Consider the following 233,668-nt stretch of genomic DNA (forward strand, 5'->3'; position numbering starts at 1 on the left):
CGGAAGCAAAACTGTTGTTTTTTACGCCTTTTTCACAATGTATGGGGCCTCTTTTCTCTCCCTCCCTCCTCGTTTTCTTCCCTTTTTATTTATTTACATGTATTTGCGAAAAGGGGGTCGTGCGCCCCCATGTCCCCTGGATTTGTCCCTGGTTTCTAGAGCAGGAAGGTTCCCTCGCTTCGATCTGAATGTCTGACCCAGTAGACCCTAATGGCAATAGTCACATTAGAGTATTTGCCTGACGAATCCCTCCGATGCTAGAACAAGATGGGCCCTATGGTGTACTATTTACGACACACATTTCTGCCTCTCTCTAGTCTCTTCCAAGGAGAGGCAACTTCTCGACACGACGGCCCGACGGCTCCCTCGCGTCGTGTCGTTGCGTCGCCTAGAGGGAGGCAGAAATGCGTGTCGTAACCAGTACACCATACGACCCAGATAACCATGTCTATTCCAAGGGAACAAGTGCCGTGCACAACAACGCATCCAATGTATCTGTGAATCAGAATTGTTTGTGTTCTTATAGAGCCACAGAAGCTCCATTTACAAGTAAATTGGAGGGTGATCAAGGGAGGACTCTGAACCATATTTTTAAAATCAACATTCGTCAATATTTATTCATATAAGAAATTTATATAAATGAAAAGGAATACTTTTTTTTTTACAAAAATGTTATTAATAAACTAGGAGCAAGTGAAACTTACATCCACATGGTTCAATGAAAAGTGTCTGCATTTGCTTTCTAACCACTCTCCATCGCCATTTTACTTCGGTCTTGAGTATTTGCAAACATCTGAAGACAACTTAAATGTCTCTTACTTTGGACTTAAAATAGTTGGAAGAGGTTTTTACAACCCCAAAACAGCAGAAACAGACAAGTTGGGAACAGCATGTTTGCACGCTATTTTGCACACTTTGAGTCATCGTGGCAAGGGAGGGAGTCCGCGGTAGTACCTGTGCATTTTGCAGAGCGTTAGGTTTAACTTTTTTTCCTTTTTTCTCATCGTCAATCTGCGAGGATCAGCTTTTTCTAACCATGTTTACACATAGAAAAGAAGTGTAAAAGCAGTGTTTTCACCCCCACCATTAGTCTGGTAGTATGCCCCACACCCGAGGGTGGGAAGTGTATAAAACGTCGGTATTTTATGAGTACGTATGGAGGGCCCCTTATCACGGTGGGTTATTGTCGCACCCTGGTGGATTATCTAGTGCAACTTTCTCTTCGTTCGTCCCCACCGCCTGCTGAGGACGCTCACTACAGAAGGCTACACTGTTGTTAGATGCATGATATTTCTGTTGAGCGCGCACAAGGAGTTCATTTACAAAGAGTGAACGCGAGACATCACTCCGCGAGTGCGTGAAACATGCGTACAAAGTACGAGTCATCAAGCGTCTGTAGCTGTGGCATGTTCCCTTCGAAATTTTTTTGTGAATGCCAGTTGCCCTTTTTCCAGCACCCTGTGAGGGCCAAGGGAGGACAAAAAAAAATTCGAGAGGGGGATTTGGAAATTATTTCAACCCTGGCATTTCTGAAATTTTCTGTTGGGGGGGGCATGGCCCAGGCTGCTGCCCCCTTCCGTCCTTGATACGGGCGGCTTGGACGAGTAGGTCTACGAGAGAAAACATTCTCCAACTGTTGAAAATGTTGCTGTTGAAAATAACTGCTTCTAAGGCTTGAAGATGAAGCAATAGCTCAAAGCGACATAACTTTGATATCTCGCACGGAATACAAGCCCGAACGAATTAGGAAGTCGTATGCATTTTCCAGTCCCCCCCCCTCCTTTCCAGACTGCACCTCTTCCCCTCCAGACTGTACAATATCCTGGTCAATACCATAATAGTCATCTAAACCGCGAAAAGACCGAATAACACACCAATTTTTTTTTATCATGTTTGTATTGTTCGTAAGGAAAATAAGTGATGAATGAATGGTTTTAAATGCCCCAAATTTACTCTAGTCTGGTTCCCTTCCCCAAAAGACCTCCATTGGTACGAAGTTGCTAATATATAAGGAACTGTCACGTCAGGAAATGGGACTACGTCTGGCCATGCCCATTCACTGAAAGTGAATCGTAAACTTATGTACATATTTGTCCTTCATTTAAGTTTAACCAGTTTAAATAATGTAAACAGGATCTCACTTAAAACTTTGTGGATTCATGAGTTTAATGAAAATCAGCGCTGTTCAATTGAAGTGTATCTTCATTTGTCTACATTCTCTCGTTAATTCAAAGAGACCATCCCTATTTTGAAGTTGACGAATCCACCACACGTGACTGCGCTCGCGGCAATTTGTTTTTTATCTAGTTCCTTAGTTGATGTGCCTGCAAGAGCAAAGATTTCCATTAATTTTTCGTCTGTAAGTCCCATTTTTTAGTCTCACAGATTGATTTGAAATGGCACAAGTAAAGGTGACTAGTTATTACACTCGTCGGAAACGAATTGACGATTCCCAACCACCCAAAAGACGGAAACTTCAGCTCAGTACATCCTGCCAAGAGACGGACAAGACAGATTCGGGACTCGAACAATCCGACGAGAAGTTACACTTGAAAGCAGGCCTAGATGCCTTCACCAAACAGGTACTTCCGCAAGTTGATCGAGCAGTATTGCTAGAAGATACAGTTTTGCAGTGTTCGAAGGGCATTGCTTCCACGGGGCGGCCCAAATCTGCCAGAAAATCCCGAGCAAGTGCGACGAGAAACTCAAAGAAGAAGGGACCCTTAGACAAACATTTAGCATGTTTAGAGAAGGTTACTTGCAGTCCACAACCCTCAACGGAGGTAAAAACTGACTTCAGCGTCAGCGGTTCGATTCAAATTGCAGAATTTGTTAAACATCACTCTCCCCCGTCAACACCAACAAAGCGGTCTCAGCAGATTCTCGAAGCACCCAGCAGAAAGAAGAGATGTAGAATTGGAAGCACCGATGTCACTTTGGTAACAGACGACTCTCTGCGCCAGATGACCAGCACGACTGAATCGTCTAGAGTGTCCCGTAGAAAAGTCCGTGCAGCCGGACGACAGGTATCAAAAAGGACGAATGAAGGAAGATCAGCCAAGAAAAGACTGGACGCATCATTGCAACAGTTTGCAAAATTTGAGGAATCAGATACCGACACCAGACCTTCAAAAGACATAGTGAGAATTTCCTTTGATTTTTTTCTAACTTGAAAAAGTTTGATATTTTCACAATGGTGGTACCATATTTTACAAGTTCACCGTCCTCAAATAAAAGGAATTGATGTTGTACGAACACTGCAGCTCAACATTCAACCAGAGTGTTTTTGGATGTTTTTTCTGCAGCAAAAAAAAATTGGTCATCAGTGTGTCCGTCTGGAGTATTACCATATTTGGATGGTCTATTCCATATTTGGCTTGTTCCACCAACCTGCAATGGAGTATATGGGTGTTTCCATGTTACAGGGTGCTTTGCTGAAACATTACAGCAAATTGAACAAAAACACAAATGAAATATTTCAATTTGCAAAAATTTGATTGGCTGTGCAAAAAACCCTGACTACAGACATAAAGTCATGAAAGTAGAAGTTCTAATATGCTTGACACTTGACACCTCGTGAACAAAACCTATGAGACGGGTCTGAAAAATCCTCAGTGTTTTCTTAGGAAATACCTCAATATTTTCACTGCCAAATGAAAAGATCTCAAAGCAAACAACGTGTCTGAAGTCCTGCAGTGACCTTTTTAATAAATCATCACTGATATCCCTACATGGAACGCTTTCCAAACTGAATTTGTTGAAGGAAAAGCCATTTTAGGTCATAGTTTTAAACTACCCTACAATCTACAATGTCTTGGGCTCCTCACTCTGCCTCTCTTAGCTTGGAACTGTTTTGCAGTTTACATGCATTTCTTGAGTTTGCATTGGCAAATAAACTTTGAATTTTTCGGGCTCATTTTTGTACCAGTTTTCAACCAAAGAGGGCGTAGATTCACCCCATCTCTGCTACAAGGACAATTCAAATGGAGTCACTGCCATCCAGTGCGAGTCACGTGAAACAAGTGCTACATTTACCAAGATGACACCTGCTAAACCAGAGGTGACCACACGCTCAGCGGGCCCAAGCCAGGCCGCCAACCCACAAGACGGGATGCTGCAGGCATTTATTGAGAGGACAAGTCGGTCTGTGGCATCTGCCGATGCCAAGGGGTCAAAGGTTAATGAAAGGTTGAGAGATCGGATACACGAAGCAGTTGAGGATGTTGGGAGCAGCCCCTTAAACACAGCTGTGGAAGGCGGCAGAAGTAATTTTGACGGAAAACAAAAGGTACATGGAAACCTGAAGTTTCACAGGTGATAGATTACTCTTCAAAATTTCAATTTAAAACAAGAATTTCTATAAATCACTGACAATCATTTTCAGTTGGGACAAGGACAAATGTGAGTGCAGATACATGTGTTGAAACATTTCATTCAGAGCTATGCATGTATGTATAATATTGCAAAACAAACAAAAGGTCTCAGATTACAAGATGAACGGGTTCAAACTTCACAGATTAGGCCAAAATAACAAGATTGTTTACAGTTCAATCAGTACATGGTTGGAATTTTAACCCTCTTGGATCACTGTAGTGGATTTTCGTTTGTTTTTTGCCAGTGTTGGATCGTTTAGCACAATAAATGAGAAAATATAAAAAGTGGGGTTTTCTGTCTGCCAAAAATTCACGATTATTTGGCTGTGATAAAAATCCTACCTGATGAAAAACCGATCTGGCAACACCAAGCACAAAAGACAGCAAGATTATTCAGCCATTCATGAACGTGCTTAATTTTCCCTGCCATATGTCCCAATTATTTTCCAATTTTTTTTCAGTAAAACAAGTTTTTCCCCGTGTAGTTTAGACAGTTTTGGATTCAGATGGATGTACTGGAAAGAATTATATATACTGATGCTACATGTAGTTGACACCCTGTGCAAAAACTTCATGAGACTAGTCTGACAATTCTGAGAGATAATTCTAAGTGAATATCTCTGTATTTCTCTGCTACTTTTGACTTTTTAGCACACTGGACATTTTATTGCTTTCAGTTAGCCATGTGTAATAGGACACTTAAGGGAAAAAAATCAGCGGCCTTTGTGTATGAAATTCCTTTCAATTTATGTTGCCTACATGTACTTTCAAATAGTTTCCAGTAACCTGTATCTTCCATATTCTCTCTTATCCTGTTTTCCAAAATCTTTTTACTTGTCTCAACATTCCTCCTCCAGCCATTTCACTGCTAGTCTGAGATCTGATTTGGTCAATTATGCCCTGAATGGCAGATACTGCCAAGATACGGTGTACTTTCCACTTGCTGCCGGGTGCTTTTAAATTGCAGTGAACAAGATTTTCATTTTTCAAAATTCATCAAAAATTCATCATTTCATTTAATGGCCATTCACAAATGTACACCCACATGAATGACTGCTTGGTGGCTACTCTAAGCTTTCAGGCACCTTCACTGACTACTGAGTAATTCAGCCAGGCCTGCCTCCCTGTGTAGAGAGCCTAGAATTGTGAGGTGTTGCGTGATTTCCTTTGTCCCCAGTGAATGCGAGTGGCGTCTTTTCAAACATGGCTGGATTAGCATGCAGCGGTGCTGTGTCGCTCATCAATATGGCCCTGGAGCACTTTTGTCCGTGGTGCTAATCCGTTGGCGCACTATGCCCCAAACAGTGGTGTACTGTTTAAAAACAGTGACGGATTACCTTCGAAAAATGCAAACCAAAAAATGATCGCAATTCCCCTCAGCAGGTCTTGTGTTCCAAGTATTGTCTTTTGTTACACGGACCAGCTCTTTTGTCCGATTTCAGGCAACCCGGCTCTGCATATAAACCCATGGTGCTCGAAACGGGGTTCCCCGGCAGCAAGTGGTGAAGTATGCATGAATTTTTAAACTGAATGGGACATATATGGGTGATTCATCTTCTCAGACTAAGTTGACGCCAGCCGCGATGAAGGAGCGTCTGTCACAATCCTGCAAGCTGAGCGACCTGCAAGCCAGACTAGCCCAAGTGAAGCAGTGTGCTGACCGAGCCAAGAACATCCCAAAGCCTGCTCCGTCAGTCAACAGTGACGTCACTGCTGGAACCAGTAAACCTGCAGCAGGCAAAATTAGGATGTAAGAGAGAAGTCTTCATTCTCCATCATGTCCTTGTGGTTTTTTACAGATTTTTATTGTTAAAACAATTTCAACATGTTCAAACCACGCGTAAGTTGATGGTAGATTGGTTAATGATTTTGAAAAAAGGTTGATGATTTTGAAAAAGTTCTAACTGTGAAATTTTCATGTACATGTGTAGGGTTATTACTAAATACTCTTAACCATGTTAACCCATTTATATTTGAGTCAATTCCTTCACAAGTTCTTCCACAAGCCCAGTCACAGGAACAAGGTGAACAGTGACAAAAGAATGCTTGTGGAAGCCTTTGGCTTGACTTCCAACTAGATCCTTCCAGATTTAACTGTCCCGTGTCCAAACTTTGTGAAGATTGGTAATACGAGCATCACTGTTTATCCGTTAAAAATGAAATGTTGGAACCTTCTGAGCAGGCTTTTATTTCTCTGTTCATGCAGGGAGGAGCCAGCAGTGCCCGCCTACCAGAAGTACCACGCCCTTGCCAGCTCGGCCCCGCCCACCCTCATTCTGCCCTACAAGTACAAATGTCTGGAGGAGATGTTCCGCAGCACGGACACCGTGGTCAGCATGCTGCACAACCGGTCGGAGACGTGCGCCTTCCCCAAGCTGAAGCAAGCGGTGCAAGAAATGTGCCGAAGGTGGGCGACATGTTGTGCGTGACTTTCTGCAATACTAAATTCTTATACCTTACCAGGCTTCTTTATCCTGCTGTGCACTTGTAGTGGTCTGCTTTTAGTTAGAAAGACTGGTTTTGAAGAGTGAAGGTCCTCTCTTTACCTTTGGAAACGGCGGATCATTTAGCATGAGATTGAACAGTTTTTGTGAGATAAGTTTCAGCAGAAAATATGTCTATTTTCTTGTTTAAATAACTAGGGTTGCCAAATTAGTAACGTACCATCAACTGTTTGCTTCAGATGTTAATTTTGGCCTTAACGTCATGCGTTGGTAGCATATGGAGATTTTTATTGTTACGTCCTAGATTTAAGCAACTTTGCCAACCGGTGGCAGTAATGGGCATGCACCTGCCTTATTTGCATAATGGAAAGGTCCACTAGGCCCAGTACATGTAGTTACATCAGTATTTTGACACAATCTGCCAAGAAGAAAGCTGAGATATACGTAAATGTACATCAACTTTTGACCGGATCGCCTTCAGGACATTTGAACACCAGCATCTGGGCCAAATCAAGACGGTCTACCCCACCGCGTACTTTCTGAGGCAGGAGAAGATTGGAAGAACAGGGGTCAACCAAAAGCCTAACTACGAGTTGGTCCTAGAGGCTAATACAGGATCAGGAGTTGGAACATCAGCTGGTAAGTGAAAATGGAAATCATAGCCTCAACATTTTGTGTTTGCTTAAAATGTACCCACTTAAAATAGCGCCCTCATGCTGTGTGAGTCATAGTAATTTCAATTGGCTAATGTTTGTTTTCTGCCAAAATATCAGTTACTTTCTACTGAAATCATTGAATGAGGGATTCAAAATTATATTTTCATGTCTGAATCACTTCAAACAAAAACATTCCATCACTTCAGTGGCAAGAAGCAGTTGTTAAATTTCTGACCTGGGCCCAATGTCGTGGCACTGCTTAGCACACTAATGTTGGTTGTCAAGCTGCTGCATCCAGCTGGGTTCTTGTGTCGGTTGTGCAGTATTTTGTTGTTTGTAGTGGGGATGCCCTGAGAAATCCTCAGTCTTGGTTCCAAGACCTTTGCATTCCCCCTTTCGGCCAGAATGAATTAATTCAAACTACAGAGGGCGTTATATTTATTAAGGCCTTTTTGGACCTCGAGCGAAGGTCTTGGACATTTTGTTCAGCAGTGTTTATGTTTTTTGGTGTTTTTCGCCCGACTTTCTGGGGGAGCCAATCAACGAAACGTCTGATATGGTTCAGTGAACACCGGATACGTTTCACTTGATCTCGGGAAAATTGTAAATTTCAAATTCGCTTTCGACTCATCAACCTACCCAAGGGAACTGAATACGTATCATAGACCTCCTCTGTGAAGAGTTTTGATCCTCATTATGCCAGGCGGACGGACAAAAATCTGTGAAACCACATGAGCAAGAGCGCGAAACCGAGCACAAACTCGACCACAAGCACGAGCCTGCACCGCCAACGCTGTCGCCACACTTGACCGATCACAGCTCTGTCCGTACCCCGGAATCATACACTGGCAAACTGCTGACCACTGACGACATTTTCCAGCAGTATGTCAAACATGCCTTGATGGAGATTAGTCGTGGCCAAGACGAACACAATAAGCGGATGATTAAGCTTGAATTTGAGTCAACGCGGATTAACAGTCTCGAGGAGAAACGAGCCAAAGAGTTGGAAAAGTTGGTTCCTCTGATCGAAACTGCGCAGAAGAAACTGGCTGATCATAAGGCATCAGCAGCAGTGTCTTGCTACTGTCCAATTCTTCTGTTTGGGCAAAAGTAGTGGCCAATATTTCTTCAAAATATTGCTGCTGGGTGATTTTCAAGGCTTGATTTTTGTACTACGGTATTCTTGTGCTGTTTTGACAAGGAGTGCCTCATGTGACAACATCAAAATAGCGCCCTCGTGTGTACATTGATTCAAAATTGAAAACTAGCACCTTCTTGTCATTGTATTTGTATTGTTGTAACGCATACCAGTTGAGCTGAACACACTGTATCAACTGCATGTTTCCATCAATATTTTTACCCTTCAGGTCAAGAAAGCAGTGAACCCATAAGGAACATTTCCCATAGCAACGCCGTGTCCAAGCTCATCAGCAAGTTCACGCCTTCCATGCTGATTGCCAGACGCAGCATCTTTCATAACAACTTGGTAGATATTGTCAAGGAGCATCACAAAGTAAGTCAGATGGTCGCAATGGTAACCACTCCAAATTTTTTATCAAATCCAACGCCTCGTTTTTGGGGAGTCATTTTTTACTGTCCAGCACATTCTCTGTAGCAGTACATGGGGCTTTAAGTTCCACTTTCAAATTTTGGGTTGAAGATTCAAGTTTCTGTTTAGTATTGACATATTTACGTAACATCTAACCTAACTCCTTCGGGGAGTTTTGGAGGATTTTGGACGATTGAGGGTGAATCGCTAAAGTGCATGGCTGATTGCGAAGGATGCCATGCATGAAAGTCCTTGGTTAGACCTTGTGTTGTTTTTGCTTAGTCATGCATAAATTCAGCTCGATATATTTCTTTTGAATGAACCGCACTGCTCAAGAATGCCATTCACACTACTTCAACATAATTGAGGAATTGCCGGAGGATTTTGAAGGACTGAGGCAGTAGGCACACCTCCAAGTAACATTTACAAGAAGTTTTGGGGGATTTCGGAGGATTGAGGGAGAATCCAATTTTTTCACCCCCAAAATAACAGAATTTTGGAGGATTCCTAGCAAAAAGGGCCTGGGGTTGAGGGTTAATTAAAATGATATACAGGCCACAACTGCATTTTTATTTAAATCAAAGACTTACGTGTATTTGGATTTTTGACTGAGTTTTCAGTATTTCTAATTCTAAGGTACATGTATCAGCATTTCCAATTTTCAATATCAGTCAATAACGTTATTGCAATATTGATAATGTCAATTGAAATTGATATATAGAATGTTACCAATATTTCAACAGCACCAACAAAGGATTAGTGTTTGGGAACTTCACCAATGGTTACTTGATCATTTGTCCTGTGTTTTTTCTCACTAGACCGCCAAAATAACTACACCCAAAAACCTGAGTGTTGCAAAATTTTCACCTGAGTTTGGGTTCTGTTTGTTGTGGTGCATGTACATGTATTATCAGTCATGACCTACATGTAGTCGACTGCACCATTTCCCGTGCTTTTCATATTTTCCAAGGAATTCTTGTCTAAGTTGGAGCGCCCTCTGTCTGTGCCAAGCGACAAGCTGACCCGGTGGCATCCCAAGTTTCCCTTGGACCAGATACCTGACATTGAGCCAGCCGCCTTGCCCAAACCCCCGCTGGTGGCAACTTACAGTACAGCCAAGGACGTTCTCGACAAGGCTCGCGTGATGATGAACCCTCGGGTAAGTGTCACTTTCTGGAAAAGAGTTGTCTTAATTTTATGCGTGGATTGTGGAAGTAAAATGTGCATGGATTGACTTAGTTTCTCTCTCTAGACCTTGCTGAATTTTGTTGCATTTTCATTTTCGAACATGTTGCGTGGATTGGTGACAAAAACTTAAAAGTTTTATCACCTGTTTTCAGTATGGCCTTTACAATGAATTGGCCTATAAATATACTGATAACATCATGCTTTAGGAATCTGTGATCCCCATTGGCTCCCATAGAGCACATGTAGAGGAAGTCTGATGTCATCCGTACATCAGCGTACTGTAAAATAATTTTGTATCAGGACTTTCATACTTTACATTGGAAAGTATTCGTCCAGGAAAGGTGCCTTTCCATACATGTATGTACATTTTTGGCTGCGTTGCCTACACAATGCATTCATGCGTTTCACTTTGACGGACACAAAAATTGACTCCATTAATGTAACACACATACGTGTTGCGTTCGGCCGTCAAAATCACCCCGGGAGCACTTTTGACGGACACACAACACTTGACGCAAGTGTTGACGCGCTTATGGAGAGGCACCTTAATACTTCTCATTCACTGCTTCAACCCCTTCATTTTGACTGCAACTGCTGGGCTGTGGTATGCCCTGAATGGAGGGCTTTGTCCAGCAGCAGGCCCCATTGAACCAGCAGCTGCATGGTGAATAGACTGTATGTGTGGTATGCACTAATCCTCATGCATCAGTGTGGTAGTAGCAGTCCTCCGTAGTGAAGGGGTTAAATACATGTAAGCTAATATCCTCGGTCGCCATATTTTTTCCCCCGGTTGCCTCTTCTGTTACACGTGTACATTGTGTAGGTCATTTCGGATTTTTCTTCTTGTAGGTTGCCAAGGCTCTTGAGGTTGTAGCTACAAATTCAGCTCTCTTGAAAGCAGAGAAAGACAAACAGACGGCTGAGCAGCAGGCTGTCAACGTCAAGCGGGAACCTGAAGCCAACCAACATATAAAAGCAGTCAGTGGTGTCAGCCAGTCCCTGTTAGACAAGGTATAGGGACTTGCTGTGTCTCCCCCTCCCTGGAGTTTGTGAGCGGGTTGTCCACGGTCATGGAAATTCCTTAAATATCCCAGGGAAAACATTGTCCTACAAAAGTCATAGAAAAGTCATGGAAATCAAAATCATGGAAGGATTATTTTTTATGGGCTGCTACTGATGGAATAGCTGGAATAATTATAAATTCAAAGGCTAAATCTTTGTCAGTCTGTTGCAGTGGCTATGGCAGTAATTCAGTTCATAATGCCAAACAGAAAAGTCCTGGGATTTGGTTTTTCGGATTTCTGTTAGAACCCTAGTGAATTCTCTAAATGCTGTCACTTACAGGATTTGGAGTATAAGTTCTCTTTGCTTAAAGTTGGAAAGGCACTGTACACAGAATAGCTAATGACCATAAGAGCAAGTGATGGGCTCTCACGTTTCACTATCGGTACTTGTTTTATTTTGTAGGGTTGAGTCGATGGACGAGGGAAAGGGAGGCTTCATTGCAAATAACAAGATGCCTTGGGCAAATCATTTCACCCCTATATGCCTCTGTCAACCTGCAGTGAATGGGTTCCTGTGAGGGCAGAGGTGGTTATGGAATTTAGGTGTTTAGGTGAATTTAGGGCTTTGCTCTCTGCAGGGAGCTGAGATGGTCTTGGGAATGGTCACATGTTGTGAGCCCTGTGAGCAGGGATCAAAACAACGTATTGCCATCTTTGAATGATCGATACTGTTAGATACTGTGTGCATTGTAAATTCATTAATATTAGTACAAGCAATTGTTATATTCTGTTGTGTCTTTTAGATCCGGGCCAAGGAGGCACACAATCTGACGGCCATGATGACTCGCAACCCAGCTGACCAGGAGAGAATTGCCATGCTAGAACGCCTGCCAGAACTCTGCCGCATTCTCAGAGTGTATCCTTTATGCATCGTCAGAGTCGTTGGAATTTGTCACAGCCATTCAAGATCCTTGTGCCTATGCTTTGCAGACCATAAAGTCGCTACTAGGAACTGGCCGACTGTAGCATAGAGTGCCATTGCGTGCCATACCACGATCTGACGTGATTTCATTCTTGTCAGTAACTCGTTCTCACAGACTCTAGTTCTTCTTTGTATTATGGATCAACTGCCGCAAAGTTTGGATGAATTCTGTTGGGTGTGAGTTGCAGAATCTAGGAGAATATCGAGAAATTTCCTGTAGAAACTTACCCACTGTAGTTGGGCCAGCCCGACTACGGGCGCTGCAAGGGGACCAGTCCAACTGTAGTTGGGACTCATGCCATAGTTGGAGCATAAACACTAACAATAGTATTCGGATGGTTTGAATGCCACTAACTAAATGTATGTCACTTGTAATATTATTTGTAGATTTGCTGCTTAAATTGAGTTCAAGTCACCGAAAAGGTTTATTTCAGACTCTGCTCCTAAAATGCTTTTAGTTTACGTGCTACAATACAGCTATCATCTTTTTATCTTTTTTTCCAAATTTGTAAACTAAAACGAATTAAATTTAGTCATTTGCCCTTGACTTTCCTGATCAGATTTTTCCTCTCGGAGAAGAAAGCTGCCCTACCCGTTGAAGCCGTCATTCAAAAGTTAGCCGATAGTTACCCGTCTGTGCTTTCTAAAGGTAAAGTCGTAAATACCCCGTTGTCGTAGTTATTGCTTCTTTGATTGAGTTTTGCCACCACCTTATGAAACGCCTCGTGATCGGTGTCTGAGAAACGTGAACTGACTGTGTTATCAATCACATTGTCAAACTGTCAGTGAGAGGAGAATCAGCTTCAAATTCGGGAGTGGCATTTTGAAAAGAAATCCCTGTGTCTTCTTCTTGTTAATCAGATCTGTTTCTGTGCTGATCAGAAAATTAGGGACGTGAGGAATTAGAGATTTGTGGTAAAAAAAATATCAGATTCTTGTTACTGCACAGTGTGGCACCGTGCCCTTGCATTTTTGGCTGATGGGTCACGTTTTCTGACGGTGTGATTTACTCTGTTATTTTTAACAAGTCTGCTGGCTTCATTAACCATGTTAAATTTGCTAAGACCATGCCACCTGCTAGCATAAGAGACCTGGTTTTTTTTTGTTTATCCTTTACAGCTCAAGTTGAGAAGCATGTTAGTCTCATGGTGGAGGTCCTGCCGCAGTGGCTGAGCAAAGTCGTAGTGCGCAAGGATCACTATCTAAAGATGGACAAAACCAAAGACATGAGTCAGATAAACGACAGGGTGAACCAACTGCTCAAGGAGAACAAACAGGTCAAGGGTTAAAGGTCAAAACATCTGCAGAAGGGGCTGTATGTGAGAAGAATCACGGGCCCTAACAAAATGGGTTGATTTGGGGTCATCATCTAACTTAAAGTACACATGAGGCCAGATTTTGTTTGGATGCGTCCAGTTTTTTGTCCATGTTTTAATATGTGCAGGTTCATTGTCTGTTGTAGGAGAATTCAGTTAATTAAGAGTTATGGGGAGCTTTGTGTGACCTAAGAGTTCATATGTAAAAACTTTTAAAAGGGATTCAACTCGACTAGAGGAGTTTGTTCTTGCATTATGTACGCACAGCACCCCAAAGAATATGAAATTGATGTCATGAAGCTTTCACTGCGGAAATGAAAACAAAATTTGGTTTCCTGGACAGATATTTGCTCTACTTTGCATCTGCTTTGTGGCCACACGTAAACTGGCCGCAGTACAAGTTCAAATGCTTCTTTACTTGTTGGTGCTTAGCAAAGAACGCAAAATATTAATTCAAGGGTTTTTGATACAGAACTATTGGAAAGTGGGAACAGTATTCGTGTGAAAAAATGTACTTTTAATTTGTGTAAAAAGTAAACCTTTAAATAGTCAGACTCATGTATTTTGTGATAAACTTTATAGCTGAATGTAAACACGTGCCAAAACTTCTTTTGTTCGATTTAGGCGTATCTACAGGAATTTGTGGTCTTTTTCTCAAATTATTTCAGAAATGCCCTAAAATGTTATACATGTACCGATGTATCTGCAGATTGGTATCATGTTTAGCTGTGCACGTGTGCAGTTCCATGTTATGAAAATCAAAATGTGTCCTTTAGTTTTAATCTTTTAACTTTGTGAAAATGTGAAAGGAAATCAGCTCGAATTATGTAAAGAAAGTTTTTTAATTGCAAGATTGTGAGAACCGTAGTAAACTAACTCCTTATTAGTGATGATGGCAGAGTTGGCTTAACTCACAACCTTTTTGAAACTGTATTAACCTCCCCAGCTCTCCCCCTTTAGCTTTATTGACATTGAAATTTTGTTTGATTGAACGTTGATTGCTTTGAAATGGTTGGTACTGTCAGGGAGGTAAATCCACCTGCAATGCTTTGTCATGCACAACAGGTAAATGCATACTTTCGATTTAAAAAAAAATGAACCTTGATCCTCATAATCGTTTGACTGTTGTTGTAACTCTGAGCTTGTTTACTTGTGGAATAAAACTGTTACTGTACGAAGAGAAATGTAGCGTTTGAACGTCTTCCCTTTCATCTTTCAGGGTGGTGCGTTCTACATTCACAACTGAGTAGTTGTCCTGGCACGAGTCCTGAACTTCTTAGTCCTTTACTCTCTGGTTAAATCCAACAGAGGGCGCACCTACCTGGATTTTGACGAGAGCGCGCATGCGAGTAGGGGTTTTCTAATCGGATTCATCTTCCCCTTACTGTTGAAGTTCGAGAAGTTGTTAGATAGAAAAGTGCCACATAAAAACAAAAGTGCATGCAAACACAGCCAAAAACTGAAATATAATAATTAATTCCCAATGTTAATACTGAAGCCCAGGTGTTGGGGGACTTCCCCCTGCAAAAATTAGATGAATAAAAAGGGGGGGGGATGAAAGAGGATGAAGTCACCAATTTTCTTGAAAGTTTCCTTAGAAAGCTACAAAAAAGGGTGGTTTGCCCTTTCCGTGGAAAAGACTCGAGTGACGTACAGACACTGTAGCGGGGAACTATTTTTGAAGGCGTAACCCGATAAAGCGTAGCCCCGTAGCAGATGGACACAAAACCGAAGATAGCATTTCTTTAGCCAACACCACAAGTGTTGTGCCGGTTGTTGATGCTGGGGCTGCCTTTAGGCTTGAATTTAGCGCCTTGGAGGGGGCAATTAAGACTTGGCCTTGAGGGAATCATGCCTTGCAATTTAGGCCGTGGTTTTCATAAGGCCCATTTATTTGTGAACTTTCTTGCTAAATTTGCTTGAAATTTCGCAGTTCTACAAAACAGCAGTAAGCTGCCTGCAATGTCTGCAGTAAATATGTTTTGTCGTAGAAGAGAGAAACACCCTGGATTAAATTTGTTCGTCACTTTCGCTTTTACACTAAGCAACACATATAAAATTTGTTACCATAATAGCCCTAGTACATTTTGCTGCTTCTCCCCAAGCAAGGCTACCAGTAAAAGATTTTTCTATATCCATGTTTTTGTGGGGCCAGGGAAATGTATTCTCTGATGTACTTGTTGTGGGTAACGATGTCATGTTTCCGGAGTTGCTGACTCGAGTCATGTGACTTGGAGTCGAGTCGCGATTTTTGTGACTTGTGACTTTACCTGTAAATACCAGCTTTGACTTGTGACTTGACTTGAACTTGCAACAAATGACTTGCTGCCACCTCTGCATGTTTCATGTCGCGTTTTACTTTATGTGTCCACTGATGCTACAACCAACAAAGACCTGGACAACCGCTTCTCCAAAGCCAACCGTCGAGACCTTGGGCGCCTAGCTAAGACAGGGTGGTTAAGATCCACCTTCGGCACCTCTTCACCAAGCTTAAGGTCAAGGGTGTAGGCTGGGGGGGGGTTGTGGACGCACCCCCCCGGCAGAAGGGAGTCCCCCCTGATGTGTTTATTTTTATTTTTACAACTCAACAGCTGTACGTTATTTTATTAAAGTGAAAGTACGTGGCTTTTTGATACACGATGACCGAAAAGTAAAATAGCAAATATATGAATCTGGGGAAATCTGCTTTTCACGTGCGGAAGTTGGAGTTCCGCTTTCTTGAAAATCGCACCCCCGGCCAAAACAGCCATCGCCCCCTGCAGATGTACAGAGCAGTCCCCACCCTAAACTACAGAGCAGAGACATGGGTCCTGCACTGGAAACAGGTGCAGCTGCTTGAGCGATTCCACCATACTGCCTGCGCACGGTCCTCAGCATTAGATGACCGGATTGTATTTCAAATGGGAGGTGTCAGCACATCTGCCGAGCATCGGAGCCATGGTACTGAAGCACCAGCAGTGATCGGCAGGCCATGTCGAAAGGATGAAGAACGTCTAAAGCAAAATCGAGGGGGCCCCAAAAGCGCTTCGAGGAACAGCTCAAAAACCAGCTTTCAATTGCTAACATCCAACCTGCTGCAGATACTGTCAGCGCCACCCTGTGCATCTTCTACTGAAAAAAATTGAAAGCACTCAAACTTATGAAGAGCAGTGTTGATGTTAATAATGAATTGTGAAAAAAAATCTGTATGACCCCGATAACATTTAGGATACGAATTGCTAGTATTATCAAATGACTGTTCGTTTGTGTTTAAAAAAAAGAGCTTTCAACTTGCATTTCCAAAACTTGTTAATCAGAGGCAAATGATCTCTTATGTTTTCATTTAATCTAGCAACTCTTCACCTTATTGAAAAATCATTTTAAAAAATGACATGCTCAAAAACTGTTTTTCTATAGAACACGTATGTAATGTCGAAGTTTTGTTTAAAGGCAAAATTATACTAACTAAACTCTAAATTACACGTACTACAAACACACCCATACACGCACTAAAAACTAAACATTAGGTAAAATTATTCACATTGCACAAAAAAATTAGATGTAATAAATCACGCATAAGTATATTTTGAAAAAAATAGGATAGGGCTTGTACCGCTATTGATACTGTAAGACGAATGTATGTCAAAAAAATAAAGGCTGCAGGTGGTCCACCGGTCCAGAGTGTAATTCGAACTTTTACCACCAGTTCAGGCTTTTTTGGACAACCGCCTACTGTTTAACCATTAGGTGCCTGTTGACTGCCAGCTACTTGTTGATCACCAGCTATCTTTTAAGCATAATTTACCTTTTGAACACTGGCTTTTTTCAGCAACAGGTACCTGTTAATCACCAGCCACTTATAGATAACCAGCTACTTGTTAATCACCAGCCACTTATAGATAACCAGCTACTTGTTAATCACCAGCCACTTATAGATAACCAGCCACTTGTTAATCACCAGCTACTTTTAGACAACCAGCTACTTGTTAATCACCAGCCACTTATAGATAACCAGCCACTTGTTAATCACCAGCTACTTTTAGACAACCAGCTACTTGTTAATGACCAGCTACTTTTAGACAACCAGCTACTTGTTAATCACCAGCCACTTATAGATAACCAGCCACTTGTTAATCACCAGCTACTTTTAGACAACCAGCTACTTGTTAATGACCAGCTACTTTTAGACAACCAGCTACTTGTTAATCACCAGCTACTTTTAGACAATCAGCTACTTGTTAATCACCAGCCACTTACAGACAACTAGCTACTTGTTAATCACCAGCCACTTATAGATAACCAGCCACTTGTTAATCACCAGCTACTTTTACACAACCAGCTACTTGTTAATCACCACCCACTTATAGATAACCAGCCACTTGTTAATCACCAGCTACTTTTAGACAACCAGCTACTTGTTAATCACCAGCTACTTTTAGACAATCAGCTATTTGTTGATTACCAGCTACTCTTTAGCTGCAAGCTACTTTTAAATCGCCAGCTAGTTCTTCTACACCACTTGTACATTTAAACCACCAGCTATTTTAAACCCACCTTCTACATTTTTACCAAAGCCGAAACAGATTTGAGGAGCTTGAGGATACATACATGTATATGTACAAAGTGTATCACACTTTATTCCTATTTTGAATTTCCCATTTCCTACGTCTTATAGGCAACAGGTTTTACAAGGTAGAAGCCGCAGGGCAGTTTTGACTTCTGGGATGTTTTGACAGATTTACAGAAGCCCTATACAGCCTCAAAAGAGAATGTTTGAACATTTCTGACAAGTTTATCCTCATGGTTTTCATTCCCTAGAAAGTTGATGAATTATTAATGTTTCTACCATGTTTACAAGAATATAAGATTGCTACTATTCTGTCATTTCTATGCATTTTAAGTCAGATTACCACAGAATCCAAACACATGTGTTCTACCATAGTGTAATGTGAGCAGATAAACTCCCACTGCGCACTTCTAACCAAACTCGGATTTCTTATTGCAATTCCTCGATTCTTTTGACTTGCATATACCCACTCGTGTAAATATAATAAAATGCCAGTAATTCTATAAGTACACACACCAGCACACTCATATACAAGGCCCCCCTAAGTAACAATTGATACTTTCACTAATTCTATACTTATTCGTGTTATATATGCTTCTGTGGAAAATTTTTGATGAGTTATTCTATTGACTTAAACAGGAGTCTTGTGGGAAAGTTTCGATCTCAGCCACAATGTTCCAGTTTTACAAGACAATGAGTATAACAAGATATATGAGAAGGAAAGCCAAACCCAACCACAGTAGTATAATTGCTGCCCCCGACCTATCCTCTCGGACAGCTGGGAGGCGCGTCTTCAGTGGTGCATCGACTCTCTCCCACATGGTGTTGATAGCATCCTTTGCTCCATTCCACTTCCCAGGTCCCATCAGGCGGTACTGGTAGGGTAAACAAGGACCAAAGAAGCAGCGGAGTGCCAGGGCTGGATCCGACCAGAACAACTTCCATAAATCCGGCTTGACTCCTATCTCAACAGCGATGCTGTCCATGTACTTGATCCAGTCCACTTGTATGGTGTGACGTTGAGATTTGATGTAACGCTTGCTCATGTCATCTTTGGCCTTCTTGACGGAGGCTTCCATCTCTGGGCGGGGCGGCAGACGCGCTTGGCCGTTGAAGATGCGTGCAGCCCAACGACACTGGAGCTCAGAGGCAGGATGGATAGCTCCAATAGGCTGAACCAAGCCAATGGTACATATCGTTGGGTGTTTGAGGTCAGTGGGAAAGACATACTTGTACAATGACACGTCATTCTTGACCACTTGGAACGAAGGGCAGTCCACGAAGGGAAAGCTGAATGTGTATCCCGTGGCAAGAATCACACAGTCGATGTCATCCTCAAATGTCCCATCCACGAACTCGACCCCAGTTTTGGTGAAGCGGGCTACATTGGGCTTGAGAGTAACAGTGCCACTCAGGATTCGATTTGGAAGGTCGTCACTGACAAGGGGATGGGCCTGGAATGGGTTGTGCTTAGGCCGCATTCCATACTTGGAATGGTCAAAATTAATTTGCATCTGCCGCTTTGTGATTGCGTTTTTCAAAGTGAGAGGAAGGGCGTCAATGCATCGCCTCGTGAACACAATATCAAATGGATTGCCTAGAAGATTCACACGATTGAAAATCCAAGCTCCAGTCCTTGTACTAAGAAAAACCTGCAATTCAAAAACACAGTGGTATATTGGATACTATCAAGAGAGACATGAAACTTTCAGAAGAAACCGCATATATACCCATCTAAAAAATGAAAAGTAGTTATTTTGGCACTTCCTCTACTCCTAGACCTGTGAACGAGCAGAAATTGCCTTTTCTCAGATGCAGAGTGGAAAGCAAGCTGAACAAAGCTATAACATGCTTCTCCCTCGAATCCCAGGTTTTGATGCGAGAGTAAAAGGGAAGGGAATTTCAGTTGGCGGAACACAAATCAAAAACTTTTATAACTTCAGGTGCAGCCCAAAAAATTCACTTTTCAACGTTTATGGGAGTCAGTGAAACCTGGCACGTACTGTGTTCCATGGTCATTACGTAATCACATAAATCATGATTACATGCACATACCTAATGTAAACGTACGCATTCTTTATAAAGCTGAAGGTAGACGCACAGCATGTTTGATACCACTCAATGATTTGCCTGCAGACTGTACCGATGCATAAATACGTAGGGATATGTTGCTTACTGCATGTGCCATGACTGCTTCATGTACCAGAAGAATATTTTTGAAGCTTGCGTTGGAAGCAATGAAATATTCTCATGGCATTTTCACATGCAACTTTAATGAAGAAGTGGTGCTTTCCTTTCAGACAGGCTGTTTTGGATCTCCGGTCATCTAGCGAACTCAATGGTACTCCTAATACAGACCAGACGACCGAAAACCTTTAGCTATGACTCGAGCAACATGCATGTATAAAGCTGTTCTTTATTCAAACATGTCGATCTGATAAAATTTTGTTTACCATCTTCAAAATAGTTCGTCTGAGATCTAAAACGCCTAAAAAGTACTATCGTTTGTTCATTAGGTAAGCATACATGGGCAGTACTGGTACTTAAATCAAGAAGTACAAAAGAAACCTTATAAAGGACATTAGGAAATACACGAAAACGTACCTTGGACGAGATACGACTTAGTTCAACTGCTGCATCCCCTCCGGAGTTACCGATACCGATGACGACAACTCGCTTGTCGATCAAATGGTAGGGCGTTTTGTATTCGTGAGTGTGGGTTACTGTTCCTTGGAAGTCCTTGAGACCTGGAAAGTCAGGGATGTGAGGGGTTGTGTGATGACCGGTGCAGATCATCACAGCATCGAAGAGATCGGTGGTGCACTCGCTGCTGTCGCGATTCTTCGTGGTGACTTGCCACCGCCCCGTCGTGTCATAATCGGCAGCCTGAGCGACTTTCTGGACTTCGGTGCGAAACTGGATGTGCCGTTTCAGATCGAAGTGGTCTACGTAGCTCAGGAAGTACTTCTCGATGTAGGAGTGATGCATGTAATTCGGATATTCCTTTGGGATAGGGTAGTCGCTGTAGCACGTCATCTCTTTGCTGGTGTTGATGATAGTGGACTTAAACACGCAGCCCTGACCATCTCGGTCCTCCCTGTAAGCCCAGAGCCCACCGATTCGGTCTGATCTCTCAAAGCAAGTGACCTGGAGGCCCTCATCCAGGCAGCATTTGATGGCTGCTATTCCACTGATACCAGCACCGATGACAGCTACCCTCTTGCTCATTCTGATTTCTTGGACTTCTATAATAATGTAAAGAGATCACGTCCAAAGTTAGTGTTTCAATCATTGGGGTTTAATACTGACGCATCATACGCATGTACAGGTCCCAGTATGTATTTTTGATGAAGCGTAAGAAACTTCACCACGTAATTAAAATCTCAGCCAACAGCATTCATATTAACTAGATATATGCGTTTTAATTTAAACACAACAGAAACAATTCAGTACAAAGCCATGAATCAATCTGAAACCAGAGCGGGGCTTGTAATAGCAATTACAAGAAACTGTAGAATGATAGATCCAACCGTGCATGAACATTGTAAAGCTTACCTTAATTACCAAGCCTGGCAAGTGAATAAAGTTGCCTGTCTTGAGTTGGTGTGAAGATGGTTTGATATAATATACAAGAATTTACTGCACAAGTGCATATTTACAAAATGTGCAGTTTGCACTGCATAAGCTCCATGACGGTCAAAGTCTAAACACTTAAGGTGCTTGACGCTTACATGTACGTAATTTAAAACTTGAACAGGCTGTCTCACTAATATTTTACGATACCTGTGAAACAGTCGCTTCCTGTTCCCACGTAGAACATGCACTTGCACATTGTAATGGAAAACATGTACTCTAGCTAACTTCTGCTTAAACATAAGCCGATGGAAAAAAGATGTCAATATATCTCAGGAATGCATCCATGGTATTGTCACAGAGTGCAAATTTTGTATGTACATGTACAACTGATCTTGCACTACCACAGTAGGCCTCCCAAAAATTAATTAATAAATAAAAACTCCGTGCTCGACTGGTAAAGACGTATGTACTATAGTAAGAAGAAAGTCATGGGTTCGAATCCTACATACTTGAGATACATAATGGCACCTTTAACGTTATAGCAATACAAGTTCAAGGTTGTTGCCACATTCGGAACTGAATATCTCAAGATTTGTGTACATTCTGCAGAAAAGTTAAGTGTTTGGATTCCTGTCTATGGGCTAATTGTTACGAGTTCACTCCTTTCAACAGTTCTCTTTGGACTGTGGAATCTTCGTGTTGACAGACCCGACCTCTCCCCATCCCTCTTCTCATCTAGGCCCCGACAAACCAACTCAATCAAACACAAGCCGGTGTTATGTTTGCACGTGATATAACTACTTTATTCTTGCTATAGTAACAGTCAATCATGCTCTTCGTGAAGTGACTCGTTATCGAGCGCTATGGTAACAGTCACCAATAGAGTGTCCGTAAGTTTATAGATGCTGTATGTATAGTCTGAGTGTCCGACCTATTAAGTTATTAATTACATGGTTATTATCGGTCTCCTATGAAGACACAAAAACCCACAAAGTTAAGTTCATGATTTTTTCTACAGCTATTTTCTTCATTGGACAAAAACATTGTATTTATGTGGGGTACACCAGACCCCCTGGGCCCATAGGGCACACCACACCTACCAAAGTTGAACACACGCACACCAGACCATGAACTACGGCACGCAAGATCTCGTAGATTGGTTTGATATTTTATCATTATTAAAGTGCACACCCAACCCTGGAAATCTAAATTGGCAAAACCAGACCACAGACTCTACCAAAAATGAAAATTTCATTTTAACAGCAATACGGGCGATTCACAATAGTGCGCCTCCAAGAGCTGGCAACGCGTTGGTCAATCACAACGCGCGAGATTTGTCGACCCTTTCCAAACGCACTTTGGGTCGACAAATTTCGCGCATTGTGATTGGCTAACGCGTTCGAACCTCTTGGAGGCGCACTATTGTGAAACGCCCGTATTAAGGAAGCTGTAATGAACTGTTAAATATCAAGGCACAAAGAGTTCCCCCGCTTAATGCTAAACCTTACGGGAAGACAGGCCCAGCCTGGTGAACCTCTAGGGCGCCATTGTAGTTCCTGTCTACAAAGTGAAATATCTATCTAATCTGTTTCCTTGTACTCATAAGGTAACTTAAATAACTTTACTGGCCATTAAGATCTAATGTATGGAGCAAAAACTTTGTTAAAAAAAAAGGCACTCGCGCCACACGCTGCCCTGGGGAAAGATGGGCATGTGTTGATTAGATAAAGTGTTGAAAGGATCAGCATGTTAGAACTAAATAGTGCTGGTCGACACTCTGCACAAAGTTAGACAAAAGCGCAGATTGCCTTCTAGGGACAGATGTACACCATCAGTGGAAAAGATGTGTGGCTGTATAATGGATTTGAGGTGATGAAAAGCATGACCTCTGACTGACTTAAGCGAGATCTAGCCCATTTGTTTATGAACGTATTTTCTTATCCATGGAAGCCTGAATTAAAGCCATTTCCACCGATAAATTCATAATTATGCACGCATGCGCACAAATGGCCTTGGCGGTAGGAAGTGTGAGCGGGCCATTTAAAATATACAAGGGTGCGATTTTGATGATCATTTTCTCTCAGGTTTTCTGCCTTTGTTCAGTTTTTTCTTCAGAAAATCCCATAATGTTGTATTGCTATTAGTTTTTAATCTAAGCCGGATTTTTAGTGCGCTGTAAAAGGACTTAATAATCGTGATTTTTCCTGTGCACACGAGACCGCCGTTTCTCAGTACAGCCCCCTACCATCATAAGTACATCCTTAGTGTTCTTGGAGCCAACCGTGTGCACAAATGATTCCATCGTGCAGTGGGTGCATTTTGATGATTTATCCCACTGATCCACACAGGTCGTAGTTGCGTTTCTGTTCCTGCCAAGCAAGGAGAGAAATAAGTCTAGTCCCACAAGCAATAAGAGCAACAGTCACGAGGAACAAGCACCACCATACCACTGAAGTCCGCGTGCAGTCTCTGTACACAACGAAAACTAAGGAACGTACTGGCCATCCGCAGCCGGTGCAAGAATCCAAGAATGACGGATGTACTGATCCATTTTTAAGAACATAGAAGCAACGTTTAGCAAAAGAAAAAAAAAAGCTCATCAAGAGGGGGAGCAGGTTAGCGGGTTAGCGTAGCGGTTCTTTCCTCACTTTGCACCAATGAGGCCCGGGTTCGAGTCCTGGCTTGGCCCAGGCTTTAAGTGCATTTGGTTTCCAGTCCATACTCGCTCTCGCAGGTTTTCTCCGGGTACTCCGGTTTCCTCCTGCCCCTAAAACTGGACTCTCTTCCGAATCCGTAATGTGGTGCTGATTAATAAAGTGTATGAATAAACGCTGAAAGCACCATTAAAACAAAACAGCAGTGCACCAAGTACGACACCTAGGAACAAAAGAGAGCGTGTTTTTAAGTGAAATTTACAGTCATGTGGTACACACTCGCCGCATAGGCGCGGAAGTTATGCGTGCTTCACGCGGGACACTCTGATCACGCGCAGCGAATGAAGTTGGAATAGTCTGGAATATATGGTCTTGCGTGCACGCCGATGCGGAGGAAAACGACGGTGCCATCTGTCTTTCTTTCGCCGATTAACGTGCACTTCAACTTAGGGCGGATTGGTCAAGAAAACTGATATAAACGCATGGACAACCAGTCTCGCTCGTGTAACCGTGATTTTGAAAAGTATAGGCAAATAATGGGCGAAACGGTGGATTGGAGCGCGTTCAATGCGCATTACGCGCAACGCACTTACATTGCCTGCTTTTGTTTACATGACGCTCCCAAAATACGTTCACTTTTTGCTCTTCGGGACTATTATCTCTTCTTTTCACTTGCAACCGCATTGTTTTGAATCTCATAGGCCAGATTGAGTAACCAAAGGATTTTCTTACAATCGAAAAACGAATAGAAATTCATAGAATTGTAAGGCTGGAATTCTTCAACTGTGCGTAAATTACCTTTACCGGGGATGAATTCACCCGTAGTTTTGATTTTAGTCAGGCGCCGCGCTGATCACGAAATGCTCATGTAGTTTTGAATGGGATCTGGTAGTCTATGCATTTATGCTTGTAGTCAGAGTCTATGTGTGCCGCGACACGCAGAACGCACCACGGCGCGCCAAGTCCATATAAGGAGATTCTTCTGGACTACTGGCACAAGGAATATACCATAAAATGGACAGAAGTGTTTGGGAAAATAAAAGAAAAAATTCTTGAACAAAATCGTTGCAAATTTATACACTGTAGGCTATATGATTAAATGACTCTCTGACCAAAAAGGTATTAATGAATTGGAATAAATATGCGCTTGGTCAGTCCTAAACGCCTGCGGCTCGGGCATTATCAACGTTCATTCTTCTGAGCCGGTCTTAAAAGACCTCCCAATCACATATTTACTACGTTAAATTAGCATAGAATTCACGGCTGGAAATCTTCAACTGTGCGTAAATTCTCTGAGGGTGCACTCCATTAATTCAAGTGGCAATTTCTGCCCAGCTCATTAGCATGAAAAGTCCACCCCTACAGTTCCTTTGAAAAACTAGATTGTTTGGCCCCAAAGTGGTGAAATGGTGTAAATCTTTGCCAGGATCAACTCCTTGGTTCTTTGGGCTTCCATCTAAAGGGCAGAGTGGATAAAAAATACGGTTGACAGACGGCCCTCAGTGCCCCCCAAAAAATTAGAGGGACGCCTTTTGAAAAATGGCTGCATGTGGACTTCCGAACTATCACTTTTCAGGGGATGGTTTCGTTTTGTGTGAATAATTAAAAAATGCAATTGGTGAACCCACAAAACAAGGGGAAGAATTCGAAAGATGAGGGAAAAATCCGCAATTTAACATTAGTTTGCAAAACCCCAGGGATGTTGGATTGAATGTTATTGTGCCATGAAAAATGCTGATTTTCCACTGTTTTCAAAGGGGCTTGAATAGGTGGACTGCACCCCTATTACCCCGACGTGGTTGCGGGGCGGACGTCGAACTCTACAGTTCTGGGGGTGAATTTGGCCATTTGCCCTGCATGTACTTGTAGTTTTGAATACTGCATTGAACTGGGCCATTCATGTTATTTTCTCGCTCTACTTAGTGAGCGTTTGCATTCCCCTTTTTCGAATTTTGGACTGGATCGGTCATAGTCATTCATACAACGCTCCACGATACTATATATAGTATAGACTAAAGTGATAACGGTTCTCAAAAATTCCAAAGACGCAACAAAAATACCTCTGTCACCACCATGGTGCACCAACTGGCTTCCTCATATGCCAAAGTCAAACCGTTAGGGTTTCAATGATATATCAGACTTCAAAATCTGTCAAAAATCGGATCATTTTCGCTCTACACACTCACGACGCCTCCTCCCATTCAAATATCAGGTTTCAGGCCAGTAAATGTCCAAAATTGCCTGCACGGACCAAATCACGATTTGCAGGCTGTCAAATTCTCTGCTATTAGAGCCTTTCGTGGCATGTGGATTGGGTGGTTTGTTAAAAAGGTGGAAATGCAGGGGCAGGACTGTTTTACGGCTTGTATTTCTAAAGGGCGCATCCGTGCAGAAAAGGCCAAAAATATGTCCGCCAAGCTCATTAATAAAAGTTACACACTCAAAATATTCTATATTAGAGAGTCCTGAGGGTCATGAAATTGAGGATTGGAGAAATATGGCACTCAGTGAACCTCTAAGCCGGACTCTGGGCTTCCACTTCTGAGCAATTTAGGTGCCGTCGGGTCCTACAGTAGCACTACATGTATTTGGCCGTTTTGCAGAGAGATGGTTTTTCAAAATGGATACTTTTCTGGGCAGGGACATTTTCTTCATTTTAGGGGTGGTCTGCTTCTGGTGAAACTTTCTCAGAAAATCATTGGTCAACCCCCCCGAAAATTGAAAGGAAAATGAAAGATGAGGAAGTGGACTTTAATTTGATATGTGTCTTGAACACCTGTGAAACTTGTATTTTTCCTGATTTTTTGAAGTGGGGATATGTATCACTGTTGTCTATGGCAACAGATTTACTGGTCAAGGGTGCACCCCTACAAATAAATTCCCATAGACAGCAGTGATAAATCCCCATACTTCACAAATATTTTAAAATACTCAAAACTCTCACAGGTGTTCAGGCTGCACAGAAAAATGATGTTCCACATGTCCTCTTTCATTTTCCTGTCAATTTTTAGTGGGTTGACCAATGACTTTTGAGAAATTCTCACCCAAAGTAGACCTAAAACCGTAGGAAATTTCACTGCCCGGGAAAGTGGCCATTTTGAAAATGCATCCCTCTGCAAAAGAGCTCAAATAGTGCCACTTTTGGACCCGATCGCATCCAAATTGCTCAGAATTCGTGTGGAAGCCCCGAGTCCAGCCCAGAGGTTCAGTGCCGTATGTCTTCAATTCCCCACTTCCATGGCTCTCAGGACCCTCTATTATAGAATATTGTGAGTGTATAACTTTCATTCATGAGCTCGGCGGACACATTTCTGGCCTAAATACAAAGGTGCACCCGTAATACGCGTGCCGAGTTTTTTTCTTTCTATCGCAATAACTCTAAGGAAGAACATGGTCCTCTAACGAAACCGTAGCAGCATCCCATATGTAGTCGGGGCACAAGACATACTGAAGGGAAAATTACAGTCCCCCTCCCTTTACTGCATGGATTATTGTTACTGGCGTGACCCGAATCGCTGGCTACTCTCAGAAGGTGCACTACCCAATTCAAGGGAAATTTTCGCCAGTCGGAGGCTCTCGACAAATTTATTTGAAAAATAGGAGATTGCGTCGCCCAAGCAATTGTGGGATGGTGTTAAATGGCACAGAATGAACTCCCTAGATTCGAGGGCATAGAAAAATAATACTGAAAAATCGTCCCAAGAGGCTCTGAGAGTGGAGGGATGTCATTTTAAAAAAGGCTGCTGACAGACTTGGGAACGTTCACTTTTTGGGGGGTGAGTTTGTTTTTGGTGGATAATTAAAATTTTCATAGGTTAACCTACTTAAAATAGAATCTCAATTGAAAGCTGAATGGTCCCATAACACTCTTTTTTTGTTTAAGAGGCCTGAGGGGCTTCGGTTGCCCGCACCAGGGCTGCAAACGTGGTCGATTTTACTTTGTCTTCAATGCAATTAGGCTTGCGTACCCTCAGAAAGGTGTTGGTGGCACTCTGAACGACGATTAACAAGTCTTGTGCCCAGACCACGTGCAGGCCACTCATGCATGCGTCTGAGAGGACCATGTTCACCCAAGGGGTTATTGCGGTAGCAAAATCTCGCGTATTCGAAGTTTGTCTTCTCCTACATGTAATATCGAAACAACCTCCACTATGGGATTTTAACTTGCAGGTGCGTGGTGGCTAGCTGGCTCCAAGTCTATTACTTGTGATGGGTCTCCCTCAATCCTTATTAATGTTGATATGTCAATAACATACTACATGATGTATACTGTTTTGTTTTGAAGGTATCAATATTTGAAGCTTCCTTTATTTCGGCCGGTAAATCATTCCATTCCAAACAGGCACAAGGGTCCTGGGTATGAACATGGAGGAATGAAGGAGAATTTCACTTTGCTGGTTGATGGGAAAAGGCAGTAAAAGATGTTTTCCATGTTGAAAACCCCTCTCTTTCATATTTAACCCGGTAATGATCAGCATGGTGTTCACTGTACTTGATGGATGGATTTATACATTAAAGTGAGTCTGCTGATGGCTCTACACTCCTCCAAAGATTTCCATCTTAGGTTTTGAATCATTGAGGAAACAGTACTTTTTTGTCAATTATCTCTGCATAAAGATCTTGCCGTCCTCTGCTGGTCTGCTTCTACTTCTACTTTTTTTTTTAAGTTCTAGTCTGTTTTGTGATCTTGGTGGTACCGGTTGTGCATGTGTGGAGCGAAAATGGATCGATTTTGACAAATTGTGAAGTCCAATTTATTGAAACTCCAACGGTTTGACCTGTACACTGTGTATGTGTGGACATTATTAATGGAAACACACATACATTTGCAATAAGGGTAGACTTACTGTAAATAGCTCTTTGTCTTATTTCTGTCGGAAAGAAGACAAATTTCAAAAGAAAGCCATTTACCATACGTACAGCCCTGTGCATACAATGTACGTGTAGAGTCTTTACACCCTAAACGTGTCAAGGTTTAACCAGAGAACAAGCATGACAGGTCCCTAAATGTGATGATGCTGATCTTTGATGTGCCATGTGGCACATGTACATGTGGGCTACTTCCATCAGAACAGTGCATATGGCCATGTGCATGGGTTAATTGCGGCCTGTTACATGGTTCTGGAGGTACATTTAGGCTAAAGCTGCACACCGAATCCAGTGGCAAAAGTTGAAGACGGGTAAGACTGCTATAGCATGTATAGACATCACTAATTTCCTCTTCCAGTGGTTTAGCAACCAGCAGAAAAGTGACAGCACGTCCTGAAAAGTCAAATTTAGAAGTGGAAATATGTAGAAAACACTCAGCACTTTTAGTTGATTGATGGAGTAGGGCCCTAGTATTTCTGACCAGGTTTGGGCCTCTGATACCCCAACAAAGTTGTTAACAAATTGTCATATTGTCGACCAAAAGCTGTCATCTGTTGCATGCTGTACTGATGCTATGTAGAAATGTAATAGAGTGCCCGCAGACCACAAAAATATATTTGTCACTATTTTGGCCCATACATGCACATGGTAGGTTAGACTTTGACCAGCTTATCACAGGACTTATGAAATACAAATTTTGACATGTTCATATATATCCTTGCACAAGTACAGTACATGCATGTACATGTACGTGTCAAACCAAGCAACTCTGTCAATAGGTTTCATTTGTCAGGCTTGCAGAGGTAAGCTTTAAACCAAGTTTATGCAACTGGTATTGCAGTCTTGGGTCAGTCATGCTACTGTACATTTTGTTTGTTATCCTTAGTGCACACCCTTCCCCAGTTCCTGGATGGTAATATAATTGATACACACAAAACCAGGATACCAGTCGTGTAGGGTTTGTAGCGCTACAGATAGCAGGCACGAATAATGCAGGCCCCATATCCGGCTGCATTTGTGCACATAACCCTGATCATTTAAATGCTAATTCTTGGTGTGATCTCTTTAAATCCTTTTCTTTTGTTAATTGTAGTAGAGTGGAGAGACCACGAAAGTCAAAGAAGCCAGAATGAGCAAGAGGGTAGCTATCATCGGTGCTGGTACCAGTGGCATAGCAGCCATCAAATGCTGCTTAGATGAGGGCCTCCAGGTGACCTGCTTTGAGAGATCAGACCGAATCGGTGGGCTCTGGGCTTACAGGGAGGACCGAGATGGCCAGGGCTGTGTGTTTAAGTCCACCATCATCAACACCAGCAAAGAGATGATGTGCTACAGCGACTACCCTATTCCCAAGGAGTACCCCAACTTTATGCATCACTCCTACATCGAGAAGTACTTCCTGAGCTATGTGGACCACTTCGATCTGAAACGGCACATCCAGTTTCGCACCGAAGTCGAGAAAGTCACTCAGGCTGCCGATTATGACACAACGGGGCGGTGGCAAGTCACCACGAAGAATCGCGACAGCGGGGAGTGCACCACTGATCTCTTCGATGCTGTGATGATCTGTATCGGTCATCACACAACCCCTCACATCCCTGACTTTCCAGGTCTCAAGGACTTCCAAGGAACAGTAACCCACACTCACGAATACAAAACACCTTACCATTTGATCGACAAACGAGTTGTCGTCATTGGTTTCGGTAACTCTGGAGTGGATGCAGCCGTGGAACTGAGTCGTATCTCTTCAAAAGTATGTACGGTATATTTGTGTATTTATTAAAATGCCATTTAAAAGGATTTTTTATAGTTCTAAATACACTACCACTGACTTAAACATACATTGCAAGAAATTTCCGAAGAACTTTTTTACATCACAGGAGAACCATCCTTAAGATAAAGAAAGTACATGTATTTGGTTAGATTGACATGTCTGAATAAGATCTTTGTGCATGCACATTTTTCTCTTTCCTCTCTATAGATTTCGGATATCTGGGCTGTATTAAGAGCACATAAGCCATTAAATTCGCTTTTGAATCGAAAACAGCTTTTTATTGATGTTATACACTATACATGTAAGTTTCCTGTGAATATGCACTCAGAGTATTGCATTTGCTTCCAATGAAAGCTTCGACAAAAATTCATTTCTGATAACACAGAGTAGTCATGATCATGATGATAATGTATCAGCTGTCAGCAATACAGGACTGTGTATACATGTGCATGGTACCAGCAATTAGCTGGTGCATCACAGGGTGGTACATGTATTAAACATGCCAAGCATTGTTCATCTTCATCTTCATTTTTTGTGACTACATGACCAGGGAACACATGCACCTGTCCCTGTGTTATTGTTCATCGCTGTGCAACCATCCTTGAGTATTATATATAACAGGTTTTGCCCTTACCCAACGTATATTAATCAGCACTGCATGCTCAGTGCTTGTCCGAGAGCTTGTGAAAAAAACCTCATAAGCTTACTCGGGTAGGACTCGAACCCACGACCTCCTGCTTACTAGTGCAGATGTCTTAACCACTCGACCACCGAGCTTGCCGGGGTCGGCTGGCCGGTCCGAATCAAATAAAGCAGCGGGTACCGCGAAATATTTTTTTTTAAGCAGGAGGTCGTGGGTTCCAGTCCCACCCGAGTAAGCTTATGAGGTTTTTTCACAAGCTCTCGGACAAGCACTGAGCATGCAGTGCTTATTAATATACGTTGGGTAAGGGCAAAACCTGTTATATATACATTTGTAATTAACATCTCCCCAATGCAAAAATACATCCTTGAGTAAGCGCATATATATAAATGACCTTACTGTACAGCATTGTCTTCCTTTTCTGCCCTCGCATCAGAGCCTGGTACTTGAGGGGGAACCATAGCCGTTAAAAGTATGGCGGACTCAATAGGAGGGCACTATTTCAGCCTATTTGAAGTGGGTAAAATTGGAGCAAACAAGATTTTACCAAAAACCAAATAGTGCCCTCCTATTTCTTCATAACTCTAATAGGCTAATCCATCGTTCAGCTCAAAAACAAATACGTCTAAACAGAATTCTTGTTCACAGGTTTGTGAAAAAAAGGGTATTTTTAATTGCCAATTTACATTTATCAGAGTGTCCCTAAACAGTGCTCTGTGAGTACATGTAACAAGTGCCAAAACATGACCTCATTTCAACATTGACCGACTTGCACATACATGTACATTTAGTAGCAAGAGCCAGTGTGGCACTTTGTGGCCTAATTGTTGAAGCACGTACCTAAAATGAAACTCAGCCAGGTCATTTGGGAACAGCAATATGGGCATGAGAGGTCTGCTCTATCAGCACACCCATGTGCTTGTGACCTTGTCATTTGGAATACTAGAGAATGTCACCAAACAGCTTCAGCTTGACAACTTGGAGTTGACATTTCTCTAGACACAGGAGAAAGCTGCAAGTGGACCAGGCAACTTAATCTGTTTATGTGGTTTAAAAAAATTTCTATAATAGTTTGAGCAATATCAATGTCTGAAATTTGGCCATTACAAGCATGACAAGTAGCATTTGTTGCAATTGTGTTTGTGGCTTACAGGTTTTCCTGAGTACAAGGACTGGAGCTTGGATTTTGAATCGTGTGGGTCCTCAGGGCAATCCAATCGATATTGTGGTAGGGACACGATTCTTAAACGTGTTTCCTACAAGTTTGAAAGACACTATGGCAAAGTGGCAGCTGCAAAGTAAATTTGACCATTCTAAGTATGGACTGCAGCCAATGCACAGCCCATTCCAGGCACATCCCCTTGTCAACGATGACCTGCCAAATCGAATCCTGAGTGGTGCAGTTACCGTCAAGCCCAACGTGGCCCGCTTCACGAAAACTAGGGTTGAGTTCGTGGATGGGACATTTGAGAATGACATTGACTGCGTGATTCTCGCAACTGGATACACATTCAGCTATCCCTTTGTGGACTGCCCTTCGTTCCAAGTGGTCAAGAATGAGGTGTCATTGTACAAGTATGTCTTTCCCACTGACCTCAAACACCCAACGATATGCACCATTGGCTTGGTTCAGCCTATTGGAGCTATCCACCCCATCTCTGAGCTCCAGTGTCGTTGGGCTGCCCGCATCTTCAAACACCAAGCGCGTCTGCCGCCCCGCCCAGTGATGGAAGCTGCCATCAAGAAGGCCAAAGATGACATGAGCAAGCGTTACATCAAATCTCAACGTCACACCATCCAAGTGGACTGGATCAAGTACATGGACAGCATCGCTGTTGAGATAGGAGTCAAGCCAGATTTATGGAAGTTGTTCTGGTCGGATCCAGCCCTGGCACTCCGCTGCTTCTTTGGTCCTTGTTTACCCTACCAGTACCGCCTGATGGGACCTGGGAAGTGGAATGGAGCAAAGGATGCTATCAACACCATGTGGGAGAGAGTCAATGCACCGCTGAAGACACGCCTCCCTGCTGTCCAAGAAAAGTTAGGGGCAGCAAACATGTTACTGCGCCTCGGTTTGGCTTTCCTTGTCATATATATTGCTATATGCGTTGTCTTGTAAAATTGTAACATTGTTGCAAATTGAAACTTCCCCACGGACCTTTTTAATTCAATGAAACTAATCAATGACTTGCTTAAAAGTTTTGATTCCTCCAAACCAAACACACATTGACATTGATATGTACAGTGTATGTCTACATGTAGCACCAGTGACACTCAGTTTATCGTGAACATCCTTTCATTAATTGTTTCTTGAGTGGGGGTCATTACCTACATGTACCAGTGTGTACTGTTATTGGTATGTGATGTGCATGTACATGTAGGTTCATGTATAAGTACTTTATTTTATGGTTAATTTTCCATGCATTCATGTACATGTAGTGTCGGTACCAGTTCGTGTCGGTACCAGTTCATGTCGGTACGCTTACCGGTGTTGTACATGTATGCACATGTATGTCAAATTTATCAGAGTTTGGTCAGAAGTAGTAGCAGTGGGTGTGCATCTGCAGTTCTGCACACATTGCACTGTGATAGAATGTGCATGTCTTTAAAAATCTGCCTATATGTACATGTACACTTCCACTAGCATACATGTGCACGTACATGTACGTATGCATGGGCTATTGGTTTATGTACGCTGTGTTTAATTTAAGTAAAGAGAAATTAATAGGTTGCCAGCGACAATTTTATACATTTGTACATTTCAGACTTCTTAGTTTTCAAAGCTTACCGGTACATGTACCGTTTGTTGTACTCTGTGAAGAGTAAGTACATTTACATGTAAATTGCACTGTTTAATTAATGCATACATGCATAATAATTGTAATTTAAAAGATCAGAGTCATGTAAATAACGTTACATATGTGTACATGTATGCAGTGTACTATAGGTCCATTCATCAAAGCCACTACATGTAATTTGACAATAAAAAAACGTGTTTGTAATATTTTTCAATGTATCAATAATTTACATCTTTTGATGCAGCTTGCATGCATTATAGTGTTAGACAGTTAAAAACCCACCAGTGTAAACCTTTCACACTTTTGAACCTTTAAACATGTTAACTTCATCACTTCAGTTAACCTTGTGGTTGCCAGTTTCAGGGAAAGGGTTGTTGCACCACACCTCTGTCATGTACATGTAAGTCTGTAGGCTAGCGAAAGTGTTGGTTTCCATCGTCAAGATCACAGATGTGATGCCACCTAGTAAGGGATAAAGGTCGTGTAGTACAGTGTACAGTGTATATATGTGGACTGTGTGTACAGTATACACATTTAGTCGAGTAGAAGGCAATCTCAAGTTGTTCTCAATTTTAAGTCACAGTCTTGCATTTAAGCCATTTAACACTGCAATGTATTCAGATGGAAATTATTATTTTAAAAGTAGAGCTCGACAAGTTGTACGAGTACAAAATGTACCAGTGTGACCAAATACCTTTGTGATTCCATTCTGCTGTCATGGCAAATGAAAGTGTGATAAATTTCAATGTAGAATTAGGATGTGGAGTGCACCCTTTATGTCAGCAGTATTGTTCATTACGTATTATGCATATAAATGTACATGTACATGAAACACTCTTTTCAAATGTGATAAGCATATATATCACAGGTATGAACTGTATCTTGTTAAAAGACAACTACCCTGAAATTTGTCGACATGGCAGAAAATCAGGTAATAAGTTTTTAATGGAATGAAAAATGTGTTAACATGTTAGAAATATTCAAGTGTTCACTTTGGTTTGTATGTCTTCCTGGCAAATTTCAGCAAAACATTCCAGAACTTCAGATTGATCTGCCTTTTAGAGCTATAGCCAAAGATATGAGAAATGGGAGATTAAAATAGGAGCTTTCTAAATCCACCCCCCACACACCTAAAAGTGTGTATTTGCCTGCAACTGGGGACCCCCTATTGTTCCTCTTTTGTTTGTACTTCAACTTTTTAGAAGACCACCCATATGTTTTGTACACAGTTGTCAATCGGGGACCCTCTGTCAATCGGGGACCTTATTGTCCTCTATTGTTCAAGGTCCCCAATTGAATGCAGAAACAAACTCACACACACACAAATTGTTTGATATCATTGGGTTGTCAGCATGATGATACATGTTTCCTCACTGTAGCCTACAGTGTGGTATGGTGGAAACACACATGCATCTCTACATTGTGTCAAAGTTTGCTTCATGTACATCTACACTGTACATGTATCTTCAGGTGTGGATTCAGGGCGGGGGGGTCAACCCCTCCCTTACAAAAAAGTACAGAAAATGGCAAAATAATAAAAGATTACTAAACTACAGTAAGTGCATCCATAAAATTGTAGACAATGTGTGTCATGTAATGTTTCACCATTTTTTTTCACAAAAAAGAGGCAATAAAACAATTCTCCAGCCTTACTTTCCCCCCCCCCCGGAAAAATTCCAGGATCCGCCCCTGATGCTGTGTAGGGGTACACTTTCAGTTGGTTAAACAAGTCCCAAGTGCAATAGAGCTGATCTTTTGATGTACATGTCGGCTACAGCTGCACTCTGTACGGGGCCGTGATGAATAGACCCGTAGTTTGTAAGCAGGGCCCTGCAAGTATGTATTAATACTCTTTTCGATCGACAGAGGAGGTCAAAGGGTTGGAAAGAACTCCATACACATGCCAATATGAGAGGCCGCGTCCGAAACGGGCTTCCACAGCTACGGCTAGGTCTATTGTCTACGCATCTCCACACATTTCCAATGGAGCGAAGACCGAGACCCAGCTCAGGAGACCTTTCAACCATCAAAATGCAACGGAATGCCCGGATGTCAGACAATGGGAATCTGGAAATGTAATCTCCAATCACCTTTTTTATCCCATTGATTAGACTTTGAACAGCTTACCCTCTAGTTAGGCGTACAAATTGGACATTTACCAGTACACGTATGATATATGTATATCAAATTACCTTCACGCCAAGCTAAGCTGAGGCAAGCAACTCTGTCGACAGGATTGTTAGGCTTGCAGAGGTGAGTTTTTGTAGCCTACCAAGTTTACGCAGCGGCATTCTCGAGCCTGTCATGCTACTGTACATTTTTTGTTATTCTGTAAGCCCCACCCTTGTGTCCAAACCTATTGACTCGTATTTAAATGGTCCTATTAATTGTGTACTCATGAAAATGCACACAATAATAATTTAACCACATTATACTAGGGTCATTCTCACGTCAGGTATGTGACATTTGGAAGCGATTTTGAAGCGTAACTATTGCATAATTTTTGTTCCTGACTACTTCTGTGTGTATGTACGTGGCATAAGTAGCCAGCACAGGGGTCATCTCATGGTTTAATTTTCTTTTCAAATTTATCTCACAGTTTCGTTTCACAAGCAACAAACATCTATGTCGTACCTCTGTCTCAGATACTGTCCGTTTATTGGCCCAGAACTATCACATGATATGACAGGGCGACGGCGCATATCACACTTGCACTGAGACATGCATCTCATTCTACCGATGGCGCGTGCGTGCACACGCGTGCCGTACGCGCGCGAAATTTAAACGGGAGAGCTTCGGGAAGTCTTCTAGAACAAATTGTTTTGGGCCTGTAGTCATTTTTGCGTGGTACCCATTAAACGTTTGTATGTAGGCTATCAGGGAATTCGATCAATGATTGCGCTTGTATAACAGACTCGTTCCCGTCCCCGCAGCGTGTAAGGTAATGCGGGGACTGCTAACTAGACTTTATAAAGTATATACCTACTGTACTTGTAATTTTACCTCATTGTAATATTTTGAGACGATTTTATTCTGATTTTTATTCCCAATGCATTTTAGAATTATTTATTTACTTTTACGTGTAGTTTGTTCATTATTATTTTAATCCTCGTGGGTTTGATTTGTCCCTGTCCTTGTTTGCTTGTGTATATTGAACTAAGTTGTAATTCTATCTCTTTTATTTATTTTAACTAATTTCACCATTATATGATACAATCGATTCACAATAGTGCGCCCCCAAGAGTCTGCAACGCGTTGACCAATCACAGTGCGCGAAATCTGTCGACCCTTTCCAAACGCGCATTGGGTCGACAGATATCGCTTACTGTGATTGGTCAACGCGTTGCAAACTCTTGGAGGCGCACTATTGTGAATCACCCGTACGGAGTACATTGTGTCTTTCGTATTAATAATCCTACTTTTTATTTATATTAACGTAATTTACTTCCCAGGGCCCCTTGGAAGACCACAAATTAAATGTGAACTAGCGGGATGCCGTGCTTCGCGCGGCACCCGCTAGCGGCAAGAAAGTAAGTGGAAGTAAGAAATAGGCTAACATTTTTCCGATGACACCGCAATCTCTGGATTTGAACAATCTTCAGACTGATGATACTCAATAAAGAGATCAACTCCGTGCGGGGAGTGGCCCAGTGAAGTGTTAAAAGCGCCTTCGAGAAAGCAGACACCAACTCATGCCTTCTTTGGGGAATATTTCAGTTATTCCAGGCTATGTATTGAGGCTAATGTAAATGGAACGCACCGTTTGGACATAACACATGTTGTTTGCCTTTTTAACGGTGGAAGCGGGAAGTTGGCACAAATGTCCACACATCAATGTAATTTGACTGACATTATACTATTGGCATAGTTAAGAATGGAAAAAATACATATAGACAAAACAAAAGATTATCCATCGGAAACGTACACAAATTAAAAGACGAAAATACACTTGATATCCAAGACAGATAAAACTGATCTTACAGAGGGCTTAATTAAGTGTACATGTAAAAAAATCGTTTTAAGCTGCGACTGGCACATCATCTGAATGCTTCTAACATTTACCAACATTAGCGTTGTGAGGTATTAAAAAGGTGTAAAAATCGACGGTGTTCCAGAGGACGTCTAACCCGGCCCATGTTTAAGTGAGGAATTTGTGGAATAGTATGCATATGCGGGGGCAACACACTTTGTAGATAACAGCCTAATGATATCTACGAATCTCAACCTTGTGGGTCTCCCTGTTTAGTCAATGATAGTAATACAGATAATAATAAACGTACTCACTGGTACCCGCACTAGTCTCGCATAAGAGTTTTTAAGTCAACGAAAGTGAGGGGACAGTGCATTTGCAAACGATATCGTTAACGTTTACATCTGTTTTAGAGTAGGCCCATCATCTTCTGAAATTCAGAGCTTGTTTCTTTGGATAAATTCCTTAAGACAGAGGTATGACAGCACAATTGTTGACCACTGTGGTGTGGGATATGACGTTTTCAACACCCAAGGGACGCATATATAGTGCCCTGAGGCGAAACAACTGTTAACTGTTACGTGTGTAATATCAGACGATGATTGCAAGTATTTGACTCGCACTTGCTTGAAGTTTTACTTCGTGAAACTCTGTGATTGGCTGAGCTTCAAAGATTTTCAATTCTGTGGGCAGAGAGATTAGACATAGTCCTTGATATGTGTTGATAGGCCATATGGCTTGATATGGGATTACTTTTGACAAACATTGTCCTGATGTGATGATTACGTGAACATATGACAAGTCACGTGACATTAAATTTGCACTCTTCAAGGCACCACATATCTCGTGAAGTACATGTCCGATTAGGTCCAAACCTTGCAGATATCTTAGAAGGGGATTGCTTTAGACGAACATTGACCTGATGTGACGATGGCGGCATCAAAGCCCTGTATTTCCTGAAGTACGTGTTCCATTTGGTAGAAACTTTGCAGATAACTAGAGAGGCAAGTGTTTAAGTAGAAAAATGACCTCGTGTCATGATATAACGTCAGTCGTGATATTAATGGTGCACTCTTTACAGCCCTATATCTCTTGAAGCACATGTCCCATTGGTGTGAAACGTATGTAACTATAAAGGGAAGTGTTAGAGACGAATATTGACCTGATGTGATGATGACGTCGTCAGGAGACAAGCCACGTGACGTTAAAGGTGCACTCCTTAAAGCCCAATATCTCCTGAAATACACCTGCCATTGGGTTGAAACTGTGCAGGTACCCGGAAGTTATCGTGAAAAGACCCTTTAATTCATTTAAAATATTCCCCAAAAATCAATCCCGACAGTTGCAGCTTGAAGGTAGTCATCAAAAATTAGGGTAAATCTCTGCATCCATTGTCCAAGCTTTTGGGCATGTTGCATTGTTCATACACACCGTGCGCCGATAATGAAACAAATGCCATACACTGTAAAAAAAAAAGAAAGAAAAGAAAGAAAAGTTGGTCAAAACAATAATTTACAGTGTTGGCCATTTCTTATTCAGTTAAAGCAACCTCACTGTTGGTCAAACATTGACCAAATATTGAGAAGAATTTCCCAAAGGTTGTTAAATTGATATTTTTACCAACATTAGGCAAAATATCAACCTAAAATTGACCAACCTTTTTACAGTGTACGCTGTTGATGCCTGTAATATGATCAGTAGGCATGTATGTCCGGTCCCCATAGACTGTGCATTCATTTAGTTTGTATAAGATGGTCATCAGCCTGAAAAATGATTCTGGCAGACGACGCATATTGGCGGTGACCCGGTGAGGCATCTTCAATTTCCCCGGAAGGCCTCGTGTAGGAATAAATTGCCAAGAATCTATCGAATGATGATATCAAATAGTTTCTGGTAAGAAAGATCTTCGGAAAAGAATCAAAGAAGTGGAAAATGTCAATTTTACAGGATAATTATGAAAAATTATTGGGTTTTTTTTACTAACTTTTTTTCAAATTTTTACAATATTATTGGGTTTACCTTCAATTAACTTTGATGCCACATGAAAGACTAGTAACTCTTATGAACAAAAAGTTTATCACTTTTACGAAGAACATCTTTTCGAAACTCACTTTGTTTTTCATTGGGACCCATCACCTTACTTAGTGCCCAGTTTTAAACTTTAAACTAAACTTTTGTCGAAATACCCTCAGATTATCGGTGATACTGTCTGGAAGACATCGTTTGTATCCTTCAGTTCCTTTTGGCGAGATTGAGAGCCATTTGTCTGATATGGCTCATCATTTTTCATGCAGATTCAAATTTCCGCCCCTAGTCCGGATTTTTGGCATGGCATACACGTACATGGCACGCTCACACACCTGGACAAGAGTGCGTTTGGGTACGAATTGACTTTTTCTACATTGCACTAATGCATTTGTACGCACAGTGACGTCAAATTTCCCGCGTAAAAGGCACAAACAAAACTCTCCGTCCTCATTCATACGGTTTCAATCTTGCATGGTACTTACTCATTAGAGCGTTCATGATATTTCTCACCATTCACAAGCAGAGAAATGTCAGGGAAAACCAGGCAAAACGAAAAAAAAATCCCCTCTACAATGTTGGTTTTGCTTCCAACTTCAGACTTTGTTACTTTGGAGGTACGTGACAAAGACGGGCAAAAAATGGGCAGAAAATGGATGTTTATAGTGTGCAAGTAAGCAAAAGGGATTTTGAGTGTTTAAATTCTAATCGGTATGGAAATGAGGGGCAAGCAACTATATTTGAGCTTGATGTTGATCGATTACTTTGGGGTCCACCTACGCTGCGTGAATCAAGAGCCATGCTACCGGCATCTGAATGTAATGGTTCAGTACGCCCCAGATCGTGCACAGCATCTGATGCCTTAACACATCGTGCTTGGTTGGGACCAAACCTCGGCAGACATCCTACACGCGGACACTGCACTAAGTGGACCGGCCACGAACCAACAATAAAACGGAAATACCTTTCTTGAGTAGTTAGAATTGAATTGGGGAGCCCACACCATACGCAACAAATTAAGGGATTAAAGACCTCCTAAATTCTGTTTGGGTTAAACGGGTTGCTTGGGAGAAAAACCGCACTTACAAAAGATATAAGGTTACAAAATCCCAACACGCAGCTCCTTTGTATCAAAACAATTGCAAAAAAAAGCCCCACATGGCCAGCTGCTGTATGTGGATCGGTCGTTATCTGGACATGCCCCACAATTTTACCAGGGGATTTGAAAAACGGCTAAACAATAGAAATTGGGGTGGGGGGGACTGAAAATACCGATTACTAAAGGAAGAGTTGTAGCGCCGTCCATATTTTAATGGGCGCTGGAAATAAATTGCAAGGTTGTAGAATATGCGAAAAAAAACCGTCCCAGCAGCTTTTTGGGGGAAGAAAACCCGACATTAACTGGAAAACTGGCAATTCAATGATGAAGAGTGAAGTGCTTGTAATTTTTTGGTCATTGAATTTCAGGCTGCTTACGAAAGACTCGGTTCCAACGGTTTTAAAAGACACCTCATTAAGGGGCGCTCTTAGAGACGGAGCTCAGTTCCAGTACCATCCATATACATGTACCATCACACGATCACATTTTGTAGGCCTTTGCACCGTGTGCACGCTCACCATTTCTTTCAGCTCACCACTTTCAGCACATAGCTAACTTCCAGTAGAAGTGGGGGGGACAAGGAAAGTGAATGGCAAGAGATAGTGCTGGAAATTTAATCTATAAACTTAAAGAAAGGCTAAAGTTTTGTGTGTTTTATTTACTCTGTCTGTTGGTATGTCCAAGGATTGGAATGGTGACAACGTGACGTCAGCAGTCGTAGCGTCGCGTCGTGCGGTCGGGGCGACAGGACGACTCAATGCGACGCGATTTGTCGTTTATAAAACCTATAGTAAGCTCCTTTTAAAGACTTGAACCATCCATGTTCATTGATATTTAGATTCGATGGTTCAATTGATCTAATCTTCTCCGCAAAATATGACGAAGCTCGTTGATATTGGACACCCTTTTTCCTCAAGTGGCTTATAATGAGTTCAACCATCTGTGCGTAAGCCTACTTATTTGGTGTCCGTAATTATGTTTAAATTGACAGTTCAGCAATGATGCATGCAAAACACGACATTTGGGCTAAAGGAATCAAAGAAATTACCACTCAGATAATGTCTGTATTATAAAATCCCTTTTCGAGTGGGGGGGGGGCTGAAAACTCCGCTTTAGAACTGTAATTTTATCAACCTGCAGGCTTCAAGATCATCAACAAGCCAAAGATATGCGCCGCTTGTGGGAATTCTGCCGAAAGGAGACACCAGTTAGATCACGTCCCCGACCCTTATCCAGCTCCGTCTTCTCCACTGCCAGGCTAGCCTGCTCCGTCTCTGCCTTTTTAAACAACCAGCCAGCACCTCCTACCAAATCCGTCAGCGCCGCCTCCCCGTTCGGAACGATATCCTTTAGCCTCGGCAGGAGCCAGGGAGGCTCCCTTGGCATGAGGTCCTTCGCCAGAATCATGACTCCTTTTACAATAATTATGTTACGAACACATTGAAGTTACACGACCTTATGCAAACCATGCGGTTGTTTACACGAACTTTCGCAAAGCAGATGTTTACCGATTATCTGCAGCGAGAGATAGGACTTCCACAACGACAGAACGACGATTAGTTTTGGTTTGTTTGTTTCAATTCTTTGTTTTACTGTAAAGTGAATAAGTTTCTTTATACTCAAGAAAATGTATTAGTATTCAAGAAAAGAAAGCAAGATGCCGAAATAAAACTATTTCAGTAATATCAATCCGCTACTGCCATATACTGTGTTCAAGTTTGACGAAAGTGCACGATATGTGTGGCACTTATCCCAGGTTGGACGTCGTCCACAATGCATTGCAAATAACGTCCAGGGCTTAATTAAAAGTCGTCCTACAATGCAAAATTTTGTTCAACGGTTTTTTTCTCACATTTTTACCTGGTGAAGACAGCTCAAATGTCGTTCTCAAGTGCATGCCTTGTATCCCGAATTCCATAAATGCTGTGTTGAAATTACTGTATTTGCCCGCAGACAACGTATTTTGCAGGAAATTTTGCGAAACTCCAAGCTTTCCGTCGCGATTCGTCGATCTACTTTCGTCTAATACGCGTACTTCCACATGCGCGGAAGAGCCGTGGGCGTGAAGAAGTCGCAGATAAGACCATGTCCGAAACGGGCTTCCAGAGCTACATATACGGCAAGGTCTGTTGTATGCGCGTGTCCATTTCCAATGGAGCGAAGACCTAGACCTAGCTCTAGACAACACATCTGACAGAATGTTGGCCGAGCTTGAGGCCATTTCGCGCATGCGCAAATTCGTACTACTAGACGCACGTAGGCCGGGCTATAGATGGATTTCACATTAGCGCCGTCTGCGCACACCCGTATCGAAACCGAGCCTCTCTGTGTTTAAGTTCGTCGCGCGTACGCGAAGTCCACACAGTACATGCAGTATCCGGTTCGTTAGTGTGGTGCCACTTCAGTTTAAACCACGCCCACTGCACAAGATAAACGGCCATCGTAGGTACGTTAGTTCGCGGTAAATTAGCATTATGTTTTTCTTTTGATTTCACGTGTCGAGTCATCCTGAAAGACTCTTCCACAAAAATTTGCAGCCTGAAAAGTCTAAATTTAACATACCTTTATGTATTTTGTGTCTGATCGTATTAAGAATTGAAGCTGACACATACAGCCTCGTTTTCAAACGCGGAAGTGCGCAGATCGACGCTAAAAGCGTCGTATTGGGATCCCTCTATTACACCATACGGGAAAAGGTCCATATAAGAAGTTCACTTGACACCCAGTGGTCAAATCCTATGACTCAGTATGAAACATAGGGTCATGAGACATGGTCTAAAAAATTCTAAGTCTTCATTGGATATTGCTTGAAGGCCCCATCTCTCAGTGTCACTACTAAAACAGAGGTCCCTCGTCCCGTCTGATTTTCAGTATCCACAGTTTGTGGCGTTTGTGGTCTGTTGGAAATAAATGAAAGCTTCTTTCTGGCGGAGATTTCATTTTGTTTGCAGAGCACATTGGAACTGCGCAGAGCTTCGCGGCCACCTTGAAAGTGTACCGCCCATAGCCTCGCTTTGGCTCACAAAATGTGACGTCAGCATAAATATTGAGAAATGGGTATGTTGTTTATTACTGCACTGGTCCTATTTAGTAACTGTAAGAAGAACTGCCTCATAGCCCAGCCAGCAAGGACACTAATACAGCTAGCCAAAATTGGTAATTTCGAGGACTTGAAAACGTTTACGTTTAAGGACAACACTGATCGGTGCGCGCTGCTTACACTAAGTCTTGGAGACACTGTATCCGAAGGTGGCACGGATCCTAACGATGGGCACGTCGAATTTTCACTTCTGACTTTTGTGAGTGGATTGAAGCCATATTTTGCCTATCTCACAAAAAGTGAAATTTAATCAAACTCCAAATATTCTGATGTATAAATGTCGATTTCATACCCGCTACAGTTACACTGCTGTACCGATGAAATTTTATTTTGGCTCGATTTTCCGATTTTTCCGAACTCTTTTAATTAAATGCGGTCCAAAAACCATTTTTTTTTTACATTTTTAGTTTGGTGAGTGTAAGTAATGATAATGTGATGGTAAGTTTCAATTTATTCAATCATTTTTTATGTGTCATTTCATGTCTTCCTTACAGTAAAGTTTCAATAGATTGAGACCACAACCAGTTCAATAGAGTTCTCAGTGCAATTTTTTTCTCTCCTTTGCGAATATTCATCAACAGACGCATATACTTAGCATTCTTGAGCAGGGTGGGGCTCTTTTGTGTTTGGTCAGCTGGGTGTGTCAACGTTTTGACAAGTTTGCTAATTGTACCATGTAATTTTAGCGATTTAAACTTGGGAAATGCAATAATTTTTTTAGCCTTCCCATGTTCAGCATTTGCTAAGAATCTGGCGATTCCTGCGTATTTTTTCAAACGTGATATTACTGGGATTCGGTTATTTTAATATGAAACGTTCAGTTAGAATCCCGAGGTTTCAGCGAAGGGGCTTGGCTCTCGTCCTCTGTTTGGGTACTACTAAAGCAGATCTAAGGAGGGACAGCCTAAGAGATAAGATCTGACTTTCTTTGTACCACAAGACCCACATGGAAGGTTAGATCAACCACTCGGCAGCTCAGTGTGCAACTCCGATGAGGAATTAGGCTGGAGGAACTAATCCTTGAGGTGGCGGATACGGATGATGACGTTTGCCCTTTCAATCCACACATATATATACTTCAGGCAGGACGAAATGAATTCTTACCAATGAACTCTATTAGAATATTTCTTTCAGTGTAATTTTGAAAGGTGTTTTGACCAGATAAAGAAAAGAAGAAATTTGCTTTCAAACAAATTTACTGTGGAACCAGTCTGGAAAATGTATTTTGGAAAGATGTATTTAGTAAAAGCAATTCCTGCAGGGAACGGTGCAACAAGGGTAACTTTATCGTCCATCACTATACGGGTGTAAACCTGTAAAAGCGAAAAAAGTGTAAATAAATGTGTCGACTGCTGTGTAAAACTGGTTTAGCGGCCAACAACTATTACTGTGTGAGATTTATTCTGTAGTGTAATAGAAAGTGTCCCGATAGCAGTACAAAACTGCTTTAGTGGCCACCAAATATTACTGTGTGAGATTTGGTTTCTGTAGTGTAATAGAAAGTGTGCCGACGGGTATTTCGCAACAAATCACAAATCGCCCAGACTCTCCTAAAATATTTTAGGTTACATTTTAGGTTAACAGTAGTTACATAATTGTCATAGCTTGTAAACATGGAAATAAAAAACATATGTTTTAGGGTAAAATTCATGAAAATCGATTATTTTTTACAAAAAGGGACATTTTAAAAGTGTTTGGACATTGTTTTCAATTTTTCCTAAAAAAATTGTATATTTTCTTACTTAAATGAAATAATAACTTTGGTTCCCGGATAGTTCGAAAGTGTGATAGTTCAGGCTCTTTTTGAAGAGAATGACCCATAAGTATAACAGGATAAATGATTTGAATGTTATGTGCTGAGATTTTATTTTGGGGGGCAATTTTCTCACACTTCATAAAAAATACATACTGGGACCTGCATTTATATATCAAAAACAGACATGTAAGACCTGCTGATTTGAGTGCTAACTTTTGGTGTGATCTCTTAAAATGTTTTTCTTTCAGGTGTAGTAAAGAAATCGTAGAATTTCAAGAAGCCAGAATGAGCAAGAGGGTAGCTGTCATCGGTGCTGGTACTAGTGGTATGGTGGCCATCAAATGCTGCCTGGATGAGGGCCTCCGGGTCACCTGCTTTGAGAGATCGGACCGAGTCGGTGGGCTCTGGGCTTACAGGGAGGACCGGGATGGCCAGGGCTGCGTATTTAAGTCCACCATCAACAACACCAGCAAAGAGATGATGTGCTACAGCGACTACCCTATTCCCAAGGAGTACCCCAACTTCATGCATCACTCCTACATTGAGAAGTACTTACTGAGCTACGTGGACCACTTCGATCTGAAACGGCACATCCAGTTTCGCACCGAAGTCCAGAAAGTCGCTCAGGCTGCCGATTATGACACGACGGGGCGGTGGCAAGTCACCACGAAGAATCGTGACAGCAGCGAGTGCACCACCGATCTCTTCGATGCTGTGATGATCTGCACCGGTCATCACACAACCCCTCACACCCCTGACTTTCCAGGTCTCAAGGACTTCCAAGGAACAGTAACCCACACTCACGAATACAAAACACCCTACCATTTGATCGACAAGCGAGTTGTCGTCATTGGTCTTGGTAACTCTGGAGGGGATGCAGCTGTTGAACTAAGTCGTATCTCATCAAAGGTTTTATGTTCATGTATTTCTCAGCGCCATTTTAAATGCAGGATTTTTAGTAGTTATACACTGAAGTACATGTACTGCACATGTATTTGTACTGACTTAAATATAAACAAGTAATTTCGTAGAATTTTAGATTTCAGGAGAGTCACCCAAAGATGGTACAAACTATTTAGGATAGATTGATCATGACATGCTTGAAAAAAACCCCAACTTTTTACTTATGCATGTGCATCTCCCTAGTCGTGCCTATAAATATAGGTATTGTATTAAGAGTACCTTTAAATACACCAGATGATCCAAAATTGAAAACGGCATTTTTGAAAAGAAAACACCACTTTTTCATTGACATATATGGATAAGTAGCTTTTAAAATTACAGGACAATTTTGCATTGCTTCAAATGAGAGCTTCAAAATTCTCTTCTGGCGCATGGACCAGTCACGATACATGCAGTCAGCAACATAAAACTGTAAATGTATACACTGGTACATGTAGTCTGCAGGCGAATCATGGGGCAGTATCCAAATTGCTGTGCTTCTATCTTCAACTTTTGACACGTTTCTTCATGTACATCTTAGGCATGACTTTTATAGCAATGCAAGATCATGGAAACCAGTACCTAGTTCGAAGGACTCCCACAAAGACAAGTCATCTACAGGTGTTGGATTGTAGTCCTCCGAATGAATTTATATTTCTTTCTTTTTTTTTTACCCTCATCATCGCATCCCGAAAGCCAGGACTCGAGGGAGAACCACGTTGAAGCGTTGTCCAGCTGGGAATCCTGCAGCTAAAAAAAACTTCTTAAGGACTTCTCCATATTCATAGGTTACAGAGGGAGCGCGTAATTTACGTTGATCAGAGTGTCCCTAAAAGGTGTAACTTCTGAAAGTTTCAGATTTCTGTTTACATGTAAAAACACCTAAACGTGGCCTCGAAACAATATTGAGCGACCTGCATGCAGGCATGTAACTTTCTCACCAAAAGCCGGAGTGTAGCACTTTGCATCCTACAAACTCCTTCCTCGGAGAAAAACAGCACATGCCCAAAATGAAGCGCGGCCAGAGTCATTTGGGAACAGCAAAATGCACGCCAGAGGTCTGTTGTACCAGTACACCCATGTGCCGACTCGCAAACATTGCACGTCAATGGCCTTGCCTTTATACCAAAGTCACTAATTGGCTTCAACTTAACAACTCAGAGTCAATATTTATTCAAGACACGGGAGTAAACTAAATTACACCTAAGTTTTCATATTTTATTTCTGCATTTTACAACAGTTTTTGAGCAATATCAATTCCCTTCTCCATGGCAAGTAATTTTTTTGGCAAATGTTTTTTTTACCTACAGGTCTTCCTGAGTACAAGGACTGGAGCTTGGATTTTGAATCGTGTGGGTCCTCAGGGTAATCCATTTGATATTGTGATAACAAGGCGATTCATGGACATCTTACCTGACAGTTTGAAAAACACTATGACAAAGTTGCAGCTGCAAAGGAAATTAGATCATTCCAAGTATGGACTGCGGCCCAAGCACAACCCACTCCAGGCCCACGCCCTTGTCAATGACGATCTGCCAAATCGAATCCTGAGTGGTGCTGTTACCGTCAAGCCCAACGTGGCCCGCTTCACCAAAACTGGCGTTGAGTTCGTGGATGGGACATTTGAGGATGACATCGACTGCGTGATTCTCGCGACTGGATACACATTCAGCTATCCCTTTGTGGACTGCCCTTCGTTCCAAGTGGTCAAGAATGAGGTGTCATTGTACAAGTATGTCTTTCCCACTGACCTCAAACACCCAACGATATGCACCATTGGCCTGGCTCAGCCTTCTGGAGCTATCCACCCCATCTCTGAGCTCCAGTGTCGTTGGGCTGCCCGTATATTCAACAGCCAGGCACGCCTGCCACCCCGCCCAGAGATGGAAGCCTCCGTCAAGAAAGCCAAAGATGACATGAGCAAGCGTTACATCAAATCTCAACGTCACACCATCCAAGTGGACTGGATCAAGTACATGGACAGCATCGCTGTTGAGATAGGAGTCAAGCCAGATTTGTGGAAGTTGTTCTGGTCGGATCCAGCCCTGGCGCTTCGCTGCTTCTTTGGTCCTTGTTTACCCTACCAGTACCGCCTGATGGGACCTGGGAAGTGGAATGGAGCAAAAGATGCTATCAACACCATGTGGGAGAGAGTCGATGCACCACTGAAGACGCGCCTCCCCGCTGTCCAAGAGGATAAGTCGGGGGCCGCAATTATGCTACTGTGGTTCGGTTTGGCTTTCCTTGTCATATATATTGTTAGACTCATTGTCTTGTAAAATTGTAGCCTTGTTGCATAATGAAACTTTCCTACCTTCTTTTTAATTCAGTGAAAATAATCAATGACTTGCTTAAAATATTTTTAGTCGTCCAAACCAAACACGCATCGTTATTGATATGTACACAGTACTATAGTGACAGACTCAGTGTCTCGTGAAAATCCTACTATAAAAGTCCTTTCATTAATTGATACTTGGAAGGAGGCCCTATTAAGTAAGTACCATACAAGCACATATACCACTATGTGTACTTTTATCGGTATGTCAGTGATGTAGGTTGGTGTACATGTACTTTACTCGTATAAGGTTAGCTTTATGCATACCCCGTAATGCAGATGTGGGTTGGTCGGTGCACTCACCGTACATACCGTTGTTTCAAATTTATCAGAGTTTGGTTAGGAGTAGGCAGTGGGTGTGCATCGACACTGTATGTGATAGAATGTGTGTTTCAGAATCTGCTTAGGCCTATGTACGCTAGCACCAGCGTGCGTGTACATTTATAAGCGTACCCATTCGTGTATGCATGCCCTGTTAGATTATGTACACCATGTTTCAGTGGAGAGAAAAGTAGCTTGCCAATCACAATTTAAGCCTTAACATTAACGGCGTGTACCGTTTGTTGTACACTGTGTACAGTAAGTACATGTACATGCACATTGCACTGTTTAATTAATGCATACATGCATAATATAGTGATTTAAACGAGCAGAGTGATGTAAATAACCTATGCACTACACTTGTCCATTCATCAGAAGCAACTAATTTTACATAAAAAATATGTGTAAATTTTGTAATTTTTTCAGTGTATCAGTTACATGTATTTACACCTTTTGATGCTGCAGCTTGCATACATTTTGTTTGACAGTTAAAATCCAGCAAGTGTAAACCTTTCGCTTTGAACCTTTAACGTGTTAACTTTGAAAACATGTTGACTTCAAGACTTCTATTAACATTGTCGTTGCCAGTTTCAGGGGAAGGGTTGTCCCAACACACCTCTGTCCTGTACATATCCTGTATAAGTCTGTAGGCTAGTGATAATGCTGTTTTTCATCGTCAGAAACACGGATGTGATGCCACCTAGTAAGGGATAAAGTTCGTGTAATACAGAGTACGATGTGTGATACATTTTAGCAACAGTCTGACATTTAAGCCAGTTAACACTGCAATGTATTCAGATGAAAATTATAAAAATAGAGTCCTTGACTGTTGACAAGTTGCACAAGTACAAACTGCACCAATGTGACCTCTGATAGGCTTATAGTTACATTCTACCGCCATGGCAAATTAGAGTTTGATAAATTTCATTGTTGAACTAGGATATGGGGTGCACCCTTTATGTCAGCAGTATTGTTCATTACGTAGAATGCATGTAAACGTACATGAAACACTCTTTTCAAATGTGATAAGCATATATATCACAGGTATGAACTGTATCTTGTTAAAAGACAACTACCCTGAAATTTGTCGACGTGGCAGAAAATCAGGTAATAAGTTTTTAATGGAATGAAAAATGTGTTAACATGTTAGAAATGTTCAAGTGTTCACTTTGGTTTGTATGCCTTACTGGCAAATTTCAGCAAAACATTCCCCCTTCCACACACACACACACCCACACAGATAGTTTGATTTCGTAGGGTTATTAGCTTGATTATGTAACGTATGTTTCCACACTGTAGCAAACAAAGTACAAAAAATGGGAAAATAATAAAATTTAGTAAAGTACAGCAAGTGCAACAATAACATTGTAAACAATGTGTGTCACATAATGTCTTACCATTTTTTTTTCACAAAAAAGAGATATTAAAAAAATTCCCATCCTGACCCCCGCCCCCGCAATAATTCCTGGATCCACCCCTGATGTTGTGTAGGCGTACACTTTCAATTCGTTGAACAAGCATGACGAGTCCCGGGGCAATAGAGCCGATCTTTTGATGTACATGTTGGCTACGGCTGCACTCTGAACGAGGCCGTGTTGAATAGACCCGTAATTTGTGAACAGGGGCCTACGTGTATGTATTAATACTCTTACAATTGACCATTGAGGTAGAAATAGATTTAGAAAGAATTCCATGCACGTCATTAAGTTTTCCCTGAGGTGACCTCTCAACTATACTATCAAAGTGCAACGGAGTGCCCGGGTGTCAAACAATGGAAATGTAATCTTCAGTCCCCTTTTTGCCCATTGTTTAGACTTTGAACAGCTTACATACTACTCATGCATACAAATTGGACATACCAGTACACGTATGATGTATGTATATCAAATTACCTTCACACCAAGTTAAGCCGAGGCAACTTAGCAACTCTGTCGACAGGATTCAATTGTTAGGCTAGCAGAGGTGAGATTTGCACCACGTTTACGCAGCGGCATTCTTGAGTCTGCCATGCTACTATACAGTTTGTTTTGTTATCCTTACTGTAAGCCCCACCCGTCTTTAAACCTATTGACTCATTGAAATGGTCCTATTGAGTAACCATAAAAATGCACATACGTGTAACGGTAATTTACCACGTTAGGGCATTCTCACGTTACGTGTGTGACAAATTGACAAATTTTGTTCCTTAATACTTCTGTATGTGTGGCATAATATTCAGCCACAGGGGATATCTTATGGTTGAACATTCTTTTCATATTTATCTTCAAGTTTCACTTTACAAGCAACAAATATCTCTGTTATGTGTGTGACATCAGACGATTGCAAGTATTTGACTCGCAGTTTTACTTCGTAAAACTCTGTGATTTGGCTGGGTTTCAAGGATTTTTAATTCTCTGGGCAGAGAAATTAAACATCGTCCTTATATATGGCTAGAGTTATCTTGGTTATTAGCTGTTCCGAAAACTGGTCGAAATATCTTATGTTTTTTAGCTGTTTCGGGCACCGGCCGGAACAGTATTGTTTTTCTGAAGATTTTTTTTCTTTCCCCCCCTTCTTTTTCCACTTTTCCCCATAGACATAACATGGAGTCATTCTGCACACGACTTGTGCACCTTCCTTGGCGCCGATGCTCTCCAAACCTTGCACATAGTTAGATAACTATCTGAAGATGTATGCCGAGTTATGACGTTATCATGACGTCATCTCCCGATTTATTATAGAATTTTGAATATTTAATTTTTGGTCACTTGGCAATTCTATAGCTTCATCAAAGTTATACAAAGCAAAGCCTTTGATACTAAAAGTGCACTAGAAAAGTACTTATACTTCAGTAAGAAGAGCTCCCAAGCTCTGACTAATGATGGGATCTGCTTCTAGGCCTTTAGCACCACATCATCTCTTTTCAGATCATTTTTCTGTTCTGTGTAATTTGAAATATGAGAGACCTTTTTCTCCTGTCAAGGAGGTTATTCATAGAAACATCAAATCCATAAACATCGATTTGCTTAAAGGCGATTTGGGTTCTTCTAAGATGTGTACGGACACTCCTCAATGTCTTGAGGAGCTTGTTAAATGTTATAAAACTACACTAGATGGACTTTTTAACAAACATGCCCCACTGTAGTCGAAGGCAGCTCCTGTCAGGCCCCGCTTGCCTTGGTTTGCTGAAAAGAAGGGGCGGCGAACCAACAACGCTTGTGACCTTTTAGGTTACAAACGAAATATGGTCACTTCTCTCTTGAACAAGGCTCGTTGTGATGTTTACAAAGAGTTTATTGATAATAATAGCTCTGATCAAGCGAAATTATTAGGGTGTCAAAATCACTGCTTGGGTATTCCGTTACTGCTCCTCTTCCTCCATTTACTAATAAATTGACTTTGGCTAATGAGATGGGTAACTTCTTTGTGGAAAAGATATAAAATATTCATGCCAAACTTGACAACTAAGTTTTTAACACACCTGCTGGAGTATCTTACTTCACATCAGAAACATTATCTAGTTACATCCTTGACTGAGTTACAGGTAAAGCAGCTTCTTGTGAAATCTGCAAAGAAGTCTTGTGCCCTAGATCTAATGCCCACCAGTTTGGTGGGTGAGTGCCTTGACTTTCTGCTTCCTGTATTTGATAAAATGATCAACCAATCTCTTAAGACCGGTACATTTCCTGATAATTGGAAGGAAGCTTGGGTTTTCCCTTGCTAAAAGAGGACAAGCTTGACCCGATTGTTGAAAACTATTGGCCAATGAGTAACTTACAATTTATATCCAAACTAACTGAGAAAGCAGTGTATGACCACATGTCCAAACATTGTCTGTTTCCGGTTCATCAATCATCTTACAGGAAACATCACAGTACGGAGACTGCCCTTTTGAAGGTAAAAGATGATATATTGCTGAAGATAAGCTCTCAGCATGTGACTTTACTTGTTCTTTTAGACCTCAGTGCAGCCTTCGATAAGGTTGATCATGACATTTTGCTGAAACGTCTGCAGTTGAAAGCTGGAGTTTCAGGCAAAGCTTTGGATTGGTTTACATCCTATTTGTCAGGTAGAAGCCAACGCGTATCTATTCAAGGAACCCTTTCAAAAACGTTCAAACTTAACTGTGGGGTTCCTCGGGGATCATGTTTAGGACCACTTTTATTTACTATTTATGCTTCTAGATTATTTGACATTGAGCACCGTCTGCCTAATATTCATTGTTATGCTGATGACACACAGCTGTATAAACCAGACGATGATGTTTCCTGTCAGATCGCTGTAGCTGCGATGGAAAGTTGCATCCAGGACATAAGACAGTGGATGTTGCATGATAGGTTAATTTAATGATACTTAGAGTAAGCTCTTGATCATTGGTACGAGACAACAGCAGCAAAAAGTGAAAATTGCTAACATCACTGTGGGAGAATCTGCTGTCTATCCATCCACATGTCAGAAATTTGGGATCATGGTTTTACTCTGAACTTAAAATGAATACTCATATTAACAAGGTTTGCTCAGCTGCATTTTTTCATCTTCATAATATCAAACGTATCAGTAAATTCCTGTCAAGTGATTCCCTTTTTACACTAGTCCATGCGTTATGACGAACCATCTGGACTATTGTAACAGTTTATTGTATGGGTTGCCAGGAGAACAAATAGCAAAACTCCAAAGGGCTCATAATGCAGCGGCCAGACTTGTTACAAACACACAGAGGTTTGAACATATAACTCCAGTATTATGTCAACTCCACTGGTTGCCCATTCGTTCAAGAATTCATTTCAAAATTATCCTATTGACATTTAAAGCTCTTCATGGACTTTCTCCCAGGTACATGCAAGATCTTATTATTGTTAAGAGACATTGCAGGTATCAACTCGGGTCAGGAAACAATGATCCTCTTTTGGATTATCCTAGTGGGAAGATGCTATCCACTCTAGGTGATAGGTCTTTTTCTGTGGCAGCTCCTAAATTGTGGAATGCCTTGCCACTTTCCATTTGACAGGAACAAAGACTTAGCATTTTTGAATGCAAATTGACAACTTTACTCTTTAGACGCGTATTTTAAATGTATAATTGTATTCTGGTCTTTTCTCCTTTTTTCATTCCCAGGGTCACAGTGTCAGGTAGTTAGAGCGGAAATTATAGGGTTTGAGGCGTCTGTCCCCTGGAAAGGTCGAGACATCAGGCGGGGTTTATGCTTATTTAGTTAGTTACCCAGTTGACAGGACAGACGTATCCCCATACTCCGGTTTGGGCACTGGCACGGTGGCCTGTTTTTCTCTCTACTGCTATTGTATAATTTGCTTTGGTTTTAAATCGTGTTTGTGTGCTTGGATTTTTGAATTGGTTTTTTGTGTATTTGTTTTTAAATAAGTTTTTAGTGTAATGCGCCTCTGATCACTTCGGTGGAAAGGGCGCCCTATAAATTCTAAATTATTATTATTAATACTAATACTAATTGTAGGCTGAGATTTTCATTGTGGGTCTGACGTTTCTCACACTTCATAAAAATGCATGTACGTACAGTACCTCTATTTGTGTATAATGTACATGTTATTAAGCCCTGATGAAATGAATGCGAATATATTGGATGTGATCCCTTGAAACGTTTTCCTTTAGTCGATTCTAACAGAGTGGTTCCAAAAGTGCAGAAGTCCAAGAAATCGGAATGAGTAAGAGGGTGGCTGTCATTGGTGTTGGTGCTAGCGGTATTACGGCCATCAAATGCTGCCTGGATGAGGGCCTCCAGGTCACCTGCTTTGAGAGATCAGACCGAATCGGTGGGCTCTGGGCTTACAGGGAGGACCGAGATGGCGAGGGCTGCGTGTTTAAGTCCACCATCGCCAACACCAGCAAAGAGATGATGTGCTACAGTGACTACCCCGTACCACAGGAGTACCCCAACCTCATGCATCATTCCTACATCGAGAAGTACTTCCTGAGCTATGTGGACCACTTCGACCTGAAACGGCACATCCAGTTTCGCACCGAAGTCAAGAAAGTCGCTCAGGCTGCCGATTATGACACAACGGGGCGGTGGCAAGTCACCACGAAGAATCGCGACAGTGGGGAGACCATCACTGATCTCTTCGATGCTGTGATGATCTGCACTGGTCATCACACAACCCCTCACATCCCTGACTTTCCAGGTCTCATGGACTTCCAAGGAACAGTAACCCACACTCACGAATATAAAACGCCCTACCATTTGATCGACAAGCGAGTTGTCATCATTGGTATCGGTAACTCTGCGGGGGATGCTGCCGTTGAACTGAGTCATATTTCATCAAAGGTACGGGCATGTATCAGAGTTGTAGACTCGAGTCACTTGACTTGGACTCCAGTTGGACTGGAGTCTCTGCTTTGGTGACTTGTAACTATCAGTTTTTGACTTGTGACTTTACTCGGACTTGCAAAAAATGACTTGTTACCAACATAAGACAGAAAAATATTCAATCGAACCCATTACAGATTTAAATAGGTCTATCAACTTACAATACCTCGTTCCCGGCCCTCGCGACTTCTAAGGCCGTTTTCCAATACTCAACTTCGTCTCCGTCTCAGGCTTCTTTCCCCAAACAAATCCCCGATTGCGGACATGAAGCGTTTAATTACATTAGATTACTGTAATTTTTGGCTTTCTTGCATCTTGTTTGATGTTCTTTGGCACTATTAGACTGATTACTGCGTTTACAGCTTCAAAGTGAGCTAGTAAAAAAAGTTGAAGCCTGAGACGGAGCCGAAGTTGAGTATTGGAAATCGGCCTTAGGTCTTGTCTGCCCTGAATCACTGTTGTCTGTAGTCGTGCACATTTGTTCGGCAGTGCTTACGATTTTCTTTGTTTCCCGTCCTCCCCCCCCCGACTTTCCGGGGGAGCCAATCAACAGCCTTATATTGAATTATTCAAATCAGTTTATGACGTCACTCATCCTGGAATTGAAAACAAAAACGGTGTCCTGATCTCGAAGGCCAAAAATTTCCGCGTAAAATACCCCGTTTAGGTGTATACTTTCAAGACACGCTAATAAATTATTTTTTGTAACGACGGAAAGAGTTCCGTGTACGGACAACACTTATTTTCTCTTAAAATGTGAAAGTGATAACATGTCCTAAAAGTGAGATTTAGCTTAAAGAAACTTCGGCCAGAATAATACCGCCCTCTATATTTCAAAAGATGGATCACCCTAGCTGTTGAGAGTTTTAGGAAATAGAGATATGGTATTTCTCCACACATTCATGCATCTAACTAAAAAAAGTTTGAAAATGTGGCATATCTGGTTCATGCATGGGACCACAGAATTTAGATAGAAAAGCCTGCGCACTTAACTATGTCATTGTCTTCTCTATATGACATCACTGCAACAGCACCCTCAGTTGTCCCAAATAAATTGTTAAACGTTTTTAAAGGTGTACTTTTCAAAACATTTAACCAAACTGGAATGTAAAACATTTTTCATTTAACCAAACTGGAATGTAAAACATTTTTCATTTAACCAAACAGGAAAGTAAAACAGTTTACATACCTTAAAGATGAGCACAAAGTTGCAAAGTATTGTGTCTGAGAAAAATTCATTGCAGGGATGGAGCTGCAATGAATTTTTCTCAGACACAATACTTTGCAACTTTGTGCTCATCTTTAAGGTATGTAAACTGTTTTGTGTCCCAATTTCACAGAGCTGCTTAGAAGTTAGCAGAAAAGTTGTGCTTACTATAGCAGAAAGATTTCTTAGCCTAAGCACATTTCATGGCAGTGCCTGGCCTGGTTGTGCTTACGGTTGTGCTCGCGTAAAGATTTCCACTGTTTTTGAGCAGATTTTCTTCTTTGAGGTAAGCTCGCATGTCTTGTGACATGCTTTCTGCTTACGGTCTCAATGAAATACACGGAGCCTCCATAATCCCGTGCTTAGCAGCGCTGTGAAATGGAGCCAAGGCTCGCCTGTTTAAAATGATGAACAGACTCATTCGCCCTGGCTTGACAACTTAGAGTCAGTGTTTATGGTACAACCAAAAGATAACATGCACGTTGCGCAGGGATGTGACCTAATTTATTATCATTACTATTATTTACATTGTTATTAAAGTTGAGCAACTTGCACGTTATACTGGTTGCAATTCAATGTTTGTGGCTTACAGGTTTTCCTGAGTACAAGGACTGGAGCTTGGATTTTGAATCGTGTGGGTCCTCAGGGCAATCCAATTGATATTATGATAAGAAGGCGATTCCTGGACATGCTTCCTGATAGTTGGATAGACTATACGATGAAGCGGCAGATGCAAAGGAAATTAGACCATTCAAAATATGGACTGCAGCCTAAGCACAACCCATCACAGGCAACTCCTCTAATCAATGACGTCCTACCAAATCGAATCCTAAGTGGTACTGTTATTGTCAAGCCCAATGTGGCCCGCTTCACCAAAACTGGGGTCGAGTTCGTGGATGGGACATTTGAGGATGACATCGACTGTGTGATTCTTGCCACGGGATACACATTCAGCTATCCCTTCGTGGACTGCCCTTCGTTCCAAGTGGTCAAGAATGAGGTATCGTTGTACAAGTATGCCTTTCCCACTGACCTCAAACACCCATCGATATGCACCATTGGCTTGGTTCAGCCTTCTGGATCTATCCTCCCAGTCTCTGAGCTCCAAAGCCGTTGGGCTGCCCGTATCTTCAACGGCCAAGCGCGTCTGCCACCCCGCCCAGAGATGGAAGCCGATGTCAAGAAGGCCAAAGATGACACGAGTAAGCATTACATCCACTCCCGACAAAACATGATCCACGCGGACTTGATTGAGTACATGGACAGCATAGCTGTTAAAATAGGAGTCAAGCCAGATTTGTGGAAGTTGTTCTGGTCGGATCCAGCCCTGGCACTCCGCTGCTTCTTTGGTCCTTGTTTACCCTACCAGTACCGCCTGATGGGACCTGGGAAGTGGAATGGAGCAAAGGATGCTATCAACACCATGTGGGAGAGAGTCAATGCACCGCTGAAGACGCGCCTCCCAGCTGTCCAAGAGAAGAAGTCAGGAGCAGCAATTATGCCACTGTGCCTCGGTTTGGCTTTCCTTGTCATATTCATTGTAATATTCATGTTCTTGTAAAACTCATGATTCATCTTCACTCAGTGGATCTAATCATAACATAATTTCAAAAAACTGTCCACACGTCAATGAAACACGTCCATTCACTGATTTTGTGTAGCATTAGTGGCAGTTTATCAAAGAAAAACATTGTACTGTTCCTGAGTGGGGGCCATTATAAACCTTGATAAGTACATCGAATTGTGTGTCTGTGCACTTGTTCTTTGTATTACGCAGTTATATTTATGTATGGTGATGCACGTGGGTGCATATATGTCAAGAGAACCAAGGATTCCTCTTAGAAAGCAGAGTTTGGTTTGGGGTAAGCAGTGGGCATGCATCTGCGCACATTGCACAAAGACAGAATGGTGGGCTAGGATTCTGTAAGAATCTGAATGTATTGCACTTACAAGGTAGATTCACTCCAGAGACTTGCATATGTACGGAACTACGTACACGCATAGCTTGCCAATGATAATTTTATGCCTTTGTACATTTCAGATTTTTTCAATTTTAAATGTATGTTATGCATTGTCCAGTAATTAAGTACATGTTCATTTACTGTTTAGCCAATACATAAATGCATAAATGTGATTTAAAAGATAACATTAATTTGAATAAAACTTCATGCACTCGAGTTCACTTATAAGAAGTAACAACTTCGATCTAATGTGCATTTTCTTTTCAATGATCAATCATTTACATTTTAGATGCCGATCTCAGCCATGTACACATAGAAATCTGTAGGCTGCTGATAATGCAAGTTTTTATGTATCAGGAATACAGATGTGAATGATGTCACATTCTAAAAAGATACTTCAAGTGGTGTACATGTACATGTTCATGTAGTTAGTAAAACTAGCCTCCGGAGGTGATCCATACTACTGTATTTTCCCCGAGGCAAAGGCAAGGAAAAATGGAGAGCTTCATGGACCACCATGAGATAAAGCACATGCATGTTCATAACCTCTCTCTCACAGATTCAGCTTGGCTGGAGTGACAAATGATAAATTTGATCTAACTACATATAAAAATTGGTCTATTTAAATAAGGAATTTGTTTAAAATTTACCAGCACTTTTCCAAACTACCTCTACCTCGAAATATTTGAACTGACCTCTGTCCCACTAGTGCTTGGGAATGCACATGGTATGCCGCGCGCACACCAGTTAACAATTGTTGCCTGTGGTGTAGGGGTCCATGGTGTTTTGTACACCCAAGGGGGTAAACGGCACTCGAGGCGAAGCTGAGGGTGCCATTTGCCCCCGAGGGTGTACAAAAAACATGGACTCCATTACAGCAGGCAACAATTGTTTTGTTATACCATGGTCATAGATGACACTGGAACGGTCTTATGTGTAATATGTGCATATTTTATTGCAAAATAATTAACACACTTTGACAAATTGAAAAGCTTGAACAGCAAATTAGATACTAAATTACAAAGAAAATAATGGAATATGATGTCCTTTGTTGACCTATGTTTTGGGGTTTTTTTTGGGGGGGGATTTAGGATTTAGAACAAACTGGTTTACTAGAAAAACCTGGGATTCATAAAGCACTGAAGATTTTATCGACTAGTAGAATTTCAATATTGACAAGATTGAAGAGCAGGCAAGAAGAGATAACCGCATGAGCATTTTAGTTTTATATAAACAGCAATGGTGATCACAGCAGAAACAGTGATCAGAGCATACTTGTGTTCCACGAGCATAGCCAGGTGCACAAACAGAAGTTTAATAACTCACAGGTCTCCGTCATGGTCAGAGTGAAGCGAGTAGCACTTGTGAACAGACAGAGTACTTCAATGCGCCCCACACAGTGCACATCTCCTACAGTAATTGGAGCGTGGTACCACCATGGCTACCCACCCTCGTACCCAAGATTAAGCAATTACAACGCAGTAGACATGACACATCAACTGTGGGAAGGACCACCATTATCCTTCATTTTTTGTGGCCCGGCAACATCGCCAGTGCGCTCGACGTGTGAATGATACTTGTAGCATATCACATGATCAATTCAAGACCGATAAAAATTCACCATCTATGACCTTGGTATAACAATATACATTGGCACATAATGTTGGTGGTTATGTATATAGTCTTTGGTTGCTATGGGTAGAGTTCTTCGGCCTTGTACAAGGGAGCTAAAATAGCAATTGCCATGTAACTGGCTCTCAGCCAATCAAGTTACAGAATCTGTGGGTGTTGTTATAATAAGGGATAAATTTTGTGTAGTACTGTCTGCGTTGTATAGTTGAGTAAAAAGCAGTCCTAAGTTTTTCTCGCATTTTAGCTACAGTCTGGCATTTATGGAGTTCAGCCCATTAAATCTGTGATGAAATCAAATGAACATTATAGAAACATAGAGTCCAAGGCAAGTAGTACAAATGAAAATGTACCAATGTGACCCAATAACGGGACCTCTGTGGTTACATTCTGCCATCATACCAAATTAGAGTGTGATAAATTTCAATGTTGAGCTACATGTATGATGTGGAATGCACCCTTTCTGTCAGCAGTGATAGAAGAGATGGCGTCACAGGGCAAATTTTATTCCGTAATTTGCATGTAAGCAAACGTGAACATGATGAAGCGTTCTTCTTTTTGAAATGTGACCAAAGGAACAGGTATGAACCTTGCTTTGTTAAAAGAAAAATACATGTACACTGAAATTTGTTCACCTGGAAACAAATCATGTAATAAATTTTTAGTGGAATGAAAACCGTGTTGATGTGTCAGATATATTCAGGCGTTCATTTTGGTCTGGATACTACTATGTCAATTCCGTTCAAACATTCCAGAGCTCCAAATTGACCTGCATTATGAAAGCCATAGCCACAGACGTAGGAAATGAGACATTAAAACAGGAAGAAATGTACATTAAGTACCATTAAAAAAGTTTTGTTGGAATTTACGGTGTTATTAGCCAAGACACATACATGTCAATGTATGGCCTTAAGAACATTTCTAATGTGCAACGGACATCCCATTGTATTAAGCCTGGTTGCCATATCGACGTAAGAAATGCAGAACGCAAGGCAATCACGATGCAAACTGCAACGCGCACATATGGAAACATGCAAAATGAAAACGTCACCGGCAATGCAGACAAACACAAACCAACCCGTGAACGATCAGCAAAGTTGAGCCAGGTTCAACTTTGCCAACTGTCTGTGTCCAGTAGCCGTGGTATCCCCGTACAAACATGCATGCTGACATGCCCAGCATGAACCGATGTCCCTTTCGCTTAGTTTCACGAATTTAGCTCCTTTTCTCCTTAATGCTTAAATATTACACCCTTATGATCAACTAAATTGCTGACCATCAATGAAATGCATGAAACTGGAGTACAGGTTTGGCATCATAAGGTGGTACAGTCAATCTAAAATGGTATTTTCCACAAATAATCACGCCATTTTGTTTCAATTGTTGAGTGGATTGACGTCATGCACCGTCTCTTCCATTCGTGTCAGCATTTTCACGTCTTGTGGACCGTCTACATTACAAAGGACCATATAGAAACCAGGCTTAACTGTATGAAGTAGTGTTTGATTTGGGCAGATAAAGAGAGAACCTTGAAAAGGGATCCATGGTTTGACTTCAAGGATATTATGTGCCTTTGAAGATTTGTCTACAGTACACATGTACTTATAGCATTATCAGTTCTTTTGGAGCCTTTCTTGAAACCACCATCCGATAGAAAACAAAGTAGGAGCAACCTTGTAAAGCACTCAACAGCATGCACTTCAAGTAAAGCAACGTCATGAAGGTTTCAGGTAAATCTACATTCATGAGCTTCACATCACCATGATGCAAAATGTCAAATCTTTTTTACACGGTAGTGTGGTCTATTAAAGCTCACATGAATCCCAATCTGTATCCTCAGCTTTCTGCCTCCTCTGGGTAGGCGATACTGGGATCATTGAAATCGAACAGTTCCTCATCCAACAAGTTCTCTTCGAGCTCCTCATCTTCGTAGTAGGTTGGAAATGGAGGTGGGACCTCTGGGTCTCTATTCTTGGGCAGTATGCTATCTATGACCTTGATGTAGCCGAACTTGTGCCCAGCTACGCTGCCGCCAACGTAGAGGATGTTGTGTTTCATGTTGACCCGTAAAACCTTGAAGAGGAGAAAATTGGTAAACTAAATGTACAATGTAATGTTGACTTTTCATTTCCAAAAGATGAACATTAGAATTTTGTTTGCATGTAGGATGATATACCCAGCAAGAAGTGAGATAGGGTACCCCCCTACATGTCCAAGTCCTATACACACTCTTGACTATTGTTACCTTACAAATCCCCCCTGCATGTCTGAAAAGAATTCCTGAGATTCTAGTGAAACAATGACCAACACAAAGTGGGGGGTTCTCTGTCTCATGTGTTGCTTCATATGGAAAAACTAGGTCAATCTAATGAGCTCTGGGCGAGACCGTGGTCTGAGCACAATAAACCACTTGCAAGTTAAATTTGAATAAAATGTAACAATTTGAATTCCCCAGACTAAGACACTGTTGCTATACCTCGTGATTCGGGACAAGCTTTTGCATAGCGACCACCATTTCTGGAATGGTCTGGTTCCTTTCTGTCTTTCTTGTCCATTGAGAACAATGTATTGTTGGAAGGCGTCTCTTATGTAACTAAGCAAAAGCTTGCCCCGAATCACGAGGTATAGCAACAGTGGTTTTAGTCTGGAGAAATCAAGTTGTTATTTTCATGTGAATTTCAAGAACTCAGTGTACCAGATATTATTCAAATTGAACTCGCAAATGGCTTATTGGAAAGTGACCATCTGGTGGGACAAAATGATTTGCCTATATTCACTGACATGTTTGGATTAAAGAAGCACACCCTGACCAGACTGACCTTAAGTCCTAAAGTCCAGCGCATTTTGTTGCCCATGTGGCCGGGCATCTTCTTGCCGGGCCAAATCCTTCCAGGAGTCTGAAACATGGAAACATTTAACTATAAGATGGAATGCCAACTTAAAATACATTTCTGAAATTAAACCTTGATATTAAAAATTCTTTCAATATTTACACCAAACTTTGCATAAAATAAGGTTATCTATAAAACAGACAATGGGCAGATAGAAAGAGTCAGCAAATAATTATGTGTATGATTTCCCTTGACAGTAAATACATGTTTTTCACGAGGATATCAAAGATTCCCTTTTAGTTGAAAACCTGCACTTGTGAGAGAGAAAGGGAAACATTACGCGTCTATAGAAATGAGGGATCTTTCAGAATATCCCGTGGGGTGTTAAGAGAAGAAATCATGGAGGAGTACGAAAGAAAATACAGCTTATGGGGTATGAACTTCGGCAAATTTTTCCTCCGTACATGGTTTTGGTTTCAGTCTGAGAATTGAAGCTTTCCCATGGGAAACTCTTGGCAAGTGAATTGTTTTTTTTTTAACCAAGCAAATTAAACATTCTGTACTTTTCAATGATTTCAAATCAATTGTAAACATACTGAAATTTACCAGAATAGAAGTTGAACTGCTGACCTTTGCCAGATCACAATATGGATACTCTACCAGGCCTCGACCTTAAGCTTTCAACTAGCCCACCAGACAAGTTAACTTTTTCAACAGGCTCACAGGAATTTCATTTGCCAAACTACCTTTGTCTACTTTTTTCAACTTCATTCTTTCATCTACTACGGTGGGGTCTTGCTGTAAATTTAAAAAAGTTAAAATGTGGAGAATTCAAAAATATCACAGAAAAAGATAAACAACACAGTCAGTTCCATTACACAGTTTCTTTTAGTCACCTTAAGATACATGACCTACTGACAGCTTCAAACAGGCAGGTTTTGCTTGACTAGCCCACCAGGCAAGTTAAAAAAAGGCAGTTTACTAGCCCGCAGCAATTTTACTAGAATTTGTACGCCGGCCTAGTGCAAAGGTCAAGGCCTGCTCGGCCAACTGACCCGTCTGGCCCTACAAGTACATGTTGAATCTTCCTAGCCGTCAATGTCTGTTCAGGGATACCAGTCAGTGCGCATACACCCACACACCATATAGCCAGGGATCAGGCCCAATGCCACAATGTAAGCAACATTAGCAACACTCCAGACAAAATGGGGAAACCACTAAAACTGGTCTGAATTCAATACTGTTCGGCTACGAGTCACGCACGTCATGAGATGTTAGTCATAACATCAAAATGTTTAGTGATGCAGTGTTCATTATGTACATCTCTGAATTTCTCCAGCCCATCAAATACCATATTTATGCATTTTGAGACAGACGGGGACAGTCAGAAAGCCGTACTAGAGGGGGCTCTTCCAGTCAGTGTAATTGCCAAATCCAGATCCTCTTGAAAGGAAAAAAACTTGTTACACAGAGAAAGACCATTCTATTACTCACCCCTCCACCTCCTGTTGCACCCATCTTTCGATGTGTCTTTGTGACTCCATGGCTGGCTGGTTGGCCCTTCATTCCCCAACGTTTCATTACACCCTGGAAACCTTTGTCAATGCTGTCAAAGTGCAGCAACAAAGACAACATAGCAGGAAGTACTCAGTTACTCACACTACTTTCAAATACACATTATGTATACGATGTACATGTCAAATTACCTTGAGTAAATCTGGTCAACTTTTTTTTATGGTCCATCCTCAGTTTTTGAGTAGCAACCCCCCCCCCCAAAAAATTTGATCCCCTTAAAAATTTAGTTCTGGATCCACTGTTAAGAATGTGTAACACAACTAAACCTGTGGTTACTTTGCATGAATATACTTCTCTCCCTCTTGTTTACAATGTGCGATGAATGGGTGCCAACCAAAGGCTCGCCTGCTTTAGAACCCTACATCTTCCCAACAGTCAAAGTCACGTGGTGCTACCGCAAACTTTCGCTACACATTAAACTTGCCTACATCCATCGTGGCTGATGTTACCAGTGTTGTATTAGAGTCCATCACACGTCCCTTCGCTCTATCACAATTCCATAACAAGTCTTTTGTCAATGTTCACCCTCATGCCTAAGACTGGCCTTGTGAAAGGACTTGTGATGGACTCAAATACAATCAGTTTCTCAGGGAAACTGTGCTGGCACTTGTTGTCGCATGTGTTCTTGAATTGTGACGTAAGCATTTTGGACACATCTTGATCAGCGACCAACAGTCAACCCCTGGTCAATTCTTTCTGGAACCAGGATTTATCTTGTGCTCATGAACGTGGTGCCACGACAGTATGAGCTTTTAATTTAGCGCACCAGATTATTTTAGTGAGAGAGACAATGGACACTATTCCTGAGTAAGCCATTTTGATCTTGTTCCTTGTATCTGTGCTCTAACTTGTTGACGGTTAAGTGGAATGGTATCAGACTATTTCAGGATTCGTGGGGGTTCCAAGCATCCCTATTTCTTTGTCAAATCTTGCAACACGACACTAAGGAACGTTGTATTACAAACTTCAATTCATTCATCAGAGTTGACGGGTAAAAATTTATTCCTTCATATACTGATGACCTCAAGTTCAAAAATGAAAACTTGACTGCTTTGAATTTCAATATGGCCCACTCACGAATATGATTCATTGAAGTCAATGAATGATTAGACTTGAAATGAGGTTCCACTACTTACGTTCTACCACAGCAGTCCACATACATGCCTGGTCTGAAATGCGCAGCATGCAGTGGTGTACCTGAAATCAAATAATCTTGAGTTGGTTTCACTGGGGTTGACGCAAAAATTGACATTCAAGTGTAGCTGAATGAATTTTTTTTAGAAACAATTTTTCTTCAGCTTTACACTCTTCTTCAATGTAGGAAAACTCTTTTATATTCCTATTTGATTATTGGCAGCACTTGTCTAAACACTTCAAATAATCCATGCTTCTCCTGGACAACTGAGGCAACTCTTGCTGTGATGTCATCCAGGGAAAACACACACGTACTTCAGTGCATGGGTTTTTCTGTTCAAATTGTGAGCACAGAATTTATTTACTGAAAACATTTCTAAGAAAGGAATTGATGATTGCTTATTGCTATGCACATAAACGGCAACAAATCAGCAAAGAGAAAACTTAGTAAAGCATAATCTACAAATATGAGGGACTGTTTTTGTAAGCAAACCAATGTAACATAAATTAAGGCTTTCTTCCTGGAATGACACAGCTTTGCTTGTGAATGCGGAAATACTCAGCATAAAAACCCAAAAGGCAGTCAATTACCCTTTCAAATAGTGAAACAAAAGTTGAAACACAGGTCAACCGAGACACCAGGGTGCACTTTGAAGGTTTGTGCCCGCACAATTTGATTGCAAACTAAACACATTTACCTGAACACCCAACGCCAACAGCCACAGAAAAAAAGAGGTAGCATTTTGTTAATTTCGTCATTAAGGGTCATAAGGGTTGGGGTCTGTATTTTTTATTTTTCAACTAAATTATTCGTGTTTTTTGTTTAAAGAAGTTAAATGGGCAGTATTTTGGGGATTAGTCCCTGAAGCTGCCCAGATCCATAGCATTCACACAGATAGATACCATACGTGTACATCAATGACTATTTCTGTGCACTCACATCTGAAGTGAATCTGATTCAAAATTTAGAAAGTATGGAACTTTAGAGAAATTCAGCAAACGTTACTTTTTGGCTCATAAAACCCACTGCAATGACAACTTTTTACACTGGCCAAATATTTCTAGGATGCAAAGTTTAGATCTTTTTTCCATAGCCTTTTGTGGCACTAACCCGGTTGAATCTTGGCATTGGAAGACACTTTGAAGGAAGTGAGCTTGTCTTTCACTGGTAACCCGGCTTCCTTGAACTGCTCAGAATACAGCAGGGACTTCTGTTGAGGCAAAATGAAGAGGAAAAAGTTCACATCACAGTACGCTGGTGTGTAGTATGTTCAAGTAGGTATGTACATGTAGCTACACAGGAGTGCATGTGTACGATGTACGTGCAGAACGATAAAAGCTGAATAAAAAAACCCAGCCAATAATAGCATCCAAAATTCAACATTTTATCCTAAATTTCAGAGAGATGCTGATTTGACAAAAACAGCTTTACTGGGACCCTCTTAACTTTAAAAGCCCTGCTGGTCATTTCAGTGGGTAAAACAGAATGCTTCAACTGACTTTTCCTCCAAATATAAGAACAATGACCATAGGTTATCTACATAACTAAAAGCTACATACTGGAAAAACAAAATCTGAAGGCTCAAATCTAATGGCTACTTGGAGAATGATAATGTGGCAAAAAACAGGACGGCTAAGCACAATTTCAGTATATTTCCTTTACCTTGAAGGGGTCTGCATTTCTGGCACCAACAAGAAGACACCCGTACTTTGGGTTGAGCGTGTTTTCTTCAGGGGGTGTGTATTTGACCACACTGTTCTCTAACACCTGAGGGAGTTCAAATGATTACGGATACGATGAACACAGGACAAATCACATTCAATGATGCAGCGTTAATTGTGAAATAGTCATTTTTATCAAAGTAACAACTGATGAATAGTATGTGCCAAAAAACCACTGGCATCTGAGGTGTCTTCCATGAAAGTGGTCGGAGGTAGTGCACGGCACATGTACATGTACGTACACAGCTAGAAGCTGTGCTGAGTCTTTACAGTTCAACACCATGATACCCCCATTGTTCAGAAGCATTCCACTGCATTCCAGGGATGCATCAAGTTAGCATAGTGCATTATGTGGGGTACGATATGATGAACCGTGTAATGCAGTTACATATCACACTGTTGGTTGCCATGGATCAACAAAACAGAATTGAGAATTCAAGTTTGCTTGACGAGAAGCACATCACCTTTGTTTCTCACAACTTTGTAACAAAAGGTGTGCTTTATTTTTCAACCACATCAAACCAAACAACCTTCACCTGTAATACAGTAGTCGTAAGGCGCTGCCCAGATTTGGTCCACACTGGCATCATTCCAAGCTTGACTGCCACCAAGCCACACCTCTTGGACCGGCCAGGTTCCCACTCTCCGTGGGGCCAGGGTTCATCTTTCAGAGGGCTTGGCCCAAGGGTGTTCTTCACTCGGCTCCACTTGTTGACAATGTCTTCGAGGTCCTTGGGGATGTCGGTGTCATACTCGGTGTCATACTCGTAATAGGTTCGGCGTTGGACTGCACAGCTGCAAAGCCTGGATATAAAGCATGTTTGGTACATGTACTTGGTATCCAGGTTGGAAGGGTCATGAAGGGTGATTCTGATACATCGGGTATTTCAATGGGCAGACTGCTTCAACAGCAGAGGTGTATGCCTACATGTACAATGTAGCTTACATAATCTTGATGTTAGGTTAGCCTGAGTGACTCAATCATTAATGATTTAGTAAATGTTTGGAATTTTTCAGACCAGTCAGCTCATAGGGTTTGTGCACAGGTTGTCATGATTGTAGACCTGGGCCTACATGTACATGTACATTAGGCCTACATCCCGACAACACTAATTTCCCCGAGTTCCATTTACGGACGCCAGTAATTATTCCCTACAGTGACCTATTAGCCTTTAGAAAGCAAAAACATGTCCGGAAAAATTCAATTTAGGAGGGAAAAACCCAAGTCATTTACTTAGGAAACACTTGGAATTTTCAGACCAGTCTCATAGGGTTTGTGCACAGGGTGTCAAGTGACATCCATGTAGGCCTATGGGACATGTCTTTCTTCCTTTTAAATGTCAGGGCCTATAACGACCGTCAGAAAGTGATAGCATATCCTGAAAAGTGCAATTTAGGCCTCGCTAAAAAAGTCTGGAAAGTGTTCCATATACAGACACCGCTTGACCATGTTAGCACCTTGTGCACAAACCCTATGGGACTCATCTGAAAAATTGAAAGTGTTTTCTATGTAGGCTAAACGACTTGTTTTTTTTTCCTCTAACATTGAACTTTTCTGGACACGTTTTTGCTTTCTGACAGCTAATAGAACTAATATTTTACAGGTCACTGTTGGGAATAATTACTGGCATCTGTATATGGAACTCTTCCCCAAATTTCCAAGCATTTAGTCCTAGGTGTACTAGGAAAACACATTTTTTTTTCAGACAAGTCTCATACTATAGCCTAGCTAGCTAGCATGCCTAGGCTAGACCTAACGTTACTTAACTTTTTTAACAGGTTTGTGCTCAGGCTAGGCATGATCATGATTAGACCCGTACACGGGGCCCAACGAATACTCCCCCGTCGTATACCAGTATACGATGGAGGAGTATTCGTTGGGCCCTGTTTACCATGTTTATACGGGATCAGCATGGGCATGATGGGCAGGGGCATCAATTAGTAATTAAAAAATTTTGAAATACTGTAGCCACAAAGGCTCTCTCCAGAAATTTTCTGTAAAGATGATTGAGAAGGAAAAACAAACCTTGTTAGCCTTTCCCTTGCGTTTAGCAGTGAGTTTTTCGACACGAGTTGTATAACTCGTGTGATGACCATGGGGGCCGCCATCTTCACGATCTGCATCACTTGTCTGTCGTTGTATTCTATTGGCCTTTTTATCGTAGGTATAAGATTCTGCCCAATCAGAGAAGGCGTAGTTCTACACGCACACACGACGACTATTTCGTGCTACTTACAGAGGATCAAGTCGTTCGTGACTGAACGATCAGCCATGGATCCAGCTCACGTTTCTCGTCTGAAGGAAGAGCAAGAACGCTCACTAGAGGAGACATTAGTCAGGATAAAGAAGTGGTGTGTGCATTTATCAACTAGTAAAATTTACATATGTGGTAGGCACGGTCTGAAGGCAGCCGGGGTAGCCAGCTGCCCTGCATGTTCCTATAAGTATAAGGGAGAGCTACATTTTAACTTCTGAATGCACCTTGGGAGATATATAACTTTAGGGTTAATGTTGTCAAAAGGGTTGGCTTATGGTTTTGAGTTTTGAGGGGAAACTGTGAGTGTTTAACACATAACACGTAGTCGATTCAAATTTGCATGGTTAGTTTATCAGTAAAAAAGTCACTTTTTCTCACAATTTACAGTTTGAAATTTCTAAAAAATAGGGTCAGCGCAATAAAGAGATTGTCTTTTTTGCTTTTTGGGGGACTTACCAGCTTTGCAAGATTAAAATATCAAAAAAATGGGAGGGCCCACGTATACAATCCCAAAAGGAGCTACCCCTAGAACTGTGGCGTCCGACGTCTGCCCCACTCCACATGGAAGCAAGGTGGATGTCGGACCCCACAGTTCTTGGGGTAGGAAGGAGCAAGGTGGGCATGACAAACAGTCAACGTTTGATCATTCCTCCATGGTCAAATGTTTGTAGGGATATGATTCAACCCCAACAGTCCTCAGTTGCCAGCCAAATTCTCCTAATTGTCCGTAGTTGAAACACTTTCATCGACTCAGTCAATGTGGAAAGATTTTCCTTATTTATATAGGCCTAGGCCTAACTGGTTCCAGCCTACCCCTACCAAAATCTTGAGTGAGGGTAAGCCCCAATCAGTACTTGGCACTGCATTTCATAGAACTGAAGCCCTCAGATATACAACATGAGTCAAAGTTGTACCTGGGTGCCTTAGGCAGCTGCCAAATTGCCCATATCTGTAACCACGGTAATGTCCGTGACCGTATAGTCGAGAGGTCCCTTATTTTCCCACTAATACTTTCAAATTTATGCAAACTAATCTGACTTGACAATAAGTGGCATAATAAGGGACCCTGGTGGCTATATACTCCTGGACAACATTTGAGAATTAGTTACAGTTTTAGAGATGGGAGGAAAACCCAGGAGAATATTCTGGATAAGACCCACGAAATCAAGTAGGGACTGAAAACCCAATCTACATGTGGACCGAGCCTGGGAATCGAACCCAGGCCACAGAGGAAAGAACTACCACGCCAGCCTGACTCCCAAAAAAATCAGTTTGGAACAGCAAAATCTTTGAAAATAACTATCCAGTTGTGTTCAGTTTGCTTGGCATATCCTTCAAATTTGAGACTTTCATCTGGAAATCTTTATGCAATCAATACAGGGGAAGAAACTTCCAGTTTTTTGTGTTACAAGGTTCTTGGCACTGTATGGCGACTCAAAGTGTTAAAGTAGTCACAGTTGGTCTGGGCCTACAGGTGCCTTCTGTGCATTTTTTCACCAGTTTTTAATGCTGAAATGAATCCTGAATGACAGATTGTGCCAAGCATTTGTATAATGCTGAACACAACTGGATTGTTACATGTAGTTTCAAAGATTTTGGTGTTCCGAACCAATTCTGGTGGGGCTATTAAAGGAAAATCTCTCCTTTTATGTTATAGGAAAAAAAATTTTAAATCTTATGATTTGTTTGCCATGCTTGTATTTCTTTTTGGGAGGCATGGTAGGCCTGAGAGGCTTTTCTTCATTGGGAGGGATAGAATAGAATAGGGGTCACCATGACACATTGTAGAGAAGGACAAGCTGGTAGCCTAGACTTACTGGGTGGATCAGTCAAGGTCAGTGTATGTAAAGTCAACCAATCTTTGAGTGATCCGGCAATTGAACCATGATCAGCTGATTGCCTGTCCTTGCTTTTGCAGCTGTCAAAGATTGTTTCAAAGAGGAAAGCTCATTTGGAGATTTCAGTCAGGATCAAGCTGATTGACCAGTTGTGCAGAGCAATTGGATGATCGTGCAGATTGGCTAATCGAGGTCTATCTGAAAAATTAACCTTCATCAATCAACATATGTAGTTTAAGAATTCAGTCTTTTGAAGAGTTACAATCATGCAAAAATTTTTTCAGTCTGGAAAACAGATTCTCTAAAATGCTTAATTTTTACAGTGGTATAAATAGAAGTCAACTGTATTACATTTTGTAAACTTTTTGGCGTCACTGTACATTGTCTTCCCATGTGATTGTTTTTTTAACAGGAAGAAGTTTATTGATGACTACACAGCACTACAGGACAGGTTACGAACTCTGCCAGACAAAGTCACCCACAACATTATGGTAATTTTACTTCAAGCCTATGCATGCCGCAGGTTTGTTTGTGAGTTACTCCCGTGTTCTGATACCTACCCCATAAGACTCATCAAACTTCCTGTCTGAAAACACTTACCAGAAGCAGGGTCCCCTCTTCTGGAAGATTTATATTCAAGAATACAAACACCATTTTATAACACAGTAATTATACGGGTCATCAAGGATCAGATGAACCCTCTTGCCTTCATGCATCCTTCTTGCTCAAGTACCAGGAGGTGATGCCTGGAATGCAGTATACCAACGTTGCACTTGAGGAGAAAGGCAGTTGATGTTTTGGGGGGCAGTTGATTCATTTGTGTTTGATGTTTGTCAGAAGAAGTGCCACATGTCGCTGGACGCTCCACAAGAAAATACAGGAACATGAATGGCCTGAAGTCTTCTTTGTTCCCTTCGGAAACAAGAGACACAAGAAACCGTTTTGATTTTGGGGAAATGCCTTTGCATGTGTACTTGCATGTGTTGGGTGCGATTATCCAATCTGCATGATGACCTGACCAACCCTGTATGAAGTCTCCAACTTAACTTCCCTTTCTTGAAACAATATACAGTATCTTAAAAAGAAAAAGGTGATTGACTGATGGTGGAAATACTGACAGATTGTGCAGTAAGATCGACTGATGGGACTGGGATCGGGCGATCACACATATCAACCGATTGCGTCCAACATATATGCACTGTATGTACATGTAGTGTAGCCACATCTGCAATCCATATCCCCTTGCTGTTACCCACCCTTAGAAAAAACTTCTGAAAGAGATCTCAGTGGTTGCAGGGATTGAACTGTCAAATGTTCACTTCAAATTATTTTCTCTCTGTTGTTTATGCAGGTGCCTTTTGGACCAGTTGCTTTCATTCCAGGTCATATTGTCCACACCAATGAAATCATGGTCCTCCTTGGAGACAACTGGTTTGCGGAACGATCAGCCAAACAAGCTTGTGAAATAATCGACAGAAGGAAAGACCGTAAGAATACTTCAGAGTTCTCTACCTGTGGAGAAATCTGTTCTGTGAAAAATTTCACGGGTAGTGGATTTTAACAGATGAAAATGTCACGCTATTAAAGATCCGTGTCTACAGCAGTAATTGTCTGGATGTTTTTGCGTGTTTTAACTGGCAGTTGGGAAAAATCAAACATTAAAATTTGTCCAAAGAGAAAAAGATCTACATGGAGCGGAGTGGAAACAATTCCATTGCTTTTTAATACATTTTCCCAGATTTGAAAAGTATGCTGTCAGACCTAGCCAAGCAGCGTCATCTGCTGGAGTCTAGGCTAGGCTTTACGTCAGAGCTGAAGGACATGAGCGAGAACAAGGGTGACCTGGTCGACATCAGAGAGGAGTATGACCCTGAGAAAGAGGCCAAGTGGAGAGGTATGGTGAGATCACTTCTCATGTCTAGGTTCATTTCCCGTGTTAATTGGCGTCAGGTTCCATCTTGATGATAAACCCAAGGCCGTCAGGTTCCATCTCGATGGTGTTAAACCCAAGACAGTAGTTCAGTATTGAAGTATGCGTCGTATTGGGAAGCTGCAGTGGACTTTGCAGAGTGTTTTGCAGTTTGTCATAGCATGCAAAAGAAGTCGTTTCTATTCCATGAGTTTGAAGACACTGATCATGAAATTCCTCCAAATCAGTGACATAGCAGTTTTCATGACTCCCATATTTGCAAGAACATGTGTGCAAGGTTCATTCATGCAGTATGGCAAGGGGAGTGGAGCAAGAAACAGGTTAGCCCAAGCCAAGGTTATAGGCTACTACTAAGAAGTACGATGTGTACACCTGCGGCCCACGTGACATGGCAATGCAGACATGGCCGATGTGAAAATTGTCGTTGCCGTTTTCACGAAGAGACACTTTGGCCCCAAATCATGATTTTTTTTTTCTAACTTTCTGTTTTTTGGCAAAATCAAGTGGGCTATGCAGTGACAACACTTTGGTGTAATCCCTTTTTACTAAATCTACTGAAATCAGCCAAATCATGATGATCTATATTTACCTGGGGCAAAATTCAACTATACCACAAAGAGGCGTATTTGTGTTCCATAGATATAGCGTTAGTAATAAAGGGCAAAATTATGGGCAAGCTTGTTTTCCACATTGTCACTCTGGAAATCTGTACAAATGTAACAATTTTGTACCTGGAATAGACATGAATAGACAGGAGTCACACGAGTTTAAGCATTTTTACGAATAGACAAACGTGTTTGTTTACAAAATGAACACTTTTAATTGACTTAAGAAACCATTTTGTAGTTTTGTGTCATTTAAACTCTGCTTTTTTATGCAGTGGCATATGTCAAGTTAAAGGCATGTTACACCAGGGAAATAAGTGTTTGAAAAAGAGACCAACTTCAAATGTGATTTTCTCAAAACATAGGTTTTACTCTCTGGTGAGAATTCGCCTCTTTGTGAAAACGGTGATGATTTATAACTGTAGTTGACGCCTGGTTTTGCTCTGACGTTGAATCATTGTTTAGTGTTTGATATTGGTAGGAGATTTGTAATCTGTAGAAATTTTGATTCCTTTTTTTTTGTTATAAGTGATTTCACTCCTTTCTGGTAACAGAAGAGCGTAAGAAAAAAAGGAGAGATGCTGCTGCATTGAGCAGGCAAAGGAAGTCTCAAGGAGAAAGTGACCCATCCTCCCGAGAGGCATCCCTGGAGGCTCTGCCCATCCAAAGAGATGATGCACAGAGTGAATTGCAGAGCCAAACCTCATCAGGGGGTTCTAGTCTTGGACAGGTGACAGAGGGAGGCGAAGGAGCTGCGGGAAGCAAGCACAGGGATCCTGAGATGACGGAAGAAGAGATTTGGGCAAGTGGAGTCCGGGGGTCCATGACTGAGGAGGAACTGTGGGCAAGGCTCGATGAGCTGGAACAGCAAGAGGAAGAATTGGATGAGCTGGCATTGTGAGTACGCGTATATCTCAGGCCGAGCAGTTGCACCTTGATAAACCTAATAAAAGATAATGACGTCACACACTGTTTACATGTGCGCTTTCCTGCAGGAGTATGATGGATCGCACCCCATCTCACTGCCATGGGAAAGCATACTTGTTAACAAAGCGTGACTTCATTATGTTATAGGTCTATAGGAGTCACAATAAACTCGGCTCACAGCCTATTGCAGGTACCATGTACATTTGTAAATGTATACTTCTGCAATGAGCCAGTTCAGTGTTTCAGCAAGGTCATTCAAGAACCAAGGAGTACAAATCCGTTCATGGCCGTGTTGGTGATAGGGCAGACCTAATGCATGCATATTGCTATTTCTGAACGACCTTGGATATGCTTCATTTTGAACGTGTGCTGTAGGAATACTTAACTGCTCATTAAAGCTGATTTTGATGACTGATCTTCTGAACAATCTCATTCAGAAGCTGTCATTTTCCGATGCTGTTTCTTATAGAATGTCAGATGGTGAAGAGGACCAGACTAACGACAGTACTGATGAGCAGCATCCCCGTGTCAATCAGGGAAGACATGTGCGATGGTGCGATGAAGGTAACTCCGACAACGAAGAAAATGAAAGTGACTCGCAAGGCAAACCACCGACGATCACCTTCAAGCACACGCAAGAACCAGATGCTGATGACAAGGTGAGTACGCATGTATTGTTGACCTTTTGCCCCTTATTTTGTTGTGACCCAAATTGAAAAACGTATGGCAAGATGGCTCAAAACATTGACCTTTCCTGTTTACTTTTTGCATCCCCGGTTCAAATCCATTTCAAGCCAGGAATAAACCTACAAATTTAATCTAAAATGCATGGGTTAGCTCCCCCCCAACTCATGACCCAACCCCCCGATACCTGATCCCATCTTTCCATTGCAGAAACAAATTATAACAACTGCAAACACCAAGTAAGTCGCTTACAAAGTGACGTTGGCATGTCCCCACATTTTGGGGCCCACAGCAACTGAGTTCAATAGCTGTGCAGTCAGCATGAACAAGATTGCATACGTATGACAAGAGTTTCTTTACTTTGCGAAAATATGCAAATCCATCTATGATTGTTCAAATGAATTGTGCTCGCACGTGATGTTCTTCAAGTGTAAGCATGGCAGCTTACCTTCACTCTTTGTCATAAGCAGAAAAATCTCTACTTGTTCATGGAATCAACCTTCCAAGCATTCAGGTTTGAGATTCTTCCCCTTATTAAAATTGTATTGCAGGTCTCTTCAGAATCAGCCGCCCCACCTAACCCCACTGAAGTTTCAACAGCGGTAATGAGCCCAGCCGACATCTACAACCAGTACACGTCACTGGCTGCTCCAAGTCCAGACGGGGGAACCCCTATCATTGTAACCACCCCTCAGCATAACCAGCCCTTGAAGTCTATCTTGAAGACTAGTGTCAAACCCACGTCAGTGAGAGCGGTAGAGAGCGAGGAAGGGACGGAAACAAAGGAGACCAAAACTCCTGTCATACTCCCAGCACCACTATCAGTAAGCTACTGTTTGTTAAAGACAGTGTATAGAGGGATCCCAATACGACGCTTTTAGCTTCGATCTGCGCATTTCCGCGTTTGAAAACGAGGCTGTTTGTGTTAGCTTCAATTCTTAATACGATCAGACGATGGGAAGTTAGGAGTTAAGACACAAAATACATAAAGGTATGTTAAATTAAGACTTTCCAGGCTACAACTTTTAATTGAAGAGTCTTTCAGGATGACTCGACGCGTAAAATCAAAAGAAAAAATAACGGCAATTTACCGCGAGCTAACGTACCTGCGATGGTTGTGTATCTTATGCAGTGGGCATGGTTTAATCTGAAGTGGCGCCACACTTACGAACCAGATACTCCATGTACTGTGTCGACTCAGCGGGTGCGCTCGACGAAGTTCAACACAGAGAACCTCGCTTTCAATGCGGATATGCGCAGATGGAGCTAATGTGAAATCCCTCTATAGGATTTGCAAGATCACCAAAACAGGATTGTTGAATTGTCTTGAAATATCTTACTGTAAAGTAAGTGCGCAATAGTGTCAGACAAATCTGTGAAAACATACCGCCAGGAATGCTGTCTTTTTTTTTGAGAAAAGAGAAATTTAATGGTTTTTCCAAAGATCATCTGGGTGGACGATATTTGGAAAATACAATTTGTTCAAATACCGCAACTGTTACCGGGCACAATGAAAATGCTTGTGAAGCATTGAGGTTTTGGAAGAGTCTACGTTAATGGGTAATATACTAACTTTGGTAAGCCTGAACTCATTATTAAGCAACAAAATAGATACATCACCGTTTCTTGATGAAATTTTGGAAGTCTACCTCACATGAATACATCATCTCACTATCATCCCTTAAGATAATAGTATGGTCCAAATGGCCATTCCTTCGGAGCTTCATACCAAAGCCTGTTTTTCTTGAACAAAGTCTCCAAATTTGAAACATTTTAGCTTTCTGTTTTTCCAATACCAGTAGCTCTCAGTCTAAAGGAGAATTTGGACTGGTTTCAAATTAAAGTTTCTTAATGAAACTTTGAAAGTTTACCTCACGTGAATATATCCTCTCGCTATGATCCGGTGGCCGTTCCTTCGGAGCTCCATACCCAAGCCTGGTTTTCTCACACAAAATATGCCATTTCGAGACATTTAGCTTTCTGTGTTCGTCAATAACAAAAACTCTCATGCCCAAAGTGTAAGGATCGTTAACATATTCAACTCTTTACAAAGTATTCATGATGGGCACTGACAGTGTGTGGGTGGTTTTGACCGACAAACATACATGTGGAGAGTGAACAATGACTGTGTGATGGATCGTGCACATGTACATACACATGTTCATTGTAAATCAATAGGAGCCCACTGCATTTTTCACCATGGAGTATCCACTTTATCAGGATGCCAAACTGAGTGATACATCAAAAGAAAAGCTTTATTTGCTCTTTTGAATACAACTGAAAACTCAAAAAGTGGCTCTGGCAACTTAAGACTCCTTTTTACAGAGTCGGTCGCACAGTGTAGTCGCACAGTGTAGTCGCACAGTGTAGTCGCACAGTGTGGTCGCACAGTGTAGTCGCACAGTGTAATCGCACAGTGTAGTCGCACAGTGTAGTCGCACAGTGTAGTCGCACAGTGTAGTCGCACAGTGTAGTCGCACAGTGTAGTCGCACAGTGTAGTCGCACAGTGTAGTCGCACAGTGTAGTCGCACAGTGTAGTCGCACAGTGTAGTCGCACAGTGTAGTCGCACAGTGTAGTCGCACAGTGTAGTCGCACAGTGTGGTCGCACAGTGACTGTGGTGACTTCACTGCACGATGTATATCCAGCAAGAAATGAGACCGAGAGTACCCCCCGACATGTCCAATCACTGTACACACTCCAGACTATTGTTACCTAACACATCCCCCCTAGATGTCTGAAAAGAATTCCTCAGATTCCAGTGAGACAATGTTCAACACCAAGTGGGGGGGGTTCTCTCCGTCTCATATCTTGCTTCATGTAGCACAGTGAAGTGTTGTTTATTTGACAAATTCTCCGCGTTGCATTGTTGAAGAGGAAATGCAAACTTGATGGTAAATTTGCTAACCGCTAGTACTACGCGAAGCCATGGGAAAAAATACATTCGCCTGTGCATCGTTCAAGCCTTCAAGAATGCCCTGTGGCTCATTGATTTTTTCGAGACAAATTATATAAGCTGTATTTCAGTGGTTGGAAATGAACAGCATTTTTCTCGATTTTTTCTCAAAGCAGTGATCTCAAAGAATGAAACAAGTTCATGGAATGATACATAGAGTAAATCACAAACCCCCCCCAAATCAGCCAATTTTGACAAATTTGCAGTACATGCAAATCCTATATACTACCTTTAAAGGCAATATCGACTTTGACCTTTTAGGACATATACATAAATACCATAGACAGTTTCCCTATTCAACAACTTGCAATGTGATGGTGTATTAACATTTTGATAATGCCCACTGACATTTGATCATGCCCACTACCATTTGATAATGCCCACTGCCATTTGATAATACTCGCTGCCATTTGATAATGCCCACTGCCATTTGATCATGCCTGCTGCCATTTGATAAGGCCCATTGCCATTTGATCATGCCCACTGCCATTTGATGATGCCCACTGCCATTTGATCATGCCCACTGCCATTTGATCATGCCCACTGCCATTTGATCATGCCCACTGCCATTTGATAATGCCCACTGCCATTTGATCATGCCCGCTGCCATTTGAAAATGCCCACTGCCATTTGATAATGCCCACTGCCATTTGATCATGCCCGCTGCCATTTGAAAATGCCCACTGCCATTAGATTATGCCCACTGCCATTTGATCATGCCCACTGCCATTTGATCATGCCCGCTGCCATTTGATCATGCCCGCTGCCATTTGATCATGCCCGCTGCCATTTGATCATGCCCGCTGCCATTTGAAAATGCCCACTGCCATTTGATAATGCCCACTGCCATTTGAAAATGCCCACTGCCATTTGATCATGCTCGCTGCCATTTGATCATGCCCACTGCCATTTGATCATGCCCGCTGCCATTTGATCATGCCCGCTGCCATTTGAAAATGCCCACTGCCATTTGATTATGCCCACTGCCATTTGATCATGCCCGCTGCCATTTGATCATGCCCACTGCCATTTGATCATGCCTGCTGCCATTTGATCATGCCCGCTGCCATTTGATAATGCCCACTGCCATTTGATCATGCCCACTGCCATTTGATCATGCCTCCTGTGTAAAAACACTGGCACCTGGATACAAGACAGTTTATGCCATTCCTATTAGTCAAGAGTCTGTGTGCACTGCGGTAGACAGACCTTGCCATGCACGCGCCAAGTCCATATAAGGAGACTAATCTAGACTACTTGCACAAGGAATTTACCATAAAATGGACAGGGGTGTTCGGAGAAATGGAAGTTGAACAAACTCCTTGGAAATTTATTGTATACGGATTTCTTTATGACTCCCTGAACAAAACGATATTTTTACGAAAGGGAATGTGCTTGGCTTGTCTTAAACTAACGTTTAAAGACAGGCTCAGGGGAATGGACCCTGATAATGCCCGAGCTGCAGTTACAGTCACAACTGGCCTTAAACACACATGTAAGCCTGGCCAAGCATATATTTATTCCCTTATTAAATCAACACAAAAGAAGCTGAGTTTAAAAGGCCTTGTGTGAGTTACCAGTGTTTGTGTAGGTAGAGCTGGAATGTCAACACACTTTTTAACATCTTTTTAAAATTCCTTGTGGAACAAAGGCGTTTTCAGGTCAGGTGACCGAACGACCCCGTGCCTCTGCCAGTCAAGATGCAGCTGCGACAGTACCGCCAGATGCAAAGGACCCCAAAACTACCCCGCCCAAGAGAGTGTCCCACTTTAAAGCAGCTAGGCAGCAGCGGAGGTGACAGGACAAGGACTGAAGCCGGGGAACCAGGACACAACACTCATCCCCTGACCTCATAATGAGCAATATTGAAAGGAGAATTCCTGCTGAAAGGAAGGGTAACGTGTGAAGCGTGTCCCCAGAAGACCTAAGCGGAGGCATATCATTGTACATGTACATCTAAATAATGCACACACCGATTTGCAGACAGGAATGGTGCAGAGCCTTGAATTACAGAGTCAGATAGCAGCTTTAGTAATTGACCTTGTTATTCAAAAATCGGCCATATTGAATTGAGAACGAAGTTAACTATTTTATTTTGGGAACTTGAGAATAAAAATGAAAGTAATAAATGAAAGTTCATGGCATTAATGTCAAAGATGTTGATGAATAATTTAGAGTATGTGATAAATTGTGTCCGAATGTTTGAAGCCTCATTTATAAAAATGAAAACGAGACATAGAATGATTAATATTTATAAAGTGCCTTTAACACAGATCAAAGTGCCGTACACTATTATTACTCCTGTGCACTGGGCCCATGAAACATTCCAAATACCATCTCAGGTCCCTGGGGAGTATACAGCTTAATGCAGCCACTGTTCAGCGCATAGTGGTTAAATCAACCATAATAACCATCTCTGCCCTCACAAGTACCCAATTATTCTTGGGTGGAGAGAGGCAATGAGTGACAAAGTGCCTTGCCTTAAGGCACATGCATCATGACCCCAGGCTGGATTGGAACTCACCGGCTGACTACGAAATCCGATACTCTTAACCACAAGGCCACAGCACTCCACTCAAAATAGTCTGGCACCATCCCATTAGAAAAAAAATTACAGTGAATATGTTTGATTCTGGGTACCTGGTAAAAATGCCTTCCCTGTGAATAAGGTCTGTTGTTGCGTGCTTATTGTGAAGAGTATTGCAATGGGGTCTGAATCTACTGTAATGAACTACAAAGCTGCAAGAGTGTTCCCAAATGGGACATTTTGTTTACCACAAATGGTAAAAGCAGTTTAGAAATGGAAAAGAACCAAGGCAAATGGGACTTCTTTGGACTAGGGTAGCCCATACAAGCCATGAATGATACCACATACTCTGAAATATTTCCCCGAAAGACATTTAGATGCTCTAAAAGATTTAAAGTAAAAGTTAAAAAGTCAGTAACATCTAATCCAGGTTTTCCTGGCTAAATTCATAAAACTAGTCAAATTGGTATCTTTATGCCTATTTCTTTAAACAATGCAACACGGATCATCAAAATCGGAGTCCTTTGAAGGCATTCAAGCATTAAAATCCATTCTCAGACATGCATTTTTCGTAGTATTTTTCAATACAGAATTTGTCGCTCATTGTAAGGACATACAATTTTTCCAGATTTGCAAGGAATGGGTTATTCCGTTTCACTTGTTCTTTTAATATTTTGTTCATGGACAGTTTGGGATCATGCAGGCTCTGTTGCTAAGATGTTGATATTTGTATTTTGACGATTTGCCATTGCACTCTTTCAAAGATATTTTATTGTCGCCATTAAATGTTCTGACTTTTTTCTGCTACTGGATAAAATTACATTCCTTGTAAGTTGTTATGAACTGGTATTTGGATTCAGGGCAAAAATACCTAATTTGCCATTTCTACATTTTCATTTTAGTCCAGACATATACTTATTTGGTTACCATGTCATTAAAGCTTGCTTACTTTTTGACTAATTGACATCATTTGTCTGTTCAGAAATATTCTGTGCTTCTTAAAGATAAAACAAGAATGCATTTGACTCCATTTTTGTGGGTTTGTGTGTTTTTAATAAACTCCAAACATAAGACAAATCACAAGATTGATGACCGACTATAAATTAAAACTCCTTCAATTAACTGATAAAATTCACAAAAAAAACAATGGAAGCAAATGTTGTGTATTACCTTTAAAAATGTCATTGCACACTGCTGCCTACTTTATTATTGGAGACTTAAAGCTTCACACATAAAATCTCAAGAAAACATTTTAAAACAAGGATGTTGCAATCAACACCTGACTATTTCAAAGTCAAACCTTCACACTACAAAACTGTGCACTTGGTGACTTGTGAGTGGTACTGGAGTTGGAAATTTTTATGTTTTCCAGTCATTTTCAATTCTTTCAAACTCTGCAAAGAAGGCATGGGTGTAAAGCTTAGCACTTTACTGACCACCAAATCTGAATATCCTGCTATTTTCAAGCAAACTTGAATGATTGTGATTGGTCAATCCTTGGCAACAGACTGCTCTATATACATACTTGTACATACATGTATATCCTACAAAAAATCAACATGCATTTTCTACTATTCCAAGGACGAGCATTAAATTTCTAATGTAAAACGGTTCAAGGTTGCACAATCTGCCGTGAATACAAAGCCTATGCCTGTGTAAGGTTTGCAGAATTTCAATTAGTTACACGTATCCCACCTGGTCTCGAAGAACACAAAATACAGAGTTTGTGTCTCACAAACCACTCAGTCTTTGGTCTCGTTAAGCACGCATATGGAACTTGGGTTTACACCATTATTCCATTTCCTGTTGTGCTTGAGGGATAAGTATGTCTGGAAGTACTGGAGTGCAAATACACTCAAAATGGTATTTTCAATGACGAAATTTTGATAATCCTGGACAGCTCCTGACATCTTGACATTCAGCCGATAAAAAAATATTGCTGAAATGTCTTAATACTGATTGTACCCAATTTACCCTTCGTGATACACAATTTATTAGATTTAAGCACAATTAACATAACATGTAAACATGTAGTACAAATGAAGGGAAAAGTAAAAATCTTACCACAAACCAATTCGTGCCATGTCTCCAATTATATTTCTACATTTGGTGAATGTAAATTTCATAACAACGTTCCACTAAAATATTATTTTATCAATTTTTCCAAGAATGGGTTGACATTTTTGCACTGTACAGAATAAAAGCTGTGCGTACACACCCAAAATGCAAGTTGGTCCAGGAAAATTTCTTTCAGTCCTTAAGGTAATGGAACTTCTGGGATCCCGGGACCCATATTTGACACAGTTGGCAGTTCTTGGGGCCACAAGGACAATGTTGATCGGAAACAATGTTTGTTATTGGATTAGCATCTGGCAAAACAGATCAGTAACATAAAGCTGATGTATGATTTTTCTAGTGATACGCCCGCGTGTCAAGCAGCAAAAAGAACTCAAATTCTGGTAAATCTTCAGGACAAAAATGCCCATTATTAAAATTTGATTATTTGTTTAAAAAAAACACAAATTTAGCACACATACTACAAAGTAACAAAAGATGATAAATTCAACCTGTCTCAAGCCACTAAAAGACCTGATAACAATGCCACGCTTTGTTAACGTGCACTTTCCTATGGAGGCTGAATGGATTGTGTCCTGCCATAGGAAAGCACCTCAGTAAACAAAGCACAACTTCATTGTTATGGGTCTATTTTGTATGCACTGTCGGTAGATATGGGACAATATGCCTATTTATTTTCAAATTGAGCCAAAAATTTGTCCCATTCAAAGAATTTTGGGTGGTCCAACATTTTAAATGAATCGCAAGTCTGCACTTCAGTAGTGGTCACTACTACATTTTTCCTGTTTGGTCTACATCTCAAAATCTGTTGGAGTCATGAATGTGGTCCAGCAACCATTACTTTACATAGCAAAGTTTGTCTGTGCACGCACACAGAAATTACACTCCTGGTAGACAGTACTGAGTTGTATTTAGGAGTGCACAGACAGGTTCCTGGCCAGGATGCCCTGGATTGAAAAGTGGGTGACCGAAGTCCACAAAGGGCTAGTCCCTTGGATAGTCCACATGGGTGGTGCACGCTGACACAGAGGCGGCTAGCTGTGAACTGCTTGCAGCAAGCACACATCGTGACATCAGATCTAGAGGCCCCCCTTGAATGAGAAACAAAAACAGATATTGATTACCCTTGCTGAACATGTATATCATGGAGTTCCTACATGACACCCTCATCAACCCATAATTCACATCATTGCTGCTATTAACCACTTCGCTCCTGCGTCACAACACAGAGGGCATTCCAACGTGTTCTGTAGCGTGATGTCTGTAAGTACATGTACATGTGGATGTACGGATGTACTGTACTTGTCCCCATCTTTGGGTGAATCCCATTGAGTTTGTCCACACACAGGAACTTGTACGAGTCCATAAAAGGTTGAGGGTGTGTGGCGCCCTCAAGCAGTTGTGGGCAATAGTTGGGTGCTGTACACCAAATATCGCTTTGCAACACTGTCTCATGGTATTACAAAAGCGACAAAGCCGCGACAAATGTCGCACAGATCATACACAAATGACCACCAAGGGTCCACATTTGTAAAGTAAAACTCTGTAAAGGACTGTGGTTGCGGTATCTTGCCATTTAAAATGCCAAAAACAAACACGCCTCCTTGGACAGGTGCAACAAGGGATAATACCATCTGCAAGAGGTTACCGTACACTTGCTCATAATTACAAAGCCCCTCCAGATCTTGGCAGTGCAATTTCACTGAAAGGCTGCATTCCTACAAAGACATCCCCGACTGATGTAAGTATATCTGCAAATTGTTAGTCAAACTTGAGACAATGATTTGTACATAGATGTATGGCGACTGATCCACATTCTCAGTCATAAAGGGATCACCCTCTGCTGAGCTCAGTCAGTAAAAAACGTTTACTGCATCCAGTGTTGGCAACTTCACAAGTGTGTGACCAGCCAATCCAATCCAATCCAATACTCAAGAAATCTACAAAAGTCACACGAGAGTGCCATCCACCTCTTATTGTAAGGGACACCATAATTTTTGTTACAAACTTTTTGTATAGTGCACGTGCATCCCTTGTGAATCTGTTATCCTCTGATGTTGAGGCGAACATTTTCTTTATGAGTTGGTGCTTGGATTTTAGACAAATCTTACAGGAGGACGGAAAAGAAATCAAGAAGCATTTTCCATGGTCTCAAGAAACACAAATAAGGGTCTTCAAGTCGGAGGGAAGAATACAAAACAAATGTTTTCTAAGAAGAAAAAAAAAAGAGGTATCCCAATACCACCAGCGCTTGCCATCCTGGACTAAAGCTCACAACATTGAAATCATGGACTGTCATTGGTCTGACATCAGAGCAAAAAAACACCATTTTTTGTTGCATTTATATCGGTAAATTTTTAATAGTTGGCAGATCCAAGACTTCTCAAAATAAGAAACTTCAAGTATCAACTTAAACAACGCCTCACTGGCCTAACATCCACAACTGAATGCAAATACATTTCACGTGACACATCACCTGGCAAAAAAGACAAAGCAACGATAATGGAACAAAATGTGGAAAAATGCAGGATCTAACGCCACATCTAACCTTCACAGTACAAAAAAAGGCTCACCCCTTGGATCAATGATGACCCCACCAGCCTCTCTGATTATAACAACACCAGCAGCCATATCCCAGCAATGGATGCCATGTTCGATGTACACGTCACCACCACCCCTTGCAACCTGGCATATATTCAGAGCTGCTGAGCCTAGCGACCGAATGCTGCAAACAGAATGTCAAAAGAAAAAAAAAAGAAGAAGTCGATGTCTGTTCAATAACAGAACATAGGGCTTTTCTGCATTTGAGTGCTTCTGAGGCAAAGACAGTAGCAGTGATTAGACTTCAAAGATTAGTCATTGGAAAAAAGTATGCAAAAGTGAGTAAATGTACAAAACCAGAATGGTATCAATAATCGTACTTACGTGTAACACCTGTGCCTCTTGATACAGGAGAATTCACAATTCTTTTAATGAGAAAATGAGCCTTACTATCAAGTTTATAATGCCCGATATATGGTTGCTAACCATACGCATGCCTTTAGTAATGGCAGCGGATCTCAGGGAATCAATCATCATGTCCGCCCATAGGTTCATGTGGCTTTGGTGTGTGACTCGCTGAGCACAGGTGATCAATTGTTTGTTTGAATGCACAGTTTCGCGTGTGCGCTGGGCACGCGCATGAGCCCAGCTGCCTAACTTCCCATCGTCCTGTCTCCTCTTTGCCCGTGAGGGCGCACTCCTACTCGTTGCAGATGGAAGTATAAGAAGTAACCTTTGCTTTTACATCCTGGCACTTACCCATGTACTCCTTGTTGTATGAGCGAGTTGATGTTTTGCAGCTTGGTTTGTAAGTGAGCACTCACGCGACTGCTACCAATCTCAACCAGGGCCAGACACTGGCTTATGTCTGCCAACAGACCAAAAAGTAGCAAGGCTGACCTTTGGGATCATGAATTACACTGACCGAGGGTCAAAAATTGTGATTGAGGTCTGAAAGAGTAATTGTAAAGACACAAAAAGAGATACATCTGAAATGCCACAAGCCAGAGACTGCTTATGGGATCACTGGCTGTGATGAAAAAGACAACTAGGTACATGTATGAATGTATGAAAAGGGTACATGTAGGTTTGGAAATGTTCAATTTGTGGGGGCAAATTCTTACTACAAGGATGGTATTTCAATCCGTGAGTCTGCAGAGCTCAGCTCACTAAACTCTTTCTGGAATCTTTTTTAAAGTCTCAAGACACACGTCCATGACCAGCGCACATTGTAATGCTTTTTGTTTTTTATCGTAAGTTGAATCTTCCGGCTTCCCCCTATTGTGTATTCCCGTCATTTATTTATAATTTTTTTCAATTCTTGCTCATTTGATTTGTCAAATGTGCAACGGTGATTGGAGTTGTGTTTGCAGTCCCTGACCCACATAATCAGTTTTCACCATTTTTATCTGCCCTGTTGATAACTGCTTCCGTCATAGCGAAGCCCAACTTTCAACTTTCATGTACACGTATAGTGCCAGCCCTCAACTTCGTGATTATCTGCATTTTCAATTACACATGTTAACCACTTCATGCCGGGGCATTTTTCAATGTTGATGATGCTGGGCCGGCATGACTATCATTTTTTCCATTTTCAAAATCCTTCAAAAATTCATTTCATTTAATGGTCGTTTATAGCCGCACCAAGTAATCTTTAGGCACTACTCTAAGTTGACAGGTGACCTTCATTGACGCCCGAGTATTTCAGCCAGGCCAGCAGCCTTGTAAACAGAGCCCAGATTGTGCGGTGTTGTACAACTGTCTTTTGTTCACGAACCTGGCTTAGTGCACTGCTCACCTCTTTTCAATAGGGGCCAGATTAGCGTGATTATCACCACTTTTGAGAGTGAAAAATGACGGTAATGCCCAGCAGCCTGGTCTTTTGTTCGGAGTACGGTCTTTTGTTACAGGGCCCTCTTTCCTTTGTCCGAGTTCGGAGACCCCGGCCACCCATATAAACCATACGTCTCTGATCCCGAAGTCCCCGGCAGGAAGTAGTTAACATTTACATTTTTTCACATGTTACTCAGTTTTGTTCTTGTTGCTATTTGTATTTTTTGTGGAGGTCAAATAAATAATAACACTAATAAAAGCATAGCCTCAAGGGTCAAGGGTCACTCTGGTATCTTACACGATTGAAAATCGCTGTACAGAATACAAAAGGCACAAACGTGTTCATACACCATGTAGAACACTACAATCTTTTCCCGACGCCAGCAGATAAATGGCAGACTGTTACAAACCAGATATTACTTGCTTCCGATTGGCAGAGAGAAGGAATAATGATTATAATTGTAGCGGACGTTGCGTTTGACATAAGTTTAACCATTAATTTTATTACATGTGTTAAATGTACGTGTACCAGTTTTCCTTTTATTTTTTTTAAGAAATTCATGTATGTTTATTTTATTCCACTGTAGAGACCCAGTCTAGACCTGGCTACCCAACTTTTCTTGACCATCCCTTGTCCTTATCTCTCGATCCCTGAATTCTGCATACCTTTCTGCCAGGCCTGGGTGGCTGTTCCCATAGTAACTCTCTCCCTCTCCAGACCACATGTACCCTTAGGCTATAAATCTCCCCCCTGCAAGGACCCTGACTGTGCTTTGGCCACAGTTCCTTTCTGGACTGACCATTATTTTGTTGCCGACACCCATAGAGTAAAGTCCCTCCAAGTTTCCAAGTTCCGAATTGATCACTTTTGTTAGGCAACACCCCCCAGCGTAGTAAGTACACTTTATAGTTCTTTTAGTCTACATTTAATTGTTGTGATATTGTTTTTATTGCTCAGACAGCTTATTGCTTCAGTTTACATTTTATGTGTCTTTTCTTATACATGTGCTGTAGTTATAGCTTGAGTTTTGTTCATTCGTTACAGCAAAACCTTCCGGCTTAAACCTTCCAACTTCAGACTTCCAACTTCAACTTCCAACTTCAACTTCCGACCCTCCGTCATAATAATCTCCTGTCTTAATACGCCATAACTCCTAGTATCTACAATTGCTCTATGCTCCAATCGTCATTATTATTCCATGAATAAAGGAAGTGTATTTGTACAAAGGGACGAAATTACATTCCTGCTGCACCAATCATAATTTCATTGTCAAGGTAGCTGTAGTTGGCTACATTAGTTTTGTACGATCACTGGAATTCTATGAGTCTACATCGCAATGGATAACTATGAACATGTAAATATTGGTGATGGAGATCCCCCACAAGAACATGGGGAAAGTGGACAGGATGACATCAAGGTCGGTGACTCTGCATTCCAGCATGGTAACCGATCACGCCAACCCTCACGTGCCGGGTCAGTTACTTCATCAGTGAAGTCGTCAACTTCCAGCGCCCACATAAGAGCCAGAGCAGAAAAGGCTGCGCTTGAGGCGGAGGCCAAGGCCATTGAGGAGCAAAATGCCTTTGAACTTGAGACCCTTCGAGTTCAAATGGAGATTGAACATCGTCAGCTCGAGTTGCAACAAAGAAAGCGTGAAATGGAGCTGAAGGTTAAATACGCCAGAGCTGATGCCCTGGCCAAAACGTATGCTGAGGCTGTGGACGCATCTTCAGACGTGTGCTTCAAACCCAATACTACCTTTCAACCCACACCGAAGCGCCCTCTGGATTATGATCACATCCCATCCCAGTCTGCACAGCCCAGCTATACACCAACACCATTCCTTGTTCCCACACCTGCAGCTGCTGCTGCATCAGACCAACCCAACATGGGAAATCTATTACGTGAACTGATCAGTGACACGCGTGTTCATCAACAATCTCTGGTGGACGCACTCCAACTCCCCAAGGCAGAGCTCACAACATTCGACGGCGATCCCCTCAAGTACTGGACATTCATTCGAGCGTTCGAGAACACTGTCGCAAGGGAGACAATAAGCAATGGTGCAAAACTGACACGTCTGCTCCAGTATTGCACTGGTAAGGCAAAGAAACTCCTCCAGTGCTGCACCGTGAAGGAACCTACAGAGGGCTATGCCCTCGCACTTCGACTACTCAAGGAGAGATATGGTGATGAGCACACCATATCACAAGCATGGATTGACAAGGTAACAACGAGGCCTAACGTCGTCGACAATCAATCCCTGCAAGATCTCGCTGACGATTTGAGATGTTGCCGAGAGACCCTCGACACCATGGGGTATCTTAATGAACTGAATAATCGAAGCAGTCTACTCCTTATTGTTGACAAGTTGCCATACCACCTGAGAGCCAGATGGCTACGAGAGGTACACAAGATCAAGAGCACCAAATTGAGACCCCCAAATATTGATGATGTCATGCAGTTTGTGACAACGGCAGCCGAGGAAGTTCGAGACCCTGTCTTTGGCAAGATCACTCAGAAAGGATCAACCAAGGGAGACACCAGGCCAAAGTTCAATAAGGCAAGTGACCGACGAACGAACTTTGGCATCCAAACCACGTTTTCAGCAACGAATTCTGACGACAAACCCAAAATAAAGCCAACCTCATCACCCCTTGAGCCCTGCCCCAGCTGTGGACAGACCCATCACCTCAACCAATGCAACGCATTCAAGGCGCTCAGAGTTAAGGACCGGCTGGCGTTTGTGCAGCGTAAGAAGCTCTGCGTAAACTGCTACAAGCCAGGACACCTCGGTAAGGACTGCCCACGGCCCTATGTGTGCTCAGTCCAAGGATGCGGCAAAAAACACAACAAGTACCTGCACCTCCCGCGCCCACAGAACAGCTCTCCCACCTCAGGGTCTGCTGCTGACGACAGCCAGTCTTCATCAAGTGGGTCTTCCAGCGCATCCCAGGCACAACCTCCAGATAATCCTACGGTTGTCTGTAATTCCACTGGGGTCGGCCCTGGAAAGGTTGCATTACCTATCGTTCCTGTCAGGGTCAAAGGTCATGGAGAACATCACTTCGTGAAAACATACGCCCTGCTCGACACTGGTTCCACACAGAGCTTCTGCTCAGAGGACCTAACACGGCATCTAGGCATCTGTGGGAAGGAGGATACCATCCGTCTCACCACGCTTGACCAGAAAGAGGTCAAGGTACACACCAGCACTGTGCACCTCGAAGTAGCCGACCTTGACGACGCCCACCTTTTTTCATTGCCAGGAGTTCTTACAAGGCCCCATCTGAACATAGGCCTCAACAGTCTTGCAGTACAGGAAGACTTGAGCGTCTGGCCACACCTTAGTGATTTGGATATACCAGATGTGAAGATCGATGATGTTCACCTTCTCATTGGGCAAGATGCCCCAGATATACTGATACCGAGGGAGGTACGCACCGGCTCCAAGGGCGAACCATATGCCATGAGGACAGCCTTGGGATGGACCCTGAATGGTCCAGTAACACAGCACATGGAGCCCAAGTCTTCATCTTCTTTCTTTGCGACACCAGATGTGCACCTTCAACACCAAGTTGAGAGATTTTGGAGAATTGATGACGTGCAGAATGCAAGCAGTGATGAGACGATGTCCATCAGCCAAAGGAAGGTTCTTTCAATTTGGGAGAACTCACTACATCGTGATGGGATTCACTACACCATGGACATTCCATTCAAAGAAAGGCCGCCACATTTGCCTGATGACAAGTTGATGGCAGAACACCGACTCAAACTGTTGGGTAAACGCCTCTCCAAGGACTTTTCACTCAAAGAGAAGTACATCAGTGGCATACACGATCTGCTCGAGAAGGGATACGCTGAGCCAGTTCCTGCCAAGGACATCGACAGAAGAGATGGCTGCGTTTGGTACCTTCCCCACCATCCTGTGATAAACCCGCGTAAACCAGGCAAGGTCCGCATCGTATTTGACTGTGCCGCCCGATACCAAGGTACCTCACTGAATGATACCGTCTACCAAGGTCCCGACCTGACAAACAAGTTGATCGGGGTTCTTCTGCGCTTTCGACAGGAACGCATAGCTCTCATGGCTGATATTGAGGGTATGTTTCATCAGGTTCGTGTGTCCGTACCTGACCGAGATGCTCTTCGCTTCCTTTGGTGGAAGGAGGATGATGTGGAGTCACAACCACAGATGTACCGGATGACAGCCCACTTATTTGGAGGAGTTTGGAGTCCAAGTTGCGCCAGCTTTGCCTTGAAGCATGTAGCACAAGATCACCATGCCCTGTACGACACTGCCACTATTAAGACCATAGATCAAGACTTCTACGTCGATGACTGTCTAAAATCTGTCGCGACCGAAGAAGAAGCAACTCGACTGGTCACTCAACTACGCGAGTTGCTAGCCCGTGGAGGATTCCGACTCACTAAGTGGTTGAGTAACTCTCGCACCGTGTTGAAGTCAATACCTCAGGCTGAATGCGCAAAGGCCGTCACAACCATAGACCTGGATAAGGAACTACTTCCCTCTGAGCGAGCATTGGGAGTACTTTGGAAGGTCGAGACTGACACCTTCGGTTTCGATACCAATCGCAAGGAGAAGCCGGACACCCGGAGAGGATTATTGAGCGTAACAAGTTCAGTATATGACCCACTCGGATTTGTCAGCCCGTTTGTCCTGAAGGCGAAGATGATCTTTCAGACTCTCTGCCGCCTGAAGATCGGGTGGGACGACCCTCTTCCAAGCATCATACTGGAGCAGTGGAAGCGGTGGTTGGTAGATCTACCACTGATAGAAGGAGTCTGCGTTCCCAGATGCATCAACCCAGCACATTGTGATACCATCAAGGCTGAGCTACACCACTTCTGCGATGCATCTGAACGAGCTTATGGGGCTGTCAGCTACCTGCGTATCACCGACACCAATGGGCACAACCACTGCACATTCATGATGGCTAGAGCTAAGCTCGCACCCCTGAAGACAACAACAATACCCAGATTGGAGCTTGCTGCTGCAGTTGTGGCGGTGAAGCTGGACAAGCTGATCAAGCTCCATATACAGTTACCATTGGCAGAGTCTATCTTCTGGTCTGACAGCATGATTGTTCTACAATACCTGCGAAACGAAGACAAGCAATTCCACACCTTTGTTGCAAACCGAGTTGCCGCGATACAAGAGCAAACCACTTCAAGCCAGTGGAGACATGTGGATTCGGCATCGAACCCTGCTGACGATGTGTCAAGGGGAATGACCGCCCTGCAACTCGTCCATTCTGACCGCTGGTTTGGAGGGCCTTCGTTCCTGCTGAAGGAAGAAGATGCCTGGCCAGCTCAGCCAGACTTTGAATCCCTCCAACTCCAACAGGATGCAGAAGTTAAAAGGGAACAGCAAGTGTACGCCACAGATACCACACCGATGTCAGATCCTATTGATAACCTCATTGCCCGCTACTCGTCTTGGTACAAGTTAAAGAGAGCCGTGGCTTGGGTCCTTCGTGTGAAGCAATTGTTACGCATGAGGTCCCTCAAACAGACGGACACCCTTGCTGGAAAGCCTCTGTCGGTCAAGGAACTCCAGAGTGCTGAGGTCGCGATTGTACGCCACATCCAGAAGGCTACTTTAGACCATGAGCAGCTGAAATCCAGCCACCTTCAGAAGTTGTCCCCCATGACATCCAACCAAGGAATCTTGTGCGTCGGGGGACGCCTTACCAACGCCAACATCAAACACCAGGCGAAACACCCGTGGATCCTGCCGAACAACCACCATGTGACCAAGCTCATCATCGAGTATTACCACCATCAGTTCGGTCATTCCGGATGTGAGAGAATCCTTGCTGAGCTTCGCCAAAGGTATTGGATTGTAAAGGGGCGGGTTGCCGTCAAGCGCGTCCTTCGTCGCTGCATAGCCTGCAGGAAGAGAAAGGCACCTCCTGAAACCCAGATGATGGCAGACCTGCCTGATGATCGAGTAAGCCATGGGGCAGCACCATTCAGCACTGTTGGTGTTGACTTCTTTGGGCCTCTCATGGTGAAGAGAGCCCGCAGTGAGTTAAAGCGGTATGGGTGCCTCTTCACATGCCTCACCACCAGAGCGATCCACATCGAGGTTTGTCACAGTCTTGAGACCGATTCTTTCATCAACGCCCTTCAGCGATTTATCAGTCGCCGTGGAGAACCTACTGAGATTCGCTCGGATAATGGCACTAACCTTGTAGGAGCTCAGCGCGAACTTCGACGAGCACTACAAGATTGGAATCAACACCAGATCCGCAATTACCTGCACCAACATGAAGTAGAGTGGAAATTCAACCCTCCGGCTGCATCCCATATGGGGGGTGTCTGGGAGCGACAAGTAAGGAGCATCCGTTCCATTCTGAATGGTCTACTTCACCAACAACGTACCGATGACGAGGGATTAGCCACTCTAATGTGCACCGTGGAGGGGATAGTAAATGGCCGCCCCATCACCAAATTGTCCGAAGATCCACGGGATGCACTACCGCTTACCCCGAACCACCTACTTCTCCTTCGATCGGGTCAATCCCTACCACCTGGGCACTTCACCACCAATGACCTCTACAAGAGACGCTGGCGACAAGTACAGTACCTAGCAGATGTGTTCTGGACCCGGTGGCTGAAGGAGTATCTACCACTACTACAACATCGTCAGAAATGGCTACACCCTAAACGAAATCTTCAAGTCGGCGATCTCGTTCTTGTTCGCTATGAGAACACCCCTCGGGGCAAATGGCCCTTGGGCCTCATCGTGGCTACACATCCCGGGAAGGATGGGCGTGTCCGTTCTGTGCAAGTTAAGACTCAAGCCGGAGATCTGTCTTCTTGAAGCAACTTGTGACAACTGATACTAGCCAAACTCAGAACTGTAGACAGCTCTTATCTTTACCAGCTTACTAGTTTTTTCAGTTCAAGTTTCTGTTTTGTTAGATTTAGCTCACAACAGTCCTTAAGTTCGTGGATGACACTCATTAGAGAGATGTCATCGGGGTCGGTGTAGCGGACGTTGCGTTTGACATAAGTTTAACCATTAATTTTATTACATGTGTTAAATGTACGTGTACCAGTTTTCCTTTTATTTTTTTTAAGAAATTCATGTATGTTTATTTTATTCCACTGTAGAGACCCAGTCTAGACCTGGCTACCCAACTTTTCTTGACCATCCCTTGTCCTTATCTCTCGATCCCTGAATTCTGCATACCTTTCTGCCAGGCCTGGGTGGCTGTTCCCATAGTAACTCTCTCCCTCTCCAGACCACATGTACCCTTAGGCTATAAATCTCCCCCCTGCAAGGACCCTGACTGTGCTTTGGCCACAGTTCCTTTCTGGACTGACCATTATTTTGTTGCCGACACCCATAGAGTAAAGTCCCTCCAAGTTTCCAAGTTCCGAATTGATCACTTTTGTTAGGCAACACCCCCCAGCGTAGTAAGTACACTTTATAGTTCTTTTAGTCTACATTTAATTGTTGTGATATTGTTTTTATTGCTCAGACAGCTTATTGCTTCAGTTTACATTTTATGTGTCTTTTCTTATACATGTGCTGTAGTTATAGCTTGAGTTTTGTTCATTCGTTACAGCAAAACCTTCCGGCTTAAACCTTCCAACTTCAGACTTCCAACTTCAACTTCCAACTTCAACTTCCGACCCTCCGTCATAATAATCTCCTGTCTTAATACGCCATAACTCCTAGTATCTACAATTGCTCTATGCTCCAATCGTCATTATTATTCCATGAATAAAGGAAGTGTATTTGTACAAAGGGACGAAATTACATTCCTGCTGCACCAATCATAATTTCATTGTCAAGGTAGCTGTAGTTGGCTACAATAATGATTAACATTTTCATAAAATCTCTTCCGACAAAAAATACATGCGAAAGCAGTATACACAGCGGTTCCACAGAATGTGGGCCAAGGCCTAATGCAAAAGCTCAGAGCACAAGGCCTGAAGCTTAAGGTTTGGGCGCCAGAATCCAAATCTGTCTCACCTTGCTGTCTGGAACAGCTGATTGGCTTGCCGTTGCAGAAGGCACCACGTCCTTTTATTGCTGTGAATAACTCATCCAGTACAGGGTTGTAGATGACACCAATAATGTTCTCCTTTGCAATTGACAGCCCAATCGAAACAGCAACAAATTGAAAACTAGGGGGAAAAAAGGAAAACAAAATCAGTGTGACAAATAATCGACTAGTCCTTGCACATGGTGCTTGCGAGTCGTTACGTGTACAAGTACATCAGTTAAGCTCTACAATGTCTCATTGGCTACATTCTTAGAAATCTATCTGGGTCATTCTGTTAATTCGGGGTCCAATAAAGTGACATTTGTGTCCGCTCCATCTGACCGGTGTAATCTGACAAGGACATACCACAATCACTCAAATTGACCTGAAACTATTTCATTTGCTTGGCAGATTAAGTTGCATCAATTCATCACAACTGGAATTACAGCACGTGTTCTAAACTGACAACGTCAGTTAAGACAGAGACACACAAGAAATTTCTAGAATGACTCATCTGGCACATGCTAACCTACCCCCCCCAACCATGTGCACACCACACAATAATACATAGCACTATTACACTCTGCAAGTTATTGTCAGCAGAAATGCCCTGTGGTATATGTACATGAAATGTAATTCAGTTGATAGTACATGTAAATGTACCTGTGCAAGACATGCACACACGATGTCCCTCGCACCACAACTCTTTCCTGTGGTCACAAAGTATGGCAGCGTCACAGGATAATAGGAAACTTAATTATTTTTTTCTATAAATCTGTCCGTTAACAAATGGATACGGTGCACTGTGTGGAGATGTACAGTACCTGTGTACGAAGTTTGTAGTGCCGTCTACAGGGTCTATAATCCACGTTGGGCTGTCCGTCAATTCAAAGTGAGCACCAGCTGCAGTTGTCTCTTCACCTATGAAACTGACACCAAGATACCCGAGCATTATTGTCTTTTAGGTATTGTATTACATATGAACAGGATGTGTATTCCCGAAGGAAGGATTTCCAATGAGGGTATACCCGTACGTACGTGCTTAGCTGATCTTACACTTTCATTTAAGACAAGATCAGGAGACCTGGCACTGATAAAGCCCAAGCCAAATGCGAGGGACATCATCAGTGTCCATTCTCCTGAGCCGGTCTTAAAGCCTCAAGACCAGCCAAGCATGTATTTCTTCCCATGGAGTCACGAAGTCAAAACACGTTTTAAAAATTATTCATCTTTTTCCAACACCCTGCTAGTCATGTTATGGTACGTTCCTCTCCCAAATAGTCTTAAACAATCTCCTTATATGGCGATTGGCACACATGAAACATGTAATGTGTGAGTTAGAACCCTGCCAGCCAGTGCTTTATCAACTGTTAACAACCAGCCATGTGATAGGCTCTCTTCCACTAGGAACAGCTAAACTGTCTTTGGTATTTATGAGTTCTTTCAACAGAAAATACATGCAATACAAACTTGACAAAACTCCTCATGAGGGAAAAACTATGATTTGCCAAGGCTTAGAGCAGGCAAGTCAAAGTATACAATGTCAAACGTTTCTTTCAAATTCACTGTCTTTATTTTTCTATTCAATTCATAGCAACACACACCAGTAAAGAATAACACATGGTACCTAAACACCCAGTCATGTTTTACTTTAGGACAGAGAACACATCACTTATTAGGCACTGCATCATTTCCTGTTGCTCCTGGGTAACTCTATGGTAAAGTAAAATGTACACTGCATGTACATACAGTACAATGAGACTGAGAGTGGTAGAAATTCTTTTTCACACTTTTTCTCTCCCTATGGGAAGTTATTTTCATTCTACAAAACATGACACTTTCCAACAATGTGAAAATGTTTTCGCACCTTCTCAAACAAGTGGGCAAACATTTTTCATGCTTTTGCACATGAGTGGAAAATATTTTCATGCCTTGTTCAATACACACACTCGTGAAAGTGAACATGAATTCTTTTCACCAAATTCCCCATTCAAACTCAGAGTTAACCTTCAATTCCAATGAGCAATGTACAGGCATGAACGTGGAACAAGGTTTATCAGACCAACATTAAAAATACTGCCTTTAATGTTACCAGTGATCTGGAAATTTGCTCCGGAGGAAAGAGATGATCAGTTGCTCCACCTTCTGGTCAGTCTCGGTCACGAGGTCAGCTGGGGAACTCTTCAATTCAATGCTTTTCTTGCCCTGAAAGGTGGCTCTTATCTCCTGCCAAAAAACCCAAAAAAGCAGTAATTCCACTTTTCATTTAGTTTTATAAACAACGGAAGCGATGGGAATAATGACTGGCGTCATTTGACGATCATATCAGTGCTCTGAGCTTTCCAGATTCCACATGCATACTCCTTCCACTAACCCAAATCTCATGTATTACGCAAGTCGAGCTCCAAATTGGCTCTATCAGAGCTAGAACAAGAGAAGGTGTGCTTTACATAGCAATGACAGTCCTTTGGTGTCAACTCACTGTGTGCATATGCAGGGTTATGGACATTCCACACAGAATGCAGTAAGCATGTGCAACCAGTTTCTGTTTGAATGGACAGTCTTCATGTGCACACTGTGCGCATGCACAAACCGGTTGCATAACTTCCCACAAGCCTATCTCTTCTTTGCGGGTGACGGTGCACTCCATCCAACTTCGAGTGGATAATGTGTCAAAATTTAATTTGAGATAACCTTAGGTCAACTTCTAAGAGGCAATCAAACCCTGATCTAGTGGCCTGTCACTGATACGGTATGGCATTCATGAAAGCACTCGTTAGATGCGACTATTTGCACTGGAGTCATTTATACTACAAATGCTTCATCCCGGTGCTTATACGGTAAAATCTACATAACCATACATGTACAATGAACATTTAACATGAAATTGGTTGAGTGATATGTATGCATCTGGTCTGAGCAGAACTGGAAATAAAGTACATCCATGTACTGTACACAAGCCATTTTAAATGACAGACATCATAAAACTATTTCTTTACCATGTTTACAATCAAACCAGGTCTGATTTGGCAGAATAAGGGAAACCTGAGAAAAGGCTCATAAATTTTACATGAACATGTATGTGTACACACGTACCTCTCCAGCTTTCTTAGCGATCTCAACGGCAGCACAAAGGTATTCCTCATACAACTCCTTCTCTCCTTGTAATTCCTCCATAGCAAGCTTTGACTAATACAGGATTTCCACAATTCTTGCAATACCTACATGTACAAGGGATATAGCTGCAAAGAAAAGCCAGACAATTCCCCATTTACCAGTGACTGGTGAAGTCAACCCGAGACAATCCAATGAGCCAGTTCGTTTGTTTTTTTTCAAAGCCAAGGTCTTTCAGAAATGAAGCACGAGTGAGTCAGTGTATGATTGCATTGGTAATTAGGCAGACTATCGCGCCTGTGCGTGGTTGTTCCCAAATAGCCTTGTGAGCATGTGGAGTTAGAATATCAATATGGCTCAATGACTGGCTCATTGGCATGACAAGACCAGGAATTAGACTTTGGCGAGTTCAATTTGAAAAAAATCTGGTACGCCGAGTTCTTTAAATTCACGTGAACATAGCAATTGGAATTCTCCATACTAAAGCCATTTTTGCTATACCACGTGATTCGGGGCAAGCTTTCCCTTAGTTACATAAGAGACGCCTTGCAACAATACATTGTTCTCAATGGATAAGAAGGGCACAAAGGAACCAGTCCATTCCAGAGATGGTGGTCGCTAAGCAAAAGCTTGCCCCGAATCACACGGTATAGCAACAGTGTCTTTAGTCTGGGGAATTCAAGTTGTTATGTTTATGTGCAATCAGATAACAACTGTCATGACTGTGAGAGCCGGCGTTTGTGGGAGCATGGAGGATGACAGACCCCACACATTTCTCAGGGTATGGGTAGCCCAGGTGGACTCCCTGACCATACTTTGTTACCATGGTTACCGAGGGAGTCGTAATGTAATGAAGACTAGCGTCCAACCTGAGCTACATGTAGGGGTGCGGTGAGTCATAGACCTAGTAGTAGTAACATCAATAAGCTATTAACGTTACGAATCCGCAAATAGTACATGCATTATGACATTATCTGGTTTGGGGACAGGTTGATTTGTACCTTGCACAACTTGTACCATCAACTCAACATAACTGCACCAACTTGTACCTTTGCCGAGTCGTACCTTGGCCAACTCGTACCTCCAGTATAGACAACTCGTACCTTGCTTAGAGGTTATTATTTTTGCAGTACATATAACAATAATTTGATTCGATGTTTTTGACTACACTGCCTCCCATACACTCCGGGAGGCCGATATGCTTCAACATCGTTCATATGCGTCAGGCCTAGACAATGTTTGGTGCTTGTTAAGGTGGCATGTAGCATGCACTTTGCATCTTAACCATTGCGTTGAACGGCACTTCATTCAAAGTATATAACGTAATGTCAGTTGCAACTTCTTCATTTTAGCATGTGTCCAAAACTGTAATTATAAACGTGATTGGTGAATCCTTGTGGGAAATTGGATCCTACAAAAGCCTATAAATATCAATGGATGATTCAGAATCATCAGTTGTTTCAACTACCGGCCCTTACCAGCTATCAGCGATTCTTGCTCAAGATCAAGGTTCAAGTCAAAGATGCCTATCAAGTTCCCATGTGTGGTATTTTATAGGGGTTAGTCACACAAAAAAAACTTCATTCGCCTTTCCCCAAAGAAACCCCCAAAACAGTAGTAAAACAATGCGCTCAGCTCTGAATGTAGCTGTCCGCCTCTATCTAAAATAGGCCCGCAGTTTGAGACTTTTGTGAAAGAAATAGCCCAAACTGGAAAATATCGGTCCCAAATTCGGGATTTATAGAAATATTTGTATGCTCCCTCCTGATTATGGAATGTCTTATTGTAAAAGCCTGGTGGGATCACAAAATATTAATGAGCTCTGAAATACATGTACGACCACTCACTTAAACCGATGGCTCGCACACGCCCATGGAAGGATGATATGCAGGAAATCATGCTGGCACTCTAACGCTCTCTGGGATATTTATATTGATATGTTTGTCCAATCTAACCCTTAATTTATATGTTTGTCCAATCTGACCCTTAAACATATGAACAGGGAAAAATGAGAAAGTTAATTGCAAACCTGAAGGTACCGGTACAAGCAGTCTTAGCTCATGGTACAAGTTGCCCAAGGTACGAGTTGCTCAAGGTATTACTCCTCGAAGTTACGAGTTGTCCAAGGTACGAGTCGTCCAAGGTATGAGTTGTCCAAGGTATGAGTTGTCCAAGGTACGAGTCGTCCAAGGTACGAGTCGTCCAAGGTACGAATGGCCAAGGTACAAGTTGGCTTGAAAGCTCTGGTTTAATCTACTGAGTGGAGCATTTAGCATTCCTCCTTTTTGATTTTGGACGGGATATCCGATCGGTTACCGATCCCATCCAAAATTGAAAAAAGAGGAATACTCAGTAGAACTAGTCACGTCCCTTATTCATGACTTAGCACTTAGCCTACTGTGAAAACCAATCCGACTTGACAAAAGGTGGTGAAATCATCCCCTCCTTCCTCCATGGTGAAATTAAGGACCCGCAGTATATATACCGTCACGCACATTAGTCTAAGGACTAGGCATGATAGCGTACCTTCTCTGGGCAATGTATCAATAACTTGGGTGGTTACTTTAGTACTGCTAGCTGTGTTTTGGAGTTTGGACCCGAAACCCACGCTTAGCATGCTTGGGAGGTCCAACTACATGAAGGCCTAAATAAAGGCGAACCAAGTCCGACGTTTCAATTCATAGACGCATAGGCCTATACTATAGTAGAGGCCTATGCAGCCCTGCAGCTACATGTACCCTCTTGAACTATTCAGTTAGTGGTTTCACCGCACAAATTTTACCCTTTAACTTGCTCTACAATAATTACATTTTAGCTCAGTTTGTGGTTCTGGTGTAGTTCAGACTCGATCGAGCCGGCCGTGTAATTAAAGTCCGGCTACGCGTTCGTTTACGTTTGGTTTATTATGCTGTTCCCAACTTAACTTCCCACTGTAAAATTGCGCCCTCTCTTGGTTTCGCTCAGGGACAATCTTTTGTCTTTGGCGGCCATTTCAAAGAAAATGGCGGCGCTCAATCATGCCAATTTTCAGAACCCTGTTGCGCAGGGTAAGTAACGTTTTTTACATCCTTCATTGTCCAACGATTTAAGTCTAACCAATTTGGCACAAAATGGCACAATTCCTCAGTGTGCAAAGACTGCAGTACTTTCAACATGCCGTTTTATCATAAATCATGTAGCCTAGGCCTAGTGCAAATTTCAGGACAACCTAGGCCCACAACTCAACCGTCTGACCGTTTGCCAACTCGACTCGGAACAACTCAACCGTTGAGACATCTGGACCAGTGGGACAGCTGAACAGTCTGTGCTTCTAATGGACAGACAACTTGACCGTCATGATCGTTGCGACAAATTGTCATTTTACCTAGGGAAAAAAATACCTGAAATTTGGCCATGTATGTAAGTAGGCCCTAGGCCTACGTGTCTTTTTATTGGGTGTCACTGTCGGTCACTTCTCCCCATTTTCACTTCACCCCATTACCATTTCACCCCATTACCACTTCACCCCTTTTCCACTTCGCCCCATTGATTAGGATTCATTCTGTTCTTCAGTAACAGAGGTACATAGGCCTAGATGCAACAAGTGAAAACATCGACGTTTAAGTACCCAAATAACGATCGGATAATCCAACTTTCAAAGGCCAAAGCAATGATTCTGATTTCCCGACCGCCGGACTCGAGACTCTAAAATTTTTATGTTTTGTTGTCGCTTTGCTAAAAACACGAGCGCAAAGTGCTGGTTCCCGCCACACTGCACCCGTGTAAGAGAATGCGTGATGGAGTGTGGCGACCAGTCTATTCGTGCCGCGGTGACCGTTCATGTACGTGATCCGTCACGCATAAAAAAAAATTGATGTTTGCAATATTTCTTCACGTTAATTCTTAGTGTCTTGTCAATGTGTATATTTTCTGTGTTCATCAGTTTAATTTTAGGTTGTTTTGCTCGTACTTGAAGCGAGCATGTTTCCACAAAATTTCCTGTGCGCCAAGATTTATCTGGTCGCCCGGGTAGAGCTGTCTGGATGCATCGACAATGACGAGAATGATGTGAACAGAATTGTGTGTGTCGCTTTGAACTAAACTTGAAGAGGATGAGAAATAACCCCGATGCTAGTCCAACCATATGCATTAATTCACCATAATGGACAACTCAGGTGACATTACTTTAATGCCGTAGAGTTTTCTATAATAACTAAATGTCGTTTCATGTCGTCACGGTGGAAAACCTGGGCCTGTTTGAAGAGGCTTGTAACACACTCAAAACGGACGGCAAATTTGAAATGGGGAGAAGTGGGGATGGGGCGAAGTGGGGATGGGGCGATGTGGGGATGGGGCGATGTGAGGATGGGGTGATGTGGGGATGGGGCGAAGTGGAAATGGGGCGAAGTGACTATAAACCTTTTTATTCCTCCATGATTGAGATAAGTTGACTCATAACGAGTGCACTTGCTTTTTACAGTTACATCGCCCGCACCTTTTCTCCAAATTAAAAAAGGAAAAGACTGGGGATCTGATCATTAATGCTGCATCATCGGGTCCCTATGCACACTAGTGAGTCGTGTTGCAACAAACACGACCCAGACAAATTTTCCTTAACACGTCTATCTGCAATCTGTGTTGGATGCTCCAAACTCCTTCATGTTCACATCTTGAATGGTCAAGATGTCTTAACGGACGACCCAGTGAGCGGTCAAGTTGTCCCACCGATCAAGTTGTCTCAATGGTCCAGTTGTTCCGAGTCAAGTTGTAAATGGTCTTGTCCAACGTCCAGCCTTGCTTACTGACATGCCTAATCACTTTGGTTGCTGTCAATGGTCAGCTGGTCGGCATGTACAGTACATGTACTGTCAAGCGATCGGCCATTTCAGCACAATCATGCCATCAGTGACATCAGTCAACCCACCTGGTAGTTTGAAATCTCAAACTTTATATCCCTCGTGATGTGAAGACTTGTAAAATTTTGAGTCAAGTTCATTGATTTTATTTCTCATGAAAAAATGTTCCCTAGTCCCCAGCCGTGGATCAGAAAGAGAAAATGAAATATCCTGCAATAAGATGTTGAATTTTAGGTTTTCTTTTTTTTCTCTCAACAGTCAATATGAGTTTGCCTGTGCACCTGACAGCAAGTGACAGTGAACAATATCCAGAAATGGTAAAGCTGCTGGAGGCTCTTTGCCAACACATGACAGACACAGGGGTCAGCAGATCAGTCCAGAAAGATCTCAGTCAGGTAAAATGGGATGGAATCATCTACATGTACCATTTTACCTGGAACTTTCCAACGCAAACTCAAATGGGATTAAATCAGACAGCCATAGACGTCACTGTAAAGAAAGAAAATGTTTTTTAGTGAGACCAGGTCAACATGGGCAATTCACATTACACTACACTACCAAGAGGTTGTCACAGAGAGGCTGTTTTTTAAGTTTACAGTCAACACAAACTTGGTTGGCAAGCAGCAATTTGCATTAGAAGGCAGCCAGTTTAGCAAATGTTTTATCGGTCAGGGCATTTCTTCCCTCAAAAAATCCACATCTTGTTTCATTAACACTAATTCTCAAAAACACCCCCCCTAATCTTAAAAACAAACAAACATCAGGAACAATCCAAGTTCCCCACACTGCAGTCTTGCAATCTGTGCAGGACTTTTAGGACAGCTTCCTTGATGTGTCATTCTGTGTTTTGACAAGTATTGACTTGGTTTTTTAATACCGTACCTGCGATTTGTGTGAATTACTTTGCAGGCCCAGGAGTTGTTGAAGAGAGAGAAACAATCCTATCTACAGTTTCACATCCTGCACCACGACCTGAAGGAGTTCCTTATGGACCATGAGATTGCCAGCCATGACATCGCTCCAAGTTCTTCAACAGCACAGGCAAGTGTAGCATTTCTCCACACTTCCCCCCACACCCCAGTTTAACCATGGATGTACAGACAGAGCTCTCTGAAGAAACTTATGAGTTTCTAAATAATTCAGCGGTTAACGTTTTGTTCGCATGGAGGCTGTTCTCACATGACAGTGATTATCTGCTTTTTTCAAGTGATGATAATTGCCTATTTTCATCATGCATTTTCTGTAGCTGTCCTCGCCAGGTTTTAAGGAAACTTGAGATGATATAAGATGTTATGACCAATGGACAATGAAACATAGACACTCAAATGATTTAATACCTCTTCCTTGTGTTTAACCCTACATTGTTCACACTCTTCCGTTGAAGTGCTCGCACATTTTTCTTTTCCTTTCACATCTGGTAGTTACAAGAAGCAGTCAAGCACTGCCTGTACACTGCGGAGGCGGCTGACTACCTACACCCCCACCCAGATACCTCATCGGGGGACGACCAGCCCTGCACGCTGCTGGGACTGACCAGAGAGCAGCTCCAGAGAGCAAACCCTCATCACCAGGTGCCCTTTTTTGTCTCCACTCCTGTCCTTCACTGTCTACTTCTTCAAATGGTCAGGTGGATGGGGTTTGAAAAGTTGAATCTTGTATATTTTTGGTCTCTGCTGAAATCCTCATGTAGCCAGCGTGTTATTGTCAGTTTTTGCCTTCATGATCCTCTAGACCAAAGCAAGTAAATACTTGTAGATTTTCTACCGACAAATTGGGTTTGAGCAAGCCCCTTCCAAGTGAAGACGCTGAACCAAACCTTAAACTGAGATCCTTGGGTAAAATGCATCTTCAAGAAATTGCAGGATGGAGGATTGTTTAATAGGGTTCGGGGAAGCATTTAAGTTGAGCTTGTCATCAGGGGTGGGTTTTAATGAACAGAACATGCCCTTCAAAAGATGCCCAATAGTCACTAGTTGAAGGGGTAGTCTGCGAAAGGGGGGGGGGAACCTAACCTCCCAAGACTGGATTTCCATGCATGAAATACAGCAGAGCAAGCAGTCCGAGCAGAGCCCTCTCGTGGGTTATTGTACTGCAGGTACATGTAGGCTTGTCGGTGATGCTTAGCATTAGGCAGACCCCAGTGTGTCGTGTTTAGAACTTCAGAGGGAGGCTGTGTGGCTTTTCAAGGCCTTACTCTACATCTCAACTTCCTCTCTGTTAGGATTTATATAGAGCACCACAGTTACAGAAAATGGTCAGCCAGTTACATTTCATTCACATCTGACATGTCTGCAGCAGCGTTGAAGATGTGTCAAACTGGATAAAGGTTGCAATTATTATCCCGGAAGTTTGAAAAATTCATCGGGGGGAAAAATCAGGGGATTTTTTTTCATGAAATGCTGGGAACCTTGCGTGGCCTGTATGTTAAACTTTGAATGGCAAAAAATATCTGTGTGTCAATTCCTCAGGGGCTTCCATCCCTCCAGCAGCGGCTCCTTCCTCAAATTGAGGACCGACTCGGGAAAAAGTGTGAAGAACTTGCGGCCTTCCACCATTCCCAGCTGGACAGCGGTACTAAGTTCCCATCTATTATATTAGAATATAATTTGTATTGTATAAAGTGTTGCAGTCGAGTACTTTTTTCCGAGGACCAAGGACTGCCGAGTACTTTGACTCCCGAGTACAAAGATAGGTCGAATACTTTGCCAGCCGATTACAAGTACTGGTTTCCGAGTACAAGTACTTGTACTTCCGAGTACGAGTACAAGTACTTCTTATTCCGAGTACGAGTACAAGTACGTTTAATTCAAAAGTAGTTTTATCTTAATTTAGAGACTCTAAGACCTGCCACTGTGTAAAAGAAACACCGAATGCAGATGACATGGCTACAAGAACAAGTGATCTGGGTAGCAATGTCACGGTCACTACGCGTGCATTGCAGCAGTCGACACAACGTGCACGGCGCGGCAAAGTCTATTACATATATATTTTTGTATTTTGTACCTTATTTTAACAGCCGTGGTAAGTTAACGTCCGAGTATTTTGTAGCCCGAGTACAAGAACTGTAGTTCGAGTACAAGTACTTGGACGTCCGAGTACGAGTACTCTGAAAATAGTACTTGAGTAGTACTCGAGTACGAGTACCGAGTACGAGTACTACAACACTGCTAAGTAGATATTTTAATGCTTTTATCTGAAAAGTGTTTGAACCCATAGTGCCTCTCAACAGGGGATGAACAATTTTTCAAAGTTTGAGGCCCGTTGTGAAACATCGAGCATCAGCCCTTAATAGACCAATCCATTAAGCCCCACCCCAAAATAGGATGTGCAGGGGGAGTGGGGACATGCCTCCATTCGCAAGAACGAAGGGAGTGGGCCCCCTGGCCTCCCCCCATGCCACCAGTGATAATCTCTGTAAACAGAAGTGTGTTTGCATGACAGAAATGATGCTCAAAAGTCTTCTTATGGCACTTGTGTTCTGCCCTCTGCCGATTGCAGGTTACACACTTTAAGTCCACAGGTGTGTATGGCAAATTAATTGCAGTAGCTATCACACATCAGATTTGAAATAGGCCAAGCCACCCTATTGAGCTAAGTGTTCAAGTGTTTTTTCTCTTTCTTATAAGCCGTCAGAACACCCATGGATAACAGTACATGGGTCAAGCACAAATTACTCCTATGGACCAAAGAGGAAGGAGATGTTTTCACGATATCATCAACAGTTAATGCAGTTTTAATTAGCTGATAAGCATTGTACCGTAATTCCTTTAATATTGTAGTATAAAGCTTGCCAGAATGTACACAATATCTAACAAAAGAACAACTTCATGATTTGATTAATATTGGCAAGTAAAATTTGGCCATGGCGCAAGTACAGCCCCTTCATTATTGTTACATGTACTCAACACAAGGAGGCTGGTGTAAGTTGGTAGAGGTGCATTGTAGAAGCTGTTAAACATGTGTCTCGTCATAACTGTAATGCCTCCATACAGAGAGTGAAGGGATGGCATTTGCCAAGGCCACCAGACTACCGGACCTGCTGCGCAGCCAGCGGAGCAAACTGGAGGAGGAGAAGGGAAAACTCCGACTGGACCGTGCCCACAGGGACAGGCAGTTCTGGCAGTACTACCAGGTGGGAACCGATGCCCATGTTTGTCTGGTTGGACAAGTCAGTCTGTCAGTTACGAACAAACTTCTATGTGAATTTGGATCTTGTGATGACTGGCAACCATAGACTCCCAGGCTGTTTGGCCTTGGGGAGAGTTGACCTGTTGGATCTTGTAACCCCTGGGCAGGCAAGCCACTTTGACAAATGATGCAGTTAGATGTGTCTGGCAGGGTTTCTAGCCAAAGTAAGCCAGACGGTTAGGGTTAATATGTAAAGAAACATGACAACCAGGCAATGAAGTCCTGAATCCTTTGATATCCAGATGATGGATCCCCGGAGCAGTTTGGGTAATTTCAAATCTTACAGAATGAGGTGGAAGTAATCAAGTAGTTGCAGTATGCAAAACAGCAGTGCTTCACCAACAGACATTTGAATTGCCGTGCTGTTTGTGCAGGCTCTGATGGACTCGCTGGGAGTGCTGGAACGGTTGATCACCAAACATCGCCTGCGTTTGCAAGCAGACAGTGACACCATCACCAGCAACTGGCTCAGCGCAAGGTGCCACGCCATGTGCCTCAAACTCAGGTGGGTCTGTGCGCGACAGCCTGGTGCCACCGGGGGTTGCCACGGATGAATCCGACCTTGTCTGAGAATCCATCTGAAAGACCTCTTTCCTGTTACCAAGATTCAATATGCAGGTGGTTCATTAACCCTAACAGTCCTCAGTCCTCCAACAGGTGACGGATTGAGGAGTGTTAGGGTTAAGATATATCTGTTGACTCTGTGAGGCTGAACTGTGAGTGGCTGTAATGGAGGCGGTTATATCTTCCACCTCTTCATCCCCCATGCTCCTCATCAAAGTGCGTAATTTTCCCTATGATTTGGTTTTTAAAAATGAATGTCTTAAATTTATGTGTAGTGAAGTTGTTCTGAGGATTTGTAAAATCATTAGGGATCAACCGATGATCAGATCGGACATCGGATTGGGCTGATGTTCAGCAACATCAGCAAAACATCGGTTCGGCATAATTTGACCTTCCTTGTCGATATGAGTGCTGAGGTTAACTTGAAGAAAGGAGCAAACTCTGTACTCAGCTTTGGCAAACAAAAATCTCATACAAACTGTTTTTTTTTTTCATTTGGTGTGATAAATGAACAGTTATACCATGGGTAAATGGATGAATGGATGGTTAAATTGATGTACACAATTTATTCTCTCGACAGTGAAGGCAAAAACTAATACTCGGCTGATGTTCTGATTAAAACATCGGACATCGGATCAGCCGGTAAAACCTACATCAGTTGATCCCTAGTAATCATTTTCACGGCCTAACCATTTGGAGTAATCGACTTTCTGAAACAGGGAAAGTCAATTCCCCTCAGACACTTCAAGCAGTTGTCTGTGTCATGCTCCAGAGAGGAAGTTTAAAAATGGTACGTTTTCTCATCATTATTCAGTCACTCATCTGTGTATTTTCAGGGTGTTTGAAGCCAGGTTGCTATGTGATACCTACACGCCGGAGGTAGTTGCTGCTCTGGAGCAAATTAAGTACGTTTATTTTCATTCTTTTCATTGCGGCTTGAGGAGGTGTCAGTAGCAAATGACACGAGGGAGTGTTTCCTCAAATAGGCAATATCATTAAACACCTAGAGACTCTCTGTGATGTGAAGTGCTTTGATTTATTTATATCTTGTGCTAAAAAGTAATATACAAAAGTAACTGAGCCACTAAAGCCCTGTGTCATTAATTTGGTATCTCAGTTCGTTTGGGACTGTTCACAGTAATGTTTCTAGGCCCAGTGACCTGGGATAATATCATGTGGTGTAATGCACATTGAAAGTTCATCTTACTGGGGTTGCGCTATATAAATATATCACATTATTAAAGTGTCTTGCTGTGGACTCCTCTGAGGAGGAAGTCGATGCTCATTGGAACCTCTCATGTGCATGTCTTAGAAAAACATTAAGCACACATGCATTTTGGAAGTCAAAACACCTTGTAAATTGGTGAACCTGTTACTTGTGACTGGTCTTGTGATTGGTCTTATGAGCAGTCTTATGAGCAGTGTTATGAGCGGTTCTAGTGACTGGTCTTGTAACTGGTCTTGTGAGTGGTCTCGTGAGCAGTCTAGTGACTGGTCTTTTGAGTGGCCTTGTGAATGGTCTTGCGATTGGTCTTGTGACTGGTCTGGTGACTGGTCTTGTGAGTGGTTTTGTGATTGGTCTTGTGATTGGTCTTGTGACTGGTCTAGTGACTGGTTTTGGGAATGGTTTAGTGACTGGTGTTGTGACTGGTCTTGTGAGTGGTCTTGTGACTGGTCTTGTAGCTGGTCTTGTGAGTGGTTTTGTGATTGGTCTTGTGAACTGGTCTTGTGACTGGTCTAGTAGCTGGTATTATGAGTGGTTTTGTGATTGGTCTTGTGACTGGTTTTGGGAATGGTCTAGTGACTGGTGTTGTGACTGGTCTTGTGAGTGGTCTTGTGACTGGTCTTGTCAGTGGTCTTGTGAGTGGTCTAATGACTGGTGTTGGGAATGGTCTAATGACTGGTCTTCTTATGGTCAACCACATCACTTGCAGGTAGAGACTCTTGGCTTATGATACACAGAGCCATGAAGACTGTGGGCCCAGTTCTTAGTTTCCATTTTAAAATCCACCTCGTTCCTGCAGGCATCACCTGAACCGTGCCATCCAAGAACGAGACAAGGACGTAACCAGGCTCAGCCAGGCCCTGCAGGCCTACCAGAGCATCGGCATGGGCTTTGACCAGCTGGTCCAGGAGTATGAGCAGCTCCAGGCAGCCATCGACAACAAGACATGGGCACTGACTGAGCTCAAGCAGAGTCTGGTGTCAGACACTGCCAGTGAGTGGAAAACAGACTGATGATCCATCTCTGGATACACACATATTTAACGGTACCTCGACTGGTCTCATACTTGGCTGCTATGCGGAAGATGCAACAAGTATTCAAAGCTATATAGGCTGCGGAGTCGTTTGCAGAACCCCCTCCAAAAAACAGGAATGCACATCTAAGAGCTGCAGTTAGAGTGAGCTTTGGCCAAGTACGTCGCTGAAATGCTAGAAATGTGTAAATATTTGCCCAGATTGACCGATGTCTGCATTACATTGTGACCAATGTCATTTGCCCAGATTGGCCGATGTCTGCATTACATTGTGACCAATGTCATTTGCCCAGATTGACCGATGTCTGTATTACATTGTGACCAATGTCATTTGCCCAGATTGACCGATGTCTGTTTTACATTGTGACCAATGTCATTTGCCCAGATTGACCGATGTTTGTATTACATTGTGACCAATGTCAGGGTACCAGTTCATCTTATTGTAGCAAACTGTTTTACAACACTCTTTTCACGCTTACCTGACGGACGTAGCTAAAATTCTGTTCATATTCAGTATGTCCAGAATTACACAAATGATAGGTTAAACGTATTTAAAGTACATGTAAATATGTCCTTGGGTAACGTGCATGTTGAAAATGTGTCACTGATCCATGCTTTTGTCATAAACATCCCAAACAAAACTTTTCGTGTGAAGACATACAACTTGGGGTGGTGTGATATCCAATGTTACGTTAATTTGGTACTACTTTGCATGTATCGGTCCAATGTCAAAGATGGGTGAAAATAATGGTTGGTATCTTTTGGTCCGGGAACCAGACTAGCAGTTGCTCTGCATTTTGCACTTGAACATACATGTAAAGTCTGAATTGATAGCATAAAGTGCAGGGTATCTCACGCTTGAAATTTACTCAACCAAGCGGTATTTTATGACACTTGCTGGATGGAGAACATGACTTGCCAACAGTAGCAAAGCAGCAGTTTTGGGGGCATAATTTCAGTGGACCAAATCTGCTTTCCAGTGGGCATAGAGAATGGCAAAGGTTCATCTCCTTACACATGAATGATCCCAAACAAATGTACCCGCACTACAGTCACTGGGTATTTCTTGTACATGGATTTCTTACTTGTAACCTGTTCTCAACAGACACATCACTCGTGTAAGAACGGTATACAAGTGTTCCTCAGTACAGTTGATTTCCTTATTTTCTGCTTCCCACGTTCGTCTATGCCTCAACAAACTGCAAACACTATACAGAATCCTGTGCAGTAGAGAATTTCCTTTTTTCAAGCATCATTCTAACAAGCTCTCCATAAACTTGGTGTACCCCTTTCACAATTTCAGCAAATAACATCAAGTCTTTGAGACAGCGTTTAGCAAGAAGTACATTTATTATGCTTGTAGAAAATACTTCCTGTACATCATACTTTTGAGAGTATCTTTTTAAATAGTGAACAGAAATTTAACTACCAAATTGCATGTTTCAAATGTAAGTGACGATGATAAAATACACCTAATCACAGTCAGGGAAGAGTTTTGAATACTGGAAAGTTTCATATACAGACACTGCTCTGAACCAGCAGTTTTAACAACAGAAGTTCGAAAAACTAATAGCAATCGGCATTTTGAATTCCATATTGGAAATGCTTTGGCATGACCCCTGTTTTAAAAATGTACAGGTCCAAATATCAGTTTGGTCTCCTCCTGGGCTCCGTCTCTGATATCGAAACCACTTGTAAGCTCACCATATGTGACCTCCCAAAATCAACATGCAATGGATTTGATCTTTCATCTTCTAAATTTGTAAAAATCTATGTTAAATCATTACAGATGAAATTCTTCAAACACCCGTCTAGCCCTGTTTTAGTATCTTCCTGTCGCAAGTGCATGTTGTCATAAATAGTCTCCTTATATGGAAATTGACAAGTGCATGGCATGTACTGAGTGAGATACAACAAGCCAGTGCTTTGTCAATCATTTAAGGCCAGCCACATGACAGGCTTTCGACCAATAGGAATGGCTTAACTGTCTTAGGTATATATGAATACCTTTCTTTCATTTCCACCATTTGGGTGATACACCCAAATATGGACGGCAGAGTTCAAAGGATCGTGACATGACATTCCGAGACAGTGACAGCTGGTTTCATTTACTGGCCCACTTTCCATAGCCTGGCCTGATTCCCTTGGTGTTGATGACGTCAACCACCACTCCATGCTTGAATTGGTTCCATTCACGTTTCATCTCCTGATCAATGTATTCTTCATGGATGTCATCCTGTGACAGAAAAGGTTATAAACCATGTACTTTAAAACGGATCTAGGAAAAAGACCGACATTAGGAAGGGATGGTTCCAGTAAGAGCCCTGAATCATGGTGGTTTTTCAAAAGATTTTAGCAGCCCAGCTCATTTTAAGCTGGTATAAAAAAATGGGGAAATTGAAAACAATTTTTCATGACATGTTCCAGAAAGTATGCCTGTGTACCTTTTACGTATGAAATAAAAGGATCTATGCACAACTGACCCATTTGCTTGCATTTTATGATGAGTGTATTAATTCATATCCAGCTGCTATGCACATATTTTATGTAGAGTCTAATTTGTCATGGTCTCAAAAATTTGTGACAGACTCACCTGTGTGAGGTTTCCATACAGTCGCTCATTTGATTGTCTTAATAGAACCCTGGTTGTCTCATCAAGCTCTGCGTGAACAATAACGAGGGAGAAAAATCACAATAGCAATTGACAGGTTTGTTTCTTGGGTAACCTTAAAACTGCCTAACAAACTTGACCAACAAAACCTGGAGTGACTGAGTTGAGATGTTCTGTTTACACACTCGTTCCCTGCTATTGATTACACATGACTGCACAAACCTATCTATTTGACTGGAGACTGGTGCAGTACACCAGCTTCACGGTCATTAGGCTAGACACTGTGTGCAATTTCTGACCATATCATATTGCTGCCTGTAGAGGTTCTTTTCAAAATAAGAGCTAAATTCACAAAAGGCAAGGGTCACTGACACTTCAATTATTAGTTTTTTAAGCAATTAAAGTGAAAATGGACAAACAGTTGATAAAAGCTTCAGCAAGATGAGACCCTTTTTTTGCAATGTCACATAATTCTAATTCTCTTCATCCCGATTTCTGCAATCAAGACAGTTGTGCGTGCAATTGCATACAGCTTTTAAATTCAAATGTGTTTTCCAAAGTACACCTGAAGTGTTCGGAATTTGGGGTGCTCCATGCTAGATAAGGTACTATTTACTAACACAAATGACAACCTTTGACCTGAGTGGATACCTTTCAGTCTGTCGGGGGTGATGATACCCAGCTTGATGTCCGAGGCAGTGACGATGGAACAGGTGATTGCCTCCTCGTCCAGCACACTGATCTCACCAAAGCTCTCTGCATCCCTGAGCTTTCCCATGACCACCTGCTTCTGATGCTTCTCCTGTGCAATTTAATGAAAAAAATGTCAAATTACACAATGGACCTTATTCATGAGGAGGCCATTTCTGATTATGCTCCCCAAATCTCTCTTATTCAATGTAATCAGTAAATGTGGTGGTGCCAGACTATTTGGGTTCCATGCCTCAATTTCATTATATTTTCAAATGTTGCTTACAACATTTAGATATAATAAAACCGCAAATTTTAAACTATTCAACATTATAAATGACTTGAAATAATCCGCAATGAACTTTTATTTAATTCCTTTCACTGTTATTCTCTGGTTCCCCAAATAAAAAAAGGTTAACCTCGCTTTCAATTCAATATGGCCAACCGGTGAATAAGGTCAATCGGGATTCTTTCTGGATTCGATCTTTGATCGTGTTCTCTTCCATCAGCCAACAAAATCATAACTTCATTTTCAAACCACCTTTTTTTCTTGGTTGCTTTGTGCTGCCTTCCAGTACTTCGGCCTCTTGAACCCTTTTCTGTGATGAACTTTCCTCAGTAAGGAAAACAATGCAGTGTGATTCCACACAGCAATAGTGTATCCAGACAGAACACTGCATGTAATGGACTTTACCAACATACCTGTTTGCCGTTGTGTAGGGTATGGATAACTTCCACTTGTCTCAGGACATGGCAATCCCCGGACTTGATGAAACCAATGAATGGACACAGGTAGCCCTCGCTAACCAACACTGTAATTGAGACAGACAGTAACTATTTCAAATGACAGACTGATAACCGGCATATGACTGTCATAAACTCACCAAAACGCTGCACTTTCACGTTTGGAAATGTAATTTTATTTTTTGAAATGTTGGAGCAAAAGTGCCCTCTCAACAGCAAAAAAAAAATCTGTGTCAGTCTTGAGCTACTTTGGGGGCACTGATTCCATACACACATATCCTGGTGTGTAATTCCCACAAAAAGCAGACCGCACAGGCTGTTCAGAACACAGCTTGAATTAAGCCAACATCTATTCCAACAAGGCAAGATCAATCGAGATAAAGGCCCATAAGTCAAGCCAGTTCAGATGCCCCGTGCAAACTGTGAGTCAGTGCATGTCAACACTGATAGAGCCATTTTTACACATGCACATGTACCTTAACGGTACAATCTACAATCGTTTTAAAAACTGTTTTTGTCCTTTGTATACTCACTGCCTGAAAACTTGGGCAATGCACAAACGGGCCAAGTTGAGTCTTGAGTCAGTAGCTGTTATACAATTGAGTCACTGGCCAAAAATGAAGTCCGAGCAAAGCCTTGAAGTCTGGATAAACCGTGAACTTCTTCAAGCCTTCTCCACTCCCTATCCTTGGCCAGACTGCATCTTGATCTCTCCTCACCTGTGTTCTCAGGGAACTTGGTCCATTTGATCAACTCAGCTAGTTTATGCAGGGACTGCCGGGGCCACAGCTGGTATGGCTTGCATGCCTGGATCAGGTCGATCTTCTCTGAAATGTGGCGCTCTCGGATTTGCTAGAATATCAAAGGAGATTGAATATTAACCAATGTGCATTTGTGCATCTGTGAGATACTTCGATGAGGTTTTAAAAGTCTATCAACTCCCCTCAGAGAGCTGTCAGTATCACACTATACAAAAATATCTCACTTGCTGATTTCAACACTTTTACCATGTGGGCATTTTTCAGAATAAGCAGATATATTTCTGAAAAAAAGCTTTATTTTAGTCCTTTCACAAAGATGCACGCAGCCTAAAAGTTAATCACCAAAATTTTTCCTGACGTGTACCTCAATTTGTAACAGGTAGATAGGTATTGCACATGCCATTGATCCAGGTCTCAAATTCCATATTTGAATTTGGCAAGGCTAAGTTTCCTTTGAACTGCCACAATTGACCTGTGTTGTAGTCGAGACCATCACAAGACCAGTCACAAGAGCAGTCACAAGGCTAGTGACAAGACCAGTCACAAGTAACAGGGTGAACAATGACAGAGGAATACTTTTGTCACAGTTCATTGGAATAGCTTGTGGCTGTACTTCAGACTCTGGAGATGTTGTATTGGTCTTGTGGGGTCTTGTGATGGTCTGAAGAGGTCTTCACTACAAGACTGCAGTTGACCAGAAAATTCAAACAATGCCAAGAGCATTTTGAAGCCCACATGGTACCGAAATAGTTTCTTTCCTAATGTAGCCGAGCTGTTAATTAAAATGACTTACCTCTGTAATCCTCTTGTAGTCATTGCTGGAAATCTTCAGAAATTCGCAAGGCACAGTCTTGGTGAGAACCGTGAGCACCCTACAAAAAGGGATTACGCACACACAAAAAGATTTCATTATGAAGAGAAGCCCTTCTGTGAAAAAGGATGAAACACAGAGTACTGAACTTTGACATCATTATGAACCAGAAAGTGTAGTGCAAATGAATATAATACGTGCCCGTGTTGGTTCTCGTGCTAATGCCTTACCCACATTGTGCGCGTGATGTATTGACTTTGGTACTCATACCAAATAACTAGTTGCACGTACACTGCTGGTCACTTTCACCACACATATCTATTTCGCAATCCCTGCCAAGCAAGTTGGACACTAGAATTACCAGCTTCTGTGCCTACAAGAGTTATTTACCTAGAATACACAGGCAATTCACAACAATGTGCCACCAAGAGGTTGCCACAGAGAGGTCATGTTTCAAGTTTACAGTCCACAAAAGCATGGCTGATTCGCTGTAATTTGCACTGGAACGAATGTCGGTAGACAACTTGAGGAAGTCTCTGATTGATTGGGGCATGCCTAATTGCCCCCCCCAAACAAATATCGGGAACAATTCAAGTTGCCAAAACACAGCACAGCTGGTGAATAAAACTTGATTGTCAACCATTTCAATGCACTGCCAACAAAAGCCTCTCCATGACAACCTCTTGGTGGCATTGTGAATCACCCGTATTATAATCCGCATTTCTGCACTCGCTGGGAATACTTTTTTATATTCTTTTACAGGAGAAACACTGGAAATAACTGGAACTTTATGTGCAATACGGATGGAAAAACAAACTTAACATCCATGCGTTAAAAAAGCCAGGAACAAACAGATAGACAGCACAGTGTTTTCTAAGAACCATTTCTGTTCCAAAAATGTTACTTGGCTTCACAAGAACAACAAAGTCAATGGGGAATTGTTGTTGGATGGTCAACTCACTTGCTATTTGGTTCTTTTCCTTCTAGTCTCTCCAGAGTGCCAAAGCAATCACCAACAGTCAACTGTGACAAACCACAAGAATCCCCAGTTGGACTTCTAACAGGTTCACATGTACTTGTTTAATATTTAGATTGTAAATTTATAATCTATCCATCCTTGTATGGCACATGCACTGTTGTATGTTATTACTCAGTGAAAACTTATCTAAACACAATAAATTCACTGATTCAACTACACGTATATTCCCTTGATACTTCGTTGGAGGTACGTTTTAATGAGGAAATAAATATGTGCTTGGCTGGTAAACTTGCGTTTAAGACAGCTCAGAAGAATGGATGCACCTAATGCCCAAGTTTTCCCTTTGGCATTCAGGACCACCTCCAATTAAGTATACTAGCGACAAGTATAATGCCAGGTAAGGGCCCATTTAACTTTTTGCATCTACCATCAAATGCCAAGGTACTCCAACTTTATTCCCTCCTAACCAGTCCAGTATTTGGCAGAGCTCCTTAGTACGCAAAAAGTACCAACTGCAACACTGCCATTTACACAGCAAGTGGTATAGAATATTCTATGCAGTAAAAAGTGGTGTATCCTATGGGACAACGTAAACAGAGAACGTACCATGAACCACTGCAGTTAGAAACCCAAATGATTTTTCAAAGATGCCACACCGAAAGAGCACGCTCTGGCACCCTCCCTCGATCTCATCTGGAATTCAATCAACTTACTGGGGAGTTTCTTTGTGTTGAAGGAACTAAGTATTGATACCCACCTCCTTGAGTTTCTTGTCCGTGTGGACCGTAGTGGTCAGGATGGGAGTTGGACTGCGGAACCTGCCCGGGTTACCCTTGGTCCTGATCCAGGGTTCTGTCTGGGGCACGACCACGCCTCGAAGAATGATGTAGAAACCACCATTTCCAAACACTGAGAATGAAGCCATAAGATGTACAACAGTTTTAAGGAAAATGCCCAGTGGTATGGACATAACCTTATAAAATCCGCTTGTAAGCAAGAAGTTGTCTGGTGAGATAAATACTGTATAAAAGACACTCAGCAATTCTTCTTTCAACATGTACAAGTATCTATATAAATTAAATTGAATTCTATGAGCTGAGGAAAAATTGCTGATGGATAAAATACGGAGAGAAGTACTAAATGAGCTACTATGGAAAACATTTTATGAGGTCTGGTTGATCTCTAAACTGAAACCTCATGTTTCTACATACCGTGCAAGAGATTGAAAAGATTTTAGAGTAATATGAGATAGTTTTAATGATATGGCAGTTGTCTGGTGAAGCAATAGGAAAGTGGTTCTTTGCCGTGCTGTAGTGGGGTCCATCTCAAGTCCTTTTGTATAATACAGACCTGTCAAAGTAGCACGTGAACAATAATATTGGAATACTCTGTCACAGTTCTTTGAATAGCTTGTGATGTGTCTTACAACTTGTCATAGATTTGCAGGAACTTGTAAGGATTTGAGATGGCACTGACTACAACCCTGGTTTCTATGAAATTGGAACTGTAAAGGGACCAAGCAAAACCTTGAATCTGCACCCCTGCATTTCCATTAATCTCACTTTTGATTTTTGTTTTGCTAGCTTAATTTGTGTCTTGCAGCCTTTATGGTATTTATGCCAATGCAAATTTCCATATTCATGAGCAAACTGTGATGTCATTCCAGGCACTAAACTTCCATGTTACATTGATTTGTGAACAAATCAACAAATCAATATGAACAAATTCGATTTTGCTGCCATAAATTTCAGTTTCTGGTGGAAATTGATTGTTATGAAAGTATATGGCAATAAGCCAGTGAGCAACACTTCCTCGGAAATGCTTTTAAAGAATAAATTTGGCTTTTAGCATTTGAATATCAAAACATGTAAACTGAACAGTGTCTTCCCCGATTTACATCTCAGCAACGGCACCCTCACTTGTATGGAAAATGGTAGACAATTTTAATGTAAAAACAAATTTTCAATACACATAAACCAGAAAAAGTATTTCAAATGGTTTTCAGGATTTAAAGAAGAGCATAAAGATATTTTCAAGATGTATTTTTGCGTCGCGGACATGTTAATTTATATAACTGGTTTTTGCCCTTACCCAACGTATATGTTAATAAACACTGTATGCTCAGTGCTTGTCCAAGAGCTTGCAAAAAACGACGTCTGCACTAGTAAGTAGGAGGTCGTGGGTTCGAGTCCCACCCGAGTAAGCTTGTAACTTTTTTTGCAAGCTCTCGGACAAGCACTGAGCATACAGTGTTTATTAATATATACGTTGGGTAAGGGCAAAAACCAGTTATATAAATTAGCATAAAGATACACAAAAAAGTGTGTCTAAGAAAAATTCATTGCGTGGCAGATCCTTGAATACTACTTAAGGTCAAAGAAGCTGTGCCACCTGTGTAATCTTCGTCCTTCCAGACATCTAGCTGGGCAACTGTACAGAGTTCCTTCAGCTCCTGGCTGGACAGCTGGTCAGCTAGGAGGGGGAACTCCTTCAGGTGAGTGAAGACGATATCATTATCCTCAGCAGTCCTCTCATACGGACTGAAATGACATCATACAGCAAAGGGCACTGGTAAATGATTTTTTTATTATATCTTGTGATTAGTACAATTAACTTTGTTTCGTCAATGAGGGAATTTTAAACTCTTGAATTGTTTTATTGACTCACAGTTTCTTTAGGATGGTTCTCAGATCTTTAATCCTATTGGAAGCAATAATGACAGGATCCACAATCTTTCTCTCCTTATGTAGTTTGGCCATGTGGTCAGCTATTTCATGACTCCAAGTCTCTGGCATCTGGAGGTCCTCTAGGTGCTGTTTACCACATGAAAGACTAGTTGCCGAACCTACAAGAGCACGGAACAGCCACGGTTAAAATTATGTCAAACCTCTGAATGACCAGTGCCCTGTCAAAAAGTACCTTCATCGGTGGCATCAATTTGAGCCAGAAAATGGGGGGATTGGAAATTGTGGGGGGATGACTTGCCCAGTCATGGAAATTTTAGAAGCCAGGGGGGTATGCTAACACCACATGACACTATAATTATAGGGGACGATGTGCATGATACAGATGTACATCTGTAATATGTATTACATTCGTGCAGATTCGTTCATCAGAACAAGATATTTATAGCTTTTTCTACTGTTGCCCCTTTTGAACACTATTGAATACATCTTAGTTGTTCGGAAGTCCAAAACATTTTTCACAATCCGTCTTTTTTTTTTCTCACCGAGGAATAGTAGGGAGAGGGATGATTCAATAGCCCATCAATAAACTGAAAAGCCCTCTGTAAAGGCCCAAAAAATGATTCTAGACAGCATACATGTATGGAAGCTAGATAAAACTTGTGCATGTAGTTAAGACTGATTGTGTGAGACATTAGTTTTTTCCCATTTTATCTCAGGAGGATATGGCTTTCTAAAATAAAATCATCGAAAGAAATGTACATCATTTGAACGACCCTTTTTTCATTTTCCATTTTTATCAGAATGGCACTGTGCTTCCAAACCTAGCTTCAAGGGACATATCAGCCATTACTACAATTAAAGCTAAGCTTTTTGATGAGACTTTGGCCATTTTACTATCAATTATACTGTGGAAAACGATGGTACAGGTGCATGTATCAAACCCCTCTTCATAATTTCAGCTGCCTACATGTAATTCACAACGAGTGCACAACAACCGGCATAGCTCACAAAAAGAATAATACCACAACTTACTCTGTGACTGCAGTCACCCAGCACATACCTGTGGAGACATTGGAAATGTTCTTGGTTGGCTGATTACGTTTTCCTGACGGAATGCATGGTAATGGCTTGTTGTTGGCAAACATGCGATGGTAGTTGTCCATGAAAAAGCGATGGCCTTCCTCTGTACTTTCATTTCTTGCCCTTAAATTCCAGAGTTCAGAGGATTACATAAGATTAGCACTTGCACTGTCTAACTGTAACACAACTTAGGAATCCTGGTTCTAACTCCATTCTTTCTTCAGTTAATATAAATTCTAAAAGAATGTCAGAATGTAATATGTTCAATGGTTAAACTTGCAAGTTAGTAATTTTCAGATTAATTTTTGCTTTGTTGTCCAAGCATTTTGCCCCGTAAGCAGTTATTTAAAATTCATTCACAACTTGATTTACCTCCCTTTTAGGCCGTCATAACTGTTGATTAATTCCAAATTAGTGTAGTCAATCACTGGACTCAAATCACGACTGCATGTAGGCACTGTTCACATGGGGAAAATGAAATCATGGTGAAACCTATGCATAAAATGATTCAGCAGTGTAGAATGCTGGTACCACATAGTTTGAGCGTTGACTCTTGTCACTGAAAATAATAAAGCCAACTGCTCTAGAATTAAACCCTGCCGTTTAGAAAGAGTGATGGCCCACTGATTGAAAGTACTGGAGTGAATAATTTAAACCATTATTCCCTTTAAAGTTCAATGGTTTTGCCAGCTAATATGTCACAGTATACCTTTGAGTTTAACTGTTAATTTGTTTCCTTTTCTGTATTTTGAAATGAGCAAATCTTCCAAGGCCACGACATGTATAGCTGGGTTTCAATGTCAGTGTTACAATCGAAAGGAGCAAAATTATCCCCCTTCACGTCCACAAGTTCCTTCTACGTAATTCTCACCACTCACCTCTGTGTCGTGTTTTGTGGAGGTCTCTTTCACTCCATTTCTCCACCTGTTTCTTTCCATCTCCGTGACCATTTGTTGCCAGTGCCATGTCGGACTACTAGAGAATTAGACAACCTCAATTCCACCTGGGATACCAGCCGTGCATTCATCAAAAACGGCGGCCCTACAAAAGGTCTGATCCGGATCCCTCAATAGCGGCTAGCATGGCAACAATAAACATCCCTCATGAGGGCGCTATTGAATGTTTATCATAATTAATTGGATGAGCAGGTGCATACGTGCAGGTGCATGCGCTGCGTGTTACGTGCCGCGCCGAAGACGCAAAGATTGGTCCTCCTCTGCACATGAGACATGGGCCGCATCTTCCGATCATTGGTTGCTATGCTGTTTATGCTAATGATGAAGAAATGATCGTCTTACAAGATGAAATTATGACAAATTGACGACATGACGTGGGAAGATGTAAACGGTGGTCCAACATGTCCAAAATATAATCGGTAAGTTTATTTTGCACCCCAGAGAGCCTTGTGGTGAAAGCAAATTCACGTGACCGAACCTTTGAGCATGTTGGGAAAAGGTGAATAGTTTGATAGCGCACAGTATTTCATGAATCAGTGACGTACGTTGCCGTGATTGCCTTATGTTGTTTTTATGCTCAGTGAAGTATTGATTGACAAGTCAGTGCAGTTCTTTGTCTTTGTTTGATATGTTTCATTTGTGAAGGTTTTGATCAATCGTGTGTTATGCATACACGCTAGGCAATCATGGCAGTATAGGCCTCTGTCCCTTGCTTTAGTCAGAGTCATTCACTGGGTAAAATGATTTAGTTGGAGGTAAAAACAGTCACATATTTGTCAATGTCATGACAAATATGATGAAAAGTGTGGCTTTTAATGAAGAATTGTTGGCGCGGCATAATGCAGTGTTTTTCTTCATAGTAATTCAAGATTATTCTGGCATTAGAGTGTGTTATCAATATCAATATTATCAATGGCACATATTGCTTTTCTTGGAGTGTTATAGCTCTTTACATTCTTTATTTTTTTCTTCCTGCTCATCAACTCTCTGTATCTATAAACTGACTCATATCGACAGTGATTCAGCAAGCAGGTATTGAAAAAAATGTTTAAAGGGAAGAAATGCAGCTGCCATCAAAAAGCAAGTTTCTTTTAATTTTTTCTCAAATAGATGAGCGGATGTCATTCCCAGTAGATTCCGTCAAGCACCCACCCAAGAAGTTGAAGCCACTGGATGCCATGGCCTCCACCCAGAAGCTAGAGACAGTGGAGCTGCACAGCCTGCACCTGCTGGGGAACACCACCCGTCTGCCACCAGTGCCAAAGGCCACCACGCCCACCATCCGCCTGTCGGTGCCCCCACCCGGCCACTTTTCACACCATGGGGTGGACATTGTCACATCGGATCATGACGAGGCGTGCGGCGGTTTGGTCAATACAGGATACGTTTCAGATGGAGGAGGGGCTGTGTCACCCATGCAGCTTGAGGGTTTGGCTAGTGGCAGTAAGTACTAAGTTCCTTTTTTCCTGCCTGTTGGTTTGCACTATTTGTGTATTAGTGAGTATGTTCATTCGCTTGTCTACATATTCGTACCAATCTACATGCGTGTTTATTCCAACTTTCTTGATGTGACTAACTAACCCTTAACCCTGCCTTCAATCGCATCACGTCTTCTTATTGTGCAAACCCCAGATTTTGATTCTTGCAGTAATTTTGACACCATTGTTATGCAAATTGGACAGACTGTTCTTGTGAAATGTCCGTTATAGACCAAAAGTGAGCCGATGCTCAAGAGAATGTGAAATACAAAAACTTAAACTAAACCCTTTGTTAGATGGAGCTAAAACTTCACACACCTACACTGTTAACCAGCGCCTTTTACATTTATGCCCACTTCCAAACATATTAGTCACGAGATAGCTGAGATCTTGCAGATGGTGATGGAATCACCCTCTCCCAAAGTTGCGAGATGGGGAAGATAAACCCTCTAGGGTTAGAGATATACCTCACAAATCAGCCAAATTCATCCCCAATTTTGCATAATTTCCTTATATTTTAAATAGCTCATCCCAGCAACTGAAAACACAATTTTGTTGAGGGGCAAAGAACATTCCATGTTTGTTTAGTACACCTTGTATAAGCCTTGGTTGAAACAGCCATTGATTTGGACAGCTGTGGCTTTTCACCATTATGTACTAACGTTAATTTAAACCAGGGGCGTCAATCAAGTACCTGACATGGATATGACTATGGGCTGTATAACATATCCACAAAGCTTCCCCAGATGAAAGTTCTCATTATGCTAATGAAGTGTGTCTTGATTCTTGACTTTTTTGCTCCTCTACAGAGCAGAGCAGCCTAAGTCATTTGTCCTCAGACCGGGATGGCGTAATGAGTACTTTGTCCACAAGTCCTTGCCCATCAAACGGCTCAGTCATTGATTCTGTCTTCAGCTCAACTGGGGATCTGATTCAAGCAGCGAAACCCACTCGGAGGTAACATTTTGGCAATGAGTGGTGGTCATAGGAATACTTTTCTTCCATATTCGTAATCAGTCATTAAGAGTTTGGAGTATTAAAGGAGGTAACTCAAAAATTCTTTGCCTGTTTAGATGTTGGATTAATGTGCCTGTCTACAGTTGTGGCTGAGAGAATTTGTGTACAATGGTGTAACATACTGTTGTTAAAGTCAAAACCTTTTTATGACAAACCCAGTGACTTGGGATAAGGAAGCCGTATATTTAACTTTAGAGCTGGTTCGAGTTCAAACTATAATTTGCCTCTTACTGATGCATGAGTCACAGTGCAGTCCATCAGGAAGGACTCTAGTCAAAACGATGGTTATGCAAAACAACTGACTTTTTTGAAATGGAGATAATCGTACTCATTTGCTTACGATGGCAGTGTTCTATCTCACCAATGCATTGCATCAATACAAAACAAGGTATCAATAATCCTCTAGACCAGTTCAACCACATAAGTCAAAGTATTGTTAACATTTGTTGCCACTCAAACTTGCCCTTGTTTCTAGAGACTGAGACTGAAAATGGAATCAAGTTACATGTACATGTCCCTCCGTCTTAAAACTGTCCCAAATTTCACACTGTGATATTTTCATATCAAACACCACAGGGGTCAGGTACACTCCATGAATGAATCTCTTGGCCTTCCACATGCCGCTGAGATGATGAACAAGCGTTTCAGTCTCCCTGGCTCCATGGACCATCTTAGTCCCATCTCTGCCATCCTGCCACCGGCGATGGCCGTTGGCAGCAACAGTCACTCCGTGGCCACCCGGACCTTGTCCCTGCAGAACCCGGACCTCCTTAACTCCTCCCAGCTGATGAAGAGCTCGCCTCGCAGCGGCTCCCCATCGCTGCGGACGGGTGGCTGGTTCCAAAAGCGACCCTCGGCAGTCAGCTCTATGAGCAGTTTGAGTGATGTGAGCTGCATGAGCAACAGGTTGGATTTTGCTTGTGTTGGGGGGTACAGGGCATGGTGAGGAGGGGATGTTTCACTGTCTGCCTCATTGGTGTGTGCAACAAACATTCTAAACCCTTCATAGGCTGTGTTCACCTAGTTAATGCAAATTATGATTTAAGTTAGAGCACTTCAATGACATTTTTCACCATTTTGCTCTCAGAATGGACACTGCTTAAGGGTGCACAGTTCAGGCTCGTATTGTCAACTTGATAATATACACTATTCAGACATGAATCCACAAGTCACTGAACTGGCTGAAATCACTTTGCCCTATTTACTTCCTTACATCTGTTTTTCCTCCCTTAAACCACCCAAATAATCTATGGTTTTCTGTAGACACCATTAAATGAATGTAATGTAGTACAGATGCAGATGGGTTAAGCTTGACTGTGCTATGTTCAGACTAATTCGCATGTGAAACTTTGCTCTTGCCAGCAGACCTCAATACAAGCCCTCATTTTGACTTCATTGCAAGTGAAGCCCATTCGTTTTGATTTTAATTATCTGGTGATGCTATATCAACGACAGAATCTGTTACAATTTCCATCCCCAGCTTGGACGAAGATACTGTTGCTGCTAACACCCGTCAGAAACTCCAGCATCTTGTCAAGGCCGTCACTAAGAGAGCAAAGAAGGCAGGACGCAATGAGGTCACGCCCATCTCCACCGTCTCAGCCACGCTCGCTCCTCCAGGTATGAAGCCAAAGATGATTATTCACAATCAGAAGTATTACCATATGTGGACAGGCATTATATCACACACCTGGCGTGTTCTGACCAATCACAAAGTCTTTCCAGCATGCTGCAAAAGATTGTAGGTGTTTCCATGGCGATAAGAAATTCATCATTGCCAACTCAAGATATGCAGTGTTAAAGTTGATGAAAAATGTGCCATTTTACCTTGGCTTGAGCCAAGCTGAAAAAGCAGTCAAAATGTGCTGGGTGTGGACATAATGGCTCGTGCAACTATAATAATACCCCTGACTGATTTGGAATTGTCAATCACCATGTAAGTTTGCACTGTGGATGGTTTTTTGTAAAGACAAACAGGATGTACCTAGAGAAAGCGAGCACTGTCAACAATTTTCAGAAATTGGTATTTTTTTCACAGACGTTGCATTCAACACTTTAGGTTTTAGTGTGTAGGCCAGAGTGTCTTAAAAATTGGCAGATATCCTTCTCCAAAAAAATGGATGGACTTTATGGGAGGGATTGTCTTTCTGCAAAATCCCCAAGATGACGCAAAGAATACCTTGTTCATCCACTTAGATGCAAACAACATTCTCTCAATACTTACTTTGCAGTTGTCCACAATATCCGCAAGCGGCTGGACTCGTTTGCTCCCAGCAGTGCCACAGACGTCACCACAGAGGTCCACGTCAAGAAATTTGGCTGCTGTAGGGTCCTTACCCTGCGTAACTGGTTAGCTAAATACACCTGCCCGGATGCCATTGATCCAACAGGTAATTGTGAATATTATGATCCTGGGTTATCAACCGTCCCTCCTCCCAGGAGCCATGACCTTGTGGATGGGGAAGTATTGTTTGTGATTTATAAAGAGATGTCAGACGTCTTAAAATCCGTTGTGAAGACCATGTCCAAATTACATGGCTTCAGGTCCATGAAAAATGTCTGGAGCCACTAGCCAGCAACTTTCATTGGCATAAATGTTATTTCTATCCATATAAATTAAGTAGTTCAAATGTAGTCTTAGTATGACTTCACAGCCACACATAGGCTTAAAGACTGGTTGTAAACATGACTCCCAATTTAAAAGAAATTCATGTCAAATCCCAGCTTTCAACAATGTAGTAATTAATGTTAGAACTAAATAATTGAACTCTCCAAATACTTAATGAGAAAAAGCAACAGTAAATTTTTAGTTTTGGAGAGAGATAAAAAGTTGAAATTCTGCCCAAATCATAAATTAAAATGCTTAAATGTAGATTACAGCTTTAGAACTGAAATAAATAAAACAGTGGGTTTAGGCCTACTAGAAATAAGCAATGCGGAACAATACTGTGAAAGGAATATAGAACTTACATTACGTGTTGCACCTATATCACATTTATTTCCATGGGCCTGATTGCTTCACACAGATCTTGATCAGTGATCCCAACGCTGGTTGGCTCTATCGATTAGGTGGGCTATGGTGTCTGTGAACCAATGTCGGATCATTCATGGGGATCCAGATCTACATGAAACAAACAGGCCCTTTATGTTCCCCAGGTCACTAGGTAAAATATTCCTAGAGTGTCACAGTTGCCTCGTGTAACAGATCAAATTACAATTATTTTGTTACCTGCTCGCATAAAAAGGGAAAAGTCTCTAAATCAAATTTGGGGAACAAAAGTTTTCTACTGTTACTCAGCCGTCAAGTGACAGACATTCTGTGGGAGCAAATCACATTTGGTTTTCTCCAATGTGATGAGGCTCTTTCAAGTTTTGGTGAGCCATATCTGCACATGTGTAAGAAACAGATCAATTTTTGAGTGGTGTTCTGGCTGTGCTAGTATGATATGTATATGTGTGGGAAGTAATATGGAAAGAAGGGTTTATTGAAGGGATTTTTTCTATTTGTCTTGGCTAGGAGGCATGTGGCTGACCTGGTTGTTTCTCGTCGCCCTGGTTTTCATCTATAATGCCATCTCCATCTTCCTGCGAGCAGCCTTCCACGAGGACACCATCGGGGCAGAGACCACCTGGCTCTACTTTGACTACCTGGGCGATTTCATCTACTTGTTGGACATCATTCTGCACACCCGGCTGCTGTACTTTGAAAACGGTCAGATCCAGGTGGGTAGGCGCAGCAAAGGGAATGTCCTGACTTCAAGATTCCTGTGCCCAATTTAAGTTCTTGCTCAGTAAATTTAAGTGCTGAGGAAAGAACCATACACTGGCTGTGTATATCATATCACGTTTTGTTTATTAACCTATGTGACATGTATTTTGGGCAAAGCTAACGAAAAGATTCTACTTCCAGTGTCTGACCTGCCCTATTTTGAAAGCAAAGGTATTGGGGGGGATTTGAATAGAATGAGAGAATGACCTCTGGTCTTTGTAAAACAGAATATGGTAAAACCATATCGGTTACCAGTGAATAGTAATTGTAATTTCAGACAATGTCAAATGCCTCTGTTATATGTAGCCAGTTAACACTTAACTGCACACTGAATTGGCATACAGGTGAAAGACTGCTAAACCAAGATATATTTCCACTTGTCTATCCTGTATTCATCAGATGGCATGTAATTGAAGCAGAACTTTTTGGGCCTAAGTAAACTTTTCTGTGGTTAGTATTACCTCTAAATTGGGCCCCGGTTTGTGTCAAATTCCTACATTTAGTTTGTCAAAGAAAGTGTTATTTCTGAGGTCAAATCACAAATCAGTCACAAGTGAAATTACTGGTCAAGTAAAAGGGTTGAACAGTGGCAATAGAATGCCTTTTGTTACTGGTCATTTGAACGTCATACAACTTATACTGGATGACTTGTCATTATCTTCCCAGCTGTTGTTTTTAAAGGAAGAAGTCATTTCAAAGCAACACCTTTTCCCAATTTTGCCTTCAATGGAACATGCCTACAGATGCAGAAAATGGACAGTATTTTTGTCTTCTTTTTCTCACTTCAGAGAGACAAGGTGTTGATGAGGAAGCATTATACCAAGAGCTGGCAGTTCAAGGTACAGGAATGAAAATAATATTCCCACTGTTTCACGTGAAAAGTTTGGCAAGTGTATTTGAAAGTATAACTTATAGTTAACTGTCATCTCAATAGGCTAGCTATTGTACAGGGTGTCCCAGAATAATTAGAACCCAACCTTGCTCAACATTGAGTGTTTTTGTTGCTCATGAAAATAACTGAGATCTGCTTTAGTTCTTGCAATAAACACCTTTGATGCACTGGCCACAGAATGGGGGGAGGCTGGTGGCCCCCCCCACCTTTGAAAAGGTAGTTATTTTGCCCCCCCCCTTCATAGGCCTACCAGCCGTTGGAGGTTCATTGCAACGTCATAATTGTATTCTTTTCAGTCTAATGGCTGGGGCTTCCCCCCCTTCCCACTCTTAAAACCATTCCGTCGCTGTTGCTTTGCCATACTTTTTGTTTTCCTGAGAATTTTAGATCGTGAAAAATTATTATTACACCTGATTATACAAGAGGCACTGTTTTCAAAGTTTCAAAAAGTCAGAACAGGAATTCGTTGGGCACATCAGCCTTCCAATAAGTATAATCAGTTTCCCAAGCAGAACACCGAACGTTACTTTGTCAAGCACATACGCGCAGGAGAATACTCCAGTGAAACAGTCGAGCGGTCCACCAGTTCATTTAACCGATGCAATTTACCATTTTCTGCACATGTTTTTGCATTTGTTGAAAAATTAAAAGTGGTGTATTCGTCAAGCCACTTGTCTGTAAGAGCCAGTGCATGATTTAGTTGTGTCTAAGTCAAACAGCACAATCTAAAATTTGTTGTTATGTTCACTCCAAGTGTTTCTGTTTGTCTTAGTCTGTCCTGGATTGTCTGTGTTCGCTGTAAGGTCATCCTCAAAAAGCCTCAGCTTAAGCAGTTTAAGCACAAAGTTTCCTGTCAGAAAGTGGTGCGTTTCTTGAGCCATTTGAATGTGTGAGCGAGTGTGAGTATGATCAGTGTGTTGGTTGTACAGAATCTACAGTTTAGCACATGTGGAGGACATATATGATACATAATCTCAAACCCTGTAAAGTTCCTCCTTTTTTTGGCTGCACAGTTGGATGTCCTGTGTCTAATCCCCTTGGATTTCATCTACTTTGCCATTGGCATCTTCCCAATCCTTCGTCTGCCTCGTCTGCTCAAGCTCCACAGCTACAATGAGTTTGTGCAGAAGTTTGAGAACAAGTCCAAGTCAGCCAACATATTCAGGTTTGCAGTTCAGGAGCCTGAAGCTGTAGTCATAACTTTGAGACAGAGAGGGTAGGGGAAAATAGATATAGAGAGATGGGAGAACTGATTTCTACTAATGGAAAGTTGACTTGACAGTTTTTCACCTAGGACCCTTTTCAGAAATAGGACAGCCACATACATTTACCAGTGCTGAAATCAAATGCTAATCAAGTTCATTGGTTATACCTTACAAAATGGGTGTTTTATTTCTTCAATACATTAGAAAAGTGACATACTCAGAGATGTAGACACTCGAGTCACTTGACTTGGACTCACATTGAACTTGAGTCGCTATTTTTTTGTTTCCTTATAAGTATACACTATTTTGGAAATGCAATTGTGAATAAAAATGTTTTAGAAATGTTTCAACAGATAATTACCTAATCCCATATTGCTGTGGGATTACATAAAAAGTCAGTGAAGGCCTTTAAATTGGTGCAGTGAAGATGGGTGTCACTTCCTGGAAATGGAAATGTACCGAGTGAGAACACGGTGTACTTTGATGCTACCGATCCTTCATAAAAATAAAAATTACTTGGTTCTCTAAAATATGCGTGTGTGGAGTACACCCAAGTCCACTCGGGACTCGCTTTGTGGTGTCGTTGATAATATTTTCAAAGTCTGCCTGCTTTTATATTTTTGGGTTTTTTTGTGTGTAACCTTTTAGGGTTGTGAAAACCATTGGCTACTTGCTGTACATGATCCATCTGAATACCTGCTGCTACTATGTCATTTCCAGTTGGGAGGGGATCGGCAGCAACGAGTGGGTGTACAATGGTGATGGCAATGCGTAAGTACTGGCGAGGCTTTCTCAAGCATGGAAATCAACTCAGTCACTTTCATCTAAGTGCATGTACTATTGGTAAACATAATTCTTAAATATCGTAGGCAGTTCTCGGACCTAAAGGATATATTTATGCAGTAGTGTGCAATAAGACATATTCCTAAACTTTGCACAATTAAGGCACTCCCATGTGAGTCCATATATCACATACACACAGACCAGTCATAAAAATGTTTGCTGTGCGTCTTATGATTTTTAGAAAGAGGCTGTCACGGTATAGTCTTTCATGGAAGTGCAAGGTGTCAAGCCAATAAAATAGGTAATTGTGTGTGATACTCTCTTTGTCATGTGATGGCTGAGTTTAGGTGTGTTACTTGTGTCTAATACCATGAGTACACTTGTGAATGCACGGGGTACAACCCATAGGTAAGCAAGAATATAATCTCAGTCGAACTTTGAGTATACTTGTGTATCTCTATTTCATGATGACAGAGAGGTAATCGTTGACCATTAATTTGCACGATGTGATCCAAGAGCAATGGGCATGCACATTTTCCTGCACCTTAGAGTATTAGGAGGGTAACACATGCAAACTTGGCCCAAGGGACAGAATCTGTGGGTAAGGTATTATATGTTTGCCGCATCAAGATCAGAAATCTTAACTCACGTTCTAGTGCCAATTTTTTTTTTTCTTCTTTTCTTGACCAATTTGTAGCTACATACGTTGCCTGTACCGAGCAACAAAAACTCTCATCACCATTGGCAACCTGCCGACCCCCATCACCACATTTGAGTTCTTCTTCATGAATATGGATTTTATGGTTGGCGTCTTTGTCTTTGCCACCATCATTGGACAGGTAACTGTGCTCTACTCTGCAATGCAGGTCATATTTGTCAACTGGTTTCAACCAATCATGCTGTCCCTGGATTCTCACTGTTTTGGCAAAATGGTCAGAAAATATTTAGGTAAAAGTCACACAGAAGCAGGAGATCAAAATATAAATGCTTCTGACATAACACGTATGTCTTGTGCTAGATTTGGAACCACACTTTCTGCAGATAGGCTTTTGCTCAGTGGCATATTTGACAATGAGGATGACAGGGTGGGCTGTAAAATACAGCAGTCCCATTTTCGTGGAAGAAGTTGTGGGCGAAATGCACGAAATTCCAGGAGGATGAAGCACCCCATGGAAAGGAAATCTTTGAAAGAAAATTATTTCACACATGAGAGCTCTAACTGAAGACATTTATCCCTAGATGCGAGACATTGTGGGGGCAGCAGGGGCGTCCAAAGGTGCTTTCCGCCGGCGTATGGACAACACCATGTCACTGCTGAAGATCTGGAAGATCCCAGAGAGCGTGCAGAGGAGAGTGCGTCTGTGGTTTATGTACTCTTGGGATCGGAGAGAACTCCTTGGTAAGCACATAGTAGTTTATAGATACTTGTTGATTATTCAAGTAGAAGGTTAAATTCATGATTCATAAATACTTGAAACAGTCTCCCTATTCAACAACATGCACCTTGACCGTGTATTGACATTTGATAATGCCCGCTGAGAAGTGATAATGCCCGCTGCGTAAATCATGCACTGGCACCTGGATTTAATCAATTCATCAATTCTGATTGGTCAAGAGTCTTGAGTGCACGTGAGTCAATTGGACAATCTGCACAAGGAATATTCCATAAAATGGACGGGGCGTTTTCGAAAAAATAAAAGTAAAATTCTAGAACAAAATCACTGGAAATCTGTCATATATTGACTTCTTTTGACACCCTGCCTAAAAAGGTATTTATGAATGGGAATAAATATGTGTTTGGCCGGTCTTAAGCTATCATTTAAGACCAGCTCAGGAGAATAAACCAGATTAATGCCCGAGCCACAAGACCTGCCAAGCACATATTTATTCCCTTATTAAAAGACTCCTTGCAGCTGGCACTAGCAGTGAAAGTGGGTGAGCCAGTGCCCCCCCCCACCTTTTTTTACTGGGAGAGGGAGCAGGACATGGCCCCTCCCCTTTTTGCAGATCTTATGATGGGATGGGGCATAATGGATCGGCCTATTAATGGCTGATACTTTAAAAATCATTCTACTGCCATTGGAAGATAGTACTTGGTAAGGGTTTCTTTGAAGAAGAACCATTGAAAAACATGAAGTGAAATCCCCCTGTTCGTACTTGATAATGTCATTGACAGTCTTCTTAAAATAGGTCTGTTATATTTGTGTTCTGGGAGTAAGACCAAAAGAGGCTGACGGAAGTGGAACACCGAAGGTGCATACCCAATTTCTCCAATGAAAGAGAACATGAAATTGTTTTAATCATTTACTTAGGTATTTTTGTCATTCTCACAGCATGACAAAGAAAGGCAAGGAACAGCAACAGTATAAATACGTTGGTCTGAGGACCTGCTGCTCCAAATAAACTAGACTTGAGGTCATGTATGATGGAAGTACTTAATATGAGGTTTTGGGTAACACTGTGTGAGCAGCTCCATTTTGTGAGTGTGTTTTGTTCTGAAAAGAACCGGAGAGTTCACTCTCCATTTTTAAACATTGTGCTCTGTTTCTCTTCATTAGAAAGTGATGAAAAAAATGATTGGAGCACTCTGTTTGAAATGTTGAGTGAAAAATCCACTATTTTTTTTGTCAGACCCTTACACTCTCAGAAAGGAGAGTTGCTTACAAACCTTCTTGCATGAAATAAGCTGTTAACGATCCGTCACGGGCCTCTTCATCATTTATGATTTTCGACAAATGATTGCTTAAAGTCTATTTTCTTCCTTATTTGTTTAGAATTGTCATGCAAATATATGACAAAAAGCATATCAAAGTAGTAAAAAGTCAGATGCTCTCAAGTTTGAAATGTCAGAATCTAAATTTGTCAGTTAAATATTTCATTTAACATTTATTTCCTTCTTTCAGATGAGAAGGAAATCATGAAGAATGTACCAATCAAAATGCAGACAGACATTGCAATCCATGTTCACATGGACACTCTCAGCAAAGTCTCCCTGTTCCAGGTAATTTGCTCTTTCCAGATATGTTTCTGCTCATTTTTTTCTTGAACACTGGATGGTTAAATCGTAAACTTAATAAAGTGTCACCATAATTATTTGATTCGATTCTTTATTCATCCCCGCAGGGAAATTCTTTTTCTCGCACACAAAATTACATAAAATACAGCGTTACATAAAATAAAATTCAGGTTTATCCAGCTCATTAAAATACCAAAATACAAATACAAATACATTAAAATACAATTCAAATTCGTCCAACTCATATACACTCCCTAGCAAGACAGACAAAATACACTCCGATCACATACAGATTAAAACCATATCGAAAATCCCCTCCCAAAACTCAGATCCACGTTTAAAATTATCATGATAATATTTAATTGCACGTGGAACAATGTGTCACTAGAGTGCAGACAGTTTTCAAAAGAGTCATGTAAAATTCTTCAAATTCACATTTTTGACATGTGGAATGCGGCCTGGACCCCCCCCAAAAAGGAAGAAACTTAATTACAAAGTTTACAAAGAAATCATTTTTTAACATAATTAAAGCAGATTAAGAAATTGTGACTTGTGAGACACTAAAGTGAAAACGTGTGCTTGCGCTGTAACTGTAACTAGATGATATGTGGACAATTGGATATGGTGTATGCCAGCCAAGGATTGCATTTATTTCATTTGAAAAGCAGTTTCCTCAGTTCCTTTGTTGTATGAGGCAGTCCATGTGTGCATGGTATCTTTGTTTTTCAGAGGTAAAAAAATGGGGGGGGCTTAAGTCCCAAGTCTCCCCACCCCCCCTCAGGTGTGCCCGTAGGGAAGGTAGACATATTCAAATCAGTAATCTTCTGTTTCTCATCTGCATTTAGGATTGTGATAAGATGCTGTTGCGCGATCTGGTGTTGAAACTACGACCGGTACTCTTCCTGCCTGGCGACTACATCTGCCGTAAGGTAATGTGAAGAGCAAAATTACACACAACACCAAACCCAGGTTCATTTGATCATGTACAGGTGCTAATGCAGTCTTGAGATTGTGTCAGAGATCAAGAGTAAAACCTTGGAATGTCCAAAGTCACCTCTGTATTCAAAGTCAGAGACTGGTCGTTTTGTCTGGGCAACGTCTACATGTAGTGTGTGAGTTTTTAATTCACGGTTGTGTTGGCCCCTTTATACGTGGGTCAACTCATATAAATACAGCCATCCAACAATGAGCCATTAACTGCAGCAGCACTGCACTGATGCACACTTTGTTAAACCTGATCTTATAAATACATTTTTGAGTAAGGGAATACATATGCGCTTGGTCAGCCTTGAAAGTTCATTTAAGAATGGATCGAGAGAATGGATGCTGATAATGCCCAAGTTCTGTGGATGGGACATTAACAGCATCTGTGGCCAAGTACATTTTTATAATCATTCAAAAGTACCTTTTGAGTCACAAAGTCACACCAAGTTTAGAAAATAATAAATCTGCAGTGGTTTTGTTTAACAATTTACTTCCATTTTTTCAAATACCCCACTAGCCATATTGTGGTATGTTTTGCTCATAAGTAGCTGTAAACAGTCTCCTTATGTGGAGATTAGCATGCATGTTGCGCATACTGGGTGTGTTAGCATACGGCCAGCCACAGCATTATCGAAGGTTAAGGACCAGCCACATGACAGGCTCTCAACCAATAGGAGGGCTATTACTGTCTTAGGTATTTATGAATGGTTATTATATGTCACATCATCTTTATCAACTCAGTAACCATATCTCTGGTTTCCTCAACAGTTTTTTGAATTCATATTGGGAAGACGTTTATCTTATGTATCTTCAAGCTGATCAATTTTGTTTACAAGTGGCACGCTTTTGAGCCACTAGCATTGTGCATCTTATTTGACTTTGTTTCAGGGTGAAGTGGGCAAAGAAATGTACATCATCAAAAATGGGGCCGTGCAGGTGCTCGGTGGACAAAACAATCGAACTGTGCTGGCTACACTGCATCCAGGGAGTTACTTTGGAGAAATAAGGTACGCAAAAAGATTTCCTTGAATTTAGAAATTCCATACATTGTTACCTCCTTTTTGTTCGTTGCTTACTCTTCTCCTCTTGCAACCTTGAATGTGTCCCCCCCTTTCAAAGCAATCTCACCCCAATTGTTCAAAACGGAAGGGTTGAATCCATAAGTGCGGTCGGGGACCACTCTGTGGAAGTGTTGAATCCAGCATTTTGAATGGTCAACATTTGAATATTAAATTCAACAGGTATGGAGATTATTCTACAATTTAAGTGTTAATTCAACATTTGAAATTGAAATCATTGAATTCACATTTAAAGTGTTGAATAAACAGGATTTAAAGTTTTTAAAAACTGGATTTAACATGCAAAGTGTTGAATTCAGTCTTTTAAAAAGTGGTCACTGACCAATCTGTTCAGCCAGAGTCTGAAATAAGGTTTCCAGAAAACTGGTTGTTTTATTGGCCTCGTTAGGCCTATGTATTCTACCACTTGTGTGCCTCTGATTGTAGTTATGATGATGACCAGTGTACATGATTCAATGTCACCGTGTATTTTTGACAGCTTGTTGAGTGTTGGATGTGGTAACCGCCGCACTGCGGATGTGTACTCTCCTGGCTACTCCAATTTGTTTGTTCTTGACAAGAGGGTCCTGCAAGAGGTTGTCACCAACTACCCAGATGCACAGGAGAGTCTCAAGAGAAAAGCAAGGTACCTGCTCATATGGTTGTAAGATTCATTAATCATCTTAGCTGTTTGTCAATCTGCCTGTTTTCGGTACTGTCCATGTTCCATTTTAAGTGTTGCCGACTCTTCATTGCTACAGCAACAGATCTGGGTAGTATTTGCTGGAAGAAGCTTATGGGATAACCATTTTAACTGGTTGTGCAGTGCCAGTCCATGAATTGGGATTATTTGATGAACATGTGAAGCACGTATTTCATGCTCTCCTTTATTGGCATGAGGTGTGTTCAGTGCTATGTTAATAACATGTACCATTTACTGTTCCATCACCAAGCCCTAACCCCACAGACCCTATTGCATATGGATGTGTGGCCTGCTCACAATAGTATGTCGGTAGCGGGAACAGTTTTAAACTTCCTGTGAAAGTTATTCCCCCGGGGTGCATAGTATAAAGTGTCAGCAAACAAGTTTCTACAGAATGTGCACAAAGTTTCGGGCAGTGAAATGCCAAGCATATGTCGTGTATACAGTGTTCATATTTAGGTAAGGTATTTCAAGGAGGCCTGGGGTGCATTCTGCTTACATGAAGGATGCCAAGGTTGCCTACACTCATGAACAATTCCCACGAGAGATTTGTGCAAACAAGTTATTTTACTTGTTATATGAGTCAAATGCACCTCTGACACTAGTTTGTTGAATGCTCAGTGTGTTTTCCTCCTCCCTCAATATCAGAGAGATCTTAAAAAAGAACCAGGCCAACGAAAACATGGGCAAGAAGCGGCGGGGCAAGTCGCTTATTGCCGAGTCCATCCTGTTGAAGGATAACAACACGGAGAGCAAATTCTTCAATGCCGTGCTGGAGGTGGCCCGGGCCAACAAGATTGCCAGCACCATCCTGAAGGGGTCCTACCGCAGCGGCCTGAACGAGATCCCAGACGAAATCGCCCACTACTCCAAGTCAGACATCTCTTCAGATGAGCTCATCTTTGGAGGAAGAGCCCAGCACAAGAGGAAAAAGAAGTGTTAGTTGACTTGAGACATCTGACCTCATCAAATACTTTGGGTTTATAATCTGTTAATTCCACAGTTATGTTTATACATATAAACATACAATATGTTTATACATATTTGGAAACAAGAATCAATTCCAAAAGAGTTGGTTCTTTAAATTTCATATTCGAAGAAAATTCTCTTTTTAGTTGGTATATACGTAGAAGCACTTGTTTTGGAATATTTGTAAAAATTTTCAAATTCTTAGAAAGCAAATGTGATGAATAACTAATTAGCCTAATTAAGGTATGGTGGATACAATTTGAGGGCACTTTTTGGTTTGGATAAGGTCTGTACTCCACTTTTATCCACTTCAATTTGTCCTCCTGTTGTGTCTTCTGTGCTTCAAAAAATAATTATACACAAATATCAAATTCACACAGCGGTTGGAATCAGCACCTTTAAGACCTTCCTGTCTTTATGATTTGTTTCCAGTGGTCAAGAGAGCCAAAAAGCACCATCACAACCCCAACCACTCCAACGAAGACTCTGAATCCCAGAACGAGCATGTCAGTGGCTGTCCACTGCAACAGCAGCCACAGCAGGCTGGCCGTCGTGAGGCGTCCCACCCGAAACGGCCCATACGTCGGGCAGCCAGCGTGACATCACCCAACCTCAAGGATCTGCATGTCATGCGGATCATTAGCAGCAAGGGCCACTCACCTCGGGAGAGTGTGGGTAATATGAACCTTCTGTGGGACAAGGAGGGTGATGGAGCTTCCCCTGGGAGGTCCAGCATGACTGGCAGCATCCTTCTAGAGGAAGAGCAAAATGAGGAGAACAGCAACCCCAAGAGAAAGCAGATTCACAAGAAGAGCAGCTCCAAGTCCAACTTTTCTGGCATAAGTAATCTTTCTATCCCCTTTCATTGTTCACATTCAAGTCACTGGAAAACAAATTCACTGATATTTAGTGGCCTGTTTCCTGGAAGAATTGGCCAAAGGCTCTGCATGGATCTATTCACTATGAAAGCAAATGGTCAGTACAGAAAAGCGCAAATTTTTCTCAAAACTGCAAGTGAAAGTTCTCATTGCAGAAACACAGGATAAATGAGAGATTAGTGTGTGGTAGTTGGCCAAACCTACAAAGGAACTTGTTAAGAAAGGTACCAGTAATACACAGCTGTGCATGCATGTCCACTTCGGTAAACGATTGGTTGAATGGGCACATTTACTGCGTTCAGTTGTACCATCATTAGTTTTATTTGTTTGATCAGTGTGCAAAGTTAACTATTTGGGATATTTTCCTGATGTGCTGGGGTAATTATGATGTACTGCCTTAATTGTTCCTGAGTGTCACATTAATGCATGTGAGTTCACTTTGTGAAGTTATATTTTCATGTTGCCATAAACACAACTGCCAAGTGTTCTGACTGCATATGATGCCCTATGATGGAGACAAACAAATTTTGAATTTACGTATCAGCCCCAATCGCCCATGCATGCTCTTACAGTCAGATACTCTTAAAAGTGCACATAGGTATTCTCTGATGAGAAGACCAGATACTACTGATGTGAAACAGAACCCAGGTATTTTACCGATTTGCTTTCATTGGACCTGCAGAGGAGAGGCACCGCATGGCTCGGAGCATCAGTGATGTGGAGAGAGAGGAGAAACGTTCTCAGGAGAGAGAGCGGTCCATCCCTCCTACCGCTGAGACGGGACAGGAGCAAAGACCATCCACTGATCACTCCATGTTTGAGGAGGATGTGTAAGAATGCCTCTCCTTTCATTGGGGTTAAAATTGGTCCTGATTCTGGTAATTAGAAGATCCTCAGAGGATGTCCTGAGAAGGCCTTGTCAACTCCCAGAATATCTTTGGCATGCAAGTTGTGGGACATCCTAAAACTCTTGGAATGTCCTCTGGGGAATTTTATTGAACTTTTCAGAAGGTCCGTGAATGCCCTAAAAATCCTTGGAATGTCATCAGAAGTCCTGAACTTGAAATATGGTGTCCATGCCACCATGTTCATTCTAACCAAAGTGCTCAACTTTGTGTCAGAGTGTAGCTCAAGTGCTTTTTTAAAAAAAGTTTACGCTCTATCAGTTCTGTTAATGATAATTCATAAGTTGAAAAGTTTTAAGCAACTTGGATTTTCCTTACATGGATGTCCAAGCTAAGAGTAACTGTCCTTTGACTTGTCAGCACGCAACACTTCTCAAAAAGCTTTAAGCATCGACATAAGGAGATATAAACTAATGTTTTTAATAGTGTTTTTAAGCATTTACAGCTGCGTGCCTAGATTAAAAGAGATTGATCTTTAACAAACACAGCGCTCAAGGCCCTGCAACGAGCAGCCCACAGAAGAAGGACAGCACTGAGGGAGCAGAGTCTGACCAATCCGAGGACATAGACAATGGACTGTCCTCGGATGGAAGCAGCACCACCCTGAATGGATCTGAGGACCGTCAAAGCAAGGCATCTACTCTACAAGGAGAGGGGTATGACTCCAGCAATGAAGCCTCCACTGGCTCAAAGAACTAACCCTTGCAGCTCGGACAACTTTGCCAACACAACAGACCTTATTCTCTGGAAGGCCATTTTGACTGTTTCCCCCCCTGAATCTATCTCACTCAAAAAGAATCTGCTAAATGGGGTGGAGCCAGACTATTTAGGGGTTCTAAGGTTAAATTTTTGTTGTTCTTTTAAACGTGGCTCAAGACAATTTGATATAAATAACAACAAATTTTAAATTAGTCAACAGTAGACACTGGCATCAATATGGAATTACAAATAACAATAAATTTGTAGTTATTTTATTGCTTTCATTTTTATTCTGAGGTTCACAACACGAAAGTTATTCTAACTTTCAATTCAATATGGCCAACCACTGAATAAAGTCTATTTATCCAATTTTTATGGTCTGGAAGTGTCATATGTTAAGAGGACTTCCTAAATGAGACAATATACTTGTTTAAGTGGAAGTACAATACAAAATGCATGCCAGATACCCATGCTTTATGATTGCAATGTAGAAGCATTTACCTCTTCATGTGCTAGTGCAAAACAAACAGTTCAAACTGTCCGTTATCATCAGCAATCGACTTAGGCAGTTCTAGAGGTTTTCGGCCAATAGAGTCACCAAAGAGTTAACCTTTGTGATTAGCAATGTAAATTTAGTTTGATGCAGTATTAAATTGGCATTCAACCACTTCCAAGGACCAAAAGGACAATGAGCATCATGTTGATCAACTAGAGAAGTGTTTGGTCATCAGTGAAAATTAAACTGTAGGTTTGGTGTATGATTTACAGAATACCAGTTTTGATCACCATCGTTTAGAGTGAATCATATTTGTTTTCTCTGAGGATTTTTCAACTGACCCGCACAATCACTGATAAGGCTTTTGTGTTTGATGTATTTTGTAGTTAAAGATCTTTTATGTCAAGATGTGGGAAAAGTGAATTTCATTTCAGGAACATAATTAGAACATTGCTGGAAATCTGTTCAGTACTTCACGTGAGTAGATCTACACCCATGTCACTCTTTACACCCTTTTCCACAACAGTAGGTAAATGGTGGCATAGATTTCTTTGCGCCAGTCTTAGAAGGAGAGGGACATGCTTTCCCAACATACACATGTATAGTTTGGTGTGTGTACAAGTTAAGAGTATACCGTTCAAGATGGCACCACTCCAACCATCCACAGTTTTGACATTTTCTTGCTGGAGGTAAATTGGTTAGGGGGAGTAATCGGGCTTACAGTGCCCACCAAAATCAGAGAAAAATTACCAGTACAGCAACATGAGTGTCTCTTTTAGTACTTGTTTTGATGTAGAGGACAATCATCTTTAAGAATTAAATTCTGATGAAAGCCACTAGTTTCATTCCCGGTTTCATTCTCAATATCTGCACATTCATTTGCATGTTATTTACGTAGTCCATCACCCATTTAGCTTACTGGTTAGCATAGCTAGTTTTTTCCTTTTCCTTACATTTCAAGTTGACACAGATGTGACTCATCACTTTCCTTGGAGGTCACAAGCGTGATCCTTAGCAGCAGTTTCCCCTTTTTTCACAGCAAGCTCGGCATCCCAACTTGCACTGTACTTGGAGTGATAATTTCTTCATCTAAATTAGGCACTATAAATCAAGGGCTTGCTCATGTCTTACTCTGCATATCAAGGGAGTTGTGGCTGGGTCATATAAAGGAAAGGTTGAGCGAGTCACTATGGTGAAAAGCCAGTGGCTGAGCTTTCAGCTAATGGATTGAAAGTAGGTAATTTATGTTATGACCATGAAGCTGTGTGATTGAGCCAAATGAGCCAATGTTGTAAATATATAATATATTTATGATTAAAATAAAATATTTATGTATATCTGTTCCTCAACAATTTCATGTTTATATGAAAGAACATTAAGGTAACTTTATATTCATAGATATTTTATGTTTATATAGAGGAACAGTAAGGAAATTATATTGTGCAATATTTATCTGATACTTGATATGTTTATGTTTCACCTTGAATTAAAATCTGAGTGAGTGCAAGGTTGGTTTCAGTCATGACACCTCATAACACTCATTTAACAGCGTACATTCCCTGACATTTGTATGTGACAGTTTGAGATATTTTTTTTGCAGAAGCAGGGTTAACATTAAACACTGTTGGAAACACGGGTTTGGTGAATTACCAATGCTTGTATCAGTGTATATTTCATTGCATCCATTTACACGCTTTCCTGAAAGTTACAATATTGTACTACATTATCAAAATGTTTTATGTGCTTGCCTGACATAATATTCTACACTGTCCGTGGGAAATAAGTCATCCAGTTTCCTTGAAATTAATATTTATTTTATCATATAAAACTTTATTGTACTTCCGATTCCAGTCTTTGCATGTACGCACTTTAGCTTCTTGGACAGTTCGGTCCATTAAAGATGCGTTATTTCGGAGAGTGTAAGTGGGATTTCACTCCCAAATGCTATTGTTTCTGAATTATTGTAGCAGATTGTGTTGTTTGATGTGCAGTTATGTAGACTATGATGGACAATTGTGAAGGATGCCGTTATTCAAAATCTTCACATGTTGTCGTGTGTTTTTACTGTTGTAGGCCTACTGTATTTTTCGAAATTGTGAGCCTAAATTTAAATATACCGTAAGGTTGCTTGTACCAATTATCTCTGAAGAAATCTCGTTCGCATTGCCGAGAATTTTGTCGCCGGCAGCATACCTTGATAGGTAGGAATTTTTTTTAGGTTGAGAGACATCAAGTTTCAGTGTAGGCTTAAATGCCTGGTTTTGGAGAACAGAAAATGGCCAAACCGTATAGATATATATATTTGTAATATATCCGCATTGGGTGTTCATGGTTGTGCTGGGGGCAAAATAAAGAGCACCAGCGAAAAGTTGTCAACCCAAATTGCTACCTTTTTGTTTGGAGTTTCCAAGAACCCCTGTTTGAAGATGAGGCCAAGCTAACACGTGTGCATGCTTGTGAATGTTCTAAATCCGTTCAACACCTGTGCAATGTAATAAAGTGTTCTGCTATATACCTGTTCACATGTTTGACTTGTCACTTTTTGTTGAAAAAACCTTCAATATTTTGAGTAGGCCTAAGTTCCAAAGGTGATTAAAAGCTGACACGTCACATTTTTGTAAAATAGGGCAGGAGACAGACCACCGACAATATCTTACAGACAAGAAAGGTAAACTCCTGTTAAAAAGGAAAAATTCCTTCACATTGAAGTTTCATTTTGTACTTCATTTTGTGAATTAAATTTTGTCAATGACATCTGGCGCGATTCCTCACCACTGAGGGTGTTGTTTATAAGTTACTACAAAAACGCACACTGAAAACGTTAATCGGCGTCTATCGTTATTTGTTTTGTTTTGTTTTTGTTTTGTTTTTTTAGTTCTTTCAGTTCGGTTACTTTTGAAGAACATATCATTCAGCAATCCATCCCTCATGTCGAGGTCTTGGTAAATGAGAGCAAACCAAATATTAAATGCTGAAAATGTTTTATCTTCCAGTTTGTGCATGCACTCTCATCTTGATTGCGCTGCGCTGCGCAAGACTCACTCTTTTCGCAACAGAAGAGACTCATTGTCCGACTCCAATTTTGCAAGACAATAGTACCCAGTGATGTGGGACCCTGCTGTAATAATGTAACCAAATTTCACGATGTACCCTGGTTTTCAATGTTTTTTATATGTCCTCCAAAGTTGACCCCTTGTTTCGAAAATGATAAGGTGCTGGTTCGTTTGTACGCCCACTCACTGTCCTTTCCTTATCATTCGATAAAAATGCTCCACAATGAAATTTCTAGTTCTTTTCTTTTTCTTTCAGCTAAAACATTTATTCATTATAGGGGAGTTGGATTTACTGTATTACAAAGGCCAGGGATAAACCTACAGGTTTGCATCACTGCCTTGAAAATAGACAAAACATGAAGACATTTGTAAGTAATATCTGAGTCATCACCTCTTGTGGTGTGCTTGTTTGTACAAGAAGCAGAATGGATAGGCATGAATGAGTCACACAGCGCATAATGTACACACAACTACCCATGTGATATTTCCTTTAAGAGTAAAGCTCGATTCCGTAACGGGACGAGTTGGTCTGTTGTTTTCCACACTTTCCTGATAAACCCTCGCCGTCGTTTGTCGATGCTTCACTCTTAAGTTTCGGGTGCAGTTTCGGACTAAAGTCGAATATGAGGTATGTGGGTTCCAATGTCTTCTGGACATGCGTACAGGAAACGATATTGACTGACGGTTCCTCGACAAACGGCGACAACGGCCTTGTTTCAATATCTCTGAAAGATTGCACTTTCGTTATATCTAAAGGCACTAATGAAAAACCTGCTAAGGCTTTCAACAAACTATACATTGGAGCTTTTAACCCAAGCTAGTGGGTAGTGTAAAGGGTTGTTATAAAAAAACTAATTAATATGTCACAGTCCTCTTCAAAGAATAGTTAAATCAAATATAAAAATGTAAATGGTAATTTTGACCAATTTCCGCCGCCGAGAAGTAAGCAAAAAAATCGGCGGCAATCACTGTCTTTCAGTGCACGAACCCAAATGTATACATATCTGTCAAAACAACGGAAATTATACTTTACAGTGGATTATTGGATTTTTATAAGTGAAGTATCGATCAGATTCACAAAGACCTCAAATTTTAGACACAGTCTGAAAACTCAATACAATTTTATAGATATTTGGAATTCTCAGTAATAATGAGTAAACTCGAACAATTGTGAATGAATCAAATAAATGATTTTATACTGTTCAAGTCAATATACTTTTCAGAACACACAGGAGTATTGCCTGTTTTGAAAGACAACTGTCCCTAACCCCCTAGGGACCATTGAAATCCTGCATAACCTTGTTGGGTTCAGCATGGTTAGGGTGAACCCTAACCCCCTAGGGACCATTGAAATCTTGCATAACCTTGTTGGGTTCAGCATGGTTAGGGCGAACCCTAACTCCCTAGGGACCATTGAAATCTTGCATAACCTTGTTGGGTTCAGCATGGTTAGGGCTCATATATTTACAGAATGTTTAGGTTAACAATGTACCGTAGTCTAACATCAAGTCCAAGAATACAAATCTTTTCTTATTTTAAAAAACGCATTTTACGATACTTAGTATTGCGTTCTCTTTATCTGTATAACACATCACAAATGAGCACAACTATTCCTTTCTACGGTTAGATGAAAAGGCTACGATTAACACCGCACTTGTTCCCGCGCCCTGCAAACTTTGGGGATACTTTCAAAATGACTGAAATACAAATGCATGCCCGTATGAGGGTGTGTCCCTTTCAAGTTCTGCACTATACTCTTGTTGAATGTCTTTTTGAAGATATAGTAACCACTTTTCTCATCTGTAGGGGCGCTTCGAAAGCAACAGTTAAACTATTACGCGATCCAGTACATCATCAGAATCGGTAAGCCGATGGTTATCATGATCGGGGCGTGGTCGTGCAGGGACAGCGAACCGTCACCAGGACTGGGGGTGTCTCCCACACAATCTGGCCCCTCGAAAGTGCAGTTGGTGTTATACTCCTCGTAGCCACCTATGCCACGGTAGCGGCACGCGTACTCATCCTTGGCACCATCGACCGTCATTTTGGTGGTGTAGCTGATGCTGTACTGTGTCACTGTCCGGGTCGCTGCCGCCACACCTTCCTGTTGGTCACTGTTTTTCCACAAGGACAGCGTGCCGTTCGATTTCCCGTCGACATCGGTGGCAGAACAACTGTAAGATACATCATCACCACACTTGATATTCGACGCAATGTCCGAGCACTGGATTGATGGGAGTTTCCATTTGACGACTAGCTTGGCAGCCACGCCCCCGTCTCCGGTCGGCACGATTGATTCACTGAAGAACTGGCAGTAGAGGATGTAGCCGTTGTCGTAGCGGTCCAAGCCGTCGATGGTCACCCGATAATCCATGGTTTTGTCCCCGATATCGATGAGACTGGCAGCGGAGAAGCGGGACTGTTCTCCGGATGGATCGACAATCTGGTTTCCTTCTGCGATGGTTACGCGGTTGGTACTGCCGAACGGTTTCCACTCAAACTTAGCTGAGGAGAACGGGGTGTCGGTGAATTCAGCACGGCACCTGCATATGGCCGTGTCACCCTCGTTAAACTCCTTGGCCGGTGTTCCATCTGCCTTTAGAAATTTGACACTAATCGGTATCGCTGATACAGCCAACCCTAGGCCCGCCAAGAGCAAAACAGCATACCACTGCATCGTGGAAAAATTAAGGGAAATTTTACTGGTATCTTAGCAGTTTTCGACAAGAAGTGATCACAGCTTCAAGCACTCAGTGCGCCTAAATCGTCAACTGGGCAATGAATGTTATAACACGACGGGCGTAGCCAGAGCAGGGGCCTAGTTGCGATGCGATGCAGGCAGAATGTTTATTAATAATTTTCAGGTTGGCACCATTGTCAAGGTGATGTCGGGCATCACACCAACCCTCATTCCCGGAGCATCGTCCCAAGGGCTGCAGCTCTGTAATGTTTGACACGATAGCTTGGTAACAAATTAATAGGAACGGTCCATGATCGTGACTGGTGCTTTATTACTTCCTTACATCAGGGCCCGTCTACTGAGGTTCTGAAACCCGGAAGTCAGGTCAGTCGGAGGGACGCCTTCGTCGAAAATTACGGGTGGGATATTGCACATCATTCAAGCGAACGCAATTGTTGGGTTTGAGTTACAACATCCCGAGAGGATGGCGGACCCTTCCGCCTTCAGCACTTAATTTATGTAATGATGTATCCAGCGGGAAGCGGGGAGTGGAAGTGAACGGTGCCCCTGGAGACAACTTGTCGATTTTTAAAGGAAACCATGAGCGCCTGCATTTATAGAAACTACAACTTGTCTTTGGGTGAGGTTTCTTTAAAGGATAAAAAAATTTGGACAGTCGCTTTTCGGAATCCAATTTTTGGCAAGAGTAAAAAAAAGCTCACTCTCCAAAAAAGTGAGTCCCTTAAAATTACTCTAACAAGTGACAACCGCTTTTAAAAGAGTGAAAACCATTCCAAAAAAGGTGAAACTCATCCCAAAAGAGGAGCCGTGAAGAGAAAACTATTTTCAAGTTGTTACTTCATTGGCTCCTTGAAGGAGTGGAAATTTCACTCTTCTGGAGTGGTTTTCGCTCGTTTTAGATCGGTTTTCACCCTTTCATGCAGGGACTCAGTCTTTTGGAAGTGAATTTTTCACACTTTCAATAATGAGTACTTTCATAGCGTCGGAACAGCCCTTGTTTTATATCTAGAACTCCTAGAAAGGACGAATGACATACCAGTAGCCTGCAAAGAGCAACACTTTGATCAAATCCAGAGGACTACTGCCGTTAGTGGGGAAACTCCCCTCAGATCAGTGAGCCACTGACAATCGGATATAGCGCCACCAGGCGACGGGTGTCTTTGCTCACTTGTGAAAGGACATTGACCTGCGACACAGTCCGCTCACTTGTGAAAGGACATTGACCTGCGAAACAGTCCGCAGGCCCTGCGCATGGTTCATGTATAAACGGAACATTATAATTTCATTTCATTTAGTACTTTTCAGGTAAGACAAAATAAAATACAAGCACATATACAATCAAGGAACAGCAGTCAAGGCGCTTTTCCAATACTCAACTTGGGCCCCGCCTCAGGCTTCGTTCCCAAAACCAATCCTCGATGGTGGGCTTTTAAATCATAAATGATGATTTGATTACTGTAATTTCTGGCTCTCTTGCATCTTATTTGATATTTTGTGGCACTATTAAACTAATTACTGCGCTTACAGCTTCAACGTCAACTAGTTAAAAAAAAGTTGAAGCCTAAGGCGGAGCCGAAGTTGAGTATTGGAAAACGGCCCAACAAGACTGGACATGGCAACATGAAGCACCCCTGAGGGATCTCATCGTTGTTCATTTTCCTTGACGGAAGAGCTGATTCTCCCAGTCTGTACGGACTGCTCCTCGTGCATACGGCGCCGACAGCTGACTGCAAATTTTTGTGTCGAAAGAGTCGGATTACTTGAGCGAATAGGTTCATAATTTTCACCCCCCTCCCGTTCAATCGTTTCACCCTCAGCTCGTCATCTGAAAAACGTACGTGCATTTGCTAACCTGGGGAGCAAAAATGTAATTTTATGGCAGTTAATTGAGATATTAAACAGAGCAGTTCATATCAAAACAGTGGTAGTTTTCTAAGAAAACTGAAAATTGAGTACAATCATGGAGGCAGGAGGAAATTGGAACTGCATGCCGTCGAGCTGTTTGTTTTGTTTGTTTTAATGCCGCTTTCAGCTACGCAGGCTATCTGCGCCTGCAATCGACATTGCTTTACGAATCATGTTTCCAAGTTTGTTTCACCTCAGCCCTGCAATGTATTTTTTTTTTCAGAAGACAGACGTAATACACATAATGATCTGATTTTGTCTAAATTTCAAAGAAATGGCAAGCCTATGATGTTCGCCGTGGATGATACATCGTTCAGGCATGACCTCCCATGACAACGTGCTAATAGGCGTGGTACCCAGCCAGAGGTGCACGATAGCACCTTTTAAACTTGTATGCAGTAATGGAAGCGCTGACGGGCGGCTTTTCCCACATATTTTAATGTGACGTCACGCAATTGGTCAAATGTGAGTCATTGGTACTCATCGGCCAGCGTCGCGCGTGCATCATGCGTACTTGTTAGAGAAACCAACGATGCATAGTTATACACACGTACTATATTTTTAATGTAGGCTATGTCGCGTATTGTAACTTGCGAGGAAGAATCTGCATTCTAGGTCCAAAACAAGTGTTTCCGAAGCTCAATGTGCCAGATGATTGGTTGGAATTATGGCCAAGAACACTTCAGGCATGAGCAATGGAAATAGCGGCATTCTAAATGGTTTTACGGAGGTGAAAAGCAAGGTAAGTTTTCCATCTGAATCGCATACGAACGTACTCATGAAATCACTTGCACTACACTCAATAGCACTCCGACCGTGCGGCGTGCTTGATGAATGCTTGTAACGCACCGACGTACATGTATACCGTTTTATCTGGTCAATGATGAACGGGTCCGACGTCCTCCCCGTTCAATTCAACGTGGGAGCGGGGCAGACGTCGGACCCCACACTGTTCTGGGGGGTACTCTAGCCCAGGCATGCCAGGTGGACTCCCTGACCGTACTACGTCACGGAGGGAGTCCAGGTAGGCAATATAAATGATGCAAAATCGGGCGGACAATTTTGTAACTAAAATTTCCAACACTTCTACCTTTTCCATGGAGCCAGTTTCACGCTTGTAACTCCTATGCATCGTTATCTCCACATCCAACACATCACCACCAAAGACAAAAACAGGAAAATAAAGTCAGACGTTATGTTAATTCTTGCCATTGTTGTAGACTGTTGTTTTCAGCCGCTCTCCAGTGCAGTTCGTACAGTGTGCGCGTGCAACTACATGTAGGCATACGAGATTCCGAGCGAAACTACATGGTCCGACTGGAACCAGTGAAACTGAAGTCTAAATGAATCCACTGGTTTCGAAAACGCTCACCGCACAACGGCACGGTGGTTCTCAGCCACGACTACCATTGCATTGATCTCCATGTCGAGTACACATAACATCGGGCCAGGGGCGAGGCTGTGGCTTGCGTTGGTAACAGTTGGCCTATATGGTTACCTGCACACAAGCTGAGTCTACTACGGCCAGTACGGGAAATGTTAAATTCACGATTTGTACAAATCTTGGCCATTTTTGAGCATGTATTATGTGTTAACAGGTGGACTTAAAATAGACAAACAAAAGGTGTCCACAAAATTCGATAGAAGTTAAGGGACCTGGCAGTTCCGTGTCGAGGGGAGAGGATATTATCCAGCAAGGCTTTGGCACATTTCTGTTGCTAGCAATTTGTTCCAATTTGTTTCTGTTGATTTGTTCCATTTAAAAGTTATACCGAATAACTGTTTTTAGAGATGGAGAATTTTTCCAGAAAGCGCTGGCTTGATAAATTTTTGGTAATAAACTAGACTGATATGAGAGTCAAAAACGGTGATTAACAATCTCTTGGGCCTGAATTTAAAAACGAAAAATCACCTACAATGAGGTTTAAAAACTTTGACACAGTCTAGCTCTAGCTATCTGTCCATTGCTCTAAAATCCAACTCGTCACTGCCAATTACCAATTCAGTCTGCTTATTGTATGTTTAGTTAACGAATAAAAAGGAAAGGCCAATCAACAGCACAATTTCAGTGTAGTATCGCTCTCGCCTGTTCATCATGATCATCATGCCTGCAGTGTAATCCTCTTTTGATTCCTCAAGATAAATTACTGTTTCATTTTAATAAAAATTGGATCTCTACAACATTGTGTATTTATACATCTTTAACCAATAATCCTCTACAAACAAATTAAACATGTTAAACACTTCAAAGAAAGATCGCTGATGAACTTCTTGCCATACAACTACAAGAACCCTACACATACAAAGCCTTCTACGCTAACGGAGGTTATTCTTATAAAATAGCAGCTTGTGTCGCAAATTTATGTTTATAAACCGAAATTTAAAGCAGAACAAAATATGAACATTTTAGGGATAACCAATAGTGGGTTAATTGGTCAGTCTGAAGCCCCCGATTCAACAAAAACGGAACTGCATTTTTTATATCGGCTTGACGGCACTCAGGTAAAAGCCGGGTACCAGTCACAGCCTGCATGTAGCAGGCGAGCAACAGACTGGAAATCGCACAGGTGTAGTGTGTGCATGCAGCTCGGATTCCTGTACTGTACGTGCGTGCACTTTACTACTTGACTCGAGAACGGATGAATTACGTCTACAAAAGTAACGTTATCTCTCACTTATTTTCCTCGATTTTGAAGTCAGTAGTTTGTTTTGAAATTCCTAAACCCCCAGACGGATAGATAAGGCCTCAAAGAACTTGTAAACATGAAATATTAGTTTCTTCAACAAGGCAAACCAAGAACAAATTAGTGGTCATTTTGTACACAACTTTTATACCCTGGACGTCAGTCGTGATGAAAGCAAGCCCCTTTGTTACATGCTGAGTGCAAAATTTCACAAAAGAGCAAGCCTTCATTGTTGAAATTGAAAGTCACTCAGCATGGTCAGTGGCTAGCCCCACATGTAGGGATGTAGGGTGCCTTGAAATCCCATGCAAGAAGCGCTGCTTTCGTTTTTTAACATGGCACTGCCCACGGTCAGCATAGAAATATCATAGGCCCGGTTTTCAAGGCACCATACATGTACATTGGAAAATATATGGTTTTGGAAAGCTTTAGGGTACTTATATAAAAGTCCAAACTCTGAGGAATACGCCGGTGTAAGTAACATTGTTGAGTCATTCTCATTTCGGAAGATATCAAGATTCAAAGTTTGTGAAAATCCTGCAGTTTCGATTTCAGGCATTTAAGACATGCCTTGAAGTAGGGCTGTGGTGGCAACAGATAAGAGACAGATTGTAAAAGAGAGCCACTACAGCCACATGTGGAGCTAGGTCATTGGCGTGCATCTATGAAACTTTGAAGGGCCTAACTACATTTCCCTTGGCCCTAACCTACCACCAGGATTGTGAGTAGGGAGTCCAGTAAAACGGCACCTCTACATTTTATTTCTGAAAGCGTGTAAAAGTTTCTGTTTTTAATCAACGAATTCTGCCCTTTTTGTGCATCAAATTCTTTATTTTAAACAGCAGTTGTGTAGTAAAAGAACCGATATTTGTGTTAGTACCATTTATTATGTCTCTTTGCGTCGAGTTTTGGGTGTAAAATTTGATGAATGCGAGATCGGAGCCACTTCACCACGTCAACAACTGTGTGCGGCCATCTTTGTTTGAGGTAGTGTGACACGGTCTCATCTAAGCCTAATATCTCGCGAGACTTGACCGGGTTCGGAACGATGATGTCATCATCTTGTAGATCTAAAAATACTCGTTCATTTGATGTATGACTCAAGGCATCTGACTGAAGCACCGTCAAGCTTTGTCTCAGTTTGTAAAGACTACAAAAAGGTAACAAAAATGTGCATTTTTCTTTTGAAAATCCCCCGAAACATGCACAAAGAGTTGATGAAACATATATGGAATGGTGTTTATTTGGAAGCTTGGAATTTCAGGAAGGAAAGGGAAGTTGTTTTTTTGTCAAAAGTCGATGTCAAACTGGTGCCGAACAGCCCTTTTGTATAGGCGTGCTGTCACGCAACTGTGCACATGGTGTATGCATATGCTACAGATTGATGCTTGGTGCACGGGGAGCAAGATGCAAATAACAAGCACATAAATCACACATGTTGTTTCAATCAAATTTTATCAAAAGACCCCGTCAAACATGAAGAGACTCAAAATAACTCATGACACCTGACGGACTTGGTACTCTATTCTTATTTATTGATGACAAAATATCACACCAAATCTACGCTTCAGTGATCTTTCACACATCACTGAACATTTCAAGCCCAACCTGTCCTGTTACTGTATACATGTACATGTATCCTATATTTTTTATTTAAAAGTTGTCCATAATACAAGATATTGTTTACTTTACACTTCCTCTGTGACTTAATTACAGATCTTTTTCCAACTCTTGCATGTCTGGAAGTGGAACCGATGAGGATCAAGACTCCATGTGGTTCAAATACATTGATAAAAATAAAACTTGTGTCCACCCTCAAAAAGCGACGGACTAGTTACACCTAATTTTAATTTTAAAAATTTCATAATTTCACTATACTAACAGCCATTAAAATCCTAACCACCCAATAGTTGCTGGACCTAACCTTACCCTTAAGCTACATGTGAATTTTGTACCATTCAATTTCTTTTGGAGTTCTTTTTCCAGTGGTACTAAATTTGTGGGGGTCACACAAAAAAGACCTGAAAAGTGCCAGACTTCCTACTGTGGGGTCCGATGTCTGACCCTTTCATTTATGGTGGATGTCGCACCCCACAGTTCTTGGGGGTAGGCCTAGCCCTGACCCTGCTAACAAGATTCTACAACAGACAAATTGCCACTTTGGGAAGAGTTCCATACACCATACACAGACATCATTTAACACCCTTTGCACAAACAGGCTATGAGACTGGTCTGAAAAACTATTCTTTTGTGTAAACACTTCAACATTTTCTTTGCTAGGCCTAAATTTGACCTTTTAGGACATGTAAATGTAATCACTTTCTAAATAGGTGTTGTCCATATACAGAACTCTTACCACCTCTTTTAACGGTCGTGCTATTTATCGTCAACTCACACATAAGTAGCATCAACAAAGCATTAACAACTTGAAAATATACTCTTAAGGTTTAAAAGTCATTTTATCATATTTTACATACTCTAACATGTTCCACTGTGAAAGAAAAACAGGGAATTTTATTCCAGATTCACTCAGACTTCTTTCTTTTCTCTGCCGTCCACTTGAAAATAAGATGGCGGCCGGCTTGGCTGCTCGAGCAGAATGGACTTTGTCGCTCAAATTTCTGCACTAAAATATCAATTTAGATAATGTGACATGTGATACATGTTTGTAGGAGCCTAATCAATATGGTAAATATACAATATTTGCATAAACATGCTTGATTAACTTGTTGGCATTTTGGTAATGCTCGTTGACGCTGAACAGCATGCCCCTCCCCCAAGCAGCTCCAAACTACGTGTACGTGTATTCATTAGACTTAGCCTAGGCTAACATGGCTTGAGACTAGAGTAAGACAGTAAGCAGAGTTCCAAGTCAGATTCAACCAGTGGAACTTTGTTCAACTTATCCATCTCGGGGACACCATTGATGTCAGTTGTCCTGCCATGTGCCAAAGACTTTGCTTGTTATTTTTTCAGCATGTACGGCTCCGTTGTCAGCATGCAGCATGTGTGATCAGGTTTCTGAGGAGTCAAAATGACCTTGCCTTTTTGAAAAAGAATCTCCCTTTTCACTCTCTTATTAAATAATGACTAACGTCAGAAGGTCAGCTTCATCACATCATGCACATCTAGTCACCAGCCGACTAGTTGCACTGTGATTTCAGCCATTTAAAGTTTAACATTCGACCATGGTCTGGCAGTAGCAGGGTCCCAGCTACATGTAGGCCTACATGTACCTGTACATGTAGATGGCCATATGGCTACCTTCTCTTGGTACAGTGTGATGCCAGGAATGGGATACTTTTCACACTTTCCTACAGAGGAAAACATTTTCATACCTTTTCACATAAGTGGGAAAAGATTGTCACACCTTTTCATACATTGAGAATTTCATTCCTTTTCACTCAAGTTGGCAAAACATCACACTTACCGGTATTTTGTACAAGTGGGAAAATGTTTTCACACCTTGTGGTATGAAATGTGAATGTAAACATGATTTCTTTCCTCCAAATTTCCATCTCCTAGTATTAAGTTCCTAGGGCCGAGTCAATTCCAATAGTTCACTATTCGAATATTTGATTTTCAATTCGATCGAATATCCGAATATTAGGTTATTCCGATCAGCAAATCGTTGATGAGCAAACCATATACCGGTATATACAAAATCAGTTGCAATAACACCCACAATTGTATAATCACCATAACAGCTTCTTACTTCTAGGACTATCTCCAGCCATGATTTAGCAAGATTTAAAAGACGAACAATGCTTCTTGCCCTGTTGACAATTTATTCCTTTTAAATTTTTTAATGAACAATTTACTTCTTGAATCATAAGATATATTATTCTGTTGCTTTTGTTTTGGATCTGCTTGAAACAAGCTTCCATAGTGTGCTTTTATTGTCATTTAAAACAAAAGGAAATTCTCCCTCCGTTTTCATGAATTTTGCATTCGAATATTCAAATTTGGAAAATGATACAGTATTCAAATATTCGATTGAATATTCGGATATTCGGCTGCCCTATAAGATTCCATTGTAATGTACTGTACTGGTACAACCCTACCTAGCCCATAGATTTAACAGTTTGTAACCCTCTTAAACCTCTAGTCACAACACTGAAGTATGTGTTTCAAAGCATTTCAGAGCTATTCCAATTGAACTAATCTGGATCCCTGCAAACACCACCACATTTACACAGAAATTTTCCCTGGACCACATCCCTCCAGTTACGCGTGTACGCGTTGGTAGGCAGTATAGAGAGGATGTAACCAACAGGAAACAGAGAAGGGAGATGTTGTAAGGAAAAGAAAATAAGGTCTTTCAGACACCGTTTGAAATATTTTGCAGTTTCTGTTCTTTTGATCTAACATGTCTAAGGGGAGAATTTCTTCCTGTAGACTCAAAACAATGAATAGAAAAGTATACAATTTTTGTGTAAAGGTAAGGGGAAATTTATATGTGAGCCGCCTTTCTATTCGATGTTTGCCATTTGCTTGGAATAGAAACTTTTTGTTCAGCTGATCTTGAGGAACATCACTGGCGCATCACCCCAACCACTCGTGCTTGGAATCACTTACAGTATGTTAAAAAAAAGTACAGTGATATCACCTACATGTAGCAGTTCCATAAACAGTTTAACTCAAATTAACATATCAAAAGACCAATATGTAACACTGTACATGTACATATCCTGTACTATTCAATCTACATGTACTCCCAATAGAGCCCACCAGTGCGGTGTCCACACCTCCGTGAGTCAGTTCAGAAATTTTTGCAGTAGGCAGCCTGGTCGTTTTCACCTAAAGAATGCGAGTATCATAATCTTTGCACTGATTGTGATTGTGAGTTGAGAAGCATGTACCGGTGCATGTATATTTTACATGTACATGATAAAAATCACACATACATGTATATGTACTGTAGTCATAGGAATCACAAGCATCTTGAAATACAGATAAGGGGGACCAAAATCTTATGGGGACAAATTGTCCCCACATCTCATTCCCAAGTTTCCTTGCATTAGAAATTGCCTCCCCCCCTGCAGTGATTGATGGCCTACCCATTTATAACCTGTATTTATCATTTACCCTGAGCTGTAGAGCTAGAGTGGAGGTAGTGTAAGGTAAGTACAGTAGTCTTGCCATTTAAGGTACATGTACAGTGTACCAGTACATGTACATGTACAGTGTACCAGTACATGTACATGTACAGTGTACCAGTACATGTACTTGTACAGTGTACCAGTACATGTACTTGTACAGTGTATCAGTACATGTACATGTACTTGTAAGTGACTCAGTGTTTGTCTAAACATCATCTAATAAATATACTGCACTTCTATTTTAGTGCCTGGTATGTGGGCTTGTTTTCATTGTTCTTTTCTTGTGGTTGGTAGAAGTTTAGGTCCATGCTCATACCAAATGCAATTGACTCCAAGAGTTAGTGGGAATTAAGGAAATTAGAGAAATGTATTCATGGTCTCTTTGGAATGTTGTCAAAAACATTTTGTATAATTTGTTGGAAATCAAATGACCCCAAAAGTGTATACATGAAAGCCACTAATAAGAAAAAGGAACAAACATTGCAATTTCTAGACAAAACCCCCTTTGTTTCTCTGAGTTGGTTTTGACATCTACAGATCCTGCACTGACTGGGTTTATTGTGAGCATGTGTTTCCTGAATTTAACCTGCAACATACATGTACATACTTGTAGTTGTACATGAGTGCTCTGGGCAGCGGACCTGTCATCTTTCAGTAGTCCTTGCAGGAACACTGGAGCTGTTTGCAAACAGTGTGGTGTGTGTTCATCCGGAAACAAATATTATCCTAGTGTGTCAGAGGCACACAATAGAAACCCCATCACAATAGCTGAGCAGTTACCACCACAGTTTGTGGATGACAATAGTGCCCTGTGTTTAAAACCTCTCTTACCTCATTAACCATCCGTTGACCTTTCTATGCATACATACACAATATGTACATGTGCCTGGCCCTAGATCTGTGGGAACCAAAGCTACATGTACTCTGTATGTACATGTACATGTAGGTACTGGGACCGGTACGTCGCCATCCATATTCTGACCTAGCGTCGTTTCCCCATTTATGTTATTGTCTTTGTAAATTTTTATGGTGGCCGAGTAAATGATAATAATGTGAACATGATGTAATGTATGATCATGCACCTACAGTTTGTATGTATTCGTCAAATAAATTTAAAAATGTTTCCATGCAGAATACGAGGTACATGTACATGTACTGTACCATTGATATACAGCATACGTAAATGTTCTGTGTCGGTATATTTAATTTGTACATGTACATGTATGCAAGCGTATTACATACTGCATGCTTGTCCATGTAAGCACATGTACCGAAGACCATGAATGTACATGTAGATCCGCTGCATAGCCACCGGTACCCACCACAAGCGGTACCATATCTACAGTTGAAGGGTACATATGTAAAATGGAATCTCAATGTGCTTAGCATTGTTGGAGAGTGCCCAGGTGTCATGAAAGGCTTTTTCAAATTTATACCAGGTACATGTACATGTACATGTATACGTACATGTTTGTACATGTTCTTATGCTTCACGTGCATGTACACGTACAAATAATGTTTTGTTAGAAATGTTCTTGCCACGGTGACGGCACTATAGTCATCAACTTGGCTGTCTGTATGGAAGGATGTGTTGTTAGCAATATTGGCAATTTTACTATCCCTTTGAATGAAAAGAGTACATATGTATATGCCTCCATACTTCCAGAGCAAGCCAACTTCATACAGATTTCCACTGCTTTTGTCAACAATCAACCACTGTGACAGTCAACCTGTTAAAGTACATGTACAGAGTGCATTGTATTGTCATCGCTGACTCATCATAAGCATATTCAATTCCTTGCTGTGGGCTTTGAGCGGCATTTTACAATTTACACGTTTGCAGGTGTGGTTGCCCTCACATGGGCATGTTAACCCTGTAAACAAGCACCTTTGTTCAATTTCAACCCTGCTTCTGGTGAATGCAACATGTACACCTAGGGTACACGTACACAGGCTATCGTAAGTGTGCGGACCATGGCTATTTCCAGCAAGCTCTAATTTCTTGTACATGTACATACATGCATGTACATGGTTAAATAGCAGTGTGGAGTATTATGTTGTATTTCATTTGCCAACTGCCCACTCTTACTGGTAGAAATTAGATTATATGTATACCTTATCTTCTTGGGGTACATGTACATGTAGCTTAGGGTTAAAAAAAGTTCAGAAACTGGTAAAGTAAATGGACCATCTGCCATCTGGAGCTTCCTGAGAAATAATCTCTTAAATTATCATGCAGTATTAGCACTTTTGTCTAGCATTCATATAATGTTGAACAAACCAATGAAACAAAGTCATTTCCAAATATGTGTCAGACTGTCAGGTGATACTTTTTGAAAAAAAATTACTGTAAATCTAAGGAGACGTTTTCCACACACCTTCTCAACCCAAGGCAAGTACATGTACATGTAGAAGTTACAAGCATCCTTTTTGTCACAGAAAAATTGCAGACACGTTTAGCCTGTAGTTCATTGACTGGGCAACATTTTGTGTGTTTTTATGAAAACCACAGAGCTAAAACTATACAGTTTAGTAGCACCTGTCTCAAGATTTTTTGTTGCAAATTTGGTATTATACTTCCAATGAAAGATACAGATGCCCCCAAAATGGCAAACAGTCATGTCTACTTTAATAAAGCAGTTGAAAAGTGCCCGATATTATCTGTTTTGCTCAGCTTTTTTGGTGTTTTTTTTGTTTGTTTGTTTTTTTAATGCTTAAAAATGGAGCAGGAGTTGTATTGTTTAAGCTACTACATGTATATGTATAAGGTCAAGTCTCTGTCCAAATGTTTTTCAACATCAACAGGGTTACAGGTTGCATTGCTGTGGCTTTCATTCTCTTTAATAACTCCTGGGTTGGGTTGTGGGGGACTTGTTTTGCCGACACTTAAACTGCATTCTTGAGAGTCTCTTGCAGTGGAATTTCGTCACACCCACAGATGCTTCACTTTAGTTACTGCGCACCAAGCCAGCAGGCACTTGTGGGTGTCGTCCATCAATTTAAGCCCCATTGAAAACAGTGTAAAATCAGCATTGGTCAGGGCTCAGGTCAGGAGGTTAACCAATTTCATTTTTAATTGTTCACTCAAAACAACCCCCCCCCCAAAGTGATACATGTAGTTCCAAAGTCTGCCTGCAGCCATTTTTCTACTTTATCGGGCACTTACTGGACACGTGTACATGTAATAACATTTTTCAACTGCATCTTTAATCCATTTTGCCCCCACATGGAATCCCAAAGAACCAGGAGTTGACCCCAACAAAAATTCACCCAATCTCACCATTTGGTTGAATAAACAGTCTCCATTTTCAGAAGAAGCTTTGGGAGCAGTTTCATGCTAATCAGTTGGGCAGAAATTGTCACTTGATTTAGTGAACAGCACCTTAGTGTGCATACCGCATGAAAGAATACATTTTGTGGTACACTATGTGCAATTTCCCTGGAACCTATGGTAGCTCACCACTGCACCAGCCTGACAACAAATGCCAAGAACTGTTGCAACTGCCAGTGGGGTCCTTGCCTTTATAAACAAACTAAAAATGTATAAGGCTGCAGACATGGGATGTGCATGTACCTGTATACTTGTCTGTACAGTACATGTATTGGTACATTGTACGTAATGGTACATGTACATGCCTATTCATGTACATGTACATGTATTGTGCAGATTACAATGTACAATGTATACACGTATGATGAATGAGCACATTTAATTTCAAGACCATGCATGTGCTCCGGTTCAAGCACATGTATGCATGGATGACATTTTAAATCTCAATCCTTTGGAAATTTTTCACATTTTTTTTTTCATTTATGCCCAATCCAGCCAGCTGCAGCTACATGACAAACAGCATCAGTGGAAGCTGTGTAGAAAAGCCTGTCTTCTTTGTATAAATTGTCCATGTAATTTTACCATTACATACATGTACATCAAAGCAGCTACATTGTACATGAACATGGTTTCAACAAATTTTATTCATCTTTGTGCAATGTGCTAAGTGGATAAGAAAATGAATTCAGCATTTGTGCTATTTGCAAGTGCTTTGACATGCAGCATTTGGTCGTTTGCTGTAGTGTAGCACCATTCCACCATGCAGTTAGACTAGTGTGAGCAACGTTACATGTACATGTACACTGTACCTGGTGAACATCTTGTGTGATTCGGGACCAGATTGGAATGGATGCCTGTTTACCGAAGCATACTTTTCATCCAGGCTCTGGGTGGTGTTGCAGACACCCTTAATCCCAGTTGGAATCTCAGCAGGGTGCCCCATTACCTCCAACCAGCCCCAACAACTCTCAGGAGAAAGCAACAGATGACAGCACACTTCAGTGGGTCCCCTGTGCAACCTTTTAACCCCTCTGTAAAAAGCTCCTGCTTGTAGTTTAGGGATACTATTTCCAACCCAGGAGAAGAGTGAAAGTGGGAAATGTTATGGTTTAAACAGGCGGCCAGGAAATTCAAGATGGTGAAAGTAATGAACCCCTGCTGCAAGTGTGTACAATTTGCCCAGTGGCCTTTACAAATGAGTTGAGGGACCTTGCATTCTGTTTTTAAAGGGTAAAGATTTGTGGAACCTGGAATGCCGTATTTTAATAGATGGGGGGGGATGCTCTGTGATCAGTGTAATTTTTCTGGCCACTTTAGCTTTAGTTCTGCCAATAACATTACATGTACATTACATAGATGTACATGTACATCGGCAAGAACTGCAGAGGAGGTATTTGCAAAGCAATCAAGTGACTAATGAGGAACCAACAGCAGGATTGGTATTGATTGCAAGAATACATGTAGGCTCAAATCTCATGAGCTCTTGCGACTAATGACTTTGCTATGACAAGCAGGTGAGTTGGTTGAGGGGTAGTCGGTTTGGTGTAGTGGCTCTTTCCTTGCCCTCCACCTCTGTGGCCCAGGTTCAAATCCCACCTACATATAGGTCAGGAGATTGGGTTTTCAGTCCCTGCCAGATGCTGTGGGTTTTCCCGGGAATATTTATCTGGGGTTTTCCTCTCGCCTCTACAACTGAACATTGTTCATTGTTGTCTTAATTGTTACTTCATCCTGTAATCAGTGCAGAATGCACGCTGTTGGATAAACAGAGAAATAAATAGAAATGTGCTATTGGATGAACAGATATGAAAAAATATATATAACAGAAGTTAACTTAAACAGGAATGCAGCAGCTGTGCATTGTGAAGCCACCTAACAAAAAATTAATACCTAAATCTCACCGTCCATATGATCTTATGCTGCTGGAGTGCGGGAAGGCTACATGTATGTACTTTGTAGAACAATAGGGATATTTTGCTCAGACTAACACGATGCAGCAGAACCTACACATGTACCTTGTTGATTCTGCAGTGTTAGGGCTGAAAATAGCCACACCTACATGTAGTTCAGAGTTGTTTGGCCCTTTCATGATGTGGATCCCTACTCTACATTCTTGGTCCTTGGTTGAAATTCAGACTCCAGCCTGCTGTTTACATTGCCAAGTAAAGATCAGTGTGACCACTGACCAGACTGTCATTAATCATTCTGTACTTGAAATACCCTCTGAAGTAGGACTTATGCAGGTTGGCCCACAGCAGAATGTAATAAGCATTGAACTCTGAACATTAACATTCCTCTGGTTTGGTTCTAAGCTCTCCAGGTCCCCTTATCTGATAGGTTTGTACTTTGAAACACCATATTTGTCACCTTGCTCACAGTCATCATACCTGAAATATTCCTTTCATTTGACTAGGATTAAATTTTATCTCATACATGTACATAGTTTGTGTCGGCTGAAGTAAACAACTGATTCTTGACAAGATTTCTACAAAAGCAACAGTATGAGGGGTCCGTTTTACTCTAAAGGATCATGTAGTCCCCTGTATTTTTTTCCATGAGAGAAATTTACCGGTTTGTACATGTATGTGATGGGAAATGTGGCTTTAACTGCATTGAAAACTGAAAAGGGTTCTGTTATGTGGATGCTCCCACTAATAATCAATTGCATTTTATGAAGCTTGGTACATTGCAGTGGTAGTCTATGGCACTCCTATTGCAGTTACTACAGGGTACGTGCAAGGTGAATGCACCACATATTTTTTTAACCATGGACCTCTCTGATCCTTCAAAATCCAACAGGTGGTTTTGGAGGATTTTGTTTGATCGAGGATGGTAGAACCCAGCCTTTGTTTCTTTACATGGGGCTTGGCACCCCTTGAAAGTGGAAATTTGCAAAGAATGCCCAGGTATATGTACCAAATAATGGTTTTGTGTACAGTGGAGGATTTGGAGGATGTAGATTCCTATTAAGAATGATGAGGCATTTCGGGTCAGAAGCTTGGTCCTGTTAAGTAAGGCTCAGTGACCGCTTTCTCCGTTGCTTCAACAGCTCGACGCCGAGTTCCGCCGCTTCTCCATTTCGCACTCGGAGCAGGCCACCTTTGAAGACTTCTACACATTCCTGGAGAAGATCCACCACCTGTCCAAGATCCCATTCCTGATTGGCTACACGGATCCCCAGGGAGAGCTGCTGCCCATCAACAATGATGACAACTACCACAAGGCGCTCACTGTGGCCAAGCCACTGCTGCGCCTCATCGTGCAGAGAAAAGGTCAGTTGAATTGTGATCTATCCTTCTCCCTGAATCAAGTTAACTGGTTTCCTCTTAGTTTGACCTCTCATTCCATTTCAGATTGAACCATTGGGATGCCATACATTAGCTGCAGCAGCGCCTTAGCTGCAGTAGCAACACGCTCATGCACAAACTCTCAACTTTGGCAGATCTTAAACACTCAATTGGCAATTACAGCACCCTGTTGGTCTAAAAAGTATTAACACCTGCACAGCCTATATGTGAATTATGGCTTCTAATTCTAGTCATTGTCTGCTGTGTGGTATTCTCATCAGTAACCAATCATATTTTGACAATGTTGATTGGTACTGGTGTTTATTACCATCATCTTGTGGCCGTGATAAGATCCTAGAGCATACTACGTAATCATGGTTCTGTTTCTGTATTACAGATGAAACCGAAACACAACAGTTCAATATGTATGGCAGCTCAAAGAAGAAGAGCAAATTTAGTCTGGTGGGCACTACCCCCAAACCCCTGAAGCCAGTACTACCCATCAGCCTGCCACAGGATTTCCGCCGTGTCTCAGCCATCATTGACGTAGACATCGTCCCCGAGACGCACCGCCGGGTCCGGCTCCACAAGCATGGCTCGGAGAAGCCACTGGGCTTCTACATACGGGATGGCACCAGCGTCCGGGTCACCCCCCACGGACTGGAGAAGGTGCCGGGCATCTTCATCTCCCGGTTGGTGCCCGGCGGTCTGGCGGAAAGCACCGGACTCTTGGCCGTCAACGACGAGGTGCTGGAGGTCAATGGCATCGAGGTTAGTGGCAAGACTCTGGACCAGGTGACGGACATGATGGTCGCCAACAGCTCCAATCTGATCATCACCGTCAAGCCGGCCAATCAGAGGAACACGTTATCGGGTGGGAGGCATCCCGTCTACGCGCCGGCTTCCTCGTCCCTCTCCCGGAAGTCGATCGCCTCACTGAATGACATTGACGACGACAGCGATGAAGACGAAGTGAAGGACTTGACAAAGCAGACCAACAGTTTGAGCACAGGCGAACAACAGCAGCACCAGGAGGAGGGGTCGACTGCAATGAGTGAACAAAATCCACCGAGTGAGGACCAACCCTCAGACCAGAGAGCTGTGGCTCCAGGCTCCAACCAACCCTCAGAGGGTCATGTTCAAGAAAACGGTGCTATGTCTCCATCAGGCGAAATTGTTGACGACGACGATGATGACATATGCACTCTTTGAAAAGAGCGAAGCAAAATGAGGACAATGGCAGGAATTCAGTCAGTCATTTGTGTCTTCTGAGGACCTATAGCATAAATTACGAAGTGTTGGTTCTTTATTGTTGTCACTTCTGCTTGGAAATCATTGCATACACACCTGTATTAGACCTGGAATGATGTGGGAGCCAGAGGAATACGTCTTGTCATGGACCTGGTGCCGCTAGATATGCCTCAGTTTCTGAGGTCGGTCCGGAGCTGTACTTCGGGCCTTTCCTTGTATGGCCTGAGGTTAACTTTGTTCATGTATATCTACACAAGGGATGATCCTGCAGATAAAAACCTGAGAAGTTATGTTTATGTTGGAAACCTGGAAGTGTAATCTGAAGTGCTGGTGCAAATATGAATTGGCACATGTACATGTACCCGGTGCACGTGTAGGTGACATGGAGGAATGTACTTTTTATTCCTCCATAGTGCAACTGACGTGTTTTGCAAATGTTCACACTTGTGCTTACACATGTTAACTCTAAGGCTAAGCCCGACAATGTCCAACATGGGTCGCCTTCCATGGGGTGTCGATGATGAGAGCAGCAGGCATGCAACTTTTCCTCCTTTCCTCATTTTGTACTTCACACTCATGCCATTGAAAAAGTTTTGTAAAAATTGGAATTTCCTCGTTTTTTGTCCAAGTCCATGTTGCATGGCCGGAGCAGTGATCAAAAGATCTTTGTTCTAGCTGTTGGGTTCTGTCAGGTTCAGTAGCCTTCACACTATAAGCCTTTTCACATGAGCACCGATAACAGAGGTGATCCCGTGTCGTGTGAAGGTCGACCTCTGTCAAAAAACGCACGGATATAGCACAGGTCCAAAGCGATCGTCACAGAGATCAAGACCTCCTCCAAAACTTTGCATCGATGCAAAATCTGTGTAATGATCACTGAAATTGGCCGTGTGAATGCAGAGCGTTTGATCGTCGCAAGGGTCCTTTGAGTTAAATCTCATCACGCATGCGCACCCATTTGTTGACATCTTCAAAAATGGCGGTTGGCTACTCCAAATTGTGATGTAAAAAATGGAAGGTCTTCGCGTCTTTCTTTTTCTATTTTGGCTGCTAAATCCAGCATGTAGACTAGCGGAACGGAGTACGGACACACAATAAACTACATGAATTATCGAAATCCACAAAAAACGCATTGCCTGCAAATGTATGGCTGGAAAATCACAGGTACCGCATGATTCTAACATTAAAAACATAGCGACCATAGCACCAGCGATGCAATTTTACCTTTGACCGCAATTGCAAATCTTGGCAAAACGGGGAATGTCGGTTACGCGATAAACATTGCACCGTGTGAAAGCCCGTGAAGAAATCTCACACATCATAAGACACAGACACTATGGTGCTGACTGTCGCAGATGTGTGGTTTCGGCATTCGTGTGAAAAGGCCTTTTTTGTGTTGTTGGATTCTGTCGGGTTCAGCAGGGTGCCTAGAGAAAATCTGCAGGAGGTTATTGTCTACACGTATGGCCCATGTACAGGTATCGTATGTACATGTACAATGTATCGTCAAAATTGTGAATTAATGGAATGAAGTGGTCGTGGGAGTATTCAATCCAAGCTTACGTCGTATTACCACCTTGCATTTATACATGTCTGACTGTGTCATATCACTAGACAAATGATGAGACAGATGTGTTTATGTAGCATTCAAAATAGCCGTTGGAAATTCAGAATTAAGTGAGTGGTGATTGGGTGCCCATTGAAGGTGTGCAGAGCACAAAATAGCTTTGTTGGGGTTGGATTGTGCACATGGCCAAACCTGTTGCTGGCAGATGCTCACGCATCTCTGTTTTTTTCCTTTGCAGAGACAGGTGCACCGTTAAACTTGTTAACCTAGCACCTACACATTTCAAAGACATGTCCGTTGTCACCAGACACCAAGTATGGGGAGAAAATTCCTGACAAGTCAAAGAGCCATGTCACGCTTGGCTCGGTGTTTGTGCCACAAGTGCCTTCAAATCTGCACATGTTTTGTTCAATGAGGATACTGTCTCCATATTATGGTACAACTGTACAGGTCGTTTAAGGCAATGTGTATGTTGGCCACGGGGGTTGTAAAGGTTGGCTGTTTTTTAGGAGTATTTGTAAATTCCCAGCTTTAAATTTCTTGCTTATTGTCCTGTCTTAGATGTTCAGAGAATGAATGAATCTACAAGAATATGCTGTACCAGGGGTATCATGTACAAACATGTAGGCATGTTCAGAGGTCGGAACAGCCTTGTAAACATGCATACATGTATACATGTACATATGCGTAAAGTAACGTGTTGCCTTTCTTGTGCCCAGAAGAAATTTGAATATTTTTTGTATTCGTGAGCCATTGTATGAGTTGAAGTTTCTTCAGTTTTTTTAGAAACAATTGTGTCGTGATGTTGCTGAGGTCTAACTTTTTATCCGTCTTCCAAATCGAGATTGCAACTGCACATGTGCGTGTACATGTATATGTACACTGTACATGTACATGTACATGCAGCCAGGAATGCATGCTGGCTGCATGTACTAGTATACATGTATGTACGATGTACAATGTAGTCTCCTAATCTTGTACACAGTACAGAATGACATCTTTGCGTTGCAGTGTGCAAAGAAACCTGAAGGCTTCTGGGTTCTAAACCTTGTTATTCCTAATCAAAGGTGAAGTCTGTGTAATCCTCAGTGAATGTTTTCAGTCTTGAAGTTCTTTTTTTCTGCTGCAGCAGCTGCAGCTGTTCCTGCATTGTGTACATTGGGGTTTTGTTTCCATAGTGTTGATTCCAAATTTAAGATATATTATTACCAAATCAGAGAGAAGTGGGGAAAACCAAAAATTTTTAAAATTAAAATCACTATGGAACAAAGGTGAAGGATGTACTTCCTTACAGTTTAAGAGATAACCACTTTTCAATGTTTTTAATTAATGCTATTGAGACATCTCAATTTTGAGAACTCAAAATTACAAATGAATTTCAGCAAAGCTAACAGTTATATAATTCAAATAGTCAAATGTATGATTCACAATTTAAATGTACTGACGGCCTATTCACCCAACTAGATCATTTTATTTTGCAATAATTTCTCACAAATGTTATGTTAAGTTTGGGCACCAATTGTTCACTACAGATGTTGTCCATGAGTGTTGAGTAAATGTTGCTGCACATTTCACTGGCTGAAGTGGTTTAGTCACTAGGGAAGGGCAGTGTTGGAGGTGGGATGTATACAGCGAGTAAAGATTTTATAAACAGGTTTATGGTGTAACCCATGTGCACGGCTGTACTGGAATAACTTGGCCTTGGCTTAAAATGAAGCACAAGTTCGTGGTTGTGGCTGCAGCTACTTTTCTAGAAAGTCGTGTGTAATTTCAAGCTGCAACCAAGTAATTCTGATACAGCCTCAGTAGAATATTTGTAATTCTGATACAGCCTCAGTAGAATATTTGTACATGTATGGCACTTGGGTTTGAGGTGAGGATGAGCACATCCAATTGGTGGGAATAGACAGGGTCATGTGATATTCCTTATCCAATCAGATCAGATTATATTAAAATTGCTCATACTGTTTCACATTTACTCAGGCGTGGCCCTAGTAACCAACCGAGCTTGTGTCCTGCAGTACAGTGCAAAACCTTAATGGTTATTGAATTTCAGTGCTGCTGAGGAAAACTTGACAGCATTGTACATTACAGTACCTCTGCAATGTTGTTATATGTAGTGGCAGATTGGCTCAAGTTAAGTATTTACATAGATGTTCTGTTGCCTTTCAGAGTGCAAATTAATTTCAAAAGTTAATTGCCACACGACCTCTTGACCTGGGCCAAATATCATAACACTGCTAAGCACACAATTTTGTGCTACATGTACATGTAGGTATATGCACATGAAATGGTGGCTGGGCTTTTCAGTTAAAAAGTTACGTAAAACCAGGTGTTTGATTTTTTTTTTGTTTATTAAGATTAATAGGTGTAATAAATGACTAATAATAATGCCCCATAATTTTTTCAAAGGGAAAGGTTGGAATATCGTTAACCCTAACAGTCTTTATTCCTCCGATTTCAATTTGGTTTTACATACACCCTGTAGGGTTAGGGTCAAAAGTGAACACTATTCTATACAGACTGAAAGGATAGGCATGTTACCATGTGCGTGTATACTGTACTATTGTAACTAGTATGCACATGGACCTGTCAGATATAACCTACTGTGATACAATTGACTTCACATGTTCAAATCCTGAATACATTTTCTACTAGCCTTCTAACATTTACATTAAATTCTGAAAGTTTCCATATAGAGTTCGATCGATACCAGTTCCCTTGTTTATACTCGTAGGTACATGCAGGTCTCACTTACATGGGCGTCTGTTCTGTTTTGACATATTGCACACGTGCCCGGCTTATTCATGTAAATATTTGCACAAAAATCATCCAAAAATGTATTTTTGATAATGTTTATCATACACTGATGGGGAAGGCATATTTTACAAGTTGGCGGTCATTACATTTTGCATTTTGTACGCGGTAAAAAGAGTAATGAACGTGTATATGGATTGCAATTGTTGTTGTCAAGTTTCTCACCAAAAATTAATGTTGAAAATACAAAATATTGAAAATACACTTGTAAATTGTACAAATGATTGTTTACCTTGTAAAAAATGGGCAATTTTTGATAGAATGTTGTGAAATATACTTACTTGTGATAATATCTGGGCATTGCACTGCAAATGAAAGGTATTTTTCCTTTGGAACTCCTAGTTGTGACTTCATATTTGTAAAGAGTTTTAAAAAAAAGAAGAAAACCTCTGTCCATTCGTGTAGTGTGAACAAATTCAAACCCACCAACCATTTAGTATTGCATGCGTATTCTTGAATCAGCTGAAATGTAGACAAGTCCTCCCCCCCCAAAAAAGCCTGCACCTGTTTAACTGTGTAGTGCAGTAATCGTGTCTGAGCAAGTTACTCGTCAAGTGTAAAGCCACCTTCAAAGCAGAAGTTGATGTAACTTTGAGGCATAGTCTTCAGCTTCGTCAGATTGTATTCAACACATATAAAATCTAAATGCCCAGTTTAACATACATGTATCGTAGAGTGGTTGCAGGTTACAGTTATGGGTGGTCATTGCTGTTGTAGACAGGTTGTGTTTCTTTTTGTTTGTTTGTTTGTTTCAGCTTTTTGTTCCAGTTGTTGCTTTACTTCTTTGAACTGCTCAGTACTCCTGTTTGCGTGTTGAATTTAATGCATAAAACAAATTTCAAAACTGGAATTTCCACCATTGTTATCAGTTCACGTAGTACAATCCCACTCCCTCTAGATTTCAAAAGGGTATGGAGTAGTTTTTCAATGGAGACGGTCATCCATGCAGAAAGACACGGGGGGATTTCCATGCATGTGGACTAGATAAATATCCCAAAGTGGACAGGATTAAAGACAAAAAATGACACATCGGGAATGATTTGTAAATTGCACGGTATCGTTTTGTTTTGGGTTCCTGTCTTGTTGCTTGAAGGTGAAAAGTGAGTCTGCAAGACTTGTATTTATGAAAAATGTTTAAAATGCTAGTTAGTATTCAGTTCATTGTTAACTTTTCATTTCTCTTTTGCAGTGTTGATGCAAAAAAGGTCTCTGTACATTGTATTAATCAACCCACTTGTATTAAGCACAGTAATTGTTTTTGTAAAGCGTCACATATCGTTTCTTTTAATCTAATGTACTGCTATTATTTGGGGGCAAATGTAGAGGCTTCATATTTTAGATTACCTTTACATTAATTTAAACTGAACTATTAAAGTTAATATGATGTATTCCGATTGCGGCAAGGATGATATGAGAATAGAACAAAGTGTATGTTTTTTGGCATAGATTAGCTGCAAACTCACTGTACGCAGGACAAAATGACCTTTCTTTTGTTTAACAAGAGCTTCTCTGCAAGAAATATTTCTCTGAACCGTATGCAATATTCTTTGTGTGGGCAGGCTGCTAGTGTTTGGAAGTGTGATATACCTTGGTCTCACATCGTTTCTGTGATGTTAGTGGTGTTCTTGGTCTGGGCCATGCTTTTTCCTTTTTTGTTACTACCGTAAGACCTCTAACAGTGCCCCATTTGTTCCTAGGAATGGTTGGATATATAGATCTGTGGCATGAATTTGAAAAGGTGAGAAGTGATGTGCAGGATTTGTGCACTTTGGTTGATACTGTCGAGGAAATGTTGTCCTCGCTCATCACGTCTAGGTCAGAGGTGGTTGTAAAAATTTAAATTCCTTGCACGTCATATGCACTCAGAATAATCGTCCATTTCCCCGTCCCTGCAAATAATGTATTCTGGGTGAATATTTTGCTGTCCAATTCACGTAGAAGATGCTCTATTTTCAGAAACACAAATCATACTTTTTATGAAAATAGATTGTTTTGGCTACGTGTACAAACGAGACCAGTGTTTCTGGGAGGAAATCTGATGATGTACCTTTTGTATTGAATGGAATGAGAAAACTTTACCGTACAAACCTAACACCTGTTCAGGTCTATGCATATTTTGACACAGAAAGAAATAAAGAGGGGAGACATGACGAAATAGAACCATGAAATTTACCTTCGCTCTGACTTTATTGTGTTGTGCAAGGAGGTCCACATGGAGTCCTGCTTTAAATGTGCACCACGACCTTTTACCGACACAATATCCACAAACTACAGTTTACAACATCCATTCACTAATCTTCACCTTACTCAAAACCCTGCTGTAATTGGCACATTTTCTTCTAATAAAAACTGAGCCTGTGTTAGGAAACCAACATGTAAGAATGGGATAAGTTGAAAATTTAATTTCCAAGCTTTGGACCAGAGATGATGGCACTGCAATACTCCTGGGATAAAGCAGGTATTTGTTACTAACTCAAAGCGGATTTGAAACCTCAACGCTGATTGGTGCATGCTTATCCCAAAGCAACAGCGCAATATCAACTGTCAACTATCAATAAGTCTTTATTCCATACCAGGTATGTTCTATTCATGGAAATTAAAATACCCACACAACTAAATATACTGTCAATAGCTCGACATGATGAACATACCACGTAAATAACATTCCCCCAGGAGGCTGGCATTTTTAATGAGGCAAATCTTTCAAGCACTCGGAGTCTCAACTGATGGGACCACAGCTCAATGGGAAATCTTGTGTACACTGACTTGGTGTTGGACAGTTACATGTACATGAAAACGTGACATTTCTGACTCGCACGCACAGAACATTTCTGCTTTCCGATGCCAAGAGGCTGAAGGCATTTGCTGAACTCATGCTCACAGAGCATATATGGATATGGAACACTGAATATGACCGCATTCAGATTATACACATAGGTCTATTATTTCCCTGTGCCAACTATGTACTGGTGATTACGAGCTAGTGATGTTTTTAAAGCTAAAGATTTAAAATAATACATCTCCATTTCCATAGAATGGGCATTTTCACTCTTCATTACACAAACCCAGGATCAAATCATTCACTGGTTCTTAAATCACAGAAAATTCGAGCAAAATGTTAGCTGGATATCCATTCAGTGATTGTTAACTTCTAATTTCAAATAAACAATAAAAAGAATAGACAGCCCCAAACTGTGCAACCATTGTGGTACATGTTCCGACAGGTCCGACATTCTGATCCCAGCAAAATATTCACCTAATCATTGAATGTCGCCCAAATTTGTCTTTCAGAAAGACTTCTCAGATATGCTTAAAGCCGTCCTCTTAAAGCTTATTCCACTTTCAAAATAAATACACATTAACTTTATCTTACACATGGGCCATATTTACACTTTTGCGCCCTGTTAGTGTAATGTGCCAAATCGGGTTACTGGAAAAACCAGCAAATTTCTAGTCGAGCACATACACCATAAAAAAAGGATAAAATTTCCTGCTTGCCTCAAGTAGTAACAATTAACCCTGAGAAAAAATGGTATTACAAGTGGATGACTTGGAACTACAAATAACTCACACACGTAGACAAAATCACGGAACACCACTCAAAGGCTTGAGAAACTGTTATGTGCATCATGGACGTTTGATGAATTTCAGTAAGACATGAAAGGCCTTTTTTTTCACTTTTTAATGTTTTAATTTAAACCCTATGGTGTTATTAACAACATACCTTTTTTTCCAGTTTCAATACTACTTGGATTATTCTACTAAACCAAACACCCAGCATTTTTTTAAGAAGGGGCTCCACGTTTGCCCACTAACAGAGTTTTTGTGCCTAAACTAAGCCAAAGAAGCACCGTGCCTATTGCAACCAGATACAAACATTCATTTGTCATTGGAGATTCCATAAACAGTTCTTGTAAGCTGAAACTGACGATGGGAAAATTGACTGTCTCCCTAACTCTACGCATGCTCGGAAGCCTTTTTTTTTTGTAAAGCAATGCAGTGCAGGTTGTTAGTACTGTATTCTCACATCTCTTTACATAAATCAGGCCCATTCTTCTGAGGGCAAGCCCTCTTGCCAAGTGTGTCAGGAAAGCATGTTGGGCAATCCAGTGTACAACACTATGCAAGTGTACCCTTTAACTAGAGCCCCCCATGCTTTCTCTGTATCAGTGCTGTACCTGTACAGGATGCAATATATCCATTTCCTTTCGGATCTTCATCAGGTCAAAAGCCTTCTCGTCCGGAGTGGCCAGCCCTCGTTCTGGGGACTTGCTCTGTAATCCCGCAGCTGCCACCGTTTTTCCCCTTCCCTTGCCAGCAGCCTTCTGCTCAGCTCTCTGCTCCTTGAGCCAAGTCTCATAGGACTTTTCTTTCTCCTGGGCAGCCCGCTGTTCATCTTCCACTTTGATCTTCTGCTGTTGGATGGCCTTGCGTTTGTTCTCTGCCTGGCGCCGTTCCTTGGCCTTCTTCTGGGCCAGCCAGTCATCATAGGACTTCTTGTCCCCAGAGGCCTTGGACTTGGCCTCCTGAAAGGGGCTGCAGGATAAAAACAGGAGATAAGCCATGTCACTCCATGTTCCCCATAACAAGAAGACCCCCAAAAATTGTCCATATCAAAACATATAACTTTGCTACCTCAAGTGATCCACATGGGAAGGAGTTCCACACACTGACATCACCTGACACCGTGAGCACAAACCCAATAAGGCTGGTCTCAGAAATTCTAAGCATTTTAAATTAAGCAAGCACTTCAATTTTCGGACATGCTATCACTTTTTGATGGCTGATATACCACTTTAACCACTACCAGCCGGGGACTCCGGGATCGGAGCCGTATGGTTTATATGTGTGGCCGGGGTCTCCGAACTCGGACAAAGGAAACAGGGCCCTGTAACAAAAGACCGTACTCCGAACAAAAGACCAGGCTGCTGGGCATGACCGGCATTTTTCGCTCTCAAAAGTGGTGATAATCCAGCGTTATTTTGAAACCGTATACCAGGGTTTGGGGTATTTAGAGCAAGCGGATTACCACCGGGGACAAAAGCTCTCCACCACCGCAGCGATGAGCCACACAGCACCGCTGCATGCTAATCTGGCCCCTATTGAAAAGAGGTCAGCAGTGCACTGAGCCAGGTTTGTGAACAAAAGACAGCTGTATAACACCGCACAATCTGGGCTCTGTTTACAAGGCTGCAGGCCTGGCTGAAATATTCGGGCGTCAATAAAGGTCAGCTGTCAACTTAGAGTAGTGCCTGAAGATTACTCCGTGCGGCTATAAACGACTGTTAAATGGAATGATGAATTGTTGAAGGATTTTGAAAACGGAAAAAATGATAGTCATGCCGGCCCAGCATCCTCAACGTTGAAAAATGCCCCGGTCCGAAGTGGTTAAGGAAAATTCAATGATGTCTGTATGTGGAACTCTTACCTCCACACGTACAAGGTTATCACTTTACATCCACTAGTACTGACGGTACATGGAGGCATGCTTTTCAGACACTTGTAAATAAAATATTCAATGTCATGTCTGAAGTCCCATAAATAAAAAGACCTGAAGTTCTAAAGGGAGTAGTAAATCCAATTTTATAATATGCAAATTTTACCCAAATGTGAGTGTACTCGTAAGACCACCGCATGCTAATGGTATAATGCTGTTTTTGCTATGATGTCATGACAAAAACCTGTTCTGAAGCCACACTAAAGCATGAGCTAATAGATTTGCAAGAGACCTAATCATATCTACATTTACACAATATTACACAATACCTGGAATATCGTCCTTTGCCTGGCTTCTTCGTCTCTGTCGATCTCAAGGCTCGTAATGACTCAGTTCCCAGGGATACCTGAGTTCCTTTATTTCCTTCCATTATTTTCTGGTCTCTCTCGCTCGCCTCCGTGCGCTCCGAGGGTGCCGAGCTGGGTCTTCTAGCCCTCCTTGGGGCCGCTATCCCGGTCCCTGAGTACTCCCCAGGGGGTAGGATCTGGGCATAGTACAGCTGGGCCTGCTCGCCAGTCAGCCAGGTCTTGAGCTTAGAGTCATACATCTGGTGGGCCATCAGCTGCCCGTCGTCGGCCAGGGGCTTCTGCTTGGCGGCCCGCTGCTGCCACTGGAAGAGGAAGATCTGCCGCTCACACGACTTGTGGCCCCACAGGCCAGCCAGCACCAGTGGGTTCTTTCCGTCGTTGTCTGGGTCTTCAATGGTGGCGCCGTTATTCAGGAGCACCTCCACCGCATTGTTCTTGCCCTGGGCTGCGGTGATGTGGAGGGCGGTCCGGCCATTCGGGGTCTTGTCGTGCACATTGGCCCCTGGAAAATGACACCAGAAGAGGAGCTGTCATCATTGGTGTGTGGCCTACCACAACTAAATAAGTCAATCCAGCAGAATGAACACGTGTGCCAAAGTTACAGTAAGGCTGCAGGGCCCTGAATGGGTGAGTGGCCAGGTTACGGTTTGTGAACTCCCAAATCATGGCATTTAGGTTTGAATGCAGCGGCTGGTTAAATGCTGGGTAAGTCAAATTACCCATATTACCCAAAGTTGTCTCTCCGCACTTCGCAGTACAAATGGGTACCTGTGATGGCACAGAGCAAATGTGGGCTGATACTGGGCAATTCACAATACAGAGCGCCACCAAGAGGTTGTTATGGAGAGGCCATTTTTCAAGTTTACTGTCGACAAAATACTGGCCAACTGGTCACGATTTGCATTTGAGAAAATGTCAATAGACAACCGGTACCACTATTTTATATTTAATTAACGCCGACACTTTAAACACTTCCAATCTTCAATCCGGACAAAAGACAGTCTAACAATTCCAGCTCCCCACACACAGTGCAGCCACTACAAAGAACTTCTGTCAACTATCATAGTGCCTTGTGTCATTATACCTCGAGTCATAGTGCCTTGTGTCATAGTACCTCATGTCATAGTGCCTCGTATCATAGTACCTCGTGTCATAGTGCCTTGTGTCATAGTGCCTCGTGTCATAGTACCTTGTGTCATAGTGCCTCGTGTCATAGTACCTTGTGTCATAGTACCTTGTGTCATAGTGCCTTGTGTCATAGTGCCTTGTGTCACAGTGCCTCGTGTCATAGTGCCTCGTGTCATAGTGCCTTGTGTCATAGTGCCTTGTGTCATAGTGCCTTGAGTAGCAGTACTATTACACAGCGGGCAACTGCTAAATATAGACAACCATTCTCCACAAATCTTGCAGAATATCCAAACTGTACCTCCATCGATGAGCTTCTGCACGATGGCAACATGGCCCCTATGTGCTGTAATGCACAGGGCAACGAATGCCCTCTCAGCAAGCCAAGCCGCCTTGGAGCGTTCGTTCATCTCCTGAGAGCTGGGTGTGGTGTAGTCACTATCCTTGCTCACCCCAAGCTTGAGTAGCTGTAGCAGGAAAAAAAGCACATTTTAGCTAACTAAGAAATGGTAGATGTTTGAAGGGGTCGAAGATGTTTTGCTTTATAAAACAATTTCAGACAAACCTTCCTTAAGATAATAAATATGTAAGCACTACTACCTACTTGCCAACGCCAACAGAAGGGTACAACATTTCCGTATCAGTGAAATTTTTTAAACGGCAAACAATTGGCAAAAAGCGTTGCAGTTGAATCCATCACAAGTCCCTTCAAGTCCATCACAAGTCATTCAGTCTTCAGCCAAGTCATGAAGTGTTCAAATGAACTCTAACAAAAGCATTTCTTTGTCACTGTTTGCCCTGTTACTAAAGACTGGTCTTACGGTAGGACGTGCAAAGGGACTGAACTGTCATTGACGTGACTACAAAACAGAATCACTCATCAAAGAGAATAGAAAGTGGGCACATGTGACATTTGGGCTTATTAATTCTGTATCATGGACCACTTCATCCTCACCGTTCCAGCAGTACATCAAAAAAGCACCAAGAGAGAAAGAGCTGACACTGGTACTCAATGTACCAACAAACATCAGTGCACCTGAAAGTCCTTTCACAAGTCCCTTCATGAGCGCAGTGAACAATGACAGATGGACACTTTCGTCACAGTTTGTTTCAATAGCCTGTGACTTGGCCCTTGACCGGAGGACTTTGTGGTGGGTTTGCAAGGGTGGGAGGCACAAAATTGGTTGGGACTGACCCTGCCGATGTCTCCATCCGCAGCTGCTTGTATGAGGGTCTTCCATGTGTACCAAACATCCAGGTTAATGGTCGCCCCAGGAACAATGTCGTGATGTTTGATGTCACTGTCATCCATCATGTCAGCTAAACAAATGAATAAATAAACAAACAAACAAATAAACAAAAGGAAAGAAAGAAGAAAAACAAACACATCAAGGGATTCTACTCTATGACTCCTACCTTCCCAGACCATTTCTGTGAGGAACCTTCACAAATCTTCTACTTGTGACTGGATCCCATAAAATAATTTTCAGGGCAACTTTCTAAGATTTTTTTAAATGTTATTACACAGAATTAAACTGGAATTTTTTTCGAATCATATCTTGCAGTACCAATCCCCATATGACATAAATCCTTGCAGCAATGAAACTCACCTCCATCCAAGTAGGTCAGTCTCTGGAGATGGCTTGGGATTCCAGTCACAAATTCCATCTTCGCTTTCAGTGTTCTCACCTGTAACCAGGGGAAAAATGTATTCAAACTAGCAGTCCATATATATTTTTAATACTTGTACAAGCACTTGAAAGTTGTGTCTTTGCTTAACCGTAGCCCTAAGTCCCAAATCCTCCAATTTATATATGATTTTACATATACCCTTGGGGGTTAGGATTAATTTCAATATTTATATGGCCATCTTCAGTACACTTTGGTGCTTTTTTAAAATTTTTCTGTTAAGGCAAATTTACACCTTTAGCAGCAAACCTGTACTGTCATTTCAGGAGGAAACCTTAATACTGTCAAAGCTATTCCAGTACGAAACTTTGGACTTTGAGGATCACTCATTTGCTCTATTCCACATTGTGGAACCAGAGGGAAAGGCGCCGTCATCTTGTCCACACTTGAACATCCTCTGAAGTGTCTGACATAGATACCTTCATCTCATTGTAGATATCTCTGACTGGGAACGTTTCACCGGTGAACAACTTGACCTTGAGGTCAAAGTATTTGCCCTTGTGGCTGGAGAGGCCATAACCCCCGCTTCTCTCTCCCATAGCTGATGATCTCTCTTGAAATTACTCCGAGTCCGTCATCTGCTCACGCCTGAGAGGCCAGACAAAATCAAATGTAACTCAGAACTTTTAATCTAAGTTGGATCCTAAAACAAGGCAATATTGCACATAGAAATTTCACTCAGGACCAACCACCAAGTACCGAGTACTGATACTGAGCCAGCTACCTACTGTTACCATTACGCCCCAACTACATCACTGTCCTAACAATACTTGAGCCTGACCCACCTGTAGTTGGGAGAGGCTCAACTAATCTTGGGATGCTACAGTCGGGGTGTACCATTACAATTAAGTGGTCTACTATGTTTTGTGAGGAATGAGTCACTGACTCCTCTTGAGGTACATTTGTAACTATACCAAAAAGAAAAGATTTTAGTGACTGAAAAACAACGGTACAACAGCAGTAGATGGAAAAACTAATCAATTTTTTAACTCATTATAGGGTCAACTCTTTCTACATGTATATCATACTTGTAGTTTTGCCAATCTGTGGCTTGTTAAAACTACAGATGGCCATCAGTACAAAAGTATAATAATAAATAAGGAATTATTTAAATCCATTTCAGCTATCAACACATCAAATACTGCACACTACTAGATATGACCCTCATACATGTTAAAAGTAATGGGGCAAATGTAATTTTGGGGGTATTTGACACCAAACAAGGATGACATTTCTACAAATTCTAGCATCCCACAGAAACAGTAGGCAATACAAATGTGACTTTATAGAGTTCTGAATTTTGACGTCATTTTGAACCAAGAAAAGCGGTGCAAACGATTGGAGTATATGTACATGTACAAGCGAGTCTTCATTATGTGATGGTTCTCGCACTATTGCCTAGTTTTACACACAATTTTACAAATGACGTCTTCACTTCAGTACTCTATGTAGGCATAACACTAACTGCTGTGTAGCCATTGATAGCTGTTTACATGGTTTAGGCAAGGTTTTAAAAATCCATGAAATTAATTAAGATAGGACTTTATATGATTGTTCAATATGCACCCTGAAGGATAGGACTAGCCAGGCCTAGGCATGCTAGGCCCATGATATACTGCCTACAATACTCAATAGGCTGAACATGCGGAATACCCTCATCATGCTCATACGATCATACATGTAGTTATGCCTGACTTAGATTTTAATTTTTCGCAATATTTTCGGCAGTTCACCAAATGCATGTCAGTAACATGGAAAAACATTAATCAGTCTCAATGGTTCAAAAGCCGCGTACCATAAGCATTACATTCTGGTCCGGTCTGTCACAGGCTTTTGGCCATGTCAGGTGAGCTGGGCATGCTGAGCGATCATGACGATATGGGCTTGATCATTCACAGATGCCCGCCCAGTTCTAGTCTTTTAATCTCAGTTGTCAAGGAAAAAGAAATGATTCAAAATGCAGGCTTAACTACAAATGGAAATACGAGATCATGTAAGACAAATCTCACATACTTACAATCCCGAAAAATTGATTAAATCATGGATGTGATTAAGTTCAAGCTGACATTCAATCCAATTGTTGTGCCCGGTGGTGTAGCAACAATTTAATTAAAACGGCTGTTGCCTGCGCGCTTGCAAAGCCTAGCTAGCTGGCTGTCATCGACGTGTCTCAGCAGCGCTAGCGCTAGCAGTGCAGCCGCGCCAGCGCAACCTCATAGTATAGTGACCCTAGAGGGACATCGTCAATCGTCAATATTGACAACAATATTTGCGACCAAATTTACGACCCACTCTTCGGTCATTTTTTTGTTCATTTCATTTATTTTAATTTTTTGGGATAATACATACAATAACTTACAGACAAGAAAAGAAATAAACACTGCAACAGACATAACAGAAATATAACCCAATCAGCTCCCACAGGATTAGGCCTACGTTGTGAATACCATGGAGGAAGGAACACTTCCTCCATGTGAATACTGAGTGACGCCAATATACATGACCAAATTCACTACTCGCTCTCTGGTCACGAATATTGCCGTCAAAATTCACGACTTGCTTTCTGGTCGTGAATATTGGCGGCAATATTTGCGACCAAAGAGTGGGTCGTAAATTTGTTCGCAAATATTGACGTCAATATTGACGATTGGCGATGTCTTTCTAGGGCCACCATAAACTACAGGCAAAATGGCAAATCAAAATGCTTACGTATACGACTGTTGCATGTAAAGAGTTGCTGTTTTATGTCGTACGTGTACATGCACTTTGTATCAACGCTTCGCCATAAAACTTTACATGGTTAAATACGTTATGGTTATATGGTTACATATTATTTGTGTAAATATACCAACTGTTTTATATCAAATTTAGTGATGAAAATTTGACAGGAAAATATTATGTAAAACTTGAGGTCATAGGTTAAAATTACTAAAGTGGAATAGTCTGGTAACGCAAAGATGTAACGCCTCCACCATTAGTAACTCCATATCTTGAACCAGTAACAAGACTGCAGCTTTGCGAGGACGATTGCTCGTTATCCAGGTTTGCCGTACCGATCGCGTTGTCCTTGTGAGTAGAGCAAGTGCCAAAATCCCAAGAAAATATGTTACAAATGCCGGTGAGATTGCTCAGGAGGAATGTGGTAAGATATTTCATAATTTATTAATAGAATTTATGTCATAAATTTGTTCAATTGCTGACAGTACATGCTGTTGATCCACCAGACATGCCAGACGTCCAACATCTCGTACTACTACTACTAGTGGTACTAGTAGTACTACTACTACTAGGCCTATCATGACTATGCATCTGAGTTCTGACATGTCTGAACATTGTCTTTATAATATAATATCAGATTTTCTCTAGCTGGCAAGGCGAAGGCCAAGGTTAGCAATTGCTAGGTATAGGTAGGGAAGGGATGCTAATAATAAACTTTTAAATTTTGTTTTTCTGTTTTAGGCACAATTGCAGAATACCCCGTCACTCACCTTGCCCACCTCGTAGCCGCAGATACGCGGATACGGAGTCACGCTTCCCTCCACAAGGCCCACTTCGTATCCCCATATCCACGTAGTCAGTCCCCGGGACCCACACTGGACGTAGAAAATTCTTCTGCCATCCCCATTCACTTAATTGCATTGCAGGACTCACAAAGCCCACTTCGTATCCCTGTATCTGCATAGCTGCTCCCCGGGAACCACATTGGACTTACAAAATTCTTCCGTCATCCCAATTCACTTAATTGCTTTGCAGGACTCAACCTCCACTCGACTACATAGCCATTGGATTTAAGGGGGTGTTTTCACGTGGCGGGGTATTCTGCAATTACTCCCTGTTTTATTTTTGAAGTTATCTTGAAGAGGATGTCGCAAGAAATATTTTGATATAAATTTGGATTCCATCAGACTCTGCAAAGCAAAGAAAAATCAATTTGAAGTGGGATGTTTTGAGATGTTTTTGCACATGTGTAATGCAGAGCAAACTGATTATTTTGTGTGCAAAAATGAATGTGAATTTAATTAAAAACCTCAAGATTTGGGTTTTTGTTAATGTTTGTTCTTATTTGGGCCTTATTTCAATCAATCAAATGCTGGCTTCAGTTCAAATTTCAAAAATTTTAAAATCGGAATTTAATAGAGGAGCTACCGGTACATTTACAGCATGCACAAAAGATTTTAATCACAATTTCCTATTTAATAGAATGAATTTCCAAATAAAAGAGTGCCTTCATGCAGTTATTCATGTCCTTAGCTACATGTAGGCACTAGGCATGCAAGCTGAGCAAACTTGTCCTACGTTTTGTTACAATCACGACAATCATCAGAGATCATGAATCAGGTCAAATGAGCCTTATTGCACTGTAAGAGTGATTTTGCACAATAATATCAAGGCATCATGGGAAGGGAAAAGGGACAAACATTGTGCCTTTTCCCTTCCCAAAATGCCTTTCCACATTTGTGCAAACTCAGCCATGTGGTATTAGCGATAAGGCTTATAGGGATATCACAACAACAACAAAAACCGAGCAAGCCGATCTTGCACACATGGGTCGGCCATACATATATGTAGCTCAAGCAGACATCTGAACATACATGTACAAAAGCCATTTAAACTAAGCTGAATATGGAAGAAATGCATAAATATTGACACAGGCGTATTGTGTTTTATACAGCTGCTAATGCTAGGACTTACATGTACATGTAGATTCACAACTCAGATATTTGTGATTTTGTTTTTTTTCTGACAAATACAGAGTAATGACATTTTTGTAAATAATGATTTCTTGGGGGCGGTGGTATTGGAACAAGGAGGCAGTAGATACAAATCTACCGGTACATCTTCTATTCTCATGGCCTGTACATAGACCTGCCTGGTTAATAAATTTTTCAAAATTTTCTTGTGTTTTGTTTTTGAAGTGATCTTGGAGAGGATGTTATCAGAAACATTGCAATAAGTTTGGATTCCATTGGACTTTGCAAAGCAAAGAAAAATTGATATGAAGTAAGCCTGGGGATGTTTTGAGAAACATGAAGATTTTTGAATGTGTGTAATGCAGAGCAAACTGATTATTTTCGACACAAAAATTAGTGTGAAAAGCTTAGAATCATTTCTTTGTGAAATCTTTGTTCTTATTTGCGCCTATGCAGGCCTCAGTAGATATACGTGTACATGTATTTCAAATATTTTGCAATTAAATAGAGGAGTTACAACATGCAGAAAAAGATAAATTTTAATCACAATTTCCTATCAATATTAATGAGATCCCAATTGAATGGTGCCCTCACTTATGGCAGTGACAGGAACATCATTCATTCATGGGTGAAGGCTGGGCATGCTGGGTAGCCCCATGAGTGTGGCTCTAAGAAATGTGACTGCTGTATCCTTGGCCACATATCCACTAATACCAAATCGCTTGGCAAACATTTTCACTTCTCTGCACAGAGGAAGGGGGAGGGTACAAAGAAATGTACTTACAGAAGTGGAAGTCACTAGGGTATGAGTGCCAAGGCAAAAGTACATGTAGAATTTGAAATTGATTACAGTCATAGACGGTAGTTGTGTCATGAAAACAAGATTCCATTCTCTGTCTCTGAAAAAGGTCGAATGGTTGATTTTCAGAGAAAATTTCATGACATTGACATCATTCACAAAGGTTCAACAGTATGACTTATTAAGGTATAGTGACTATGGAACTTTGCATTAGCATAAATGCCAGAATAAGCACCGATATAAAGAACCTTCCCAATCAATTGAGTTCAATTGAGAATCAGATTAATTGAAATTCAAAGGCAGGCCCACTTTTTTTTTCAAGAGTTGTAACAGATGCATGCATAGATCCTTTATATGCATCTCTTTTTTTTTTTTTAAGAGAATGTACATGTATGCATTGCCAAAAGAACGAGTCGGGTCATTCTATAAATTAGGGGTCCAAAAGTGTGAACTTTTTGTGTCCCTGTCACAGAACATCTGACTTTTGTTATTTGACATGGAAATATCACCGAAATTTATTTCAAACTATAATTCATCACTTTTGGAATTTAGAAATGTGTTCTGAACTTACAAAATCATATGTCAGATGTAACAGGGACACGAAAAAATTGGACCTCTAATTTATAGAATGACTCAGTAACCGGTTAGTTTTGAAATGTGTGCTTCTGCTGATTTATTTGATTCACTTATAAAGTCAATTAGTCCGATTCCAGCTTTGCTTTGTTGTATGTTGCAGGCAACCCAAGTGAGGGCGCTGCACAGAGCCACGCCAGTCGCTGGAGGCCATGGTCTAGTTGTTGTAAGTTTCAAATGGTTTATATCCCATCACTTTGAGTTTGAGCTGTGCTTTTCCTTGTTAAATGTACATGTATCAAGAAGAATCAGTCAGTGCCTTCAATCAGTCAATCAGTCAGTGTTTAAGTTTCTTTTTCAACCCTAAAAGAGTCGCAACGGTGGAGGGGGACCTCAACATTTTCTCCGGTACCATTGTAGTGCATTTTTTTCACGTGCCGAACCTTCAGGAATATTTACAGTTTCAAGATGTATTTTTGCGTTGGGGAGATGTTAATTATATATAACAGGTTTTTGCCCTTACCCAACGTGTATTAATAAGCACTGTATGCTCAGTGCTTGTCCGAGAGCTTGCGAAAAAACCTCACAAGCTTACTCGGGTGGGACTCGAACCCACGACCTCCTGCTTACTAGTGCAGATGTCTTACCAATACTTAACTTAATATTTAACTTATTATTATTTATTATTATAATATTATTATAATAATATTTAACTTAATATTTAACTTAATATATAGTAACTTAATATTTACAGTTATATCTTGCATTCACATTGACACCAGTTTTGTGAAAGTTGGACATACTGGTGCCGTTCTCCTACAGTGCCCTTGTTTTCTGAGACAGGTTAGCCCAAATGTATTCTTTTTCCAGTGACGTGCTTGATGCCTGTGGGCCTGACAAGCTTCTGGTCTCGAACTTCAAATGAGTGAACTTGAATGGAATTAAAACTTCACCTTTATGGTGTTAATGATTGTATTCACATGCATGTTAAGTGTAAAACAATCAGGCCTGGGTCAACCAATTTCTTGGGAATTATCCTCCCCCATGGGCTGAATGATGGTCTGAACCCTCCCCCCCCCGCCATCAGCTCTTTTAGGGTTAAGAACATAGATATTTACTTTGATGTTGCCATGAGTGTTTTGTTCCTGACCCACTATCCATGTTGTTTAAAAACCTGATTTCATTGAGCGAGTAAACCTGTGGTCTTTCTGAAAAACTACTGAGAGTCAATTGTGAGGATAGTGGAATTTTTTACAATACTTCTTCTTCGCCTTTGGGAATTATTTTAAAACACTTTACAATTATACTTACTGGTGTATTGCACTCTGCTCTGTTCATAGTTAAACAAATTGTCAAACTGAACTTAAGATTGCAATCCATTCGTTTTTGCTAAGATTTCCAATGAATATCAAGTCAAGTTGGGAAATAAAACTCACTGTAGCAAGAAATTGTAATGTGCAATAAAACATTTTTTTTGTTCATCCATGTGCTTGCAGCATCGAGACACAGCAGAAAACAATCCGGACACCCCGTTTGAATTCACCCCAGAGAATCTCAAGGTACAGTGCATGCCATTTTCGGCACTGGTACAAATACAACAATACATGTATGTAAGACATGTGCATTTGGTAAACTCCAAAGTATGTACACGTGTACATGTACGTCTGTATTCTTAACATTTGGATGCCATGGCCCTTGGTAGTGGATGGCCTTTCTGCAGCAGTCATCCTTTGAAAATCATGAAGGATCGTCTGTTGTATTTTGGCAATGTTTTGATTGGTTAGGGTTGATAATGGTTGGGGAGAAGTGTGTTTCTCCAGTCGTAAATCAAGCAGAAGGCGATGCCTAATTCTTAGACTAAAACATGGACCTCATTTAAAGGAGTAATCTTTTTCACATCATTTTCCAAATATGCATGTCCATGGTAGACCATTTCCCTGGATGCTACTAATTACAGAGCTATGGATGCCCATTATTGTGCTTGTCAAAAAAGTTGCAACGACACGATGAAAAGATCAATTAGGAAATGCACAGTAAATACCAGAAATAAACAATCACTCTTCTTTAAAGAGCACGTTTAACAAAACACGTTTTCACTAATTTCATCTTTTCAAATAAATATGGAAGCATCCAAATCGAATGCAGTGTCATTTGTCTTCATTGCTCAACTACAACAAGCTTAAAAGCCCTTTTTTTCTGTTCATGCCAAAATGCGAATTCTGAATGTAGATTGCTTCATTCTGAGAAAACATAGAAAACGAGGGGAACCCTTGCCCTTTGTTCATAGTGGAAAAACCCTTAGCCATTGTGTGGCGTGCACAAGGGAATTATCCACCATGAACACAGGGTGAGGGTTCCACTCGCTTTTTGTGTTTTCTCAGAATGACGCAATCTACATTCAGAATTTGCATCTTGGCATGAACAGAAAAAAAAACTTTTTAGCTTGTTACACTTCAGCTCTGAAGATAAATGGCACTGCGTTCAATTTGAATGCTTTTATATTTTTTTGAAGAGATAAAATCAGAGAAAACGTACATTATTTTCCTTTGAGTTACTCTTTAATTATGAATTCAGTTCAAGTATGTACATTACATTTTATGAGTTGTGGTACACTGTTAGATGCATTGTACTGTATGAACCATTTACTTGCTTCTCAACAGAGACCCCTAGCTGCCCCATGTATATTGTCCAAGAATTTTTAACTTTTATTGTGTGTATAGAGGGCTTGCATGTCTGCCATCTTGCAGGCCACTGCTTTTATTCTACCGAGTATGCACAAATGAGGTTTCCCTATGGAACAAAAGAACTGCCCTTTAAGATGGCTACCACACAAGACATTTATTGTGGCCCTGAAATGTTCTCTGCTTGAACTCTTTCAGAGAGTGGACGAGATTGTAGCTAACTACCCAAAGGGGCACCAGTCAGCCGCAGTCATCCCCGTCCTCGACCTGGCCCAGCGGCAACATGGATGGGTTCCCCTGTCCGCCATGAACAAAGTGGCCGAAATCTTGGGCATGCCTCAGATGAGGGTGTACGAAGTGGCCACATTCTACACAATGTTCAACAGGTATTGGCCTCAGGACATGCGCCATTGTTTTAAACCAGCCTTGGTGCAGAGAGATTAATCGAAATGCTCACTCAGCAAAACGGGTCATCGGCCCAAAAGACATGTACACGTATAACGAGAGAATACTGTGGTTGTGGACAACCGCGGAACTGCTTCGGTTTCAAAGGGTTTTCCAAAAAAATCACTGGACAAACTTGTTAGATAATGGCCAAGTGTGGAAATACAGTAATGGAAAGTTTATTATCCATGTCATCTGGATACATGTCACATGACTTATCGTATAACGATACCAGCATCAGATAAAATCAATTTCCATTGCGAACCCTTCCCTTTCTAGCTATCTGCAAAGTTCAACCTGACAGGACATGTACTTCACTGATATTAGGCTTTAAACAATGCACTTTTAATGCCACATGACTTGTCACCCGGGGATGTCATTATCACATCAGGTCAATTTTGGTCCAAACCCTTCCCCTTCAAGTTATTCACAAATTTTCAACCCAATCGGACGTGTAGTTCACGAGATATACTTGTAGTACTTTCAAGAGTGCTCTTTTAATGTCACGTGACTTGTTACAAGATGACGTCAAAACCACATGAGGTCAATTTGGGTCTAAAACCCTTCCTCTTTGAATTATACACAAAGTTTCAACCCAATTGGACATGTACTTCACGAGATATAGCACATTATAGAGTGCCCCTTTTATGTCATGTGACTTGGCACTAGATGAGGTCATCATCACATCAAGCCAGTCTTGGTCTAAAACCCTTCCCCTCTGAGCTATACACAAAGTTTCAATCAAATCAGACATGTACTTAACGAGATAGAACTTTAAAGAGTACCCCTTTAATGCAACATGATTTGCCAGCGTATGACGTCATTATGAGAACTTGTACAGGAACCTTTTCTAGCTTGGGGCCTTCGTGTGTGCCCCTAACACGAACTCAGTCAGATCGATAACAGTGCAGAAGTAGTCTTCCTGTTGAAAAACATGTAAAACACCTATATATATATGGGCAATATTAAACACTGAAAATTTTAAATAAACGACGTGAAGATGTCATCATGACAATTATGGTGTTAGACTATCCCTTTGTAATTGTCGGAAGGTTTGCTAAGTATGAAGTCAATCAGATCTTTTAAAAATACCAATATTCATGTAACACAATAATTTAGTAGAAAAACGTGCACAAAACTTATGGGAAAAACTTAAATATTCAAAATTCAAATATAAATCATGTGATGATGTCATCATGACAAATTTCTTTTGGGACGAACCTGACATGATTATTTAAAGGTCTACCAAGTTTAAAATCAATCAGATAAATAAAACTATCAAAGTCCCCTGTCACAAAAAATCTGAAAAAAAAACTTTAACGAAAGCAATAGCTCAGCTAATGGTAATTATCATATCTAAAATACTGGGCTGTGGCTTGAAAATTATGGACAAGTATAAGATTAAAGATGGCCGTTCCTTCATGCTAGGGCTGGTTCCAGTTTGGAACTGTCTGCCAGCTGTCATAGTTGGGCGACACACAACAGCAGAAGGCAAGGCCCTCTTCTGTTTTATTGTTCCCAAATCAAGTTTTTTTTCCCACAAATTGCAGCATTTAGTACTGCACTTTTCTGTCCTAATAGTACAAGTGGGCACTTTCTCAGCGTCATCCATAAAAAGAGACATGTTGGCTTTATTGTATTATTAGCAATTCTAATGAAAAGCCTCAAGCTCATTGTCAAGTCAGATTGAAGTCAGCTGAATCGTTTCTCTACTGACAGGAGTCCCGTGGGAAAGTATCACATTCAGATTTGCACCACGACGCCATGCATGCTCAGGGATTCCGACTCCATACTGAACGCAATCACGGCGAAATTAGGTAGGTGCCCCAAGTTTTATTTCATAACTCTAACGATTTACATCGCAGAAAAGCTGCCATTGGCAGTACATATGTATGTTCTGGCAGTAAGGGTACTAGTGCACAACTATGCACCCTAAGGGTCTCTGCATGACCAGAAGAGGGTCCTATTTCCCTTGGCCTTCTTCAGGAGGGGTGGGCATGGAAGTGCCTGAGTGACTGAATTACAGTCCGTATGTGTCTAATAACTCACCTCTGTAATTTTCAAGGTTTGACAATTGAACTGGTTTAATTCAAAAATTAACCCATAATTAATTCAACAATAAGCAATTCAACAATTATAGCAATATTTTTAGTTTCCTGAGATCAGTTTTTGAGGTGCTTTTCACCTGTCACATTATGTGAGGGCGCTGTAATTGTCAAAACTTTGAATATAGTGCCCAATCGGGTACTGTAGTCTAGAAATTACACATGCAATATTCTAGTTCAAGCTGACTCACATTTCATGCGTAAGTCTATACTGGTGAACCCCCACGGGGGTGTGTTTCAGCTAACCGGGATTAAGAATTAGCAAGAGGTGTGTTATAACACAAATAAGATCACATGGGGAACAGGGGATATCTACCCCCCCTCCCTCCACTTTTTGACCGAGCCAGGCATGAGAATCCTCCATGGATCCACAGATTTCGACGGGCACACAACTTTCCACTGATCAGATCTTCAGCAGACAGAAACTTGTCAGGATGCTGAAGAATCATCCACGGAAGTCAGCGGCAATATATCTTTCAAGAATCAACTTAGCTGGCAGTCCATCGTCAGCCTTTTGGTGCATTTTGGTGTTCATGAAATAAAAATGTTTCTGATGTCGTCGCCGTGAAAACAATCACAGCTGCTTGTGAACGCAATGAATCCATCAAATTCTAACTGGACTTCAAACAGCTAAAACAGGCATTAGATACGATTGCAGAATGCTCCAGTGCAGTCTGCCTTCCCATCATCTTATACTTGATCACAGAAAAAAGGGAGAAATATCGTCCAGTCTTTACACTTTGAAGGAACACCATTGCCAACTCAATCACCCAGTGTTTCATCAGAGGCATTTCCTGCTTCATTCAGAGTGTACGTTCTGATTTCAAAATACATGTAGATGATTTAAAGTTTAGATATATGTGACCCACTTAAGTCGCCAGAGCCACTTTTTGAGTTTTCATTTGTATTGGAAAGAGCAAATTTAGCTTTTTGTTTTGATGTATCACTCAGTTTGGCATCCTGATGAAAGTGGATACTCCGTGGTGAAAAATGCTGTGGGCTCCTATTGATATACACTGTGCAAAATTATTTTAAAGGACTTTTTACTCCAAAATGGCTCTGGCGACTTCATTTTCACAGAGTGTCTGTGCGTCACATTTACAAAGTTTGTAGATTGCTGGAAACTCAATTTGTTTGTTCATTTTTGAGAAACTCTCTTGAAAATTAATTTCTGTCTGCTATATTTTCATTGTGCCCTTGACATGGCTTGTATTACAAAAGTTTGGCTTAAAACCTGGATACTTTTCTAGACTTTTTCATGATTTTGTGTTCCTACGTGTATGCCTGCTGGGCAGAATTGAATCCACATTGTATACCCTTCAGGCATACAACTTTTCCTTGGATCAGCTGATTTCCTTGTTTGTCACTTCACACTCATGCCATTGAAAATTGAAAAAACACTGTAGAAAGTCTTGTAAAGATTAGAATTCCTTGTTTTGTTGTCAAAGTCCAAGTTGCTGCCTGACCCTGGTGTGGAACTGATAACAGTTTTATTTTATGATGTTCCACAAAAATGAAAGAAAATTTACCCCATTCTAGCAAAGCATGCATGATTGTACCTTCGGATTCTAAACTGGACCTGGTGCACAAGTACATATATTTTAATGTCCTGCCCCACTGTAATAGTGCCATCTGTTGTCGGACTTCGGACAGCTTAAATCAATATTACTGAGCGACCCTCGATGCAGTTGGGAGTGTCCAGCGTGCGCAGCATTCTTTTATTAATGTGGCTTGGTGTTGTGGGTGTGTCTTCTGTTCGTGGCACATGGAGATAATCACGTCAGTCTTGAATGGGACATGTGATCTATATGTAACTGTTCTTCTGGGCTGATTGATTGGGGGTAATGTGAGCTTTCTCCTCGGGTCTCCCCCTCGAGACCAGTCAAGACCATAACAAAATGCGCATCTAGCTACCACGCATGCACGCGGTTGTAAGAGGCAAAATTACCTCCACTAGGGTCAAATCTTCAACCCCTGGTATAAATACAACACAGTAATGTTCAGATTTTTGGCAATAAACAATTAAATCAATGCTGGAATGAAGACTAGTCAATGCAGCATGATGCAACCTTGTCCCAAGGCATGTTGTCGTCTTGAGGCCTTACTGTTTTCCCTGTGACCTGACTGCAGTATAAAGTACATGTAATGCTCTCGCATTGGCAAGACATGTTGCAGGAAAAGATGCAATTTTGTATAAAAGTGAACAGTGAACGGTTTGTACATGTATGCACATGCATGTCATGTACATGTGGCTGAAGCTTGGGCCATGGCTACATTCTTGCTTATACATGTACATGTGCATGCATTTCATGTACATGTAAGAATCAAATTGCTGAAGTAACAAAATATAAGGTCTGAATGAATGTACACGTACCATATATTCTTCATGTACATGTATTTCACACTTGATACTGTGCTTAATCTCTTTCCATAATGTTCCCACCATTGGGGGAGGGCTGTTTTTGTAGACCTGCATACCTAAGTCCTGGTAGACTGCCTTTTTATCACTAACAAGGCATTGATGTGTGTCAAAGCCTTGCACAAACGAGACAACTTTCTGTGACAGGTGTACACTGAACAGAATTTAAAGTGCCATTTCAGTTGTGGCCAATTCTAGCCATATATAAGGGTTAGTGAAATTTTGTAATAAATGTCAGTCTCTGATAAATTTTTTTTAAGCACTGAAAAAGTGCCTAAAGCTGCTAGAAAACTGTGAAAAAAGAAGTAATTTTTCTTCTTGTACATCCTTGGAATATTTGTCTTTTTGAGGAACATAATACGTGCAGGTGATTTACTGCCTGCCCCTCCATGCTTGTGACATCAGTACTTTGTCAGCAAAATCAATATTCAATTAACAGTCATCAATGATAAAAAGTTATCGTGGCTGTGTTGATGACCCTGTGATGAGTTGAATGTTCTAGTAGGAGGTGGGTGGGGGAGCAGTGTGTAGCATCTACTAAAGGTGGGAAATTTAATAGGGTAATTATAGGCGGGAGATCTTTCTTCCATAGATCAGGCCCTTGGGTTTTCGAAGACAGCCAGTATTCAATTAGCTACATGCAGGCGTACAAAAGAAAAAATTGTTTCACGTAGAGGTGTGGCAATCTGTTCCGCGGTGTCGTAAAGGGTCTGGGTTGTTTTCCTCAACATCAGTAGTGGCGTCCCACGCCGATAAGCAGTTTCTTGATAGAGTCAATGAGGCTTGGCTTCTCGGATTGGTGAGCATGCTTCGGAGCCAACTCTGACAGATAATAGAGTGCAGTGTAGGCAGTGGAGGAACACCATTCAGTTCGACCCCTCCTGCTTATCACGGCTGTCGTCTTGGACAAGGAAATCACTATTGCTCCACATATGTACATGTACATACCGTTGATATATCGATATTATCGATATGGGTTTTGTTTTTGATATCTCTGATATTAGTTATTTGGTATTATCGATATGTCAAAAATATCATATTTTGGAAAAATATCGCTACTGAACTTTATTTAAAAAATAGGAAAGCATGTCACATTACCGTAATTTTCGATAAGCCATGACTTACATTGGTTCTCATGCTGAGTGAAAAATTTCCTTGTAGCTTATACTCCGGGCAGCTTATACGGTGACCTTTGAAGAATGGATTCAGTCACCTATCTCAGTCTCGCACTCAATAATTCGCGTACACTTTGCCTCGAAAATGTCACAAAATTTATCCTCCAAAACAGAGAATTATTTGCTAACCAAATGTACGTAGACTAGCACCACGGTGGCATGTATCCCATCCATGTAGGCAATACGGATGCTAGAACATGTCGCCAAAGGGAATCGAATCACACCATTACGGCGTAGGGGTCAACCTTTAGAACACTTTACTAGCACTTCACACCTGTTATAATACCTCGAAAACTGAAATGAATAAAATTCGAAATATTGATAATATTGATATTAAAAAACAATATGGTATCAGCCAAAACACGATATCGATGGAGCCTACCTGTATGCACATGTGCAGAGGAGTCAGGTTGGCAAGTGCTTTCTTCCTTGCCTTTCTTTCACCTCTGCAGCCTGAGTTTGATTCCCGACTCAGTCCACGTTTGGATTTGGTTTTCAATCCCTACCTACATGTAATTCCATGGGTTTTAACAAGTATGAGTAACAACTTTGTCTACATGGTTCTTCAGGCTCACAAAAAAATTAAAATTATACACAAAATCACGTCTACAGAAATACTGAGAAACCTTTTTTTTTCATATTTGAAAGGAAGAATTGGCTGGAGCATCTAGAATATGCAATTGAATATACTGGTACAAATCTTGAAGCTCCTGTTAAATTTCTAACCGATGCATGACCAAAAACAAGATTGGATGTGGCTGCTATTTGAAAGAAAAGTATAAATGCTATGGAAAAATACCGGTAGATGTCAGACAGTTTGCAAGACTTGTTGGCAAGAACTTCAGGGACTAGTCTGTAGACTGAAAGAGAAATTTGCAGTGTTATTGTGGTGCACCAGGCTTTGTCTGGCAGTTACGGCATCTCTGATTGCATGAAGCAGCAGACACCTTACAGAGCTGTTCGTATGTTTGTTGATTAATTGTATTGTATCTGTATCTTTCAGTCGTATTATTTTGTTTTTAATGTTAACTGTTTGGATAGTTTATTAATATTATATTATTGTCTTTTAACTTAATGTTTTTACTCATTAGAGCCAAGACCCTTTCCTTTATAAATCTCATAGCAATTAATCAATCAATCAATCTAAATCTTATGAAGAGATGTTTCAAATAATTTAAATTTTACAATGCATGTAGCCATTGTTTGGCATGCAGAAGAGTTTATCCGCTACGAACACAGGGTGAAGGTTCCCCTCATTTTCTCTGTTTTCTCTGAATGATATGCAATCTACATTCAGGATTTGCATCTTGGCATGAACAGGAAAAATTTTTTTAGCTTGTTATACATGACGTTGAGTTCTGAAGACAAATGACACTGCATTCGATTTGGATGCCTCCATATTTATTTGCACAGATAAAATCAGAGAAAACATGTTTTCCTTAGAAGTGCTCTTTAATACATGTATGCATCAACCTTGACCAAAATCCCACTGTGCACATGCACAAACATGTAAATAAAACTTAAAACCTGATGAAGATTTTTAAACTCTGATTTGATTTTGAAAAATCTGATTTAAATTTTCAAAATCTGATTTTTTTTTGTTATATCATGATTGTTAACAACTCTGACAGGCAAATGCTTCATGTATGCGGTTGAATAATTCTCTAGTTTGACTCATCCCACGCTGCAATGAGGTGGGGTACTGGTTACCTACATGTACATGTACCCACACAAACAGGTTTGCAAAAAAAAGAAAGAATGGGAGGCTAGGTCAACAGACAGAATCTATAATTTACAGTGGTGAATGATTGATTCACCTGGTCTTGTCCGGCCTTTTGAGCCTGCTGTGGGAATGCTAGACTACTGTTCTGTGCGCTGAACTGTACAATTTTACAGTAGATGGTCACGGAAGAGAAACTGTATATTATTGGGCTTATGCCTTTTCTAAAGTCCAGATATTTAAGTCAGACTTTTGATTGGTTAAAAACACCATTAGAGAAACTAAAAAAATAGTAAGCATGTTTTATTATCAAAAAAAATTAACTAGGGAAAATCAAGAGATGTTGTAAAACCAATGGACAAAGAGAATTAGTCTGAACCATAATGATTTACGGTTGATTTATGGTCCCGCCTTGATTTGGACAGATCACAGGCACAGAACATAATCTAGTCTTTAGCAGTGATCTGTACTCTATGTACATGTACATGTACAGTGTACATGTGCATAATACACATGACACAAAACATATAGTAAAGGAGGGCGAGTTAAGGCATTGTTTCCCCCTTGGTACCGTGAGAGTCAAAAACACTTGCAAGTAACACTGAATGACTGTCCATGTATTTAGAAATACTGTGCATACAGTACACAAAGCCTTAAATTCATGGATCAAATGTGATTTCTCAGGTAAAATTTACACAACTACATGTACTGGAAAGGGTGATGTGCCTGCAACCCGTGACTGCCAATACAAATGGTCTTGTTGCTCAGTGTTCAGATGCTTTGCATTTATGCACAACTTTGGTTTGAAACTTTTCTAGTACTTATGACCATGTCATCATATGCAAACATTTGGTACATTTGCATGTCAACGACTGCTCCTATGTTGTTAAATTTATCTGTACACACTTGTCTGCTGTGTCGCACACATGCCTGACCAAATGCCACACATTACCAGACTTCTCTACATACAGATAAAGTAATACATCGCAGAATTCTTTTCCGAGATTTATCGCCTTTTTTGCTAGAACAAATGAAGTACTTCAACATTCTGATAAACCCAATGTACTAATGCAACTGAAAATGTTCCACCCAAGCTTATCCCAAGTCTGAAAGACTTGCCTCATGACAAGAGGTTAAACAAACTGCACCTCACTACACCAGAAACAAGAAAAAAACTAGGGGGGGGTCTTATTCAAACCTACAGAATCATGCATCAAATGGATAGAATTAATCCAGACTCGGTGTTCCAGAAAGCTGACTACCAGGGTATTGGAGGTCAGTCACGGAAACTACATGCACATGTAGCCAAATCCAGATCCAGACTTCATGTCAGGAAGCTATAGTCAAAGGGTAGTGGATACATGTAGGTAGCTGGAATGAATTGCCTGAGAGTGCCATCCAAGGGACCACACTTCTCTGCATCGAGCAGAAATAAAGTACATGCACTGGTAACTTGGGGTTTTTAATGGGCAAATGAGACCCCTGTAACCCTGCTACACATCTTTTTTCGACAATCATGTACATGTAACTTGAAGATAGGGGCATGTCCTTCAATGTACTCATTTCAAGATACATGTACATGTACCGGTACATGTAAGTTTCAATTAACTAGCATTCATTATTCCATAGGTTGGGGCACAATTTGTGACGGTGTCCGTGTTACATCCAAAACTTTTACCACCTGTCATGACCTGTAGAGTAGGTCATTTACTCTGTAAACATAACATACATGTACACCTCTGTATTCAGCCTTGCAAGATGTATAACAATGTCAATTTGGAATCCACATGAAGGGAAATAACTGTTCATTTTTAGGGAACCCATGTAACAATTGACACCATCACAAATTGTGCTCCAACCTCATGGAGTGACCCATATACAACAAACTGGGACCCGTAGTTAATTTTTTTTACATTTAACAATGTGTACTCTTACCCCAACATGCTTTCAAATTTGTACAGATTTTTCTGCGGGTATTTTGGCCATACATTTACCACTACATACCAGTAGAAAAAAAGGGAGTGTCAAAATGAATTTGAGTTACCAACTTTTTGGTGAAATTGGCCAAGAAAACCTGTAAAAAGCAAGAGGCAGTCTTCACTGGATAATGCTGGATTAGTGCCTCAGAAGGCCTGCCCACACAAATGTCAGGAATGATTACTCATCAAGTGTGCTATTTTCTTTTAATTATGGACTGCAGCTGATCCATTGAAGCCAAGAATGGTTTGAAATTTTTGTGGTAGGTATTTCACCAGATCAGTATAAGCAATCCTCTCAAACTTTCCCAGAAAATCCCGCTTTGAAATCTCTTGTAGAGTGACAGGATATGAGAAGTGCACAATAAAACTCCTGCCTACGATGCAGTTGGGGTTCTTGACTTTACGTGAATAGACCTCAGTCAGCCATCCTTCATCTCTGTGTTTGATTGGTCGGCTTGCCACCAAGAAGCCTTTTACGTCAATAAGGTTTGCATCCAACAGGAGCAAATTGATGCTGTAGTGAGCTCTCTCATTGGTCAGATACCGTCCGTCAAACAGGAATCTGTCCAGTGATTGGTTCTTGTAGTGATGCAAGAATGCTTGTAAGGCCATCTCAGCACATTCCACAGATGTCCACCCACACTTAGGCTCACCCTTTTGTTTAAACTCAAACTTGAGTTTCTTGGGGTTGATTACTTTGTCATCGTAAAGACCCATCTCTTGATGAATATAACTGCTCCGCCAGTTAGCCCCTCCAACATTTGCAAAATGCATGAAGCACTCGGAGGTGTTCTGCTGCTCTATCAGCTGCCTGAAGGCACCAGGATGGAAATAAACAATGTCATCGTCCATTTTGAAGTACTTTCGCTCGGGGTGCTTCATGACTGCATCAAAAATTTCGTAGATGAAATCAAGAAAGATGCCCTGTGGAAGAACGCGCGTGTCTTTGTTGTGATTGCGAAACCAGATCTCAAACACCTCCTTTCCGAGGTGATCGTTGGCAGTTTTAGTCAGCTCGACTAGTTTGACCTCAGTTTCCTTGTCGTACGCCATCATGACGTAGACAACCTTGTCCAGAACACCACCATTCTCCCGCAAGCTACGGTACAGGTAGGCAAAACTGATTCGAAGGTAGGTCCAGCGTCCGCTAAAAATGCAGAGAATGTTCTGGGAGTTGGGTCTGCTTGGGTTGCCAGCCCGGTAGTTCCATCTTGGCAGTGGCACCACTTGACCATGATGGGGCATTGGTATCAGTGGGGGCCAGAAGCAGGAAAGTGTAACAAATGAAACTACCAAAGCCACACTGAACTGAAGAGTGATTCGACGGAGATCATACTCTGTTCCTTTCAAGCCCACCATATTCACTGGAGTGCAGTCCATGCATACGTGTACATGTATCTACAAGTAGTTTTGCAAATATGCACATTGACCGGGTACATGCACTTGGATAGACTGAATACAAGCACCCACCATCACACACAGTCGTCCTGTCTTTTGTGATAATCACCCACAAAAGGAACATCTACCTGTACTGTTTGTATGACCTTGATGTGTGAGGCATTGAAAAACCATACAAAGGCCCACGCATTAGGCTTGTGGGTTGTTTCATAAATTTGGGTTCAGAAGTGGGACATTTTTATGTCCCATTACAGTCGACCCGTGTATTTGACATGGAAATATCCTTGAAATTGATTTCAACCTGCTTTTATTTCTTTGGTAGATAATTTGCATTACTGTAATAATCATTCTTGAAAAATGAAATTTGACCTTTTGACCAAAATCACATGGCAGATGTGACCGGGACGCGGACAAAATTGGACCCCAAATTTATAGAATGCTCCCTTTTACAAAACCTTTTGCATGGAAACTGTAGAGGGCAGCTTGTGACTCGTGAAGGAACTGGGTCACTGTGGAGGTCTTATGGGCCTCCCAGAAGAATGAGAAAAACTGTGTAAATGTGTAGTGTTTAACGTGATTTTCTCCTATTTTAAAAGTGCAAAAGTCTCAGTGGAATAAAACAGCAAATGCCAGGTAATGACAGTAAACAGGTGGAACTAATTGATTTATAAGTAGTTTTAATTGAATCTTAGATATGCATGTACATGTATACGTGTATGTATGAGTATGTTAGTTTTATAAAGTCACAAGATGTCATGTCTCTCAAAGCAGAATTAGAGATGCAGCACTCTGGCAGGGCAGATTGTAACACATATTGTGTGAAATACCGGTATATATTTAAATATGAGTTTATGAAGAGGTTTTTTTCTCCTTATTCTTCACATTTTTTATTATATCTGTACATCTGTTACAAGCTTGATACTTCAGCACTCCCTGGGGTGAAGGGGTTCTTAGTGGCAGATGCTTCTGCAAAACCGAGGGCCGCATCACGTTGCAGTTAGACATGCATACTAGACAGCAAACAAGTGAATCAACAGCGGGGTTGCAATGGGCTGAAAATCTCCGGAGCCACCACAGGGCTCGAGTTTGCCTAGGGTTTACTGCCCTTCACTCAGCACAGCATGTGTCACTTTCTGAAGCCTCACATGGTGCTATTTTTTCAATATTTTGAGTAACCAAAGATCAGATACCGGTAGCACTGTTTAGAGATGGTATAGCAATGTGCAGCGATATAAGATGGAGAATGCAGCCAAAAATTGAAATAGCTGTGGGCTGCAGATGCCGCCATTCAGGCAAGTGCTCGGCTAAATTTCTGGGTTTTTTTACACAACACGCTGGCGAAACACAACGTGAGTAAAGGCTTTAATCTGGTTTTTCTGGTTAATGCTCATTTATGTGATTTTAATATGTCATATGAGGAAGTTACTGCCGTAGCAACTCTATCCATCACTTTCATCAGTAATTATAAAAGATTCCCAGATTGTGCCAGGAATAACATGCAATGCTGCTTGTGCCTGTTTAGAATCTCCAACATGGTAACCGGTTTAATATAGGAGCCATTCTGAATGCCTAGAGAAATTGAGAGACGGCAAGATGGGAGAAGCTGTGATTGAAAAATAATGGAACATGGTGCGCTAGTAATGAGTTAATGATTGCGAGATGTTGTCTGAAGGCAAGAGGTGCATTTCTTCTGAGCTTTCCTTTTTTATTGCTTAATATCCTGGAAGTTGGGGACATTTCATCTTGTTAAAATGGCACGTGTTTTGGCTCAGCAGCTTGTTAAGTATTTCTCATAGTTGCCTCAAAATAATTGAGTTGGGTATGTCAGACGATGGTTGTGTCAGACGTTGGCTGTGCAGCACTCAATCACTTTGCCGACCCAATTCACCTGTCTGATATGAAATGTATGTAGACAATGTACCAGTACACTGCATGCAAGGATAGATTGAAACATGTTTTTCTCATTGTACATATCAATTGTATGTTGTTTGTATGATTAGCCTTTCTGCTAAAAGTGTGAAACCTTCATACACATATATTGGTACTGAAGAACACTCCAGTGGTGCTTTGCTGTGCTTGCTCACACTCGGTGCTGTCTTCAAGCGTGAAATGGATTTGAGTTTGTTCACACTCAAGTCGACCACGAGGAGCACAAGCTCCATGGCCTTAATTGTGCTCGTAGAGCTGCTTTTTGATTCTCTCTTGTACCCCAAGGGCTTTTCTGCAGGTTCTCTGGTTCTCCTCCCTCCACGCACATCCAACACTTGATCTCTGGCCGTTCCCTGGGGCTGGATGTCGGTCATTTGGTGTACGGTGGCTGCTTATGGCACATCTGTGTTGGTACACGTACACTGTACATGTACATGCCTTCGGCTGAACCACGTTAGTTGTTATAAACAAAGCTGCGTCCTGCCATCTTGCCATCCTTCATAATGCAGTCTTGCGGTCGGTCGCAAGTAAGAGTGAGTGCGTCCCTCTTTCCACAGCAGTAATAATTCTTCACCCCCATCCTTTGAAGACTCCAAGGTTGTTGCTAAATACCCGTAAGGGACTCAAGAACATAAGGGAGGCTGTCCTCATCACCACTGCTGCCTCAGAGCCTCCATTACCTTGGTGACCTACAAACCCAATACCGATCAGTCAAATGTCATCTTTCCACTTGTGCACTGTAGGACAGAATGTGCCGGCCAAATATTGTCCTCATGGAGCTGTCCAATCTGGAATTGTTGTTCCTCTTCTCCTTCCCCTAAATTGCCTCATCTGCAGTCTGAGCTGATTGCCAGGAAAGTAGGATTAAGGATGGACTATAGGGGGAATAGTAAATTCATGTGATTGGAAATGCCAGCTACATTGCGCATTTTAGCAGATGTTTTAATTAAACAGAGGCAGAAGCCATTGAATGTCAAAATCAAAACCCAGTCAAACTAATTGCTTTGCAGATTGCTTGATGTACATGTATGTACATGCAGTTTTTACCTCCATGTGCAAAATTTATACATTTATGAGACCCAACATGTAGTGTTTGAAATGGAGGAAAATTTAAACGTTTTGAAAGTTATATGGGTCATTTGTTCCCCTCAAATTTGGGACATTTTGGAGCCGTTTTTCACGACTCACAGGGACATGTACCCACCCACATATTACACTTGAAATAGTGTTGGGCTTTTGCTTATTTGCCAGCTGACTTGTTTGATATCTTTTTAAAGAGCCACAGTACTGAAGTACACCACAGCTTGCAATCATGATGGGGAGGCAGAGTACATACGTTGTACATGTACGTTTTGTGCACGTATTACACATTACTGGCGTCTCCATGGTGTCTCAGAGACTGTTTTTATTAATTACCTCGCCTGCAGATGTATCATTACACATGGTATGATTTGACTGTGGGATTTGCATATGTGTGTGTACATGTACATGGATGTGGAGAAAGGCAGCGATGTACATGTACATGTGCCTGGTTTAATATTGACATCAACTAGCGTAGCAGGATGCTTCATCTTTTCATATGCCCCATAAGTTGTCTGAGAGCATTGCTAGGCAGTGCAGTTGAACTGTTTCTACCATGGCAGCGTAGGATACATGTACATGTATGTTTTGTCTGGCTTCCTTTCCCGTTACGAATAATTATCCCCTCACCCTCAAATCTTGGTTGAACAATTTGAGCTCAAGCACAAAACACACAGTGCACAGTTGGCAGGCAAGGTGAATATTTAATCAAATGAAGGAACAATGTGCACAGGTGTCACTTTTAAATTAAAAGCGTTGGTGCAGACCCTCATGCAAATTTATGACATTCCTGGCTTTTAATAATCGGCCCTACATGCCACATTGTGCTCCAGTGAGGAGGGCGATCGAGGATACAAGGACCGAATAGCAAGGAAACACACATTCAGATATGTACACTGTACAGGCACGTGTTTATATCACAGTGTTATTTTTCTTTGCTTCTTATCCAATTGTGTGTTAGCTGATGATAGATTTAATGCTCAGGTACTGCACAGACTTTCTTGGGAGACATAATGATGCCATCCTTGGCTGATGAGAAGAAGTCATCATGTCTGTCACAAAGATAATCGTCCTAGCTACATGTACATCAATGCTGTCTACTTCAAAGTCCTGAAAAAGTGCATGTGCACGTACACGTGCTTGTTGGTGATTTCATTGGACTCATCAGTAGGCCCAGACGATTGCAAATAAATCTGAGGACTTATATGTACATATAGACACCACAATATGACACACACATCCTCCACGAAATTGTCAGGGGATGTCCTCCCGCTTGAAGTCAGCCTCAGGCATTTAATTTCTCGCAAGTAAGCGTACATGTAGGTGCTTACAAATTCCTGGTGAACCATAATCTTGGAAGACACTGAAAATTAACCACTTACTTGAACACGACACGTGTACACTGTATGTATGTACGGTCACATCATTGGTTTCCAAGCAACAGCTTACATGTGTGTATAGAATTGGAAGCAGCTAGAGTAGGTTCTGATGTATCACTCTTGTGACGAGGTTCCTCTATAGTGTATCATGTACATGTATAATGTACAATTTATGTACATCTGGAGATTTCTGGATGTCTGGTGTTATTCGTTCTAAGGTGTGTATTGTTTGTTGGCTGGTTTATTTATCATAAAGTTTTGGTTTCTTGGAAGGGGGTTCTTTGTTGGCTTGTTTGTTTGTTCGGGGGAAGGGAGGGTCAGTCATTCGACACTCATCATGTCAGAATGAGGACTAATGACTACAGCTAACACATCCGCCTGAGATTATCCTTTTGGGGAAATATGAATGAAGCATGAATACCATGTACATGTATGTCATCGTATTGCGTTTTCCCTCCAGGTTACAGTGTACTGTATGTCATTACAGGGCCAGTATCCATCTTGTATGAGATTAAGATTCAGCAGCACAATATTCAAGATGTAGATGAGGCTCTGTTCAGATGGCACTCGTAGTTGCCATAGAAACATATCATTGTCCAACTTAATTTGTTGATGGCGAGGACAATTCTCGAAGGAGACTATTAGATGTACATGTACATGTAAGTAGAGGGAAGTTTTGAAACTCCTGTCTGCTGCCCTCTGTCCACAAACTGGTTTATCCTTGGGAACTTGAATGGTTGATATTTTTGGCCTATTCCATCAATGCGTCCAGTTTTTTTGCCTTGATTTTTTTTTGTTTTTGGGGGGTACCTGGTATGTACATGTATTTTCTCTTAATTGCTAACTCATTTTTGAGAGAGTGCATATCCTACATGTAGAATTTTATTTGTAAAACAATCTACTGAAAAAAATACAAGAATGCTTTTGTCTGAGGTTTGATTGTTCTCTTTCTTTCAGATTATCGTTAATAATACCGATACATGTACATTTGTAGAGGTACATGTACATGTAATGCATGCAGTACCTCCCATAAAAGTAACACTTTTCATGGGGATGGGAAACTTTGTGAAAAGAATTCACATTCAGATATTTCAAAGTCTCATTTCGCAAGGCAAACATATTTTCCCAACTTGTTGTGAAAAGGTGCGAAGATGTTTTAACCACTCTTGGAATTTTTTTTTACCTTTCTTGAAACGAAAATGTATTCTCTGGGAAGAGCAAAAGTGTGAAATGATTTTCCCATTTTGGGTTAACTTTCGATTGCAAGGAACATGTACCGGTACTGTACATACGTGTGTATGTACATGTATCACAGTGTTTGACATGTACAGTGTGCATGGTGTATGCTGTGTATGAACTACTATGATGGCATTTACGTGTATGCACATTTATTCTTGCCTAAGGGGATTTCTTATCCCTTCATCAATTGGTGCAGTTATATAAACCATGGAAATATAAATTACTGGCTCTTCTTTAGAGCTCAAGTTTTCGAGAGTGCATCTTTTTAACCCTCTTTTTGGTGTTGTGTGTCACGGCTGTCTTCAGTCGTACAGCTCCATTACTATTTCACTGTTGCCTTGGGCTTTGTCAGGGAAACAACTCTCATGGCTGAATACTGATTAAAAATTTATCTTAGAGGGGTTAGGAAGCGAAATTGAGGGCATCACGTGTCCCCCATCAACAGTCTTTGTCAAGTAGATGTGTCCATGATGTGGGCACTCTTTGTCCGGGCCTTTTCCCTCAGTTTTGTCACAACTGCTGTGTGATAGCAGTCTGTACAGGTGCATGTATTTTGTCCAGCAGGTGGAGTACAGGTGCACAGTCATTCATAAATAAACATAGCCAGTCACTATATGAAGACATTGTGCAATAAGTTGTTGTACCACATATGTGTGTACATGTATACGTCTAGTACATTTGTAATGAGTTCTCTGTTAGCAAGCTGTGGAGGAGTATACAGTAATCTTTATTGCCATTTGTGATCTGCTGTCAAAGGAAATTTGTTTGGTTCATGTATATTTCTTGTATTGAAAAGCATGTTGGTTTAAAGATGATTGTCGGACTGAGTTTCCTGTGGAATAATTCTTTTTAATAGGGAAGCTGTCGTTTTGAAGAATGCATTGAGAGAAAGCCATTTCCAGCAATAAATCTGAACTTGCTAATTGCTATAATTGCTGAACTTGGAAATTGCTATTAGTAGTTTATTTTTTACTTGCCAGAGCACGCAGGTATTGACACAGTGCACACACGTGTATGGTTGCTACATTATGGACTGTACTTAAAGTTTATTCGGTTCACAACATCGCATAGCTGCAGTTGACTTAATGAGACACATCCCAAACGCTGAACTTGAGTGCAGTTCAAATTAGGGCTGAGGACCTTCAATTCGGTCGAATATCCAAATATTCAGTCGTACCGACCAGCAGATTGTTGAGGAACAAACCATATTCAAAAGCAGTTGCACTAACAGACACAATTGTACATTATAATTACTATAACGCATGTAGATTTTCACGTCTATGAGTATCTCAAGCCAAGATTTAGCAAGATATAAGAGACGAACAGTAATTCTTTTCCTGTTGAAAATGTATATTCCTTTTAAATTTTTTTATGAAAAATGTACTTTTCAAATCGTGAGGTTTTTGTCACTTTTCATTTAAATTTACTTGGAGCACCTCCATAGTGCAATTGGTCTCATTAGAAGCAAAAGAAAATTCTCCCTTCCTTTTCATTAATTTAACATTCGAATATTCAAATTCAAAAAATAACATTCAAATATTCAATGATCGATCGAATATTCGGATATTCGGCACAGCCTTAGTTCAAACATGACAGTGAAACATTTGATTTGAAATTGAGATCCTGGATTGTTTTTCTCTGAATGCACAGCATTTGCTGAGTTTAAAGTTCATAAGGTTACCGTAGTTGTAGTACCTTTCTTATGATTTGGGGCACATTTTGAAGCCTCAAAGGAACTAAACCCTGAAATGATAAATGAGGGATTGTACCTTTAATTTATAAAATACCATATCTAGAGGCTTTGATTTGGTTAAGATGTTCCTGTCATAATGCGTATCTCTGTCTCCTCTGTTTGCTTATGTGAAGGTATCAAAGTTGGCGAGACCACTCCCGACAAAATGTTCACACTGACTGAGGTGGAGTGTCTGGGAGCTTGTGTCAATGCCCCCATGGTCCAAATCAATGATCATTACTACGAAGACTTGGAGGTCAAAGACATCAACGAGATCCTGGACGACCTGAAGGCGGGAAGGACACCCAAACCGGGACCCAGGTAGGTCTCCAAACTCATCACCGCTCACTGTACATGTTGGTACTCATCGCCATAGGGTTTTTACAACGTGTGTTTAATGACCCACCAGACCTCCTCCCGGTGACATTGAATTGGATCATCTTGTTAAGGTTTCTTACAAATCTGCAACAGTTGAATGTGATGTGCTACATGTATGTCACAACCACATGGAATTTGGTATAGCTACAGATGCAGGAACCAATAAAAAATTAGATGGAGTAAAGTTTCAGACTTTGTGGAAATTTGTGATGCTATGGCTGTTTAAATTGTCCAGTCAGTCTTTCTGTAAATTTCAGGGACAAGCTTTTTTATTTCTCATAAACTTAAATTTTAAAGATCTATTTACTAATTTTTGACATTTGAGCAGTCAGATATAATTTCATGATTTCACTGTGGAATGTTCCCATAAAATAGATAGCAATTCCGAAAGACCAAGGTTCTACTGATAGCACAGTTACGTGTACATGTAACTCACCTGAGCTTCTTCCCTTAATGTGCCCTACCAGTAGTTTGACATACCGTCTTGGCACAGATGGAGTCCTCTCAATCAAATTCTTGTGCCTCTGGGAGATCACGGGTATGGTACCTGTACATTGTCTACAGCTATTCAGCTGTAGACAATGTACAGGTACCATACCCGTACATGTACAGTATGTACATGTACATGTACATTTACCAGTAGTCTGCATGCATAGTGGACTTTCACGTTACAGTGATGCTACTGGTCCTGGTATTTTAATCAGAAATTTAAAATACAGTGTACCACAGAGAGGTTGCCACTGAGAGACCGATTTTAGTAAAGATAAACTGTTCATAAATTTTGTGTTGAAGACATAACTTTTTTTTTCTCAATGTCTTTTTTTTTGTTTTTGGGGTTCTTTTTCTAACTTTCATACAAGAGGGGCAGTTTCTTCCTTCATCAGATTACAGATCAGAGGATGTCTGATACTGGTACATGAAGATTCTATGCCCTTCACAGACAGTTATCTTATGGATTCATTCAGGCGAATATTCCGTTGCTTATGATTATGTTTCTGAGTTGAGACTATGTGCTGCAGCACTGTGTAGGTTGCTGTGAGTATGTATACATGTACATGTACACTGTACATGTATGTATGTATAAGGTTAGAAGTACCGTAGCGTTACTGTTTTGTTAAGGGGGGCAGGGGTGGTAGCGTACTATACAAGAAGCAACTTTGGCTTTTGTAACATGCTCCGTAACAGGTTACAGTATGTTATTGATCATACATGTGCACTGCTGTACGTGCATCATGCAACACATTGAGTGCTTGATGGGTTTGAATTATTAGCAGCGCTTGATATCAAGTGCATGTACATGCAAGCACTTAGCTAATTGGATCTACTTACACTTGCAGTCCGTACATGTACATGTACCGGTGTGTCATTATACTCTTAGACAGTCTACATTTACCAAGGAACACACACGGATTTCATTTGGCGGTGTCCAGTACAGCGCCATAATTTATACCCTGATCAGATTCTGTAAGGAAAAAGTTTTTAACATGATGTATGCAATTTTCGTGAACAGTGGCAACGGTACAGCAGTTCCTGTTTATGATAATAAACGTACTGAGATGACAATTCACAAGTGGCAGATTTCTGGCAGGTTCACTGAAATATAGAAAGGTGATGAAAATGGAGGGCCAGGACAATTTGTTTCATTCATTTTGCCTTAACCCTAACAGTCCTCAGTCCTCCAACAGGTGAAGGATTGAGGAGTGTTAGGGTTATTGTAATGAGCCCTGAGCCACCATTGTGCAATGTATTCCTACCGGTGGTGGATATGTTAGAAAAATGAGCCATTAAGGTGTCCAGACAGATATATGTACACATGCAAATTTGAATGAATTGTTCAAGTGTAATTCCTTCATGCGGAAACCTAACAATGTACCAGTTTGCCTTCAGTAAAGCTTGCTCCATACCAGGACGTACTGGGCTGTGGAAGCCCCAGATTCCTTTGATTGTTAGGCTAAATGTTGACCTGATACAGGTACATGTACCTGACTAAATTGGATGATTTTTACATCTACATGTACTCATACATGTCGATTTTTTATCCAGTCCTGCCTGTTCTGAGTACATCAATTAGCGTCTGTCAGTGTTTTAATAGAAAATAAAAGTCGGCATGATTAAGGGACCACTTTGAAAAATTATTCTTTTACTGGTGCATGTACATTAATTGCCTCGTGTATGTATACACTGTATCCCATACAATGGGATGCAATGTCATGCCTGTTACCGTGATTTCTAAACGTCCCTGTCATGCTGTCACTCTGTCTTGCAAAATAGCCCAAAGCATTTCAAAGACCAATGAACCTGAGCATGCATGTCAGCTTTGTGAAATACTGTGTCACCCATCCACAGACATGACAGACAGTGTATACATGTAGATACGTAAAGGATAATGCCCGAGGGCCCATTCTCACCCACAAATGTCGCGTTACCAAGGGTATTATGTGACTTAACCTCCATCCATGATGTCCCCCCCCATTGTTTCGCCTCGCCATTATTTTGTATGAATGGAGCGACTTTGTTTGCAAGAAAATAAACCCCAAGGATTTGTCGTTACGTAACTTTTAAATGCAGGTATCGCAATATTTAAGCAATTGTACAATTAAGCTGGGTTCATTCTGTATCAACATGGCGTGGAGTGAAAGTGACAGTGATGGCGATCTATTCTTAACACAGAATGTATTTCAGTCACAAGACAGTGACGAGTCTCACACTGATGATGTGGTAGCTGATGCATTAGACTTACAAAATCACACCACAGTAAAATTAGGTAACTGTAGCTACCAGCCGATCGTATCTGATATATCTGACAGTGAGCTCCTTGCAGCGTCCTTCGCATTAGAGGAAAAACATCCAAACTAAGCGTTTTGAGATGCCGAAAGGAGACGAAGAGATGGCACGAATGAATAAGAAAGAGAAGGTGTACATGTACATCAATTGAACATTGGATGCAGTATTATGCATTAGTGGGCACCCTCACCAAATTGAGGAAACAATTTCTTTAGCTAGGAAAATCGGGACCAAGATTTTAGACAAAAGATTTTCCACCATCACGGATTTGGACCCCACATTATCTACGTGTACATGTACATCAATTGAACATTAGATGCAGTATTATGCATTAGTGGGCACCCTCACCAAATTGAGGAAACAATTTCTTTAGCTAGGAAAATCGGGACCAAGATTTTAGACAAAAGATTTTCCACCATCACGGATTTGGACCCCACATTATCTACATGTACATGTACATTATATTGTAACACGTGTTGGAACAAGTGTGTACTAGAACTGGTACATACCGGTACACGTACAGTGTACATGTAGGGACATACCGTACATGTATGGACATACCGTACATGTATGGACATACCGTACATGTATGGGCATACCTGTAACGGTATACTTTCCTCATGCTCCTTTCATTATTATGCATGTACTGGGCCCTCTTAGATTTTTTAATACGTTATAATATGCACTCGGGCACACCCTCGAGTTAGATATACACTCTGGAACCTGAAGTGACACCATGAAGATCATTACAAATGCAGACAATTTTTGTGTTTGGACTGAGTTAATTAACAAGGAACCAATCGTGTGTGATACAAACATGTACATGTAATGAGCTTTTTTCCTGGAATGTGTTTGCTAATGAGGGTATGAATGTTTGCACTAACTTGATCGGCCTCATTAGGGACATCCTCGGCAACAATCAGTTCTCATCACCCTGACACCTTTTATGTGCCATATTTGTCCTCAGCGACACTCATTTCCAGGGGGGGTAGGTGGGAGAGAAGGGGACAAGGTAAACATCCTGTTCCTTGCAATCAGTGAGACTGGCTGCTGTTGAAGTTTGTGTTTGAATGTTTACCAAGATTGTTCAAAATAAATCAGTGGGATAGATTACACACAGTAGGCACTTGCTCCTTGGCTACAGAGTGGCCAGACTTATGTAAGATTCCTGGCATTGCGAAGTAGAAACCTGGAAAAATCAGGTTTATTCATCGTAGCTGATATGGATTTAACTGGATTTTCCATCTCACCATGAAGCAAAAGGCTTTGTTCATAACGAAGCCCCCCCCCAAAAAAAATAAATTTCAATTGTGCCAGTACACTGTGTACAAGACATATACACTCTCACATACATGTAGTGTACTCGTATGTTGGACTTACCCAGTAGAGTTTCACACATACATGTACATGTTGTTTGAATTTTAGCTGTTTTCATTCTGCTTTGTGGGAGAATGTGGCTTTGTTATAAGAATTTGCGATGGATGATCCAATTTTTTTTTTCACTATTTAAACATTTATTCAACGTTGTCACTTGATACAGTGCCAGATTTAGTTTTACAAGAGTGCCTGTTAGAGAACAAATCATCTATACATTTGTATAAATGAACCTGCATAAATACCTGGGACAGTTTTTCTATTCCTGTCGGTCGAAATGGGTCACATGACCATGTATTAACATTTGATAATGCCCGCTGAGAAGTGATAATGCCTGCCGCGTAAATCACGTGCTGGCACCTGGATATGAGACTGGTGATTGGTCACAAATCTGTGTGCACGCGACGCGCCATGATGCCCATGCAAAGTTCATCGAAGGGATTCTATTGGACAATTACTTTCAAAAGGAATAAAATGGACTGGGGTGTTCGGGAAAATGAAAGTAAAATTTTAGAGCCAAATTGTTGGCAATCATCAGATGTTGACTTCTTTTGACTCTCTGTGTAAAAAGTTATTCATGAATGGAAATAAATATGTGCTTGGCTAGTCGTAAATTAATGTTTAAGACCCTTCTCAGGAGAACGAATGCTGATAATGCCCGAGCTGCAAGTCGCGTCCATTCTCCTGAGCCGGTCTTAAGCGCATGTTTAAGACCAGCCAGGCACATATTTCCCTTAGTAAACTAAGTGATAAATCAATTAGGTATGGGGTGAAGCAGAATAGTGTTTGTTTTCCAGACTGGGGGGGGGGTTGAGGTTCATTTCCAGCTTTGGCTCTAAAGGTTGAGGCTTTGGGCAAGCTGCTTTACACGTACCGGTACCTCCACTCAGGAGCTAGTGGCTAGTGTCATTAGCTGAGGAGTGACCTCAAACGGAGTTGGCTATCCAGTCCAGGGTGAATAGAAATACCCTGCGAGTCCCCTTCGTTTCATGCCTGCAGAACCAGAGATACAAGAACTAGTACCTGCCTGATGCGTGGGCCCCTGTGGCCCGTGAATTTACTCAGAAATTGCTCTCTTCAAAGGCCATGATGTCTGCTGCCAACATCCACGACCATGCTTCTTCTGAATCCCCTGCGTTCTGCTGCTAGTGTGAATTTGTTGTTAGTCAGTCCGTTGTTGTTTATTGATGACACATGAATGTACATGTACTGTAACTTGTTGCTCGCTCCCGTCAGTTTTTCCTTCCAATATCCCCACCAACTACTACTACTTCATTGTATAAGACCCTCCTTTCTTTAAATGAGGTCCCAAAACTTCACGTAGCTCTCCCTGATGACTTTCAGTCAGCATCCTTCCTGTTTGCATTTTTCTGATCTGTGTGCCTGTCATGCCTGTGCATGCACACGAAAGATGTCTCAACAGCCTGTAGCCTCCCCTGAGATTGTCAAGCTCATTGTTGAGAGTCTAGCTCTGACATAAAAATACATGTCATGTTAGTAGTGTTCTAACTTTTTGCAAGTAATCTCTTCAATACCCAAAACATTTTGTGCTTATAGAGCTGTGTGTATGCAAGTTGTGGGTTGAATGAAACAGTAGACTATTCCATGTTATTTCAAAGTTGTCATTCCTGGACCCTTTTGCGGTGAAAACTGGAGCAAAGTTTACTGGTCAGTTTTGCCATTTAAATGGACTTTAAAAACCAGATACCAATCTCTGATCTCAATCCAGTTATAGTTTCCACACTGATACACATGGAGAACAGGTCATGCAGTGCTCAAGGCCTGGCAAAAAACAGGTGGTTGCTCAAGGTATGGCAAAAACAGGTCATAGAGTGCTCAAGGCCTGGCAATAAACAGGTAGTGAAGTGCTCAAGGCATAGCAAAAAACAGGTTGTGGAGTGCTCAATGTATGGCAAAAAATAGTTTGTGGAGTGCTCAAGGCATGGCAAAAACCATCAGTGAAACCCTGCCAATATTATTGTACACATAGTTCACTGACCCCATGTACTCATTTTTTTGCTACATATTCTAATTGGTCAAACAGAAGATTTTAAAATGGAGATCTGTGGGGCCTTTTGTATGTTTCTTTTTCCAGTGCTTTGGCACCATCTCAGGAAGTTTGTGTCTAGCTTATTTTACGCAACACAGTCTTTGACTTCAGTGTCACTTTTTCCTACATTTATGTCAGTGTCTAGGCATGTTTGATTCTTGTATCATTATACAAGGGTGCCAGTCTACCTGGCCATTAGCTTCTGTGATTAATCCTTACATCTTCTCTTTCTGTCAAAATTTAAAGGCCCATGACATGTGTCAATACTTGGAACATATTGTGTGCAGTGTTCTAGTCCTGGTCAATTCCAGCGTAATGGACATGGCATTCTGACAGTTTTTTGTAGTTCAAATCATCACACAGTAAAATTGGCAGTCTCCAAACAATTTTTGTTGAGTTTATCAGACACATTTAAGCATCAATGATATACACATTGAATTTCACACAATTTTATTGAACGGTTGTAGAGAAAATGTGCGGATTGGGAGCATAACAGACATGACACAAAATGGACAAGGCATTTTGACCTACTATTACTTGTGAAAATTCCTGTGAGTTTTTTGATAGAGTGCACCTGGTTTGGGTATAAACTAAACCTGAAGGTCATGCTGTAATCATAAAATTCATCTTTTTGAACAGTTTTACCTTGCATTCTTTTCTTTATTTTATTTTCACTTCTTTGTTTCTAAATAAAAAAAAGACGAAACTAACAGCACAATACTACCACCTAAGGTTCTTGAACAACACATCTAAAGTTCTTTTTGCAAGTTTTAGTGATCTAACAGCTATACTACATGTACATGTATAGTACATAGGATACAATGCTTAGAGTACCAAAAGAGGTTGGAATTGAATTATGGAACAGGGACCAGGTTAGCAATATCATCTAAAATCAGCAGACTTCCATAGGTAAAAAGGAAAATTCTGGTTGTTTTTGTTTCTTCAATAGCATGCAGATTTCATATTTATGAGTTACTGTATGTTGAAACATCCCACTAGAACCCTTAAGCAATTGAAACTGATCGTCAAAACTGTCACACTGAGTCACAATGTTGTTTCTGCCTCTTGTCTTTCATGTATAGGTGTCAAATCCTTTATGCCATTTGTATGAAAACTAGAAGTGATAAGGAATAATGGTTAATACACATGTAAGGAAATTTAATCCTATTCATAGAAACTGAATTTGCATTAGGTTCATACAAATTTCATGTTGGCTATGAAAACTTACATGTATGTGAAAAACGTAATGGACATGACACTTCTAATGTTAAAAAAATCTCAACTTTGAGGATCAATGGCTCAAAAATTGATGAATGATATTAAAATCCATTTTGATTTCCTGTTGATATACATGTACACACTGAAGTACTGTTTAAAAGTTGAAGACCTCTGAGACATTTTTGGCCTTCTTTGGAGATGGAAAGAATAAACTCTTCAAAAACAGCCACATTTCTGTATTATTGTCATACGTTATACAATATTTTCACTGGTGGAAAAAAATACCAAATTTTGTCATGATAATGATTTATCTATTGGAAAATGAAAATTTACACTTGTTAAGAATATTTAAGAGCTTAAAGTTTGAAACTTTATTTTTTTTTACGGAAGTGAACATTTTTCTTGGAATTGTCCTCCTCCTAAATGTATCCAAACTATTTGACATTCCATTTTGGTTAATCCTCTGTAAAAATGCACCTTTCCAAAACGGGCCATTTTTCTCTGCTTTTCCTAGGGGCACTATTGCTAAATGTTACGTCAGGGGAAACACAGTTAATTTCGGGAGTGTCCTGTTTGCCGTGTGAACCCCCAAATTACTCACTAAGAGTGTTGGGAAAAAAACCTTCGTCCATTTGTGGCTTGTCATACACTGAAACAAATGTGAAAGAAAAGAAACATGAAGAGACAAAAATATCCAAAATTCTAGCAAGTTTTGAAGCTGATACATGTACATGTAGCTAAAGCGTTGAGGTTTCTTTCTGAATCTACTTGTATCTAAAGTGGTCAGTATAGACTGTAAAGAAGAGAGAAATTGCTATCTACATGTCCATGAAATCACTGATTCCATCACTTATCCTGACTTCTGCCACCTGTTCCCGAATACACCTACATATACATCATACCTACATATACAGGTTTCTGTAAATCGCTTCTAACTAAGATCAAAGCGAGCGCTTTCCATTGTTGTTACCCCTCCTTATTGGGCTCCGTTCAACATTCCAAATACCCTCTGAGCTCCCTGGGGAATGTACAGATCAACCACAATAACCATCTCAGCCCTTACAGGTACCCAAGTTATGTGTGCGTACTCCTGGTTAGGGAGAAGCAACAAGCAACAAAGTGCCTTGCCCAAGGGTACACGCACCATGACCCCAGGCTGGATTCAAACCAGCAACCTGCAGCTTTACCGCAAACTACGAATCCAACTCTCTTAGCCACGAGGCAATGGCACTCAGTTTACATATACATATAAGTGGTTGTTACAGTTTATACATGTACATAGGTCAGTCTAACCATTACAAGGGTTTTAAAACTGCATTTACACTGTCCTTTTAGAATGAAGAGATATTTCTTCGTTCAAACAACAAGTCTAGATTGCCATTACCATCAGACACTCAGTTGGATAGTCAAACATTTAAGCAGGCTCTGTTCCCTGGCAATGCAAGGAGTAAATACATTTTTCCACATGGCTGATGCCACTCTCGGCATCTGCCTTGTTTGTCCAGGCCCTTGCAGTGGCCCCAAACTTTGCCGCCAGATTGATGATGCAGTCAATCTGTCTGTCTCTCCAAAGAAAACAAAATGCCCTAATTACATGTGAGTATTGGATCTGTGTGGACCATAGCTCTATGGTGTGGACAGTGTGCTTGCACCTGTATCAATCAAGACGGGGAGTAACAATGAACTGTAAAAGATACACAGCACAAGTGTGTCAAGGAACCCAGGAGAAATCAGACGAGAGGGTTCGGTGCTCAAGACAGTACATGTATCAGAGACGGAGTAAGACATGTACATGTAGGTCCTGTGCCAACTGTTCAAGACAGTCTACGGTACACGTAGATTAAACATTCCCAAAGCGGGGTTACTTGTGCTCGGCTGCAAGGGGAACAGGTTCATATACCAGTATTGGTACAAGTATGTTGTTGATGTACAGATCAGGGTAATTCCAGAAATTAGGGCTCCATTTGTTTTTCATGGCCCTGTCACATCTGACATATGATTTTGTACGTTCAGAACACATTTGCTAATTTCCAAGAGTGATGAATTCATGCAAATTACCTGCAAACAAATAGTAATAGATCGAAATAAATTCCGGTGATATTTCCATGTCGAATAACAAAGGTCAGATGTAACCCATTCATGTGCTAGATATACACATACACGTGCTCTGCATCATCAACAGAGGACACATAGGGGTACATGCAGGGGTGCATGCGGGGGGGGATATGCATATGGAACGCCAAAGAGGCAAAAACTTGGAGGCAACACATTGATCATTCTTCAACATCGATCGATTGGTCTGCATCGATCGATCGTTCTTCTACATCGATCAATCGTTTCCTACATTGATTGATGATTCCCCTACAACAATCGATCAATCTCTGGATGGGATGCTAGTTCATTATGGGTCGCTCCCTAGCCACTGTGGGCACCTATTCTTACTCCTAATGACTCAAATTTTATTTTCCACACTAATAGCATTCCGGCGGAACTATCCTGTCAGAATGCTACTCAAAAGTCAACCCTCATGAAGCTCAGTGCCAAAGGAAATTAAACTATAATTATACAGTTTTTAGGAATCCCAAGTACCTCAAAATCATACATGCACAGTGAAATTTGTTAAACAAGTACCTAAAAATCATACATGCATAGTGAAATTTGTTAAACAAATAATGGGAACTGGTGTATTAAGTTTAATGGTTTTGACTTATTAATATAACTTCGGAGCTCACACTATGGAAAATCTCATACACAATTTAAGAAATTGGCATAGGCCTCATCGACATTATCTGGCGCAAGTTCATCTTAATCTTAGTTAATGCTTACAGAGTACCAAAGAAAATGTTCACGTTTTTCTATTTTTTCATTTGTAATAATAACAGGTTACAAAACTTCTGAAGTCTCTTTGTAAGTTCATTTTAATCCTCTTACTTACTCAAACGATGATGTCCAGAGATTGTGTCAGCGGTTGTAGTCCAAATGCTACAAATTAATCCTTTGGTTTTCTCTAAACATCTGGGCGATAGCCTTTTAGGATCAATGAGACGGCCGAGATTAAACGCTGTCTTTGTTTACGCTTAACAATATGCTTATTTTATTTGTTATTTTTGACCTCATCGGTGTTAGCTTGGGGTATCAGGGGATCAGGAATGAATCATAGGAAAGGGTCGTATTGAAACAAGTTGACAAATTAGATCAAGATATTTTAAATTCAGAAGGGAATAGTGTGTTCATCAGTGTTATGGAAGTGCATAGCTAGATAAGTAGGTCAGTGAATGACAGAATAGTTCCACTGGTTCAGCCGGTTCTGCCATTTTCGCCAAGATGTTATCAGTGTGGAAAATAAAATTTGTATCCACCTGGAGTAAATATGTTTGCCCACAGTGGCTAGGAAGCGACCCATAATGAACTGGCATCCCATCCAGGGAAAAAAAGAGTTTGCCCACAGTGGCTAGGAAGCGACCCATAATGAACTGGCATCCCATCCAGGGAAAAAAAGAAAATATTCTCAGTGGTTTCGTGACAAGGAAACTAGATATAAACACCCATCTGACAACTCAATTGGCTTGGGACACCAGACTTACCAGTACTGAACACAGGTGGCCTTGTGTGCTGGTGGGCTATGGTTACAGGGAACACGTGTTATTTGGTGCTGGACGAGGTTACGTAACATTGGCATGATGTAGCTTCATCTGTCTTTCTTCATTGGTCTTTCTTCATCGATCTTTCTTCATTGGTCTTTCTTCATCGGTCTTTTGTCATCGCTCTCTCTTCATCGATCAAAAGAGATCGATCGATGTAGGGGAACGATCGATCGATGTAGGGGAACGATCGATCGATGTAGGGGAACAATCGATCAAAGTTGAAGAACGATCAATGTGTTGCCTCCAAGTTTTTGCCTCTTTGGCGTTCCATACATGTAGGGGTGCATGCAGGGGTGCCTGTAGGTTGTACAGCAAGAGGTATACATGTATATTCTACCATCTGGATCATCAGAGACAGATAAGAAATTCGTTTGATAGAGTGGGACAGTTCTGTTTCCCCCATGATTTTCCACAGTGCACTGCCTGAACAAATATTACCCAAAAAAGCAACATGGCCCCCTGAGTTAGGGAAAGGAGCACCTGGTTTTTTGTATTCTGTGATGGAATCCAAAATGCAAGGGCTGAGATTTGTCAGGATTTTTCCTGATTTCAGTATTTTCTATCAGCATTTTCCTGACTTCAGAATTTTTCAAACACTATGCTTTAAAATCTGGAAAAAACTTCAGTTTACCATTACAATGTTTTAATGTAAAATAGTTGATATAGAACACAAAAAATGGATATTTGAAGGGGTGTCTGGAGGCAAACAAACATATATACCGTCGACCTCACATTTATGATGGGCCCTCAAAACCTAGGGTGATTATTTCATGGATTTTTCAATTTCCTGTGACCTCACCCATGCTCCACAGATATTCTGTGCTGCCCCATCGGTCAAGATTCAAATTGGTTTGGTGCACGTGTAATCCTGCTTGATGTGAAACTTTTATACATATGCACTGATGTAGGCTTTTTGATGGAGAGCCTTGAGCAGACAGGGATTTTTAACTTGAAGACATTGGCAACTGGGAGAGTCAGTTCATTTCCTATTATCCTGCAACCCTGGTAATCCACAGAGACATCACTGTCAAGGGAGTTCCATTCCACCCACCCACCCACACACACCTCCCTATGCACATCAGGTGTACCAAATTGCTTTTACAGAAGGTAGCTTGTCCTAGCGAATTTGATCTTGTCAGGCAGGATACATTTTCCACTTCTAAATAGACACTTGCCATAATCACTCAGTTGAGGTCTTTGCCGGATGTATACTTGCTCGGCCCTGTGGTGGATAAGCTTTCTGTTTAGCCTCCCTGAAAGGACACACAAGCTTCAGTCCTTCAAAGTTAGAGCAGAATATTCAACAGTCTTGTTTCCAACATTATCCCTCTGCATATTTTTCTTTGAATCTCCAAGAAACTGCCAACACCATGTACTGTTATGTCCTTTCGGTACTCTAACTGTTTGTACATGGAAATGTGGGAACTTGGTTCATCTTCACAAGCTGCTACCATTGCCGCTACTTCTCTTCCTGGATATGGATTTGTGACTCTGGTAAAACGAGTATCCGCATCACTTCATCTGGAAGTATTTTCCGCACAAATCTTCCTGAAAGCTGTGACCTTTCAACTAACTACCGTACCAAATCCAAGCAGCTGATTCCTTCTCTGCGGCATGAGACACTCTTTAAATGATAATGACTATAATGGTCTACATTTCTTTTTTCCATCACATGAAACAAAATTACATGTACAAGTAGGTCCGGGGTTTTTGTAGAGTTATTAGGTGAGGGGTATGTGTACATGTAATGTTTCCCTCCTGGATCTACATGTATCATAATAGTACAGGCACTGGAAGAAATGGAGGATTTTGCCAGATTGATGAAGACACTTGACAAAGGCCAGAGAGTGTGCCATTATATTTTCCTGCAGAGTGGAGGATTTGGAGCATTCAAGCAAACTGTCTCTAGAGGGAGTCAGTCTTTCTCATACTAAGTAGTGGCGACACCTTCAGGAAGAAGTACAGGAAGAAAGTCCCCTTGAAAGTTTGATAAATGTCAGGAAATCTTTTTCAACAAAAAGAGATCTCCCTGTTCTTTCTTTGGTTTTATATTTGAGTCACACATTTATGAAGAATTGAATCCTGTGAATTCAGTTGCCCTTTGCCTAAAAAAGAAACTGAGGTCTTTTCAAACTTTTCCGTATGAAGACAAAATCCAGATTTCCCCCTGGAATCCTGCAGTCTGCTTCCAGCCTGGGGGAACATCTGCATGCCCACCTACTCACGGCCTGGACAACTTTGTGAAAGGTTGATGTCAAGAATCCTGCTTCTCCTTGGTGGATTTCTCCCGTGACCGGACTCGCTAATGGTCACTCTGTCTCTCCCCCCCCCCCTGAATTGTTTGAATTAATAGTTTCACAATCACTTCATCTTGGCCAAGGGTTCAAAAATATGACACAGTGTAAAAACCGTCCATGTAGACTAACCAGACAAGACACCATTACTGCATTGGCACTACTATACACTTGATCTAAATCTCGAGGCCCGTGGGCATATTGGCAACACACAGCAACCTATGTATGTCAATCAAAGAGATATTTAAACCCAAAGAACTCTTACACTCAAGCTCCTTATACTGCACTGGTTGCCAGAGCAGCCTGTACGTTTCATTCGTTCAGCACTAATACCAGAAGTGGTTTGTTTGCTTTCATTTCTCTGTTTGAGACATTATCTGTGATCCAGCCAAACAAATGAGTCGACAGTCGCCAGAGCCACTTTTGAGTTGAAACGCTTCCAAAAGACTCTTTCACAGTGCAAATCCATAGCAACCAGCAACATTATTCATCGACATGACGATGCCAGACTGAGTGGTTCATCGAAAGGAAGAGCTCAGTTTGCCCTTTATTTCACCAAGTAGAACAAAATTACTGGGAAAATAGCTTGAAGGTTCATTGTGCGGGACCCTGCCCCTTTTGTATGTTGTAATCTTAGATTATGTCATTCTTTAAGAACAACTCTTCTGGAACATTTTTAAATTGTGCAGTTTGTGGGTTTAGAAGACAAAACAGCTGTCCTCAGAGTGCCTGAGTTTCCTTGGTGCTGACACAGCAAATGCTGAATTGTAAATTACTGAGATATGGACACCCAAGATATTCATGGTAAAATGCATCAGTTTCACGTTGGCGTTTAGATCTGGAGATACGTAATTGTAATGCGAACCCATGTTGAAGAGATCTGCTATTAACAGATTTCCTTTGTTTTTGTACATACTTTCTTCATGAATTTTGTTTGGGATTGGCAACTCAATTCCAAAACAACTCAAGATGAAAAATGAACTTTTCAGGCCTTCTTGATGATGAAACGTCATCTACATGTATGCAGTTGACCGTGACTGTACTTTGCAATTCAGGGCTTGGATGTATGTAAAGGCCAGTGTTCTATAGTTTTTGGACTGTTTTAGTAATGCGAAATGATCCCCAAGCAATATGCGACTGGGGTATTCACGGCAGCACGGTGTTTTCACATCTATCCTCTGAGCCCACGCTTTGAGTAAATTTCCTTGCCAATTCTGGAGCCTCCCGCCCACGACTGGATTGGCATATCTAGGTTCCTGTAAATCCCTGGAGCAATGGGAAAGCTAAGCCAGACAGCGCAAATGCAAGCCAGACTAAAGAATACTATAAAGGAAACCTGCAGTGGATATTTGGCTAAATTTATTTTCTTACTATGTGGTAAAACAATACGAACAAGATCTAATCTAAATACTTGTCTTCTTTGAAGTGAAATAACGTGGAAGGTTTTCAAATCTTAGAAAATTCTTTCATCAACATATACATGTACACAAAGGCTCTAATTTATGTTGTCATACAAAGCACCCCTTGTATGAGAATGGTACAAAAACCAATCCTTCAAACCTCACCCAAAAATGTTCAGAAAATATACCCTACATTGTACCACTACATTGTACAAAGTATTGTCCAAAGAAGCTGTTTAACAAGAAAACTAATATAAAGTGGAACCTACTCCAAGAGAAGAGAGAAGAGTGTGGTGCATATGGAAACCTCCTGTCCTGCCGTGAATAGCATCAGGGTTTTGCTCCTGAATGTGGAAATATTCATTTACATAGAATTCAAAATGTTGACATTTCTCCCTTTGACTGCTACAGATTAGGTGGAAAATCATGGTAGCATGCAAATGAAGCTGAGCTTCGAATCAAGTAAAGATACCATTTCATGGTTCCTTGAAGAGGACCCGTCCTTGCAGAGGTAGACAATGATGTTGAAAGCAGTGCCCTCTCAGTGTGTAATCTTTGCTTCATACTCCCTGTGAGGAAAGCCCATCGGTTACCGGCCTCATCCTCGGACCCAGTGGCACCATTCTGCCAACAGGGACCTGCTATTTGCTGCAGGTTGAAAAACAAATTAGGCCCTTGTCCAAGGTGTACTGCTTACATGTACAATGTAGGTGCCCAGCACAGGATATTAGGATTTGACAAACTGCACCTTTTAAAGGATTTCTTTGCACTTTGTGGGAAAGCTTGTATTCTTAATGTACATGTACATTTCAGTTTATAAACATTATCAAGTAGCAGATTGTGAAGGTTTTTGGTTTTTAAGCTGTTAACTTGTGAAAGCAAATAGATGTGGGTTTTTCTTTAAATCTTGTCCAACCTAGCGTGAAAATACTCATTCCGACTACACCTGAAAAAACCGGGTTCTTACCATTCAGCAGTTGAAGGGTTGAATGAAACCAAATCATCACCCCCTCTCAAATATCCAAGCATAACTTCCCTGAAAAACACTCTTAATATTTATTTTCCATGGTGCGACATGAACCGTGGACACCACTTAGCCTAATGCACCCAACGAGCTAGAAATCTGATTCAGCTTCTGACAACAGAATCCCCTAGTAAATACAAACTCCTCTCAGGCGAATCCTTTTGCCACTTACCTGCTGCCGCATAAAATGTCAAGTATTTTTACTTCTTGAGTAATTTTTCTGAGAGCCTTTCTGGAGTTTGCGAGGGTCTGTAAAACACCTCTTAGTCCCACTTCAGTCAGAATCGTAACAGTCCTTTTCTTTTCGTGTTACCGTTGAAAATGTGATCACATTTTGTGTCAAGTGTGTCTGCGTCGTGAGTGATTGACCTGACCAAACTTACAACTCTTCATATCTACTCAAACTACAATACGTGTAAGAAAAGGTTTCTGACATTGGTTTTTGTGTATCTTGTTTTGGGGTTTTTTTGGGGGGGGGTTCTTTTTTCATTCAACTTGGTTGAACTGAGTTTTTTGAAACTGTGTATGTATTTTGATTTCCACACATGGCTGCTCACTAATCACAGAGGCTTTTAGTAGAGGGCAGTATTTCAGCCACCTGCAGTGTTCACGGCCCAATGAGTCTTGGCGCAGGATGTCAGTTATTGCTGATTGTGGCTGTGTGCTGCCTTGCCTGACTGATTATCTTGAGCAGTACTGAGGCTCACACACGATAACGTTTTTGCATTGTGTAGGAATGGGTACATGTGTATGGCTTTTCATCAGCAAACATGATGGCCATGATCAACTGTAGTCAACAAGCATTTGCTGGTGTTCACAAACCTGGCAAATGTGATTTCTACAACTCTTCCAAGTACCTCAGCATCTGAGGAAGTGTGACTAGCTGGGATAAAATATTGGGAGTAAGAAGCATGTGCACCAACAGTTTTGAAAGTCATTCAGAACTGATCCATTTGCAGCTTGTGCCGGCAGTATTATGCCGTTCGAACCCAGGGAACCAGACAAGACATCGCTGACTGTGATGCGATGAGGGTGCGTAGAAATAGGGAAGTAAGGGTTTAAAAAAAACCTGCAAGCAGGTTGTGCAAGGAGTAGTTGTTAAAAGCATTCATTATAAACAGTTTCACTCAGTGTTCCATCAAGATCATTTCAGAAATTCAGGAACAAATTAGTCGTTAGTGACAGATTCCTGCAAATTCCATGGAAAAGATTTCCCAGTACAAAGACACATTTACACCCCTGCCCAGAGAAAGAAATGACCCAGGATGCAGTTGTGAGACAGTGTGGTAACAGTTTGAAGTAAACCTTATTCACAGGTCAGCCATTTGAAATTGTGAGCAAGATTATCTCATCAAATTTGGAACTTGAGGATAGAAATTAGAGCAATAAAATGAAATTTCATGACAAATTAGCATCTGTCTACCCTTGTGAATGATTTCAAATTCTTGAGGAAACATACGTATACAGGCACCTTAGTGTTTGAAGCCAGATAGAATGCTATCCCAAATCAACAGTTACAATATGTAACACAGAGCCAAGGAACAAGATTAAAAATACTTGCAGCTTCTTCATGAATAAGATCTATGGTTGTGCAAGGGCTTCTTGGTACATTGTATGTGGCTTACAGGATTTAACAATTGATCACCGCAATCCAGAACCAAGACTATCTGGTTTGTACGTGACTTCATCACAAAGGCAGATGTGCCACAATTTACAGACTCCCATTCGACGATCGCTGAAGTTACACGTTAACTTCCGGTTCTATGGTGCCATGCTAACAGCAATCAATGCATGTAACTCTACATGCATTGCATGCACAGTGGGCGTGGTTTAAACTGAAGTGACATCACACTTACGAACTGGATAGCTTACCATGTGGAACAGGTCAGCTCCCTAAGAATGGCTCATCACAGCCACAGTATGTTGAAACAGTTTAATACAAGTAGCATGCGGGACATGGACATCTCATTTAGCCATTTGCCGATTTTGGCCTGACAGTTTAGATCTTTTTGTCTTTTTTTTTTTTTTTTTGGAGGGGGGAATGCATTGAAAGTACAGACATCAAATAAATGAGTGTCATTTATTTGATCTGTGGAAATGTCTAACCCAGGCTTGCACTGCTTATAGGCTGGCTAATTGTCTAATGATTAAACCAAAGTAAACACATTGATATCAATCCATCCTGACTCATGCTGTTCGTACACAATCCGCCATGGGTAGGCATAGGTTTGCCAGATGATGTCTTTATAACAGTGTTTTCTTCTGTTGCTCAAGGATCTCATTGTAAAAGTGCTGAAAAGGTCTTTATTTCACCATGTGGTAAAGACGAGAAGAAAAATTTCTATTGAATTTTGGAGGTAACTATCCCGCTTCAGAATTAAATTCAGCATTTGCCAGAAAATAAAATTATCGCCCCTTTTTTTGGATGTACCAGTGGCTCCCTAGAGGAATAGTGGCCTACAGTCTCTGTACTGTTTTGCAGTATAGTATGCATCATACCTTGGATCTCCATGTGTCGTTTGTCACTCCTACGTGTGTTTACTTCTTGAATTATGTATGTGTGCATGTATTGTTGTACTGAGGTTTGATGATGTCCCCTAATAATGCTCATCTGCATCTTTTTGTTGACAGGAGTGGTCGGCAGACATGTGAACCATTCACTGGCCTGACGAGCCTGACTGAGCCCCCCACGGGGCCGGGGTTTGGGGTTCGGGATGACCTCTAGTTGTCAACAACACTAGGTGTCCTGTGGTTACCAAGGTTACCTGTTTCTTGTATCATCCCCTCCCCTCTCCACCTCTCCCCCCCCCCCCACCAACCTTCGGGTGATTTGACTCCCAGGGGAAGTGCAAGATGACCCGATGTTGTCAACAACTTCTCATAGGAGTCTTGAGTGGCACCGCTGCTTTAAGATGCCGCTCGGTCTTCTTGATGTCTGTCGAGAGATGAAAACTGCAAGCTAAAGACCTAGATCTGTATCCGGTGTGGTTTGTAAATAAGTAGCAGAAGAAGGCGGAGTGTAAAAAAAAAAAAAGCAGGTTATTAGCGTTCCGTTAATGGAGTTTTGCAATACACAAAGGAATTCTTGTCCAGGAGAACTCACTTCACCCATCTTGTAGCCACTCACAGCTCACCTACACACTTACAGTTCCACTCTGAGGCGATAGAATTCATGGAGATACGGCCAGTTGCGTAAAGGAGCAGAAACGAGGCGTCAGTCCCATAATCAACTGGAAAACATCCCATCTGAGTGTAAATTATGGACAAATTACAAGCCACTGGATTTCTTGGTTCTGTTTGGGATTGAGACAGGTTTAAAAGAAGATGCAATTTTTTGGTTCCAAAATTGGGTGTTTTTTTATTTACTCTTGTTATGAAAGCACCGATTTACTCTTGTTATGAAAGCACCGCTTAATTTTTTCAGTTATTTATTAAAGATTGCAGTCATTTTCTGAAAGTTTCGAAATAATTTCCCTTAAGTCTCCAAAATGTGTGTCGAAATTTGTAGCCTGCTGAAAAAAATGCTTTCGTTACTGATATCTGGAAGTGCAGTTTTTGTCTTTATGACGTCTGCTGCCATTTTCCTTTGTCCATTTCCCAAGAACCAAAGTAGCAAGACTGCAAGAGACAAGGAAACAAAGAATTGGTGTCTTATGTTGTCTGAATATTGTACAATTCAAGCATGTTGCAATTGCTGTGAGTACATTCTAGCTACATGTACCTTTGATACCTTCAACCTCTTTGAATTTTCCCCACCCTGCACCAGAATGGATTTTTCACAGTATCCAGTCTGTTTATCACGGTATCCAGCATTCCATTTGCCACAATGTCCGTAGAAGATTCGGGCACACCAGCCCATTCCCAGAAGAGAGTAGGTGGCATTTTAGAACAAACACACCCCTCCCCACGTTGACAACAAAAAAATTGAAGTAAAGTGCTGTTCTGGGAAGAATCATAATTAAAAGAGAGCACAGACTTGCCTGTTGATTTTGTGTTATACCGAGCGCCTACTTCTCAAGACAAGATCAAACAAAGCTCTAATGGGCACTTTTAATAAACGGACCCTGGGCCATTTACTTGTTTTAAAAGCTGCACAGTTCTTTTATTGCATTCAGGTCCCATGGTGATAAATGCACACACCTACGGCCTAGAATGCCCCATCTGAATGGTTTCATCGGGGTCGAATAAATTTTAGGAGAAAAATTCAGCATGATTAAAGCAAATGGTGTGATAGTTAGCAGATTTACATGTCAAGAGTTGGCAGTGAAATGTTAGTCCTTTTTAAGTTGTCAGAGTGAATTGGATTTAAATGGAGATTAACTATTTTAACTTCATTTGTATCAAAGGCGTTTTGCTCTTAATGCCCCGTCTTCTGGAGTTTTTTGTTACAAGTCACCATTTCATGCAGCTCTGCGTGACCTTTCACAGTATAGTAGTGTCCATGTTAAGACCTTTTTGATCGACCTATTTCAAATATATGAGGTGACCTTTGGCACTTCAATCAATCAATGTATGTACCGTATTTCCCTTTAAAGCAGTGGTCTTAATTTGTGCTCGAAAGTGGTGTATAGTGGATACTGGGGGACGACTTTCCTTGCCATGGAAGGGGGGGGGGTCTGATACCATATGACTCTGGGGGCAGTGTTCGAGGTACAGATGTAATCTATATTAATGTGTTACACTCCTGCTAAACTGTCATCAAAACGGCATATTTATGGCTTTTAAAAATGTTTCCATTTTGAGTGATATTGAACGCATCTCGATTGTTGGGAAGTCTGAAGAATTTTTCACAATTCTCACTATGAAAAAGTGGGGGAGGGGTGATTCAGTTGCCCATCCCCCAGGTCAAAAGGAGGGAGGAATATCTCCCCCATTCCCCAACTGGGATTTACGCCCATGCTTAAAAGTCCCGGTGTACGACAGTTTATTCACAGCCGACTTGTTGAAGTTCCAGTTTTACAATGAACTTACATTTTGTACGTTGGCAATACCCATGAAGGTTGATGTTGCAGAAGGAAAACCTGTTTTTGAGCGCCTGATCTGCTTTCCGAGATCGTGTTGGGAGCCCAGACTGTGATGAAACACCAGATGTCTGCTGATCGTATATGCCCGCTGTGGGAATATTCACTGTGTACTGTCTACTTGGGGCACCTGTCTCTGTTTGAAGAGCCGTGAAATTACAGCACATCTCTGTGTATCTAGGATCGTTCACGAAACGCTTCCACTGAAATTATCTGGTCTTTTATTTGTCCCAGGAGCATATTCTTGGATTACAGTTTTTATGTTGGATTATCGATTGAGTTGTAATAAAAGTAAGTTTTGACAAAAGCAGGCACTTTGAACACATGGTCGCAGTTTGATGTTTTATATTAAGTGCCATTCCGCTTTCCTCCATAGAGCTGCTGCCCTCATTACGTTTGACAGAACCCAGTGACACGGTTTTATTTCGTGTTAATCCGAGTGTCACAGCTGCCCGAGAGGGGATCATAACACGACTCTCCCAGTCCACTCCAACCCTAGCGATCAATTTTAGAGGTGTTTAATCCTTGAGGTGTATGATTATTTCGGCCTTGGGAAGTGTTAACGCGAGTCTGAATTGTGTCACCATCTGGATCACCACCCAGCTCTCTGGAATTCACAGTTCATGAGATGTGGACACGTTGCATTAGGAGATAATTGAAGATGTATTTATTCAGAGTTCCCACCCTCCACCTTCCCCGGGCCCTCAGTCCAACCAATAGCATGGCTGGGGTGTGATTTGGCAACCAGAATTGGAAGCCTTAAGGCCTTCTCCGATAGCGTAATGCTCGTGGATATGTGGTGCGCGCGCTTCTACGTGCCTCTTCGACCAATTGGGTGCTGTAACCTGCCACGTGCACAGATGGGTCAAGCTTAAGAACCCGCTTGTGAGATGGCGTCTCCTCGTAGTTTGTGCCTACCTTGGATAAGAAAGCGACGCGTCGCGACGGCTGGTCGTTGGCACAAAAGCTAAAGGAATCCTTCACGAAGTGATAAAAGGATCTGTCCCAAAGCACCAAAAATACTATTCTCTGAAAACACCCATCTTTAACACTGATGGGGCAAAATCTGTTATCAGGGGTGAACTTTCCTGCGAACTTAGGCCGCAATGTGTAGGTGGTAGGAAATACAAGAAAGGATTATACCAAATCGATAGAATAAACAAGTTGCCACATGCGCGCCGAATGAGTGTTCCATAGTCCAGCACCGTCCAGGTAGATTCATCACCTCGGCCAGATGTTTTAACGTACAGACACGGCGAACTTTATTTGCAATGAAGTTGGAAACGCATGGAGGAATAATTAGTTTCTCCGAACGCAAGCCTCGTGTAAACAAGGATTTAATTACAGTCTGAGCATAGAGCTTATGGTCTGAGTGGGAGAAGAGAAAGTGGTTGCTGTCATAACACCGTGGAACTGGTCTTGTTTGGGGACTGCCGTTGACAGAAAGGTTACGCACTTCATACATCGGGTTTTTTCCCCAAGCAAAGAGTTCCAAAACTTGCTGATGTAGCAGTGACGAGTTTTTAATGAAAAGTGGATACATTTTCTCTGTGCCTGTGGTTTCAACTTCTCTTAATTTACAGACATTTTGCCTCTTCCAGGAAACGTCGCAACTTCATTGACTTTGTTGCATCACGATGCAATTTTATGAGCTTGTGTAGTTTTTATGATTTATAACGTCATCCATTTTCCCTCGCCGAACGCCATTAAACCCGGAAGAGTGTCTTGTAACGTGTCGACTGTCTTCGGTTTAACATAATGTTCGGTGGTTCTGGATCGGTGCACATCGATGTGTATGTGTGTCCCTACATTGGTAATTGGCCTAATTTTAAAAGCTGCTGTCTCCGGCTCCTCTTTAGAGCAGACGGGATGAGATTCAACCTGATGAAGATCATACCGTGTTTATTCTAGGTTTTCCCTGGTTTTTTTAACACGTTTCTCATTCCAATTGACCTCATGACAATTCAGTTTAGTCCAAGAAAAAAACGCCCTTGCTAAAAACAATTTCGTCTTAAACCATTAAACTTCAAAAGTTAGTCAACACATTTCCAGGCCACGTCGAGAGTATTCCCTATTACAGTTCAAATTCGTCCAAGGTGTCTTAGAGTCTCAGCATTCAGAAATCGAATTCGTCTTGTGCCAATCTCTTTAATACCTTCGTTAGGTGAATTAGTCCATTTACTCAAGCATAGCTGAACGCATTTGTTTACACGCCAAGCAGGAGTTAAGTTGTTTTGTAAAGAGAACATGGCCTACACATAATTTCTTAATATCAAGGAAGAGAGCATATTAATTTCACCAATCAGAGAAGAGCAGTTAATCAAAGGGATAAAACATCCTCACCGGCGAGATGTATGGAGCTGCAAAGAGGTTTGACGAAATGGTACAAACATTTGATCAAAATGTTCGATATCAGACAATTTTGTTTTCTGAATAACGCAGTTCGGCGCATGCTCCGGAGACGAAATAGGATACTCGGTCAAAATGGTGCTCATGCTTAGAATTCGGTTGACCAATCGTCTGATCATGTGAAACCAATCGACTCAATTGAACACCGCAGGTGCCCTGAATCGATTTCCTTGGACGAAATCTTTCGATTTCGGAAAATTCGCATGTTTGAATTACTTAATATGAATGAAAATCGTGTTAAAGTAGGCGGGAAAACCTATGTTATCACACGACTGTGTTCCGGTTTCTTCGTGTTCATGACCAGCTCAAGTTTTCACCGACCAATCTGCCAAACTGCAGAAACATCCCTGGGGAGTACTTTATCTTTCGGTTTACAAATTTCTTACGTTGTTCATCTTGTTTTGGTTCTTTGGTGTTTGGTCTGGGGTGACGGAATGCATGCTCATTTCATCATGCCGAAAACTTGGGACTTTTACTTATTCAAAATAAATTTCGAAGAATCGGTTTACACAAATCCATACAAACCTGTCCGGACGATCACAATTTTCGACGGTACCAAAGGAATGCGACGGGACAGGCAGAAAGTAGTGCATTTAGTTCTCGAACCATGTTCTAAATCTTGTGCATGGAAGTAAGTTCCAAACGAGTCTTAATTGCCAAGTTAACGGAAGACAAACATTGTGGAAAATTTCTTCAGTAACTGGTTTCGTGACCAATATAGATTAGTATTAAACCAACCAAACAAGAGAAAATGGTTAAGTTTCTGGGCAGGGTCTTCGTAAAAAATAAATAGAGTGATCCATCGTGGGTTGAGAACTATGTAATTGCAATTTCCTTCGCTCGCACACGTTGTGGAGGCAGATTGACATCGTGCCCGCGCTGACTGCTGACATTTGGATTCTCTCAGGACATTCCAATCCACGCGCGTCTGCCTGTCCTACCCCCATCTGACAGGTGAGGTCATTCAATAGCGTCACCAGAGAGCCGAATCCTTCCCTCATCCTCGGTCAAGTGTGGCTGCTTCCTTAACGTGTAATCCGCTTTTGTTCACCGCTCCTCCAAGATCCTTGCTTTCCTGTTATTCATTCAAGAGGTCTAACAAAATACCATTCTGCTTACTTTTAACCCACTGACATGCGCTAATTGGTACGGGGATTTATGTTGCTTTGACCGCGCTCCAATGAGATTCTGTGCACGTTCAGCCTCCGTGCCGAATCCGTGCCGGAGCTCGACCAGTCTTGGATGGTTGCTCGTCCCTGAAGGATGAAGTTGCCAGAAACAACTGAAATTAATGCACTGATTTATTATCTAAATGTTAAGTCAATTTCTTCTATTTAAAGGTGGGACTGGCAGTGGAGTGTTAGATTGTTTTCATCTGGTTTAATCAATTCGTGCGTAGGAATCGTGAGGCGAGTTTCCAAATCCTGGCTTCGTCTCTTTGGCTTAAAGGGTTCTGGAGACTTCAGTTTAAAACTTAAGACTTGGTTCTGCATGTTTTCCTGCACAATTGTAAAACATTTTTCGTTCAAATTCATAATCAGTTAAATTTCGTGCCAAATACGTGTTTGCACTGTTGTGCACCCAACGAATTCGAGTAAAATATACTTGAAATCGATTATTTACATGATCATCAGGTGAGGCAAACTGGAATGGACAAAATTGAAAAAGATCGACCATCACTGTTCGGAATGACCAGCCACCACATCTATCCTAGTATTTATGCATTCTAGTCTACTCGAGATGAAGATACCCTTTCATGAATTTGAACGAAAACTGAGTGAAAATTTGCGGGAAACCACATAATTCAGAAGTTCAAATTATTGTAGAACAAGAGACGAAGTCATCTCCGAGGCAGAGCAGAGGTTTGCTTTTTTTGCCGGGGGGGGTAAGGTTTGCGGCTTGACTTAACAATTTCGTGTAACGCCTCCTCTCCCATCGCTAATGCGTCTCTGTCTTTCAACAGTTACATCATTGTCACCGAAAAGTTCCCGTTCTTTTCTTCCTCGTTTTTTTATTAAAAAAAAGCTCTCCTTCAGCCTCTTCCAGGTTCATTTCTTATAACTTCTTCAAGATATGAGGCATCACAAATTTGCCCTGATCCGAAACTGCTCAGCCGTCACTGAAAACAGTCCCAGGGTCAGGTCGTCAGGCGTAGGAGTCGTCTTGTTACTGGCGACCGAACCTGATCGGTGAAGATGCCTTGAAATTGTCGCTCCGACTGCATTTTGTTTGTGGACCCTGTGCTGTATACTTACCCGCGTCAAGTGTTTTGTTTCCCCGTGCAAGACTTGCTTCTTTGTTTTTGAGATCCATATATTTATTCTTGTTCATCAATTCAGAATTACTTTCAATTTCTCCGAAGAGTTCGTGTTATGGGAGGTACTTTGCCAATTTTACATGTACACGTATAAGGCCTGCAAGGCGGTTTTGCACAGTTAAAAAGATTCTTCGGCTTTATGGAAACATCCGAAGGAGCTTAAAACTTGCAAGCTAGAAGGAGACAAGAAGGTCAAATAACACAGCGATCAGGCTAGAGGAGCGAGATGCCATTCGAACAAGCCTCCAGACTTCCCCTTTGAACTCCAGATCAGGAAGTTGTCTCGGCAACCGAGAAATTTCATCTTCAGCCAGGATCACAGTTAACGGCGTGGTTGCACGGCTCGAACGTGACCAGAAAACAACCGTTGCATAATTCGGTTACCGCGCCAGAGTCATCATCGGTTGTTTTTTTATACTTCAACGGTGCTCTAGAGATGGTGATACAACACACTGCTTATTGCACATTATACTTCCTGAGATGACTGACGACTGCTTGTCCTGAAGAAAAATATGAAATCCGATCGGGCCTTAGGAATAGTTGAGCTGAGCTGCTATGGTTTTTTTTTAGTGGTTTCCCGATTGGATTGGATTCAACAGCCTGTGCTATTTTTGGCTAGAAATGTTATGAGTGTATTTGTTCATGCCTAGAGTAGTACTGGATCGGTTCTCTGAGGTCCTTATGACAGCTCTGGCTAAATATTGTCGTTGTGACTTTGTGGCGTTTTGCTTTCATTTCGAGCGACAACGAATACTATGATCCCGATCAACACGCGGGGGAGCTGTTGTTATGGTACAATAAAACTGTAAGTAGTCTTGGAGCCAGGAAGTTTTCTTAACCCTAGCATAGGCTTTGATTGTCAGGTATGCTGCACTTTTGCCATCCGAATGAAAAATAATCAGTGGGACTGGTTTCTCTCCGTCGTTTTTCCTATCTTTCTGTACGCTGACGTTTTAGCTATAGCGCCCTCATGAGTCAGGAAATAGCCTGGTCACTGTGTCGAAACGTACATATTACTGTATATGAAGGCGCCGAACGAAGACATAATCTTCCAGACTCACAAAATAATCTTTACCATGTGAGAATTGCGAGAGTGATTCACGATATCTTCACAAATCCTGAAGTGTACATTTCGTCTTGCTCCTACATGCCGAGGCCTAACAAGCCTTGTCTAACCTCATTGCAGGTTGAACAGAATTTTTAAAGGGAATCGTTACGTTCAACTAATTGCCTCTCGATGTCAAAGAGACAATGAAGGGTGTTCAACTCAGATCAGTAAATAATGATATGAATAACTGAAACGATTTGGCATTTATTTGTGACAGAAAATTTGCCCAACTTTGTGAGATTGCGGAGGAAGCCTGCCATTGGCTCGCGCATCTCACACAGAGCAGTCACGCCGACGGCTCTTAATGTCATCATGGCGGAAGGCCCTGTTCATTGCCGACGGATTTGCCCAGATGAGCACAAAAGGCAAAATTTTCTTTCCAGTTTATTGCCGCATCCCGGAAAAGGACAGCTGTCCGTCCCTCTGCAAATCACACGAGCGAAAATGATGGAAGAGAAAAGCTCCGAGTGCCGTTATTAGTTCAAGGTCTGCTCAGGCTGGATCGGTATGCGCCCTGGGGACGATGACCAATGTAATCAATTCAGCCCGAGACATTTTTATAATCAGTGAGCTGAGGGAACAACTGCGTACAAACAAAGAGTGTGTACAGAAAAAGAAAGGTCGGTTTAGGTTTTTAAATAAACCCCAACCTATGAAGTTTATTTTATTAAGTTTTATCTCTATTCCTGTCGCCTTTTGGTAGCTGTATTAGATTCCAGTAAATGAAAGTAGCATTTTAGGGAAAAGGAATGCAATTGTGCCGTAAATTTGGTACCATCGATTTTCCTTATAAAATATTTTTTACAATACTTTGTGATCCTTATAATCTTGTGCACGAATCTGATGCATTATAAATAAGGATACCGTTCCATAAATCGAAAGGGCAACCAGAGGCTTTCAGAACAAAATTACGCGGATGTTCGGACAGCACGTTGCGTAGTTGTGCTACAACCCAACGGGTGGGGCTAAGGCATGGCTTGCCCTGGGTATAATCTTGGACGTTTGCATAGTCATATTGACAGTAAATCTCTGGTCTTAGACTGCAATTCTGAGAAGCTCCCTGTCGTGAATACCCAAACCTTTCGTTGGCTGGGTGTTTTATGTCCTGGCTGTCAGCAGGTCTGGAGGAAGGATTTCACTCACAAACAGTTGGCACTGAATCTGTCATCCCCTGAAAGGCCGAGTGGGCGGGGTTCGGCGAAGCGATGAGTTGTCCCCCCCCCCCATTTTTATACAGGTATATTGGCTTTGAAGGCGTCACAGCAAATTTACATTCCCGATATCTGTTTCCCGAAAATTTCCTCTGGCGGGGTGATCGATTGTAATAAAAGAGAATGCGAAACATTAGCGAGGATTATT

The 233,668-nt window shown here is 41.4% G+C and overlaps 16 protein-coding genes and 2 long non-coding RNA genes across 37 annotated transcripts; 11 read left to right on the forward strand and 7 right to left on the reverse strand.

The window, feature by feature from the left end:
* Window positions 1–2,274: 2,274 nt before the first annotated feature.
* cdt1 (chromatin licensing and DNA replication factor 1) lies at window positions 2,275–14,696 on the forward strand. Its single transcript, XM_022253087.2, has 11 exons — window positions 2,275–3,140; window positions 3,929–4,288; window positions 5,936–6,123; window positions 6,580–6,780; window positions 7,299–7,456; window positions 8,841–8,986; window positions 9,993–10,181; window positions 11,060–11,221; window positions 12,018–12,130; window positions 12,757–12,845; window positions 13,316–14,696. Exons 1-11 carry the CDS (start codon window positions 2,397–2,399, stop codon window positions 13,483–13,485), a joined length of 2,520 nt encoding a protein of 839 aa, XP_022108779.2. The 5' UTR covers window positions 2,275–2,396; the 3' UTR covers window positions 13,486–14,696.
* A 3,947-nt stretch (window positions 14,697–18,643) lies between these two features.
* LOC110989004 (flavin-containing monooxygenase 5-like) lies at window positions 18,644–21,781 on the reverse strand. Its single transcript, XM_022253055.2, has 3 exons — window positions 21,614–21,781; window positions 20,663–21,303; window positions 18,644–19,710 (listed from the first exon to the last, which is right to left on the reverse strand). The coding sequence occupies exons 2-3, from the start codon at window positions 21,284–21,286 to the stop codon at window positions 18,742–18,744; spliced, it is 1,593 nt and encodes a 530-aa protein (XP_022108747.1). The 5' UTR covers window positions 21,287–21,303; window positions 21,614–21,781; the 3' UTR covers window positions 18,644–18,741.
* Window positions 21,782–27,794: 6,013 nt separating this feature from the next.
* On the forward strand, window positions 27,795–34,580 carry LOC110989017 (flavin-containing monooxygenase 5-like). Of its 6 annotated transcripts, none has more exons than XM_022253079.2 (3): window positions 27,795–28,064; window positions 30,251–30,910; window positions 32,728–34,580. In XM_022253079.2, exons 2-3 carry the CDS (start codon window positions 30,287–30,289, stop codon window positions 33,691–33,693), a joined length of 1,590 nt encoding a protein of 529 aa, XP_022108771.2. In that variant the 5' UTR covers window positions 27,795–28,064; window positions 30,251–30,286; the 3' UTR covers window positions 33,694–34,580. The 6 variants fall into 6 exon arrangements, with proteins under 6 accessions (XP_022108771.2, XP_022108767.2, XP_022108766.2 ...); XM_022253075.2 differs by lacking the exon at window positions 27,795–28,064 and adding an exon at window positions 28,305–28,458; XM_022253074.2 differs by lacking the exon at window positions 27,795–28,064 and adding an exon at window positions 28,355–28,458 and having other exon boundaries at window positions 30,254–30,910.
* LOC147798866 (uncharacterized) lies at window positions 32,224–37,095 on the reverse strand. 2 transcript variants are annotated; one of them, XR_015425698.1, is made up of 2 exons: window positions 37,007–37,095; window positions 32,224–33,520 (listed from the first exon to the last, which is right to left on the reverse strand). It is a non-coding gene; the product is annotated as an uncharacterized LOC147798866 (long non-coding RNA). The 2 variants fall into 2 exon arrangements; XR_015425699.1 differs by lacking the exon at window positions 37,007–37,095 and adding an exon at window positions 36,565–36,970.
* On the forward strand, window positions 36,054–51,283 carry LOC110989019 (flavin-containing monooxygenase 5-like). Of its 3 annotated transcripts, none has more exons than XM_087138308.1 (4): window positions 36,054–36,625; window positions 37,825–37,902; window positions 46,571–47,231; window positions 48,575–51,283. In XM_087138308.1, the coding sequence occupies exons 2-4, from the start codon at window positions 37,865–37,867 to the stop codon at window positions 49,541–49,543; spliced, it is 1,668 nt and encodes a 555-aa protein (XP_086994434.1). In that variant the 5' UTR covers window positions 36,054–36,625; window positions 37,825–37,864; the 3' UTR covers window positions 49,544–51,283. The 3 variants fall into 3 exon arrangements, with proteins under 3 accessions (XP_086994434.1, XP_022108773.2, XP_086994433.1); XM_087138307.1 differs by lacking the exon at window positions 36,054–36,625 and adding an exon at window positions 37,117–37,313; XM_022253081.2 differs by lacking the exon at window positions 37,825–37,902.
* A 116-nt stretch (window positions 51,284–51,399) lies between these two features.
* On the forward strand, window positions 51,400–59,358 carry LOC110989006 (flavin-containing monooxygenase 5-like). Of its 2 annotated transcripts, none has more exons than XM_087138310.1 (3): window positions 51,400–51,882; window positions 52,496–56,197; window positions 58,039–59,358. In XM_087138310.1, the coding sequence occupies exons 2-3, from the start codon at window positions 55,574–55,576 to the stop codon at window positions 59,005–59,007; spliced, it is 1,593 nt and encodes a 530-aa protein (XP_086994436.1). In that variant the 5' UTR covers window positions 51,400–51,882; window positions 52,496–55,573; the 3' UTR covers window positions 59,008–59,358. The 2 variants fall into 2 exon arrangements, with proteins under 2 accessions (XP_086994436.1, XP_022108750.2); XM_022253058.2 differs by having other exon boundaries at window positions 55,525–56,197.
* Window positions 59,359–59,396: 38 nt separating this feature from the next.
* Window positions 59,397–61,712, forward strand: LOC147798867 (uncharacterized). Its single transcript, XR_015425700.1, has 2 exons — window positions 59,397–61,558; window positions 61,618–61,712. It is a non-coding gene; the product is annotated as an uncharacterized LOC147798867 (long non-coding RNA).
* Window positions 61,713–61,889: 177 nt separating this feature from the next.
* On the reverse strand, window positions 61,890–70,463 carry mrpl3 (mitochondrial ribosomal protein L3). The gene is made up of 8 exons (XM_022253059.2): window positions 70,325–70,463; window positions 68,835–69,102; window positions 68,240–68,344; window positions 67,688–67,787; window positions 66,579–66,639; window positions 65,362–65,473; window positions 63,856–63,933; window positions 61,890–63,109 (listed from the first exon to the last, which is right to left on the reverse strand). The coding sequence occupies exons 1-8, from the start codon at window positions 70,420–70,422 to the stop codon at window positions 62,873–62,875; spliced, it is 1,059 nt and encodes a 352-aa protein (XP_022108751.1). The 5' UTR covers window positions 70,423–70,463; the 3' UTR covers window positions 61,890–62,872.
* Window positions 70,464–70,500: 37 nt separating this feature from the next.
* On the forward strand, window positions 70,501–82,987 carry uri1 (URI1 prefoldin like chaperone). Its single transcript, XM_022253056.2, has 8 exons — window positions 70,501–70,650; window positions 72,807–72,885; window positions 73,746–73,881; window positions 74,133–74,288; window positions 75,484–75,826; window positions 76,326–76,515; window positions 77,092–77,364; window positions 81,148–82,987. The coding sequence occupies exons 1-8, from the start codon at window positions 70,571–70,573 to the stop codon at window positions 81,292–81,294; spliced, it is 1,404 nt and encodes a 467-aa protein (XP_022108748.2). The 5' UTR covers window positions 70,501–70,570; the 3' UTR covers window positions 81,295–82,987.
* A 66-nt stretch (window positions 82,988–83,053) lies between these two features.
* On the reverse strand, window positions 83,054–102,554 carry LOC110989008 (inositol monophosphatase 1-like). Of its 7 annotated transcripts, XM_087138315.1 has the most exons (9): window positions 102,421–102,543; window positions 101,642–101,865; window positions 99,595–99,740; window positions 98,591–98,724; window positions 97,323–97,427; window positions 96,486–96,640; window positions 87,400–87,508; window positions 86,673–86,824; window positions 83,054–85,190 (listed from the first exon to the last, which is right to left on the reverse strand). In XM_087138315.1, exons 3-9 carry the CDS (start codon window positions 99,673–99,675, stop codon window positions 85,084–85,086), a joined length of 843 nt encoding a protein of 280 aa, XP_086994441.1. In that variant the 5' UTR covers window positions 99,676–99,740; window positions 101,642–101,865; window positions 102,421–102,543; the 3' UTR covers window positions 83,054–85,083. The 7 variants fall into 7 exon arrangements, with proteins under 7 accessions (XP_086994441.1, XP_086994437.1, XP_086994443.1 ...); XM_087138311.1 differs by lacking the exon at window positions 101,642–101,865 and having other exon boundaries at window positions 102,421–102,554; XM_087138317.1 differs by lacking the exon at window positions 101,642–101,865 and having other exon boundaries at window positions 99,595–99,719; window positions 102,421–102,544.
* On the forward strand, window positions 93,126–96,328 carry LOC147798868 (uncharacterized). The gene is made up of 2 exons (XM_087138306.1): window positions 93,126–95,923; window positions 96,076–96,328. The coding sequence occupies exon 1, from the start codon at window positions 93,168–93,170 to the stop codon at window positions 95,322–95,324; it is 2,157 nt and encodes a 718-aa protein (XP_086994432.1). The 5' UTR covers window positions 93,126–93,167; the 3' UTR covers window positions 95,325–95,923; window positions 96,076–96,328.
* Window positions 102,555–102,557: 3 nt separating the features above from the next.
* LOC110989003 (HAUS augmin-like complex subunit 4) lies at window positions 102,558–113,939 on the forward strand. Of its 2 annotated transcripts, none has more exons than XM_022253053.2 (9): window positions 102,558–102,659; window positions 104,706–104,842; window positions 105,357–105,488; window positions 105,869–106,018; window positions 106,916–107,018; window positions 108,440–108,579; window positions 109,010–109,140; window positions 110,036–110,104; window positions 111,224–113,939. In XM_022253053.2, the coding sequence occupies exons 1-9, from the start codon at window positions 102,614–102,616 to the stop codon at window positions 111,435–111,437; spliced, it is 1,122 nt and encodes a 373-aa protein (XP_022108745.2). In that variant the 5' UTR covers window positions 102,558–102,613; the 3' UTR covers window positions 111,438–113,939. The 2 variants fall into 2 exon arrangements, with proteins under 2 accessions (XP_022108745.2, XP_022108746.2); XM_022253054.2 differs by lacking the exon at window positions 102,558–102,659 and adding an exon at window positions 102,677–103,011.
* Window positions 112,789–122,910, reverse strand: LOC110989024 (cyclic nucleotide-binding domain-containing protein 1-like). The gene is made up of 13 exons (XM_022253090.2): window positions 122,699–122,910; window positions 122,193–122,277; window positions 121,801–121,943; window positions 120,721–120,898; window positions 120,445–120,593; window positions 118,811–118,962; window positions 118,036–118,097; window positions 117,057–117,135; window positions 116,222–116,354; window positions 115,461–115,570; window positions 114,720–114,870; window positions 114,051–114,118; window positions 112,789–113,693 (listed from the first exon to the last, which is right to left on the reverse strand). Exons 1-13 carry the CDS (start codon window positions 122,784–122,786, stop codon window positions 113,562–113,564), a joined length of 1,530 nt encoding a protein of 509 aa, XP_022108782.2. The 5' UTR covers window positions 122,787–122,910; the 3' UTR covers window positions 112,789–113,561.
* Window positions 122,911–123,019: 109 nt separating this feature from the next.
* Window positions 123,020–144,148, forward strand: LOC110989020 (cyclic nucleotide-gated channel beta-1-like). Of its 2 annotated transcripts, none has more exons than XM_022253083.2 (20): window positions 123,020–123,195; window positions 123,887–124,219; window positions 125,064–125,211; window positions 125,848–126,177; window positions 126,752–126,891; window positions 127,503–127,661; window positions 128,789–128,994; window positions 129,829–129,879; window positions 130,946–131,097; window positions 131,786–131,908; window positions 132,618–132,759; window positions 133,160–133,319; window positions 134,824–134,921; window positions 135,782–135,865; window positions 136,809–136,927; window positions 137,478–137,624; window positions 138,330–138,619; window positions 139,083–139,493; window positions 140,211–140,358; window positions 140,922–144,148. In XM_022253083.2, the coding sequence occupies exons 2-20, from the start codon at window positions 123,895–123,897 to the stop codon at window positions 141,130–141,132; spliced, it is 3,444 nt and encodes a 1,147-aa protein (XP_022108775.2). In that variant the 5' UTR covers window positions 123,020–123,195; window positions 123,887–123,894; the 3' UTR covers window positions 141,133–144,148. The 2 variants fall into 2 exon arrangements, with proteins under 2 accessions (XP_022108775.2, XP_086994431.1); XM_087138305.1 differs by lacking the exon at window positions 123,020–123,195 and adding an exon at window positions 123,283–123,375.
* Window positions 144,149–149,800: 5,652 nt separating this feature from the next.
* LOC110989009 (partitioning defective protein 6-like) lies at window positions 149,801–167,641 on the forward strand. Its single transcript, XM_022253062.2, has 3 exons — window positions 149,801–150,029; window positions 163,454–163,676; window positions 164,089–167,641. The coding sequence occupies exons 1-3, from the start codon at window positions 149,955–149,957 to the stop codon at window positions 164,901–164,903; spliced, it is 1,113 nt and encodes a 370-aa protein (XP_022108754.2). The 5' UTR covers window positions 149,801–149,954; the 3' UTR covers window positions 164,904–167,641.
* A 3,837-nt stretch (window positions 167,642–171,478) lies between these two features.
* On the reverse strand, window positions 171,479–180,118 carry LOC110982960 (uncharacterized). 3 transcript variants are annotated; one of them, XM_087137971.1, is made up of 7 exons: window positions 179,963–180,118; window positions 178,365–178,533; window positions 177,867–177,945; window positions 177,452–177,576; window positions 176,558–176,723; window positions 175,093–175,633; window positions 171,479–173,862 (listed from the first exon to the last, which is right to left on the reverse strand). In XM_087137971.1, exons 2-7 carry the CDS (start codon window positions 178,482–178,484, stop codon window positions 173,493–173,495), a joined length of 1,401 nt encoding a protein of 466 aa, XP_086994097.1. In that variant the 5' UTR covers window positions 178,485–178,533; window positions 179,963–180,118; the 3' UTR covers window positions 171,479–173,492. The 3 variants fall into 3 exon arrangements, with proteins under 3 accessions (XP_086994097.1, XP_086994098.1, XP_086994099.1); XM_087137972.1 differs by having other exon boundaries at window positions 179,959–180,057; XM_087137973.1 differs by lacking the exon at window positions 179,963–180,118 and adding an exon at window positions 179,741–179,933.
* An 815-nt stretch (window positions 180,119–180,933) lies between these two features.
* ndufv2 (NADH:ubiquinone oxidoreductase core subunit V2) lies at window positions 180,934–226,796 on the forward strand. Its single transcript, XM_022241813.2, has 7 exons — window positions 180,934–181,087; window positions 184,172–184,234; window positions 185,505–185,567; window positions 186,888–187,075; window positions 188,853–188,950; window positions 205,423–205,609; window positions 224,086–226,796. The coding sequence occupies exons 1-7, from the start codon at window positions 181,049–181,051 to the stop codon at window positions 224,177–224,179; spliced, it is 732 nt and encodes a 243-aa protein (XP_022097505.1). The 5' UTR covers window positions 180,934–181,048; the 3' UTR covers window positions 224,180–226,796.
* On the reverse strand, window positions 194,212–198,035 carry LOC147798869 (uncharacterized). The gene has a single exon (XM_087137832.1). It carries the CDS (start codon window positions 197,909–197,911, stop codon window positions 196,736–196,738), a length of 1,176 nt encoding a protein of 391 aa, XP_086993958.1. The 5' UTR covers window positions 197,912–198,035; the 3' UTR covers window positions 194,212–196,735.
* Window positions 226,797–233,668: the final 6,872 nt, after the last annotated feature.

This window comes from Acanthaster planci, linkage group LG06 (assembly GCF_054643075.1).
Source record: "Acanthaster planci isolate LZ-2023a linkage group LG06, COTS_SCS, whole genome shotgun sequence".
NCBI lineage: Eukaryota > Metazoa > Echinodermata > Asteroidea > Valvatida > Acanthasteridae > Acanthaster > Acanthaster planci.

Bases quoted from the DNA above. Each gene is read 5' to 3' on its own strand.
- cdt1 (XM_022253087.2), top strand. From the start codon at position 2,397: ATGGCACAAGTAAAGGTGACTAGTTATTACACTCGTCGGAAACGAATT. The intron at 4,289-5,935 runs GTACATGGAAAC...TCATCTTCTCAG, and splicing joins ATTTTGACGGAAAACAAAAG to ACTAAGTTGACGCCAGCCGC. The intron at 6,124-6,579 runs GTAAGAGAGAAG...CTGTTCATGCAG, and splicing joins GCAGCAGGCAAAATTAGGAT to GGAGGAGCCAGCAGTGCCCG.
- LOC110989019 (XM_022253081.2), top strand. From the start codon at position 36,549: ATGTATATCAAATTACCTTCACGCCAAGCTAAGCTGAGGCAAGCAACT. The intron at 36,626-46,570 runs GTGAGTTTTTGT...TTTTTCTTTCAG, and splicing joins GGATTGTTAGGCTTGCAGAG to GTGTAGTAAAGAAATCGTAG. The intron at 47,232-48,574 runs GTTTTATGTTCA...TTTTACCTACAG, and splicing joins TAAGTCGTATCTCATCAAAG to GTCTTCCTGAGTACAAGGAC.
- uri1 (XM_022253056.2), top strand. From the start codon at position 70,571: ATGGATCCAGCTCACGTTTCTCGTCTGAAGGAAGAGCAAGAACGCTCA. The intron at 72,886-73,745 runs GTAATTTTACTT...TTGTTTATGCAG, and splicing joins AAGTCACCCACAACATTATG to GTGCCTTTTGGACCAGTTGC. The intron at 77,365-81,147 runs GTAAGCTACTGT...TGTGGAACAAAG, and splicing joins TACTCCCAGCACCACTATCA to GCGTTTTCAGGTCAGGTGAC.
- LOC110989009 (XM_022253062.2), top strand. From the start codon at position 149,955: ATGGCCAAGAACACTTCAGGCATGAGCAATGGAAATAGCGGCATTCTA. The intron at 150,030-163,453 runs GTAAGTTTTCCA...TTGCTTCAACAG, and splicing joins TTACGGAGGTGAAAAGCAAG to CTCGACGCCGAGTTCCGCCG. The intron at 163,677-164,088 runs GTCAGTTGAATT...TCTGTATTACAG, and splicing joins CCTCATCGTGCAGAGAAAAG to ATGAAACCGAAACACAACAG.
- LOC110989003 (XM_022253053.2), top strand. From the start codon at position 102,614: ATGGCGGCGCTCAATCATGCCAATTTTCAGAACCCTGTTGCGCAGG. The intron at 107,019-108,439 runs GTACTAAGTTCC...GCCTCCATACAG, and splicing joins CCATTCCCAGCTGGACAGCG to AGAGTGAAGGGATGGCATTT. The intron at 108,580-109,009 runs GTGGGAACCGAT...CTGTTTGTGCAG, and splicing joins AGTTCTGGCAGTACTACCAG to GCTCTGATGGACTCGCTGGG.
- LOC147798868 (XM_087138306.1), top strand. From the start codon at position 93,168: ATGATCTTTCAGACTCTCTGCCGCCTGAAGATCGGGTGGGACGACCCT.
- LOC110989020 (XM_022253083.2), top strand. From the start codon at position 123,895: ATGTCATTCCCAGTAGATTCCGTCAAGCACCCACCCAAGAAGTTGAAG. The intron at 135,866-136,808 runs GTAATGTGAAGA...ACTTTGTTTCAG, and splicing joins GCGACTACATCTGCCGTAAG to GGTGAAGTGGGCAAAGAAAT. The intron at 138,620-139,082 runs GTTAGTTGACTT...ATTTGTTTCCAG, and splicing joins GCACAAGAGGAAAAAGAAGT to TGGTCAAGAGAGCCAAAAAG.
- LOC147798869 (XM_087137832.1), bottom strand. From the start codon at position 197,911: ATGGACTGCACTCCAGTGAATATGGTGGGCTTGAAAGGAACAGAGTAT.
- LOC110989006 (XM_087138310.1), top strand. From the start codon at position 55,574: ATGAGTAAGAGGGTGGCTGTCATTGGTGTTGGTGCTAGCGGTATTACG. The intron at 56,198-58,038 runs GTACGGGCATGT...TGTGGCTTACAG, and splicing joins TGAGTCATATTTCATCAAAG to GTTTTCCTGAGTACAAGGAC.
- LOC110989004 (XM_022253055.2), bottom strand. From the start codon at position 21,286: ATGAGCAAGAGGGTAGCTGTCATCGGTGCTGGTATCAGTGGAATAGCA. The intron at 19,711-20,662 runs GTACGTTTTCGT...TTTGAATTGCAG, and splicing joins TAAGTCGTATCTCGTCCAAG to GTTTTTCTTAGTACAAGGAC.
- mrpl3 (XM_022253059.2), bottom strand. From the start codon at position 70,422: ATGCAGATCGTGAAGATGGCGGCCCCCATGGTCATCACACGAGTTATA. The intron at 67,788-68,239 runs GTAAAGGAAATA...TTGCCTCAACAG, and splicing joins GAAATGCAGACCCCTTCAAG to AAGTCCCTGCTGTATTCTGA. The intron at 66,640-67,687 runs GTTAGTGCCACA...ATTTGATTTCAG, and splicing joins CAATGCCAAGATTCAACCGG to GTACACCACTGCATGCTGCG.
- LOC110989008 (XM_087138311.1), bottom strand. From the start codon at position 99,675: ATGGAGGAATTACAAGGAGAGAAGGAGTTGTATGAGGAATACCTTTGT. The intron at 98,725-99,594 runs GTACGTGTGTAC...GTTTTTTGGCAG, and splicing joins TCGCTAAGAAAGCTGGAGAG to GAGATAAGAGCCACCTTTCA. The intron at 87,509-96,485 runs GTGAGACAGATT...GTCTGTTGGCAG, and splicing joins CAGCTGTTCCAGACAGCAAG to ACATAAGCCAGTGTCTGGCC.
- LOC110989017 (XM_022253079.2), top strand. From the start codon at position 30,287: ATGAGCAAGAGGGTAGCTATCATCGGTGCTGGTACCAGTGGCATAGCA. The intron at 30,911-32,727 runs GTATGTACGGTA...TGTGGCTTACAG, and splicing joins TGAGTCGTATCTCTTCAAAA to GTTTTCCTGAGTACAAGGAC.
- LOC110989024 (XM_022253090.2), bottom strand. From the start codon at position 122,786: ATGGCACTGGCAACAAATGGTCACGGAGATGGAAAGAAACAGGTGGAG. The intron at 118,098-118,810 runs GTGGGTATCAAT...GGTTTGTCACAG, and splicing joins CGGACAAGAAACTCAAGGAG to TTGACTGTTGGTGATTGCTT. The intron at 116,355-117,056 runs GTAAGTCATTTT...TTGATATTCTAG, and splicing joins ACTACAAGAGGATTACAGAG to CAAATCCGAGAGCGCCACAT.
- LOC110982960 (XM_087137971.1), bottom strand. From the start codon at position 178,484: ATGGGAGAGAGAAGCGGGGGTTATGGCCTCTCCAGCCACAAGGGCAAA. The intron at 177,577-177,866 runs GTGAGTTTCATT...TCATTTGTTTAG, and splicing joins ACTGACCTACTTGGATGGAG to CTGACATGATGGATGACAGT. The intron at 175,634-176,557 runs GTACAGTTTGGA...GTCATTTTCCAG, and splicing joins GCAGAAGCTCATCGATGGAG to GGGCCAATGTGCACGACAAG.
- ndufv2 (XM_022241813.2), top strand. From the start codon at position 181,049: ATGTTACAAATGCCGGTGAGATTGCTCAGGAGGAATGTG. The intron at 184,235-185,504 runs GTAAGTTTCAAA...ATGTGCTTGCAG, and splicing joins GAGGCCATGGTCTAGTTGTT to CATCGAGACACAGCAGAAAA. The intron at 187,076-188,852 runs GTATTGGCCTCA...CTCTACTGACAG, and splicing joins TTCTACACAATGTTCAACAG to GAGTCCCGTGGGAAAGTATC.